The following is a 221,360-nucleotide window of genomic DNA, read 5'->3' as shown; positions in this document are numbered from 1 at the left end:
GCACTTACTAAACCACTCTAGCACATGGGTGCAAACTTTATTGTGCAACCATCTGTACAATATAAACAGACAAGAAACTAGCAACAAATGATTCAAAAACCATTTGAACATATATATAAATAGCAAATGTATTCATGGTTGGCTCCTTGTATGCACACTTTCTGTACAGTAAATGCACTGTGGAATTAAAGTAAGTCAAAAAAGGTATTACCAACATTTTGAAACAATGCAAACATTTATTTTCTTTGTTGCCATGATAAAAAGTCAACACATCTAAGGCTCATCATTGGAAGTAAACTATGAATATACGGGTCATGGTTTATGACTATTCTATGTTTTGTATTCTGGTATAATAAGTTTATTAGTCTTGCCAACACAACACATTTAACAATACTCAAATCTTTAATTTTATCCAATAAAGGAAAATAGTTTCAAACAGCAAATACACTTCTCATGAGGCTTGACATAATATTGGGATATTCGATACATCAGCAGGCAGTAAGAAGAACAAAAGTATGGTAGGCATAGCAGCAAGTTATTTCCATTTAATAAGTGAATACCAAATCAAATCATGGTCATTCATTAATTCATTCCTTTGTTTATGTTTATTCCCATGCAAATACTTTATTACAAGTAAGAAAATATAGCCAAAAGTCTTTAAGTTAAATAACCTCACTCTCCTTAGTTTCTATATTTAAAAAAATGCAGTGAATGTCATAATTTATTCAGTTTTAAATGTCAAATAATCTCAAGTGATTTTTTTTTGACAGGTTTTTCAATCAGATGCTGAACATCTCGTGTCTGACAATGCTATTTTTTTTTCCATAAATATATAGCATGATACCATACCCTACAAAAGAAACCATCATAGAATTAAGAAACAATTACATAACATGTTTAATCACTTTTGCATTATTCATGCATATACTCATCATCGCTACAATCAGAGTCATCTGCTTCCACTTCACCCTCAATCACTGACTTCTTCCCTCTGCAGCAGGACACCATCATACCAATGAGAAACACCTAAGAACCAATGAATTTTAATCAACAACATTGTTAGGTGGTATATTCCCTGCTATGTAATACATAATGAAATCCTATATGTTCTCTAACATTCATTAGTGTTACTTGTTCACTTTGGTAATGACAAGTCTTCATGCATGAACTCTGAATAATGAAATAAATGAATAATCTTAGATAGTACTTACAGCAAGAAATGCCCAGTTGCCAAAGTAGTATATAGTGCTGAAGAACCAAAACTTGTGAAGGAAAAGATAAGATCTCGTCACTGTGCACTGATCTGTAACAAAAGTAACACATTTAGGTTTTTAAAGCCATTAAACGTAAATAAAGGGAGTAAAGTCGGTTGCAAAGTATCCATAAACAATTAACAACATAAAATGGTATTGCAAATGAAGACCTCCTGAAAAGAAATCCAACAAAAACTCAGGTTTCCATACAGTTTTCTATACCATTTGAATGAATGATCCCATCTAGTCTTAGCATGTACTGTACTATGTCTGTCTAATGGCTGAAATAATTCAAGTCCATCAATAGACATAATATTTAACATTACAACATTTAGCAGATCCTCAAGTTCACAAGGTGAAGCAATATGAATATCACAACCGTGCTGAACAGGTTAGTATACCATAAAAAGAAGACAAGACAATGGAGGATGCTTTAGCATTTAATTTCTTCTGTTGAGATGCACTAGATCTCACTGAAAACAGACGATCCTTTCTACCATTCTCTCTTCTGTCTGCCATCTACAGCTGTTAATCTGGATTACAAATCTTGCCAGGTTTTTTTCACAGATGGTTCTCAACAGCAGTCTGACTAAACAAATGATCATGTACACCACTGACCTCCTTCACTTTCAATAGGTCAGCCCTTACAGGGTGGGCCAGAACTTCAATAACAAGGCTCACAGAACTGTTTTGAGGTCAGACCTTTTAGTTTGTTTGCTTTTTAATCAAATTCATTAAAGACTTTATTAAAGCACAATTCTAATTGAAAGAGATTTCCAGGGGACAGATCTCAATTCAAACTCTATATTTGATAATACGACTGACGCAACAGTGGTTCAGTGGTGTGTATATATTTTATATTGTTGGGTCTTCATCAGTTCCTCAGGAGCTGTTGGCTGCACAATTATTAACCATTGTAGAAAGGACATTACTTACATTTACAGTATTAACTGTCCACTGTCACCCAAATGATGGGTTCCCTTCTGAGCTTCGTTCCTATCAAGGATTCTTTCTCATATCATCTCAGGGAGAGAAATATAGTAACTTACTTTAAAACTTTTTTTTACTTTATTTCTAAACTTCTTTAAAGCTGCTTTGAGACATTGTGAATTGTTAAAAGCTCTATAATGAATTGAATTGAATATAAGACATATATACACATATCTTATTGGTTTTAGTGGAAGCAACACTGCATTCACTCATACCAAATGAGTGACATCAGATGGAGTTGTGTGGGTTTTGCCTGTATTATAAAGGTTAGATGGTGACTCATCTATCTGCTTCTTTGTTAAATCCGCCTTAGGCCATTTCATATATGATAGCATCCTCCGACATATACAGCAGCTCCTTGTGCTACACTGCCATCATCAGTTTACTCTAAAACATTTAGATGTAAAGTCTGAGCAGGCAGCAATGTGTGCATGATGAGAGCAAGGCCCACCCACACACAAGATTAAAAAATGAAGGCAAGTTATGGCCACTATGGAACAGTGTCAGAACACAGGTTGGTGATTAGACAAGCATCTGGTACTAACTACAAAGAAAAGAGGATCTGGCTTGACAACCTCTTTTTGGAGAATATAAAAAGAAGAACAGCAAGTAACAGATGAGGGAAAAAGTGAATAATTTAATGTCATTCATTTGAACATCTGCTAATGCATCTTTTGCATACAGTTCTGCTAATAACTGTCTGTTGCTAGGGAACAGTTAGGTTGGAGTGAATTCTCAGTTTAACTGATAGGCTTCCAACTGGTGGAAAAGTAATTGTTTATATGAGCTTAACCTTAAAAACAGCCATGTAGTTTGAAATTGATCTTATTTAGAATGATGCAATGTGAACAATTCTCCTTTCTTAAACTTTCTCATTTAACAATACAATTGAGAAATAATAATATAACTACTCACTTGTTGCGTGTATCATATTTAGATTCCTTTATTCCATGATTAGGATGTGTTACAAAATGTTACCAAATGTAATGCTTGAACAGAATGGGGATAGAATCTGTACATATAATTCATATGTTATCAATAAAAAACAAAATTGAAAATGTAAAAGAAACAGAACAGACTTCAATCATTTCAGCATTCAGTTTTTGATACAAAACTGTTTTTTGACAGGATTCATTAAAGGATTTATATATACCAATGATGATGGGAGAAGTAAGGACACTGTAAGGCCCATTTTAAAGCTGCAGATCACACTGGCACATTGACTTGGTGAAGTGTAACCATGACAACAACACTTACTACTGCGCAAAATTGCCATTATTTATCAAAATGTGTACACACAAAATATTAAATTGAGCAAATGTTACAACCTATATTGGTGTTAATCAATTTTAGTTGTGGTGTATTGGAACATTCAAACTCCTACCAGGTTGGAGACCTTGTTGTAGACCTGAGCACAATATTTTATCAATATGACATGCTGTTAAAGCCATGCTGTTCCTCAACCTCACTATCCATTTAGCAGGTCTGAGTCTAACAAAAGCACAGCCAAACAAACTCTTAGCTTACAGATTGTATACAATGTGACTTCGAAGGAATTTCACCAAAAATATAATATTGCCAAAACACAAAAAAGAGAATTTTGCTTTTAATAAATTGTGTGTATATTATATATATATATATATATATATATATATATATATATATATATATATATATATATATATATATATAAACTAAATAACCTATGTATTACTGACTGAAAATATAGTATAGACTGTGAAATGATATTCAGTTATACCCTATATTTGCAGTATATGTACTTAAGGCCAGCCAACCAAAACTGTTAGAACTGCTGCTTATAACAGGGCAGCATAACAAAATCTTGAGGCTATCTGCACTTCTACATACATAAGCTCACAGCGTCACTCTGACAAGGAACAATGAAAGCGACGGACAAGCTGGAGAGCATTGCAAATTTTATTCCCTTTTCTCCTGGCCAAAGATAGCTGTGGCATCATCACAATCTGATTTTGTGATCTTCTAATAATAAGGGAAATACTACACTCATTCGCACATACTGTAACACAAAGTTACATTTAATTTTTTTAGTTACTTTTTTTTTAATTATAACTTTTTTTAAGAGTGAAGAAATCTACCCCTTCTTGTGTGGGCCGTCAGCCACTACCTGCCACATTTGTGATCTCTGCTAGGCTAAGTTTCAAACATGAAAGAAGAGTAATATAAAGAAGGGGCAGGTTTTTAATGTTGTATATTTGTTTATGTAGTTAGAATACAATCATTTGAGAACACCTACTCATTTGTGCAATTATCCAAACAGCCAGTTGTGTGGCAGCAATGCATAAAGACTACCAGATGTGGGCCACGTAATGTTCACATCAACCATTTGAATAAAATGCAATCTTAGTGATTTTGACTGTGGAAGGTTGTAGGAGCCAGACAGACTGGTTTATGTAGTTCTATAACTGCTGATCTTTTGAAAGTTTACTCAGAATTCTGAAATAAAGAAGAAATATTCAGTGAACTGCAGTTTTGAAGACAAAAAATGCCTCGTTGATGAGAACTCAACAGAGAATGGCCACAGTTGTTTGAGCTGATGTTAAGGCTATATTAACTCAGATAAAACTTTTGTACAATTGTGGTGTGCAGAAAAGCATCTCAGATTGCAGCATGCACAACACATTGAACTTTGAGGCACATGGGCTACCAAAGACCACATTGGGTTCCAATTCTACCAGCCAAGTACAGAAAACCGAGGCTGCATTTGGTGCAGAATCTCCAAAACTGGACAGCATACATACCCTGGCATGATGAATCTAGATTTATGCTGAGGCTCACAGATGGTAAGGTCAGAATCTTGCCAATGGCATGAATCCATTTACCCAACCTGCTCTGTGTCAACAGTCCAGGGTGTTTTTTGGCACACTTTTCAGTACCAATCAAAGCTTCAATACCACAGTGTGATGAGGGGTGTTAGTGAAGGCTCTTATCACATAAATGATGGTGTCAGTGATGAACAGTTCGCAAGGTGCGCAAAAATGTCAAAAAATGACAAAAACATTAAAAAGAAAAGATATTTACAGTATATACTGTAATAACTGTTGGGTAGTTTTAGTTCTAGGTACTGGATTCTTGTCTGCTTTAGTAATCAGGTTAGTTAGGAGAATATCTATAAGGTGTGTTATGAAGTGCTGGTAACACCCAACTAGCCCTAGGAAAGAGCCACCTCTTTAATGGTATAACTATTATGTAGTTATGCACAGCTTCAACCTTGCTGACTTGGTGGCTCATCTTGCCATCCCCTACCTACCGGGCAGAAGTCACTGGAACTTTGCAATCCAAATGACATACATGTGAACTGGAATAGGCATGGGGTGTCCTGAATCTGGTGTACTCTCTAGACCTCTTCTACAGTAGATCCTGCCAATAACCCAAGCAGAGTCTGACAATGTACCTGGGTAATCATTGAAGCTTGAAGCCCAACTTTCATAGGGACCAGGAAAACTGGACTACTTCCTGATCTGGTTGTTGGTTTAATTAAACATTGTTAAAATCATCTTCTTCATTTTCTGGTCCACAAGGCTCTCTGGAACATGTTATAGTCTCTGCAGAATAGGATGGGTTCAGTCTGGTGGGTAGTGTGATCCAACACTGCTTCATGGATGGCTGATGTTCCTGCTTCCAAGATATTCTTTCGAACGACCAGTGGGCCTTTGGCAAATCAGCCACAGACCAATTCAAAGGGCAAAATTCCTGTAAAGCTTGGGTCACCTCTTAGTATGACATGAGAAAAAAGTCAGCCATTTATTCCACTTTTGGTTCACTGGTGAACTTTTATGTGTTTAAGGGTTTGGTTGTTATTCCACAAGTATGTCTGCAGTTGATTGGTTTAAATAAGGTTAATGTCTAGCTGTCTATGAAGTAGAAACAGAAGGGGAAGTTGTAGCCTTGTTCTGTGATGAGTGTTGCAGTCCCAAGAGCTAAACAAGTTCACTGATTGTGATAATTCTGCATAAAAATAAGGCTTCAGAATACATCATAGTTTCATGATCACTGATACCAAAAATGTATTGGTTACTGCGAGCTCTTCTCTCAATTGGATAAACTAAAACCATGGCATTCCTTTTGAATGTTGTGAAGATCACTGGTACTGTATACAGCAGATCATGGGCCAACCTGCCGACAGCAATTGTCTTCCGATTGCCCTGAGAGTCTTGATTTTTGCCAGATATGACTCCAATAGATTACCTTTGGTTTGTAATAGAATGAGAGTTTTGTAGCATAAAATTTCACCACAATATCTGCAAGAATTGTGTGATGCAATTGTGTTAATGTGGACTAGAATCTCAAAGGAAAATTTTTTTTATTTTTTTTTTCAGAACAAAGAAAGGAAATTTCCACTATTAGTAGTGTTATAAAGTGTTTGATAAGTATATATATAAGTGGGAAAACAGGACATTTCATACAAAAGAAATGCCTCAGCTTAATAAGCAAAGTGATTCTGAAGTAGAATAGAAAACTGAAATTAATAGTTTTTAAAAGAAAATGTATTCTTTGTGTATTGTTGATTAGCTTCCACTGTTTCTTGTCAACAAGATGAAGTTCATATGTTCCTTCCCTTCATTGTTCTCTTTGCAACAACTAGTCTATAGTCGACAAATGGTTTCTCTGAATTGATTACAGTAATAAAAAATGCAATAACTCACTCATGAGGTAATAAGTAATAAAATAATTAAATTGAATTCACTCCTGATAAACAGCTTTGATGTTTTTATCTCATCTGTATAAGACAAGTTCTTTACAAAGGGTAGCAGTGCCAGGATCATCCTGGAGGATTTTAGGTAATTTAATTTAATTCATTCATAAACCATATTATTATGGCCATGGTTGTTGTGCATCCAGTACCTATACTTGGAACATTGAATCAGATACCAAGGCATCAACTGCATTTCATTTCCTTGTACTTATACATGTTTAATGACAATAAAGTTGAATCTAATCTAATCTATTCATGCACTTACACATTCAGGGGTGTGATAATAGAGAACTAGCGAAAACAGGCAAAAAACAGGCAGACACTAGGCAAATATGTACAGAAACTCCACACAGTAACCTGAGACTGAATAGAACTTGCACATCACACCATCCAGTATAATTTCAGTCAATGTTATACTAATAGGATAAGTGTGCACAAAAAGAGATAAATAAAGTAATTCACTCAATAGTAGTACTATAGGGTCATGCCTGTCTAAGTTAATCTACAGTCCTATAAATAAATCACATTTTCTAACTTTACTCAGTAGATCATTTCTCAGTAGCTAATAATGGGAAATGGAAATTTCAACATGCTTTGGAAGAAGTAATGATTGCATGTTTATAAAAGACTTTTGTTTGAGCCAGGGTGTGCAATACTTCATCTACAATGGTGTGAAAAAGTGTTGGCTTTTTTTTTTTTTTTTTGCACATTTGTCACACTTTAAAGTTTAAGATCATTAAACTATTTTCTATATTTGTCAAAGATATCACAAATAAACACAACATGCAGTTTTTAAATGAAGGGAAAACAGAATCCAAACCCACATGGCCCTGTGTGAAAAAGTGTCTGTCCTCCCATTAAAACATAACTTAACTGTGGTTTATCATACCTAAGTTCAATTTTTCTAACCACACCCAGGCCTGATTACTGCCACTCTGTTCACAATCAAGAAATCACTTAAATAAGACCTTACTGACAAAATGAAGTAGACTAAAAAATCCTCTGCATGATGTGTAACCAAAAGCTACACATCATGCAGAGATCCAAAGAAATTCAGGAACAAATGAGAAAGAAAGTAATTGAGATCTATCAGTATGGAAAAGGTTATAAAGCCATTTCTAAAGCTTTGAGACTCCAGAAAACCACAGTGAGAACCATTATACACAAATGGTGCAAACATGGAACAGTGGTGAACTTTCCCTGGAGTGGCGGGCATAAGAAAGAGAATGGGCAAAAATGGAGTTCCAGTTAGAAAACTGCTGAGCAAAAAGAACAAAATTTTCTTTGATCTTGTTGATCCTCAAGACTTTTGGGAAAATACTCGGTGGACTAGGTGTGTCCCATTACATTACCCATTGGCGTAAAAGTAACACTGCATTTTAGAAAAAGAAATAAAAACATCATACCAACAGTAAAATATTTGGTGGTGTGTGATGATCTGGGGCTGTTTTGCTGCTTCAGGACCTGGAAGACTTGCTGTGATAAATAGATCAATGAATTCTGCTGTCTACCAAAAAATTCTAAAGGACAGTGTGCGGCCATCTGTTCGTGACCTCAAGCTAAAGTGAACTTGCGTTCTGCAGCGGGACAATAATAAAAAAACACATCAGCAAGTCCACCTCAGAATGGCTAAAGAAAAACAAAATGAAGACTTTGGAGTAGCCTAGTCAAAGTCCTGACCTGAATTCTATTGAGATGCTGTGGCAGGACCTTAAAAAGGCGGTTCATGCTCGAAAACCCTCCTGTGTGGCTGGATTGCAACAATTCTGCAAAGATGAGTGGACCAAAATTCCTGCACAGTGCTGTAACCGACTCATTGCAAGTTATCACAAATGCTTGATTGCAGTTCTTGCTGCTAAGGGTGGCCCAACCAGATAATAGGTTTAGGGGCAAGCACTTTATTACACAGGGCCATGTAGGTTTTGCCCCCCTTAATGATAAAGATCTTCAATTAAAAAATACATATTGGTGTTTACTTGTTATCTTTGACAAATATTTAAATTTGTTTGATTATCTGAAACATTAAAGTGTGACAAACATGCAAAAAAATAAAAAATTAGGAAGATGGCCAACACTTTTTCACACCACTGTATACTCCAGGACAGGTTGAAATGTGGATTAGGAAGTGAACAGGAAGCAATTCCAAAAGTGTAAGAAATAGTGTGAGTACATGTGCAGTGAATTGTTGGATTTTATTCTAAACAAATCAAAAACACAAGTTTAAATAAGGTCTCGTTTTAAAACCCACACTAATACATCTACTTTGCTTCTAATTAAAGTTGAAACGTTGTGTTACAGAATCCTTAAGGGATGGATTCTTTTCTACTCACGCATTAAGAAATTTTCAGTGGTCTCAGAGTGTATAGAGTCTGAATTGCATGATGTGTTATCCAAAGGCCTTAAATGTATACCTACAAATCCTCATTGAAATCAACGGCTGAGTGCTTACTGTAATACACATGGGCAAAATACACAATACAAAGTTCTTTAAGCCAACATACAGTATAATGACATAAATATATAAAGTAATTTGATAGAAATGCATTCTACCACATGAAAATGTCAGTAAACCTAGAAAAAAAAATCAGCACTACAGTTTAAAAGCCTGTGACAGTTAGCAAGAGTAATGATTGATTTGGAGTGGTTGGCCTTCATCCTAAGTTCACAGAATTTATGTGAGGCCTCAAAAAGCCTAATGATACTTGTACTTTATAAGTACTTATAAAGTACAAATATACAAAGATATCTTTATAAGATAATTATGCCTACATGTGTCATTTAATTATAGACTATAAATTATGAATAGATTATCTATCCGAAAAGTCTGTATAATATTCTTGGCCATACTGAACCAATTGCATTATTAATAAACAGTCTGGACTATTAATCTAATGTCTACATTGTTGTAATGAGTGGATTGTTGTATTGTAGTGCCCTCCTCTGGATAGAGGACCTCATTGAGATTCAAACATATTGCAACACGGGAAAGCAAAGCAGAAAAGGTACCAACTAGCAAAGCAGCAAACCTTGCATTCCAAAATAAAATTCATAATAACTTTTTTTGAGCATTCAGCAAACGTATTGTAAGCATCTACCGTAAAGATATGTTCTGTATAAGTAACAATTATTCCAATTATAATGGTTTAATTACATAAATGCAAAGCACCATTTACCAAATTAAACTTATTGCAAATTATTGTATATAATCACATACTCAATACATACTATTTAAAACCATTCATTCATTAATTCATTTTCTACCGCTTATCCGAACTACCTCGGGTCACAATTAAACCAAAATCTTAGTATTCTCCACAAAGCCCATGCTAAAAACTGTAGGTAAGGCTGAAAGGAACATGCATTTAAAATAAATATATAGTCTTACCATCTGGAGCATCTGCATCACATGTTCTGGTGGTGGCAGTAGACGTATGGTTTTCCTGTAACACATGGACTCCCATCATCACAATATAGGCACCCAAGTTAATTTTCTTTATATGCTTTCAGAGCTGTAAATCAGTGTTTAATAAATTTACAAAAAATAAATGCAGGAATAAAAGATTTTGTGACTTTACTTTTAGTTTTACACCCATAAAAATGACAACACATTAGTTACAATACCAATAAGGTAAATAACGGTCAGATTATACACACCCTCCTCTTTATTAAGAATGACAGGACACCTGCACACTCATGTTAGCTGCACAGTGCAGATACAGAACAGATACAGGCCAAGAGCTTCATGCTGAATGACTGCTGGCGTAATTATCAGAACACTATTTAAGAGCCCAAAAGATACCATTTTTCATCCGTAATTTCTTCCAACGGTCATAACCAACGTGCTCTTTAATACAACCGCCTCTGTTTTTAATGCCGCACAGTCTGCTTGCTTGAAAGCCTTGTGTAATAAGTTTCTTCGGATTTTTGTGGATAAGGTGGCCACTATCAGGACTCTTATCCCCCCTACTGTTACTGAACCCTCTGTCTCTTTTCTGTGCTGTGTTGTTTTTGATTGCTTTCAACCGATAACAATGTCACAATTAGAGGATGTGGTGCGTCATATTAATCCCTCAGGTTCCCCCCGTGATGCTGTTCCCCCTCTGATTGTTTAAAGAGGTTTTCCCTTTAATATAGGGCAATTGGTCAGTATCATTAATAACAGCTCATCTTCTGGTGTGTTTCCTATTGGTTTTAAACACACAGTAGTACAACCATATGTTAGGAAACCTGATCTGGGCCACTCTGTACTAGCTAACTTTAGACCTATCTACAGATTGGCCTTTCTTTCTTAGAAAGGTCTTAGAAAAAATTAGGGATGTACCGATATTTTGGATCTTTATCGACACCGATCCAAGCACTTTGAGTGGATCGGGTATCTGTGGTGCATGACCGATCCAAATCCGATACCCGTGGTCATGGGCGTCGGAACCATTATATGTGGGTAGGTTCAATTTAAAGTGCTATTATTTGGTTTTAAATCTTTAAATCGGCAGTCCCTGACATACCTTACAGAACTGCTTTACCCTTTCAGTCCTGCCCATTCACTTAGGTCAGCTGATCAAATGCCTCTTGAAACCAAAAGGTCAAAGAGGAAGCTTAGAGGAGACTGTGCCTTCTCTGTTGCTGCTCCTAGGCTATGGAACATCAGACAAGCACCATACTTGCTTCTGTACATCAGACAAGCACCCACCGTTTCCTTGTTTAAAATCCGGATTAAAACGCATTTCTATTCCTTGGTTTTTGTTTCATTCTGAATTATTGCTGTTATTATTTTTATTTGTTACATTGTAATTATTTTATCTGTATTTTATAATGTTCACCACTTTGTGTTCAGCGTTGGCGGTTTTAAAAGTGGTTTATAAATAAAGAAGTATCATTATTATTATTCAATTAAAGTTCCTTTTAAATATCAGAATGAAGAAAAAGTATGATCATGGATGTAGGTGCGTATGTAAGTGAGTATGTCAGAAACTGCTGAACTCCTGGGAGTTTATTCAGAATGGTGTGAACAACACTGAATAAAAGGTCTGCAGATGGAAATGCTTTATTGCTGAGGGATCAAAGGAAAAGGGCCAGACTGGTTCAAGCAACTCAAATAAGCACTCTTTTCATGTATAATACATCAAACATAAAGATGGAGAGGCTACAACAGCAGAAGACCACATCAGGTTCCACTCCTGTCAGACAAGTCAAGCAGGGAGATGTTGTCCTCTGCTGTTGTAGCCTCTCCAGCACAGGGTTAGATGTGTTCTGAGATGCTTTTCTGCACACCAGAGTTGTAAATAGTGTTAACTTGAGTTACTATAGACAGCTCAATTCAAACTGATAATTTTACTCTTATCTCAATGTCTCTCTCACAGGGCATTTTCTAATATTTACTATTGTGGGTAAATATTAGAGACCAATTTATGTTTCAGGAGATTGGCAGTATCTGAAATACCAGCACCAACTATTATACTACTGTTCACAGAGATGACAGATTTTCCTCATTTTGATGTTTGATGTAAACATTAACTGAAGCAATTGAACTATATCTGCATGATTTTATGCACTGTGCTGCTGCCACTTGATTGCCAAATGTACATATGTTTCTGTTGAAGTGACTATTTAGTGTATATTCTTGTATTGAATGAATATTCTGTGTTGAATGAATGTATTTCTGAGAGGCATTGTAAAGACTGCTGCTTCAATATTCATTCAACTCCTTGCCTTCTCTTTAATAACAAAAATAGACTTCAGTGAGCAGTGATCGAATGATTAATGATCAAATGAACTAGATTATGACTAAGAATCATTCTGTGTTATTTTAGTGGCAACCTGAATAAACACATTCTGAAGATGAGTGTAAAACTAAATTTAGGTAATGGGCCACATAACATTTACTCCAAAGTCAAGTGGGCTGGTCAGAAAAAAGTCAGCTTACGCAACCTCCCCATCATCTCCTAAATGCCTTAATATATTGTGAATTACCTGGAAGGCATCAGCTAAAAAAAAAAAAAATGAACGGACTTTAATTCTAACCCGTACTCTTTGACATACATTAAAATATTTGTATTATCTTACCTGCCATAGGTACTTTTGACTGCCATACATGACATACTGTGGGGCAAGGCTGTAGATTATGTAACTGGTGTGAAGTACAATCAGGAGAAGGATCATACAGAGGAACAGCAAGGCCTGTGGACGAGTTCTTTGAGGCCTGATCTTGTACAACTACACACACACATACACACACACGCACACACACACGCACCAAAAATGAATATTTGTAGCTGATGAAATCAAGCAAAGTATTAACAAATTTTGCTTAATTTGAAATAATTCAACCATCCATATGTTAACTGTACTCTACTCAACAACACATTATCTACTAGATTGTTCTGACATTATATGACAAGAAAGCTCAATTGATTACTGATTATAAAAAGAGAATTTGAAATAATCACAAAAACTTTACCCTTATCCAGAAAAACCATATGCCCATATTACGAATGCCTGCCATGGAGGTGAATACAAAGTACATGGTGATAATAGTGATCAACACATAGTCTAGAGGAAAAACCTGAAAAAGACAAAGAAAACATGTCTGAAACCTTCCCTGATGCAGCAAACTAACATTAAAATACCAATAAACACATTTGCTTGGCTACTGATGGACATTAGCACAGATACTGGCATATATACCATAACTTGTTTATACCACTATTTATGCTATATACATTTCCTATAAAATAATAAATAATTATTAATTATATATTTTAAATAAAAAAATTCAATAAAGATTCTAAACAATTTCATTTATATGTAATAATGTAATAATATATTCACAGACAATATCATTTACTAATGTCAATAATTACAAAATGTAATTAAAGTGACTGTAAAATACATTTAAATACAGTACTTAAAAAAAAACTTTACACAAACTACTTTCAGACTGACTGTACATCATCATGTAAAATGTTCACGAAAGCAGGATACGTCTATACACTAAAGTATAAAGTAGTTCCACTAATCCAGGAATAGATACTATTGTGTTCCTAAAAATTAACTGTTAGTTTTGTGTATACAGTGGACAGCTTAGATAATTAAAAGCTATTCAAGTAGCCCCTCACCGGTTGTAATGCCAGCAGCAGCTCATTTAAAGGGTTTGTTAGGTTTGTTCCAAAGACAATAAGGCCAGTGCTCATCCCAGATGAATGCAGGGCTTTGTCCAGACTGCAATAATATAAGAACAACAAACCACCTTTAATTTATTGGCTACAATGTGAAGACTAAATGAAAATCTACTTGAGAGTAAGTAGTTGCAGCAAGTCATTGTTTTCCATTGATAGATCTGAAAACAGTAAATGTGTTAAATTAAGTGTAATGCTACATTGATCAACCTTTATCATGTCTTTGTCTTTTGGGGGTGAGGGGGTAAACTTGAAATATTAGCTTATGATAAAACTGCTTACTTGGAAATGAACAGGCATATGCAGAAAAGAAGTGCCACCAGTATAAAAAAAACTCCAAGCAAAATCTGAAGACAGAGACAAGAAAAAATGAAATAGAGACATTCACATATTTTATTAATGCGCAATCATATAGTCAGGTCAGTCTAGAGCAACGCATGTGTTAGCGTCACATACACATGCAGACTGGACAGTCACCTTGCCTTAAAAAGCACACAAATATTAAAACATTTTATAAGAGTTAAAAAATGATTTTATAGCTCTGATCAACAGATCCCACACTATCTCAAGAAATGATCAGTCTATATTTAATGGTAGATTTTATTTTAACAGTGCAACAACAAGCAACAAAATAATCCAGAAAAAGCATTTAAAAAAGTTATACAGTAAATTGATTTGCATTTTAATGAGTGAAATAAGTATTAAAAGGAGTGCTCTTAGATGGAGTGCTCCTAATCTCAGCTCGTTACAGTACACGTATAAAAGACACCTGTCCACAGAAGCACTCCCTCTGTCTGGACCTCAAGAACACCATCCACGCTGTTAAACACTGAGGTGCTTTTTGGGTGTTTTTTTTTCTGCTAAAAGGACAGGACACTGCATCAAAGGCACAATGGACAAGGCCATGTACCGTCAAATCTTGGGCGAGAACCTCCTTCTCTCAGCCAGGGCATTGAAAATGGGTCATGGATGAGTATTCCAGCATGACAAGAAGAAGCACATTAAGTTCCTGGAGTTGCCTAGCCAGTCTCATACCTTAATCCCATAGAAAATCTGTGTAGGGAGCTGAAGGTCTGAGTTACCAAAGATCAGCCTTGAAACGTTAATGACTTGGAGAGGATCTGCAAAGAGGTGTGGGACAAAATTGCTCCGGAGATGTGTGCAAAGCTGGTAGCCAACTACGAGAAATGTGTGACCTCTGTGATTGTCAAACAACGGTTGTGCCAACAAGTACTAAGTCATGTTTTGCGAAGGGGTCAAATATTTTTTCCTCATTAAAATGCAAATCAATTTATAACTGTTGTTATTCTTTCTCTAACTGTTAAAAGAAATCTACCATTAAAATTATAGACTGATAATTTCTTTGTCAGTGGGAAAACGTACAAAAACATCAGAGGATCAAATCATTTTTTCCCCCTCACTGTATAGGAGCTATCTGGAAATAAAAATATATGACATGGTTTACAATTTAGACATTAAATATTTCATTTAAAAATGTTATAAATATAAACACGGATTACTGGGTAGTTCTTAATTTTAGGTATTGGTGTACAATGAAGACAGCTTCATTTACGTGTTTCAGTGAACAAAATGTTCTATAATTGCAATCATTGCTACATCAACAGACCATGCAATGGTCTTATTTAATTTAACTTCAAGAGTCACATCAGAAAAAGATACAGTTTACAACAAGATCACAGTTAAAAAACAGTAAGAAAAAACATTAAAAAAATGTTTAAAATTCACAAACCTTAAAGGGACGAAGGGCCCTACCCACTTTAGTGCAGCAATTCCTATCAGCATTCTCAAGGTGATGGCCACGACGGCGCAGCAACAAAAGCTTAGCTTCCAGCTCCTGTAGGTTTCTTCTGTCTCGCATCGAGAGTGGCCTTCCATCCTCACACTGCACACAGATAGTTAAATTCGCCAAAATAAGTTATAATCACAAGAGTTTTTTGGCATGCCAGTAATGCAAACTATAATGAGTTTGTGAATGAGATATGTGCAAAGGGACATATGCACTGTGTTTCCAACTTCTGCCTCCCAACTATAAACACCCATTCACAAACCTTGGATTTCAGCTTCTCAATCTGTTGCTCAACCTCCTCCATGTCTTCTGTGTTCTCCAGGCGTTCATAGAGGACACTGCGTGTTCCTTTAATCAGATTCAAGGGTAGCACAGACATACCGTATGCCTGGCAAAGAGAGAATAGAAAATAAATTACACAATGCTTATGGGCATGAAGTAAAGCCTACACAAAACCCTACCTCTCTTCAGCCCAACACAAAGCTGCACCATGGACAATGACATTTCTGGCCATGCAGAAAACCCAATAACGGATATACTATTATACAACACATTTCATTATAATACAGACATTTATGTTTGCAGAGCAAACAACAATATGTGTGTATTTAGTATGTTAGAAAAAAAATTCTTAAAAGCATAACAAAGTAAGAATAAAAAAGGAGTAACCAAGACAAACTGATTAGAATGTATATGTTTACTTGTATGAATGCAGCCCTTTTTTAAAGAATGTGTTATATGCTTACTATAAAAGCAGACCAAATATGTCATAACAGGAATAGGACAAAAGAGAATCTATAAAAGCGAGTAAGTATTACCATCAATAAATTGAAAGTGTTCAACAAGTCAAGCAAGTCCACCTCTGAATGGCTAAAGAAAATCAAAATAAAGACTTTGGAGCCTAGTCAAAGTCCTGACCTGAATCCTATTGAGATGCTGTGCCATGACCTTAAAAAGGTGGTTCATGCTCAAAAACCCACCAATGTGGCTGAATTACAACAATTCTGCAAAGATGAATGGACCAAAATTCCTCCACAGTGCTGTAACTGACTCAGTGCAAGTTATCACAAACGTTGATTGCAGTTCTTGCTGCTGAGAGCCATCCAACCAGTTATTAGGTTTAGGGAGCAGGCACTTTTTCACACAGGGCCATGTGGGTTTGGATTTTGTTTTCCCTTAATAATAAAAACCTTTATTTATAACTTGTTATCTTTGACTAATTTTTAAATGTGTTTGATGATCTAAAACAAAGTGTGACAAACATGCAAAAATAGGGAATGGGGCCAACACTATTTTACACCACTGTATATGAATGAATAAACGATTTGTCCATCACAGTAGTATATAGACTATGGGTCTAATGTATGCAAGCAGCTATAATGCAGTTATAATGCAAAATAAAAATATGTTAAGAAAGATAAAGAAAGTTCTCATAAATTTAATTCTCAAGAGTATTCTCAAGAGCCGTACATGACTATGCGTTAAGATGTGATTATAATGCTTTGGATCATGAGCAAGTCCTTTCCTTCTCCATACTCTCTTCCTATAATTCTAATACAAGAAGATCTTTGTTTCATCTATCCATAACATATTTTTCTAGGATGTGGCAAACCTGTAATTACATTGATGAAGACTTCTCTTAATTGTTGGTATTTGTCCCTTATAATGCTTAAATCCTTATGTATATTTTATACCCATTCCTTGATTTGTGGTCAACAACCATTTTTATCTAAAGGCAATTGAGAGCCAATTAAAAATAATTCATATACATTTTTTAAATATAAGATATTTCCTTATTTCTTTTTATGGAAAATATTCCTTAAAAAGGTGTCAATTTATTTTGAGAATAAAAAAATATTTAGAAAATAATTTTCTAAGGGAAGAAAAAAATAAATAAATAAATAAATAAATAATAATAATAATAATAATAATAATAATAATAAGACAAAAATATTACTTTGTTTTTGCTTTTCTTAAATTAACGTTCCCTAATTATAATAATCTTTATTACAACAAGGATTAATCATTTGGACTACTATTTAAAAAAAATAAAAACTGTAGCGAGAAAATATAAACATTTTTTTTAATCTGCCAATAATTCTGAACAGTTAAAAATAGAAAATGCTGTAAAAATGGTAACAACCAACAATTCTGAATAGTGCCTAAGGTACAAGTTTTTTTTTCCCCATTATTAATTTAAAATGTACTGTACTACACTAGCAAAATGTTTAAAGGATAGATATTGTTTGCTTAATATGTGCCTTCTGTGTGAAGAAATACATCTTTTATTACAAGACTTACAGTCTTTAAAACATCTTGCATTTATTTTTAAGAGCTAGTGTCCACTTTGGCTGAAAGTGAAATGAGAAATTAACCAGGCCTTAAAAGGAATGACACTCCACAAGGAACCCATTACTCAATGACAATAATGCAGCACAGGAGTGGAAATGGTGCATGAGTGTAAAAGTGAGTGCTTTCAACAAGAAAAAAGTCAAATATCCTAGACTGAGAGTTAAAGCAGTGACAGTGGGAATAATCCTGCAAGCCAAGGGTTGAACATTAACTTTTTTACTCACCCCTAGAGTACAGAACACATTATCTGTAGGATCTGATCACTTGTTTGTAATTTAAATTTAATTTAAATGTTTCTATAAATCTATCATTGACTTTAGAGAGAAAAAAGATGCATACAGTACAATACCTTATTTCCATTTTCTTGCATACAAAGTCAAGTCACACAGTAGTCCAACCCTTTCATTTTTAACACTTTAAAAAGGGCCATCTTTTTAACATAGGTTTGCAAATAAGCATTGTGTTCACTCAGCTGTAGCCTTAACAAACTCACTGTGTACGTGATCACTGCCAGCATGCCGATCAAAGTCAGAGAGCTGATGGAGAAAGACAGTGCCACCAATCCATCTGTGCGTGTTGGGAGAAATGGACATGTATTAGTGGACATGTAAGGGTCACATTCTAGTCCTCTACTGTTATTCATAGTGCTTTGAGCCCATATACTTTTTTTACAGATATTAAAAGAGAATGTGTCTGAGAGGCATGTCATGCATGTGTGTCTATATAGAGACAGAGAGTCAGGCACACATGCAGCATATTTTAGATTATAGCTAGAAAAGGAACATGGTCCATAAATCACAGAATGTAGTGCTTGGGTTTTTATTTATCTCGGCGCATTAAACAGTCTCACCTTGAACGTCACTTCTCACTTTAAAACGTTTTTGGGATTCAGACACACATCATGCCAGGAAGTAAGGACATCAACCATAAGCACTGAGAAGCGATCACTATAAGCCTTCATAAAATTTCCATACAATTTAAAAGTCAGTTTTGGTGAACTGGAAGTTTGAATACTGTTGCCCCCACCTCTCAAATGTTCATACTGGTTTGTTGATGGGTGAGTGGCTGGCTGCTTTGTGTGTCAAGAACAGATGTATTTAAGAACACATGTGGTCATAACAGTTGCAGATCCCTGCCTATACACAATGTAAGTTGTCCTCTTTCTCTCTACTACTCCTTAGCTCCCAGTGATCCTGACCGGTTCTTCTCATAGGGGTCTCCGGACACCCTATTTCTAGTTGAAGTCTCTTCACTTGGAAGTTCTCACTGCTGCTGAAGGTGGCCCCATATGAACTACCTAAGATATAAGGGAGTGCTAAAGTGGATAGAACCACTTAGAGACCATGGCAGTTGGGGTGTGTTTGCATGTTTTATCACTTAAAAATGCTCCAACACTGCAGTCCTGCACGGTTTAAGAAACACAGCAGATGAGCCAATCAACATTTCAAAGTTTCTGCATGTGTGTTTTGAACTCTGTACATACTATGTACAACACTGAAGATAATAAGTGACACATCCAGGACACCCCACCCCTTCTCCCATCTCAGCTGCTCTACACTGTAGTTAAATGTATTTTACTGAGCTCAGTAATACTCTTATTACTACAACGAGAATTCTGAAAAAGTTGGGACGTTATTTCAATTTGAATAAAATAAAAACTAAAAGACTTTCAAATCAAAATGATCAAGTATTTGATTCACAATAGCACATAGATTTACACTTATCCATTAAATATGCTCATTTCAAATTTGATGCCTGCTACAGGTCTTAAAAATAGTTCAGACAGGGGGCATGTTTACCATGGTGTAGCATCTTCTCTTCTTTTCAAAACAGTTTGAAGACATCTGGGCATCAAGGTTTTGATGGGCATCAAGGCTATTGCTGTATGCACCTCCACTATCCTGACATCTACCAGTAAGCAGCTAGTAATATTATTACATATTACACCCTACTCTACCCTATCCTCTTCATTAGGATATCGATTCTGATAATAAAACATTTCATTGTAATTTTTTAAATGGTCAATTGTGACAGGGGAACACTCAACACAAGCCTACGGAGTTCTTATTTCAATGCACCTGCAGGTCCTGGGGCTTGTCTGTGCCAACACATTAGTCTCAGCCAGTGGAGTGGTAGTTGAATACCAGTGGTGGCCTGTACAATTTTCAGGACAGCAGATGCATAGGGATTTGTAAAGATTATAGATTTAAACCTCTTTCAAGTTGAATTTTACTGTGTAACTTATTGTATTTATTTCCAATCCAGGCTCAGGAAGTGCAAAAAAATGTCCCTACATTATTATTAAAGCTTCATAAATATGTAGTTCCTCAGCAGAAGGCAAAATGCAGACAGTAAGAGAAATTGTTGATCAGATTTTAAGCTCAAGCAGCATAATTATTTAGAGACAATCCAGTTGGTTTCTGTGACCCAAGAAGATCACAAGCCCTCTACTTCATAACTTTACTCAAACCCTACAGATTAATGGGAGTGTATCCAAAGAGAGAAGAGCATGTTGTAATCCTAATTCTAAACTCTAAACAGAGTCATCATCAAAATGTTTAAGAATTGGAATATTCCAAAGAGTTGCAGATGTATAGGTTATGGGGGTAGATTGCTCATCGCAACAAATTGTTTGTAGTATTACAGATTTTGCAGTGCAGTCACTGGATTAGACTAGCTTTTCACTGCAGGGGTTATTGGCCCAAAGTCACCACCCTGGCAAAAAGTCAGGCCTGACAGCAAAAAACTGTAAGTGTAGCTTCTATAATAGAGGTTCACAATATTTTTTTGAAAAATCTCATTGGTTTAAGTAAGCATCAAGCTGAGCTGTGACATGGTATAAAATGTCACAGCTCAGTAAGCATCAAGCTGAGCTGTGACATGGTATAAAATGTCACAGCTCAGTAAGCATCAAGCTGAGCTGTGACATGATATAAAATGGCCACTTGTTAAGGTAATTTAAACAATAAAGTGGTGCTTACTGCTGCTGCCCAGCTCTTTGAACAGGTACTGAAGCTTGTCCCATTGTGTAGAGTTCTGCATTGGTGGATTCTCCAGTGGTACAAAGGCCCTGTACAAGATCAGCAACAAACCAGTCATCAGTAATTCTTGCAACAAACCAATATGATCCTACTGGAAATTAACCATATTATTTTCATCATATCTCTTGAAGTATTTAAAGAAGAATATATGCAATATACAATGTAGTCAAGTTATGTACTTTATAAGATACTATGAACAGAACAGTCTACACTACCCTGGTAAAATTGTTTTTTTAATTTGTAACATTTTTGTGATGTAAAAACATGAAAGCAAGACAAATTATGTCAAACCTTTTTCAACTTTTTATGTGATGTGGTAGCACAGTTTTTAAGGTGTTAGACTACTGATTGGAAGGTCATGGGTTTGAACCCCTGGTCCACCAAGCTGCCACTCTTGGGCCCCTGAACAGCGAAACGAAAACGATACAGGGGGCGTAGAAGCCTTTATTATCGCCACATATACATTACAGCACAGTGGAATTCTTTTCTTCACTTCATTGGCCACGTGTCTTTGAGCGTATTTCCTAAACTGCTTCTCGATTGGTCAGAATAAACGTGCAGGACATTCCAACGAAACTCCGGAAGTAAACAAAAAGAGGAAAATACAGGAAAATACAGCATACAGTACACCATGGAGAGATAAATGCGTGCTGCAATTATGTAATTTGTAATCTACTACATCGCTTGTATACAGCACTCTATGCAAAGTCTTAATTTTCAGACTGAAGCGCGGCTTGAAAATATCATTTTATTGCACTGCAAACAAAGACGCATTGCAAGATACTTCAGGAGGTGGCGAGCATTACTTTTGCGAAACTGTGACATGCTCATCTTCCGAAAATATTGCCAACGACCCATGAGGTAATATTATGTCCCCTCTTTCTTTAAATTGTTTTCTGTAAGCTTCTGTAAAGCCTCCAAAGGTCTCATTGATAACATTCTCACTGTGTTATTAACCCTATATAATGCTTCTGCCCGCACTTGGATGTACTGCTGGCAGAGTTTTTTCACCTTAACCTGGCACTACTCCACAGACCTATGAAACCCCATCCCTGAGCTGTTTGCTAAATAAAGAGAAAACCGTGCTGTTCTTGTGAGTTTTTGAAAGTTGTGATCTAATATGTTCATCAAAACAAATTTCTATGAGGCTTCGCACCTCCTCGCAACTCCACGTCTGTTCGCGACCTGCCATTGTTGTGCTAATACTGCCAATAGAAATGTGCAATACTTTTTGCAGTTAGGTCTGTTCGATCTCGGATCGTGTTCTCACCACAAACAAACTGCTCCAGAGTTCGTTTGAAAGCGTACCGAGACCAACTCTTCAAGGAGGTCTCGGTTCGCTTGTTTGGTCCGCTTTTGGTGCGCACCAGAGTTCGATTGCTGTATTCTCACCTGCCCAAAGGAACCGCACCAAATGAGCAATCGAACTCTGGTACGATTCAACCAAACTAAACAAGGCAGGTGTGAAAGCGCCCTTAGGCAAGAGTAGACTCACTTGCACATTCTGATTCGGCAAAAGTATTCTTCCTTGCAAAAATGCTCCAGATCTATCACACATTAAGCAGATCTGTAATAAACAACAGCCGTCTTCAAATCTTCCTAATGGTTTCAACAAAGTTTAGATCTGGGCATTGACTGAGTTTTTTCTTCAGAAGCCGTTCCATTTTTGTCTTAGATCTCTGCTTTCTGTTGTTAACATACAGGTTTTGTGCCAAAACAGATTTATAATAATCTTGACTAAACCCTAGTTCCAGCTAAAGAGAAGCAACCTCATATCATGATGCTGCCACCACCATTGTAGCACTGTAGATATGGTGTACTTTCAGTTATTGTTGATTTATTGAGTTATTGTTAATTTGGTCTTATCATACCCTAAATTATTTAACACATGGTTTGGCAACATTTAAATGGCTTTTGATTTTTCGAGAAAGAAAATATTCCTGTAGCTCCAATAATGTTCCAACAGGACTAAGGATGTACTGATCCGATATTTTGGATCGGTATCAATGCCGATCCAAGCATTTTGAGTGGATCGTGTATCGGTGGTGCATGACCGATCCTAATCTGATACCCGTGGTCATGGGCGTCGGAACCATTATATGTGGGTGGGTCCAGTCAATTAGGCCAGAAATGTCCTAATAAATTAAACCATTCCGCGTTTTACATACGTATTGACCACGCTCCTGCTTCCTGAAATCCATGGGCGTGGTGGTTGATTTATGAACAGCAAACATCATAGACTATTGCTTAAACTTATAAGAAAAATACATATATATTAAATTGCATTAATGAAAATGAATAGAATAAATTTGATAGGAAATATGTTGCACGTTTAGCAGACACCCTTTTCATTTACCTCAGCGCGTTAAACATTTGGGTGCAAGGTTTACTGTTTAACCTTTCTGCAGACCTCGTCTGAATTCCTATGCAAATTAGGAACGCTGAGTCAAGTTGACCCTTTCTGTTTTGACTGCTTACAAAAAATTAATTATATATATGATAGCCTTTTTTTTTTTTTTTTTACCTTTTTTGTGTAACTTGTTTAAAATGTATTAACAATTTGTAATATTTGGTATAATAAACCTCATTAATATCCAAAAATTCCTAATTTTCTAGTAAAAAAAAATGAAATTTTGAATTATTTTCACTACAGAGGCACAAAAGTTAATGCACAATCACAGACTAGTATATTTCAAAGCCAGGAGATTGTTTTGAAACCATTTTAACAATTTTTAATGACAGTAAATAATAAAACCTGTTTTTTCCAGATCAAATTGACTTGAATGCTTATAAATTAACAAACATTCTACAATGATCACCATTCTGTGTGATCAGCTTACATTTGTAAACATTTTACACTTATGTCTATTTTGCCTACCAGATGCCATCTGAACACCCAAAAACGGGCCACACACAAACACACACACACACACACACACACACACACACACACACACACACACACACACACACACACACACACACACCCCTACCACTCAAAAACATGGCATACTTTATTGTGAATAAAAGTTCCTTTACACCTTTTATGCTTTTTATTATATTCAATTTATAAACAATAAACCTCATGAAATTATGCCATGTTTTTGAGTAAAATAAGCAGCAATTATTACATATTATTTTGGATAACCACTGGCTGGTGTATGTCAAACATCCCCAGGTCAAAGCTGACTGATGCAACTAAATTCATAAATAAGAGAGAGGAAACAAATATGATTTGAATATGAAAACACAATGTGTGTGTGTGTGTGTGTGTGTGTGTGTGTGTGTGTGTGTGTGTGTGTGTGTGTGTGTGTGTGTGTGTGTGTATAAAGCTTGTTGGTAGAAGAAGAGAAGAGAAGATATTGTCCCCAGCTGGACAATGCATATAACAAGTGTGAAATATTTACAAATGATTGTTTTTGTTTTTTTGGAGGCCCAATGAATTGCAATGCCCAAAGCTTGTGTGTGCGTGTGTGTGTGTGTGTGTGTGTGTGTGTGTGTGTGTGTGTGTGTGTGTGTGTGTGTGTGTGTGTGTGTGTAAAGCTTGTTGGTTGATCAGATTTTGCCCCCAGCTGGACAAATGCATATAACAAGTGTGAAATATTCAACAATTCTGGTAAATTTCAGGCAAATATGTGGAAGGAAACCCGTTATGACAAAGTTATGACAAATTAAACTTTCCAGATGTGTCAAAGAGACCCCAGGTCTGCAGAAGGGTTAATACATTTTGCATTGTGTTTCTAACATTCAATTTAAAATACTGCATTTTCTTCAGAAAAATAATTGTATTTAATAAATGCAGTATATATGGTTTAGATTGTTAAACCACTAACTCTTAGAAGTACTCCTTGCTACTGCATCAATATTTTTTAAGGTTTCTTGTGTTTTCATTTTTCATCCAGTAATAGGCATTTTTGTATTTCTTTGCCAGAAACAAATAAATCTTATTAACTAAGTGAATTGTATAAATTTTTTAGTTTTAAAAAGGTAGAAAAGAACACAGATGGTACCAGAATTGGATTGGAAGAGAAAAAGTGGTATCGGTGTATCCCTAAACAGGACTCTTGACAACTGATATGTTTTCATCTTGTCTTTTTGGCAATTTTGGAAGGATGTCTTGGTCTTGGTAATGTCACTGTATTTTTCCTCTTAGTGAAGATGGCCTTCATGTTGTTCCATGTGAGAGGGTGGAGCCAACCTCACTGCCAGCAAACACCCAGTAAAAGCTCTGTACACAAATCCGGCTATCCCTTCAGCACAACAGTTGAAAGAAAATTGAAAGGAGCAGCTAATCAGAGCATCAGCAGCTACCCTCCACCCTCTTTGTGTAGCAGGGACAGTAAAAAAGGATGCATTCCTGGCTTTATGTCACAAAGAGCTTATCTCCCTTTTCGTCTGCTCTTGAGAGTAAGAAGACAGTGAAGATGACACTACAAGAACCTGCCGTAACTGAACAACTATTTCTGGGTTCTGTCTTGCCACTGCACTTGTCTAGTCAGAATGCCACCACTCCCAGCCAAGTGATGATGCCTCTCTGCACTTTTTTAACTACTGCCCGTCTCCTACTCATCTATCATAATGACAATGATCCAAGATGGCGGCGCGGCAGTAGCACGCAGCGGCCTCTCCGGATTCAATACGGTGCTAATTACGTTTTTAAGTTTTTATTTACGGTTTTGAGCCCGACCATTGATTCTACATGGATGCCAGAGACAGCGGTGTTCATGTATACAAACATGTATACAAACACCAGGACCTAATAAAGTACAGAAATCGTGTAACAACCAACCTGCACGATGATGTACTGGTTAGGCTTCGTGACCTCGGCTTGCTGCGGAGACCAGGCCTCCAGTCCCCGGTGTCGCCTGATACCAGAGACCAGGGGAGGGGACGCCGAAAGCGGTTCGCGAGGAAGCGGAAGCGTGGTAAGCGAGCGGGCGTCCGTGCTAGGCTAAAAACAAACCCTAGCCGGCCGGCTCTCCCATCCATTCTACTATCCAACGTTTGCTCCCTGGACAATAAACTGGACTACATCCGACTCGAACGCTCTACACGGAGAGAGGTTAGAAACTGCTGTGTGTTTGTTTTCACGGAGACGTGGCTCAGCGACAGAGTTCCGGACGCCGCCATTCAGCTGGACGGGCTAACTTCATTTAGAGCCGACAGAAATGCAGCTCTTTGCGGTAAGACTCGCGGTGGTGGTGTGTGTGTTTATATCAACACGGAATGGTGCAAGAACTCTGTGCTTGTTTCTACTTACTGCTCATCGTCAGTAGAGTTTGTGACTGTTAGATGCAGACCATTTTATTTACCACGGGAATTTACTACTGTTTACATTGTCGGAGTTTACATTCCTCCTAGCGCTAATGCTAAAGAGGCGCTAAGTGAGCTATACGGCGCTATTAGCGACCTACAGAATGTTCACCCCGACGGACTTTTTATAATCGCCGGAGATTTCAACCATGCAAATCTTAAGTCAGTGCTCCCTAAATTCCATCAGCATGTGGACTTTGCTACGAGAGGTGAAAACACGCTGGATCTTGTTTACACAAACATTCCCGGCGCGTACCGTGCGGAGCCCCGCCCCCACCTCGGCTACTCAGACCACATCACTGTTATGCTAATTCCTGCATACAGACCACTCGTCAGACGCTCAAAACCGGTTCTGAAGCAGGTGAAAACCTGGCCAGCAGGAGCCACTTCTGCTCTTCAGGACTGCTTTGAGTGCACTGACTGGAATATATTCAGGGAGGCTGCAACCAACGGCGACTCCGTCAACTTGGAGGAGTACACGTCAGCAGTGACCAGTTACATCGGCAAGTGCATTGATGACGTGACCGTTTCCAAGACCATCACTACACGCCCCAACCAGAAGCCGTGGATGAATGCTAATGTGCGTGCTCTGCTGAGGTCTAGGGACCTAGCCTTCAGAACAGGGGACAGGGTGGCCCTAAGAACAGCAAGGGCCAAACTGTCCCGAGCCATCAGAGAGGCAAAGCGTGCACATGCCCAGACAATCCACAGCCACTTCCAGGACAGCGGTGACACCCGGCGCATGTGGCAGGGCATACAGGCGATCACAAACTACAAGACAACTTCACCTGCTTGTGATAGCGACGCCTCCCTCCCAGACGCGTTGAACGAGTTCTACGCTCGGTTCGAGGTACAGAACAACGTTACGCCAAGGAAGACCATCCCTCGTCCCGACGACCAGGTACTCTGTCTATCCACGGCCGACGTGAGGAGATCTCTATGCAGAGTTAACCCACGGAAGGCTGCTGGACCAGACAACATTCCTGGCAGGGTGCTCAGAGAATGTGCGGAACAGCTAGCGGATGTCTTTACGGACATCTTCAACATTTCCCTGAGCAGCGCCGTTGTTCCTACGTGCCTCAAAACTACCACCATCGTTCCTGTCCCAAAGAATTCTACAGTGTCTTGCCTCAATGACTATCGTCCCGTTGCACTCACACCCATAGTTATGAAGTGCTTCGAGAAGCTCGTCATGAGGCACATCAAGACCCAGCTACCACCCTCACTTGACCCCCTACAGTTCGCGTATCGTCCAAACCGCTCCACAGACGATGCCATTACCACAGCCCTCCACTTAGCCCTCACCCATCTGGACAATAAGGACACTTATGTACGAATGCTGTTCATAGACTTTAGCTCAGCATTCAATACAATCATCCCTCAGCACCTGATTGGGAAGCTGAGCCTGCTGGGACTAAACACCTCCCTCTGCAACTGGATCCTGGACTTCCTGACTGGGAGACCTCAGTCAGTCCGGATCGGGAACAGCATCTCCAGCACCACCACACTGAACACTGGAGCTCCTCAAGGCTGCGTGCTCAGTCCACTGCTGTTCACTCTGCTGACTCACGACTGTGCAGCAATGCACAGATCGAATCATATTATTAAGTTCGCCGATGACACGACCGTGGTGGGTCTCATCAACAAGAACGACGAGTCAGCATACAGGGAGGAGGTGCAACAACTAACTGCCTGGTGTAGAGCCAACAACCTGTCTCTGAATGTGGACAAAACTAAAGAGATGGTTGTGGACTTCAGGAGAGCACAGAGCGACCACTCTCCGCTGAACATCGACGGATCATCTGTAGAGATCGTCAAGAGCACCAAATTTCTGGGTGTTCATCTAGCGGAGAACCTCACCTGGTCACTCAACACCAGCGCCATCACCAAGAAAGCCCAGCAGCGTCTCTACTTCCTCCGAAGGCTGAGAAAGGCACATCTCCCTCCCCCAACCCTGACCATGTTCTACAGAGGGACCATTGAGAGCATCCTGAGCAGCTGCATCACTGTCTGGTTTGGGAACTGTACGATCTCGGATCGCAAAACCCTGCAGCGGCTAGTGAGGACAGCGGAGAAGATCATTGGGGTCTCTCTTCCCTCTATCATGGACACTTACACCACACGCTGCGTCCGCAAAGGCAACAGCATTGTGGATGACCCCACACACCCATCACACACTCTTCACCCTCCTGCCGTCTGGAAAAAGGTACCGAAGCATTCGGGCCCTCACGACCAGACTGCGTAACAGTTTCTTCCCACAAGCCATCAGACTTCTCAATAACCGAACTGTACTATACTGAGCACAACATACACACACATCATCTGTATGGACTGCACAGACCCTCACAAAACACACACACTGTTTTGCACACTTTTCTGCTGTTTTGCACATATTGGACAATATCTCAGTCATCTGCTGTTTTTTGCACAACTCCATATATAATCCAAAGGACCTGCTGCTAAGAACCTGCTGCTGTTCATTCTTTTACTGCACAAAATATTGTTTGAACATTCAGTATTTACACCGGTCGGTCGGCGCTGTTTCTGTTACTGTTTATTGTCTTTTGTGTATTGCATTTTTTGTACTTTTTGTATTGTCTTGTAACTTAATGTCTGCACTGTTTTTTGTCCTGCACTGTCTTTTGTCCTGCACTGTCTTGCTTGTCTTGTCCTGCACTGTTTGCACCAGGTTGCACATTTGCACTTTATGTGGCTAAGACTACTTACATGTCCTTAGCCCTGTCTTTGTTTTATGTAGCACCTTGATCCTGGAGAAACGTTGTCTCATTTCACTGTGTACTGCAACAGCTATATATGGTTGAAATGACAATAAAAAGCTTCTTGACTTGACTCTTGACTTCTTGATAATCTTCGTAGACCACGCCACCAGATACCACAAGGCAGTGCCACTTTCGAAAAGCTTACTGACTGATCTGTGCCATCTGTTGCAGGTGAAGCAACTGAGGGCACTTTTCTACCATCCTCAAATTTGGGATATGCGAAGAAAAGATTTCTACTGTGCTGTAATGTAATGTGTAGAAATAATAAAGGCTTTTTATTATAAAAAATTATATTGCTGATTATTGTACATCATCTAATGTATTATTGTCTCAAGCCTAAGTGGTGCTCAAAGTATCTAACGAACTAATTTCTAACTAACTAAAAATTTCAAACTTTACATGAAGAAACATAAAAAAAAAAAAAGATCAACACCCAATAGATGCCAACACACAAACTACTCTTACAAACAAATCCACATGCAGAGATTAAGGTTATTTTGACATACCCAATCAAAAGAAGCGCAGCACAGATGATGACAAATGCAACTGTGTACTTCACTGCATTTTTTGCTTGCTGTAATGAAAGAGGTTGTTAATTTGCATAAAATTAAAACAGCATTTTGATTTTGAGAATTTCTCGAGCGATTGAAATAACTGGACATGAACATGCTGTATAAAATAAACTTAAAAATCTTTACCTAGGAGAGCAAACTTTATCTCTGAATTGCTAACTAAAAATCTAAGTTAATAAACTATGTAATTGTGATTGCATTGCCGAGCTAAAGTAGCCCTGTGGCAGGACTGAAGTGACTATACTGTAGGGATAACAATGGGTAGGGTTAAACAATGGTTAATTATTGCTACTATCTATTTAAATTAACTAATTGGCTTTAGCTAATTGAGTTATTCTATCAAAGTCTATACAAATCATTGCATCATTCATTTTCTTGGTGTCTATGAAAATAAAATATAGATGATAAAAAATGGCCTGTTGTACACTCACTGTTTACTTTACATTTACACATTCATTCATTGAATAGGCCAATCATGTGGCAGAATCACAATACAATAAACATGGAGATACAATTCACGAGCTCCGGGTAATATTATTCAAACATCAGCATAAAGAAAAACATAACATTAAACAGTTGAATGAATAAGTGTGGCTTCACAATGGCTTAGATCGTGGTAAAAATGTTGGTACAAGATGGGTTTTAGTTTGAATATTTCAAAAATAATGAACTCCTGGGATTTTCACACACAACATCTTGTATGTTTTCGACTTCCTGACAGCACAAACCAGTCTAGCAATTCTCTGAGCTCTCACATACAGTTTGTATCCGCCTGTAGACCTCCCACTAACAGGATGTTTACAGCATTTTCTGAAATAATCCAACCAGCCCATGCAGTACCAACAACAATGGTTAAAGTCTTTTTCTTCACTGTCTGAACATTAACTTAAGCTCTTGACCTGTATCTGCATAATTCCCTACTTTCTATCCTTCTATTACATAACTAATTTCTTATCATTTCAGATTAGGAAACAACAGATCCCATCAATTGAGGCAGAAATCTTACCAAACATTTGTTGGTGTTATCATCATCTTTCTCTTCATAGTAGAAGTAAACAAATGGAATCCAGAAGAAGACGCTGAAGAGGATGATGGAGTACAGAGCTGTAAAATTCAAAATTCAAAGTCACTGATCTCTTTTAGGCATGAAATTGGATGTTAGGGCTTCATTAAAGTGAGTCATAACAACACTGGCACAAAAGCAGAACACCATAAGCTATATTAAACATTACCCCTGCTACAATGATTACACTAGAAGGTCATAGAGAGTGCTGAGTGTGTAAACCAGTCCAGATGTAAGGTTCCCAACTCAGTCAACTGAATGTTCCATACTTCCATACTTATTTCCATTTATTTTGATATGTACATTTTACAACAAACCGATAACTAATTCGATGCAGAGGTTAAGGTATAAAACCAAGGACAGCAGTGGAGTTTCTATCCATGATGTTCAGTAGGACTTTAGAGAGTGAGAAGATGCCTGAGGAATGGAGGAGAAGAGTTCTAGATCTTTAGGAACAAGGGTGATGCGCAGACTTGTAGGAACTATGAGCCACACAATGGGTGATGTGCAGACTTGTAGCAACTAAGAGACACACAATGAAGCTATAAGAAAGATTTGTAGAATCTAGGCTAAGAAAGGAAGTGGATATTTTATGGCAGCAGTATGGCTTCATGCCCAGAAAGAGAACTAACCATGCAATTTTTGCTCTGAGAATGTTCATGGAGACGTACAAAGATAGTCAAGAAGGAGCTGCGTGTTTGTGGATTTAAAGAAAGCATATGACATGGTGCGGAGAGATGAGTTATGGTACTATGTGAAGGTGTCAGGAGTGGAAGAGAAGTACGTCAGAGTAGTTCAGGATATGTATGAGAGGAGTATAACAGCAGTGAGATGTTCTGTAGGTCAGACAGAGAGGTTCAAGCTTGACGTTGTGATCTGTGGTCAGAGAAGGGAGCAGGTGGAGGAAAACCTGGAAAGGTGGAGGTCTGCTTTTGAAAGAAGAGGAATTAAAGTCAGTCATAGTAAGACAATACATGTGTATGTACAAGAGGGAGGGAAGTAGAACAGTGAGTTTAAAAGGGGCTGAGGTCAAGAGGTTTTTAAGTATTTGGTGTCAACCATTCAGTGTGATGGGGAGTATACAATCAATATATTGGAGTATTCCAATATACAACCATCAAACTTTCAAAACTTGAATTAAATACCGGAACAGCATCTCAAGTACAACCACACAACATTTGGGCCCCTCAAGGTGATTTTAGTTGCATGTGTTGCATAGTGTATATATCAAGGTGTCAGTATTGGCTATACTACACCATTGGCTTCCCTGTGAATTCAAGCTACTTCTCCTCATTCTCATATTGAGCTCTGTTCACCATATAAATTTTAGAATTTTTGGATTCAATCTACTCCCAAACTCAAGAAACTAAAACACACAAGCACTGTTATTATATAATTGATAAGATATATAATATGTTTTATAACTGTTATACTGTGACACTGCTCTTAAATGATAGATTTAGCTAAATCTTTGAGTTCTGGTAGCAGGTGCCTATATTCTCACCATAGCAGTCGTTAAATTATTGTATACAACATATTCTTTTCCGATTTTTACTTTCCTATCTTTGTGTTTGTCTGATTGTAAGCACAATAAATGATGTGAGCTATATATAAGCAATTGGCTTTGGTAAATATAACAATCTTGATCCTGAGTGATAAGGAAGTGGCTACTCAAGATTCCTTAGAGATGCAGGAAAGTACAAGGTGAGAGTGGTTATACATCTCATAGGTGATAGTAGCTATTATAGCATAAGAAATAGGAAGATGAGAGTTGCCTATTTGTGGCATCATTGCTTTCATCTGCACATTTCTTGTCTCTCAACACATAATGGTGGGTGTACTTTGGTCACTTTTAACTTAAAAAAAATTAATCATAAGGAATTGGATGCATTACACAGCAGCAAATATAGTCATTATAGCTATTTGAAAACAAAATATATGACATTATACATAAACAAAGGTGATCAACACACTAATAAATAATAGTGAAAAAAATCAAATACTGGTCAATCAAAACCCAAAAAGTTTGACATGAATAGGATTAAGAAGGGCTATCACACTTTTTAAAGATATCACCATAAAATTATAGTTATTTGGAGCACCACTGTAGTGGCATTGATGAAGTTCGATCTCCACCTACAGGCAGGACAGGGAGCAATTTAATGCATGCAGCATAGAATGAAGATGAAACTTGAATGTTACATTCATATACTCAAAGCCATGGTGCTCTGACTTGCTGTGAGTCACCTTTACTATTTGGTGTGAGTATTCATTTGAAAACTAACCATAAAAATCCACAAACCATAAAACCAGCTTCACACAGATCACTGTTAGTTAAAATAGTTAAAAAAATAATAGTTAATTCAACAAAATTCAAAGAAATACAGAAAAAATTAGAAAAGATAGTAACATGAGACTTTTTTTTAAGAATTTTGCTCAAAATATTTGTAATAAGGGGTCAGCAAAATTCAAGCGCAAGATATAAAGAGGTTAAGGTACAGATGAAAAAATTTTAGGCGTATTCAGGGCATGGGAGAAACTCACTCCAGCGTTCTTCATAGCTGCAATAAGTTTGTAGATATCTTCGTATTTCTTGTTTTAGTCTTTCTGATTGTCCGTTGTATTGGGGGTGCTAGCCCAAAGATAGAATTATGTTGACTACCAGTATTTTGCAGAAGGATTTCAAGACCCTTGACATAAACTGTGCTCGTCTGACTGAAATGTCCGCTGGAATGCCATAATTCAAAGTGCTTTGGCAGTTTCCATAGATGTAGGTACATTATTTAAAAGAATCAATTTACATGCTTTGGAGAATCAATCTACAGCTACGAGGACTGTCATAAAACCTTTAAAAGTTGCTGAAGTCTGTGGTATTGGAGTGGTTCTAGGTGTCCTGCAGACAGGCACAATTTTGGGCACATATGACGGAGGCTTTGATGTTATTCTCTATTATTATTTTATTATTAGTCATTATTGATGGCCACCGCATTAAAGTGTGCACAGTCTGAGGTCTGTGGGTATGTAATGCAATGTGGGTGGGCATTCAAAGTGGATGTTTGTTTAGTTCAGTCCTTTGTATTTCCTACATGATGTCTCAATGTATGTGTGCTATAATCAAGCACACATAGATGATTGGCGACAGCTCGTTTGCTTTGTTATTCTAGGATCTGGGCCCATAGGTTACCATGAAATAGATTTGTGTAAATCACAAGTAACATAGCATCACAAGCATGGAAAGCCTCAGTGTTAGCTTTTTGGAAAAAAAATGCACATGGGTGGATCTTGGCCGAGGTCCCATTGCGTTGAGAGACAATGGGAGCAGTGGTGAGTCTGTGCTTGAGAGCATCAAAGTCTGTTTGTGCTGTCATTTTCCAGCATGGTAGCAAGGATGTCGTATTCCACATAGAAGGAAGTTAGAGGGGTTCCTCTGAAGGTTTCTTCCTCATATCATCCTTGCTGCCGTCACCTCCGGCTTGCTCATTGGGGATAGGGATAGATATATAGTATTTTAAAATTTTAAGTTAATTATTTTTTTATTAATTTAAACTTTAATTGTATATATTCATTATACAATTAAAGTTTATTTATACTTATTTATTATTATTATTATTATTATTAATTATTTTCTTTTTTTCTCTTTTGTTTCCATACCGCTATAAAGCTGCTTTGAGACAATGGGAATTGTTAAAAGCGCTATACAAATAAATTGAATTGAATTGAATATTATAGCTGAGACATGATACATAGAATCACCATTATGAATAAGTGCAGGTATGTGTAGGCTAAGATGATAGGGATTAGAGCTCATTGGAGTGGGTTTTGCAGGACAGGTTGCACACCAGTGACCTGAACATCCGCTGTTGACGTTCCTCTGGGGACACTAGAGTCTGCCCTATGTGCAAGGAAACTTTGATGGTGGGAAGGTCCAGCAGTGGCTGTGATCATGGAGGCCTGTTGGCCAGCATGATGTATTGTGTCAGAGTGGTTTTTATCATGGCACACAAGTGCTGCTTGAAAATTGGGGTTAAGATCTTTCCAAAACCTATCCTTCAAATCAGCGTTATTCCATCCACTCTGCATGGCCTGCATGTGGAAATTTACTGTATAAATGGCAGCAGAGTTAGAACCTTGGGGGGGGTTGTATTATTTGAATTGCAATGTCCTGTCCACCGGTTGGACATTCGAACACCTCTCGGACCTGTTGTGTGAAATGAGCATAAGAGGAACGTACCAGCACATCCATGTCTATTGTTGCAGCCACCCAGTCCAGAGCTCTCCTGATGAGGAGCATTAAAAGAAACGTGCATTTCGTTGTGTCCACTTGGTATGCCTCAGACTGCTGATTTAAAAATGCCTTACATTGGCGAGGAACTCCTTTACAGCGATCGGTTGAGTTATAGAATTTTTCGGGTAATGCCATGCATAAAGACTCTGATCTGGAAGAAGGTGGAATATGTAGTGCTTGGAGGAGATTAGCATTGGTGTTTAGAAGTGCGGCGAGTTGTTCCTGGTAAGGCGCTAGCTGTTCTTCTTGGTGAGCTAACAGAGCAGGGAGCTGGAGGTGAAGTATACTATAATGAGAGGTTGGTGGAATCCATGCGCAAGATATTGATGAACCTAAGAGTCTAATAAACAGAATCCAAAGCAAACAATCCAAATCAACAGACAAACTCATGAACGTAGAAAACAGGCAAAGAGTTTGTAAACCAAAACAGCATTATCGAAGAAAACAAACAGACAAGGGCTAGGCTAACAATGTGATCAAAACAATAAACAGAACAATAGGTCATGCATGGTAGGGAAAACAATACAGACAAAGAAAATGGCTTGGTAGGTTGCCGATACTTCATGTGGATGTGAAGTGTGACACTTTGCTTTTATGCCCGTGCACATGGAAGTGAAAGTCAGAAGCCAAACCTCTGTGAACCAGAGCTCACCATTCTGGTGAGGGCTCCCTCTGGGGAGACTGATGATAGGTTGATTTGAAAGACTCATTGTTAGAATAGAAGAGATGAATAGAAGAGTCGTTGCTAATTCATCTGGTATTCAGTTCTGTGTCATGTTGATATGCACAATAAAGTGTTTTTATTCTGATAACCCTGTAATCGTAAAAAGAATGTGGTCATTGCTGATAACCATGTGCTTAGTCTTAGAAACCTGGAAGCATCCCAAACCACTTATTACCTAAGAAATATATAGTATTTTTATGCATCCAGTATAAATGACCAGTTATATCATGAGATATTTAAACTTTATCAAGCGTACACTATTTTAGAAAATGTCTATCGTAGCTCACAATAGTATTAACTAGGATGGTTTAAAACACATTTCTCCTAAATACACTACTTTCCTTATTCTAATATGTTTAGATCAGCGGAATGTGAAATAAAACCTATGTGCTTCAGAACACTCCTCCTTAAGTCACACCAGCAGGATTGCCATGGATTTTATGGCCCAGTGAACTACTTTAGAAAAAAACAAATATTTTTTTTTTTCATTTTGTTTCCCCACACAAATACTAAGAGAAAGAAGAAAAAAAATGACCCTTATCTGTCTGGGTGCTGGGGCTTGAACACCACCCATCTGAGTTGTAACCAGAGCCTTAAGGCACCACTGTTTCTGTCCAAAACCCAGTGTATTCTATGTTGTTTTTGTTTTGAAAGTTTGCTTTGAGAGTAGCTTTCAAAAGACATTTTCTAACAGAGAAATGTTCTAACCACCACATCTCCAGTTTCTACTGCAAGCAGCATACAATATTATTTAAAGCTAGAATTATACTTTGTTTTAAATTCAAGAAAATTCCTTTCCAAAACTAGACAGACATATGAAGGAAGGTCATTAACAAAAGCTGACAATGTAAGTAAGCCTAATGCAACTAAAACTTGTATAATTCTCTCGCATTCACATTGGACACTAAAGGTGTGCATTAATTTTCTATTTTCTATTTTCTAAGAGCATCTATAACAGTATTTGCTAAAGATAAAAGAATGACTTGATTTCTTGAGTGTCAATGCTCTGAAATCAGTAGAAACTCAGTATTCAATAATCGTACAGCAAAGAGTATTGTTTATGCAAGAGCTTTTTTAGTTTCTCAGAAACATAAGCTGTGCATTTTGCCTAATTTATTCTAAAAGAGAATACATGCAAAGCATATGCGGGAATGGATAATTATAGTTGTCATAACAAGTGAGTTACTACTTGTAGCATGAGGCAATACCTGCAATAAAAGTCAGTTTGCACAGGTATTCCAGCTTCTCTAGGATGGCACATTCATATGTGCTGTCATAAGGAGGTTTGAAGGAAGTTTCAAGAGATACGGAAAGGGCCATAGAAAGGCAACAAACTAGCAACAGGACCAGATTCTGCTCCTGTGTGCGAGAAGGAACAGGAGGAGCACTGCCAGAGCCTTACAAAATGACCTCCAAAAGAGTCTGGAACTGGCATGGGGAACATGGTCTGCAGAATCCCTGGAGGGTCACAAAGACCTCCACATGCTAGCCAACAGTTACTATTACTGCTGTTAAATGAAATCCTCAGAGCCATTGTCAGACCTTACACTGGCGCAGTGGGCCCTGGGTTTCTCCTGGTGCTTGACAATGCAAAGAAATTAATTCAAGTTTGATCAATTTCAATGTAATTTCAATATTTTACTTTGATTTTCAGTGTGATTTGGGTTGATCATTTTGGTTTCCATTGACCTTTGTCACATAGTTTTGTTCTCAGCAAATTAATGTATATAAGTAAAGATTTTGTATCATCATTTTATGCAGAAGGCAGTGAGCAGCACTGCAAGTCACTTTCCTAAATGCACTGTTTTCCGCATATCCACAGTGGGCATGCCAAACTTGCCAAGCACCAACTCTGACGTTCAATAGCTTTGTGTCCTGAGAATGGATAGTGTGTATGGCATGACATGGCTTCATTTAACTTACATTACATTTATAAAATGAATAAATAAATAAATAAATGTATTTATTATAAATAACTAAATAATAAATAATGAACAATTTCTCCAGAGTCACTTAAGAGGTAGAACAAAATGAAGATTAATAGACGATGTTCTTTTCACACTGGTTCTTGAATTAATTAGTTGTGGAGTCTGCATTAGCATATGCTACTTACTGTAGTAGCCATATAGGACTGTGTCTTCAATTTGCCTCCTTGTTTCATTACTTGTAGCCCAGTCCTGAATTTGGTAAAACAAAAATAATGACAATGGAATAAACAATGTATATATACCCAGGCAGATATATACATAGGAGTCATCAACAATCTAAATACTGCATTTAACTCATGGTTAATGAATGTTTTACAAAAAAATTAACACACTTTTTACCAAGGGTTATAAAACTGCGTTTGCAGTGTCATCACTGCATTAAGGTGCCAAGCATGTACAGTGTGAAATGGTGTGATTTTTGAATGCTCCAGCTAGATGCTTAGCTGACAACTAGTTTGTAAGCATTCAGATATTGCAACGGCTCATATGTCTCATATCACATAAAAAACAGCAAAACACTAAACATTGTCAAAGTGCACGCTGTATTGCTAGTCCAACAAGAAAATCAATATTCTTTTCAGTGTCCTGGTCTGGTAGCCCCTAGTAGGATTACTACACAAAAACTAAATACACTGAATCTTAAAGTCAGCACTTTGGGTGTTGTAATCCATAGCCAGTTTGTAAACACTGTATATAATAACTATATAGCGAGGGGAAATAAGAATTATGAAATAAGTATATTGTTAATTATTTAATATTTAATATACATATAACATTGCATATAACATAAATTCAGATTTACTTGCATAATGTAATTACAATTTGTGATTTTAAACCTAAACAAATTCTATATTTCCTATAATTTCTATAATTCCTAAAAAAAAAAAGGTTTTACTTAAATAATAACATTTCAGCTTTGAGATGTCTACAGTCAGCATGCCTTCTTATTGCTTTTTTATGCATTTAATTGGCATTAAATGGGATTCGTACACCATACAACCTGCACATGAACTAACAGAAAAAAGCCCCAATTTGAGTTTAGGATGTGTTTCATATTGCCATTTATTTAAGCATTAAAAAATTGGTCTATAATGACCAATGGTGCTGCCCTATTTTGCTTGTGATGCTGAAATTTCCAAAATAATTATCATACCTTGTATGTACCATTCTGATACTTCATGAACGACACTAGAAAAATATCCACTGGGAGAAGAGCTGATGTGAAGAGTGCAATGGCCAGAGCACATATGGCTGTAATGGTAGAGATGACTTCACTCTCCTGGTGGCTCTGGTAATTTCGGATGTAGACCCAGCAGAAGGCTAAAATAACCTTAAAGTTAAAGATAAAGAGAGTTTAACTATGCAAATTAGTATATGCCAAAATAAGGGAAAATGTAATACAATATAAATTCTTAATAGTAACATAAAGGATAGTTTATAAGTTGTCTTTATAAGTGGTAATAAACTGCTGTTACTGAAAGGTCCTACTGACCAAAAAGCTTTTATTTAGCAAATAGTAGTAGACTAATAAGCATAATGAGATCAACCTTCTTTCAGTAGTAAACATCAACATATATCTAAAATATATACAGGAGCTTGAATGTTGAATTTCTGAAGTAAGAAAAAATGAAAAGATTGCCGATGTGTTGACCAACAAGGGAACTCTAGAATGTAAACAAACCAACATTTGCCTATTATACGCCTACAACATATAACTTTGACAAATTGAATTTAGCCAAAAAGGGTCAATTACACACTGGGAAAACGCTGCATATAATGTCTAATTAAAAATACTTCTCTTACCAACAGTACAATAGTGAATATAGACCATCCTAACACGGATTCAGTTAGCGCCATCTTCATCCACTTCCTGCAACAGACGGTGCCCCAGTCACATGATCAATTACACGAAACTCAAACACGGAAGTGGAATAAATAGGCAGTTGCACAACAAAATCTAAAAAAAAAAAAAAAAAGTAATAAGTAACTAATATTGATATTTATTAAGGAATGTTACATTGCATTTGTGAAGTGCTTTTCCCTATGGTTTAACAGTGATTTATTTTATTATTATTACTACGACTATTATTATTATTATTATTATTATTAGTAGTAGTAGTAGTAGTAGTAGTAGTAGTAGTATAGTATTAATGAGCATTAAGGACATTTTAGTATCTATTTAATTAAGCTATATTTTTGTATTTGCCATGCAATGTATGTAAGAGCATATACATAATTAATATATCTACACTTATGATCTTTAAACAGTATCAATTACTGAGAGCCTATGTGAACACAGACGTGGGCATGTGCAAGTTTCCATCGCTGTAATTGGTGAATCTAAATCAATACCCTTTTTTTTTTTTCAAAAATACAAAATAAATAAACAAATAAATAAATAACAGAACTCACGTAATTCGTGTGAAGTCAGCTTTTAGCCACATTATACCTTCTTTGCTTTATAATATTTATGGTATTACTATTCATACTATGTCAAATCAAGCAACAACTTTTACATTAACTGAAGTTAATAAAATAAACGTTTAATATACAAATAAGGCTTAATGTGCTTGTTGAACATTCGAGTCTAGATTTAGTGCCCCTTTGATGTTATTATCGCCTCCTCTTCTGTTAAAGCTTTTCACTAGAGCATGGCTGTGTGTCTGTGTTCACTCAGCCACAAGAGCATTTGTGAGGTCATTCAAGTTCTTCCAAACCAAGCTTGTTAAAAAATGACTTTATGGACCTTACTTGTGTACAGAGGCATTGTCTTTTGGGACATGTAGCTTCAGTAAATGGGAATCCTCATGCTACAGCATACAAGGATATTATAGATGTGCTACCAACTATGCAAGCAAGAGTTTCTGGAAGGTGCACATGTGGCTGTGATGTCCACATATTTTTTGACCATATATACTTCAGCATCTCACTTTGATAGCAGCATCTGAGATATTGACCAGTCCAAACTGGACAAAACATTTAAGCAAAGTTGGCAACAATGATCTTAGGAAAATGCTTTATAATTTTTTATTTATTCAGGCTAGGTTTGGGTATGAGAAAGAGTAATTGCACCATACAACATTTTATTATTTTTGTCAATGAAAAGCGCAACATAGATTATAATTAATCCAAATGTTTCAATAGGAATTTGGAATCCTCTCACGGTGTGTGTTCACGGTGTGTGTGTGTGTTTGTGTGTGTGTGTGTGTGTGTGTGTGTGTGTGTGTGCACTTTGAACTGGTTTTACTGAATCATTCATTTTAACCCATCCTCCTGGATAGCATTTTAACCCATCAATAGCATTTTAGCCATCTAACTTGTAACACTAACAAATTGTGAACAATAGCAGCATTCTGTCAGATTACTCAAATCAAAAGTGAATCAGGCATAAGCTCAGTATTGCAGACACATTCACTTATATATACAGTATCTCACAGAAGTGAGTACACCCCTCACATTTTTGTAAACATTTTATTATATCTTTTCATGTGACAACACTGAAGAAATGACACTTTGCTAAAATGTAAAGTAGCGAGTGAACAGCTTGTATAACAGTGCAAATTTGCTGTCCCCTCAAAATAACTCAACATACAGCCATTAATGTCTAAACCGCTGGGCACAAAAGTGAGTACCACACATTCGGCCCAAAGTGTCGATATTTTGTGTGGCCACTATTATTTTCCAGCACTGCCTTAACCCTCATCTCAGGTTTAATCAAGTTTATCTTGGTCTCTTCAGACAATAGGATATGGTTCCAGTAATCCATGTCCTTAGTCTGCTTGTCTTCAGCAAACTGTTTGCGGGCTTTCTTGTGCATCATCTTTAGAAGAGACTTCCTTCTGGGATGACAGCCATGCAGACCACTTTGATGCAGTGTGAGGCATATGGTCTGAGCACTGACAGGATGACCCCTCACCCCTTCAGCCTTTGCTGGCAGCATTCATAAACAAAACAGCATTTCCCAAACAAAACATCTGGATATGACGCTGACCATGTGCACTCTTCTTGAGTGAGTGTGCAACTTCTTTGGTCGACCATGGCAAGGCCTGTTCTGAGTGGAACCTGTCCTGCTAAACCAGTTTCAGAGTCTTGGCCATCTTCTTATAGCCTATGCCATCTTTATGTAGAGCAAAAATTATTTTTTTCAGAACCTCAGAGAGTTCTTTGCCATGAGGCGCAATGTTGAACTTCTAGTGACCAGTATGAGAGTGAGAGCGATAACACCAAATTTAACATTTAACATAGCTCCCCATTCACATCTGAGACCTTGTAACACTAACGAGTCACATGACACTGGGGAGAGGTAAACAGCTAATTGGGCCTAATATGGACATTTTCCCAACATGTACGCACTTCTGTGGCCAGCGGTTTAGACATTAATGGCTGTGTGTTGAGTAATTTTAGGGATAAGGCAAATTTACACTGTTATACAAGCGGTACACTCACTACTTTACATTTTAGCAAAGTGTCATTTCTTCAGTGTTGTCACATGAAAAGTTATAATAAATTTTTATAAAAATGTGAGGGGTGTACTCACTTCTGTGAGATACTGTAAGTGACATTGTCATTCAACCAACTAGGCTTCTGAACACCCCTTCTAGGTCTAGTGTCAGTAGAATCAGAATCAGAATCAGAATCAGCTTTATTGCCAGGCATGTTTTCACATGCGAGGAATTAGTTTTAGTGACATAATCTCCACAGTGTAACAGAATGACATATGTAGTATAGATTAAATTGTATGTACACATATACAAGTGTGAAATGTGCAGTTAAAATAAACATATGAAATATACATATGCAAATAAGTATACAATCTATACAATTTGTATGTACACATGTGCAATTGTGAAATGTGCAGTTCACACAATATGTATGCATGTATGTACAGAGTGCAAGTATGAAATGTGCAAATTGAGGTATACATAGTGCAAATATTATGTGTTGTGTGTTCCATGGTGTTAATTGTTCATCAGGTGTATTGCTTGAGGGAAGAAACTGTTCCTATGTCTGGTCGTTCTGGAGCTCAGGGCTCTGTAGCGCCGACCAGATGGCAACAGTACAAAGAGGGAGTGTGCTGGATGTGAGGGGTCCAGGGTGATTTTCTTTGCTCTTTTGCACACTCTGGAGGAGTACAGGTCTTGAAGTGTGGGGAGAGTTGTGCCAATGATTCGCTCAGCAGTCCTGACTACCCTCTCTTTTTGTCTTCTGAGGTCGAATTTGGTGGCTGAGCTGAACCAAACTGTTACCGAGGCACAGACGATGGATTCGATGATGGCATTGTAAAACTGTTTCAGCAGATCCTGTGGCAGGTTGAACTTCTTCAGCTGACGAAGGAAGTACAACCTCTGCTGAGCCTTTTTCACAATGGAGTCAATGTGAATGTCCCACTTCATGTCCTGGGAGATTGTGGTTCCCAGGAATCTGAATGACTCCACTGCTGTGACAATGCTGTCCATGATGGTTATTGGGGGAAGAGCAGGGGGGTTTCTCCTGAAGTCCACTATCAACTCCACTGTCTTGAGCGTGTTCAGCTCCAGGTTGTTAAGGCTGCATCAGACAGCCAGCCGCTCAACCTCCGGTCTGTAAGCAGACTCGTCACCATCCTGGATGAGGCCGATCAGTGTGGTGTCGTCTGCAAACTTCAGGAGCTTGACAGATGGGTCATTAGAGGTGCAGTCATTCGTGTACAGGGAGAAGAGTAGTGGGGAGAGAACACAGCCCTGGGGGGCGCCAGTGCTGATGGTGCGGGTGCTAGATTTGAGTTTCCCCAGTCGCACTAGCTGCTGCCTGTCTGTCAGAAAGCTGGTGATCCACTGGCAGACAGAGGAGGGTACGGAGCTGGGTTAATTTGGGCTGTAGGAGTGATGGGATGATGGTGTTGAAAGCACAGCTGAAGTCCACAAACAGGATCCTCACATAAGTCCCTGGTTTGTCCAGATGCTGCAGAACATAATGCAGTCCCATATTGGCTGCATCATTCACAGACCTGTTTGCTCTGTATGCAAACTGCAGGGGGTCCAGTCAAGGTCCAGTGATGTCCTTCAGATAAGCCAAAACCAGTCTTTCAAATGATTTCATGACCACAGATGTTAGAGTGTGTGCATCATGAGCAGTGTTCTCCACAGTAGACTCTGATATGCAAGGAAAAGCAGTAAGATGGGTAGCATTCCACGTTTTTCAATCACTGAGGATGTATGCACCCATTCCCCATCTTTTGGCTGCTGTGAAAGGATCAGTGAACTTTCTGTGACCCTTGGAAACATTTTAGGGATTCTGTACATGCACTCTATCCCCAACCTAAAACCTAGAAGTGCAGGCACCCCGTCTCGCATCCGTTTAACTCTTCATCTTGTGTTGCATCCGTGCAACTCTGTGATGAATAGACATGTCAGTGGGTGAAAACACCGGATATACCTGAGGGTCACAGCATGTGGTGTGGCATGGTACACCTGTAAGAAGCCAGTTACAGCAGACTTCCATGGCTGATGTTGCTGAATAGCTATTTGTTTGTTTGAGCACATGGTTGAACAGTTCTATGGCACCATTTGCTGCTGGTAGTGAAGGAAAGTCCTTCCTTCCAGAAAAGCAGTGAAAGCAGCAGATGTAAACTGAACATCACTATCAGTTACTAGGCTCAGTGGATTACCATGATGGCTAAAGACTGAGGACAGAAACAAAACCGCTGACTCTGTGGAGGTAGTATGAGTAAAGCAGACCTCAGGATATAAGCTATAGTATTTAATTAAGGTTATAACAAAAATACAGTCAGACGCAGCAGTGCCAAATGGTCCAACTATATCCAAGGCTACTTTTTTTTCCATGGACCATCTGGTACTGATTGGAGAAGAGCAGGGTGAGGCTTGGCAGTTTTATCATTAAGCTGGCATACATGGAAAGAACGGACAGAATCATGTACCTGAGCATCCATTCCTGGCCACCAGTATAGGTCACGGAGGCATTGTTTAGCTCACCTCCGCTTGATGTCCCTCATGTGCGATGAGACAAGCGTAGATCGGAGGGCAACAGGCACAATAAGTTGTGTTCCACAGAAACCAAAGTTTTCCTTTACACACAATTCCAGCCGTAGTTTAAAACATGGTTGCAACTCCATGTCCAGTCTCTTGGATGAAGGGGGCCAGCCCTTGGAGATCATTGTACAAAGTTTGCTTTGTGTAGGGCAAGAAACACATGCAGCAGTAACATTATCAGCAGGCAATGAATTACATCTGGCAGACAGAAATGCAAAAAACTCCTTATCAACATCACTTAAAATCAATACATCAGTATTATCAGTAGTAGGTCTTGGCAAGGGCAGTCATAATAGGTAGTCACCAGGATCATTTTGAGAACCTGGACGGTATTCCACATGCAGACCACTGTGAAACATGAAGACCAGCATGACCAACACCCTTTGTGGTAAGCAGAGTTGACAGTGCCTGGTGATCCGTTTGTTAAGTAAAACGACGGCCCCGCAGGTATGGACACCACTTTTCGATGGCCCACACACCTGCTAGTAATTCCTTCTCAACCGTGGCATATTTCCGTTCAGTTGTAGACAGTGTACATGATGCAAAGGCCACAGATTGATCTGGGCCAACCTGAGAAAGCATAGCTCCCAGATCATTGACTGAAGGGTCCGTGGAGACAATCGTGTCTAGTGTGGGCTCGAATAATGCTAAACCAGTACTGTTTGCAAGAAGCTGTTTCACCACAGTTAAAAAAGAGCGGTCTTTTCTGCTTTTTGAGTGTGGAAGAGTCGGCACTTTGGTCACAGCCACAACCCCCGCCCCCTTTGTTCGAAGCCCCCACCTAATAGTCGCTGAGAGCAGGGAAGCTATAGAGGAGAAGTTACGAAGGCATAAAACGGCGCTAATAACCCGCTAAGCCCATTAAAGCACATACCTGCTTGTTGGTCGTTGGGCAAGGGTAGTCCCTTACTTTAGGACTCTCAGACGGCCCCCAGGACCTCCACCAGATAGGAGAGATTGTCTGGCCCTGGGTGGAATGAATGTTGACATCATCCAGGTATGCAGCCGCTAATTGCCGATGTCCATCGGTCGCTGGAAGGTGGCCGGGGTACATTTGTGACAAAAGTGAAAATATCTGTCTGGAAATTGAAAATATCAAATATAAAAATATTAAAGTTAGACATTTAGATAACTAAGCATGCTGATGACATTTTAGCTATATCAGATGAGTAATATGAATGTTTTACTCCCCTTTGAGAGACCAAATAATTTTATTTATTTCATCATCAAAATCAGCATTAACTGAAATTAAATTTCCCAGGCATCTGTCTGCCTTAGGAATCAAGAAAACCAGACTGGACCAGTCACTTTGGGAGTACTTGATTACCTCGTATCAAGCATAGCCATGAGTTCCTCCCAAAAAAACGGTTTTAGCAAACAATATGGCTTCTGCATATAGCCACCGCTGAGGCATCTCAATGTGGTGTTCATTTGTGATTTATCATAGACGGCTTGGACTAATCCCTGTCTGAACACCAGGGGGACGTTCTGGCAGGCTTTGTTTGTCTTGTGCCATGTGCTTTCATTTTTGTTTTGTGTATCACGTGTGTTCTAGTAACACTATTACTAAAATAGTCTAATTTTATCTCAGAGATATTGCTAAGATGATGTTATTAAATAATGCAAGAGCAGCATGTCCCTAAAGTTGTTGAAAGTTATGAAAAGATAACTCGTATCTTATGCCTTAGATCGGGTTTGAGTTATGACCAGCTGAAAGCCATTTGATACTGTTAAGGATGGCCTCAAGTGGGCAGCCTTAAGATACATGAGATTACTGTAAATGGTACCACTTGGAAACCTTAAAGATGGCATTGGATTACAATTGATAAAAGCAGTTTTGCTACCATAGGACTTTAATTGCACAAACAGTCTCCTTCTGTGAACAGTTGATAACCCAAAATAGACTGTAAAAACTAGAATGAATTTCCTGTTTAGAAAATCTTTTGACAATATAATTTACAGAAAATTATTTATCACACTCAGCTGTCACTAAGGTGATGACACGCTCAAAGTTTCTTTCTAATATTGCCACAGGGAGTATTTTCTATATATTGTAAATGGAATCTACAACCCTGTTGACATGACTTACAAGGGGGTGTGTCCCAGTCGCTATTATAATTTCTTGAACCCAGATTCAATCAACCGGGAACTGCAGTCTTAAAGCAGAACATGTGCAGGGTCTGTGCTTACTTTATACAGCTGGCTATATAATTTTAAGGCCCTTGTGCATAATGAATCATGTCATGTCATGTCATCATTGCAGCCCTATTATATGTATCTCAAACACACAGGGTGAAATAAATGCTGGATATGGACAGTTGACTCTGGTTCAATTGGTTCAGTTGACTCTGGATGTACTGGTGTTAAAAAATATTCAGAGGTTTATGTAATTCATGTAGGGGATTGTGCTGATTGCTCTTATTTAGAGCTACAACATTTAAAAATTTAATTGCTTATTAGGTAGTTGCTCTTATAGTATTATTTTTAATGATCAAATAAACACAATTGTTTTCTAAAAAAATGTGTGAAATATTCTCACTATGTAGTACATAGTATTTATGTATATATTTATTTTTTATGCATAATTCAAATGTTGTCCCAGAAATGTATTTGTAAACATTTTCAATCTCAGTGGGGCAAACTGTATACTGATTAGATTTTTTGCTCTCACATATGCTTGTGGTAAATTCTAACAAAGACCAGCTAAAGTAATAAACTAAAAATAATATTGATAGCCTAACACTGCAGTTTAATATACATTATCAGCCCACTCTTGCAAGAGAAAGACAGTCAAGAGGGAAGCCATGTGTGCAATTGTAAAATATTTAGTTTTTTTGTGTGTATTTTGTCAGTAATGTTGCGTATCAAGCCATTTGTTTTGCCCTGTGCTCTCTTTGCTGTTTTCTGACCATTGCCTTTGTTACTTGGATTTATAATGCTTTTGACTTGTCCACATATGGATTCCGCTGCTCATTCATTAGTCATGGTAATTCATTGTGGGTTGACAATGGGGCTTTTTACACCTGGTCACTTCATGCATTTTATGTGATCGGATAGCTATCTGATCGTAAAAAGACCAGGTCTAAATTCCCTCCGGAACGTTTTCGAGACGGATATCGTCAGAACTCAGCCCGGATTTTGGCCATGTGCTTTTGTGTACGTTTTGTGTTCACGTGTCTGCCCAGCCCATGTCTCTTCCTGCCCGCTTCTGCACACCTGTTCCTCATGTTTCTGATTGTCTTGTTTATTTAGTTGCCTTGAGCAACGCGGAATCCTCTGTTGTCTTCTGTTTTGTCCTGTCGCCAGTCTGTGTCCATGTTTTTGTTAGGCTTCCTGCATTTGGGTTCGTTTTTACCCCCGCTTCCGTGACAGATATAAATCCAACTGTTCAAACCACTTCAGGAGGTGGTCTGGGACGCATTTCAGATGAAACTGGACAGGTGTAAATGAATGTGGTTGTTCAAGCTACATACGTAAGCGTTATACTCTTCCCAATCGGAAGTACGTCACTCACAAGTGACTCAGGAGTCGAGCATCGTGCCAGAAACAAATAATTTAGCACCAGAAACAAACATTTATTGCTCTTTGGAGTAATGAAAGCGTCCAACAAAAGCTTAACCGCTTAAAATGCACTGCTTAAAATGCACTGCTGCCGCCAGCGAAAATGTAGCAAACAGTAAATGCTGTTTTTTGTAGCATAACCATCATAAGTTTTTCATCTCCTTTTTGATACACCAAAGCATGTTCCATTTCAATTACACTGGAAATAAGTTAAAATATATTTGCATTTTGGGCAGGAGTAGAAAGATCGGATTGATATCAGATTTGCCAAGACGCATTATGTGGCCTAATGTAAATGGAATAGTTTTAACAAGTCAGAGAGCTATCGGATCAGAGAAAACACATGAAGTGACCAGGTGTAAAATGACATACAAATTGCTTTTCCACAGTACCAAAGATTACCTGCACACAGAGCAGTAGTAGAGAGACAGTAGTGAATCACGTAGTTGTAGTTGAGCTCCACCTAAACAAAACACATTTCATCTTGTTAGAAAGCACATGGAAAAGTGGCACACATGGAAAGATCATATAGTTCATTATCACAAAAAAACTATTGAATTACAAGTATAAACGAACAGAACACCCATTCTGACAGTCAATGTTTACTGTATGCAATCCTTTTCATACTGTGTCTAACATTCACCATGAGATTAATGTTTTTTAACTTTTATTGTGGAGCTACGACATATGCAAATCACCCACAGCAGCTCTCTCTTGCTCTACTGTAGATCATGTGACTCAGGACGTAGTACCGCCACCGGCACAGCCAATAGGAAGTGCAGTCACATTAATGCAGGATTTAACTTCAAGAGAACTTTAATACTTATCGAACTTTAATAATGGTCTCATGCCACAGTACCTGAGAGTGTCAGGGGCGTGGGAATAAAATACACCCAAATGCAGGATAGCTAAAATAAACAGGGTTTATTAACTAAAAAACACAAAACACGACAAAGACAACAGCAGACACGACTGAGACAACAGAGGATTCCATGCTTCTGAAGGCAACGCAGCTCAGCTAAATACTAATAACAATCAGACACATGAGGAACAGGTTACGTGAAAGTGATGTGACGTGACATACAGCTAAGTATGGTGAACCATACTCAGAATTCGTTTTCTGCATTTGACCCATCCAAAGTGCACCTCAGTCGTGGCCGGTCCAAGACTCGAACCCACAACCTTAGGATTACGAGTCAGACTCTCTAACCATTAGGCCACAACTTGCCCCACAGAGGCAGGGAGGCAGGGAGGAAGAGACAAGGGCGGGGCAGACACATGACACAAAACAAACAAATGCACATGGCCAAAGCCCGGGCTGAGTCCTGACAGTACCCCCCTTGAGGCATGCCAATCCATCTTAATGACAGCCCCGACGAGGTCAAAACACGATAAGCTGATTAGGCTGTCTAATAAGTGGAAATTAGTCTAATCTGCTCGCAAACTTAAACTTGTGGCTCAAGCTATTTTCAAGACTTTAGATTGGTTAATAACTTGTAAAAATAAGAGACCCACGTGGTGACTGACCAATAGCATTGATAGCACAGACAGGGGGGCTGAAGCCACCCTAAAAAAGGTCTAAAACCGCCCCTGCATCACGCCTACTTCGATCAAAAGGTGCAGGCTATTTGGTAGTACCTCAAGTACAAAAGTCTACAGCAGAGGGCAGAGCTTTTTCTCACAGAGCTCCACAGTTATGGAACAGACTTCCAATTAGTGTTCGGGACTCAGACACTCAGTATTTAAGTCCAGGCTAAAAACACATTTGTTTAGTCTAGCTTTTTATGAATAGCTTTTATTAGGCAAAGGAGTAGATCTGGAGGGTTCATGGGCATAGAGTGTTTAGTGAACTGGGATGTCTGGATGCTGTCCGCTTACCACCCTCGCAAGTCGCTCAGGTTTGCAGACTGTGGAGTGGGACGCTTTACATCCCAGGAAGCCCTCATGTCTGTCATGCCTTCTGGCTCTAGCCTTTTAGTTATGCTGTCATACCTAGTCTTGCTGGAGTCCCTGTCTGCACTCTGCACATAATTTACATTGTCCATAACCTGATCACAGTCATGCCTAACAATTTTTCTCTCATTCTGTCAAGCTTCTGCCACTCCGAAGCTCCCAGTGTTCTGAGTTCTTGGCCCGATCGTCTCTTCTTACGAGTGACTTCCTCAATCCTGATGTTCTACCTCTGGCTAGAGTTTTGTCGCCCAATCACCTTGCCAGGGATTGATCTGCATGGTCAGACAGTGTCTCATGGGATTGTTGTGGATGAAACCGCCGGAGACTGTCATGGCTTCTTTTGAACAAATGTTGTGTCAGGCAGCTATATGGTCTGGTCTTTATCAGCAATCAGGTCAATCAGCAATCAGGTCTTTATCAGGGCTGTGCTGAACTCAGTGTTTACGATGACCCATTAGTTCCTAAGGAGCTCTATTAACTATTATTAACTGTTGTAGAGAGGACATTATTTACATTTACACTATCTACTGTAGAGTGTCACCCAAATGGGTTCCCTTCTGAGCCTGGTTCCTCTCAAAGTTTCTTCCTCATATCATCTCAGGGAGTTTTTCCTTGCCGCCGACACCTCCGGCTTGCTCAGTAGGGATAGGTATAGATATATAGTATTTAAAATTTTAAGTTAATCTTTTTTAAATCAATTTTTAAACTTCAATTGTATATATTCAGTTATTTATTTTCATAATTATTATACTTTACATACTTTATACTTTATTGTCCCCCAAAGGGGAAATTCTTTTCCACAACACTGCACTTGTTTGACACACACAACATAAACATAAACAGTCATAATACACACATGACAAAAAACATTCAAAATAACACTCGATGTCTGTTGTTAAGGTACTTAATGACTGAGGGAATCGGGCTTCTTCCAATGTGGGCCCTCCTGCACCTCAGAGCCCTGTACCTGCACCCTGAGGGCAGTGGGGCTAGATACTCATTTAGTGGATGTGTGGAATCCTATTCTATTGAAATGGCAAAGTGTCCGCTGTGTTATTGAGTTCTATAAGGTTAGGTGTTGGAAGACATATAACTTTTGCAGCAATATTGGACACCTTTGTGAGTTTGACCATATTTTTAACAGAAAGCATGCCGAAAAAACAAGTAAACATAACAGTAAAATTGACTGAATAATGCTTTGATCAAGTAGCAATAGTAATCGAGGAGCGACATTAAGTCCTTTGAGTTTGCGAATGACTAACAGTCTTTGATGACTTCTTTTCTGAATGTCCATAATGTGCTGAGTAAAGGTGAGTGTGTTACCCAGTGTCACTCCCAGATATTTGAAACTGTCCACTATTTCAACTGGTCGATTTTGAATGACAATAGGGTGCTGAGGTGAAGAGGGACTGACTATCAGCTCTTTTGTCATTCATTCAGATTCAGGTAGTTACCCTCACACTACTGAGTGAAGTGCATAACAGTGGTGTGATAATCCATGACAGAGTTGTTGTCTTTAAGCAGGGTAAGAATGGCTGTGTTGTCAGAATATTTTAAATATTTTATGCCAGACAAAGGGCTGATATTGTCATTTGTGTAGAGTGTATACAAAAATGGGCTTAACACACAGCCCTGCAGTGCTCCGGTATGAATTATCTTTATATATATATAAAACAACCCAGCAAGTTGTGGCATTTGGTGATCCTCAGATTTGCTCAATTGTCTGGGATGACAGTGGGGAAGGAATACCCAGAGGCCTTCAAAGCTGAAGTGCTATCGAAAGCCAACAAGCAGATGAACAAGTATTTAAAAATGACAGAATTTAATAGGTTTGTTTGCCAGCTAAACCTGTACAGCTTCAGAAAATGTGCCCAGACTATGAGATCTCAGAGAAGCACGTCAGCACCTTGCGTTACTTTTACAACCCGAGCTTTAAATACAGTAGGCTAAGCCAGAGCTTCAACTTAAAGGTACTAACACCTTCCAACAAGGCCAAGCTGGGCTAGAAATGTCCAATCAGTCAAGACGTTTCCATTACATGATGCTGAATTCACCTGAGAACTCTGCAGTGGTTGGTCAGTAGATGGGTAGAACAAACTATAATTTATTCTTTCATTCATACATTCCTTGACCTTTAGTAACCACTTTACCCTGGTCAGTTTCAAGGTGGCTTCAGAACCTAGCAAAATAAAACTGGGTGCTCTGATTAAGAGGTCAGCCCATCAAACACATTCACACCTATGAGCTATTTATTAGCATAGCCATATAACCAATTCATTTCCTGGCATGTAAGGGGGAGGATGTAGGAGGTATGAAATCTAATTACATTAAGCAGCAGACAGCTCAAGATTGAAGCAGGGTTCTTTGGATCTATATTGTGACAACACTACCCACTACCTCACAATTGTAGTAGCTGAGCCAGCTCTAGCATTTGGAAAAACATCCATTTAGGAAAGGACAGTTTTGCTTCAAGTAAGTAATTGAATGAAGGATTGGAATATATAGAAAAATGCAACAGGACTCAGATTGTGCAGAGCCTGATGGGAATTTAGGTGCCTTCATACCTCATAACTCACAATGCAGATTTTATGCACCAGAACATGACTTTCCTTTATGTCTTTAGTTCCATAAGCACAGACCCACAATGCCTTACATAAACTGCTTGTTAACAAAATGCAAGTGATTACTGCACTTGACAGTGCATTTGTTTGTTTGTTTTTTTGAAATCCTTCATATATGGTTTTTCATATAGTATAATTAAAGTTGAGTGTTTATAATCCTAATCAGTATTATTATTTTTTATGAATCCCCAGGGTGAAATTGGATAACACGATTATTTTAAAACCTATTATCCTGTGAGAGCTGAGAAATGAGAATTTATGCACTAATCAAATTAATTGTCAGTGCAAATATTTTAGCCTGTGTAACTACAAAAAATTTTGATATAGGAATGTAAATGTAATGTAATGCTCCAGATCCCAGGAAGTGTTACATGAACCTGGAAGATGAAAGGCAGGTCAGATTATATAGAAAGTATCATTATACAGTTGAGTCAGATTAGATGATCCCCCATCAAGAACACCCCCTCTGCTAATAGGACCAAAACTCTGTGTCCCTTACCAGGTTTACCACTTAACTCTGATAGTTCAAGAGTATATTTTTGTAACTAAAAACAAAAAAATATTTGTTGTAAGAAATTCTTTATTCTCTAAATAAATGGAAATGGTGTGCTTAATTTTTGAATGGACAATTTCATCCAAAACCTAACACGTGTGCTCCTAAATGTACTGCTAAATGTAGTTGTCTTACCAAACAGCAGTGATGCACCTTGATACAATTTTCCTAGACTTTACGTGAAATTATTATCGTGTTGTTTTTAATGCACAAAAGTGCAAGGTAATGAAAAACACTAAAACCATAAGCTAATCATAAATAGTTTGCAATGTAAATCAGCATGAGCAACTAGGTAAAGTTCTGTTAATCTACACTATTTACTAAGCAACCTCTTTTAATCACTGCTTGCCACTTTCAATACGTACATATGGGCTATACTCTGAATAGCTTTGAAATGTTTTTTTATCTTTTTTTTTTTTTGTCTAAGTAGGGCAAGTAGAGATTGCTTGCACTGTAAGGAAACAAGAAGAGAATGTCTCTGTTAGTGGTATCCAAATGTCATAGTGTGACCATCGTTACACCAAAACAAACTGTTTATGAGGTGAAAGTTTTGAATTTATACTATGTGATGCAAAGCATTAGTGTGTGCAAATGTGTGTTTTGTCCTTATTCAGGCTGCTGCTTTTATCACAGCCCACCACAGTCACCTGGGAAGACAGTTAATTATCAAGAGTCAAGTCGAGAAGCTTTTATTGTCATTTCAACCATATATAGCTGGACCAGGACCATGGTGCTACTGTACATAAAACAAAGACAGAGCTAAGGACTTAGTAAGTTAGGCCTAGATACATAAAGTGCATCTGTGCAACCTGGTGCAAACAGTGCAGGACAAAAGACAGTGCAAACTAAAAATACAAGACATTACACACAAGACAATACACAAAGCCATCTTTAGTATTCCCTAAATAATTTCTTTAATAAAAAGATTACTGTGCATATATCAAAAACATGAATATAACAATAGCACTTATATTGTATAGTTTGATTGCTGGTTGATTGAGGAAGCGTTCTTCCTGTCCTTTGGACATCTGTTTCTGGAATGACCAGGTGAAAAACACTGGAAACCGAGCCATTTGTCTTTACAATGAGCAAAAGCAGAATGTGAAGTGTCCTTGCAAACTATGCATGGTGCAACATTCAAGCCTGGAATTCAGGACATGTTGCTTCTCTTCCTGCTCTCCTTGATTGTCTGTGCTTTGCCACTATTTTTCATCAGAACTCTCTCCGGCATACAGATCACTTTTTCCAGAGCCACATATTCTGACTGTTTTGACTGGGGTAAATCCTGTTCACCATTAACTGGGCATGGGCTAGGACTCCCATGTACCTCATTTACAGCGATTTTCTTTTCACATTCAGTTGATCTGTTTCTTTTTTCTGTGGCTCTCAGCCTTTTTTCTGAATGATATTTGTTCAGAATTTCTTGCACTTCATAAGCTGTCTATGGTTTTTGAATGAAATGTTATTGCTAGTCCTGAGTTTGGACAATTCCAATATTAAAGCATTTTTTATTAATTGCTTTAGAGGTATTAAATGTATTATTTATTTCTAATTTACAATATTATTAAGCAATTTAACTATTGCTTTTATCAGAACTGACAATGTTTTTGAGTACAGTTAAATTATATATTTAATTAATTTTACCGAAAATCATGGCACTCAAATTAAAAGTTATGGCACTTATACTGTGTCACTTTGTTGACTTAATCTTTTTAAGTTGCTAATATTAAAAAAATTTAGAGTGTATAAAAATGCAGTGAAAAATTAGCTTTTTTTGTACAAATGAATACATATAATAATAATAATAATAATAATAATAATAATAATAATAATAATAATAATAAATACCATAACCTAACTGCATAATAAGTCTGAATAAGGTCTATCTTCATGGCACATCTTGACATCGCAATATTAATCCCACACATTCTTGCAAAACATTCAAGATCTATCAAATAGTAAGGGGATCTCCTCTGCATATAGCCCATTTTAGATCACCCAGCAGATTTATAGTTAGGTTTATTTCTAGGCTCTCACTAGGTTATTAAAAAAATCTTCTTTTGACGAAGCTCTTCCTTTGTTGGACATATACATAAAATCTTAATATATAATTATTAATATATAAATATATCAGATATATAAACATTTTATTAAACCTTATAAAACCTTATAAAAACAGTAAAGTAAAAATCTAATTATATCAGAATATTGTGTGTGTGTGTGTGTGTGTGTGTGTGTGTGTGTGTGTGTGTGTGTGTGTGTGTGTGTGTTCTCAGACGATTTAAAGACCATCATCTCTGGATGTTGAATGAATTCGTTTTTGGATATGTGAAGCATTTGAACACCCTCCAGTAAACCCAGAGTATTTTGCTATTCATCCCAGGCTGGTTAGAGAACCTAGCATGTGTAAAGGCTATTATGTTTCATCTCCGTGTGTGATGTAGCTGTATGTACTGGTGTAGAATAGTGAGTGAGTGGGAGGGTCAGTTAGTGCGACTAATAAGGACACGCTTTCCTCCATGAGCTTCCATTCTCACTTTTTACCTCCAAGTGTGTGTGTTCAGGACCGCGTTTAAAATAGCGCTTCCAGAGGCTTCAGGGGAAAAAACTTTCTTAGTAGACGTAAGTACGTTGCCTTGTTTTGTTTGTTTAATTCACCGAGGCAGTGTCTGTTCGAGTATTAGCCTACATCTGGCTCCGGAATTTGTCATTTATAAATGTAGATTTGTGTTCATTCTTCTGGCGTCTCACATGATGTCGGCCTCCTGCGAATTTAACCAAAGTCCTTGATAAAGTCATTCTGCACGCCTTTAGACAGGAAAAGAGAACATGTATTCTCACAAGAGCTAATGTGTGCAGTTGTATTTTGCGCAGCATATTGCTTGTTTTGTGCGTGTGTACTGTATAATAATACTGTCACTTCAACTGTACAGTCATCCGTGTGTAATGTAATGCAGGCAATTGTCTTTGGCAAAAAAACAACAACGGACCTATATGTCCATAGCATGGAATCCTACTGCGAGCACGTATGATAATATACACGAGCTCACGAGTTGGCGTGATATTCATTTATGAGTTTATTTTTGCCAAGTCAACATGACGAACCGTAGTCTTGACGTTCCTCACTGTCCCGTTGGTAAGTGATGTGACACCTTCCTGTGCACTAATCATCCAAGTGTTAAGAGACGTTCTGATCCCCACGTGATCCGTGGGCAACGTCCCAAACCGCATACTCAGGCACTAAAGAGCAAGTCAAAATAGTACCTCCGTATGGTAACCCAACTAGCAGTGTAGTATGCTGTTTGAGACGCAGCCACGAGATGTATTTATTAATGGAATATGTGACCTCACATTTGAGACGGATACACAGCTTAGCTGTAAAAATACAGGTAAACAGATGATGAGATCCGGTTAAACGGAAAAACTTAAGGAGGGTGACACAGACACATGCTTACTTCATTATTAATTCGTTTAAATTTCTTGAATTTTGATATCGTGGGAAATTTGTGAATTCTACATTATCAATAATTATTAGTATGTATAAGTAGTTTTCATAATATGTAAGTGTATATATATATATATATATATATATATATATATATATATATATATATATATATATATATATATACATACATACATACATACATACATACATACACAGCCTACTCTTCAAAGTCTGTTTGTGTTAAAACACAAAATCTAACATTACTGTCCATAAATAAAAATTGTGTTGTTTTTCTGTGTCATTTGAATGCACTTTAATATTAACTTTAATTTCAAATACTTTGTGCTTTATTAGTTTGATGTAAACATTAATTAATTATCTTATATTTATCATGATATGTAAGGTACCATAAACATGACGTTTATTTTATTTTATCTAATAAGCCCATTTTCATAGTGAAGAAGAAATGAGTCACTGGCTAAAATGGATTTTCTTCTGGATAGTAAATGGCATTCCTTTAACTTTTGGCATGGCAGTAAATGATAAAATAGGTATGTATATCAACTCCATCTTTTACATTTCACTTACATATCTTTGTATATGCCTTTCTCTTTTCAGCTTTTTTTTAAGCCATATTTTTTTCAGTCCTTAGAATAAATGTTTCACAACAGTGAATCTGTGATTAGTTTGCATTTGTGCTTTGCAGTTGTGGGTGGGCTTCATGCCAAGGCTAGTAAATGTATCTCCAAACACCAGAGCTGTTAAATGTAGTTGTTACTTCAGTGGCATCATGTTGCTTAGGTTGCCAACTTTAGCTCACACACAGTATGATGGAAGGTAAAGCTGACCTCTTAGATATGAGGATAGATTAAAATAAACACCACCTTTAATTAACACTAATGTGTAAATGAGTTATTTAATTAACCAGAGGTGTAAAGTAATTATTTGATGTGAAAAATAAAAATCTTGCTTCCTTCAAAGCAGCTACAAGCACATGGTCTGGACCTTCTGACATGAACTGTATGTTTCCATAAATGTGCTACATAGAGGTCACCATGACAAGTGTCACATGCACACTGCTATGGATCTGTTTTTCCTTAACTGTATCAGTAGATTTATCTGCAATTTAAATAGTCAGAAAGCACATGATGATATAGCAGCACATCATCATTAATTACTAAAGTCTGCTTTTAATATAATTTATATTATTCTGAAATACAAATGTACATGTATTTCTGAAAACACTTAAGCCTTTAATGGATGCCTGGAATGAATGATTGGAATTTGAGAATTTCTAATGATTAATAATTACATCTTAATACTAAATAAGAATCAAACTAATCCATTTGCAAAACAAAATGTATAATAGGTTATTTATCTATCTATCTATCTATCTATCTATCTATCTATCTATCTATCTATCTATCTATCTATCTATCTATCTATCTATCTATCTATCTATCTATCTATCTATCTATCTATTTATTTATTTATTTTAGGTCATTTGTGCCCTCCATTAAAACTGGAGAAAAGATGGTATGCCCACATGAATGAAGGTCATGAGTTTACAGGTATGATTTAGAAACAATATATTTAGAAGCTATATCTTGATGTAAATATTCAGTATAGGATGTTTAAAAGTGGTACTATAAATTGACAGTTATGTTATATGAAAATAATTTTTAAAAAGTAATGTGCCACAATGAAATATGTGTGAGAATCTTGGATATTTTACATTGTTTCATAGCAATTAATAACAAAATTTAATAAGCCAAAAACTCTAGCCAATCATTTCTACAGTGCTCTTTTTAATAAGCATTTTTGCCAAATGCTTTAGTCAGTGTATATTATGACATTAAGCTACTTGTTTCTGCTTCTCTTTAGGATTTGATTTAGCAGAAAACTTTGTTCTTCGGAAGGGAACAAGTACAGATGACAGACCTTTCTTCAGACTAGGCAGCAAGCCCCTGGTTAAAGCCACAGAGTAAGTTTATGCAAAATTGGAGATTTGGTGTTTGGTTCTAAAATTGAGATCAATTCTACTGACAGATTTGCTGTATGACAAAGGAAATATGCACTAAATAGATTCTTATAAGAAGCTTTGTGTGATGGAGACTTTCTGGAGGTGGTGTTAGAAAGCATTATTCTCAAATAATATTTTGAGATCTTAGTAAATGGTTATGTGTGCCTGGAAAAAGACCCAACAGCACCAGTTGCTACCATTACTGAGCATGTACCCGATACCACTCAAGAGCTGAAAATGGGCCAGGATTATATTCAGTTTCTGCCGTGCATACTAATATTTTCTCAGGGTGTAAGTTTGCCTTCGGGTCAACTGATACCCGGATGAACAGCCAACCAGTGCAGCACCTGGTTCACTGTCTGGATAATCCAGGGATTCTAGGTATTGTCTGTATGAAGAGATCATTCTGTTTGTGTGGCTAATAAGATGAAACTCTGAAGTAAGCTGTTGTTGAATAAATAAAATGGACCTAAATTGCAGATGTAATGTGTTATGAGGACATTAATCCATTCTAGTTTGTAGTACATTTGCTGATGTTACAATTATTGACAGAATAGTTGTTTCCTGTGTAATTCATAATTCTATCATAAAACATACAATAGCATTCCTGTGGTGTCGTATATTATGCTTTTAACTTTGCTTTCATCTACAAATAAATCATTTGTAAGTTGTAGATGTTGTTACATGAAATAACATGAAATAAAATTGTCTATAAAATGCCCAAAGCCATAACAATGCCTATAGCAACAAAAGGCTTCAGTAACTATATGATGTATCTGGATTAACTATTGTTGTTTAGGCTACTTTAATCACAGCTGTTCACATCTTGACCAGGTTTGCTTTGTTATGACCCAAGAAGAGGTGATTGGTGATCCGTTGCTTTATCAAATTTTTATTGGCTTGCAGCTTCCTGTTGGACCTGAGGTCTATGAGCCTAAACATAGAGAGGACAGAAGGGAAGGAGATACTAAGGGTATTTAACCGCCCCTTCTCTTTCCAGCCTGCAATTATGGACAAGCATTGACAGGTGATGGGGCTTGACAGCCGGAGATACAGGGGATTAGTGTAGCTTCAGGTCCAGACATTTCTCACTTTACTCACAGGAAATGTTGCTGGGCTCCTCTTTCATGGTCTTGGATCATATTTACTGGACCTGACTTTGAAATGATACTATACTTGGAAAAAGAAGACTTGAGGTTCAGTATTTGCTGGTTTACAGTACAAAGTTTCAAGTCAAGTCAAGAACTTTCATTTTCATTTTAACCATATATAGCTGACACAGTACATAGTGAAATGAGACAATGTTTCTCCAGGACCATAATGCTACATAGAACAATACAGAGCTAACGACATAAAGTAAATTAGCCCATGCCACATAAAGTGCACCTGCGCACCCTAGTGCAAAACAAAAGATAGTACAAACAAACAATGCAAAACACTTCAAGACAATACACAGAAGCAGCCCGACCAGTGTACGTACTGTATATTCTACAAAAATATAGGAATATAGCATATAAGAAGTACTATAAATACTAAGTACTCTGAGTAGTGACCTACAAATAATTTGTTGTACATCAAATGTTTTGATTTTATTAGAGAAGATGCCATGATCATGGTTGTTAGATGTATGTATTTATGGATGTGAGGGTTTTTATATTTGAAAGTTGGCAGGCTTTGGAGAGTGTGGTCTGGTGACATGGTTGAGTTTGCATTAAAGCACTTAATTACCAAGGTATTTCTGAGTTATTATACCACTTTTTAGTCTGGCTACTGGGGATATTCTTTTTAGTCTGAACAACCAGGACATGTAATTTTATAGCACGTCAAAGATTTCATTTGCCAAACGAGTGCTGGCTAATTAATTGTTTTTTGTTTTCTTTTCTTTTGAAAACATTTTGAAATACAAATATAATATTGTGTTATTAGTTTGTAGAACTATTAGTCAACTGTAAAAAACAAACAAACCAACAAACATAGCCAGGTGAGCAGTGTGGTGGTACAGTCTTGCTGCTTCAGGGCTTTTCCATGTTCTGTCAATGTCATTATGGTTTGCTTCCCATTAGTGATTATATGTAAATTTTGTGAATTTGTGCTTGTGTACACAGTGCCCCATGTTAGACTGGCAAGCCATTCAGTGTTTATATTTTTGCCTTGTGCACAGTATTGCCAGGTCAGGCTTGAGTGGGAGAATTATACTAAGATTATGAGTGAATTCGTGCTGTGGCACTCCCCCGGTTTGATCGGAATTGAGGAATTGGAAGGCAGGCTTGAGGCAATACAAATGGTCTTCTTTATTTCTTTCTTTAATTTCTCTTTTCTGCATTCATGTATTAGCTTCATGTATTCTCCAAGGACCACACCAACATAAACACATATACATGCACACACAGTTCTGTGCAGCTCATCTCTCTCTACTGTGAGTCTTGTCTCTGCTTCTTTTATCCTTGTTGCAGCTCACTGAAACACAGAAGACTTGTGCAGCCCCCTCCTTACTACACACCACAAGGTGGCATCAAAATATTCCAAACTTTTTTTTTAGAAACACCTCACAAACCTTTGTCAGTAGAGACAGAATGATGAGAAAGCTTATCTGGTGTGGATGGAGGGAGTGGTGGAACACAGTGAAGGAGAAATTCACCCAAAACTTCCTGATTATCTATGAATTAGTTACAAAATTATTTAAAGGCTGTACCTCACTCTCAGAAGGTGATATTTTTAATGTGAGACCACTGCCCTAAAGGTCCATTGGGCTTTTTTATGAACATATTCTAGGACTACCCTGAGTTCCAGGTTTGAGATCATGTCTATTATTTACAAATATTTATTTATCTTTGCAAATGAGAAATATCCTGCGTTCTAGACTTACTGCCTCTAAAAATATGTTGGTCATGTGTTGGCACCCTTCACACCGAACCAATTTAATTTTTAGCATTATTCTTAAGGAGTGGTCTTTTTTCAGGCTCCACAGTACCAATGAGAAGAACCTATAGATATAATCAGTGGCAGCCTTATAGAAGACTTAATACATATAGTTAATCTTTGGGCAGATATCTGGTTATGGGTGAGAATGGTGGTTTGAGTTGTTTTCGCATGGGTTGTGGAATAAACCTGCAATGCTATCAATGCTCCAATAATATTTGAACAGTTAACAGAGGTTTATGTTTGTTGGTTGTAGGTTGGTGTTTCCGAATGGGCTGTCTCATGAATACTCCCTGGTAACTACATTCAGACTCAGGAAAACTACAAAGAAGGATCGATGGTTTCTTTGGAATCTCTTAGACCAGGCTGGAGAATCACAAGTATGAGAACTTGAGTAGTCACACTATTCCCACTTGGACATAACCTGCTTTTCTCACTGTAATATAGTCATGATTGTTACATGAAAAACGTTTATTTGAAAGTTATATAGTATCCACATCCTATATCTTTTAATGTTGTTTTTTTTCTTCCTAGGTATCATTAATAGTGGATGGGGCTAAAAAGGTGGTTGAGTTTTCAGCCATAGGCTTTCTGAAAACCAAACTCCAGTATATATTCAAAAACCGGGATTTGCATGTTCTCTTTGACCGCCAGTGGCATAAGTTTGGGGTGTCAGTACGACGCAGCAGCGTTGCAGTCTACATTGACTGTAAGCTGATTGAGACACGTCTGACTGCAGTTAGAGATGCAGTAGACTTGGATGGACGTACGCTAATTACTACTAGGGTGGAGGATGGACGACCCGTGGACGTGAGTTTCTAACATGAAATCAATGCAAATAAAAATCTTTGAACAAATACATATTTCACCAAAGTTTTATGGAAACAAGTCCATCACAGCCATAACGTATTTCCTCCCACAAAGTTGGAAGCACACAGCTGTTTAGGATTACAGTTTCCTTAAACTAGAATTGCATTGATTGAGGCCCTGGAAGACATGGTTTGCCAAGGCTGGAGGGGAATAAGTTGAGTGGACACAGCCCTGTCTTCAAAACCACTGATAAACTTAGAGATTACTTCAATCGCAGACTGCACCACAGTCTTTTTTGGCAAATATGTTTTCATTATTTTAGCAGATGGGGACAAAGTCTGGACTGGGATATGGGTGTGATGGTCAGGTCTCCAAAAATCTTGTGCCATATTGTGTATGTCTGATGGTCTTTGACCACTCATTGGTTGTCACTGTGTAGGAATCCTGGAAAATTCACAAAAAATATTTTTTTAAACCATGTTTGAACAATATTTTAAAATGTGAAAGAAAGCAATAGTGTATTAATCTAAAGATAGGTGGTGTACCTTTCAGTGGAACTGGAAATCCACTTTGTTACTAAATCTTTTCATTACAATTTTCTCCTCCAGTTTTCTCAAAGATACACTTCAGTAATAAAGCTATACTTAGTTCTGGTTAAAATACTTCAGGATTTAAAAAAGTCTATAGATGTCTAAACTACATATATGCAATGTAAAATCTGTAAAATCAGCCTAATTCTATGAGCTAAATAGTGAAAATATTGGTCATTATATTGGTTATTACATTTTCATGAAATTGTCATGAAAAAAGTTTACTTTTACAGATTGAGCTTCAGGAGATTCTAATCTTTTGTGATCCAAGTGTGTCAGAAGAGGCCAACTGCTGTGATATACCCGGAGCAAGTGTAAGATAGCATTTTCATACAATAATATGTTGTTGCATGTATGTTAACTCAAAAATATGAGCAGTTCCATCAGAAATGCATATCAGAATTCTATTTAAATTCGTGATGATTTTTAAAATGACATGGTTAATGGTTAAATGGTTAAAATGGTTAAAAAATAGTTAATTTACTAAGAAAATCAAAATCAAAAGCCTGTCGTTTTGTATCTTATAGACTAAATATATTGGGATTTAAGACCGAAATCTGAATATGAAATATCAGAATTATAAATTTAATTTCATGACATTTACATATAAATGTGTATTGGGCTACCAATCGGAAGGTTGTGAGATTCCTACGTCCACCAAGCTGTCACTACTGTGCCCCTGAGCAACGCCCTTAACCCTCAATTGCTCAGCTGTATAAAAATGAGATTAAAAAAAAAGGTAAGTCACTCTGGATAAGGGCATCTGCTAAATGCTGTAAATATATATCATGGTGTCTTTTATATGAACTCATCCATTTTACAAGTGCTACAGTAGTGTTAAATATTGGATATCCCATTGGATGCACTGTTAGATTAGTTTCCTAGATAAGAGCCCTAAGTGTTACATGTGAAGACTGTGTTGTTTTATAGGGAGAATGGGGAACTGTTGAAGAATAGCAGGCTGTTTTGAGAAAATGGTATAGTTTATCACAGAGATTGCATAAGCATTGAGCATAACAGAAATCATACAGGATGACTATGAAAAGCAGTTGATGACAGAAATGTTTTGAGAGCTGTGAAGAACATCAAAAATAATACTGGCAGTCTGATTCATTCAAATTAATGGTTGGTGGCCCTACCAACTAGGCTCTGTTATGTTGGGCTGTGCCTTGCTAGGCTATGTTGTGTTGCGTTACGTTATGCTATGCCTTGCTAGGCCATGTTAAGTTACTTTGCACTATGTTGTAGGCTGTTGTGATACGTTAGGCCATGCCTGCTAGGCGTTACGTTGTGCTGTGCCTTGCTAGGCTGTTGTGATGCGTTAGGCCGTACCTTGCTAGGTGTTTTTGTTATGTTATGCCGTGCCTCGCTTGGCTGTTATGATACGTTGTGCCGTGCCTTGCTGGGCATTATGTTGCGTTATGCTATGCCTCCCTAGGCTGTAATGGTACATTATGCCATGCCTTGCTAAGCGTTATGTTACATTATGCTATGCCTCGCTGGGCTGTGTTTGTGTTACATTGTGCTGTGCCTCGCTGAGCTGTGTTGGGTTATGTTGTGCTGTGCCTTGTTGGGCTGTGTTGGGTTACGTTGTGCTATGCCTTGCCGGGCTATGTTGTGTTACGTTATGTTGTGCTGTGCCTTGCTGGGCCGTGTTGTGTTGCGTTTCGCTGTGTTTATGCCTCGTTGGCTGTTGTGATGCGTTGTGCTATGCCTCGCTGGGCTTTAGTGATACGTTATGCGGTGCCTTGCTAGGTATTATGTTGCATTGTGCTGTGCCCTGCTGGGCTGTTTTGCGTTACGTTATGCGTTGCCTTGCTGGGCTGTGTTGGGTTGCGTTATGCTGTGCCTTGCTGGACTGTGTTGTGTTGCGTTACGCTGGGTTATGCCTTGCTGGGCTGTTGTGAGGCGTCGTGCTATGCCTCGCTAGGCTGTTGTGATACGTTGGGCTGTGCCTCGCTGGGCTGTTGTGATACATTATGCCATGCCTTGCTGGGCGTTATGTTACGTTATGCTGTGCCTCGCTAGGCTGTTGTGATACGTTATGCCATGCCTTGCTAGGCGTTATGATACGTTATGTTAGGACTCGCTAGGCGTTATGATACGTTATGTTAGGACTCGCTAGGCTGTTATGACACGTTATGCAGGAAATATTTAGTCCTCTGCTGGCTCTTAAGTTAGCAGGAAGAGCCAGGGAGGATTGCCTGGTATGGTCTGTTTGGGGGGATTTTGTCTTGCTGCTTTCCCAGTTAAATGGGAGATTGTCCCCAGAAGCTGCTACTGTTCCCTGACTAGCTTTCATGGAGCTCATGAAAAGGATGGGGAAAGGAGTGTTTCTGCAGGTGGTGACCACAGACCACTTCTTAGTTCCTATGCTTTCTGGCTGAAGTTTTGGTCACTTTTGAATGCTGGCGGTGCTTTCACTCTAGTTTTAGCATGAGATGGAGTCTCCAACTCACACAAGTGGCTTAGGTAGTGCAGCTCATCCAGGATGGCACATTAATGTGAGCTGTGGCAAGAAGGTTGGTTGTGTCTGTCAGCGTAGGGTCCAAAGCATAGAGGCACTACCAGGAGACAGGCGTGTATATCAAGAGAGGTGGAGGAGGCTATAGGAGGGCAACAACCCAGCAGCAGGACCGCTACCTCTGCCTTTTTTCAAGAAGGAACAGGAGGAGCAATGCCAGAGCACAGCAAATTTACCTCCAACAGGCCACAAATGTGCATATGTCTGCTCAAACGGTCAGAAATAGACTCCATGAGGGTGGTTTAAGGTGCCCAACATCCACAGGTGGGGGTTGTGCTTACAGCCCTACACCGGGCAGGACGTTTGGCATTTGCCAGAGAACACCAAGATTGGCAAATTCGCCACTGGCACCCTGTGCTCTTCACAGATGAAAGCAGGTTCACACTGAGCACATGTGACAGAAGTGACAGAGTATGGAGACGCCATGGAGAACGTTCTGCTGCCTGCAACATCCTCCTGCATGACTGGTTTGGCAGTGGGTCAGTAATGGTGTGGGGTGGAATTTCTTTGGAGGGCTGCACAGCCCTCCATGTGCTCGCCAGAGGTAGCCTGACTGCCTTTAGGTACAGAGATGAGATCCTCAGACCCCTTGTGAGAGCATATGCCGGTGCGGTTGGCCCTGGGTTCCAGTGCTAGACAATGCTAGACATCATGTGGCTGGAGTGTGTCAGCATTTCCTGCAAGATGAAGGCATTGATGCTATGCACTGGCCCACCCGTTCCCCAGACCTGAATCCAATTGAGCACATCAGGCACATTATGTCTCGCTCCATCCACCAACGCCACGTTCCACCATAGACTGTCCAGGAGTTGGTGGATGCTTTACTCAAGGTCTGGGAGGAGATCCCTAAGGAGACCATCCGCCACCTCATCAGGAGATTGCCCAGGTTTTGTAGGGAGGTCATACAGGAACGTGGAGGCCACACACACACTACTGAGCCTCATTTTATATATACATAACACTTGTAAAATGCAAATTGCAGTCCAATCAAAACTTATTTGCATTTAATGAAACTGGAATCACAAAATAGCTAATTAGTGAAAGAAAAGACAGAAAGGCAGAGTTATTTTGTTTACCAATTGTTTACCAGTTATTTTGTTTTGTTTACCATCATAATTTTCATAGATGTTGAGAAATATGATAACTGTATATTGTTGAGTTTAAATTGATTTTTTTTTTTTTATTACATTTGTGGAATTTTGCCCCCTATTTTGACACCCCTATCCAAAGTCATTTAGAGAAGTGCTTTGTGGTCTCTTTTAAGAACACATTCTCAAGCTAGTTGGGTCTGGAGCAAACAATGCAGAAAATTCTGTGTACAAAAATTAAAACAAACAAACCTATTGATTCGGTTATAGCAAAAGAAATGCTACTCTATATATAGATGATGGGCCAGTATGACTGCACATAGCTTTAATCAACTGCCTAAGCTCATTGAATATTTAGGTCAAGCTTATGATGGAAAGCATGATTAAAATGAGCTTTTTTGGAGGATGAATGCTGGCTTATCATCTTCTTTAAAGCTTAAACATTTCCAGCACTCCACTCTTAAAATAATGTAAAATTATTATACTTTCCTTAACTCCCCTTGTGTTTGGTAAACAAAATAAGTCTGCCTTTCTGTCTTTTCTCTCACTAATTAGCTATTTTGTGATTCCAGTTTCATTAAATGCAAATATGTTTTGATTGGACTGCAATTTGCATTTTACAAGTGTTACGTATATACATGTGAGTACAAACAATATCAGTGTTCCTGAAATTTTGGGGATCCAGAAGAAAATCTTTTCTTTGGTTGACTTCTGCAACAATTTATTCATAACCTTACTAAATGATTGATAACTAAATCCCAGCCACAGCAAATCCAAGTCATGAAAACATGACAAAATAATTGTTCTTGGATTTCAAATTCAAAAGGTATGCTTTGAGATGTAAAAATGATCAGATTATACTTTTCTTCTGTTTAACCAGTGTGGTGTTAGAGAAACCCATGCTCCTACAGCTTCCCCATTGCTCACGGGTTACCACCACCAAACCCAACAGCTGACAGTGCAACGGTCCACACCAACCCAAAAGCCTGCTGATCAATGCCAGTGCTGGGCAGAGAAGGTACATTTAACTGTTAACTGCTAATCCTGAGGTGTTTGCAGTGAGACATGTATGCCTTTTGTGCTTTTGTGATTCACATGTTATGTTAACCTTTATTTCCTCGATAACAACCAGATCTAGGAGTAAAAACATTTTTGAAATGAGGGGCTGTTTGCTCAAAGACATATGAATTTGGCTAATGAATGTACTACTAAAAGTCTAGTCGTTTGACAAACAACCTTTTTATTTTTTGAAGGGAGAGTCTGGTCATCAAGGTGTGGCTGGATCTCCTGGAGCAAAAGGAGATAAAGGAGATAAGGTAAGGTAAGGATAAGGTATACGCTGATTATTAATTAAAAAAATCAGTTAAATTCAGTTTTATTTATATCACAGGTTTGACACTGTCACAAAGGAACTTTATAGAAATCTAGTCAAGAGTCAAGAAGCTTTTATTGTTATTTCAACCATATTTAGTTGTTGTAGGACACAGTGAAATGAGACAACGTTTCTCCAGGACCATGGTGCTAAATAAAACAGACAGAGCTAAGGACTTAAGTAAGTAGTCTTAGCCACGTGAAGTGCATCTGACAAAAAAAAATGCAAAAAAAAAAAAAAAAAAAAATACATTGCAGGACAAAAAATACAAGACATTACACAAAAGGCAATACACAAAAAACAGCACCAACCAGTGTAAATACTATATGTTCAATCAATATTACAATGTGCAAAAATACTGGAATGAACACATTAGTATTATATCAGCAGTTACATGAGCAATCGACTGTATTGTAAGACAGCATGTGCAAAGAGCAAAAGCAGTGTGCAAAACAGCATGTAAACCGTTTGATATGATGGTGCTTTAGACATGGATGTAAACTGGAAGAGTGTGTATTTGGTGTGGGTCATTGAAGTCCATACAGTTGATTGTGTGTGTGTGTGGGTGTGTGTGTGTGTGTGTGTGTGTGTGTGTGTGTGTGTGTGTGTTTGTGTTGTGCTCGGTACAGTTCAGCTCAGTTATTGAGGACTCTGATGGCTTGTGGAAAGAAACTGTTACAACTGTCTTGTTGTGAGGGCCCGAATTCTTCGGTACCTTTTTCCAGGTGGCAGGAAGGTGAACATTGTATGTGAGGGGTGTGTGGGGTCATCCACAATGCTGTTGGCCTTGCGGATGCAGCGTGTTGTGTAAATGTCCATGATTAAAGGGAAGAGAGACTCCAATGATTTTCTCAGCTGTCCTCACTATCCGCTGCAGGGACTTGCGATTCAGCTGCGATCCATTTCCCAAGATGGCGGCGTGGCAGTAGCACTCAGTGGCCACTCCGGATTCAATATGGTGCTATTTACCTTTTTAAGATTTTATTTAAGGTTTTTAGCCCGACTATTGCTACTACATGGATAGAAGAGACAGCGGTGTTCATGTATACAACCACCACAAACTAATAGAGTACAGAAATTGTGCAACAACCAACCTGCATGATGATGTACTGAATAGGCTTTTGACCTCGGCTTGCTGAGGAGACCAGGTCTCCAGTCCTCAGTGTTGCCTGATACCGGAAACCAGGAGAGGAGACGCCGAAAGTGCGGTAAGTGGGCGGGTGTCCGTGCTAGGCTAAAAACAAACCCTAGTCGGCCGGCTCTCCAGTCCATTCTGCTAGCCAATGTTTGCTCCCTGGACAATAAACTGGACTACATCCGATTCGAACGCTCTACACGGCGATAGATTAGAAACTGCTGCATGTTTGTTGTCACGCGTTTGTTGCTCCCTAAATTCCATCAGCATGTGGACTTTTCTACAAGAGCTGAAAAGAGGTTTTGTTTACAAGAGGTTTTGTTTACACAAACATTCCCGGCGTGTACCGTGCGGAGCCCTGCCCACACCTCGGCTACTCAGACCACATCTCTGTTATGCTAATTCCACCATACAGACCACTCGTCAGACGCTCAAAACCAGTTCTGAAGCAGGTAAAATCCTGACCAGCAGGAGCTACCTCTGCTCTTCAGGACTGCTTTGAGTGCACTGACTGGAACGTCTTCAGGGAGGCTGCAACCAACGGTGACTCCTTCAAATTGGAGGAGTACACAGCATCAGTGACCAGCTACATAGGCAAGTGCATTGATGACGTGACCGTCTCCAAGACCATCACCAGAAGCTCCAACCAGAAGCCGTGGATGATTGCTAACGTGCGTGCGCTAGAGACCTAGCCTTCACTTCTTCTGCTCAGACAATCAACAGCCACTTCCAGGACAGCGGAGACACCCAGCGCATGTAGCAAGGCATACAGGCCATCATGAACTACAAGACCGCTTCACCTACCCATGATAGTGATGCCTCTCTCCCAGATGCGCTGAATGACTTCTACACTCGGTTTGAGGTGCAGAACAATGTAAATGCAAGGAAGACCATCCCTCCCCCCGATGATCAGGTACTCTGTTTATCCACGGAAAACATGAGAACTCTATGCAGAGTTAACCCATGGAAGGCTGCTTGCATGCCTCAAGACTGCCACCATTGTCCCCATCCCAAAGAAGGCTACAGGGTCATGCCTCAATGACTATCATCTCGTCGTACTCACACCCATCATTATGAAGTGCTTTGAGAAGCTTGTCATGAGGCACATCAAGAATATGCAACCACCCTTCTGGACCCCCTACAGTTCGCGCATTGTCCAAACCGCTCCACAGACGATGCCATTGCTACAGACCTCCACTTAGCCCTCACCCACCTGGACAATAAAGACACTTCTGTACAAATGCTGTTCATAGACTTTAGTTCAGCATTCAATACAATCATCCCTCAGCACCTGATTGGGAAGCTGAGCCTGCTGGCACTAAACACCTCCCTCTGCAACTGGATCCTGGACTTACTGACTGGGAGACGTCAGTCAGTCCAGATTGGGAACGGCGTCTCCAGCACCACCACACTAACACTGGAGCCCCTCAGGTTCAGGCTCAGTCCACTGCTGTTCACCTTGCTGACTCACGACTTTGCAGCAATGCACAGATCAAACTATATCAAGTTCACCGATGACACGACTGTGGTGGGTCTCATCAGCAAGAACGACGAGTCAGCAACAGGGAGGAGTTGCAACATCTAACTACCTGGTGTACAGCCAACAACCTGTCTCTGAATGTTGATAAAACTAAAGAGATGGTTGTTGACTTTATAAGAGCACAGAGCGACCACTCTTTGCTGAACATCGATGGATCATTGGTAGAGATCGTCAAGACCACCAAATTACTTGGTGTTCATCTAGCGGAGAACCTCACCTGGTCACTCAACACCAGCTCCATTACCAAGAAAGCCCAGCAGCGTCTCTACTTCCTACGAAGGCTGAGAAAGGCACATCTCCCTCCCCCATCCTGACCAGAGGGACCACTGAGAGCATTCTGAGCAGCTCAAGAAGTCAAGACAAGAAGCTTTTATTGTCATTTCGACCATATATAGCTGTTGCAGTACATAGTGAAATGAGACAAAGTTTCTCCAGGATTGTGGTGCATCAAGCATCATCCACGGACCCGTTTGCTCAGTAAGCAAACATCAGGGAGTCCAGAAAGGGTCCAGTAAAGTCTTTCGGATAAACCAGAACCAGTTTTTAGAATGACTTCATGGTAACAGATGTCAGTGCCACAGGTCTGTAGTCATTAAGTCCTCTTATCTTGGGTTTCTTTGGGATGGGGATAATGGTTGAATGTTTGATGCAGACAGGGACTTCACACAGCTCCAGTGATCTGTTGAAGATCTGTGTGAAGATGGGGGCCAGCTGGTCAGCACAGGTTTTCAGACAAATGTTACACCATTTGGGTGTGGTGCCTTTCTACTTTTGTTCTTTCTGAAGATGTGGCACACATCATTTTCACTGATCTGGAGTGCAGGATGGGGAAGGGGTTACTGGAGGTGTTAAAGGTTGTGTGAAGGATGATCAGAAATGGGTGTGGGGGGTTTTGAATCTACAATAAAACTCATTCAAATCTTCAGCAAGTTGTTGATTCACCACAGTGCTGGGGGATGGTGCCTTGTAATTTTTTGATAGCTTTCAAACCTTTCCAGACTGAAGAAGTGAACTGAACCTACAACCTTTTCCAAGCTCTTCTTAGCCACTCTAATCCTCCTATCTAGTGTGTTCCTGGCTTGATTGTACAAGACCATGTCTCCATTTCTGTAGGCATCCTCTTTGGCTTGACGAAGATGTCTGAGTTTTGCTGTAAACCATGGCTTTTCATTGTCCAATGTTAGATGACTTCTGGTAGGGATGCATTTATCTTCACAAAAACTGATATATAAAGTTAGTCTCAGTGAGCTTGTCCAGATCATTGGCAGCAGCTTTAAAAACACTTTAAACAGTTATGTTAAAACAGGCTTTTGTTTTTTGTACGGTGATCTTGGGTATTCAGAGAGGCGCCTTTAAATAAAATTTATTATTATTATTATTATTATTATTATTATTATTATTATTATTATTATTATTATTATTATTAAAACCTGCTCTGTTTCGTTGGTCCATCTCTTTACAGTCTCTGGTGGGACATGTAACATGCTGTCTGTATTTTGGAAGTTCACGGGAGAGATTTGCTTCCCCAAGAATTATTCTAACAGACTCCGGGTGTTTTCGTTCCTGTCCCTGTAATCTGATCAGCGAGTTTTTGTTATCCGAGATGACCGTGCAGGAGTAGCTTGCACCGGTTTGCACTTTATTTGGCTAGGACTGACTTACTTAAGTCCTTAGCTCTGTCTTTGTTTTATATAGCACCATGGTACTGGAGAAACATTGTCTCATTTTACTGTGTACTGCAACATCTATATATGGTTGAAATGAAAATAAAAGCTTCTTGACTTGAGTTGTAAAGCCAGACGCACATGCGCTTGTGGTGGAATGTAAACACTCACAAGAATGAACGAGTGAATCTCCCTTGGCAAGTAGAATGGTTTGCAATTAATGAAGAGCACTATTAGATCTGTGCATCACATCTTCTTTAACACTGTTATATCTGTACACCACCTTTCATTGATGTAGAAGCATGTCCCACCACCCCGCGATTTTTCCTTTGGTTCTGCATCATGGGTTGCTCTGAACAGTTGAAAGTTTGGCATATATTTCGGCAGAGTTCATCGAAATCCGCCCTGTCTGAGCTTCATGAGTGCACCGGCTCACTTAACCCGTCTGCGCGTCTTGAAGCTTATGATCAGCATCCCTGCTCTGCCAACTACAATGTTTAGCAGAACGTCCGATTAATCGAAAACCGGTAGGAGATTTTGTGGTGTGTTCTGCCAAATATTCTGGAGTTCATCCGTGGTAAAACTGAACGTGTTTGATAAAACAAAGCACTGTGGCTGTCAAGTGTGGCTATTCTAAGAAATTATAAGTTATAGGTATGCTGTTAAATTAAAATAATAGATAAACATCATATATAATTTGAAATTTTTGCAAAGAAAAGTCTGTTATGTGACATGAGAATATATACAAATAGCATATAAATCTTTAAGTATCTAACATCGAGTAACTGGACTCAAGCACAGTCAACCATGTCCAACAAGGTTACTGCTAGCCCATGGTGTGTATTCTCCCTTAACTGTCGAATAATATTATCCCTCTCTAGAGCTGCTGGCCACGGTTTTTCAAAGTTATCGTCAACAGCTGTACAAGTGTATCATGCATAAAACAGTCTTTCTTTTCCAGGGGGATTCAGGAATTAATGGGTATCCTGGTATTCCTGGGGAAAAGGTATATGTGGTTATAGTTTTTCTTTGCCCATTTTATAGTGCAGCTACACTAAAATATAATGAGCAAGAAATAAGTCACAGTTTATGTGGCTGAAGTGGTAGGGAAACTGACCTGAGCAAAATTCTAATTATGATCGGAATTTTGGTAGCATTTGCATAACCTATAGCAAATATAATACAGCATAATTGGCCAGATTATTTCTTTTGCAGTTAGTGGAAAATTCAGGTAATATAAGTAGGAAACTAATGAATTATAATTAATATTATAATAATATGAATATTATTTGAATTTCACAGGATCATTAATGGTTACCATATCATCCAAGATATTTGTATGTTTAGACTATTCTAAATAACTAGGAGTTCTAGGTATATTGTTAGTACTCATAACAAAGTGTTAATTAAGACAGCAAATAACAATTTATTATGATAATTGGTATTGTGACACTTACTATAGTTGTGTTTTTTAGCCATTCATTAAGTCTAAGGATCTTTTTTAGGGTGACATGGGCATTGCTGGCATGCCCGGCTTAGATGGTAATACGGGAAATAAGGTAAGTATCGTTTAATAAACATATTTTTATAGTGTTTTCCACATTTGGGTCCCAAGAACCTTAGTATGTTACCACAGTTACCAAATAACATTTTGTCTAATGGCGATTATGGCTTACATTGCACCTTGAAATAACCTGGAGTAAACATGAAGCCGTTGTGTATATACAAATGGCAAACTGTTTTGCTGCACTTCAAAAGTGGGCCAACACAAGGATTTAAAATTGCAATGCTGCACACAGCATTGCAAATGTGTAGCATCAGAATATTGTTTGTTTTTGCAATGAAACTATAAACATATTAATGCTAAAAACCTGCTGGGAAAATTTAATTGGAGCAATTACAGATGTCATTTATTTAAAAAAAAAAAGAGAGAATTAACCATTTGATTCATTCATTCGTTAATTCATTCATCTTTAACCATTTTATCCAGATCATGATTGATATGGATCTAGGCTGCTGTGATTCAATTTCACCATAGACAGAGACATTAACACACTCATACACTACTGGAGGCAATTTAGACCAATTAGTTTTTGTGAAGTAGGAAGAAACCAGAGTACTCAGATATTAAGACACATGAAAAACATACAAAACTCTACATAGGCAGTAACCTGAGCTCAGGATTTAATATTGAATCCTGGTGCTTCACAGAACCTTAAGTTGTGTGAAACAGAAACAGTAACTTCTGTATGTACACTGCGATATCTAACTGAATTTCATAATTGAAATTGCTTAAAGTGTGAGTGCAAGAATGTGAAGTCTCAGATGTTTTCTGTTATCTTGTTTAGGGTGAGCCTGGGTCAGCTGGAGAGCAAGGGATTGATGGTGAAAAGGTTCGTAAGTAGATTTACAGTACATTACCTCACTTTGGGATTACATGGGAATTGATAGTGGTTAATTATTTAAAATGTCAGAAGCTGATACATCTCTGTGAAAGAAAATTTTAAAAAGTGGTATGAACTGGGGTTTCCAAACATGGGTCAAGTAACAGGTCACTTGATTTACAAATGGGGTCATGGGAAATATTTGAATATTATATTAATAATATAATATTAGATGAATACTTTTGTTTCATCTACTTATTTTTCTTACAACTTTATATTCAAAACTAATTTTGAATGGTAATACTTAAAATGATAGCGTTTAAATGCATAGGGTACGTGATATTTTAGTCTTATATTTAGGAATAACCTTCTTTGCTGGAATAGTTCAACAAACAATTAAAAATAGAAAAAAAGTAATAGATATCAGATTTAAAACATGATGGACAGGGATGTTTTGGGTCTGAATTGCCATCTAGTGAATGTCACTTTTAAAACTTCTCAATGTACATATGATACCTAGTGAGTATGTGAGCAATGCTGCTTGTGTTACCATTGCATCTGCATGCACACTGAAAGTCATATGTCAAGTATAACCCAGGTGCCTCTGCTTTGCATCAGACTATATCACACCACACTGGTGTGAATTATTCTTCTGTAACAGCTCAACACTTCCCACTAAACTGGTATGTCAGTACAAGGACATTCTTTGTTTTTTTAATCATTCAAGTTACACATACAGTACAGTCTGTAAGTCTGTAAGTATTGGATGGACAGTTACACAACTTTAGTAATTTTGCATCTGTACACCAGAACATGGGATTTAAATTTTCAAAGTTTAATGAAATATAACAATTTAATAAATATTGAGTAGCATTTTCACAAATATTCTATTTCTATATAAGTAGTAATTCTATTCCTATAATAATTCTAAATATAAGTATTAAAGACAATCCTTAGATACAAACCTTTTTGCAATCAATGACTTCCTGAAGTCTGGAACTGATGGGCATTACCCAATGTTTTGTCTATTTGAGGCAGCTGCCTTCAGGTTCTGCAGATGTGTTGGTCATTCTGGCTTCAGTTTTGTCTCCAGTAAGTGAGCAACATGCTCAATTGAGTTGATTTCAGCTGACTCACTTGGCCATTTAAAAAAATTCCATTTCTTTCTTTGAAGCTTTTGGCTTTTGCTGTGTGTGTTAGGTCATTATCCATTTGTAGTGTTAAGTGATTTGTAGCATTCTGTTAACTTCAGAATTCATCCACTTGTATTAGCAGACACATCATTGTAATAAATAAATACAAGTGACTCAGTCCCATTGACAGCCATACATGCCCATGCTATAACACTGCCTTTGTCGTGTTTGACAGATGGGATGTTATGTTTTGGATCATGATCCCATCCTTTCTCTTCTTGTCAAATCAGGCAGGTGAGGAGCAAAATGCAGAATGTATGAAGGTCCAAAATATGAGTCTTTAAAAATGAGCAGGATACTGGTGTTCAATTCAATGAATAGTTCACACACACTAGACACTATAGAACAGGGCAAGGCAGAAAACAATATCAAAACCAATGAACAAACGGGAATGCAGGGCAGGCAGAATTGGGATTATAACATAGACCAATAATCCAAATAATCGCAAAGGGCGCAATACAGGGCAGTCAAAAACAACGAAGGAACTAGCAGGGTCATACCAGGCAAGGCAGATGCAGGAACAAAGGTGAGTTGACTTGACAGGAGTGCTTGGCAGACTGAAATGACCATTTGGCAGAGACGGAATGTTCATGGCATGCCTCCCCCTGAAGTGCTACCCCAAAATGACTGCTGACCCGGAACTGTCATTAAAAGCAGAAGTGTTTCAAGCGTCAGAAGTGTCTTGTGAATGCATTTATGATGTATAGTAATGGTGACCATTAGCTCATAGTCTACTTAGCCGCTCCTTACACAATAACATAGGGCGAAGAGTAAAGGTTATAGGGTGAAGGCTTTTAAACGCTATTGCAATATATGGCCAAGGGGAAGCAAATTAACATTTAACCTGAGGGTGAAGCTCAGTTTGTTTATGTTTATCTCAGTATTGTACAGTTTATTTCTATTGTAATTTACAAATATGTGGTTTTGAAAGGTCCTAACCAGCTCCAGGTCCAGGATGTGTCACGCAGGGACCTACGAGCCTTCCTTCTGCAGTGTTGGGAGTCCAGAATCCACCATACTATATGAAACAGGTTGGGGGTGGGGACTCGTTGTTAGGAGGTGCCAAGTGACTACAAACAAATGCCATCAGTCTAGAGACGTGGAATATGGAATTGATTTTTCATGGACCAAGGAAGCTGCAGGTGGTGTTTGACCTATGTTGCCAGACTGGAGGCGGCCAGGCAACAGAGGAAGCATACCAAATCCAGGTTCACCCACTCTGTCTGACCATTTGACTCAGGGCGGAACCCTAATGACAGACTGGTGGTGGCACTTATTAGGTGACAGAGGGCCTTCCAGAACTGGCTATCAAATTGAGGACATGCTATTTGTATGTTGCATGTTTATTTTATGCTATTTTGGCCTTTTATGATGGAAACTGGGAGGGCTGCATCTCAAAAACAAGTGAGAATTGTATGATCAATGAACTTCAGCCTCCAGGCTGCCGACGTAGGGCTGCAGGGGAGCAAATGTGTTTCAGGGACCGTGTTTCAGAGACCGCTGGCCTGAGAACCTTCCTCTGTTGGGTTGCCTGCAGCTTGAGGGCCTGGAGCTGCCCTAGTTGTTCTGAGATTTGCTGAACTTCAGTAAATAGTGCAGACAGGACCTGCCCGTGGCCTGCCCAACCACAATCTGCCCTTGCCGGCTCATGGTCTGGTGCAGACATACTGTTTCAGACCATATAATAGGAGGGGGCACCAAGTTGGGCCAGTTTTCCAAATGGATAAAAGGAGTGAAAGTGGGCAGAGAGCTAGAAAGGTGTCCGGAGCACACAGAGAAATCATGTGCGCTATGCAAATATGGAAGCAAAATGTGCAGAAGCACACAGAAGTCGGTTGGAAAACCACTCTTCCCCACTCTTTCTTGCAGACCTCTATTTCTTGCAGAAATATTCTAAACCCACGATTTAAACATAAAATAGGATAAGGCTCTGGCTTAAAGAGAAGCACAAAACAAGAGACAAGGTGTGGTGCAATTAAATTGCTAGGATACTGCAAAAATACTTCCCACTGTGGATGCAACACGCAAGGGTTTAAATAAGAACATCAATTAAGAACAAAGCTGAAAAAGATGAATACAATAAGGACACAGTAGGAAAAATAGGAAATGGCATAATGGGGCAGAGACAAGACAGAATTAAAACAAAGATGTGTGGTGACGTAAATAAAAAATGAACCTGGTAAAACATAAATGGGACACATGGAGCAACCAACTTGCACTGCTGGTTGTCATGTACTTAGTATTCAGTAATGCTGAGCTCGAGACAGACTCATTACAGATATCTCCTGTGCACAGCACACTCCTGGTCACTTCCTCTTTTACTTTGACTAATGTTAATGTTTGTGAGTGCCATTGTAGTACCTGTGTACTGTAGAAGTACCAAAAGTATTAATTAATTAAATAATGACACAGAGAACGCTGCAGTGATGGCTTCCGTGACGGTGTATTAATTCAGAATCAACATGAACATAGACATAACAAAAACTCATTATCTGACAGTATCAATACATGTGTGTATCACTGCTTTTACACTGTAGTAACCAGAAATACAAACAGAATTGACAACACTTTCCTAACTTTGCATGCTCTTTGCAAGAATGGAATATTCTGAAACATACATATAAATATTGAATATGCACAATATTAATACTTCCTCTTAAATTGAAATAACACAATCAAATCACCTGAAACAATATAACAATAATTATACTTTCAATAACATCAATATTTTAAGTGTTCATTTCAGATAGCGTCTCTCGCGTTGACCACGAGGTACCCATACTACACATGTGCTCAGGCCTGCTAGCTCATGACACACTATCAAAAGTAATACAACAGTTTTCAAACAGTTTTCAACACACTTAACTCGATAGTATCGCATTAAGTAGTGTTCAGAGTGTGCCGCGTTGCCGATGGCAGCGCGGAATCTACTGTTGTCTTTGTCCTGTCTCTAGTCCGTGTCGTGTTTCGTGTTCCTCTGTTATTAAACCCTGTTTTGTTTTGCTATCCTGCGTCTGGGTCCGCTTCCTGCCTCGCATCATGCCATAAGGCACCGGTTACTTCAATATAAGAAGAAATAAATATATATACATATATATATATATATATATATATATATATATATATATATATATATATATATATATATATATATATATATACTTCAGTTCACTGATGCCTGACAGTCAAATGAGCTTTAACCTAATAAGTGCTTTGAATAGGAGTTTAAGAAAAAAGCTCCAATAAAAAGCTGGAGAAAAATTATTGTACAACATTCATGCTCCAAATAATTAAGGTGAGGTAAACTTTTATTGTGCCCATTAGGGAAATTTGTCTGGGGCAATCACCCATGCTGCTGGCATACAGTACACACAAGACAAATACAATTCACAAAATACACAGATTATTGAATACATAAAATTACAACTCTATACTTCCTCTATTTAGTCATTAAATTGTTGGATTTTTCATTTAAACATTGTTAATGGTCCCATGGATTTTCAGGGTCACTGGTTTACATTTATAGCATTTGGAAGATATCCTTATCCAGAGCAACTTAGGGTGCTTTCACACCTGCCTTGTTTAGTTTGGTTGAACTGTACCAGAGTTGGCAGGTGAGAATCGAACTCTGGTGCGCTCCAAAAGCGGATCAAACAAGTGTACCGAGACCTCCTTGAAGAGGTGGTCTTGGTACGCTTTCAAACGAACTCTGGTACGGTTCATTTGTGTTGAGAACACGGTCCAAGATCAAATAGACCTAACTGCAAAAAGTATTGCGCATTTTGGACTAAACCAGCTGCCGTAGTGGGTCGTTGGCAATATTTACGGAAGATGAGCATGTCACAGTTTCGCAAAAGTAATGCTCGCCGCCTCCTGAAGTGTCTTGCGATGCGTCTTCACCATTTGCAGTGCATTAAAATGATATTTTCAAGCCACATCCGCACTTCATTCTGAAAATTAAGACTTTGCATAGAATGCTGTATACAAGCAATGTATACGTTGCTCCCTGGTGTACTGTATGCTGTATTTTCCTGTATTTTCCTCTTTTCGTTTACTTCCAGAGTTTCATTGGAATTTCCCACACATTTATTCTGACCAATCGAGAAGCAGTTTAGGAAATACGCTCAAAGACATGTGGCCAATGAGTGATGTGGATGTTATCACATGACTGCATTTTGGTTCGTTTCACTTGGTGCGGAACAGAACGATCAGTGTGGTGTGAAAAGGAACCAAAACTGCTAAAAAGCTACATTTTCTGTATCATTTTCTGTATCATTTTTTGCTTTTTGTCCGGACCAAATGAACTGAACTATAGGTGTGAAAGTACCCTTACATTCATCTAATTTATACAACTGAGCAATTGAAGGTAAAGGTCCCAGCATTGGCAGTTTGTTGACCATGGGATTTGAATGGACAACCTTCCCCGCAGTAGTCTAACACTGTAACCAATAGGCTACCATTTTCAGGACTCAGCCCGGACTTTGGCCACGTGCATTTGTTTATGTTTTGTGTCACATGTCTGCCCCGCCCTTGTCTCTTCCTGCTCGCTTCTGCACACCTGTTGCTTATGTGTCTAATCATGATTCAGTATTTAGTTGAGCCATGTTGCCTTAAGCAACGCTGAATCCTCACGTTCCGTGTTTTTTTGTTAATAAATCCCGTTTTTTTTTTTTTAGCTATCCTGCATTTGGGTCGTTTTTTATTCTCGTGTACGTGACAACCATATCCAAACAGCATTTTTATAGCATCAATGAGAAATAAATTACATTTAAAATAGCTTTGCCACTGACATTGAAGCACATCTCTAACTAAGACATAGTGGGCCACTAATTTATTTATTTTTTATTTTTTTTATAAATTCATCCCGAATTCTGGAAATATTTTTAAATTTGAATGAAATGAAAACTAAAAGCCTTTTAAATCAATCGACAATATTTTATTAACATAGATAATATAACAAATGTTTAAACTGAAAAATTACACTTTTCTGAACTAAATGAGCTCATTTCAAGTTTGATGCCTGCTACAGGTCTCAAAAAAGTTGGAACAAGGGCATGTTTTATATGGTGTAGCATCTCCTCTTGAAGATGCCTGGGCATCGAGGTTATGAGTTTCTGGAGTTTTGGTGATGGAATTTGGTTCTATTCTTGCATGCTATCGGTTTGCAGCTGCTGAAGAGTTCATGGTCATCTTTGACATATTTTTTGTTTAATGAGGTGCCAAATTTTTTCAAAGGTCTGGACTGCAGGCAGGCCAATTCAGTACCCAAACTCTTCTGCAATTAAGCCATGCTGTTGTGATGGCTGCAGTATTTGGTTTTGCATTGTCCTGTTGAAATACACAAGGCCTTCCCTGAAATTGACTTTTGTTGCTCTAAAATCTTTATATACCTTTCAGCATTCATAGTGCCTTTCAAAACATGCAAGATGCCAATACCGTATGGAATGGTCAGATCCTTACAAACAGCTCCTCAGTAAAAACGTCCACCACATCAACCATTTATTTCACCTGTACCAACTTTAATACCAACAAGTGAGGCAACGCCACACACCTCATAGGCCTGACTTATGGCCTCTAATTCCCAGTGCACCAGGTGCTGTTTGGACTGAGGGCAGATTGCTCTTTCCATGATAAATAACAAAGACCCTAGTCTTTATATATCTTCTTTTTCCCTAGTCTTAGACAATAAGACATACAATAGACACCAACATACACAGAATGCTTTCTGAAGATAAAGGAGCTGGAGTAATGTGAATTAGATGCCCTTATATGGACTCACTGGTGTGTAATCACTTCGTCACATGTCCTTCCATTAAATTGGCACACAGAGCTTCAGACACCGCTTTCTCAGAGAAGCTTTCTCATAGACTCAGCCCTGACACAGCGTCAAGTTCCCTTGAAATTGTACTAATGTTCTCAAGGTACTGCGACGTGACATTTCATATCTTAGCAAAATATCTTAAATTAAATCTTAAAACTTTTCTGAAGACTCAATTATTGCAGATGTTCATAAAAAGCATAGTGTGTTGTTCATTAATAAAATAAAAATAGTACTTATTGGAAAATTATTAGTATAAAAGGACTACTATGTCTGACACAAATTAAATACTCAAAATACTCAATTTTAACTTTGTTTAACCAGAAGCCCAAAATAGAATTGCCCCCTATTTGAGAGTTTGCAGGGTCAAAGAATAGGGGCAGTGGTGCCTCAAGTGGTTAAGGCTCTGGGTTATAGCTTGGAAGATTGGGGTTCAAGACCCAATGCTCTTTGACCCTTGACCCTCACTGCTCCAGGGGTGCTCCAGGGTGCTGTATCATGACTGAACCTGTGCTCCAACCTCCAAAGTTGGGATGTGTGATGAAAGAATTTCACTGTGCTGTAAGGTATATGTGACAAAATAAAGGCTTTTATTCTGAATTACTATATTCAACTTACCTAGCTTATGATAGATAGATAGATAGATAGATAGATAGATAGATAGATAGATAGATAGATAGATAGATAGATAGATAGATAGATAGATAGATAGATAGATAGACTTGAATTATTTTATGATGAAATCAAATACAAAGTCTTATTGCTCTTACAGGATATGCAAGGATGTTACAAATGACTAGCAGAGGTTTGGTGCATTGGACCAATTCCAGCAAATCTCAATTTCAAGATCCATTAATGATGTTGTCTTACATTACATGACCTACATTCGGTGTGTCATAAGCCATTTCAAATCACCCAGCTTTATTTAGGATATAAACATCAACAATTTAGAGCATTATGTAGTGATCTTTTTAAGGCACTGCATTCTGTGCATAACATGACAAAGTAACATCTAAAAAAAAATTCATGTTATAATATAAAAATATGTACATCTGTATATTAAAGAATTGTAATAAATATTGTTAATGTCAGACATTGTCTGCCTTGACCAAATTTGGAATATGTCTAGTATTTGTGTAGTATTTTGTAGAGCATAACTGAATTTTTGCAGTATTCTTTTCTCCCAGGGTTTAAAAGGAGACCCAGGACCTGAGGGCCGACCTGGACAGAAAGGTGATAAAGTAAGTCACCTAACGAGTAGGAGTGTGTTGTTTGTACACATATGCACACTCACACAGTGCTGATTTATACTTCTGCAATTGTTAATCTGTAAACATGTCCGGACATGCAAACACAAGGTGAAGTTTTTATACTTGCATGTAACATGAGTATTTGCTCTAGAACCAGTATTGCATGAACCACGCTAGAATTAGACAGTTATAAAGTGCCAAACACAGGCTATTATAGAGCAGTCTTGTTCAGCATCTGCAGTTGGGTAAGATCCACTGTAGTCAAGTCAGGAAGCTTTAATTGTAATTTCAACCATATGAAGCTGACACAAGTGTACAATGAACTGCAACAATGTTCCAGGACCATGGTATTATATAAAATGACATAAAGCTAGATAAAACAACACAGAGCCAAGTACTTAAGTTCTAGCCACATAAGGTGCACCGTGTGCAACACTATTGCAACAGTGTGAGACAAAGGACAGTGCAAACAGTCAATATAGAACACTATAAGACAAATTCACAAAATAGCACTGACGAGTGTGCATACTGTATATTATAAAGTACATTATGCAACTAAGGCAATTGTAAACATATGCAAACTTAAGTAGTAGCAGTAGTGTGCAAAAGCAGCAGTTGAATGAGTGAGTAATTGATTTTATAGTCCAGTTTAGTTCACACAGTTGTGTGTGTGTTTGGTGTAGTTCAAGTCTGAGTGTTAAGGAGTCTGAGGGCTTGAAGGAAAAAACTATTGCACAGTCTGGTTGTGAGAACCCGAAAGCTACAGTACATAAAAGCGCTATACAAATAAACTTGAATTGAATTGAATTGAAGTAGAGGCACTGCTGGGCTTTCTAACTGATGGAGCTGGTGTTGAGTGACCAGGTAAAGTTCTGCACCAGATGAACACCAAGGAATTTTGTACAGAGTAGTCGCACTGTGCTCTCCTGAAGTCAACAACCATCTCAACAACCAAGTCAAAAACCATAGTTTTGTCAACGTTCAGATACAGTTTGTTGGCTCTAAACCTCCTCTCTGTATGACGACTTGCCGTTCTTACATGATTGTGTCACAGGCGAACGTTATGATGTGGTTCAAGCTGTGCATTGCTATACAGTCAGGAGATTAAACAGCCGTGGACTAAGCACACAGCTCTGAGGGGCCTGTGGTGGTGCTGGAGACATTGATTCCGATCTGGACTGATAAGCTCTCCCAGTCAGGAAGTCCAAGATCTATTTGCAGGGGGAGGTATTCAGGCCCAGCAGGCTCAACTTCTCAGTCAGATGCTGAACTGAAGTTTATGGACAGCAGTCGTACGTATGTGTCTTTATTGTCCAGGTGGCTGAGGGGCAGATGTAGGATTGTGGCAAACTGCAGGGGGCCTTGGTTAGAAAGAGTACCTGGTCATTGAGGGGAGGGATGGACAGGACGGAGGCAGAAGAGCTACACAATTTCTTAACATTATCAGTGACATTCAACCCGCAAAGTAGTTTAACATGGAAAAAAGCATCTCAGTTTTAAATGAAACATCTGTCAAATTTTGTTCAATTACATTTTACAACAAAGCTATCAGCTTTTTTAAAAAACATGTATTTAAAGAATTATTAACATATTCTCTGTGTTAATTTAACCTGTAACACCTTCTTAAAGGGAGATGTGGGTCCCCCAGGTCCAACAAGGATTTCTGTAAGTACTTTTTCATTATTTTAATAGCACATCTAAGCTCTTGTTAATAGGGTTATCTTCTTAAGAGGATTTAGGGGACCATTGTGCATAATGCATGTTTGTCATTTTTATTGAGTTTTATTTAAATCTATATAAGAACACTCTGAACAGAATACATTGTTTGTCTAATGATTTTAGATGTGCCTTTTTGTGCTACATTTTAAGAGAGGTTTTATGTTTTATTTGGATTTTTCTGGTGTGGATTTTGGCTGTTTAGTGTTCTGAAAAACTCAGGGGTATTCAGCCATAATCTCATCAATCTGGGAAGGGTTATAATGCCATCTTCAGCAATGTAAAATGACTTATTACAGTCGCTTATAAATGTGGAGCCTTGGCAGTCTTCCCAATTTGGGTGCTCCAGCAAATTCAATCCCAAATTCTGTTTTTATACTTCTGTTAAGCTTTGAGACAATACAAATAAACTGAATTGAATTTGATTAAATTGAATTGTTTAATGCTTAGAGATCGAAATCCCAAGAGTTACATCATGTGACCTACAGGCCTCATTAAGCATATCAAATGTTTATGTGCATGAGAGACAGCATTTCATAACAAAGGCCTCATACCAACTGTACCACCATACAAACTTTTTTATAGATTGTAAAACATTCAGCAGTTATCCACTGCTGTCCAGTTACTGACACCTTCTATTGTTTAAGTTTTTTTAACAGCTTTCACCTTGTCATTAACTGCTGCTGTTATCAGAGAGGCAGGGGTGTCTTTGTGAATAAAATTCAGACCTAAACACAGGGATAGCTAAAGGCAATGCGGCAGGAATAAATAAGGAAGACTATTAGACACAGAAGGGACAGGTGTGCTGAGGTAGGAAGGAATAGACAAGGACAGGGCACACATGTGAACACAAAATGTAAACAAAAACACATTGGCTAATGTGTTCTATCTCTGCTTGAAAGTACTGTAGACCATTTTTTATTTGCAATGCTCCAAAATTATTTTTTTCTCTGCTTCAAAATTTCCCCAAATGTTGTATCTTTTTAACACCAAATGCAGTCTTTGCAGGCAAAAAAACAAAACAAACCAAGAGTAGAAGTTCAGCGCTAATAATTGCTTAAACAATCGGTATAACAGGGCACATGTGGGCAACAATCACTTTTCATGTGAATGTCCCAATCTTTAATCACCTGACAAATGGGTGAGTTTATATTCAGATGGACATATCAGGAAATTAAAGCTGAATTATATTATATTATATTATATTATATTATATTATATTATATTATATTATATTATATTATATTATTACTATTATTAAATAAATGTATTTTCTCATACTTATCTTTTGATCTCTAAAACAAATATCATCAGTGTGACACAAAACAGTATAGCCTTGCTGTTTTAATACATACAGAGCAAAATGTATATCAAATTCTTTTAACTTAGTTCAGAATTCTGACTGACACTTTTTGATATATAAAGGTAAGTCTGTGTTATTTATTTAATTAATTTGTATCTGATTGTATCTTGTATCTTGGGCTTTCATATACTACATAATATTCCATATTAATATCCAGAGTATTAATGCTGCAATTGTCTAAATAAAACAATCGATATAAATATACAAACAGCTCAAAAAGGGTTATTAAATCTTTGCACAATATGGAGAAATATTCTCTGCAGACCTTTGAAAATTTCATTTCTCATCTCACCTATCTGATATCCTTCTCATTACAGAATATAAATGAATGTCAAAAAGGAGACCAGGTAATTGAATTTTTATTGCCTGTGAAAAGTGAAATGCTATAATTTCACTCTGACATAAAGAAAACTACTTAATTACATTACTACATTGTGTAATTAATGTATTTATAGTCAAGCATAAAAAGAAATAATGGAAATATTTCACTAAAATGAAACAGTAAATTACATTTACAATAACTTTTGACAGGGTCCCCCGGGTGTTGCTGGTGAAAAGGTAAGCTGTGTTCTTTTATCACATACAGTAATAGACAGCAAATTGGTCAACAGATACAGATATCTTGAATAGGGCATTTATTGCTCAATAGCTATAATAATTACAGGTAGAAAAGAAACTTGGTTCTAGATCAGTACTCCCACTATATTCACACTGCAGTTAGTCTTCTTCTGGAATATTACACAAGATATTATTAATTTTATGAAGCATCAATGAATGACTTGTATCTATTTGTCTAGAACAGGGATCGGCAACCCGTGGCTCCGGAGCCGCAAGTGGCTCTTTCATGCCTCTGCTGTGGCTCCCTGTAGATTTGGAAAATAAATCTTTAATTAAAATTTATTAGTTAATTTTAGTTAGTTTAGCTTTTTAAAAAATGTCATTCTAAATTCTAAGGTTAGGATGCTCTTGTAACATTAAAATAAATGTTTAATTTTTTATGTTAAATTTTTTTTGTCACTCAAAGTATGATGCGTTAAAACTGCCAACTTGCGAAATACGACACACAGAAGCAGACGCATTTTTGGTTTGCTGCAGCCAGCAAGTTAAAATTTTGATGTCATGAATGCAATTAGACATTGAACATTTTATTTGATAGTAACCTTCAACCCAGCATCTTTTTTGTTAAGGTTAGTTCAAACCGTTCAAAATATTTTTGTTTGCTTTTTTGTTTTTATTTTGTTTGCAAAAATAATATTTTGTTTACTCGGTAGCAGTTCATTTATTTCATAAATGAACACACTACAGTTTTTTCTACACTTTCCATAAAGGTAAAAAACAATATATGCAGTGTTATCTTCATTTTAGATGTCAAAAGGGTTTTGTGGCCCGCTGCGTTTTTTTTTTTTTTTTTTTCTGTAGGAAACGGGTCCAAATGGCTCTTTGAGTGTTTAAGGTCACCGACCCCTGGTCTAGAAAATCAAGGATCAACAAAAATGGAAATGTGATATACCTTAGATTTATTCCCCCTGATAATAATTAAGATATAAAAACAAATGCCTAGCATGTTCCTAGCATGTGTCTTAACCAAAACATCAGTGGATCTGTACATGAATGGCATGGACAGACCTTAAACTTTTGCTAGGGTCTGGTATTTACTATCAATATAAACCTGACCAGTAACTGCTTTTTACTCATGGAAGAATTTGTGAATTTGTTTGATGAATAACATATTTTATTATGTATATACTCTATGCCTCTCTGTCCTTGCCCAGGGAGAAGCTGGAGTATCTGGTCCGCCAGGAGCACCAGGAAAAGAGGGCAAAAGGGTGAGTAAACAGGAGCAAATTACTGCCTGGCATTGGCATTGTGTGACATTGTGTTTGATGTAGCCATCAGCAGATCTTTAACAAGAGATCACTTCAAATCAGTTTGATTGTGAAAATACTGTGAAAGAGTTTCGTGAATGTGTGCTCTTGGTCTTAAGCAGTGCTCATAGTTTGAAAATGCAGCTTATGCATTTCAAACAAGGTCAAAAGTGTGAAGGATGGCATACATGGAAAATTCCACTTGTGCACCCTTCCAAAGGTGATATATGGTTAGCTGGCTAAATGGGGTCAAATACTAGAATCACAATTCATATCTTAGCAGACTGAAGGATTATTATGCAGTTATCCGGATCTCATCAGATGTTGCTTTGGTGAATGATTGCTTATTTCAGTGATAGACAATGTAGTTGATGACTTACTTTACTTATTTTTTGTCTTTAAATACTATATTTTGTATTTGGTACTGTACTTTCTTTTATGAAATGGAACAATGAGGTATAACATAGTCTGACAGTATGGTAGTGTTTTCAATCACACTTTATTTTAAAATTGCATCTTTTAGGATTGCATACTGTTGTGACACCTTTCTAACTATCTTTTTGAGTGTCATGTGAACACGTAACAAAAACAAAATACACAAAAACAAACACACACTGACAGAAGTAGTGTACTAGAAGATAATTGTTAATACCTGTTTAACTCCATGTCAGGGTTTGTTTGGACAAACAGTTAAGAAATCATATAAACTGAACTATCGTGATATTTATATTTATTTAGATTTACACTTAGGAATAACTACCTATCTGATATTGAGTAGGTCCTGCTTGTGGCTTCAAATGTGGCATTGACAGCACATGCTGTCATGGTATATGTCACGATGATATTAGTAGCAGCAGTGGAGAATTTGGAATCCAAATCAACACCTAGAAATCTTTGTCATGTTTTTCAAAACAATATAAAACAATTTTACAGTATGCTGTGATGCATTAACCTGCTGAACGAGGCCATGAATGGGTGTACTTGGTCTGAAACAATGTTTGCCCTCGTCAGTGTCACTCATATCCTTATGCTTATTTTTCCTACAGTACTTCCAAAAACATCACCTTGTGTTTTTGTTTACGTGACTGTTCACTTGCTGCCTTTGACACTTGACTGTAATCCACTAGAGCACGACAGCCAAAAGTTAGCGCAGGCTAAAAAAATACACAGCCGCATAATAGTCCGCATAAACAGGAGAGAGTTCAAAAACATAAATTCAACTAGGCAAAACTCCACTCGGAACAGTGTGGATCCATCATTGGGTGATATTTCAGTGCAACAATAGAATAAAAATGTAATGGCATGGTAGATTATATGTCACCAGCATTAATTTAGATCACATTTATAGCCAGGACAGTAGTTGTACTTGAAGTAGCTATCCTCTTGCCATACTGCAAAAGTTTTTTTTTTTAGCTGCTTCTTAAATCTATGTAGGATGTACAACTTTCTAATATGTGGTCAGAAATTTCCATTTCCAGAATTTGGCAGATACCCTTATCTAGAGCGACTTACATTATCTAATTTTCATACAACAACTGAGCAATTGTGGGTTAAGGGCCTTGCTCAGGTAGACCTGACAGCAGTGAGTTGCAGTGGTCCATTCTTGATATGACTAGAGACTGAACAAGTATCAGAGCAGCCTGTGTGGATAAAAATGTCAGAATACTTCTGATGTTGTAGAGATGAAACAGACATGAGTGTGTCACATTAGCAGCATGTGAGGAAAAGGACAGTTGATTGTCCATGGATACTTAAGGTTATAATAAGGTTGTGAGCTGTGACTGAAGGGGGGATAAGGTCATTGTGTAAGGATATAGCAAGATCCTGACTAGGCGATGATTCACCTGGGATGACCAGCAGTGCAGTTTTGCTTGGATTGATTTTCAACTGATGAGATGCTGCTTTAAAGCCAGACTGGTTGAGATCTTGGAGGTTGTTCTGCGTGAGATTGACAAACTGTTGATTATACACAATGCATTATAAAATGTTTGAAGGAAAAGACAGAAGTCATACCAGTCTATAGTCACCGATGACTGATGGATCCAAAAAACTCCCTGAAACATTAAGAATCCTTGAAAATAACCACTGTGTGAGCTGTGTGAACACATAACGGCAGGGGGATGACCCCCTCTAACATCAACAAAACACCCTTCAGGCCTGCTTCTTTATCTAATACCCCTTTTCACCAAAAAGTACCAGGTGCTGGTTCAGAGCTAGTGCTGGTGCTGGTTCAAAGTTGGTTCCACTGGCAAACCTTCTAAGAACCGGTTTGCCTTTCCATCCGTTAGAGAGCCATCACAGAGCCGAGTCTGATGTCACTGTATACGTGTCACGTTTCCCAGCAACGGTAGTGCAGCAGCAGCAACCACAAACACAACAACAATGGCGGATGTTGCTTTACTGTTAATACTCATGGCTTTGCGAACCTACATTGGCATCCAAACGCGGCAAATCCAACGTGTACGTGCAGCTCCATGTAATCTGTATAAACAGAGGTTGTAATCAAGAAAATACATAACATTATTTTATCATTAACACAGAAAAAAGTTAGCCTCAGCATGTAGCTACCTACTATCATGTGTGCTGATAATTGATCATATTGTATCAATATCAACAGTAACCCCGCCCACAGCCCCTGACGCAAGCGGTTCTTAAGTTTAGACCAGCAACGTTTTGGTGCTACTTTAAGGCAGGCTCTACGATTTTTGAAAACCAATGTCGACATTTGAAATCACCAAAACAAACACACCCCTAACCCAAATGGGTCCCACCCCTGTATTGATAGCTCTGCCCACACATACATACGTAACCCAGGCAAATAATGGAAAGAAATGTGTCTTGATCATAGCTGAAGGGAAGAACAATACGATTGCAGATAAACAAGCAAAAATGACACACAAGCATAATCATGCAAAGGATGGCATATATTAGTTCTGTGAAACAAAGCAAAACCAACGGTACTCACCTATCGAGAAGGAAAAAAGCACCTCTGTGACTTAAGTGAAGTTTCCAGAGTCAATAACTCCTGAGCTAAACGCTGTTACTAGCAAAACACGGTTGTAGCTGCCTCTCTACATTACTATGATAGAAAAAAAGGTGTTATTTGTGTAGTGACAGCGTTTAGCTCAGGAGTTATTGACAAATGAAACTCCAATCTGAATATGCGCCAACTTCCCGCTCCTTCAGTTCTCTCCAGCGCTGGAAAGCTGATCCTATATTAACACATCCTACTTCTTGCCTTATTGTAAGCCTTTCTTGCTTTCTTTCTTTGTTTTTATCCTCCATGTCAATGCTAAAACCGCTTTCTGCTAATGTCACACATGTGCACTGAACACTCTCTCCACCACATATTGACAAGCCCTGCCCCTTTCTGCTCTTTGGCTGCACGTTTGTTTTGATTTTTGTTTTTATTTTTGTTTATTATTTGACCTGACTCAGTTTTCTGAAGCATTTTTCAAAAATCGGAGACCCTGCCTTTAAGAACCACTTTTCTTTGTTCAGAGCCGGTGCTTTGGTTGTCGAAAAAGAAAGAACTGATTCTAAATTAAGCTCTGGCTCAGAACCAGCACTCATACTGCCTCGGGGTAAAAGGGGCATAAGAATAAACTCTTCACATTGGCTTAACTAAACAAATGGGATTAAACACTACGACTGTAGTCCCAAACCTGTGTCCCAAAACTTAACTGGAATGCTGTTCCATAACTAGCGAGTTTTGCAAGAGAAAACTGCCCCTTCTGTAGCTTTCCCCATTTTAGGTACCTAAAACAAAACATTTTAAAATACTATTTTATAATAAATTCAAAACTTGACTGTAAGCCAATGGATATGATATTATCATATATTAATATTGTTTTCATATGTTCTGGTTTTAGTTAGGAGCCTAGCTGCTGCATTCTGGACAAACTGAAGCTTGTTTATTCACCTACTGGAACATCCAGAGAGTAAGGCAATAGTCACTCTCTGAGAGGAACCAAAAGTGTGAACCAGTTTTTCAGCATTGTGTATTGACATTATAATTTTTATCTTAACAGTTTTTCATTTGAATTTTGTTGACGCATGGTATTAAGTGTTGAATTGTGGAATTTTTATCTTAGTTTTACTTTTTACATAAAAACTGCAATTTTAACAGAGTTTTAATATACCGTTTATAGCAACTTTAAATTTCACATTAAATATCTTTATAACCAAAATGTGTTCTCAGCGACTTTGACCCAACCATTTTGACCCAACCATTTTTTTTTAACTTACTTTTTTAAAACACACACACACAGCAAACAGAGGGGGAAAGTGATCAAGTATTTCATGAAGAAGTAGGACTTAAACCGTCCTTTGAAGATTGACTTGGCCATTAACTTAACTGTCCGGACCCCTAGGGGAAGTTCATTTCACCACCTCTGTGCCAGAACAAAAAAGAGTCTTGTATACTTACCTATTACCCTGAAAAATGGTAACTGAGGGTGTGAGGTGCAGTGCAAGGAGTAATAATGAGAGCTTTGAGGTAAGAGGGAGCTGGTCCATTTTTGGCTTGTAGGCAAGCATCACTGTTTTGAATCTGATGCGTGCAGCTAACATTCATCACGATTACTGCTGAATAATTTATAAAGTAATATTTAGTTATGTTTTCATCCAAGAAGCATAAAGTTAACAGTGAGAAATGGCGATTTCAAAAAATCTGAAAACCACTCAGCATGGACAACATTTTGTGAATTCTTGACATAGTTCTTAAATAAAGTGCACCCATACTTGCAAATATTAAACATGTCACTTTAAATTATGATTATTTGTTTGTTCTAGAATATGTTGTTTCTATATATGCTATGTGACTGTGTTAGTGTATTTATGCGTCAAATTATGAAACATTCCATAGTTCACACAGTAATGGAAAAAAGAATGTACACTTTTCTTCAATTCTTTGTTTTTATTAATCAGGGCCTATATAAAAATAAGGCTGAAAAACTCTTAACCGAAAGACTGAGTGCTTCAATGTAGTATTTAAGGGATTTATGTAAGTAGTTTATTTAAAAAATTATTTTTCTTCCGGAACCCTTGAGATAAACAGTGGCATATTATGTTAATTACAGTGGGTCATGTCTTGCTAGGGATAATCAAATGTTGGTTATGGGCTCTTTATGTTTCCTTAAAGTAAAAAATTTGTAATGTCTGCAACACATTTTAAACTCCCATCTTTATTAATTAATTAAAAAGCAATGTTTCGACCCTGTTGGGTCTACTTCAGGCGAATGAAGCACATTTGTCAAAAAGGGGGGGATATATAGGCCTTGTAATCAACTGACCCACCCTGTGATATCGATTATCTTAATTGGGTCTACACAAGCCTAATAACCCCACCCTTTACTCAATTAAAAGAACAAGTTCATAGAAGAACACTGCAATGAAATAACACTGCAATGGAATAAACAGCTCCACACCTGCATACATGCTCAAAAACAACATGAAAACCACCCCACATTTACACAAAAGACCACAGAAAAATAGTCAGTAAAGAAATAGACAATTTCTCACAAAAAATATATATACATACATGTGTACAATAGTATGCACATACACCCTCTTTATGTTTCCTTGCCATTAAAACATTGAGCCAGTGTGAGCCTTTAACAAGGCATGAGGCTTTTACAGACGAACTCTTTTTTCACTTTTTCTTTTTCTCACATCACTTTTCTTACAGGGTCGCAGAGGACATTCAGGGGTGCCTGGTATTCCAGGACCACCGGTAAGAACTGCACCTGTCTTTTTTTCACTTGTACAGCAACAACAATTTGACTGTGATTTTTTTTTTTGTTCCACGATCCCAGTGTTCTGTTTTTTTTGTTTTGTTTTGTTTTCTTTAATTAATCACCATGACCTCACATGACATAAAAGAAATAAATGTCATGGTTAAGCTGTTTCTTTCTGATTCTTATATTGTCAAGGACATAACAAGCTGTATTAAAATGCTAATCACTGTATTTTATTTGATTTTTGCTGACTTTGTTATTTTTAACACGCACCATAACAAGCTGTTATGGTTAGAGAATTAGTTAAAGACGGGGTGCACGATCTCTAAAAGCCAATTTTGACATTTGAAATCACCTGAACAAACACGTCCCTAACCCAAATGGGTGTCACCCCTGTTTTGATAGCTCTGCCCTACACATGCATACGCAACCCAGGCAACTATTATGGTGGAACCTGCTGGGGCAACTGGCCGAGGGGATATTTTTTCAATAAATGAACTTAATGAGTAATACTATGCTAATACTATTTCACGCAGAAATGACGTTCATCACCTAGAACCAGAGGCAGAGGTAACAGCAGAAGCTAATGTCAGACATGCGCACTGAACACTCTCTCCGCCGCATATTGCGAAGACACACTCCTTTCTGCTCATTGGCTACACGTTTGTTTTGTTAGTCGGCCCGACTCAGTTTTCTGAAGCATTTTTCAAACATTGTGTACCCCACCTTTAAGGCACATTGACTATACTGCTGAACAAAAGACAGACTAATGTTTAAGTTGATGTGTCACAGTGTGTGTGTGCCACTAATTGGATCACATTTACTAGGTCTACACTATCAGCAACTGCATTTTAATATTCTCCCTATTCTTTTTTTGTTTAAAACTAGTTAGGTGAGTGTTGGTATGCATTACATAATCTTTACAAACAAGAATTTTGACTTATTTGTATTGTGACTATGTTAAAAAATTAAAATTTCCAATTTTGTTGAACCGTTAGAGATATTTAAAAATTTTCCCCCCAAAACGCAGGGACCACCTGGATCATCTGAAGGTATAGGCATCAAGGTAAGATTTGGTTCATTAATGTGCACTTAATGTTCTCGTTATTTCGACATAGAAGTTGTTTTATCTTGATAACGACTCAAATTTTCACATTGTCTTGACATAAAAGTTGGTTAAATTTCAGCCTGGTTCAATTTGAGGTTTAGTGTGCAGCACGTAGGGTGAAGGTGATATGTGTGCATGGGAATATAAAGACAGCACTTAGTCTCTGCTTTACCTATTCAGGTAAATTAACCAGTTTGGGGACCAGTTGGGCAGCATTTAAGTGTTTATTAAGAAAAATGTACTATGAATCCTGCAATAAAGTTGGTCATGTCAGCTGCATGTGAGATGGACACAGAGAGAGAGGAGGGCATTGCAGACCTTATTCTCCAGGGAATGCACTCTGGGAATTTTTACTTGTATCAGTCAGAAGGTCCTCCACATGCCGTCTTTGTCAAAATGAGTGTAATTGATAGTTAGCGAGTTCAGCCAGATGTTGTACCGTAACAAATTTTTTCAGATTATGAGCGATTCCTGACACAGGACATTCAAAAGAAGAGCTGTTGGAAATTGTTATTCCATGTGCCTTATCATAATCAATTGACTTTGCAGTGAGGACAGCACAAGACACCAAAGCGCCTCATGGACCATTTCTGTTGGCCTGTCATTCATGGCCATGTCCTCAGATAGTGTGCGACATGTCGCAAATATCATCTGCAACAATGCACAAGCTTTACAAATTTCTGGGGATCGAATTGATTGCACAAATACCATCTGTCAACAGATGGCCTCATAGAGCAGTTTAACAAAACACTTAAAAACATGATTTATAACTTTTGAATTTGTTGTTTAGTTTTCTGATATGTTATTTCCAGATTTGATATTTTGTTTTGTACCTCCCGGCCACAGTAGGAAACAGTGTTTCAAGCCCCTGGTATTTGCAGTGCAAGATGTCCTGCAAGCCTCCCCAGGGCTTTTCCAATTTTAATTAATATACCAGTTCAAGCCTTTCAGTTTCTTAAATGAAGAGATATTGGCAGATCCCCTTGAATTCAATGTCCTGCAAAAATAGCCCTTTTCCACTCCATTTGATTTAAACCAATTGATAACTTTGCTTGAAGCCCCAGCAATGTTGCACATGAACATAATCCTCCACCCTGCACACTGTATATGCCGCAGCCTATTTATATCATTATTTACAGTAATCATATGCAGTAGCTAAGGGCTGTCTTGAGATTATTGAGATGGGTAAAGGGTTCATGAGAGTTGTTGGAGGGGTAGTCCACAACTCTGGAAGCCTTATGGATGCTACAGTACTGTGGAACTTGAACCTGGAGGGATGAAATCTAGGAGTTTGTGACAAACCCCTTTTTCTGTTGTTCAGATGTTTTATTTTCTTTAAAAGTGCACCGAAACTCATAGACTGAATAAAGGTGAGCCTGGAGTTTAGCTAAAATTTAGCTTAAATGTCTCCCGAGTCTTTTCCAAACCCTCACTTTACAGGGTTAAATTGGCTGTAGTATGCTATGGGTTCTTGGGCTCTTGAGCAAAGCCCTTAGTCGTCTTTGCTCTGGGGTTCCATATCATGGCTGACCTTGTGCTCTGGCCACAACTTCCTAACAAGTCAAAATATGTGAAGAAAAGAATTTCACTGTGCTGTAAAGTATATGTGACAAAGGCTTTGTCTTCTTTTTAAATCAACTCTAGTCATTACTGTGAAATAATAAAATGGTATGAAAAATAGTAAAATGCTTGTGGAAAATAATAAAGAAAAAGAAATAAAAAGACATGAAATAAAATCAGAATATTAATGAAGCCAAAATTCAGTTGTACAATAAATGGGTGAATGGTACAGTTAAGGAATTTATTTATTTTTTTCTCTATCTAGGGGGTGAAAGGAGATCCAGGTGTGATGGGAGAGATAGGACAGAAGGGGGAGAAAGGAGATGCCGTATGTTATGTGCAAACTTTATCTTTCTAACTTTCTATTTCTAATACATTTCTATTTTTAACACATCATTTCTAACACAGACACAAGCACAAATTAGTTTTTTATTAACTTTTTTCTAGTCAGTTATAAAATTTGAGCTGCTTCCCCACACAGGGTCAGTCTGGTCAAGAAGGTGCCCATGGTGTTAAAGGACAAAAGGTACCGTGTTTGAGTGTGTGCAGTGTGGAATATGCCAATTGTGTTAAAAACAGGTTTATTTATCTAATTTGATGCGTTATTTTTATTATTTCATTAGGGTGAAGTTGGCCCCAGAGGACCACCAGGCCCAGTAAGTATTTAATAGGTCCTCCAACACACAAAATTTAGCAAGTTGAATCTTAACAGACTTTTAGAGATTTTAAATCTATTTCAAATCAGTTAAAACTAGCTGTTTAGCTGATTTGAAATCTGTTTAACAAGAAGACAATGAAATAAAACTATTAAGATAGTGTTTTACATATAGTATATAACCAGGGCTTATGCCTTACTTATAACTGTTAGTGTTTTCTTGCTTATTCCTTAAAACTAATAATAAAAATGTAGTATCAACCTAATAACTGTTAACAAATAGATGTAGTCTTTGAAAACAATGATACTGCTTAATTGCACTGTACCCTATTAATAATGAGAATCATTCAACCTATTAATGACGCTACTGAGAATGAAAATCGAAAGGTCCTGCAATTGCTACTATGTTCATTTACATGAATTTTACATAATATTGGATGTCCTATATTACAACTCCAGCCAGAACAGTCTGGCTTAATGATTTAATATTAAAAAGTATATTCCACATGACAAATGTAGACTAACAGTCTTGAATTTTGTTAGACTATATAGACATCTTATAGAGTCATCTTATAAATTCATTGCCCTCTGTTTTAGATCAAGTCATGTAAAATGGCTAAAGTTTGTTATTACGTAGCTTATTATTAGCTTATAGCTTATTATACTTGGTGAAAGATTTCAGCCAGTATAGTCCACCAGAATTAGGACACATAATTATATACCATATATAATTTTAAGAATATTATCAATAATGACCCTATAATTCCAATGCAATACCAATTACTGATAATAGATTTGTATTACTATTAATAATGTATTTATTTTCTAGGGTAGAAAGAAACTGCTTTTTTCTCTTGGAGTTGGATAAAGTAAACATAGCTGTATTGGGTAATAAGTTTGCATAAAAAGGTTGCTGAGTCTATCCTGGTTCTTAATAACTGTATTATTCACATATTCTTATATTTATATTATATTTTGATGATATCCCAAAGCCCAAAGCAGTGGAGCCTAGACTAGTGAACAACTGATTATCAATGAATTGTCAGCATCTTATAAACTTTTATCAAGTTATAAAATATATCAATAGTCCACATGAAATGAATGTGAAATTAGCATAGGACTAGGTCTAGTTTGTTCTGTTTGGTCTGTGCTGCCTTGCAGGTGATGACAGCGCATGGTCTCAGACACCTCTCTGTACCAGTAAGTTTGCTCTGTACTAGACTGACTCTACAAAAACTGTTTTATAATCAATGACATAACTTTGAGGAAGGGTTTGGCATTTTTTTCGTGTTGGCCTGACCTGATTGAGTGGGGATAGAGAGACTGGTGTGAAGTCAGTTTGCTGCAATTATTTTCAGTCTGATTAATGCTGATATCCACAAATAATGAGTGTAAATTTTGCAAAAGTGTGTTAAATATTCATGAATTGTTTCCTTTATAATTAATATATCTTACATATTGTCTTATTTTATCTTGGCAACTCAACACAATGTACCTATAAAGGTTTTAAAGTAAAAGTAAGGAAATAGCAAATTCTAAATTTTGTAGATAAATATTTACAAAAAATAGAATTGTTGTGAATGTTATTTCCTCCTCCTTACATTGTTTTGAAAGTCATTTGCTCATCTTTCATGTTTTTATAAATTTAAGGGGAAAACATAATAAAAAAATGGGAGGGGACTTTTCACAACAATGAATAATGATGGAGACTGATGACTAACCTTCTTTCTATCACATTAGAGTGATGCAGGGGAGAAGGGTGAGAAAGGGGAAAAGGGAGACCCGGTGAGTGTTCATAGACAATAGTTTGTTTTTAGTAACGTGTGCTCAACAGTAATCATGATATTTCTGTCAAATTACGTGTACAAAACACTTCTAGATGAACGAGAAAGCAGTACCTTGATCTAGGAGCTGTATATATATTTAGTATAATCTCAGAATATTTCTGGTTTCATGTGGAAATAAAATTATAAAATACACAAAGACACAACAGAAAATGCTCATTTTTTCCTGTTATTTTTACCAGGGTGAAAAAGGCATTCCAGGACTACCAGGTATCAAGGTAAAAGCATTTTCCAATGTGATCTTTTTGGGTGACCCAATACAACATTAGCTAATATAAAACATTTATTTTCATTTTAAATAATGTAAATATATACATTTACATATATTCACCATACACACTATCCACACTGTTTAGAACATCTGCACCTGTTAATTCACAATGTGACAATGTGATTTTAACTGTGTATTTTTGTTACAATTCACTAAGTTGATGTGAATGATTTTATGCATTAGAGTTACATATATATTGTAGCAGCCACCGCAGTGAGGGGAACACAGAGACATACGTAGAGATTAAGGGAAAAATAGTCCTCTTTATGTTTTAAGCAGGAAAATAAAGAAACTTGTTCAGGAGACATTGGTTGGCACAGGAGGAGTCCCAGGAGTGTATTTTATGTGGTGGCCTAGTGGTTAAGGTGCTGTGCTACACATTGGAAGGTTGTGAGTTCCAATCCCACGTCCAACAAGCTGCCACTGCTGGGCCCCTTTGTTGGGTTAAGGGTTGTATAAAACTCTTTGGAGGGTTTTATACAACCCTCAGTTGTATAAAAATGAGAAAAAATATGTAAGTTGCTCTGGATAAGGGTGTCTACTAAATGCTGGAAAGTAAATGTAAAAAAGTAAACAGTACTTCACACCTTACTTCTTTTCTGCTGCTGTGCGTCTCTTTCTCTTTTAAAGGGCATTCCTGACACCGTCACAGCGCTGGCCTTGGTGCTGAAATGGCACTTTTTTTTTGCAGGTTTAGTGGAGCCAGGAGTGTATTTGTGTGGTTTCCATGTGGTGGTGTGTGTGCTGCCTTAACAGAGCCCTCCCTAAGCATTGAGTCCCAAGCATTTTCTGTGCCCAGAGAGTGTAGCTGCGTCCACATGGAGGAGGGGGTAGCTGTCAAAGTCCAAAATCTGGTTAAGACTCTGGAACTCATTGCAGAGGACCTACCCACTTCAGGACTCTGTACAGGCCCTGCCACCTTGCGAGGAATTTGCATGCAGTGTTTAAGATGGGAGGGGCAGCACCTGATCATCCGTTCTGTACTCTTCAGGTTGGGTGCAGAAATTGCACATCACCTTTTGATGTTATGGGAGGTGATATTCCAAAATGCGACTGCCTTGGGATAGCAAATGGCTTGTCCATGATGACAAGAATGTGCTCATTTCCCAAGGCTGACTTCCCCAAGGCACAGGGAGCTCCATGTCGATCCATTTAAAGGCAACACCCCGATGAGGGGAGTGTGTGTGTCTCAATACTGAGGAAACTTCTGGTAGAAGACTTTGATATCTGTGTCTATGCCAGTCTCTGTGAATTGATCTCACAGTTTCTTCAGGGTACTCCAGGCCCTCAGGTGGACTCCATGTGAATGTGAATGGGTCAGGTGTAGAAGGAGGGGGGGCCTGAGTGCAAGGAACCACCAGGAGGTCACAGGGCTCCCCTCTCCTCTCTGTGTGATAATACAGAATGTCATTATTGACTGTGAAGTAGGAGGCAGACAGGTGGTAAGTAGGGTCTGTATTTATACCCGGACAGGCATCCTATTTTTGTTCCTTTACAAAACTCATCCCGGGTTACCTGTTGAAAGTCAGGATTAATGCTATTGAGAGGTTTTAAGAGGCTATTAAGAGGCTACTAACACCTTCAATCAATCAGCATACCAATTGTCCCAAGCCATGCAGACCTGCCACAGTTTTATATCTACAGCTGTGTGAAAAAGTGTTGACTTCCTACTTATTTTTTTTCACGTTTTTCAAACATTAATGTTTTAGATCATCAAACAAATTTAAATATTAGTCAGAGAAAACACAAGTAAAAACAACATGTAGTTTTTAAAAGAAGGTTTTTATTAAGGGAAAACAAAATCCAAACCCACATGGCCCTGAAAAGTGCCACAAATTACCCCAAGAGCGCAGCCTTGGATACGGCAACTCATCCAAAATGTCACAAAAGACCCCACAACAACATCCAAAGAAATGCAGGCCTCAGTTAACTCACTTAACTGCTTCAGTTAAGATCAGTGTTTATCAGTGTGAGGGCATGATGGTCCAGTGGTCAAGGTGCTGGATTCTTGATCAGAGGTTCGGGGTTTGAGCCCCTAAGCTGCTAATACATCAACTGACAGGAAAAAAGTTGAACTGTTTTGGAATTTGTGTGTTCCATTACATCTGGCGTAAAAGTAACACTGAATTTCAGAAAAAGAACAACATACCAACAATAAAATATGGTGGTGTTAGTGTGATGGTCTGGGGTTGTTCAGGATCTGGAAGACTTGCTGTGATAAATGGAACCATGAATTCAGCTGTCTACCAAAAAATTCTGAAGGACAATGTGCGGCCATCTGTTCGTGACCTCAAGCTAAAGCAAACTTGGGTTCTGAAGCAGGACAAACAAACCAGCAAGTCCACCTCTGAATGGCTGAAGAAAAACAAAATGAAGACTTTGGAGTGGCCTAGTCAAAGTCCTGACCTGAATCCTATTGATTTAATTTATTAATGTATTATTAACAAATAAATTAATTACTAATTTATTTGTATAGCACTTTTAACAATTCCTATTGTCTCAAAGCAGCTTTGCAGAAGTATGGAAACAGAAGAAAGAGAAATAAAGAAATAAATCTATAATAATAATAATTGTCAGGGCCCTGATCTACTCCCGTGCGTGCCGCGCCCGCAAGGAGCTGCTCGCCGGCTTACTAATTACACACACCTGACTCTCATTACACGCGCATCACCCAACCATTTATATACCCCTCTCACACCCTCACTCACCGTCCGGTATTGTCTATGGTTTGGCTGTGCATTTCTCGACACTCTTGTGTTTATTTACAGCTTCGCGCAACTCTAAAGCACTCCCCCCGGATAGTACACAGACTGCCTATTCTTAACTCAGGACTTTGTGGGCCGCACTTCCACTGCGCACCACCGGATAAACCTCTGTTTCTGCTACTACGTGTTTTTGGCAAAATAAACTCTGTTTACTTTCACTCCGGCTTCCGCCTCTATGTCTCGCATAACAATAAGAAGAAGAAGAAGAAATAAGGATAAAAAAATAAATGAATATTCACAATTAATGTTTAAAATTCATTTAAAGAATATTAACTTAACAAGATGTTATTTTTGACAAATATTTAAATTTGTTTGGTGATCTGAAACATTAAAGTGTGACAAACAATCAAAAAAAGAAAAAATTAGGAAGGGACAAAACCTTTTCACACCACTGTATATATCTGTGTTTTCTTTTGACCTCATCATTATCCTCTTTTTTTGTAAAGGGAAGTGATGGATTGCCAGGGCAAATGGGAAAGTCAGGTCCACAGGTAAGTATTAATATATGTCTCAATCATTTTTATAGCATGCATTCATTGATTTGGCAAGTGAAAATATTCAGAAAACAATGCAAATATCTACCAGAACAGACATGGTACAAACCCCTGCTTAAATGCTGGCCAATGTTATATGCAACAAAATTGTATATTATAGGGCTGCATAGAATGTGGCCACTGTAATACAGTTGATTTCCACATGTATCAGCAGGAGTTGAGAAAAATTGTGGTAAGTGCAGGAACTGGGACTGTAACATGCGTTGAAAGGGGGAGAGAGTGGAGGATTCAAGTGCAGGTAAAAGATAAATTAAACAAAACAAGTAATCCTGGGAAAGGCCATGACCACACACATAACAGCCATAAAGGACAACAACCACAAAACAAGGGAAACACTCAGGGTTAAATACATTCAGTGAACCAATGACAACTGAGAACAGGTACACATGACTAACGACAACCTATCAGAACATAGCACATACATTAGGCCAGAGAGCAAGGGAAACAAGACACAAAATACAAGACAGGATACAAAATAAAAGACATGAAAACCATAACATGAAACAAAAGCCAAAACCAACGTGACAGCAAAGTAAAGTGATTCAAACTGATTCGAAAATGGTCATTTAGATTGAGGCAATGATATGCAGTTGGTTTCCTAATCGAATTTATTCTACTGAAAAGATTACTGTGTAATAAATTAATTGTTTCATTTAAAAGTAATGGTTAAAATGTGTTCAGTCTCTAGTATGGTTGGCTCTGTTCATAGTATATCATATCATATATCATATCAGCCAGACAAGACGCTTTTTCTGTTATTCAACATTTGGTCAGCAGGTTTTAATTTCTGAAAAAGGAAAGGGATAAAAAATAAACCTAATTTAAAAGCATCCCATTTCTGAATGATAACTGGACATGTGACAATATTGACTATACCTCTCAAGCATTACAGACAAAAACTTCGGAATCTGGCCACCAATACGTGTCTGAAATTTAGTATGTATAATTTAGTGTACTTAACATTTCTTTATCATTTGTATTTTATGTGTTTTGTGTTATCCAGTTATTTATTTCATGCATCTTTACATAATACAATATCTGAAGTTGTCATAATGGCTTCTGCATGTCTACTGCCTATAAAACTAATCTATGCACAGGGCAAAGAAGGATTACCAGGCCCTGCTGGACTTCGAGGTCTTCCAGGAGATAAGGCAAGTGAAAACACTCCTACAGTATAATGTCTTCATACTCTAAATACATCATTTAAGAGAATTTATGCTAATAGTGAGAGATGTCTGTGTGATCTGCTACAACTTATCACCCTCCTCGTCTGCCCAAAGTAATTAAACCAGTCCTAAATGTGAGATTCCCCAATGTGTCCATAGTTTTATTAAACAAAACAAGTACTAACTAACATAATAAATATACCAAACATGGCAGGGATGACAACGATGCACACATAACTAAAATACCATGAACTATACAACATTCACATTGATGTGACATGCGTAAAAGACAAAGACCAAGGGACCAGGAATGACATATATAACACAGTTAATCAAAGCTTAACAAGACACAGGTGACATGGCAGGGAAAAGGTAAGGGCATGGCACGGCCCACATGGAAACAATAAAACACATGGTTAAGAGGAGACCTGCCATCCTGCCCTCTAGTGGTGTGGCCGGGGACTCTCCTGACATCTACCTAGTTCAGGGGATGTGCGTGTTTGTGTCTTAACTCATTATCCCACAAGCTATATATTGTGAATATTTGCACAAATAGTCACGCTAACACATTATTGTATTGCAGTATTATTTACAAAAAATAGAATTGGTGTTGTGCTATTTATGAATATAAAGTATGGCAATTTTTATTGTCTATGGGTCATTATAATGACCAGTTAAATTTTGCAGCCTCATTCTATAATTGATATAAATGTAGATTTAAACATTTGCACTTCTAATACAGAATACTGCTAAATAAAGACATGTTTTATTTGTTTGTATAACAATTGAATTTCTGTGTTATCTTTTATCCTTCTTCTACAGTGAACTTATCACACTTTTCACTTCACTGTCTAATTCAGTAAATTCCATTGTAGTTCCCATTAGGACAGGTACACATTATGAATACTACCTTCTGTGCAAGCATCTGTGCAAAAAATAATAATGTGCTCACAAAGAAGCATTTAAGAAAGGAAAATTAGCCATCAGTCATAATCTTATTCATTTACTTATTCACATTAATAAACATGCAGAATTTTACATGATTTGAAAGGAGGAACAAACAATATACTTTGTAAACCCTGCAGAGAAGTTGAATGACTGGACATTGTTGAAACATAAGCCTGAAACTTTTCTTTCTTCAATTTCAGGGATTAGTAGGGGAGCCAGGACCAGCAGGGAGAGATGGAGAGAAAGGACAGAAGGTAGTCAATAAACCTGAACCTGATTTGAGCAGTCAAGTGTTCCATTGTAGACTGCCAGGCACTAAGAGGCAATCTTTATGTTTTAGATGAACATGTGTATATAAATCACATTAAAGAATTAGTTCTTCACTCAGAAGCATTTTTCTTGTACAGATTTGCTCCCTGTGGACAAAAAGTTCAACAATTCAATAATACTCACTTTTATCCTATGATAAAACATTGCTATCCTGATGCGAATGGATTATTTCATTATGAAAAAGTCCTGGTTACAGGGCCTAAAAGCTGATGGAATTTAACTAAAATGCTATGGCCTTGCATGCATTTCTTGCTCTTTTTTTTTTTTTTTGTAAATGCCAGTGAACTGGCAGATTTTGCATACCTATGTCAATTTAAGCTGCTCATGCATAAACTAGCAAATTACTTAGTGAAATATTTGTTTCAATAAATGTCACATTTTTACAACAAATAATGTAAATATTTACGCACCAACATGTATTACATTTGCTGAATGTACATTGTGTGTGTGTGCGTGCACAGGGTGATACTGGTGGCATCCAAGGGCAACCTGGCCCACCAGGTCCCAAGGGTGAGCCTGGAGTTGGAGCACATGGTTATACTGTAAGTCAGAGTTGCTACTCTCTTTAGTTCACTCTGTGAGAGGCTAGTCATCTCTTTCAGCCTAATCTCAAATTTCTAACAGTGAAAGATACAAATGGTAAAAAGTCTATTATAAATCATTTTAATTTATTATTTATCAGATTTTAAATATTTTAATTCATTTGACAACTAAAAACAGTCTATTGGTAATGAACTCACTTCAATAAATGGTCTCAAAACTGGCCAATGTGACTCATGAGAAAAGCACCAGGATGAATTCTAAAGTGTAGGTGTCACACATGAAACAGGTTAGATCCAAATCTTTTGGTTTATTAGGCAATATCCAAAACAGGCAAGGGTCACACATCAGGCAAACAACAACATCAAAGGGAATCCAAAAACCATAGTCAATAACCCAGGCTTGGGTCAGGGCAAGTAGCAAACATCCGTAAACACGATAAACAATCGTTACAGTGTAACAATACTTCGTGTCATCCGAGAGTTCTGAGTGAGCTTAAATAGACCAGGTGATTACAAACAGGAAACAGGTGTGCTGAGCTGGTGGTGCCATGGATTGTGGGAAGTAGAGTCCTGATGAGAAAGTGCAGCAATGCCCCCCCGTGTGGATTCCAGACACTCCAACATAGATCCAGAACAGGGGGTGGGACGGTGGGTGGGACGGTGGGCCAGGTCCATGTTGTGGTAGAGGGCAGGGCGGAGCTGAAGGCCAGGGCGGAGCCGGAGGAGCAGAAGGCCAGGGCGGAGAAGGTAGCCAGAGCTGAGCCAGAAGAGAAGGTAGCCAGAGCAGAGCCAGGAGAGCAGGTGGCCAGGGCGGAGCTGTGGGTGAGGCCAGGGACCACAGCAGAGCTGGGAGCCAGGGTGGTGCCACAGGTCGAGCTGGAGACCACGGCGGAGTTGGCAGCCAGGGTGGTGCCGCAGGCAGAGCCAGAGACCAGAGCAGGACTGGAGACCAGGGCGGTGCCACAGAGTAACTCAGTAACCTGGTCAGCACCGCAATCCAAGGCAGTGTTGGAGGTATGCTGGGTCTGTAAACAGGGACAGGAAGTAGAGGGGCTGGCAAAGCCAGTGAAATAAACCACAAGACAGATAATACAGAATCGGTTGGTTCAAGCCAGGCAGAGAGTTCAGGGAACCCGGAAACGACCATCTTGGGCCTGGCAGAGAGTTCATAGTTGGCCATCTTAGACAGGACAGAGTTCCTGGTTATCCATCTTAGATGGGGCAGATAGTCTCTGGGGGTTGTTCACAGCTATTGTGGCAGGGGTAGAGAGTCCTTGGAGCTTAGCAGTGACCACACTAGCAGTAGATTCAGATGATTCAGTTGATTTGGTTGGGTCAGGTGATTCCAATGATTCTCTTGGTTCAGACAACTCGAATTACTCTGGTGACCCAATCGGTTCAGAAGAGACAGATAATTCAGATGGCCCGGAAGAGTCAGATGGTTCAGGTGATTCAGTTTATTCAGATGATTCTGATGACTCCGGTGACTCAATTGGTGCACATGGTTCAGAAGAGTCAGAAGGTTCAGATGGCTCGGGAGAGTCAGATGGTTCAGAGACCTGGATTTGGGAACTGTCTGGCGAAACAGCAGAGCAGCAAGCATGCTGCGGTGCCATAGCGAATACAGGAGGCATGGGACTAAGAGAACACACCTCTGTAGCCCTGGGGATCATTAAACTTGACATAACTGGACTCCGACTCTTAGATACCCATACAGACGTCATCAGGGGGTCCAGTAGACTAGACACTAGTAATTGTCGCTTTGCAGGAACAGGAGAGGTAGGTGAGGCAGCCATTTTGTGAAGTGGTTGGGGTGTAGCAGCCATTTTGTGAAATGGTTGGGGTGCAGGAATGGCAGCCACCTTGACAACAGGTGCCGGGAGATGGTAACGGCCCTCTGAGGGACAGTGGCTCTTAACCGCTGGTGCAGATACGGTAGTAGCCTTCTTGAAAACAGGTGCAGGTAAAACGGTAGCCATTTTAGGGGTAGGTGCAGGCACGGCAGCCTTGCTTGCGAAGCATTCTCTTCTGATTGCCCTATTAGACAAGGGTTCAGGCAAAGTAGCAGCCATTTTGTCTCCGGATTTTCCATCCAGGGTTTCCCACAAGTTCCATCGGGTTCGGCTTTCTAAATTGCTGACAAAACCCCAAAATTTCTAAGCTTTGCATTTCTGCTTGAGACAAAGGTTCATCCAAACAGTCATTTAAGTACAACTTTAATTCCGTGTTGCTGAGGTTCAAACCAGCCGCACATGTCCAGAACATTTGGGCAAAACCACTCACCGCTCGTCCTTGTTAGCGGAGAGACATCAAGTCATCCAACCTGTCCCACCATTCTTTCTCAGTGGAGGGAGGTAACACTTGAACTTGTATGCCGCTGTATCGGTACATGTCGGGGTACGGGAACACACCAATTGGAACGGGGAAATATACCTGCTGAATCCTTAGATGAGTGGTCGGAAAAGGTGCCGGAAGACTTACTGGGAATGCTGGATTTGGTTGTTGGGTTTATGGCTGATGCGGTGATGAAACCAGGGTGGATGCAATAAACCGCTGGATCTTGTAGGGCGAAGTATTCTGTCACGCACGTGAAACAGGTTGGATCCAAATGCTGGTTTATTAGGCAATATCCAAAACAGGCAAGGGTCATACATCAGGCAAACAACAACATCAAAGGGAATCCAAAAACCGTAATCAATAATCCAGACGTGGGTCAGGGCAGGTAGCAAACATCCGTAAACACGATTAACAAGCAAGGTCAAAACAAGGCAATAGACAGAACAGAATAAACACTCAGTATGCAGACAATGCTAACAATACTTCACGTCATTCAAGAGTTCTGAGTGAGCTTAAATAGACCAGGTGATTACAAACAGGAAACAGGTGTGCTGAGCTGGTGGTGCCATGGATTGTGGGAAGAAGAATCCTGATGAGAGAGTCTGGCAATGTCCTCTGCAGACCAGCAGAGGGAGCCATCATGGCTCTCATAACAGTATGCAGCTATGTTATTTGCACAGTTTTAGCCAAATGGTTAAAAAAAAAACTTTGGTCAGCAGCTTACCATACACTTGAGAAAAATACTTTAAATACAATGCAATAATTTTTTAATCCCAAAAACATGGAATGTTTGACGTGACATACGGCTAAGTACGGTGACCCATACTCAGAATTTGTTCTCTGCATTTGACCCATCCAGTGCACACACGGCAGTGAACACACACACCGTGAACACACACCCGGAGCAGTGGGCAGCCATTTATGCTGCGGCGCCCTGGGAGCAGTTGGGGGGTTCGGTGCCTTGCTCAAGGGCACCTCAGTCGTGGCCGGCCCGAGACTCGAACCCACAACCTCAGCATTACGAGTCAGACTCTATAACCATTAGGTCACGACTTTTGTCTTTTGACTTTTGTTTTGAAGCACAGTAACGATAAAGGTTAGAGGCTGCTATGTGTTTTTTTTTAATGTTTTTTAGAAAGAAATATAGTAAAAAATAATGTAAATGTAGAGTTTTTAGGAATTTTCTTTCTTTTTTTTTTTCTTGTTTGTTTGTACCTGATCAGAGAGGTCCACGCCCCATGTGCTGGTTGTATTCAGTAATAGGTACAGGACATGGAAAACATGTATCTTGGTTTGTGAAGTGCATGTGGATGTCCATGCACTTCACAAACACAAGAGGTCCATCCCAAATCCACCTGATGGATCCCCTGCCAGGCTTTTTTTATTAGTGAATTAGCTGCATTTCTTAGGCAGTCCTTGACATTTTTTTTTTTTTGGCAGTCCATCTCTGTAATTCCCCTAAGCACCAAAACTCATAGTAAACAAGTCAGTTACGATCTTTAGGCTTGTGTAGAAATTATCTATATACACACCATAGACAGAGCTCAGAAAAAAAAATCACAAAAATGTTAGAGTTTAGCCTGTAGATTAGTCTGCACTGACAAACAACTTGAGGCCAATTTGAGTTTCATTAGTCCAATAAGCTCCTTTGTATAAAAAAAATAAGAACTTTTTATTTCACCTATAATAATGCAGACTTTACATATTATAGTTGTAGTCTTATAGTAATATGTGTATCTTTTAATACAATTCACAAATAACTGTCTTGGCAGATGAAACTGAAGACAGGTTTTTGAACTCAAAATTCTATTTTATTTTATTTTATTTTCACTTTTAAGCATTTTAACAATGCACACTATGCACACGCTCCACTACGCACTTAAAGTGGTTTCAATCGTTTAGCATACCACAGAGATTGAACCAAGAAAACACTTAAATGCATTGGCAAAATACATTCCAAGACTTATTTTATCTAGTTTTCTGACAATAAAATAATATTAGTCTAACATTAAAGTAAAATATACAGTATAGTTTTTAGTCATAGTGAAATTTAATTCAAATAATTTAGCACAGTTCTAAATATTCAAGTATCTTTATATATTATATAAAAGTATAATTCTAATTATAAGTAATTCTAATAATCCTATTTTTTGTGAAGAAATTGGGACTAATTGGGACTTTGGGAAATTGGGACTTCAATCCATTGCAGCTGTATTGTTCTGCATTGTTTAATTTAAAGCTATAATATGATTTTATATGCTTTTTGATAGGTAGAGGTATTACCCGGGCCAAGAGGATCAAGAGGGCCAAAGGTGGGTAGCATTATTTACATTGCTTTACCAAAGTATTTAACCACATTTATTGATATTATTCAACAATCCAATGTGTTTTCCTACTTTTCCTACTTTTAGCAGCTTAAGACTAATACTTTAAATCTGTTAAGATAACTACACCAGGTTATGTGTGTAACACAGCTCCCTGAGAAGGGAACGAATTGCTGCATTAGGGCTACTCGATGAGAATGCTTTTTTGAAGAGGTTGTGGCTGAAGGTCTGTGTGCGCACACGCCAATTAAATGGCTCAGATAGGACATATGACGAAGGAAATACACACCAACAAATCCATATAAGCGAAGTATATAATATACTTCAGCTTCTATTTGTCTGAAGGAAGTGCAACTTAGATTCTTGACTTGGATTTTGCCATTGTTGTCCACACAGGCTTCTCAATTACTTGTTCAGTCTCATGTCATTTCAAGACTGGACTACAGCAACTTTGGCAGGTCTACCTATGAATGCAATTTGTCCTTGTCAAATGATCCAAAATACAGCTTCACAACTTGTTTTCAACCTGCCTAAATGCTCACATACCACCACACTGCTGCACTCCCTCCACTGGCTTCCAGTAGCTGCACGCATCAGATTCAAAACACTGATGCTTGCCAACAAAGCCAAAAATGGACCAGCTTCCTCTTACCTCAAAGCTCTTATCACTCCTCGCACTGCACCTCGCTCCCTCAGATTTACTAGCACTGCTCGAATGGTCACGTAATCTTTCAGGGTAGGAGGTAAGTATAAGGAGGTAAGCAAGACTCTTTTCTGTTCTGGCACCAAGGTGGTGGAATGAACTTCCCTTAGATGTTCGTCCAAACAGCTGAGTCACTGGCTATCTTTAAAAGATGGGCGAGGACTTTCCATTTCCTGAAACAATTGAACTTTTTTTTCTCCTGTTATGTGTATGTTTAAAAAAAACAGTTTGGTTGATGGCATCCTAATTCTGCAATCTAGTGTTAATGTATTTAGATATTGCCTCAGGGCTCAATCCCTCAAAACAATCTAGCTCTTTAAGCAGGTCAGCCTGGTAAGCCTGCAAGGGCCTTACCTACAAAGGCTCTACACAGCTTAGAAAGAAGCAGAGGCTTTCTCCATGTGGGTGATGTAGCGGAGAGATAGCTTGTGAGTGTCTCGTCAACTGTAGGTAATCCTATGGTTTTCTAGCCTACAGTGCCCTAGCAGTGGTTGGGGAAAAGAGACAGGTAGAATAGGGATTCTTCAGGATCTCGATACCTTGAAATGGAGGTTTGAAAAACATGGCAGCTCCCTGCATGCAGAGCCTGATGCAGACAGCAACCTACTCTCTTCCAGGGAGTGAAATCATCAAGTGAGCTTCCAAATCTGAAATGGGAAGATCGGAGTCAGGGGAGAAAGCAAGAGTAAGGGAAGGACCCATCTCTTGTTTTGCTTCCGCCAACTCAATCTATAATATAGATGCCCTTATATGGACTCGTTGGCATGTATTCCTTTCATCATGTGTCCTATCCGAGAGATTAAATTGACATGTGCATACAGAGCTTCAACCTTGATGCAGCGCTGAGTTCCCTCAAAAGGGATCTCCTACTTGTTTGGAAATGTTTTTCACCCAATCTCTCTGGCAGGTTGTTTAGGTTGTTTGGATAACATTTGTGGACCACAGCTTACAGCTAGTGCCACAGATTCTTGATTGGATTAAGAAATAAGAGCTGAGCAAAAGCTTACCCTAACAAGCTGTCATCCAAGCACTTTACTGTTGGCATGTTGTTTACTGAGGAATGAGTAGTGCTGAGGAATGTAGTAGTGTGGGATTGTACCACTCATAGTATTTAAATAGAACCAAAAAGCTTGTTCACTCTCATCTGACTATAAAACCATTCCACAATTTAACTGGGTCACTCTGAGCCCCAGAGCACTTTGATGTGATTTTATTTCAGTAATGGATTCTTTCTAGCCACCCTAACTTACAGATCTTAATATTGTACATATCCATTGTCCCAGCCAATGATTTCTGTAGCATCTTATAAGTGATTGTTCCCTTCCTCTGTGGCTTCCCTTCCTCTTCTTGCTCTGATAACTAAGGGATGGTTGTATGATCAGTGACTGGGTGGTATGATGTGTTTTCCAATTCTTCATAATTACGGTGGCCAGGAAGAGCAAAACAAAATAACAAATTCCAAATCCGAAAACACAACAACAATTCAGAAAACAAAACCAAACAGATCCAAAAACAAAATAATAAATCCGAAAACACGACAATTCAGTAAACACTACAATTCAGAAAACAAAATAACAAATGCAAAAACAAAATAGCAAATCAGAAAACAAAATTACAAATCCAAAAACATAACGACAATTCTGAAAACATAATGACAATTTAGACAAACCGGAAAAGGTAGGTATATTTTGCGAATGGAACTTTCACTGATTGGATGAGACATCTGCCACTCAAGATATATAGGAGGTACAGCAGGCTGTGGCAGTAGAAAGTTGATTTGTGTGCATGAATGTGTATAAATGTATTGTCCTTACTGTGGATTAAAATATGGGGTTCTGCCAACTTCTGTTCTGAAACAGGCAAGTGAGGGTCCTCAAGCTCATACAGCACAGCAATTTGAATTGCTGTATGAAATTAATTATTGTATGAAATTAATACCTTACAAGCAATTCACACAGTGTGGGCTAACCTTTTTTTATAACCCTTCTCATTTTAAGAATCTCTTTTTTCATCTTTTTTGTCATTTCTTTCCATTTACATCTATTATTTTCTTTTTGTTCTTCATTTTTAATGTTTTCCCTCAGAATTATTGTCTGACAAATGGTATTTGAAGTAAGGTAATTTAAAAAAGTAAAATAAAATGATAACTTTTTTTGATTCACATGTAGACGTTAACTTTATCTTTAACGGTTCTTTCTCTTAGGGAGAGAGAGGAATGCCAGGGATACCAGGAGAACCAGGAGAAAAAGGAGAACCTGGTGTGGGAGTTCTTGGTCCACCTGTAAGAGAATTCTATATTATTATTTATGTTTTTCCTTAATTGTATTTTAAATGGACACCAGTTTTACCAAAATACAAGCAAACAAATTGTTACAGGTATGTTGCTTACTAATTCTTTGGTTGAAGTACTGTGTTTGAAGGATTTACAGGATATAATTATGTTAGACGTCACCTGTAGTTTTGTTAAAGAAAACTATTGTCCTGTAAATGTGTGGAAAATGATATTTCTATTACATCTTAAGGGGATGATGGGATCAAAAGGGGAGCCTGGAGTAGAGGTACATTCTTTTTGAAGTTTATCTATTATTTTTTTTCCTTACTGAATTAAGTGTTGGATTAGGAAGAAGAGACTGTTTTAAGATTATTCCTCTTTGCCTCAGGGTCCTCGTGGCCCTCCTGGTTTGCAAGGTCTTCCGGGAGTGCCAGGAATCCAGGTATCATTTGGCTAGTTATAAACAATGCTTTAATAATTTTAGCTCTGTATGCTATATTGTAAATTGTCTCTCAAATTCATAAGGAAAACAAGAATGTTTTTTGCAATGTTGACAACTAATTTAGAACAATAAACACTAAAATAATAAATTAAACATGCAAGAAAAGGCAAATATAAATATACACTTAGGAACTCCTTTTGATATCAAGAATCTTGCCTGTGGCATAATTGTTGGTGCCATAAGGACTGGTTTGAGTATTTGACCTACTGGGATTCCCATGCAGTGGAATACATGGTCTCCTGGGAATTCCATTAGTTTGGACCAATAACGAATAAAAGAAAAAACTTACAGTGAATGGCGATTCTGTGGACAGAAATGCTTTTTAGATAGGTCATCTGAGACTGGCTACACTGGTTTGAGACAGAAAGGCTATAGTAACTCGGGTAGTATTGTAAGTTACAATATCAGTATTGTTCATATTCAATATTGAGGTATCTAGATAAGAATTTGATAATGATCAATGTATGCCTAGCTATTCTTAATTATGTGTAATATTTAGAGCCATGTCTCATGAATTGATCAGGGCCAGTCATGTCTTTAAATTTTGCATGTATGTATCTGGGAATTTATGCAGCTTTTTTTCTGATTATTTCTTTTGCTCTTACATTAAGGGACCTCCAGGTCATGAAGGCAAACCAGGGCCTCCTGGTGAACCAGTGAGTTCAGTTCTCCTTGCATATATTAAAATACAAAACTGCATTCAAACATTCATATGACCCATGATCCAGTCACGAACTAGATTGGATAGATCATAAAATAGATTGGATAGATCAAAAAAAATCATACAGGTCAAATTACAAGATTTTATTTGTCATATATGCAGTTAAAAACAGTATACTTGAAATGAAATACTTGGATTAAAATTAAAACCTGGCCAAAATAGTATTTGATGCACAATTATGTTAGTAGTAACAGTACAGGATAGGCAAAAATGTAGTGCATAGTTCTTTTTGTTGCTGTCAGTGTGGGTGTGGGTGGAGTAAAGGATATGAGATATGGTGTTCTTTGACCCACTGGGTGGTCTGGAGGGGCTCCACAGTGTCAGTGATGGAGTAGCAAATGGATTTTTGTATAAACTACTCAAAGATCTTAGTCTAAAGATGGAGGACCAAGGAACAATAGCCATTTAGGCAAGAGGGTTTATTTTTATTGGCACAGGAATGAGACCTTTTAAAGCAGGTGGGGACCACACACTTAGCTAATATCTCCTTAAAGATCTACATAAACAAGCCTGCAAGCTGATCAGGGCATCAGGATCTCAAGGCAAGACATGATGTCTGGGCCACTCACTTTCCTGTTTCTTGTTTCAGAGTCTTCCAAACCTCATCTTCAGAGATGATCTACTTGCACATTTATCACTAACAGAGCTGCCTCCATCTGTAGCTCTAGAAAGCAGGCTAGTGCTAGCACAGTTAGCTATTAAGTGACCTAGAGAAGAGTCATATCTCATTAGTATACTCTTCCGAGAATATTTTGCAACAGCTTAGCTTCCTCCATTGTTGCATTCATACTGTACAAACAATACTAGTAATGTGATAGTCAACACCAAGGCTTCAAAGCTTGTATCAAAAAAATAAATACTGATGTGATGATAGAATCCCTTAATCCCTTGCACAGGATTCAAGTGCCTGTCTCCGCAGTCCCATGTGAGACAATATTCTAAAGGGCAAGGGAAGTAGTAGATAGAAATCAAACTCATCCCTATTGACTATTGAACAAGACCTATTCCTTAATAAAAATCTTGAAATTCTTCAAAAATTTCAGCTCCTCAGTTCCAAAGCACTTTAACTGTTCAGTTTAGAAGTACTTCATCTACCATTCCACAATAAACACTTATTAAATCATGGGTTTAGGACTAAGACAAAAAATTATTTACATAATGCTCAAGGTTGCAAGTCTTGAACAAAGCAGATTTATTAAAAAATAAATGCAACAGGACAAGTTAATATATTTCATTTAGAAATAATTCATAATTCAATCTGAAACTCTCTCATTTACTGATTCATACATACATACATACATACATTGGCACTGACACATGGCATACGAAACACTCATTATTTTATGGATTGTAACCTACTGTCAAAGTACAGGGGTGTCTCAATGGATAAAAAGACCCACATGCAGGACAGCTAAAAAACAGATTTATTAAACATAACTAACAAAACCGAAACTCAAAAATAATGACACAAACCACGAAGACATTACAGACACAAAACAAAAGACAAGGATTCTGCACTGCTGAAGCCATCGCGGCATGGCTAAATACTGAATACAGTTAGACACATAAGGGACAGGGTTGCTGAGGCTGGAAGAAATAGACAAGGGCAGGGCAGACACATGAACAGAAAATGTAAACAAAATGCAAATGGAAAAATCCGGGCTAGATCCTGACACCTACAGTGTTTATTACATGAAAAATCAAAAAACCGTCTGGGTTCTCTGGGACATTATTTATTCAATCTTTCAACAACAAGATGTCACTAGTTTTCACGATGTAGAAAATCTTTGAGTAATAAACCAATTGTTGAGTGGAAAGCCTCGGTGTATAACAAGGCCATTGTTTTTTAATGTCCTTGAAACTTGATCATGTAAATAATACCCATAAATGCTGTCTACATTTGAATTCATAAATCACAGTATATGTATGCCTTTGTGCCATTACTTTTGTGGGAAAGGTTAAAAGCCTTGCATGTAATTTCTCAAATTCTTGGATGAACTTGGTAAAAAATTTGTATTAACTCTTCTTGTGTTTTTTTTTACTCCAGGCAGCATTGCCGATCGTTGGAGATATTGCCTCACATCTGAAGGTAATGTCTTTCTGAAGGTAGTCTCTCTGGCTGCCTTGAGAGTATTAACTGAGACTGTATCAAAATGTTTACAAGGTCTTTGTTTAAATTATTGGATAGAGAAAATATGTACAATTAACAAAGCAAACAAAATCTTATAGCAGGTGAAAGATCCTTAACAGCGGTACATGAAAGTACAGCACAGAGACGTAGTTGTGAATGACAAAAATCACAAACGTGGATATATTTCACAGGTTTCTCAACAAAGTAAGCAGTGCAATAGGTTGAAGTCTACTTAAGTCATTTCAAGCTTATGGAGGGTGAAGGCCTAGGGAGGTGAGGCAGTCCAGTCAGCAGTGGTGGGGGTGAATGGATGGCTTTCCCCGAAGTGTTGCTAGAGCTTAGCAGCCTCCAGATAATCCACCTTCATGGAGTCTAGAAAAAAATGGTGCTGAATGCGGTCTTAGACAGGGCTTCCAGGGTGAAGGCAACCTGTCAGTAGATGACTCTTCCCCACACGCTCTACGAGATTGTCCATTCATAGAAGGATCTAGCTGTCAAACTCCAAAATCTGATTGAGCCTCCAGAAGTTATTGCACAGGGGGATTGTGCTTGGGGATCTGTTATAGGATAAGCAAATGCAGACACAGGACACCAAGGATCCACTTTTTCAGGATGTTACTGTTATAGATTTGTGTGCCACATCAACTGTTTGCTGGGCCGGAACTCCATGAGTTGTACTGGTCGGTTGGATGTCTTTCAGGATTTAGCCCAAGCTGAAGTGTGTGAGGAGCTCCCTGGCAATTTTTCGTGAGGTGGCTTTCCGAAATGGGATTGCCATCGGGGTATCAGGTGGCATACTCCACGAACAAATTTGTGACCAAGTGCTGACTTTGGTAATGGCCCGATGAGATCCATGCCTATCAAATGGGATAAAGATGATCGGGAGGGGGAGGAGAGGTGCTCTGCAGAATGCTAGTACTTCAGTGTTCATACCTGGATAGTTGAACCATTCCCACAGATTTTCTTTTGCCTAGATGTCCCTCTAGTGGGTGTGTATGAGACAGGAGCAGGAGAAGGGTCATACGGGGTCACCAGCAGTATGCAGGGATCCCTCTTCATGGTAATAATAATAATAATAGTAATAATAATAGGCCATTCTTTACAAGGAAGTTGATAGTAGGCAAACAGTAGTAGTTGGAGGTCAATACCAATGCTGCCATACAAAAAAAATGCCTGCCCCACAGGGCCATGTGCACTTGCATAGGCAACTGCTGCTTGCAGAAGAGGCAATACAGGAGTTGGACAATGCTACACACCTTGTGTAGTGGGCCCTGATAAGTTGAAGCCATTTCACAAACCTTGTTGAACGGTAATATGATCACCCCTTTTGCGGCCACCAATGCAGATGAAAAGTTGAGAGGAACAATGTACATAGGCCCTAATCGTCTGAACTGGGCATAATAACTGCATATTTTCTTGCTCTGGATACACATTAGCCAGAGGAAAGAAGGCATGCAGGATGACTAGCTGGCTAGTTGATAAGAGCACCTTCAGGGTGTAACACGGTATGGGGAGCAGAGTAGCTTTAACCATCCCATGAGTGAAATCCAGGTAGGAGGAGATTCCCTAAAAAAGACCAAAAAAGGGTGCCTCTTCATGGAGGCTTCATGGATGGGTGTGGCTAGCAGATGTAGCAGCAACAAACACTTTAAGGTGAGCTGGGTCCAGGTGGTGCTTTTTGCACCATGATAAGAAGAGTCATTGCATACCTTTTCCGAATGGGGTGTTTCCTAGATCTCAATATATGCTGCCAAGTGATCTGAGAGAGGTACCAGTCTGGTGATCTTGAGCTGTTTGGGTCCCTGAAACATTGTGCTCAAAATGAAGTATCGAGCTAAATAAGAAGGCGGATCACTAAGATGCAAGCCTAGTTAACGTTCATATCAAACATAAAAATGGGGGAGAAATGTGATTGTAAAACAATTTGTAATGGCAGCACTTTTGCTGATCTCTAAAGTTTAATGAATTTACAGAAAATATTATAACTTAAAACGCTCCCCTAAAAAACTGGCAAAATCTTGTCAACTTGTATACGAATAATTTTTTCAAAAGTCTGTTTAAAGTAAGATTTTTCTTTCCCAGGTTGTTGTATATTGTACTTATGTAACAAGCAACTATCAATAAAATAATAATTAAATTATTCTAATCAATAGATCAATAAAGTCCAGACACAACTTTTACTTGTCATGGGTACTACGGCCGAAGAAAAGAAGGGAAAGAAAGCCCATGCAGTTATAAATAATTACAAGTGATGAATAATGTATTCCACTGAGAAACTGTTTGTGCTTTTTTAAGCAAACAGGGTGAAGTATCACACCATTCAGTGTATAAAATTACACTTATCTAGCTTGTGGTTTGTGTGTGTTCACAAGTTTATTGTGCTATAGAATGCCTGCAGTTTGTGCCAGACCAGAATACCAGGATTACCTGGACAGAAAGGGGAGAAGGGAGCACCTGGAGCTTCTGGTGGAGATGGCATTCAAGGGGTCAAAGTAAGAGACTAAGAGCAAAGAGAAAATTATTACACTGACACATCTTTTATAATTAACATAAATACAAAATTCGTAAGAGTCTTTTTTTTTAAAGGTGAATAGAATTTCATATTTACTGTGTGTTTTGTTTTATAGGGTGATCAGGGTCTGAGAGGTATAGTTGGTAACCCAGGAAAAGAGGGTCCTAAGGTACAATATGACCATATGTGATATTATTGTCTGTTTTCTAGTGCTTTGACTATAGTCTGTGACTATAATCAATGCATGCATATTTGGAAACAGTTGGATTGATTTAAGTGTTACTGAAACTGCTAAGCAGTCCCCTGGGAAACAATAAAATGCATAATACATGTGGAGTGAAAGAGATGAGACGACAGTGACTGGACTGCTGTGAGCTGACAGGAAGTCTATATTGATTCAAATAAGCATTCTTTTTTCACGCATGGTGAGCAGAAAAGCATATCAGAATGCACAGCTCATCAAAACTTGAGGTGGTTGAGTGAACAGCATATAGTGCAAGAAATATTTATTTCTAGCAATTATAGCTAGTATCTCACAGTGGGTGAAACAGTGTTTGTGTTGTGGCCTGGTGTATATGAAACAACCGACTCTAGCTCCTATTGTCTGGGTGCTGGCCAAAGTATTTGGAAATATCATGTACCATGCTGTAGAGTACGCAAAAAACATGGTTGGGCTTATGTCCACTGCTCCCTGTTAGCCGGTGCAGTGGCACAGTGTAGGGCAGAGCTATGAAAAATAAGTATGCAGCACACATCTACAGAGTCCTTCCCAACTCTATGGCTAAGGACACAAAGCTCTTGACAACAGCAGAAATCCGCTTGTTCCGCTTGTTCCACTTGTATTTGGCAAGTATAATAATAATCTGAGGCTATTATGGGAGTCTGGACAGTTCATCAGGGCTGACGCTATGGGAACGCTTCAGTGAGGAAGTTGTGTCTGAAGCGCTGTGTGCAAACACGCCAATTTAATGGCTTGGGAAGGACATGTGACTAAGTGATTACACGCCAGTAAGTCCATATAAGGGCATCTACGTCACATTACTCCAGCTTCTTTGTCTTCAGGAAGTGCTCTGTGTATGTATGTCAATTGTTTGTCCTGTTTGTTTAGTGCAGGGAGAATATAGAAAAACAATAATATGTTGCAATCTAAGCATTTTAAGAAATGTGTGCATCCGCACCCACGCTTTATCGCAGGGTACGACACGCACTCTCTTTGCATTGTTTGTTTGGGAGAGGAGCATTCCCAGTGTGACAAAGCAGACGGCTCACTCCATAGGCCATGCAATGGCTGTGCTGGTTTCCACGGAGAGGTACCCATGGCTCAATTTAACTGATATTAAAGATAAGGATAGGTCCTCTCTCCTGGATGCCCCTGTGTCTCCTCAGGGCTTGTTCGGCGACGCATATCGACAGGCACCAGGAGGTAAATTGCCAGTCGGCAGCGAACAGCCTAGGTCATCTTCCACCCTCACCTAACCCCCTTCTAGCTCACTCAGGGCAGTAAGGAGGGTACGTGTGGCAGCCGTGCCCCCCCAGTCTAAGACTAGGGAGGCCAGTTGGCATACCTGGGCCCAGACCCAATGCCTGAGGGCCGGGGTTCCAAGGAACATCCCATTCAGGAAGGCTCCCCCTACTGCCTGCCCCGCCACCTTTGGCGTTTTGGGCTCTGAACTCTACTCTGAAGACTTACAGGTGCAGGATGCTCAGGCTCAAGGTTATCTTGTCCCAGATCAGCTCCAAAGACTGGTTTGTAACGATCAACCTCGAGGGTGCTTATTTTCACATAGGCATTCTGCCAGAGCACAGTTGGGTCTCCAGTGCATCTGTGTACTGAATTACCTTGATGACTGGCTCATTGTGGCCCAATCAAAGGCTATGGCGGCCAGTCATTGAGATGCTGTGCTTGCCCATATGAGGTCTCTAGGCCTCAAGTTGAACCCAGAAAAGTGTCTTTTTTCTCTTTCTCAGAGAACCACCTTTCTGAGGGTAGTTTGGGACTCCACCACGATACGGGCACATCTGTCTCCCGCTTGGGTGGCTTTCATCTTGTCAGCAGTGAAAGCTATTCGGCTAGGCCGAGGCCTCTCTGTCACAGAGGCCATTCCAGCTCTGGCTCAGGGGTGCGGGCTTTCATCCTCACAGTTATAAGGGTTATGTGCAGTGGTATTCGTACCCTTCTTATGTGGAAAAGACCCCGGTTCCTGGCCTTGGGTCTGACTCTAGGGGCGTGTCACCGTCGCAGGACCCTTTTGATGGACGCCTCACTTTCGGGCTGGGGAGCAGCCTTGGATGGTCGTCCTACCCAGGGTCTATGGTAGGGCCCCTATCTCTCATGGCACATAAACTGCCTGGAGATGAGGGCTGTGTTTCTAGCATTGAAGTGTTTCTAGCACTTTCTTCCACACCTCAGGGGCTGCCATGTCTTAGTGTGGACAGACAGCACTGTGGTGGTTTCCTATATCAATCATCAGGGCAGTCTGCGTTTGCGCCCCTTTTCAGGTTGGCACAGCAGATTCTGCTATGGGCAGAGACCAGGTTCCTTTCCCAGGGTATGTAAATTGGGAGGCAGACTTCCTGTCAGGGCAGGTGCTGAGGCCCAGGGAGTGATGTCTCCACACCCACATGATGGAGCGAATTTGGCTGGGCAGAAGTGGATCTGTTCGCCTCCAAGGAATCAACCCACTGTCCGCCGTGGCTTTCCCTCTCTCATCCAGCCCCTTTGGGCTTGGATGCCTTGGTATGGACATGGCCGAGGCTCCGTCTGAAAGCCTTCCCCCCAGTAGCTCTGCTCCCGCAAGTCCTAGCCAGAGTGCACCATGACCTGGTCAACCTTCTCCTAGTTGCCCCTCATTGGCCCTCTCGAGTTGATTCACGGTCCTAGACTCTTTCCTGAATGGCACTCAATGGGAGGTTCCCATCAGGGAGGATCTCCTCTCTCAGGCGCAGGGGGCACCCCCGCCCTGAGGTGTGGAAGCTTCAGGTCTGGCCCCTGATGGGGACCAGTCCATAGAGGCAGGCCTCTCATCTGAGGTGACCGAGACTCTACTGAATGCTAGGGCTCCCTCCACTACGAAGCTATATGCTCTGAAGTGGAGGCTTTTTTGCCTCTGGTGTGATGAACACTGTCAGGATCCAGTTCACTGCTCAGTTGGTACAGTGTTGGAGTTCCTGCACTCTTGTTTTTCTCGGGGCCTGTCCCTGTCTACTTTAAAGGTGTACGTGGCCGCCATTGATGCGAACCACGAGCCTGTCCTCGGGTCCTTCATTGGTAGGCACCCTCTGGTCTCTTGCTTTCTGCGTGGTGTCAGGCGGCTGAGGCCTTTTTGCAGACCATGCCTTCCTTCCTGGGATTTCTCTGTGGTCCTGGATGGACTGCTGTAAGGAATGCCAGGGGAAAAAATCTTTTGAGAGAGGCCAAGGCTAGGAGCAGAGCCAACTTCAGGGTCTGAAACTTCTCAGACAACATACATTTGTCCACGATCTTCAAAAAGATCTATGCTCCCTTGGGTCCAGGACAGGATTGGGAACATCCCAGTCCGGATTGGGAACAGTATCGCCAGCACCACCACACTGAGCACTGAAGCCCCTCAGGGCTGTGTGCTCAGTCCTCTGCTGTTTACCTTGCTGACTAACAAATGTGTAGTAATGCACATTCCATACCATATCCTCAAGTTCGCCAATGACATGACCGTGGTGGGTCTCATCAGCAAGAACGACAAGTCTGCATTGGAGGTGTCTGGTGTAGAGCTAACAACCTGTCTCTGAATATTGATAAAACTAAAGAGATGGTTGTTGTCTTCAGGAGCGCACAGTCACTTTCTGCTGAACATCGACTGATCCTCTGTAAAGATCATCAAGAGCACCAAATTGGGGTTCATCTGGCAGAGATTTTCACCTGGTCACTCAACACCATCTCCATCACCAAGATAGCTTAGCAGGGTCTCTACTTTCTACATAGACTGAGAAAAGCAAATGTCCCTCTCCCGATTCTCACTACATTTTGCAGCGGATAGTGAGAAAAGCTGAGAAGATCATTGGGGTCTCTCTTCCCTTCTCACCAACAGCATTGTAGATGACCCCTCACACACACTGTTCTCCCTTCTGCCATCTGGAAAAGGTTACCAAAGCATTCGGGCTCTCACGGCCAGACAGTGTGTTTCTTACCACAAGCCATGCCTCCTCAACAACTGAAATATACTGTACCAAGCACAATACACACACACACACACACACACACACACACACACACACACACACACACACACACACACACACACAAACTGTGTGGACTGCACTAATCTGCACCAAATACACACTCATCTAACTAATCTAACTGTTAACATGCTGTTTGCACACTGTTTTTGCTATCTTTGCACATGCTTTTTTGCACATTTCAGTCAATTGCTGTTTTGTACAACTCATTACAATACCTTATGTAACTGCTGCTATCATATTAAGTGTTCATTCCAGTATTTTTGCACATATAATGTAGAATATACAGTATGGTCGGTGTTGCTTTTGTGTATTGTCTTTTTTGTCTTGTATTGTTTGCATGTTTGCACCAGGTTCAAAATTTAGCCTTACTTTCTATAGTTATATTTTAGGGTTTATATAACAATGATATTCAGAGACAATTGCCGTGCTAACAAATTTGGTTTTGGCAGAGATAGTGGAGTCTACACACCTTCAGCCATTTGGAGTGAGCCTCCAATATTACTAGCACATTTGTTATTTAAAATGGACCCTCAAAATCCACGTGTATGCATTGCCAAAGTGACCCTAACTCTAGCTGACTATTTTCTAGGGGTGTATTGGTGTGGCTGCATCTGTTAGAATGAATGATATGTTTTTGACAAATGTTTGATTTGAGCATCAATACCAGGCTACCAGACATAACCATGAGCAACTGCCTTTATCCTATGCCCTGATATCAAATGTGTAAACTATCAATATCCTGCATCTCTGCTTGGAAATAATGACCACTCTCCAGTCCCACATGAGACATCCTTTTTGAAACGGATTTGTCTTAAGCCCCTCTCTCATTTTGAGCAATGTGAGATTTCTGGCTAACAAAATGGAGGAGCTGACAGGGCTAGTTAGATGTCAGTACTGTGCATGTAGTATCATGTGCTTTATAGGGACATGGTTGCACAAGGACATGGGACCAGATCAAAATGATCAAAATCAAAATGTCTCTGTCAAGAGCTTTAATACTGTTCGGCCCATCCAGGATGGCACTGAGAGTGGTCTGAGAAAAGGAGTGGGGATTGCCATTCTTGTTAACAAGAAACAAGAAGTGCAATCCTAGCCATATAATGGTTAAAAAGCAGATTTAAAAAGTGATTGCACATGCCATCATTGTAGCTGTACAGCTCTTAGCCAGCCTGACATCAGCAAGCAGCATTACTTCATACAACGACATACAAGTGCCCTCCACCATCTCAGGCGACTTCAACCACGTCACTACGAACAAAACATTGCCAACAATATCTGACCAGAGAGAAGAGTACTGTTGACTTAATGGATGCAAATGTAGGTAATTAATACAGCTTGTCTCCCCTCCTCCCACTGGGCAGGTCATAACCTGGTGCACCTCATTCATTTATTCATTTTCTACCGCTTTTTATCCAAACTTCTCGGGTCACGGGGAGCCTGTGCCTATCTCACACACACTCCAAACACACTCTCATTCACTCACTACAGACAATTTTCCAGAGATGCCAATCAACCTACCATGCATGTCTTTGGACTGGGGAGGAAACTGGAGTACCTGGAGGAAAACCCCGAGGCACAGGGAGAACATGCAAACTTCACACACACAATTTGACCCTGGAGGTGTGAGGCGAATGTGCTAAATTACTTGTTCAGTCTCTTGTCATTTCTAGACTGGATTACTGCAATGCACTGCTGGCAGGTCTACCTATGAACGCAATCCGTCCTCTGCAAATGATCCAAAATGCAGCTGCCCGGCTTGTTTTCAACCTGCCAAAGTTCTCGCATACCACCCCGCTGCAGCGATGACTCCACTGGCTTCCGGTAGCTGCACGCATCCGATTCAAAACTCTGATGCTGGCCTACAAAGCCAAAAATGGACCAGCTCCCTCTTACCTCAAAGCCCTCATCATTCCTCGCACTGCACCCCGCAACCTCCGATCTACCAGCACTGCTCGACTGGTTCCACCATCTCTCAGGTTAAGAGGCAAGTATACAACAAGACTCTTCTCTGTTCTGGCACCAAGGTGGTGGAATGAACTTCCCCTAGAGGTCCGGACAGCTGAATCACTGGCTATTTTCAAGCGGCGGTTGAAGACCTACTTGTTCAGAAACACTTCAACTAGCACTTCTTTCCTTATCTTTTGCATTAAAAAAAAAACAACCTTTGACACTTTTTCATTGTAACTTTGAACAAATGTTTTAAACTCATGGTATCTTAAGTATGTAACCTAGTGAACCAGCATTAATGTATTCAATGTTAGAGATTTAAGCACTTATGTACGTCGCTCTGGATAAGGGCCTCTGCCAAATGCTGTAAATGTAATGTCATGTAATGTAACCACTAAGCCACCATGCCCCCCTCATGCACCTGTGACCACCAGAACCATGAATAGATGGACTTATGAGGAACTTCAGGCCTGCTTTGAGGTTACAGACTAGCAGGCACTCTGTGAGCCACACGGAGAGGACTTATCGACTTCTGTGTTGTTTGCACCATACCACCCTTGCTATCCCAACCACCAGCCATTGGTAACAAAGGATATCGAGGCCACTCTGAATGAGAAGAAGTGGGCCAGCAAACTTAATCTGTTCTTCAAGAGATTTGATGATGTCCCTACTAAACCCCCAAGGATTCCTCTGTCTGCCCATCATCATTAGCCACTCAACTCTCTACATCACTTACTCCTCACAGACCCCCTGCCTGCCTCCAGCCTTCACCTTCTTTAACCCCTCCTCCTATTCACAGCTTCACACTATGTTCTCTCCGCTTTGACTCTGCATCTCTCCCCTCCACCCATCACCTCTGTGTCATTCACAACTGACCATGTTAGAAGACAGCTGAGGCAGCTTCACTCCAGCAAGGCAACAGGCTCTAATAAGATCTACCCTGGCATGCTCAAAGCCTTTGCCCCAGCTCTGTGGTGTACTTTACCATGTATTTAGAAGTAACCTTAGATTAGAGAAGTTCCCTCTGTTATGGAAGACCTTCTGACTCATCCTTGTTCCAAACACGTTATGCCACAGTGACTACAGGCCCATGGAACTAACATCCTATCCTATGAAGATCTTAATAATAATAAGAGAATAGTGCTGGAGGAGCTCAGGCCCATGGTTAGGCCATTCCCAGACCCACTTCAGTTTAGTTCAGTACACAACTTTTCCAGACGACTGAGGAGCTCATATGCATTTTTGTCATGTTGCTCTTCATCTGACCCAATCACTGATATGCCATCTAGATGGCAGTAAACATTGGGAGGGCCTTGTAAGTTCTGATCCTTTGCTCTCTGAAAAACAGCAGGAGCCAAAGCAATACCAAATGGTAATCAATTGTAACAAAACAGTCCCTTGGACCTGGTGAGAGTGATACATTTGTGTGAACTTTCATTTATGAAGTCTAGTCTGGCAAAGTGTTTGCCCCTTCCAGTGATGCAAATATGTACTCTATTTGTGTTTTGGTAGCGCTGCTTCATTTGATCCTTTTCTCACACTTTATTTCCTGTTCAGCCTGATTTTCTTGAGCGACTCTCTGCCAAATAGTGGTGGGGCCATAATAGATTGGCAATTGTGCCTTCTGTTTGTTCATTTCCACTTTAACTACAATAACTCCTGCTGGAGAAACCACTATATATGTTTTCAGGATCAGATTATAGTGTGCAGTGGTTTGTGGGCTAGTCAAGGAAATTCCATTTCCAAGATTTCTCCTTCCACTTTTGGCCACAAATTTGTGACAAGTCCTCATTCTAATCCACCGAAGGCGGTGCAAGCACTTTCTCAGTATTGTCAATTCTTGATGAGTCTTTCATATTTATCTAATGCATTCTTTTTTATGATGCAGATATTTTTCAGCCTTATTGACTTAGCCTGTTTACATTCAATTGCGTGTTTGCCTAAGTGTAAATGCTTGGAAAACCCAGCTGCTCTTTATAATAACAATCCTTCTCATTATGGCTTGTTCTCCCACAACGGTAGCACTTGTTATACCCTTCCTCTTGTAAGGACAGTGCATTCACTTTCAAAGAGCCACTTAACTGTTGAGATTCCCACATGGCCGCTTCCAAAGACACTGCAAACTCCACTGCCTTTTGAAATTTGAGAGCTGCTTTCCTCAGGAACTGTTTATGTATTGACTTCGTTTTCAGCCTGCACACAAAGCGATCTCTTCATGCATCTTGTAAATATGTTCAAAACTCTCAATGTTTACTCTGCCTTTTCAGAACTGTGGCATAGCCTGTTGACTGCATTTATGAAACCTAATTTTTCTGCAATCATGATTAGGTTTAAAGAGAAATGTTCTTTCAAGACAGACACAATGTCATCATATGACTTTGCACCGAGTTTATCCGGAGCAATTAAGATTTGCAGCAGTAGATGAAACAATTACACTCATGTTTTAGGGCAACTCATTTGTCAGTTAAAGAAACAAATTGTTAAAACAGCACTATGGATGACCCCCCATATTGTTTATAGGATACACAGCACCACCCATATCAAACTGTTTACATGATGTTTTTGCACACTTTTTGTTTTTTGCACATGCTGTCTTTCACAATTCAGTCGATTGCTGTTTTGCACAATACATTACAATACCTAATATAACTGCTGCAATTATATTAAGTGTTCATTGCAGTATTTCTGCACATGCAATATAGAATATACCATAATGTATGTACACTGGTCAGTGCTGCTTTTGTGTATTGTCTTCTGTGTAATGTCTCGTAATTTTTTGTCCTGCACTGTTCTTGCACTGTTTGCACCAAGTTGCACAGAGGCAATTTATGTGGCTATGACTGAGTTACTTAAGTTCTTAGCTCTGTTTTGTTTTACATAGCACCATGGTCCTGGAGAAACGTTGTCTCTTTTCACTGTGTATTGCAACAGCTATATATGACTTTTTGACTTGACTTCTTATTAAACAAATATTTGTCATTTATGTTGAATTTTGCACAAAGGCAATATTATTTTATCTTATGAGTGTGATTAAGATATAGTTTATACGAAATGTATACTCTGTGACAAAAACTTGCAGGGTGTGAAGGGAGAAAGGGGGTTTCCTGGCCTAGCCGGAGACAAAGGAGATGAGGTGAGATTGCAAGATGATTATAGTGGCTGGATAAAATGAATTAGGGATTGTGTGAATAAAGTAATAATGTTCATTTCATGTATATACCTAGGGTCCTCCGGGTGTGCCAGGAATCAAGGGGGAAACAGGTCAAATTGGCCCTCAAGTAAGTAGCTGCATGAGTATTTTTAAATAAAGACAGTAAATGAAAGTGAAGTGAAAGTGAAAGTGACGTGACATACGGCTAAGTACGGTGACACACACTCAGAATTCGTTCTCTATATTTGACCTATCCAAAGTGCAGACACACAGCAGTGAACACACACACCGTGAACACACACCCGGAGCAGTGGGCAGCCATTTATGCTGTGGCGCCCGGGGAGCAGTTGGGGGGTTTGGTGCCTTGCTCAAAGGCACCTCAGTCGTGGCCGGCCCGAGACTCGAACCCACAACCTTAGGATTACGAGTCAGACTCTATTGGTTGGTATACTGTTGGTTTTGAGAAAAAAACAAGTTTTCTCATTTTAGTCTTTAACATTTGCTCATTGTTTACAATTTACCTCAGTCAAAAAATTAATACTTACTTCCTGTCTAAGTAATCAGTGAGTATACCCTGGTTATAAAATTACAATATCAGAAAATGTACACATTATGCAGTGGTAAAGCAGATACATTAATAATGTTTGCATTATTTTTCACAACAGAGCACCCTGCTTTGTTTGATATCCATCACATTCCCTTTTCTTTAAATTTTGTAATAAAATGTGTTCCTTGAGATCAATGTTTTTGAACCAGGCTTGGTTAGGCACATCAAGATTCAAATGCACATGCACAAAATCTAGTCATAACAGTTCAATACAGCATAAATGCAAAGGTCTACATACCCTTATTACAATGTCAGGATTTTGTGATGTCAAACAACTAAACCAATATAAATCATGGCTAAACGTTTCCCTCCAGAATATGAAATGAAATATAAAATTAAATGAAAATCAATCAAAAGCTTTTTGGGCAGAAAAAAGGGTGGTGTAAAAATTCTAATTCAAACCTGTAGTGAAATGCTTTTGTGAATTATGACTGTCCATGATATGAAATAATTGTCAATTAACACTAGAATACTAGAAAGAATGATAATAAAAATAATGTAAAGGCATTATATAAAGTTGAATAATACACATTAGATAAATAACCAAGATTCATAAGCCCCTAAACATATAACTGAATCACTTTTTTTTTTTATTTCATTGGGATGACTCAGAAGAGTGTGATTATAAATAATGTCTTTTTTAAAGCTGAATGTAGTCAAGTGGAAGTGTGTATAGTTCTGACCTAGACAAAGACCTGGGTGAAAACCCAGGATTGAGGTAGTAGAAAAACTTGCCAATCCACAGATTTAGCTTTTTGTGCCAAAAAAATTGTTGCCATTATAGCCATCTGCTATGGTTGTCATGGAGAGGTATTTGTAGCACAGCTTTATAGGGATATAGGAGAAGGACCAAGCCTTCCCCCTGGGTGCCTCCTATTGCAGATAAACTCAGATGTTTGAGTTTTCTTGGGGAGGATTAATCTGAGTACTGTGATCTCCTCAAGGGTCACTAAAAAGAAGACCTCATGCTTGCGATCACATGTCCCTGAGAGCAGACCTGAGTGGAGTGGGTCTGAGTACACCATTACATTGTGTATTCAACCTCACTCTACACTCTCAGAGGGCCGTTCTGCTAACCCTGACACCTAATCCTCTTTTCCACCTGAAAGAATCGGGTGCTGGTTCAGAGCTAGCGCTAGTGCTGGTTCAAAGTTGGTTCCACTGGTGAACCTTCTAAGAACCGGTTTGCCTTTCCACCGGCTAGAGAGCCATCACAGCGCCGAGTGTGACGTCACTGTATACGTGTCACGTGTCCCAGCAACGTTAGCGCAGCAGCGGCAAACACAAACACAACAACAATGGCGGATGTTGCTTTACTTTTAATGCTCATGGCTTTGCGAACATACATTGGCATCCAAACGCGGCGAATGAAACGTGTACGTGCAGCTCCGTGTAATCTGTATAAACGGAGGTTGTAATCGATAAAGTACATACCGTTATATTATCGTTAACACAGAAAAAAAATTTAGCCTTAGCATGTAGCTACCTATGATCATGTGTGCTGATAATGTATCATATCGCGGTAAAGTAAAAATGTATTAAACATTAGTATACTTAAGGTACATTATCAAATGCGCTAACAGTAGCCCCGCCCCCAGCTCCTGATGTAAGCGGTTCTTAAGTCTAGACCAGCAACGTTTTGGTGCTACTTAAGAACCACTTTTCCTGGTTCGGAGCCGGTGCTTTGGCAGTCGAAACAGAAAGAACTGGTTCTAAATTAGGCTCTGGCTCCGAACCAGCACTCAAACTGCCTTGGTGGAAAAGGGGCACTAGAGTGATTCAAGGATCAGGAATGCCTAATCTTTGCTCACCAGCCAATTTAGTCAAAAAACATTAAACACAAACAATATTGTTGGTGAAATAACTTGAAACTGAAAATAACTGAAAATAATTTGGGACCTGATAAACTAAAGTGTGTCCTGTAATTAGCATCACAGGTGTCTTTAATCTTGTAATCAGCTAGTCTGCCTGTTTAAAGGCTATAAAACAACCTCCATGCAGCTTCATGTTTGTTTGAATACAGTGGCACATATTAGTCAGAAATTTGAGGTCCACATGTCTGTAGCCAAAAACATAGCATACAACATCAGGTGTTACCTCAAGAAGAGTGTGCTTTCCCCCACTCTGAGAACCAATTTTCTAAGGGTAGTATGGGATTTTGACATGATGCAGGATCAGTTGCCTCCTGCATAGAGAGAATCAATCCTTGCTGCTATGAACAGCATTAGGCAAAGTCTTTGGAGTTCTGTAGACTTTGAGACTATACTTCTGGGTCTCCAAGCAGCATCAGCCATTGTTATTCATTTATTCTACAACTAAAGAGATGGTTGTTGACTTCAGAAGAGCACAGAGCGTCCACTCCCGCTGAACATCGACGGATTATCCATCAAGAGCACCAAATTTCTTGGTGTTCATCTAGTGGAGAACTTCACCTGGTCACTCAACACCAGCTCCATTACTAAGAAAGCCCAGCAGCGTCTCTACTTCCTACGAAGGCTGAGAAAGACACATCCCCCCCCCTATAGAGCATTCTGAGCAGCTGCATTACTGTCTGGTTTGGGAACTGTGCGATCCCGGAACGCAAAACCCTGCAGCGGATAGTCAGGACAGCGGAGAAGATCATTGGTGTCTCTCTTCCCTCAATCATGGACACTTACACCACACGCTGCATCCGCACAGCCAACAGCATTGTGGATGACCCCACACACCCCTCACACACACTCTTCACCCTCCTGCCGTCTGGAAAAAAGGTGCCGAAGCATTCGGGCCCTCACGACCAGACTGTGTAACAGTTTCTTCCCACAAGCCATCAGACTTCTCAATAACTGAACTGAACTGTACTGAGCACAACATACACACACATCATCTGTATGGACTGCACAGACCTACACCAAACACACACACGGACACATCAAACTGTTTACATGCTGCTTACATCCATCAAACGGATGAGGCACCATGATCCTGGAGAACGTTGTCTCATTTCACTATGTACTGCAACATCTATATATGGTTGAAATGTCAATAAAAGCTTCTTGACTTGACCATTCATTTGGGGCTACTGCACATGAGACCTTCTAGTTCTGGCTCAAGAGCAGTAGCTTTCACACTCTGCTTTCACCCTGAAACCGGTCTCATGGGGCACTCCCATAGCATCAAGCCAACATAGAGCATCTCGTTCCTTTTTGAGGGAACCAGGTTACATACATAACCAGAGACATTTTTGCTATATAATCAAGACATTTCATATTTTAGTCAAAAGCTGAATGAAAGACAAATATCATAATTTCTGCTTTTTTATTTCCTGATGTTTGATCTATGAATTAGAGAACAATACTTTTGTTCAGGAAAGAAGAAATGGGAGACAGGCTTGAGACCTCAAAAAGTGCTTTATTTTTATTTTCAGCTGCATAAACATACAGGCACATTCATGGCTTTCTGTACTGAGTTCTCTCTCGGCTCTCACTTCTCCCTCACGTTTTGGTTCCCATTCGCTCACCCCCTTACTGCAAAAGAGGAAAAGTCATTTTTAAAAAAAGTACAAAAGTCCACTCTATATACACCAAACTTTGTTCAACCACACCCCTGCTTCATGCTTGACTGATGAGCTATATTCTCCAAATTTGGCTTTTTCTGTCAGAAAAGGGGATGGCCTCATCGGGAAAAAACAGACACAAATGCTTGGATAGCAAAACCAGGAGCTTCAATAATATAATGGAATTGACTCACAGAAAACACTGGAAAAAATCTAAAGCAACTAAGTACAAAACAAAAAACAGTCATATATGACACCCAAACTATGACAAGGGCTATAAAAAAACTAAATGCAACACAACCAATATAAATAGGGGACGTAGTAATGATACAGGAATAGGAACAGGTGTGCTGAAGTGGAAAGGAACTAAGGATTGGGCAGGGGCAATCACACGTGGAGACAAAATAAACAAAAACATATGGCACAGAACACACAAGCTGCTGGAATGCCCACAAAGGGAAATATACAACCTTTCTGACATTTCCATCATTTCTTGGTCAATCTTGGTTCAAGAACTTTTGTGGTTCATATCTATATTTCTTTCCAAATTCCAAACTGGCCTTCTGAATATTACTACTGAAGAGAATTTTTATCTTGTGTTTTGGCTAATTTTGCTCTCAAAGACTTATTTTTTTGCTTGGTAGTACACCAGGGGTGTCTTTTTCTCTTTCAGGACATTCAACATTTTTGAAGGCTATGTCCATGTAACATAGGTTTTGTGTTTTATTTTCTATGAGTTTTATTTTGATATCTGTTTCTTGTGTCTTGCTTCCCTTGCCCCCATGTCTCTTTTTTGTTATTGGTTCCCTGTGTGTATTTAACCCTGTTTGTTTGCCATGATGCTTTGTCGATTGTTGTCCCTTTATGACTGTTGAGTGTGATCGTGGTTCTCGTGATGTTTTGTCATTGCCTTGCCTAGGTTTATTTTGTGTTGTGTTCATTAAAATCTTTACTTGCATTTGGATCCTCTGTCTCTAGAAAACCGAACACAAAACAAAACACAAAACCTGTTACGGTCCAGTTCTTATGCAGTGGCACAGATACATTTTCTCTCGTTTCTCATGTTCAAAATGGCTTGCTTTTCTCCCATAGATAGCACACTTGTCTTCATGATGTTTTAAACAAACACAATGGCTCAAATGAAGACATTTAGAACTATTAATTATTAAAACAATCACCTATCAGGGCACATCTCAGCAGCAAGAAACTGTCAGTAATTGGTTTCAATATTATTCGGAAAATGAGTGGGTTTCTGTCAGGACTCAACCCAGACTTTTGGCCACTTGCTGTTTTTGTTTAACTTCTTCGTCACGTGTCTGCCCCGCCTTCGTCTGCCCCTCCCTGTCTTCACACCTGATCCTTATTGTGTCATCGTGTCTTTTTATATTTAAGTGGGCCGCGTTGCCGAGTGCAGCGCGGAATCATTAGTTACGTTTACCCCTCGTCATGTCTAGTCTTTGTTAAGTGTCTTCATTTGTATTGCTTTTGTTATCATCTTTATGTCGTTGTCTTTATCATTTATTAAACCCCTTTCCTTTGAAGCTATCCTGCAAACGGGTCTTTCTCCTTCCTCTTCCGGTTGTGACAGAATGATTCCGCCTACGAACTGAGACCCAGCAGGATAGCTTCCAGCTCGGACCGTTTTTTTTTCCTTCTTCCCCTGGACTGTTCCGGCAGTCCTTCTGACCCTTTTTTCTCATCGCTTCGCACTGTTTCCGGTGAGGGACGCCGCTACACTTTCGGTTCCGTCCGAAGCGGTCGTCGCCTCACTTCCTTCGCGTAGGATGTCACCATACCGTTTTTGCCCCTTTTTTATTTTTTGGTGCCCTGCGGCATCGCCGCGCATTTTTTCGGTGAAGGACGTCGCTCCACTTTCGGTTCCGTTCCGAGGAGGGCGTCGCTTCACTTCTTCCGCGGGGGGTGCTGCAGGCCCAGGGCGAAGGACTTTTCCCACCCTCCCACCCTTCATATTCTGGTCATCGGGACGTGGATCTGGCAGCGGTGCGTCGGGGGTTATGTGCGGCCCTCCAGCTCGACTGTGGACGTCGCTCGGCCCTCCAGCTCGGCTGTAGACGTCGCTCGGCCCTCCAGCTCGGCTGTGGATGTCGCTCGGCCCTTCAGCTCGGCTATGGAAGTCGCGTGGCCCTCCAGCTCGACTGTGGACGTCGCTCGGCCCTCCAGCTCGGCTGTGGATGTCGCTCGGCCCTTCAGCTCGGCTATGGAAGTCGCGTGGCCCTTCTGCTCGGCTGTGGACGTCGCTCGGCCCTTCTGCTCGGCTGTGGACGTCGTTCGGCCCCTCTGCTCGGCTGTGGACGTCGCTCGGCCCTCGCTGGCTGTGCCCGCCGTGTGCCTTGCTCCCCCCACCTACCTCGCCGTGTGCCTTGCTCCCCCCATCTGCCTTTGCCGTGTTCCTCGCTTCCCCCATCTGCCTTCGCCGTGTTCCTCGCTCCCCCATCTGCCTTCGCCGTGTTCCTCGCTTCCCCCATCTGCCTTCGCCGTGTTCCTTGCTCCCCCATCTGCCTTCGCCGTGAAAATGCCAACCCCCCCCCCCCCCCCCTCGGACCTTGTCGGGGTTTGGCGCTTCGGGAGCCGCGCCTCGTGGGGGGGGGGGGGGGGGCTTACTGTCAGGACTCAACCCGGACTTTTGGCCACGTGCTGTTTTTGTTTATCTTCTTCGTCACGTGTCTGCCCCGCCTTCGTCTGTCCCTCCCTGTCTTCACACCTGATCCTTATTGTGTCATCGTGTCTTTTTATATTTAAGTGGGCCGCGTTGCCGAGTGCAGCGCGGAATCATTAGTTACGTTTACCCCTCGTCATGTCTAGTCTTTGTTACGTGTCTTCATTTGTATTGCTTTTGTTATCATCTTTATGTCGTTGTCTTTATCATTTATTAAACCCCTTTCCTTTGAAGCTATCCTGCATACGGGTCTGTCTCCTTCCTCTTCCGGCTGTGACAGTTTCATGGTTTAAGTATTGTAGCATGTATACAATGTAGATATACATACTGTATAAGGAAATGATAGCTTAAAATATTTGGTCCGATCTTCATATGTGAAGGTAAACCCTCAGTGTAAAAAAAAGAAAAGCAAAAGAATTGGCCTTGCTATTTCACTTTTCTGGAGGGGAATGTATATGTGTTATCTTATGTGAATATGTGTGTAATCTTAACTATTATTTTCCTTCATATATGTTTTCTGGAATATCAGCTATTTAGTTAAACTCAACATTACTTAAACAAATATATGTGTTTCTTCAGGGTCCCATTGGTAGACCAGGAATTTCAGGCACAGCTGGACTCAAGGGAGAACAGGTAAGCAGGCCCAAATATTTTAAATCTGAATAATACATTTATGTTGCTAATTTCTTTTATCTTAGCATTACATAAATATAATTCATAGTTCTGTATCTCATTTAGAGTAAGTTATGAAATTTATTTGGTAGAAACTAGATTATGTATAAATACATTTTAAGCAACATTTATTAATTTTGGATAAAACAGACACGCATTACATTTTATTTATATTGCATATTTAATTTAATTTTATTTTGCATTTAAAAACAGCTTCTGTAAAGTAATTTACACAGAATAATTGCAAACAACTAAAAAAGTTACTAAAACAATTAAAAATATTTTCCACAGGTATTTACACACGTGGACAAAATTGTTGGTACCCTTCGGTCAACGAAAGAAAAACTCACAATGGTCACAGAAAAAACTTAACCCGACAAAAGTAATAATAGATAAAAATTCTATGAATGTTAACCAATGAAAGTCAGACATTGCTTTTCAACCATGCTTCAACGGAAATATTTAAAAAAAATAAACTCATGGAACAGGCCTAGACAAAAAAGATGGTCCCCTAGAAAATACTGAAAATAAGGTGACCAAAGGGACATGTTAATTCAAGGTGTGTCCACTAATTAGCATCACAGGTGTCTACAATCTTGTAATCAGTCAGTGGGCCTACAGTATATACTGTATAGGGCTCCAGGTAGTCACTGTGTTGTCTGGTGACATGGTGTGTACCACACTCAACATGGACCAGAGGAATCGAAGGAAAGAGTTGTCTCAAGAGATTGGAAAGACAATTATAGACAAGCATGAAAAAGGTAAAGGCTATAAGACCATCTCCAAGCAGCTAGATGTTCCTGTGACTACAGTTGCAAATATTATTCAGAAATTTAAGATCCATGGGACTGGAGCCAACCTCCCTAGACGTGGCCGCAGGAGGAAAATTGATGACAAATCAAAGAGACGGATAATCCGAATGGTAACAAAAGAGACCAGAAAGACTTCTAAAGAGATCCAAGGTGAACTTCATGCTCAAGGAACATCAGTGTCAGATCACACCATCCGTTCTTGTTTGAGCCAAAGTGGACAACATTGGAGATGACCAAGAAGCTAGACTGGAATATGCCAAACTACATGTTGACAAGCCACAAAGCTTCTGGGAGAATGTTCCTACAAAAATGGAACTTTTTGCCAAGGCACATCAGCTCTATGTTCACAGACAGAAAAATGAAACATATCAAGAAAAGAACACTGTCCCTACTGTGAAACATTGAGGAGGCTCTGTTATGTTCTGGGGCTGCTTTGCTGCATCTGGCACAGGATGTCTTGAATCTGTGCAGGGTACAATGAAATCTGAAGACTATCAATAGATTCTAGAGAGAAATGTGCTGGCCAGTGTCAGAAAGCTTGGTCTCAGTCGCAGGTCATGAGTCTTGCAACAGGACAATGACCCAAAACACACAGCTAAAAACACCCAAGAATGGCTAAGAGGAAAACATTGGACTATTCCTAAGTGGCCTTCTATGAGCCCTGACCTTAATCCTATTGAGCATCTTGGAAGGAGCTGAAACATACCGTCTGGAAAAGATACCCTTCAAACCGGAAACATGGGCTGGGGTGAATTTGGAACATATTTGGCCGTGCAGAAGTGGATCTGTTTGCCTCCAAGTGGATCTGTTTGTCGACCTACTGCTTGACTTGATTTTCCCTCTCTCATCTGGTTTTAAACCACAATCATTTATTAGTATAGTATATAGACTTTTGTGGCCAATAAAGCATTAATCTGTTATGAGAATGATAGATACACATTGTCCTACACATTGGCTCAGTCATTACATGATGTTGGTGGAGGAAAATATTTCCTGTTCTTCAAAAACACCCCAAAATTGCTTAAAATTCTGATCTGAGAGATCTTTGATTTCACTTATTACTTTTTCCACTCTTTCACCAGTCTTGCTATTTGTATTGGTGCATTATCATCCTTTTACACAGCCTCACCTTCAGCTTACACTTTTTGAACCACTGGGTGCACATGGTCCTCCAGAATGTTTCACATGTTCCTGGCAGTGACACACCCATTGAGCACAAGAAGCAGGCTTAATGAATGCCATGATATTGAAACCCAAGCCATCACTTATCCACCCCCAGGCTTTAATTTGGCATGCACATGTCTGGATGGTAAGCTTCTTTGGGACTCAAACACTCATGGATATGTTAAAGACAGTGAAGGTAGACTCATCAGAGAACAATACAGAGATACAATACACAGTCCAAGATTTCCCTTTCTGGCACCACTGACACCAATGTTTGTCATTCGCATGAATGATACAAGGTTTGACTGTGGAGCTCCAGTGCAACTCAGACTGGGATTAAGGTTCACAAATTAAAGGAATTCTCAAATCAATGTGCACAAAGGTTGTAGTGTCCTACCCAAAAAGGATGTGAGGCAGGCTGTAAACTCTTACACATTGTCCTGACTGTTACCTATAACCTGTAACAGAATTATGATATATTTTTTTCCAGTGAGCAATCTTGACCAAATATCAAAGACTCATCTTAATTTTAAATACAGAGCATTGATACTCTCAAAGATCTTTTGGCTAGTCTATCACACTCAGCTCATGGCTTACAATCTTACAATATCTTATGGCTTAACATGGGATACTTATCTGTTTCTCAATCACTGCTGCTGTTGACTTAAGCATTTGAAACGTGGAATAAAGGAATGTTCATTATTTAAATAGGTTCTCCACACTTTATTTATTTATTTAAAATTTGCATATATTATGCATTCTTCCTGGGATAAAGCCTTTATAATTTTTACTCTGTAAGCATGTAATCATTAATGAATATTAATATAATAGCTTTTTTATTATTTATTATTTATAAAACTATAATGATTTAGTTGAATTTAAAATGTGAAATGTGTTGTCTGACAGTAACAGAATATATGATGTACCTCATCTGTTGCAGTATTTAAAATCAGTCTCCAATCAAAATGTTTTATCTCATTTAATAATATGTGACTCAGATGATACCCTGTCTCATTAATGATCTATAGGCATAAATCTAGAAACAAATTTGCCAAAGTGATGTTTTCTTAGTGTATACACTAAGTAATGCATATTTTTGTTTGAGAGAATATCTCAACCACATCTTGCTAATCTAGAGATGCATTCAGTGACGATTAATAGTGTCTAAGGCTTTAACTGGACTTCACTTCATTCATCAATTGTCCTTAAGAAAGTGCTGGGATAGCATGATAAAGCATATTGGTACATTTGTTGAATATGTATGTGTTGAATAAGTATGTTTTGAGTATGCTAACCCTTATTTGCATATGTTTTGTAGGGCATAAAGGGTCCACCAGGCAGGCCTGGACCTCCCGGACCTCCTGTAAGTTATATCAGGATTTGAGTGATTTAAGAGTTGAGAGCCATTCCACTCAAAGATTAGTGAATCTCCTGGATTCATTTATGCATTAATAATAATAATAATAATAATAATAATAATAATAATAATAATAATTGCACCATATGGTTGTTATTCATTGTTGATTTACTGCCATTAAAAAAATGACCTAATTGCCCTGAAGAACATTTAAAAAGTCTACACACCCCTGATAAAATGTTAACAGAATTAATATAATGTAAAAAATGAAACAATATAAATTGTCAGGACATTTTTTACCTTCAATGTAATAATAACAAAATAATAAAAAATGGAATGAAAAAGATCTGAAACCTGAAGGTAAAATTGGAGGAATAAAAACAAACTGATTGCATAAATTTGCACACCGTTTTATAGTAAGAATGTGGCTGTATACAGAATGAATCTCATTCAATCTCCTTTTTAAATTATTATTCTGATTTGTGTACAATTTTTTCACATCATCTTGAATAACAGTTTTATTCAACAGTTGAAACCATAATCTGTAAAGAGGTTACAAAGCATGCATGGCATTCTTTACTTGTTGAAAGGTACTAATGATGTCTAAACAATAGATGCAGCATTAGATGTTTACCTGGTGGCAGAATTTGTTTTGGTTTCATAAGACCAATTCCAAAAGGTATAATAATTCCATAATTCATAAATCTATGCTTGGTGCAAACAAGGAAAAGAACACTACACCTGCAGTGAGGCATGGAAGCGGTAACATCATGCTTTAGGGCTCATTCCCTTCACCCAAAATTTGGGCTTTTATCAAGTTGAGAAATCTTTTCAGAAAATATCATGAATAGGAAGAAATACCAGTTGATTTATTTTCCCCCCTTTATTTTCTCAAAGAGTCTTTGATTGCACATTGATGGTGAAAGACATTTATGATTTATTAATATTTTGACATGATTTATCTTTGTTTCATTTTTTACATATCAAAAAACTGTTGTTTTAACAGGGGTGTGTAAACCTTTTATATGCATTGTATGATACTGTATGATTATTTTGTGTATTATAGACTTTTGCACTTTTAAACCTCAGCAATTGTGGTAATGACTGATTTTGTAGATTTGAAGATAAACATGATCTTCCTCCATTACTGACTGGACCATTGCCCAACAGCCAAAGTTTTTGAGTTTGCTTCCACTCAAGGGTTTTCCTAGAGTTTTTCTTACCTCTGTTGCCTCTTGCTTGCTCATTAGAACTCTATATGGCTAAATTTTCCTCCTACACACATAATTTGCCAAGTTAAAAATAACACAGTTTAAGTACATCTGAAAAGCCAGCATTTGGTACAAATATGAAACAAACCAGAACATGTTGAATTGAACATTTTAACTCAGCAAGTTAGCATTAGATGTTGAAAATAAATTTGAACCCAGCAAAATGACTGCATTCCTAAACTAAAAGCTTTTTTTCCATATCAGCACACAAAAAGCTTCAAGTCAGATGAGAAAACTCACTCTTAAATTCTGCAACTGGAGCTTATGTACCTATTGGAACATCCAGGCAGTAAGGCATTACAATAATCCAACCTAGAGGTAACAGAAGAATGAACAAGCTTTTTTGCACCATGCTGTGACATTATGTGTGCGTATGTATACGGTCATGTGAAAAAATTAGGACACCCTATGAAAACCTGTGTGTTTTTTAACAGATTTGGATGTGTATATTTAACATCAATTTTAACAATACTGAGAGATTAAAGTAATATAACTAAACAATTAAAACTGAAGACAAGACTTTTTTAAACTTTCTGTAAAATGTAATTAACCTGGACTCAAGCTGGCCGATTGAGATCCTAAGGAACAGCAAAGGATGCGTGCATGATCACACCAAGCTCTGCCTAGTATCCTGTTAGTCAATGTTCAGTCTTTGGAAAGCAAGTTGACAACCTTAGGTCTCTCACTTAACAACAAACACCACACAAGGACGCTGCATTCATCATGGTGTGGGATTTTAACAGTGCCAACCTCAAGCATGCACTTGCAAACCTCCACCAACACATCACCTGCCTCAATAGGAGCAACCAGACACTGGAACATTGCTACACACCATTCAAAGACAGTCCGCCGTTTGGTAAATCGGACCACACCGCCATCTTCCTCATGCCTAAATATAAACATAGGTTAAAACGGGAAACCCCGGTTCAGATGGAGGTCGCGCAATGGACGAACCAATCGGTAGCCACTCTGCAGGATGCTCTAGATGATGCAGACTGGGACAGCTCTGATGACATGTTTACGGGAGCGGTCATGAGATATATCAGGAATCTGATGATACAGTTAACAAAAACATCATCAGGACAATTCCCAAGCAAAAGCCGTGGGTGAATAAAAACATCCTCTCTGAGATCCTGCTCTGCCATCTACAACATGGGGCTCACCACCGGGAACATGCTACAGCATTTCCTACTTTCCTACTGAAAGCTGCATCCTACAACGTGCGCAGAGCGGTAAAGGAGGCAAAGCGGCAATACAAGAAGAAACTAGACTCACTGTTCCAACATGGTGGCTCCAGGAGCCTGTGGCAGAGACTGAGAACGACTGAGAAGCACCATTCTCCAGAGCAGTGAATGTGGACACTTCTTTGGCAGAAGAACTAAATAATTTCTATGCTTGTTTCGAGGCTGCTTACAGCACTACTGCCACTAACAGCGATAATGGCATGTGTGAATGCTGCCTGCATGCTGAGAAAGTTGGAGAGGAAAACGCGTTCCAGTCACGGAGCACAACATGATTATCGCCCTGTATCCCTGACCTCTGTTTTGATGAAGTGCTTTGAAAGATTAATCAGAGACTTCATTACTTCCTCACTACCTGACACACTGGACCCCCTTCAGTTTGCATACCATCCCAACCGCTCCACCAAGGATACCTCCATACCTTCACCTCACTGCCCAGAGCCACCTGGACAACAGAAATGTGGATTATGTGAAAATGCAATTTGTTGAAAACATTTACGTTTCCCTCCACATTTACCTGAGAATTGGAGGTCCTGGGACTCTGTGTCAGTAGTCACACACCCCCTCTTACTCTTATCACCGGAGCACCCAAGGTTGTGTATTGAGCCACTTCCATCTCCAGCAAAATCATACAAACAAAGTTTGCTGATGACAACTTTGTGGTGGGGCTCATCTCCAACAACCAGATGGCCTACCTGGAGGAGATTAAAAGCCTGGAGACAGGGTGCCAGAATGATCTCCTTTTGAGTGGATAGTTTCCGGTACCTACAGTAGGTGTTCTCATCTTGGGAACCTCAGATGATTAAGGGACTTTAAACTGCTCTCTAGGGTGCTAAGGACCTTCTGCGCATGCACCATTGAGAGCATCCTGAAGGGAAGCATCACAGCCTGGTTTTGGAACAGACTAAGCAGGATACCAGAGGGCAGTGTGGTCGGCTGAACATACTGTACCATCCGCAATAAGCTCCCTGACCTGGAGACTATCAATAACAAGTGGTGCTGGACCAAAGCAAGGAAGATCATAAAGGACCTCAGCCATCCCAACAATGTTCTTTTATCCTAACTCTTCCTTACATTTTGCAGTTTTTCACCATTTTTGAACTCCTAAGATATCTATGTTGAACTTACTTTAACTTGAAGAAGTTGCATATATTTTGCTCCACCTCTGGAGACTTCAGAAAGATTTGCAAGACTACATTCTCCTGCTCATGTCTACTCTTATAGTCTGAGGCCTTGTACAGGATAGACAAGTTCGTATATCATTAATGATTGACTGCTCACTATGACTGCCTTCCTTACCTTTTAATAAGATATCCAGGTAAATTTATTCTGATTAGACAAATTATAACCAACATTTTGTTCATATGTTTTATACTAGCCAGTAAATTATATCAATTGTTGCTCAATGGCCACAAAATTTCACACCATTATGCATGTAAAAAAAGCATGTAGTGAACAGCAGTTCTTCAGTGATAGTGGACAAAAGCTCAATAAACATGTAGAGTTAAAGATTAGATTAGAAATCTAATTAGAAATAAATCTTAACTTCCCCAGTGACATGCAGAATGAAGATGTGGTGTAAACACCATTAATCCATGGACCCAACTTGCATTGTTTCAACAGTTCAGATTAGTGGTTGTGGTGTGGTAATGTCTTTCTAAATGTTTGTTTGGCACACAATGGGTTCCATTACTGTCATTCTGTACAGTGTCATCTGAATTCCACTGAATATAACAGCATTGTTGCTGACTATACAAATGCTGAATGGGAAATTTGCAGCATAAAACTGTAGCTGGTAAATATGTGCAACTTATAATTAAACTATAATTTTGTAATTTTTTACAATTTTGTAATGCAATCATGTAAACATGGACAAGAGTCTTAAAGTAATGTCTCTAAGACCATGTGGAGTCCATTCAATGAAGTAAATGGACAGTCTCTGATGAGATAAGGCTATTCTGAGATTAAAGCGAGGTAATGTTTTTAAGTGGCTGATGAATGTATACAACATATATTGACTTAAAGTTACACTTCCTAAATAATTTACAGTTTCAGATGGGCATGAACCCCAAATTTTCCTTGTTCTAGCTCCATTTGAAACATATTTTTCCTGGCACTGTAGATCTTGGCAGACTCATTTGGGGATAAGGCATTGTTGTCTATAAAACCCTTTTTCTTTTCCTTGCTTGGAAGACATACAACACCTCACAATACCATACTGATGCCACTCTTTCCATCTGTTTCAGCAGATGTTCGTTTGCTTCTATCTGGCCTGGTAATACCACACTCCTCAATACCAAGTCCTCAAGTTAGGAAATGAGGTACTGTATGTCCTATCATCAAGTGTTGTTGGCATCAACAAATGCAAATAAGCTGTTTGGTGCAAAAATTTTGTCATTTACGGTTGTAATTTTTGTAAAAACCTTTTAATAATCCAACATATTTTTATAGCTCTTTTTGGCTTACACAACATTCACACTTTTAAATGAGAGATTGATAAGAGACCCAATATCATAAAGCATCTTTCCAGAAATATATACATATAGCTCCATAATAAGCAAGCCAGAGGCAACAGTCACCACTAGAATTTCCCTAAAACAACCTGGAAGAAACCTTGAGAGGAACCAGACTTAAAAGGGAACAAATCCTCTTCTGAATGACACATGAAAGTATGATTGAGTCAACAATTCTATTACTATGCTATAGGGTCAAACAGTACTAAGCATGTATACTATGGCGCAGTATAATCATTATATTATTTGATTCTTTTAAAGCTTTTAGGATTAATGCATTTGTTTATTTTAGCCACTGTGACAAGTTAATGTTCTTCTGCCCTCAATTTAATCCACAACAGCTCTAAATATTTTGCTTCTCTGAATGAAATCTAGTTAAACAAGATTTTACAGGGTTTGGACAATGGAATTGAAACACCTGGTTTTATACCACAATAATAGATTATGGTATAGTGCCTCCATTTGCAGCCAATAAAGCATCTATTTGCAATGAAATGACTCCCGAGGGGAGTGCCAATCATCTTCCAGGGCATTGGCCATTTTATTACATGAAGCTGGTGTAGGAAAATTCTTCCTGGCTTGCTCCTCCAGAACACCCCAAAGTTGGTCAATAATATTCCAATGGGAGTTTTTCAAAAAAACTCTTCTTTTGATAAACATGTCTTGCTGTATTGGTGTATTGGTGCATTACCATCATGATACATGGCACCACCTTAAGCATACACTGTTTAAACCTTTAGGTGCACATAGTTTTACAGAAAGTCCCCGGCAGTGATGTGTCCATCTAGCACAAGAAGTGGGACTAGGGCATGTCAAGATATTGCAGCCACTATCCCAGGCTTCATTCTGGGCATGCAACTGTCAGGTGGTAAGATTTTAGGAGCTTCTCTACACCATTGCTCTCCTGAATGTGGGAAAAACTGTCTACAACTGATGTTTGGCATTGGCACATTTGACAAAAGGTTTGGCTGACCCGGAATATTTAGCCTGTCAATATTCTACTCATGAACAGTTTTGGTGGAAACAGGAAAGACAAAGGGGACACATTTAATTCTCCAGTGACTTGCGTAGCTGTGGATTTATGTTTGTTGGATAAAATACAGGTTAAGGCCCAGAGCTCACTTACATAATGCTTCCTGTTGCATTAGCAGTTACTCAAGGGTCCAGAAGTGGCAGCTTGGAAGATCTGGGCTTCTATAATGAATGAATGCAGTGGTGTTTTTGAGAAATAGTTTGCTGTTTAAAAATGTTCCCACAGTGTGATCACTGATGCTTCTCCCATTTATAAGTGAGTTGATTTATTTTAAGAACACTATTTCAAGTAAAACTCTTCCCAGACTGTGAGCAGTAATATGGCTTCTCTTTTATGTGGATGTTTATGAAATTATCTTGCTCTGCAAAACATCTCCCATGCTGTGATCAACAATATGGCTTCTTTCCTGTGTGAACACTCTGGTGTTTTCTGAAATGCCATAGACTTGTCTCACAATCTTAGCAAAAATATGGCATGTCTCCAGCGTGAGTGTGCTGAAAATCTTCTTGAATTTGAATGCGCTGGTTGGTTTTAAAAACATTTCATATATTAACCACATCCCTTGTTTCTGTTTCATTTTAATTGTCCAGCTCCTGTATTTTGCTTAAGTATATAAAAAGGTTTATTGTTTGCTTTATATCACAGACTCACATGTATTGTAAATATCTTCTTGTAGGTTAGATATTTTTGTCACTGTTAAACTTATTGCCTTTACAGAAGTGAAATTTATAATCTTTTATAAACTCTGATCAAGTTTGTCTATCCTATACCTAGTAAAGAAAGTCTATCATCACTGTGTAATAAATGTTTAACTTTTTCTCTTAGAAGCCTCTTAGCAAGGATTAAAGTGCAAAATCCGTCCATTAACTTTAAATACTGTATTTGCAGGGCATCCCCTATGTTGATGGGAATGGAATGAGCAGTCTATATAAGCTTCAGGTCTGTTTTTTTTTCTGGCATGAAAATAGTTGTAAGCATTTTTTATCTGAAAAACATCTTTATTACTGGTTTGCCTTCATTTGGCAATGATATTTCAAAACTGATTTACATAGAGATATACAGAATTTTATTCATTGCTTTCTATATGTGTGTGAATTTATGTACCGTTTGTAGAGTTAAAATGTCTCTAAATGCCTCCATATGATAGGAAAAAATGTATTGTCAAATACAAGTTTGCTTCCTTATTCTGGTAGTTGCTTTAAAAATACAAGGCTTTTTTTGGATGCTATGCCTTCTGTCTAGTTTCCTTCTACTACCTATACATTCCAGTAGGTAGACTGGCTACTCAAAAACCTCAAAAGTTGTAAACCAATTTGTGTCAAGTTTGTAAGCATGGTGCATTCCTATGTCACACTCATTGACTCTTGATCCATTTGCTACCCTAACCTGGAGGAAGCAATGAATCATCATCCAAAGAATCTAAAAATAAAAACATGCAAGATAATATGTATGTTTCTATTAAATATTGCTGTTTGTGTACAGAATGGAGAAAACTCAGGACCACCAGGACCTCCGGTATGCATTACATTAATGATTAAATTAAATTTGAAACAAATTTAATACATAATGTAAACTGAAAGCAATGTTAAAAATAAAGTACAGCCTTCTTCACTTTAGTGTTTTATTTATCAGGGCCCAATAACAGATTATTAACAGAAAAACAGATTATTCTGGGCTTGTCATGTGTCATGCAACAGAACAATGATCTAAAGCACACCAGCAAATTGACATGGCTAAACTGACAACAAATTGGCTAAAAAAGGAAAAATCAAGGTGGCCAATTGGACAGATAATCCAATTAAGATGCTTTGGCAGAATAAAAGAGCTGTGCATCATAGAACTGTGCAGGCCCAGAAGCAATGTTGTAAAGAAGAGTGGGGCAAACCTTCTCCAAAACAATGTTCTGGCTACAGAAACTCATTGAAGTCAGCTGTAGCACTTTATCTTGGCAGGATTAAATAGAATGAATCATTGAAGAAATTGGTCAAAGAAGATTTAAGGGATTATCTAAATTTTAAGTGTTCTATATAGATATTTCGGTATCCATTTGCTTAACAGATAACTTCTATTGTACATGAGTCATTAGCCATAGTCATATTTAGTCTGAATGTATGTGAACACAATCAAGGTTATCAATTAAATTTTGCTGTGGGGATGAAAGGAATATTCATTAGTGTAGTTCTTTTTGATAACTAACAATTTTATTTATCATTCTTTTCAGGGGCCCAAAGGAGATAAAGGGGAAGTAGTAAGTTGGTGATGATATTATTATATATTTTCTTTTTTCCACTGTTTACAGAGTGAAAAATATTTCATAAATACCATATTTTTTAGAGTGATCCTTGTGCTATTCTGACATACTGGCACACCTTTTCTGCATTATGCATGTGTGACACTTACCTTCACAGGTTTCTTAACATATTTTCTGTATGTTGCAAGGCTTCACTGTGTACTGTGAAGAACAGTAGACAGTATAGACATTACACAGAACAGTGTTGCTTTGTTTTTTGTTTTTCAATAATGGAATTCAAACGTAGGTCTTTTATGTATTTGGGTAAAATTATTATTGTTTTTTACCACTGGAGAGCACAATCGGTGGTATGTGTTATGCTGCTAATTGATTTAGAAAATGAGGAATTAGCTGTTACCACAACCTCTTCTTGTGTAGTCTTTGCTTTTAATAAGAGATAAATATTACCTTCGTTTTTCTCTTTTACAAAGACATATCTGTACATTTTAAGACTTTATTTGAGGTTTAGAATTCTTTATCCAGGGTGAACCAGGTCCAATGGGATTGCCAGGCTTTGAAGGACTGCATGGCTCTAAAGTAAGTTTAACTCTTGTATTGTGTACAAGTCACAAGTTCATCCATGGTGTGTGTAATCGAAATTGGGCAAGTTTCTTAGATATGTTTTCTAAAAGATTTTTAGAATATTTAAAATTTTGTTCTATTACATATATTACATATATCTATTACATTAAATATATCTCATTTCTACTCCAATTTATATTTGGAACAGTCCATCAACTAAAGAGAAACCTTAAGTAATTTTTAAAGACGGGTAAGCTACATGAATATCGATATTTACTGAAGATCCTTTTAATTTAAGAATTACAAACTCAACAGGTGCAAATGAGAAATACCACACAGCTTAGCCAGGAAAACCTGCAAAGCACACAGATTCAGTCATATTATATATTATAAGGCAACATGAAGTGTGTTATGAAAAGAGAAAGGAGTAAGGGAGAATACCACTGATGCCAAGAAACTGAGTCAGTTATCATTTATTTTATTTGTTCTGATACATTTTTTGGACAAATTATTTAAGCCTTACTTAAACCTTTTCAATGAACTTAGGATAACCACCAGGGGCAGTACACCACCTGTATTTACCAGAAACCATCTGATCTTATGAAAGCATTATTATTAATGGATGCCATTCAAACTTTTCAGAAGAGTTTGGAATTGGGAACCTGGATTATAGTCTGAAGCTCATAGGTTATGTTCATACATACTGTTTCACACCTCTTCACATGGACCTTTCCCATTTAGAATGATTGGAAGGGCATTCTGATATGATTTCTTTACTCGATTCATTAGGATGGGCTATTTTAAAATAAAATGACATGAAGATGGACAACTCAATGGACAATACTTGTGTACACAAGGGAGATAACATAACAGATAAACAGCTACTCTGACAAATTAATTGCCACTGTCCTGTTTATTTAATAACATTAGGTGCACACTGGGTGTAGCATGGTTCACTCATGTGGTTACCTTTCATAGGGTGTTTTGAAGTCAAACAATTTTTCATTTACATTTACAGCTTTTGGCAGATGTCCTAATCAAAACTGGTTAATATGACCTTACAAAGGAACCATGGATTTGGCCAAAGGGTTATCCCTCACAAAGCACGACCTGAATGTTAAATATATATCTGACGATGTGATCACCATTGAATTCTTTTATTCAGTCTTTGTTAATGCATGACTGCATGTTCTGTTTCTATACTTGGAAAGCTGCTTTGAGACAATGTGAATTGTTAAAAATGCTATACAAACAAATTGAATGGAATTGGACTGAATATCTAAGATATTTAACAACATATTGTGTATATGACTCGCATTTAAAACAGTGAAGCTACATATCATTAACATTAAAATCATATGAAATCTGTAGATGTATATTTTATTCTTGGTTGTTTTTGTTGTTCTAGGGAGACCCTGGCATGCCTGGTCCACCAGGAGTCGCAGGCCCTATTGTATGTATTATTTTATTTTTTTATTATTTAATATTTAAATATACTGAACAAAATTATAAACAACACTTTTGTTTTTCCCCGGTTTTTTTATGAGCTGAACTCAAAGATCTAAGACTTTTTATACATACACAAAAGGCCTATTTCTTTCAAATATCGTTCACAAATCTGTCTATATCTGTGTTAGTGAGCCGAGATAATCCAACCACCTCACAGGTGTGGCATATCAAGATGCTGATTAGACAGCATGATTATTGCACAGGTGTACATTAGGCTGGCCACAATAAAAGGCCACTCACACAGCACAATGCCACAGATGTTGAAAGTTTTGAGGGAGCCTGCAGTTGGAATGCTGACTGCAGGAATGTCCACCAGAACTGTTGCCCATGAATTGAATGTTCATTTATCTACCATAAGCTGCAACCAAAAGCATTTTAGAGAATTTGGCAGTACATCCAACTGGCCTTGTAGCCACACCAGCCCAGGACCTCAACATCCAGCATTTTCACCTACAAGATCGTCTTAGACCAGCCACCCAGACAGCTGCTGCAAGAATCGGTTTGCATAACTAAACACTTTCTGCAAAAACTGTCAGAAACCTTTTCAGGGAAGCTCATTTGCATGCTTATCCTCATCGGGGTCTCAAGCTGACTGCAGTTTGTTGTTGTAACCGACTTGAGTGGGCAAATGCTCACATTCAATGGTGCCTGGCACTGAGGCCCATTGTTGTGCCATTCATCAACTATCACCTCATGTTGCAGCATGATAATGTTGCAAGGATCCGTACACAATTCCTGGAAGCTGAAAACATCCCAGTTTTTGCATGGCCAGCATACTCACCGGACATGTTACCCATTGAGCATGTTTGGGATGCTCTGGATCAGCATATACGACAGCTTGTTCCAGTTCCTGCCAATATTCAGCAACTTCGCACAGCCATTGAAAATAAGTGGACCAACATTTCACAAGCCACAATCTACAACCTGATCAACTTTATGCGAAGGAGATGTGATGCACTGCTTAAGGCAAATGGTGGTCACACCAGATACTGACTGGTTTCCGGACCCCCCAATATAGTAAAACTGCACATTTTAGAGTGGTCTTTTATTGTGGCCAGCCTAATGCACACCTGTGCAATAATCATGCTTTCTAATCAGCATCTTGATATGCCACACCTGTGAGGTAGATGGATTATCTCGGCAAAGGAGAAGTGCTCACTAACACAGATTTAGACAGATTTGTGAACAATAGGCCAAAATTTGAGAGAAATAGGCCTTTTGAGTACATAGAAAAGGTTCTAGAACTTTGAGTTCAGCTCATGAAAAATGGGTGCAAACACAGTAGTGTTGTGTTTATAATTTTATTCGGTATACAATACTGCCCACAACCTTACTGTCTGCATACCTTAAGAACACAGTTTCTTATGCAAATCTGTCCACCACCTTTCTCCATCCTATGGAATAGTTTTTTTTATACCAGTCTGAAAACAATTAATTTCAAGTTTTAGTTTTCAATTCTGATTTACACAATATTTCAGTTGTACACTGAAATGCTTGTACAACTACTGGGGTAAAATAATTTAAAAAGCAACACACAAATGGCATTGCTTTTAATTTGTGACATGCAGATTACATCACACAGGGTTTTGGTAGCCTAGTGGTTAAGGTATTGGACTACCAATTGGAAAGTTGTGAGTTTGATTCCGATGTCCACCAGGCTTCCACTGCTGGGCTTCTGAGCAAGGCCAATAACCCTCAATTGCTCAGTTGTATAAAATGAAATAAAAATGTAAGTTGCTCTGGATAAGGGCATTTGCTAAATGCTGGAAATGTAAAAGCAAATTTTCAGTACACACTATACACACTATACAGTACACACAATAGACAAAATATATGCACATCTACCCAGGAACTGTTCCTGTAATCATAAATCCTATGATGCTCATACTGAACATCCATTCTGTTTGGACTGTAAGTACAATTGTTAACAAGTAATACATTATCCCACTATACAGTGGCATGCAAAAAAGAACGAGCTCTCCTCTGGGTTGTTTCTTTCAAGGTTACTTCCTCATTTCTCAGGGAGTTCTTTCTTTTCACTGGTACCTCTAACTTGCATATTCGGAATCTAAATATAAATCTACATCCAGATATCTGTATAGCTGCTTTATGGCAATGTGATCAAATTCACTCACACTTGTTAATTTTTGGAGTGCTTCACTGTCCTTCAAGGTTGTAGCGATTTTGGCTCGCGAAGCAAGGTAAATATTCATAAGTAACTTTAACGAGTGTAGCCCTCAATAAAATCCTAAAACGGAGTGGTCATTGGTTAATTGAGCAGTAGATGTTGAAATTTAGGGTGCCTGGGAAATGAAATCTAAAATGACTGGTACCAGACGCTACAAGGTGCAGTCAGACCCGTACTCTTGACTGGATTCTCACTGAAAATTTTCAGAAAGAAATTTCAGCTTTTTTTCCTGATATGCCTAGATATGTTAAACAAATTAGAACCAATAAGTTGAGAACTCCACCAAGCCACAGATTTACCCCACTGTGCCACAAAGCAGACAGCAGCCTGGAGGCTGCTCAGGCATCATTGCACCCCAGGGCATCCATGTCTACATTTATCCAGATTACTGGCTCATCTGGATGTGTCAGATGGGCACTGAAATATTGCATACCCACATGAGGTCCCTTGTCCTTAGGTTTAACCAAGGGAAGCGTATGCTTTTTCCGTCTCTGAGAACCACCCCATGCAGATTGTTTGGGATTCAGCCCTGTAGGCACGTCTGTCTCCTGCTCGGGGGATTCCATTCTGCAATGAGTGACATCTGGCTAGGCCAATGCCTCTCTGCCTGTCATGAACAGAGGGTGCTTAGCTCATGGCAAATAATATTGTTTTAACTCTGACATGGCAGCAAGGCCAAAGTGTCCTGAGTTACATCCACTGCTGAGCAGAAGAGCCGAGCAATGTCCTCAGCCAAGTGAAGGCACTGAGAACGTCCTCAGCCGAGCAAAAGGGCTGGACAAATCCAAAACTGAGCCAAACAGGCCAAGCAACACACTCTCCTGAAAATGTAGGGGAGAGGGAAAAAAGGAGGAGCATAACCAGCTGGTAGAGAAAATAAATAAATAAATGAACAAACAAGTCCAATCCTCACGGATCTCCCCAAGTGTGAAGATCAGTCTTTTATAGATTCCTCTATTTTAAATAAAATGGCATTTAAATAAAATAAAAACTCACAGACATCAAATTGTCATCCCATTGATTGAAAATATCCTATGTTTGTATACAGATATGTAATATTTGAACACTGTGTACATACCATGTTTACCATGTATAATATTTTTGTCTGATTTGTTTGATTGGGGTCACTTTCTCTACTATATAGGATAAAATCTTGTGAAGTTTTAGTCCATATTTAATTCTGAAGGTTTCATGCATCACTGTGTATCATTAATTGGAGAACTGGCAGTGAGACATTGAGATTGTGCTTGCCCATATCAGGTGCTTGGGATTCACTTCTGGCTCAGGTGCTGTCGCCCATCCATAACCAAGTTATAATGGTTACGCTTGCCAGCCTCATACCCTTAATTTATGGAAACCGTTCTTACTTTAGGTCCCACTCTCAGGGCACATTACCACAGGTGGGTGCTAATTCTAACCTGGCATACTGCTACTGCTAACAGACCTGATTAATGCAGATACAAGGTTTTATTTGCAATCAGCACTGAATTGAGCTGCTCAAATGAACATCAAAAAACTCTGAATCAGTATTTTTGTACTTGCCTGTTCTGCTATTGAACAACAATATATTGTGCCTTGTCAGGCTTGAATTTCTAACTTGTTTCTTGTTTCTTTTGGGCTCGCAGGGGAAATCTGGTACTCGTGGTGAGCCAGGAATTGCAGGAGAACCTGTAAGTTTATTTTTTTCACTTATTGTCAGCTGTACATAATGCGTTTAAGGTATTTATTAAGGAGGAATGCGGCTTGACATTTGTAATCTCTTATTTTAATATTCCTTTCAGGGACTGCGAGGGCCTGTGGGAGAGACAGGTTTCCCTGGACCTGAAGGCCCTCCAGGTGTATCTGTAAGAAATTACACTCAATCTTGTTCCATACTATACTGTTTTGTTATATTATCTTGCAACAGTGTTTTTATACATATTCTAGAGACCCATATTTCAGTTACAGAGGTATTGATTTAAATAAAATGCATTAGAGCAGTGAAAACACTACTTCTGGGTTTGGGAAATATGCTTATACTGCACTACTGTCTACTGAGAGTTACTTTTATATTACAAAAAGGCAAAGAACATTAATTTACATTAAAGAGTCTATAATGGCAAAAGAGAATTTGTAAGCAGTTTTTGGGAGATTTCCCACAATGTTTTTGCAAGTCTTTTCAAGCATTAGTAACATGGGAACATGACTATGTGAGCAGTAACCCAAATATTTCACTGCATCCAATAACATTTTTCATATTACAGGGTAGACCTGGAAAAGATGGAATTCCCGGCTATGAGGTAAGAATGCTAGATTTGTAAAACTTTGCACTTAAAAATGAATTCCTTCCACAATATATATTTTTTCATGTAAAACCCTTTAAGAAAAAACAGTCTACAGATGAAAAGTCATATATTGCTATTGCTCTACACATTTATACACTTTCCTTTGAAGTATTACAGTTGACTTTAATCAGCAATGTGGCAAATGCACATGTCCTTAATGCTGAATACACAACAGTAAAAGAAAGTTTTATATCTCCACATCTCCAGAAATTAGAGTCACAAACTCCAATTAAAAACAGACATTGTGGCTTCCTACTAACATTACCCCAGTTGTCAGCAAATAAAGCACCTTATTTGATTGAATTTAACATTGGCTTGTATTTAAATCAAGTCTCACGCAACTAGGAACATGGCATTTTTTGGGACTGTAAGCATCCGTGTGTTGTGGGGATAAGCAATTGGTAGGCAGACAAGCTTTATGTTTCTCATGCAACTTTATTTTTGTTTTGCTTTTCAGCACAGCATATTGAGACTCTCACACACAGCTCACACAAATTCAGCTCCTACCACTCTCACTGTACTTTTCATAAATCTCCTCAGGCAATCACTGTTAGCAGAGCAAAAATATTGTTAGGGAAATTACTCACGGGTTTGTGTGATTAAAATTAAAATTATGAAAGAAACTACACAAGGTTAAGCATGTAATGTGTCATGGCTGATGCTATGGGAATGCTTCGATGCTCTGTGTTAATTTATATGCCATGAGAGATAAGGGCTCTCTCAGAGACTGCTTGTCAAATGTGTTTTATGATTTTTCACACTCCTAAAGTGCAATCCAAGACCAAGAACTGGGGTTTTTCCATATTAGAATGGTACAAAGCCCACAGCACATAACTCTTATGACTGTGATGGGATGCCTGCAGTAATGAAAGCCTGCACTCCTGAGGCATAGCTGAAATGGGAACATGTGAAGCAGACCCAAAGGGATAATGTTGGCTGCTGCTGCCATGAAACGAGCATTCTCTGCTTGTTGGCAACAGAGAGACTTTGGCCTTGCCGAATAGCTTTCACTGCTGACAAAATGGAAGCCACTTATGCAGGAGACACTGCAACACACCTGGCACACTGCCAGATTATCTGAAAGAGCCAATGGTGGGGGCTGTCTGCTTACCTTGTGGTTCAATCTCTGAGCTTCGCTGAGCAACAGACCTCAAGCTCCAAGCAGACAGGAAAACCAGGAAAAGTGGTCCTTGAGTAGCACCAAACATTGCTGGTCTATACTGTACATATCCTCCTCCATGTTGGGAGAAATTTCCAAGCGAGCTTTTCAATTCAAAATGTTTATATGAGACTCAGGGGATGGGACAGACTCAGGGGATGGGATAGGAGAAAGGGAAGGACCTGTCTCTTGTTCCACTTCTGCCATCTTGACCTGTAAATCCCATGATTTGTCAGTGTACCACCACAGGGTATAGGTGAAGGCATAACAATCCACCAATTACAAAGACTTTTAGAGCAGAAATATAGTGTCCATCAAGCGAGATAGATAGCCATCATCAGCAATAGGAATCAGAATGCCAGGTTGGAATTCAGGTTCTGGAACCTGATGAATGCAACTACACTTTTGTTTTTGCCCCCATTTTTTCATGAGCTGAACTCAAAGATCTAAGACTTTTTCTATGTACACAAAAGGCCTATTTCTCTCAATTACTGTTCAGGCTGGTCTCAGACGATCTTGTAGATGAAGATGCCGGATGTGGAGGTCCGTGGTCTGCGGTTGTGAGGCCGGTTGGATGTACTGCCAAATTCTCTGAAACGCCTTTTGAAGACAGATTATGGTAGATAAATGAACATTCAATTCATGGGCAACAGCTCTGGTAGACATTCACGCAGTCAGCATGCTAGCATGCCCTCAAAACTTGCGACATCTGTGGCATTGTGCTGTGTGATAAAAAACTGCACATTTTAGAGTGGCCTTTTATTGTCACCAGCCTAAGGTACACCTGTGCAATAATCATGCTGTCTAATCAGCATATTGATATGCCACACCTGTCAGGTGGTTGGATTATCTCGCCACAGGAGAAGTGCTCACTAACACAGATTTAGACAGATTTGTGAACAATAACTCCCAGTTTTCCGAGCTACTGGTCTGATCCTCTCCTCTTATGGAGCTACTTCATCAATCCTGATGTTTTAACCCTGGTTGGCATCTCGTCGCCCAGTGGTCGCCCTGCCAGGGATTGATCTGCATGGTCAGCCAGTGACTCATGGGAATGTTGTGCCAGTCAGCTGTATGGCCTGGTCTTTATCAGCAATCAGGAAACTGTTGCATCCAAGATGGCGTCGGTGAGGTCAGCTTCCATCGCGACTGCTACGGTTACACTTTGCCTTTTTGTTTATTTTATATATTTTTTTACATAGATACCGGTTTATTTACACAAGATGGTCAATATTAGTTATGACAGAGCTTATATTTATTGGTGTACAATCCACTCACACTTTTTAAACCTGGACCCATGCTGGCCAAGCGAGAGCCTGAGGAGGAACAAAGGACGCGACCCGCACCGGCATCCGCACCGTCAGGAACAGGCTGAGGACACGCGCACACCATGCTCCCTTACCTAGTGTCCTGTTAGCCAACGTCCAGTCTCTGGAAAACAAGCTCAATGACCTCAGTTCAAGTGTCAATTTCCAGAGGGACATTCAGGACTGCAACCTTCTCTGCTTCACTGAGACATGGCTGAACCCAGCGGTACCGGAACACGCCATCCAGCCGGTCGAGTTTTTCTTGGTTTACCGCATGGACAGAACACTGGAGTCGGGGAAGTCAAGGGGAGGTGGAGTGTGTCTGATGGTGAACAACCACTGGTGCGACAGCATGAGCATCGTTCCTCTCTCATGCTCCTGCACACCAATTCTGGAACTACTGACCATCAAATGTTGGCCCTTCTATCTAACTCGGGAATTCAGCTCGGTCATAGTCAGTGTTCCAACATGGCGGCTCTAAGACACTGGCAGGAACTAAGAAACATCACGGACTATAGAACACCAGCTTCTAGAATGGGGAATGCAGACGCTTCTCTGTTCCTTTTTTCCTGTACCAAAAAAATCCCAACCCGCCTGCCTCAACGATTACCGCCCTGTAGCCCTGAGCTCAGTAGTGATGAAGTGCTTCGAAAGACGGGTCAGAGACTTCATCACTGCATCACTACCAGACACACTTGATCCACTACAGTTCGTGTACCTTCAGAACTGCTCTACTGATGACACCATTGCTCATCTTCTCCGCACTACTATGAGCCACCTGGACTGCAGAAAAGTGAATTATGCAAAAATGCTCTTTGTGGACTACAGTTCAGCGTTTAACACCATAATTCCTTCCATGGTCATCTCTAAGTTGGAGGTCCTGTGTCAATGGATCTCCAACTTCCTGACAGACAGACCACAAGCCGTATGGGTGGGCAAACACACCTCATCCATCTTCACCCTCAGCACTGGAGATCCACATATGTACACATATGACTGTGTGGCCACTTCCAACCCCACCACCGTCATCAAGTTTGCTGACGACACTGTTGCGATTGGCTTGATTTCCAAAAACAACGAGATGGCCTTCCTACAGGAGACTTAAAACCTGGAGAGATGGTGCCAGGAGTACAATCTGCTCCTGAACGTCAGCAAGACTAAGGAGTTGATAGTGAACTTCAGCAAAAAGCAGGAGCGGTCATACCAACCGCTAAACATCAACGGGACTCCAGTAGAGAGTGGACAGTTTCCGGTACCTAGGTGTTCACATCACACAGGACCTGTCACATCAACACCCTGGTGAAGAAGACCCGGCAGCATCTGTACCATCTGAGACATTTAAGGGACTTCAAACTACCATTTCAGGTTCCAAAGACTTTCTACACCTGCACCATTGAGAGCGTCCTGACAAGTAGCATCACTTCCTGGTTCGGGAACAGCACCATGCAGGACAGGCAAGCTCTCCAGATGTTGGTGCGGTCAGCTGAACGTACCATCCACACCAAGCTCCCTGACCTGCAGGACATCTACAGCACGTGGACAGGAAGTTTGTAAAGGATTTCAGCCATCCCAACAATGAACTCTTTTCTTTGTTGCATTCAGGGAATCACTTCTGCTCCTTGAAAGCAAACACAGAGACAGTGAGGAGAAGCTTCATCCCACAGGCCATTCAGAGTTTATCCCAGAAAACACCCAGGATCTGGATCTAGTACTGATCCTTCACTGTTTTTCTGCACTCCTTTTTTGCACTGACACTTTAACTCAGGATTGTCACTTTAATTCTGGACTTGCACAGCACAGTACCACTTTATACACTTTATACACACCATACTGCACATGGACCTTATATGTATATAATGAGAAAGTATCAAAATATATCAGAAAATTATAATAAAATCTATATGATATAATAATATACAATATCAAATATAATCAGAAAAAAAATTAGAAACTAAAAATTAATCAGAAACAGAGGTAGCGTAAACAAACATGTAGACCCAATGCTTTTAATATAAATATAAAAGTGCTGGAAATGCATGTAGTGCAAGTGTGCAATATGCAAATGTTTAACTATGGTAGTAGTTGCAGGACCTCCAACTTAGAGGTGCGTATGGAGAAAGGCTGGGGTTTCTTCAAGACAGGAACTATGTTGGACTTGTTAAAGCATGTGTACATTGTAGACTGTTCTAGGGAGAGGTTGAATATCTCCATGAACAACGGTGCTAACTGGTCAATGCAGGCTTTTCAGGACCTGTCCTGGGATGCCTTCTGGTCCTGCTGCCTTCTTAGTATTCACTCTCCTGAAAGCATTTCTCACATCCTGCTTCGAGATGATGATTGGGTTTTCTGTTCTGGAACTCTCCGCATGCATGTTACTTTTAGTGCTATTAGCATTCATAACGCTGTTATCTGCAGCTTCAAAGCGAGTGTGGAAAGTGTTTAGCTCATCTGCCAGAGAAGCGTGCGTTTTCACCAATCTGGAGGATAGTGTTTTGTAGACCGTTATAGCTCTTAGCCTCTGCCACAGGCTCCTTGAACCACTGTGCTGGAGCTGTAACTCTAGTTTCCTTTCATAGTGCCCCTTTGCCTCTTTCACTGTTCTGTACATGCTGTAGGTCACAGCTTTGTATTCATCCATGTTTCCAGAGGCAAGCCCCAACTTGTAGGCAGTGGATAGATTACACACTACCTGACAGATATTTAACCTGGTTCCCTGTAAAGTGAAGGAGATGCAGCATTGAGTTCCCCATCTTTTCTTTATATTGCATGTTCACATGCATATACATAGTTCTAAACTGTTCCACGTTCCTTCAGGTGTTGGAGAAGACAGCATCCAAACAACCAATTTCACCAAACACTATATGCCAATGACCCATCCAGAAAAACTATTTATTAAAAAAAAAAAATTGGGACTAAACCAATGTATTTTTAGCCTTAATTTAATCAGTGAGACTCTGTGAGTCCCTAACACTAATTGGAAGACTGTTCCATAACTGTCAGGCTCTATTATAAAAAGTATGTCCCCATACTGTAGTATTTAGAACTTGAGGTACTGCCAAATAGCTTGCACCTTTTGATAGAAGTAGGCAATGTGGATAATAAAAAAACAAAAGATTGCTTAGGTACTGTCACTCGAGACCATTCAGTGCTTTATAGGTAATATAGTAATAGTATTTTATAATCATTGTCAAATTGACACTGGGAGTGGTGACCCATACTCAGAATTTGTTCTCTGCATTTAACCCATCCAAAGTGCACACACACAGCAGTGAACACACACACACACACACACACACACACCGTGAACACACTCCCGGAGCAGTGGGCAGCCATTTAAGCTGCGGCACCTGGGGAGCATTTGGGGGTTCGGTGCCTTGCTCAAGGGCACCTCAGTTGTGGCCGGCCCGAGACTCGAACCCACAACCTTTGGGTTAGGAGTCAGACTCGAACCATTAGGCCATGACTCCCCCTCACAAAGTCATGGCCGATGGAGTGTAGAATAGATAAAAGTGATGTTTCTATTTTCTGGTTCTACTTAGGACTGTAGTTGCAGTAATACAACCTAGAGGTAACAGATGCATGAATTAGTGTTTCTGCTTCATGTAGTGAGATCATTTTTCTTATTTTAGCAATATTTGTGAGATGAAAGAAAAATACCCTAGTGACATTTTCTACATTAGCTTCATTAGCTACACTAGCATTAGTACATCTGTCTTGTCAGTGTTAAGCAGGAGGTAGTTAAGAAAATGTCCTTTACACATTCTTCAAACTTATTAAACTGGTGTGTCTCATCTGACATAGCTGATGATGTAACTGCATGTTATCACCATTACAGTAAGCTAGTCATATTATAGCTGTAAGCTACTCACCATTTAGATGTATGAACTGATCATTTTCAGTCAAATTAGTGATGGGAAGTCCGGTTCTTTCGGACAGTTTGTTTTAATGAACCGGTTCATCCAGTTCACTAAAAAACCCGGTTCAAAAGGACGGTTCGTTCACGAACCGGCCATCACTAAGTCAAATGGGTCCTGTTTTAGGAGCGGGCTGTCCCTTCAACAACAACAACATTTTCTAGCCTATCAAGTAGAATAGCATCATCATCATCAATGTCAAAAACACAACCCTGATCAGAGGCCAGCTACTGGTCATTTACCACAGTGCTGTCTCAGTGCTAGGATGAGACCTAAATCATGACTGATACATTTTATGAAAATTATCCCCATGTTGCATAACTGCTGTGCTACAACCTTGGTTTAACATTTGCATATATTTGGACAGCTGACAGGGGTCAGCATCAGTTTTTTAATCAGGGGTTTGATAACTGCTAGTTTAAAAGATTTTGGCACAAAGAAGCTGTTCAGTAGCTACAGGTAGTGTCTTTTCAAGGAAACACGTAGGTAAGGCAAGCTTCCATTTAATGCAAGAAACTTGTTTACAGTAGTTTAATCCATTTTGATGTTATGCACAGAACACTAAACGTCTGATCAGTAATCATTTCATTAACAATGAGTGCTTCAGATGTAAGAGATCCTATTTAAGTCCTAGCTTCAGATTACTGGTGGTGGCTGTGCATTGTTTAGCTTGCAAAACAAACATAATCTCTTTATTGTGAACCCTGACAATTTTTGCAGTTGGCAGACGGTCAGACTAGCCCGCTTGTCTGCTCTCTGGCTCTGGATCTGGACTATCATCGATTAACTAGGTCTGTCCTAAAACTATGTGCTATGCTGCAAGAAATGAGAGCAACACTGTCACAAGTTAGATGGACACTTACCCACCCTAACAGGCCAGCCTTGTCCTCAAAAATGCTTCAATTATATAAAGCCCACTTGACTTGACTTGTGAGCAACATTTGGACATCCAGGAGTTCAGCGATCATAACCTGCTGTAATCACATTGGGATGGGGCCAGAGCATACTACAGCATTGGACACCACCTTTGCTAATTTGCACACCTCTACAATATTATTTTTAGTAACTTCTGACTAACAAAGGCATATATCATTAGTTCCTACATGGAACTACATTGAAGAGTCTCCAATAACCAGAGTTGTTTCAGGTTTCTCAGCAGGTGCTTCAATGAGTATAGCAAACCTGTTTGACCACCGTAACCATTTCGCATAGCTTTGAGGGCTCTAATGCTGCAATTGGGAGATCTTCACCAAAGATTTTCAGATTTTCCCCTGCAGCGCACATAGTGTACAAGCTAAATGTTTGTCAAACTTAATGATTATGTAATCTTTTTGACTTGAATATGAGCTGGATATTAAAGAGCTAAATAGTGGGTTTTCTCCACTTGAAAATTGAGGACAGAAAAGAAAGAGCTTGTTCAGATCTTTATCCCTGAGACTTAAAGTTTTATTAGTTAAAAACATGAGCATTAAATGAGCATGTGCAAATGTTTTCCTTTATACACAAGGGACTAGTTTTTGGTTCAGCTTCTGTCTTTGCTCACTAATAGCATACCTAATTTTTGCTAATGTCTACTTTTTTGAAAGAAAAAAAAACTGACTATCTGCCTCTTCTAATCTCTACCTAGTGCCTTCCAGTATTTTGTATTTTTTATTTTCTACAGGGACCAGCTGGCAGACCTGGTGATAGAGGTGCCAAAGGAGAGAGGGTAAGCTCTCGTCTTCTGTGCTACTTGTCCCTGTTCTTGTTCTTGAATACAGGGCAGCACCATCTCTGTCCCTGAGAATTGTCTCAGTATCTTGTGTGTGTGTGTGTGTATATATATGATCTCTTGCTACTACTTGAAGGTTTACAGAGTATCTTGTGTGTGTGTGTGTGTGTGTGTGTGTGTGTGTGTGTGTGTGTGTGTGTGTGTGTGTGTGTGTGTGTGTGTACACACACACACACACACACAAGATACTCTGTAAACCTTCAAGTAGTAGCAAGAGATCATAGCTAAAGTGATTTTTTAATGAATTTTTGATTTTTGCTATTTCTAATGAATCATCACTCAAAATGCTTGTCAATTGTGCTCTGTCATTTGCATTGTGCCAGTGATTAAATGTTTCAGGGTGATCCTGGGATCCCTGGAGAGAGAGGTGTTCAGGGCGAGAGGGGAAGGCCTGGAGAAAGAGGGCCTTATGGCCCCCCAGGCATTCCTGGTGAGAAAGGACATCCTGGTTCACCTGGTATAGGTTCACTGCTGGTATGTGTCTCACTCAAAAAGCCTATTTCTCTCAAATATTGTTCACAAATCTGTCTAAAGGGGAAGGTGATGAGTGTGCTCAACCCAGGAGCGGCGCTTGGCTGGCAGATGGAGAGGGATCTGGCTGCAGTCAGTTAGGAGAATCTGGTAAAACAGAGGGACAGAAGGAGAAACCACCATTAGTTCACCATTCAAAGTTCTAACTCTTACCTCTCTTAAGGCTTCGCCAGGCTTCTTTAGCTCGCCTACTCCTGGAGGGTGAGGAGTTAGACGCTGCTCCTAATTGGCTCGTCTGGTTTTGGCATGCTTTTCTCTGTCCTGCCTTGCAGTCGTAGTCAGCAGGGCTGTCCGTGGTGCTGAAATGTTGTGATTTCTGCTGTCACACGTAGATTCTTGGGTGAAGAGCCGTGTTTTTGTTTTGAGTGCGGCAGAGTCGGCACCGCCGTCACAGTACATAATGACAAACAATTATGTTTGGAGACCAATAAAAAGATGACATTTCATTAATGACAACATTGACTAATAAAAGACTTTTTTTAAATAAAAAGCATGTTATGTATGAATTGTGATAGAAACACAGTTTTTAATTAAAGGTTTGATCCACTTTAATTGTTGTATTAAATTTTTGTAGTACAAAAATAACCACAAAAAACACTCTCTAATTTATATTATTATTTTATCAATTCCACACAGCTTCTTTTTTTTCAAAAGGTTTTTGTGTGTGTGTGGGGGGGGGGGTTGAATGGGAAGAAAGCCAGGGGATGAGGTTTGTTCAAATTCTTGTCTTTTTCTTTTTTGTTTGTTGTTTTGTTTTTATTTTCCTGCAGAATGATTACAACGCCATGAAGGAAATTAAAATGTTCATCCAAAATGAAGTATTGCGTGTGTTTGAAGGTACATCTGTCACATATATGAGGTTTTTAAATAAACAAACCATTTCTGTTTATCACTGACAATTTTAAATTAATTGTCAGTGAGTCTTTTATATGATAATGAAAAAGAGAAAAATGTGAATGACTCTTTTGGTATTCATTCAGTTGTAACCTATTTTATCTATGTATGTTAATTATATTTTGTTAATAATATATTTGTAGAAAAGTTATCGAGATACACCATGCTGGAAAAGGTACCAGCAGCAATATTGGCTGCTCATGGCTATCAAGGTCCGCCAGGCCCACCTGGAAATGATGGGTCCCCTGGTCCCCCTGGAGAACCAGGACCCCCAGGCACTCAAGGTAAGAGACAAAACCAAGAGCCTGAAAATTACTAGAGCTGTCTGCTTTCCTGTTAGCTTACATGAACCCATACAGTATATCGTTTCAATCATGCAGCCAAAATATTTTGTAACCTTCACATTTAGTGAAGACTAAGTATAAGAAGTCTAGAGGTTTTATTCATACATGGGTAGAACAACAAAACCTCATTTTTGCAGTGTTGTATTGGATTGTTCTTTGCCAGACTGCAGAGGACATTGTGTGTATTGAGTTTCAAACAGGAAAGCACTCACCAATAAGTACATATACAACCACAGGGAACCATTATATGAGGCTGAAGGTACAGTGTTTTTTTCTGCCCACTGAATGCCATATTTCTGAGTGACGAACGCATAAGCATGTTCTTTGTTGGATGTATGACATTAGATTAGAAAAGCACATCAAAATAATGTTTGGTATTTGTCTTTGAACTATTTGCCCTCTAGGCCTTAATAAGACTGCATTATGCAATATTATAATCTGTGGTGATGCTCTTCTGGATTAAACATTCTTTGCGGGAAATTGCTTGTGATTTTAAACAGTATCAATGATGTATATTCTTGTGTTCTGCACCTATTAAGATTTGTGAGTTTAGCCAAAAATTGCATGTTGTGACTATATTTTAAGGGAAAATGGGTGTCATTGTGTCAGTAGTGAATTTTTTTTTTTTTTATTGTTTGTGTACCCAAGCCTGCTATGTGTACTTCAGTGTGCTCTGCATATACAACAAAAAAGTAATTATGCATGGAAATGAGATATTTCTTATGCTTCCTTGTCAAAAATGGACTTTCTTAACTGGTCAGAATTGACTGTACAGAATAAGAACACTCCCTTATCAATGATGCCAAAGACATCATGTATTGTATGTATTGTCTCTGTGTTGTTACCTGCACAGAAATATAAACTCCGTTCAATGATATATTAATTTATCAAATAAGGGTATGCTGACAAATTAATTAATACTTTCCCCAAGGATATACAATAATATTAATTATTGAAAAAGTACCACAGCCTTTTTAAATTTATGATTATACAAATCTCTTGTCAAATTAATAATTGTGGAAACCATTATGATACTGAAAATACATGCTTAATTAACTATTTTGTATCTGATAAGTAAATTATTGTTTGTGTTTGTGTTTAGGCTATCGGGGACAGAAAGGAGAGAGGGGTCAAGTAGGCCTAGGTGCACCAGGCCCTATAGGCAAACCAGGTGTGCACTTTCTTACAAGAAACATATTTATTACGTTATGATGGGACACAGAAATCAATGGCATCTTTTTGCATCTCTTAGTAATGTGCTTTACTGGGCCATTACACAGACATTTGGTGGATGGCCTTAATTCAGTTTTCCATTTTTCCAGGTATTCCATTCGACACTTGTATTAAATACAAAAATTTAAAGATATTTTCCCTCACAAAGGAAGTTGGAAGAGAAAGCATCTTAGCAAGTAATCTTAATGTCTTAGGTAAATATAGGCTTGCTAAGGTAGATATTCATGTCGGAGCTAATGTTATACAACTTTGTCAGTCTGACCTGACTGACAATGTTGTATAACATAAGCTCTGACATGAATATCTACCTAAACCGCACACCCAGATGCAGCGTTTATTGTAACAGGGGACTTTAACAAAGCCAACTTCAGAACAATAGCTCCAAAATACCTCCAACACATCACCATCAACACGCGTGGTGACCGTATACTGGACCACTGCTACTCTCCCTTCCGGGATGCTTACAAATCCCTCCCCCGCCCACCTCTCGGCAAATTGGACCACTCGTCCATTCTGCTCCTGCCTGCTTATAGGCAGAAACTGAAACGGGAAGCACCCGCCCTCAGGACAATCCAATGCTGGTTGGACCAATCAGATGCTATACTACAGGACTGTTTTGATCACGTGGACTGGCGACATGTTCCGAGCAGCGGCTGATGACGACATAGAGGCGTACTCAGATTCTGTCATGTGTTTCATCAGGTAGTGTGTAGAAGATGTTGTGCCGACAAAAACAATCCGCGTCTACCCCTACCAAAAACCGTGGATTAATGGCAATGTTCGAGCGGCCTTGTCAGCGCGGACATCTGCTTTTAAATACGGGAATCCTGACGATCGCAAACAAGCCAGCTACGATCTCAGGAAAACCATCAAAGCCGCAAAAAGACAATACAAACACAAAGTTGAAGAACATTTCAACACCAACAATGCAAGAACCATGTGGCAGGGCATCAACAACATCACGGACTTTAAAGGGAACAAACCAGCGACTGTGTACATTGCCGCCTCGCTACCAGATGAGCTAAATAACTTTTATGCTCGTTTCGAGGCTCACAACCCCGCCCACACAGAGCGCGCTCCTGCGGCTGCTGCAGAAGATGTGAGTGCGCTCTCCGTCTCTGTCGCGGATGTAACCCAATCCTTCCGACAGGTAAACATCCACAAGGCTGCGGGTCCTGATGGCATCCCAGGCTGTGTGCTCCGAGCATGCGCATCCCAACTGGCCGGTGTGTTCACAGACATTTTCAACCTCTCCCTGTGTCTGTCTGTGGTTCCATCATGTTTCAAAAAATCCACCATTGTGCCCATACCAAAGAAAAATAAAATCACATGCCTAAATGACTGGAGGCCAGTTGCTCTCACACCCATTTTCAGTAAGTGCTTTGAGAGACTCATCAGAGAATACATCTGCTCTGTGCTGCCTGCCTCGCTTGATCCGCTACAGTTAGCATACCGCAGCAACCGTTCCACAGAACCGCTCTCTCCCACCTGGAAAATAAGAACACCTATGTGAGAATGCTGTTTGTGGACTACAGCTCAGCATTTAACACTATAGTGCCTGCCACACTTGTAGCGAAGCTCCAGACTGGGACTAAACATATCTCTGTGCAGCTGGATTCTGGACTTCCTGACAGGCAGAAGTCAGGTGGTGAGAATGGGCAGCATTACTTCATCCCCGCTGATCCTCAACACCTCCTCAGGGCTGTGTCCTCAGCCCACTCCTGTATTCCCTGTATACACACGACTGTACAGCCACACACAGCTCCAACGTCATTGTCAAATTCGCTGATCACACAACGGTGATAGGCCTGATCACCGACAACGATGAGACGGCCTACAGAGAAGAGGTGAGCGCCCTGACTAAATGGTGTCAGGAGAACCACCTCTCACTAAACATGACAAGACCAAGGAGCTGGTGATAGATTTTAGGCGACAGAGCAGAGAACACAGACCCATCACCATCGACAAGACACCTGTGGAGCGGGTGAGCAGCTTTAAGTGTGTTAACATCAGTGAGGATCTCACCTGGTCCACACACACTGACGCAGTGCTGAAGAAGGCACACCAACGCCTCTTCTTACTGAGACGGCTGAGGAAGTTTGGAATGAGCCCCAGCATCCTCAGAACATTTTACACCTGCACTATAGAGAGCATCATGACGGGCTGCATCACCGCCTGGTTTGGAAACAGCACCACTGGCAACCATAAAGCTCTGATAAGGGTCGTGCGAACTGCCAGCCACATTGTTGGAGGTGAGCTTCCCTCCCACCAGGACATCTACATCAGGCGGTGTATAAGAAAAGCTCGGAGGATCACTAATGACTCCAGCCACCCGTCCCACAGACTGCTCTCTCTGCTCCCCTCAGGAAGACGTCTCCGCAGCATCCGATCCCACACTAGTCGACTGAGGGATAGCTTTTTCCCTCAGGCCATCAGACTAATTAACAGCCATAACTAACACACCATACAGCATACTCCCACAATATTCAACAGTTCAACACTGGACTATACACACATACGCACACTGCATTCGTACTGCATCAGTACACACGGGACTATACACACACTGCATTTAATTTAAAATAACAATCTATCGGACAATAAGCTATCGGTGCCACAGGACATTTCTGTATCTGTACAGTCTGTTGCACTTTACTGTTGCACTTTTTCTGGAGCTCGCTCCCAAGAATTTCACTCACCATGGCACATGTGCCGTGGTGATGTGGCAATAAAGGTGACTTGACTTGACTTGTCAATTAAGTCTCGTCAGTACACGTGAACCAGTACACGTGAACCTCAGTTATGGAGGGTTTCTTGGGGACCGGGACGATTGTGGAGAGGGGACTTAAAGCAGGAGGGGACTTCACACAGCTCCAGAGATCTGTTGAAGATATGTGTGAAAATAGGAGCCAGTTGATCAGCACATGCTTTGAGACAGGAGAGGGTGACCCCCTCTGGGCCGGGGGCTTTCCTTGTCTTCTGTCTCTGAAAGAGCCGATTCACATCTTCTTCACAAATCATGAGTGCAACTTGAGTGCTGAGAGGAGTTGTTAATGGGGTTCCCAGAGGTGTGATATCAGTCAGTGAGCTGGGTTGGATGGAAGGTGTGAAGATGTTGTTCTCAAACTTGCAGTAGAAGGTGTCGAGGTCATCAGCCAGGTCTTTATTTGCTTCAATGGGAGATGTAGTTTGTGATGTCTTGCAGGCCTTTCCACACTGCTGCAGGGTTGTTATCTGAAAACCTGCTTTTCAACTTTTCAGTGTAGCCTCTTTTGGCTATTCTGATCTCCTTGTCAGTAGGTTCCTGGCCTGCTTATACAGAGTTTTGTCTCCCCCTCTGTAGGCATATTCCTTGGCTCGTCAAAGTTTTTTCAGTTTGATTGTGAACCATGGCTTTTTGTTACTGAATTTGCAGAAGGTTTTGGTTGGCACAAACACGTGTTCACGAAAACTGATGTACGATGTCACAGTGTGAGTAAGTTTATCTAGGCTGTCAGTTCCAGCCTCAAAGATACTCCAATCAGTGCAGTCTTGTAGTTCCTGATTTGCCTCACTGGTCCATCTCTTCACTGTTTTTACAACAGGATTAGTAGATTTTAGTGTCTGCCTGTATTTTGGAATAAGATGGACCAAACAGTGATCAGAGTTCCCCAAGGCTGCCCTGAGTACAGAGCGATATGCGTTCTTAAGAATTGTTCAAGTTCAAGTTTTTCTTTGTCAACTCTTCCACATGTACACAAAATGAGCAGACCAATGCTGCACAAAGTGACTAGTGCATGTTGTCGTATGTTAGTGGGAGGGGGGAGTGGAAGGACCTGGGGATGTGGGATCTGGGGGGGTGGGTTGGGTTCATAGATCTGTTGTGCCTGGGGCAGAAAAGCGAGAGCGAGTTCAGCTTCCTGACAGGCTGATAAATGAAGCTGTCCTTCAATCTGTTGGTCCTGGCCCGGAGACTCCGCAGTCTCCTCCCTGATGGCAGCAGACTGAAGAAGCTGTGTAATGGGTGGGTGGGATCACCTGCAATGCAGAGGGATTTGCGGGCGTGAAGGGTGGGGAGAGAGACACCAATAATCTTCTCAGCTGCTCTCACTATGCACTGTAGCATCTTCCAGCAGGATGCGTTGCAAGCACCATACCACACAGTGATGCAGCTCAATAGGATGCTCTTGATGGTGCCTCTGTAGAAGATGTGTATGATGGGTGGCATGGCTCTGGCTCTTCTCAGTTTGCGGAGGAAGTAGAGACACTGCTGTGATTTCTTGGCCAGTGCTGCTGCATTTTCAGTCCAGGAGAGGTCCTCTGTGATGTGCACATCCAAGAACTTGGTGCTACTCACTCTCTCCACAGTGGCACCGTTGATGGTCAGAGGAGCACGCTGAGTGTGCGCTCTCCTGAAATCGACAACTATCTCCTTCGTCTTCTCCATGTTCAGAGAGAGATTGTTGTCACTGCACCACCCGGCCAGGCGTCTCACCTTGCTCCTGTAGTTTGTCTCATCTTTGTTGCTAATGAGACCCACTACAGTCGTGTCATCCGCAAACTTGATAAAGAGGTTGGGGTTGTGTGAAGGTGTGCAGTCATGGGTCAGCAGAGTGAAGAGAACGGGGCTCAGCACATATCCTTGGGGGCCCCAGTGTTCAGTGTGATGGTGCTGGATGTGGACCCATACTGCCTGAGGTCTTCCAGTCAGAAAGTCCAACAGCCAGTTGCACAATGAAGTGCTGAGCCCTAGCTGAAGCAGTTTGTTAATGATAGTGTTGAATGCTGAACTAAAGTCTATTTTAAAGTCTAGAGTCCTTTTTGTCCACATGAGTGAGTGCTGAATGGAGGGCAGTTGAGATGGCATCATCAGTCGAGCAGTTGGGCCGGTATGCAACCTTGAAGGGGTCCAGAGATGGGTCCATTCAAAGCACTTCATGATGATAGGAGTAAGTGCAACAGGACGGTAGTAGTTGAAGCATGATGGAGATGGCTTTTTCGGGACTGGAATGATGGTGGTAGCTTTGAAGCATGTGGGGACAACAGCTTGACTGCACAGTCTCTCAGTACACACCCAGGAATGTTGTCAGGGCCCGGAGCTTTGCGTAAATTGATCCTGCTGAAGGATCTCCTCACACTATCCGGGGTCAGCATCATCACCTGGTCAATGGGAGGAGGTGGAGTTTTCTGAGCAGTGGTCACTGAATTGGTGGGCGATCCTCCTGGAGTACTGCCTCTTAGCCTCTCTGATGTCACGGGATAGGTTGGCCCTGGCTGTCTTCAGGCCCACCTCGTCTCCAGCTCTGAAGGCAGTGTTCCGCGTCTTCAGGAGTCTGAAGACCTCCCCTGTCATCCACGGCTTCTGGTTCTGGCTCAGGCCACACTTGAATTTGTTTGTGGATTGGTTTGGTGATTTTAATAAGTGGTCTGTATTCAGGCATTAGCATAACAGTGATGTTATCCACCAGCTACGATGAGAAAAGCATCAGGGTGTGCTGTCTTCTGCTCACTGATGTGCTGGTATAGTTCATGTAGTGCATCGTTGCTGTTTGGAGTTCGGGGGAATGTATACAGCAACGAGCAGAATGGCTGCATATTCCCTCGGCAGATAGAACGGCCGGCACTTAATACTCATAAACTCCACCAGGGGTGGGCAGTGTTTGCAGACCACAACAGCATCAAGGTACCGCGCATCATTGATGTAAACACAAAGCCCGCCACCGCAAGTTTTTCCTCCCACGACGAGAGCTCTGTCCGCTCGATGGCATGTCAGCTGTTCGAGCTCAATAGCGTCGTCCGGGACGCTGTTGCTAAGCCATGTTTCCATGGACATAGAAACACAACAGTCTCTTACAGTCCGACGAGTGTAGTAGTCGGATGTAATTCATTTTATTGTCCAAAGAGCGTACGTTGGTGGGGATAGCTGGCTTGTGTGGGTTAGCCATTAGCCTGGCCCGGATACCTCCGCGCTTACTTCTCTTCTCCTTTCTCTCAGGCCGCTTGTGGCGCTTCCTCTGCGGGCGAGATGCAGTAGTGGGGGTCGGTGATGGTGTAGGCCTCCGGAGCAGACCGAGGTCCCGCAGCTCTTCTGCGTGCATGGAGTTTAACTCCAAACATGTGTTTCTGCCGACATCCAGCAGAAACACACGGCTGTATGAGCGCTTAAGGACAGGTGGACACAATGTAGACATCCGAAAACACTGCAACTCACGAGAACACGAAAACACTGTTTTGTCGGGAGCGAGAGAAGCCGCTGCATGTGCACGCACCGCCATCTTGCCAGTACATAATTTGTGTAGCAATGATCCAGTGTATTTTTCTCCCTTGTGGGAAAATTTTCTATGCTGTCTGTAATTTGGAAGTTCAAGTGCTAGTTTTGCCCTGTTAAAGTCTCCAAGAATAACAAAAAGAGAATCCGGATTATTTTGCTCCAAGCCAGATATTTGGTTTGCCAGGTTTTGCAGTGCATCACTCACGTCGGCCTGCGGTGGGATGTAAACTCTGGTCAGGATGAATGAGGAGAATTCCCGCGGTGAATAAAAGGGTTTACAAATAATGAACATTGATTCCAGGTTTGGGCTGCAGTATTTATTCAGCACTGTGACATCTGTAAAGTTCGTTAATGTAGAAACAGATTCCGCCGCCTTTCATTTTACCCGATAGCTCCATTACGCTATCCGTGCGGTGTAAGTCTAAGCCCGAGAGAAATAATCCACTGTCCGGGATTGAGTGACTGAGCCAAGTTTCAGTAAAACAGAGAGCAGCGGAGCGTGAAAAGTCCTTGTTTGTTCTGTTGAGAAGAAACAGTTCGTCCATTTTGTTCGGCAGTGAGCGGAGGTGAATCGATGGGAGTGTAGTTCTAAATCCCCTCTGTCGCAGCTTCTCTAGCACACTGGCGCGCTTCCCTCGCCGGCGTCTCCTCCACATACCATAATGCGCAGCAGCTCCTCCAACTAAGATTTCCAACTAAGACTATCTGGGTTTGTGAAAACTGGTGAAAAGTTGTCTGGAGTGAACTGCCCAATATTAAGCAGTTATTCTCTATGGTAAGTTATCACGGTAGGGTAACCAAACACACAGAAAGTAAACAAAAAGAAAGAAAGTACTAGAGAGAGTCGTGCTGAGGCCATTTGCGGCGCCATCTTGTTATCATGCAATATCTCCAATAATTAACAGACCAACTTGTCCTGTTCTGAGACTATGTGCTATGCTGCAAGAAATGAGACCAGCACCTAGAATGTCCCACCCTAACATGCCAGCCTCGGCCACAAAACTGCTTTATCTATAAAGTCCACATTTTTTTCATAAATATATAACATAACATGTATAACATTAGCTCCTACGTAAAAATCTGTATTTATTTTTAGACTTATTTATACATAAACGTAATTCAAATGAGTTACCTATTTTTTTCTTGCCACCTTATTATACAATGTTAACAGTAGTGTCAATGGTTTTCTTCCCAGGTCCACCTGGAATTGGACTCCCAGGGCCTCCGGGAAGATGTGAGCCAAATGACTGCATGCATGCTTTGCCTCACACCAACCAGGATATCTAGAGTCCATTCTGTAGCTTTTTAAGTTTCTTACACAAACAGCAAAAGCTCACCTTTTAATATAAATGATAACCATTGTTATCATTTTCAAAAATGATTCTTTTATTAATTATTTCACAATCAGCATAGCACCTCAGTTGCTGTTTATAATCACTATACATTTAAATGTGACCAAATACATTACATACTAGACAGTTATTCTCAGGGTTTTGGGGGCAGGATATTCATCCTAGGTTCTTAAATGTATAAATTCTTATTTACCTCAGCTTTTTGTGTAAGAGACAAAATAGATCAGGTGTGACAGACAGGTGTGATGGTTTAAGTTATTTTAATAGACAGGTGTGATTAAATTACAGAATAATAATAGAGCATAAATATTATAATACATATTGGGTAAAGATCAAGGTTTGTTTAGTTTAAAAAAAGTAATTAAATTTTCTTTTTATGTTTGCAAGTGTAAGCCAGAAAATTTTGCAAAAGCACTATTCTTGATAATGAAGAAAGGGTTTTCTTACTTTTTACTTGTTTCTTTTATTTATTAGATGTTACTGTAAATATGGTGGTGATTGATTAACTTTGAACTTTTTTCATCAGTGTGAGCTTTTTTACAGCTTTAATTTTGTTGGAACCTGACATTAAAATAGCCTTCTAAAATGTAAAAACCAAAAAAATAATAATATTCAACTGAACTACACAATACAATATGTTAATACAAGATTAGTTTATTTTTGGGTGACGAAGAGTGATGAATTTATTGTTTACAGTTAATTATGCAACTTAATCTTCTCATCAGGCTATTACATCTGGTTTAATCATGCTGTATGCATATTTAGATTTGGTTTTTTTAGATGCAAGTACTATATAATGGATAATTTTATACAATGCATTTTTCATTATTTTACAGTATTTATAATTTTTGTCTGTTCAATGATGTTCTTTCCACACAATTAAGAATAAAGAGAATCTATCTTTATCTACAAAATTCAATGTTTTTAAATGCTGTATATTTTTACTGCATTGGAAATGTTTCTATGCAAACTGATTAATTATTTATTTATTATTTGTTAGTGTTTTGATTTTGCGAGGGTTGTTTTTTTGCCAATAAAAAAGCCCCTCTCCAAAGGGCTTCTCGCCTCCTTTTACTGCTTACACACAGACATACTGTACACACACACAAGAAATATACATTAGTAGCAAATCCCTTAAACGTTTTAACCTGCAAGGTGGGACCTTTATCAACCAGATGTGTCCAGCACATCCCACAGAAGCTCAATCAGGTGACAATATGACATCACCGTAAATACCAAGCTGATAAAAATGAGCCATTTGCCAGTTTTGTGTTTTCCATCAGTTTATAATGAGCAATTCCTTCGGTATAAACAATTGAGTTAATTTTACTCTAGTTTGAGTGTTTTCCATCAATCGTTATAACCTTTAAATATTTAAGAATAGTGAAATACCGATAGGACAGTGATGCCATATTTTAGGATGCTCGCTATAAGTACACAGTAAATACTGTGTAGGCTTGAATGAGAGGGCAACTCATTAGTCTGATTTTCCTCAGCAGCCTAACTCTAAGGCCTGAGGAAGAGTCCAATCATCCTCCTCCCTCTAAAGACCGTTCTAGGAGCCAATATAGTGCATTGGGATCCACATTCAAAGTGTCCATGCTTTAAAAACACATTTATACAAATTAGACATGTTAGAAACATTTATAACAGTTTAGTCCATTGAAAATTATCGTTTTTTGTGTGTTTTTTTTCTCAAAATAATACACTCAGTTTTAGCCATTCCAAGTTTTTCTTTTCCTCATTTAAATAAATCCCTATGTATCTGAATTCTTGTTTTGTCCACTTTATTCGACTTGCTATTTCTGGCAAACCAACGGACCAGTTTCTTACTGCAATGGCTTTGCTTTTTCTCCAGTTAATTCTAGACAAGGATACTAGGCTAAAGTCAGAAACAACTTCTTCTAAAACCTTAATTTGATTTTGATTTTGTACTAAAACCATAAAATTGTCTGCATGCTCAGATAAAACATGCGGAGCATTAAAAACAGGTAAAATTAAGGCATTTAAAAACATTTATAACCTGTGTAAAAAACGGTTCAATTAATAAAGTGTACAACATACCTGATAAAGAACACCCTTGTCTGATTCCCTGTTTTACTTTAAAAGGAGCACTTAACCCTCCTTTGATCTTGAGTACACATCACCTTTATCATTGCATAAGACTGGGGTTGAGACCAAAAGTCTCCAGAGATTTCCAGAGAAATTAGTGCTCATTAGTGCTAAAGTTTTCTCTTGATCCAGAGAATTCAGACCAAGGTCAACCAACGAGCTGGAGACGTCCAAATTGTCCTAAATCAAAGAAACGTTATCAATGATGGATCTATTTGGCATACAGTATATTTGGTCAACTTGTCCATGACATTTTTGAGACGGTTGTCCAGTGCTTTGGAAATTATCTTGTAGTTCGTGCTGAGCACTGACACTGGATAGCAGTTCTTAATGTCCTGTAAAGCCCCTTTCTTGGGTATAAGTTGTGATCACTACACTTCAGCTGCTCAGGGGTAGACACATTTCTATGTAGCTTTCAGTCAGAACCTGCCAGAAGAACTTGTAGAACTTCACAGGTAGGCCATCTATTTCAGGTGTTTTTCCTACCGCCATTGTGTTCTATACAGTTCTATATATCCCTGAATTCCTCTTTCCATTCTCACTGGACAGCTGAGACCACCTCCAACCTTACGAGTAAAACGGGCCTCGAAATATAGCAATTTCAACCACAATAGAAAATTTCTTCCTACACCAAAGGTTTCAAGTACCTGAAAAAAATAATTGTGATCAACCCTGACAGAAGTGACAATACTGCTCTTGTATAGCTCACTGGTAGTTTTCCATTAATAAAAGAGTTTTTGAACACCTCAAGAATGTCTACTAAAGGTTTAAAAAATGTTTATAGAATTTATTAGATAGTCCATCAATTCCAGATGCATGTCCCACTGCAAAGTGCTGAACCACGGTGGCTGCTTCTTGCAGTTCAAGACCAGTTCCTAGCATGCTGCTTTATTCAGGAGGCAGTTTGGCAGCCCTCTGAGTAGCTCCTCCATGCAGGATGGGTCACAGGCCTCAGCACCGTAGAGGTCTATATAGAGTTTTGTGGCCTCTCTCCTCATTTCAACTGCCTCTGTTATTATGGTTCCATCTGCTTTTCTGAGGTAAAGCATCTGATTCTGGGGTTTTTCTTTTCTGGTGAGGCCAAAGAAAAAGGCACTAGGGGTGTCCATGTCTTTAATGCTGGAAATGTGGGATCTTATTAGGGCTGTTTTAGCTTGTTCATAAAGGAAGGAACTTAAATATTATTTCCTTCCTTCCAGTAAACCACCCATACTCACATTATTACTGAAGATCATTTTGCTTTGTATTTCAGTTATTTCTGTTTCAAGTTCTTGAATTTTACTCTGTTATTTTCATTGTGTATGCTGTGTATTTTGGATGTCTCTGAGAAGCTACATACTGCTAGATCAGCCAAACTATCATCCGTCCTTATCCTCCTTGACCTTTCAGCAGCGTTTGATATGGTCAACCACAAGACTCTCTTATCCTCCCTCAAGAGTCTTGGGATTTGCGGATCAGCTTGGGAATGGTTTGCCTCCTACCTGGAAGGACGCTCATATCAAGTAACATGGAGGGGAGTGACATCTGCTCCACGCAGACTCTCCACTGGCGTCCCACAGGGCTCAGTACTTGGTCCTCTTCTTTTCTCCTTGGATACTCACTCTCTTGGTGAAGTTATTTCATCACATGGGTTCTCTTACCACTGCTATGCTGATGATACACAACTTATCTTCTCTTTCCCACCCTCAGATGCCACAGCTTCTGACCGGATCTCAGCATGTCTGGCAGAAATTTCATCATGGATGACTGCTCATCAGTTAAAGCTCAATCCTAGCAAAACTGAACTGCTGTTCATCCCAGGTGATTCATCCCCAGGTCACGATCTTTCTATATCCTTGCACAATGATCTGATCTCCCCTTCAGCCACAGCTCGCAACCTTGGGGTAACCATGGACAATCAACTGTCCTTTTCCTCTCATGTTGCAAATGTGACTCGCTCATGTCGGTTTCTTCTCTACAACATTAGAAGGATTCGGCCATTCTTGTCCACACAGACTGCTTAGGTACTTGTTCAGTCTCTTGTCATTTCTAGACTGGATTACTGCAATGCACTGCTGGCAGGTCTACCTATGAACGCAATCCGTCCTCTGCAAATGATCCAAAATGCAGCTGCCCGGCTTGTTTTCAACCTGCCAAAGTTCTCGCATACCACCTCGCTGCTGCGATCCCTCCACTGGCTTCCGGTAGCTGCACGCATCCGATTCAAAACACTGATGCTGGCCTACAAAGCCAAAAATGGACCAGCTCCCTCTTACCTCAAAGCCCTCATCATTCCTCGCACTGCACCCCGTAACCTCCGATCTACCAGCACTGCTCGACTGGTTCCACCATCTCTCAGGGTAAGAGGCAAGTATACTACAAGACTCTTCTCTGTACTGGCACCAAGGTGGTGGAATGAACTTCCCCTAGAGGTCCGGACAGCTGAGTCACTGGCTATTTTCAAGCGGCGGTTGAAGACCTACTTATTCAGGAAGCACTTCAACTAGCACTTCTTTCCTTATCCTTTGCATTTAAAAAAAAAACAAAAAAAAAACAACCTTTGACACTTTTTCATTGTAACTTTGAACAAATGTTTTAAACTCATGGTATCTTAAGTATGTAACCTAGTGAACCAGCATTAATGTATTCAGTGTTAGAGATTTAAGCACTTATGTACGTCGCTCTGGATAAGGGCATCTGCCAAATGCTGTAAATGTAAATATAAATGTAAATGTATTTCTGACTGAAAATCTTAAATTGTGTTTTCCCCACCTCTCACCAAGAAACTAGACTGTTAAAGTTGTCTTTTCTTTTTCTCCACTCATTCCAAAAAGTTAAAAAGTGTTCACAAAACCTCTGATCCTGAAATTATTTTTTGTTGAAGTGCCAATACTATCTGTGTTTTTTTATCGGATGTCACTATGTCAATTGTAACAAAATTATGGTCCAAAAACCCTTGTATCTTTAATCCACATGTATTGTTGTGCCCTTTCACTGGCATTGTTGTGGGCGTACAGTATACATGAACTCTGTCCCATTTATTTCTATCTGCACCATTAAAACCCTACCCTGCTCTATATTTGTTACTCGTGTGTTAGTCTTGCCCAGTGTTCTGTTAAAAAGCATTGCCATCCCTGCACTGACATTAGTTCAGTCAGGACCACTTCGTAAAGAAGGATGAGAGCATGCAGTTAGTGTTGGCGGGCTGGTTCTGTTCTGGGAGAATTTTCCAGCATCTTTGGAATGAATACACCCCCCCCCTCCCCCTTCTTTTGCTCAGAATCAGAACCGGATTGCTCGGATTTTTTAATTTTTTTTATTTTATTTTTTTTTGGCGGGATGGTTCTGTTCTGGGAGAATTTTCCCGCGCGCCTGTCCGTGCGCATGAGAACGCGATCGGCGTATTGGCCGAAGGCGGCGTGCGGTGTGCGAGGCTGGGTCAGAGCTAAGCGTGGGTCGTGGGAAGAGGGAGGCCGGGAGCCCCGCCGTGTGATGGACTACAAGAGTTGGGGTCCACTAGCTAGTGGAGATGTGGAGGATGCGTCGATGCCAGGGCGAGCGCGGCAAGCGTGCTGCTGGCCGAAGGTTGGTCATTCGTTTATTTATTTATTTTTGGAATCCCACGAGCAGCTTCGCACCGTAATAAGCACACGCGTATTAGTGCTACGGGGGGACGGCGGAGACGCGTCCTGGGGAGCGCATGCTGGGAGCGGTAAGTGAGGCACGCTATGGGGGGACGGGGGGCTGTGACGAGCGGAGGAGGTAGGAGAGGAGAGGGTGGGAGGGGAACGAGCATGGAAGGCAGAAGCGATTAGGGGGGGTCCATAGCTTTTTCGTCCTTTAACGTCCTGGACGGACGTAACGTTCATAAGCCGTGGAGGACCATCGTCCTAGATTTTTTAGGGTGGGAGGTGAGGTGACCGAAGCTGCGGTTGTCGCGGCTCCGATGCGGAAGGAATGTGGCATGTAGAGCTCCGGTGAGATGCCGCAGGATTGGCAGGAAAATTGTAAAGGATTTCAATAGGAAAATTGAAAGATAATGTTCGTCTAGCGTGATGTCCGACACCGTGAGGTCATGGGAGGCGTTGAATATGTTGCTACGTGTCGTGAATTCGCCCACCCTGAGGAACCCGTAGAAGGCACAAAGAAACACCACTTCCAGGAGTAGATCCTGGTAAGGACTGAAGCACCCCTGTCTCAGTCTAGTGACCAGTTTTTTGACAAGAGGGAGGGTGAGAGGGAGACGCTTGTCTGTGCCTTTTGGTGTCTGTTTCCTGATGCCGGCGAGGAGCAGGCGGATGGACGGATGCCCCAGCAGACTGCATGCGGACAGGTCCAAACATCTTAGGTGGAATTGGATGGATGCAACTTGGCTTTTGATGGAGGAGGGTTGCATTTTTTGAGCTTGGATACAGTGCACGATGTAGGCGCTCACGATGGCAAGGTTGACAGGCAGAACAGGGGCTGAGAAGGCGGCGCTAAAGCTGGCGAAGCGAAACCACGCGGAGTCGTAGGCTTTTAATTTGGATTCAGCTAGGCTTGATCTCATGTACCGTGAGGCTGCAGAGAGATATGACTGCAAGGTCAGGGCGAATGCTGGGCAGGGCAGGCCTGAGGGAGAGGCATCTGGGCACAGCGCTTGGAACTCCTGAAATTTAAAATGAGACAGACAGTCAGCTATTTTATTGTCAAGCCCGGGAATGTGAGCCGCACGCAGTATGAAGTTGCAGGTTACGCATGTCCACGTAAGGTGCCTTAGGAACTTGTTAATGAAGGGGATGGAGGAACGCCCTTTGTTGATGATGTGGACGGTTGCTTCGTTGTCGCAGTACACTAGAATTTGTTTCCTGGACCACTGATCGCCCCAGAGGATGCACGCCACGACTATGGGATATAATTCTAATAAAGCGGTAGAGAGAGCATTGGGGGAAGGGCTGACAACTCTTTTGGCCAGGAGCTGGCAAACCACTGACTATTAAAGAGACCTCCGAAGCCTCGTGGTATAGAATTTGAGCACGACGGAAGTCTCGACCGTATCTTTGTAAAAGAAGGAGATTCCGTTCCACCCTGCACATAGCAGGGACCAGAAATGCAAGTCGGACTTGCAGCCAGCGTCCAAGGTTATAGAATCGTGCAAATGTTCGGCCGTTTTTGAAATGTCTAGGAGTCTAGAAATGAACGAGCGACCTTGCGGAATGATCCGCATGGCAAAATTTAAATGTCCTAGCAGAGAGAGCAGCTCTCTTTTGGAAATGGAGTCGCGTTCCACTGTGTCTGACATAATTTCCCTGATGCGGACGAGTTTATCGAGGGGTAGCGAAGCTTGCATGAGATTGCTATCTAGATTAATTCCGAGGAATTCTAATGAATTTGAGGGACCTACGTTTTTTTCGTCTGAGAGGGGGATGCCCAACAGGGAAAAATTGGGGAGGGGAATCAGGCTGTTAATGCTCGGGATGTGAGCGATGTCATGGGGAGCTGATGAGTCTATGATAAGACGTTTTTTGCCACGCCGAGAGGATTAATCCTATAGATTGGGAAGGGGGGAATGTCGAATGGGCCGATCATGTACCCTTTATCTACCTCTCTAGCCGAGAGAGAGATTCGACCACTTCGGGTTCTTTGAGAGCGGACTGGAGGTTGTTGCAGATGTAGGAAATAAGGGGACGCGTGGTTAGACCGGCTGAAAAGAGTGAGTCCGGTGATCAAATAATGGACGAAACTGCGGTCAGGATGCTTTGTAAGTGCTTTGTCCAGTTCGGGGATATTGACCCGGCGTTGGTATTACTTTCTCTTTCTGGAGAGAGCGTGCAATCGCTGGGGGCAGACGGACTTTGCATGCAAGTCTCCGCAGTAGCTCCAAGTGTAAATAAATTTGCAATTACGAAAGGTGCATACGCTTTCATTAAAACTATAACACATGGGAGTATGAATCGTGGGATAGACCTGTTCGTCGTCTTTGGCTTTGGCCGGGTGTTCAGCCGGAATAGCGAATTTGGCGGACCTCGGGCACAGAGAAGGGGTGTGCGTGAAAGCGCCGCACAGAGAGCACGACAGCGCGCAGTGTCTGGTGAAATGCCTGCTGATAAGAGCTAGGTCTACGGCTGACCAATCTAATCTTTGGTTGAGCCTTTGGATGAACATAGCTGACTTGGCCGAGAAAGATTTGTGATAGTCATAGAAAAGGGTCCCGCCATAGGTCATGGCGAGGTCCGAGATGATAGCCAGGTAGGAGTCTAGCTCTGCCCTGCGCTCCGGATAGGAGTCGGAGATGACGTCTCTAAAAACGCCGAAAGTGACATAGAACTCAGGCATGGTTAGGCGATTGGACAGCCTCAGGTCGTTGTCTTTTAAGAACACGGAAACGTCCCCGCAGTCGACCGTGCGTTTGTCCTGGACTTCGGAGCCCAGCAGGATCTTAACTAGGTTAATGTCGTTACCTGCGAGAATCTGGGCGCGCAGGTGGGGAGAGATAGCAGCTGCAGGTGGAAAGAAGGGGGCGCTGGCAGTAGGAGCTGGAAGGGCCGTCACTAGCGTGCCGCGGGGGAGGAGGCTTAGGTCTACGCCGGCTGGTGAGAAGATTGAGGAATCGCCAGGGCCAGCGGAGCAGGTGTCGTGGACACGGTGGCCGTACGGGGAACGGGCGGAGGCAGCTTTTCCAAGGCTTGGATCCTGGCATCAAGATTGGAGAGGGAAAAATGAATGTTGTGGAGGGCTGTCAGCACGGGGTCTTCAGAGATCGGTGGGGTGAAGTCGGGACGGACAGTCCTCTTTTTTGAAGCTGACGGGTTTTTTGCACGCAAGCAGTGCTTTCTTTTCGCAGTGGCCTTCTTGGGGCCAGAGGTAGGGGCAGGTGGGGTCGGAGGTACTTCTGAGATATTGTCCAGGAAATACTGGAACAGTTGGCCGTGGTCGAGACCGAGCGGCGCCTGGATATTATGGCTAAACAGGGTCGTGAGGATTCTTTTGACGGGCCATTCCGCGATCGGTGGAGGCGATATGCAAGCCAGGCGGGGGCTTCTGAGAATTGATGGGCCTTGAGGATTTTCTGTAGGGCTCGGGTCTTCTCCGGAGCTCGGATCAGACATATTAGGAGGAGCGGCGCGCTGTTAGTAGCAGAGATGCGTAAGATGGCGAGCAGCGTTGCCAGGTTGGATCGCAGCAACGGCGATGCATGGGAGCACTCGCAGGCGAGAATTTAAAGGAAGGAAATTACTGAAGTCGTTGCCGGTTTGGTGCGTCTGTAGACGGCTGATTAGCAGCTGATGAAGCTTACTGCGTGGCCTGCCGGAACTAACGCGAGGCTTGATATCTATGGCTATGTAAAAGTTTTCCTTCCCCCTACATTGCCCAATCTGTCTCATTAGCCTGATCACTTTGAGTATCTTGCAAAAAAGTTTTTTACACTGTATCAGTTCTTTCACTACAGCTTTTATTTCTGTCCCTACCACCATTAACATTCAAGACCATATTTTTAGCTTCTCCATTAAAGGGACTGAAAAAAGGAAAAATGAAGAACAAATAAAAACAAAAGTGCAGTCAGAAGCGAACACCCAGTGTGGTGACTTCATTTCCACTTTCTTTTAACAATTGACTTCCTTAATTTATTAAATGGGAAAAAAATCTTTGAACTCAGTCATTTTACCAAAGGTTTCAACCAAAAAATCATTTATTTCAGAAAGTGTGTAGAGCTGTTGATCTCCCCCAACTGTGAAACACTGATATGTCAGAAAGGTTGTCTTTTTGTGATTCCTCCTCCTGCTGCTCCATTTTAGAACTTGCTTGTTCCCCATCACTAACTGCGATTTCAATAGTGTGAAACCCCTGTGCAGCTTGACACTTCTGCACTGTTTCACCCTCCTGTACTACCTGATCTCCCTAACTGCTCTGCGTGTTCACTTGCACTAAAGGTTCCATCATCATTTTTGCCTCTACACCTTTCTCCAGCAGCATCTGCACATCTGATCCATCATTTAGTTTCATGGTTTCTTTTCTATTGTTTACCTATTTACCACCATCCACCTCTTCATCACCTGTCTGTTCACTGTTGCTCAGTGCATTAACCTCTACAATAGTTTAATCAGTGTTCTGCCCTCTGGCAGCATCTGACTTCCCCACGCTGCTTCTTGTTCCAACTTGCCTCTTTGCCCTGACTCTAATGAGCCCAGCTTCCTCACTATACTGTTTTTTTTGGGGGGGAATCATATTCCCCATACTGGCATACTGTACAGCATGTACAATTTTCCTTCACTGTGAAAGAAATATCCAAAATGGGCTCATTCAAAAACATGAGCACTGTGCACCTGAAAGAGATGACATTCTTCATTGCGGGGTTTTTACAGTTAAGTGAAACCATTCTCACGCTGCAATATATTTCCCGAAGTGAGACAATCCCCGCTCTGTATCCTCGTTTGGAATAAATGGAGGGATGTTTGACACCGTAACTTTTACTGTAGCTGCACCCATTGGCATTACAAAGTAAAACTCTCCACTTACCGTTATCTTCAATCAGCTGAGTCACGAGTGGAATTCTCCACTGTAAGTCTCCTGCTCTTTTAGTTAATGGTGACTTATGGGATCTCCATTCTGGTATTACATTTGTGTTTAATCTGAGTTCATTGCACCAGGGTGTATCAATGTTTTCATCTACTGTATAACCTTTCTATTAAAAATGTGACACAAGCTTTATACAAACCTTTCCATGTGGCAGGTAAGTAATCTGAAACCATTGATTCACTAGCTTCCAAGAAAGGCCCTGTGTAGTCCTCCAGTTTGGGCTTTTAGGTTACGCTGTAAAAAGTGTCTCTGGAGTTTGGGGTAGCTGTTCGTGTGCAGTGCTCAGATAATAGTGTTCTTTCATCCGCTGTTAGAATGCGCTACCATCTGATCTACAGGCATGCAGCTACCTCCTTTGTGTTCTCAAAATCCGCTCCAGCCAGGTTTACTAGGTGCCCCAAAAGTGATTGTCCTTTATTCCTACAGTAACCTTGTTAAGTCTAGTAAAAGTGCAGTTGATGTTTGAGATGTCGAACCATGCTCTTTGGATTAGCAGTTCTACCAGAAGCAAATGAAGAGTGTTCTGTTCTGTAAAAAGGCTTTTATAAAATGCTGGTAACCTGTAGTATCCAGCTTTGCAGGATCCATAAGGAAGAGACTCTTGTCCATCTAGAGTCCTTCAGCATTGTGCAGCCAGGTGCATATTGTACAGATGCCTTCCAGGTGTATCAGTACTTGCCCACTCTCTTCCTTAGGTAGTTACAGCACACTCTGGGGCACCCAGTGCAGCTTGTCCCAGAAGAAGTCCACCAGAAAAGCTTGCATCTTGGCATCTCTTCACCAGGTCAGACTGACAGGAAGATTGGGCTTACCTTCTATCCATTTTCCATGCGGCAGTGCTTCACTTTTACTCCAATTTACCCTTGCAGAGGAAAATCCATTAAAATCATAAAAAAAAATCCATTAAAGCCTGCACATCACTTTGTCTGCAAATTAAAACAGTCACATCATCAGCATAGGCAGATAGGTGAATACACTGTAAAAAATTTACTGTAGAATTTACAGGATTTTACTGGCAAAAAAGTTGCCAGTAAAGTTCTGTAAAAATGTTATTAATTGCTGTAAAATGGACTGCAACATGATACTGTAAAGCAATTTACAGTTAATTGTTGTTTGTAAAATACAGTACTTTGTTGGTTATTTTACAGTAATATAGAATTAAACTTGTATTATGAGTTACAGTATTTTTCTGTAATTCCAAATTACAGTATTTAGTTGGCAACTAGAGTTGCCAATAAAATCCTGTAAATTCCCCAAAACCCAAGATGATATTGTAATAGTTTTACATTAAAATGCTGTAAAGATTTTTTACTACATTACACTGTCATATATTATTTACCAATATATTCCTGTACTGTAAATACATGATAATGAAAACTGAATAAAATGTAATTTATAGAATAATGCAACCAAAGTCAAAGCTGCTTCAAGAACATTTATTAAAACTGACAAAGTACTTTCAAACAATCACACAAATGCTGTTTCAGCAAATCTTCCACTCAATCCTGAATATATCTAAAACAATGGCATCTATAAAACGCCAAAACAAGCTTTGTATTACATGCAAGATCTTGTTGAATCTGTGTTGGAACATAACATAACTTCTACATCTAAAAATCACAGAATACATGAACAAGAACTTACATGCGTAACCATTCAAAGTCCATTAGTTTTCTGAGAAGAGTACACACATGAGGGTTGATGGTTTTGTTTCTTTTCTCAGAGGCTTTTCCACTTTTTTTGCCTCCAACCTTTGTTGTGGCTGTCTTGGTGCCAGTGGGAGGGTTGATTCCAACAAAACATCTGCACAAAGAACAAGTAAAAATAAATTTTTAGAATATACATGTACATATATGTACCCTTACATACAAATGTATATATTAACATTTAAATATCATATGGTACCATGTGTACTTTCCTAGTGTGTGTGTGTGTCTATATATATATATATATATACTTGCTTACTTTGGAATATGAATAGGGAAATTAAAAAAGACCATTACTGTACATACAAATGGTTTATATATATTGCATCATGGTGTCATCACAATACCTTACATCTTTCTGCGTTCCAAACGCAGCCACAGCACTGTTTTGATTCTCTGAGGAACATGAATGGTCTCTTTTAATTAACCTGTCCATACTCTAAAGTAAGAACCTTATGTTACCACATATTTATCTATAAATACAACATTTACACCAGGAATGTACACATATTTTAAAACAGTGGTTGTCAACTTTTTCTCTTTTCAACCTATTGTCCACAACAATATCAAAAGGCTTATTTCTACCAAATAAAATGTACTAGAGCTTGGCATGTCTACACAATGTAAATTTGTTACAAAAACATCCAAACAATAAGAAATATCTTGATTTTTGATTGTTTTAGCTTGTCATGCTTGTTGTTATATTTTGAATAACTGTCATTTAAAAGTCATCTTAAGGCCTCCTTGGAAATATGTTGAGGGTCCCATCCCCATGGTTGAGAAACACTGCAGTATTGAAGGTCACAACCACCTGACCTTCAATACTCAGCATCCACTGAGTTGCAGTGAGGATTTCACCTAAAAATAATATTGAAAATAAGAAATAAAATGTAACAGAAAATACGACAGTCAACAATTATTGAACAATTACAACAGTTTTCAAAACATTGTTCACTACCTAGGACAATCAGTGTTGGAGAGTCTGGAAGAGTGAAACGTTTTTCAACATCAGCTACTGTTGCCGATACCTTTAAGTAAGAAGATAGAAAAACATGTGACATGGGGTGTGACACCCCAAGTTCAGACAATCTGTCTATGAGTTGTGAGAAGACATATGTCTGGGCCAGATCATGAATTCCTTGGACTTCCTCAATGATGGTCTGAATAACAGATGAAGGTAAAAGAAGCTTTGCTTGCAGTTTTAAGTAAAACAAAGTCAAATTCTTTAGAAACAAATCCTCATCTACACTATCGAGGTCTACAAAGACCTCACCTGTCTCAGGCCCCTCACTGTCATCAAGAGATGTAGAGGGCTGACACTCATGTTGTGATGAGTTTGCAAAAACAGTTTCGTGTAGATGTTCAGATTTACTGTTTTTGTGTATTCTTGAGACATGAGATGCAAATGTGGATTTAACACTAAATGTCCTCTCACAGCTCTTAAAAGGGCATTTTATCTCCCTGCCTTCATCTATATGGTCTTTTAAATGTCTAATGAAGTCCTTCAGGCTTGTACATGTGAAATGACAAACTTCAATTTGGCAAGTCAATGCTGTGTCTGTTTGGTCAAATCTGACACTTCTATGATACCTCTGATACCCTCTATGGTCTCTGTATAGATGAGACTTGAATGCTGAAAATTTTTTGAATGCACGGGAGCAATCAGGTACACCACATGTAAAGGAACAGTTTGGAACATTACTGTGTAATTTCATATGCTGAGTAAAGCCTATAATAGTACTGCTCTCATGCTGACACAACTTACAGTGATACATGTCTAAAAATGCTTTATCGATAGCAAAGTCAATAGTGAAATATAGCATCCATCCATAAAAAAAAGGCAGTGTACAATGGGTTTTTCACCTTTTCTCATTTGTCCCACACCACCAGTCCTATGAAGTTTGCTGTTGCGATCTCTGCTGTCTCGTGCCTGAAAAAGAATGTTAAACTTAATTACACTCCAAGCTAACCAAATTTCACGTTTAAAACAACATTGCAAGCACCTATACGTACATGTGAAAGGTGAACTACAAACTGGAAAATTAATTACATCTGACCATGTTGGCTAATGTTATGAAATATTTCAAGTCGAAATAACAGGCAACAACAGGCTTCAAATTGTTTATTAACTTAAGTATGACGCAAATAATATGTTAAACTCTCTTTGCTGCCTCGCGCCTGAAACAAACATTCCTAAACAACGTTTAACGTCAACGTTTAACAAAGCGTAACATACAAAATAACATACTAAGCAAGCACCATTACACGCTACTACATGAAAAAAGTGAACCAAAAATAAATGATAATATGGGCTACAGTTATGAAAGGTTTCTGGTCGATCACAGGCACCAAACTGCTGCACATTCAACTCAGATATAACGCGGGTATTATGTTAAACACCTTGACGTGCCCTTAGTAAGAAGTTTAATCTGGCGAAATAAACTAGAAATTCGCACCATCTAACCATATCTTATTTTCTAAACTGGCAGCAAATAACGTGCGCGTTTATTTGTAACTTAGTTTTCTTTAACAAGCACTTAGTTTCGCGTTCAATTAACAGCAATGCTCTAAAAACATTTTAGCACGCATCCATGATAAAATGTGCAGCATTTACAACGTTTTTAATAGTTTTTTTTTTTACCTTCAAGTTCATTTAAGATTCGTCTCACCACTTTGCAGTCCAGCCAAGACCCGCGCTTTTTGCTGCCTCGTTCCTGCCTGAAACAAACATTTTAAAGTTAATGACACATAACTACCAAATGTAACATTTAAAATAATGTAAACAATTGACGTTTATATTTTGCTACATGTCTTAATGACACGCTGTTGTGAAATACAACTTAATAACATCTGTTATGCTTGAAATAGCAGTCGCTTACACCAGATATCACTAATTTAAATGACCAAAATAGTGTATATTAGTTTAATATTTTACTATATTTTAATGATTTACGTGAACTTACCAACAATTTTGAATGATGACTCTTCGGTGTTCATGTCCATTTCAAACATAAATACACCCGCTCAATCCCATGATGCCATTTCACAATGAATTACTGTGAAAACACAATATACAGTGGCAACACATCCTGTCTGTAAATTCAATTACAGTTTAAATGAAAATATACTGTTAACAGCTGTAATACATTGTTTTACCCATAATGCATTGTGAACTACAGTAAAAACTTGTAAAATGTTAAAACAGGAAATTACTGTAAAATTTTGCTGTAGAAACTACAGCAATTTGTTACAGTGTAGTGTTCTTGTGATTTGGTAAACAAAGTGCATAAGCCACCATTAACATAAACTCTCCACATCGCCGTAACGAGCCTTAAATTTGTTTGCAAAATCCTTCTAAAATTTGTTTGCAAAATCCTTCTAAAGTTTTGCACAGCTATAAATGTTCAACTCTGTCAAACGCCTTTTCATGATATATTGAGATTAACCCAATGTCAAAGTTCAGCATCTTAGAGACCTTGAGAATGTCCCTAATGAGGAACACATTGTTAAAAATTAACCTACTGGGGACACAATAAGTCTCGTCTTGGTGGTCGACATTGGTGGTCTTTTGAGTGCAGAATTCTTGTTAATTTATAAAACAGTGTTGAAGTGCTAATAGGCACTCTGAGGCTTGATGGAGTTCAAGATAAAAGAACCCTGTAAAACATATAAATGAGGTTTAACTTGGCTTTTGTCCAAGTTATGTTCTGTAAAATTAAAATGACCTCCCAGAAATAAAAATTCATCAGTGGAGCAGTTGTGCAGCATAAGACATAATGTGTCTAAAAACAACATTCTCTCTATTGCTGAGGTTGGAACATATACACAAATAAAAGCAAATACATTATTTTTAAACAATTCACCTCCTTTTTTAATATCTCTGAGAAGCAATTCGTACTTCACTCATGGTCAAAAATAAAATAAAATCAGCCTCAAGAGAAGATATTCCTTGCTGGGGTTCTTAAACTCATGCACTGCCATCATAAATTTCTATGCTGAGTTTTCTCACAATTTTCTCACTATTTCTTAAGACTTCTTTATTTGTGAAGCACCCTTCAGCCATCAAGCTTTTAGATTTTTTTCTGTAAACTGCAAATCAGGGAAATACTCTTTATTTTTCTCTTTTGTATTTTGTAAACTTTAAAAACAGTTTAATGTCATCTACATTATAGTTATGGCCTGAACACTCACTCTGGGACAAAACTATACTGGAGTCAGATAGTTCACTTTCACTTTCAGTGTCATTTTGATCCTCTGATTCTCCTAAATCGTCTTTTTAAGTAGTCTAAAGTCATTGTGACTGTCCGATTTTTTTCTTTTTAGTGGTGCTCACTCATACCTGTGTTTGTCATCTCCGTTGTGGTCACAGAAGGTTTGGTCTCAGCGGTGGGCTCTGCCTCAGCCGAACCAGTCCCAGATGGGCCTGCGCTAACAGAACTGTTCTCATTTTCTCTGTTCGGTTTATAGTTGTTTTTGTTTGGACTAGCAAACAACACTCCTCTACACTCACGGCCATCACCATTTTGACTTCATAATGCAGAGTGAGAAACCCTAAACCCCATGCACCTAGGGGCCACCATGCTGCCTTGAGAACAGGTACAGTAGCAAACAAAAGAGAGAGAGAGAGAGAGAGAGAGAGAGAGAGAGAGAGAGAGAGAGAGAGAGAGAGAGAGAGAGGCAGAGAGAGAGAGAGAGAGAGAGAGAGAGAGAGAGAGAGAGAGAGAGAGAGAGAGAGAGAGAGGAAGATAGAGGAAGATAGAGTAAAATAGATCAAATGCATCAGTTAATTTATAGAAAATAAATAAATAAATAAACAACAGATAAAAACACACTAAAATACACAGGAACTTACAAAAGTTTTTTATTTGAACTCTGATGCAAACACAGAGCTCACAGCTTGCCCGTAGCACCAAATCACCTGTAATATTCCAAGGTCACTCATGCTTTTATAAAAGTTGAAATCAAATGAACTCAAGCAGCCAGATTATTGGCAACCAGTGTTCTGCCATTACTGTATGTGATACAGTATCTTTGGAACAAGCCATTATTCCCTATAACTTCCAAGTTTTTTACATAGATAAATATCCAAAGTGGGCTCATTCAAAAACATGAGCACTGTGCACCTGAAAGAGATGACATGCTTCATTGCGGGGTTTTTACAGTTAAGTGAAACCATTCTCACGCTGCAATATATTTCCTGAAGTGAGACAATCCCCGCTCTGTATCATCGTTTGGAATAAATGGAGGGATGTTTGACACCGTAACTTTTACTGTAGCTGCACCCATTGGCATTACAAAGTAAAACTCTCCACTTACTGTTATCTTCAATCAGCTGAGTCACGAGTGGAATTCTCCACTGTAAGTCTCCTGCTCTTTTAGTTAATGGTGACTTCCCAGTTTTTTTACATAGATACTGTCTCCCAGGTAACTCCAAAATATTTTAAAAAAAAACTATTTTCCATGTTAAATTATCTGGGAGTCATCATTTCCCATCTTTGTAATCCCTGATTTGGTAGCCTAGTGTTTAAGGTGCTGGACTACCAAGTGGAACATTGTGAATTCAGTTACCTTAGGCCCTTAACCCTCAATTGCTCAGTTGTATTAAAAAAATGTAAGTTGCTCTGGATAAGGGCATCTGCTAAATGTTGTAAATGACTCAAATATCTTAACTTTTTTTTGTCAGTTTACTTTTGCAGATGAGTACATTAACGTTTCCTATAATGTCAGTTAAAATACGAATATCTCTCTGTCCATTCATCATAACAACAGCATCTCCATAGGGTGATACATAGTAGAGCAGCCCTGCCTGATACCCCTATACACGTTAAAAGATGCACATAAACCACCATTAACTTTGAATATGTCACTATACATCTGTCATGACGCGGTACAGAAACGGACCCAGACGCGAGATAGCAAAACAAAAAAACAGGGTTTAATAACAAAAAACACGAAACATGACACGGACTAGCAACAGGACAAAGACAACAGTAGATTGCCATCGGCAACGCGGCACACTTAAATACAAAAGACAATGATGACACGCCTAGGCAGGTGGGGGGAGCAAGTCACACAGCGAGGCAGGTAGGGGGAGCAAGGCACACGGCGGCGCAACCAGAGAGGAACGAGCAACATCCACAGCCGAGCCGGGGGAACGAGCGACGTCCAAAGCCGAGCAGGGGGAACGAGCAACGTCCACAGCCAAGCCAGAGGAACGAGCGACGTCCACAGCCGAGCCGGGGGAACGAGCGACGTCCACAGCAGAGCCGACGGGCCGAGCGCCACCCCCGACGCACCGCAGCCAGTCCCACCTCTCAGGAGCCAGGAATGGGAAGGGAGGGAGGGTGGGAAGAAGAAAGTAAAATCCTCCACAGAACAGAAAATCCAAAAAATATGGGCCTGCAACACCCCCAACAAACAGGAAGTGGGGCGACGTCCTCCACGGAAACAAAATGTGAAGCGACGCCTGCCACCGGACAAATGAGGGGCGATGTCACAGGACACCGAAAAAACAAAACAAAACTCGGGCTGGCGACATGGCCCGCAACCCGGAAGTGAGGCGGCGCCCCCCGCGGAGAAACCGGATGCGGGGCGGCGTCCCTCACCGAAAAAATGCGGACTGATGTCACCAAACCCACTAAGTCCAGGGGGAAAAAACACAAAAATGCTCCCACAATAAGCCGGTCCAAGCTGCTATCTTGCTGGGTCCTGGCGCTGCGGAATCTTCTGTCATGACGCGGGACAGAAACGCCCCCTGATGCGGGATAGCAAAACAAAAAAACGGGGTTTAATAACAAAAAACATGAAACATGACATGGACTAGCAACAGGACAAAGACAACAGTAGATTCCGAGCTGCCATCGGCAACGCGGCACACTTAAATACAAAAGACAATGATGACACAATGAGGAGCAGGTGTGGTGACAGGGAGGAGCAGACGAGGGCAGGGCAGACATGTGACTAGGAACATAAACAAACAAATGCACGTGGACAAAGTCCGGGCTGAATCATAACACAACACATGAAATATTGCCATGAAACCTTAATTGAACCCAACAGACTTTAGCACCCTTCACAAATAGATGTGTTCAACCTGGTAAAAAGCTGTTTTCTGGTACATGAAAATATGTCCAGTCTTTGGCGTACAGATGTCCAAAATGTCTTGAATCTAAAGTACATTGTCGTGAATTGATTTGCCAAACAGACATTAACTGGTCAAAGTGAAATGACTTGCTCCATTACCTTCCCCAGTCTTGTTGCTAATTCTTTTTAGAGCATCTTACAGTCTGTGCATACAGTAGTAGCAAGATAAGGCACCAGTTCTTCAAGTCCGTTTGATAACCTTTCTTTGTTAGAAGGGTCAGGACCACCCTACAGCTACTCAGTGGCAGCCGACCATTGTTTAAGCTTGTTTAAGCTTTCTTTCCCCACCACCAACCAGAAAGCTTTGAAGAACTTTATTAAGAGCCCATTAATTCCAGTAGACTGTCATTCTCCATGCTGTTGAGTGCAGCCTCTAACTCCTTAAAAGTCAGTTCCCTGTCAAGGGCAGTTAGCCTCGGAATATCTAGGATGATGTCTACCTCCACCTCTTGCACAGCTGTGAGACCACTTTTGTACAGTTTAGGGTAAAGCAGTTTTAAGTCTGCTTGCACATTTCAGTAGGTACAAGATCCCCTGCCTTTTCTGTTCATTTCTTTTCTCAAGACCAGAAAAGAACTTGGATGTCGCATCCATCTCTGTTATGGTTTTAAAGAGTGAGTACCACTTGGTCCAGCACCACCTGGTCTGTTGTGCCCACCAAATAAAACAGGGCATTAAATGACACCTGACTGTCATCTCATGCACTCTATTTTGTCCTTCGAACTGCTAATCCTGGAGGGTCACATGAAGACATGAATCAGTTACAAGAATTGCCAAGAATGCCAAATATTGTGATACATTAATTTGGTTCTTAAATCAGATACAGTCAGATTTTTCCCATATTTTCAGTATGACTAAAAACTAATTAACCACATTGGTCATAACTCACTGTTGTTTAAAGTGATATACAAACACTGAAAAATTGAATAAATGATTAGTTGTTTACAAAATTCAAAGTCAAGCTCCTATATAAAAAAAGGAGTTCTATGTACCATTGAATGTGTTCCTTATCAAATAAATTATGTAGCACCATGTTTTCTTTTAAATTGTCATGTCCCTTTTAGATGAAAGGGCCACTTAGATAGTATGACACATAATTTTAAGTGATAGTTCAGATTACTAGTGTTTAGAAACATTATTTATAACTACAATGATTTATCACAAAGAAGGAATAGTAGGAAACAGTGACCATGTTGCTTACATATATTCAACAAATTTTTATTTTTATTATTATTATTATTTACAAAAAGCCACATCACAACAACAAGGAAATTAAAGACTGCATTTAAATGAGCATTCAAAATATGATTAAAATCAACTCATCTTGTATGGCTTATTCTTATCATATCACTGTGCCAATTCACATTTTTCCATTTAAAACTAATTTTGGAAGACATATGTGTCCATTCATGTTATAATCTATCTAATCTATCTAATCTATCTAAAATGCTTGAGACTTTCATGGTATAAAATGTAAACTTATAAAGACTATTATTTTAAATAGATATTGTATGCAAGTTAGCTTGATAATAATGTAAATGATTGGGGCTGTTAAGGAATATTGTGACACATTTGGTTGCTCTTAAATAAATCACTTAAATGTAGAGTAGATATAATTTCTGTAGATAGAACTGTTAACTTTTCACTTTATTAAGAATTCTCTGATTTTGTTGAACAAATACACTCTGTTTTTATTTACCCCATTCTGTTCTGACGCCTACACAGAAAAACAAAACAAAACAAATGCACAAAAGTTGCTTGGTTAAAACATGCCTCATGTTAGAGGCGATGCTTTTAAAAGGCCCGTTCTAAAATGCTATACACAGAATAAATCAGCTAAATAAAAGTGGTGTGGCAAGTACATCTGGGTTTCATGATGTTAATAGCTAGTGCAGATAAAAACCAGTAGCTTACATTTGTTGCATTCCCAAAACAGCCCAGTTACAAGAGTTGCAAAAGTAAAGATCGTGACTTTAGAGCGAAAGCCATTTCATATTTCTGACTGTGAAAGGCAAAGCCTTCAGAGAGAGTAGGGAATAGACATGATCACATCAGAATAGTACACAACCAGAGTCATTGTGAGGTTCCTGTTCTGTAAAGGAAATAATTTTTGACTTGTTGTTGGGTGTACTTATATGTAAGGGGGAACAAGAACTGAAAGTAAATCTAGTCTCTGTGTCCCATTCCGTGCTTTTAGTTAACAAAACCTGCTATCAGAAACTAGTTGTTTAGGAAACTAGTTAATTACGATACCACTATCCACTCTCGGGGGGGGGTGGATAGTGGTATCGTAATTAACTAGTTGTTTCTGTTGTCGAAATGGAAGCTGTGTGCAGAGATGCCGTGAGTGAGTGAAAAAAGAGGATTGATGAGCTGGGGGGAAACAGCATAGAATAATAAAATATATAAAAATAATAAAGAGATGAGGCAGTAAGTGTGCCACATCGAATGCTTTCAATTGATTTCAGTGATATGAATGAATTGCCCAAAAGGATGTGACACTTTGAGCATTATAGAATTGTGCCCGGTTTGTACAAGCAGTCGCAGAAATATCAAGATAATACATTTATGTGTACCGTCTGCAATGAAGCTGAGGATAACCTGAATGTTCCTTTCCCAGACAGAGGAGAAGAATAAGTCATATGAGACATTAAAAATGTCATTCACAATCCATTGTGTAAGTAAACGTAACTTGATTTTTGAACAAGTGAGATTCAGTAGATGTAATCAAGAGGCTAGAGGGAGTATGAAAGATTTTATTGCTGCTGTGAATACGCTCATGGTGCATTGTCAGTTGGAGCCCCAAGAGAAGACAGAATTGTCAATGATATACAAAATGCAAGACTGTCTGAAAGTTTGCAACTTGATCCTGAGCTCAAGCTGGAAAAAGCCATGACTAAAGTGAGACAAGGCCGTGAATAGACCACAGCCCATCCTGTGTGGAAGGTCACATGAGTTGCAAATAGCTGCAGACGTTCATGCATTAAGTTCAAAACCAAAGCTGTCACAAAAGAATGTGAAATGGTCAAAATTGAAGGGACCCAGCACAGTGAATAAAAAAGGAAATTAATGGGGTCTGAAAAATGTGGAAACATAGAGAGGCATAGTAGGAAAGAGTGCCCTGCAAATGAAGGGACATTTTACTAAGCAGTGTTGGTCAGTTAGAACAGTAAATGACATTACCCAGGAACAAGAAGAGCAGAGGACTGAGCTTGTCAGACTGAATATAGGAAATATACAGGTCAAACGAGTCACTGGCGCAGCGGTCACTTCAATTCCAGAATTCAGTTTTTCTGTGGGCATTTATGGTAAACTCCAGCTACCTCGCAAAGTCCTGGATGGACCTGGGAACCAGGCTATTGAGGTTAAAAGACTGTTGCAAGAAGAGCTGAACATAAAAATAAACAGACTAAACTAGACTTGATGTATTAAAAAAGACTGTCCAAAGCGCTGCTGGGACTTCCAACTATTGAAGCTTTACATTCAATTACACAGCTACACACAGTACAAAATAAAGTGGAAGATTTTGTCTCTAGCTATCCAACTGTTTTCAAAGGCTTGGGAATGTCAAAAATAAAAAAATGTCATAAAAAATTGAGCTAGGGCAAGGGGCCATAACTTATGCACTGTCATCTCCATGCACAGGTCCACTCACTCTGCTTGACAAAGTCAGAGTTGAGCTGCAACTAATGGAGACGATGGGATTGATATCCAAAGTAACTGAGCCAACACCATGGTTTGCTGGGATGGTAGTGGTGCCTTAATCTCAGGGAAAGATATGATGGTGCATAGATCTTACTCACCTGAAAAACTGGCACATTTTACCAGCATTAGATCACATGCTAGCCATGTTAGCAGGGGCTAAAGTGTTTACAAAGCTCAATGTCATGCCAGGGTTCTGATAAATTCCCTTGACAAAGAAAAGCTTGCTTCTGACCACGTTTTTCACTCTATTCGGTCGGTACACCTTTAACCGGTTATCGTTAAAATTTCTTCTGCTCCAGAACATGTCCAGCGTTGTATGACAGAGATGAGGGCGGTACAGAAGTAATTTGTCAGGCAGATGACGTCATGATGTACTGTATGCCAAAAGCCTTCAAAAACACAACAAAAGACTTCACCATGTCCTGAGTAGACTTAACGAGTGTGTAGTGACACTGAAGGAGAAATGTTTCTTCAGATAGAATTTCACTTGATCCAAGTAAGGTGAGAGGTACTGTATACAGAACATGCCTGATTCCAGTTGTGTTTCAGATGTAAGGAGATTAATGGGCATGGCAGACTATTTGGGCAAATTTGTGCCACACATGGCTTGATTCACATGTCCACTGAAGGATTTGTTGTTGGAAAAGAATGCATAGTGTTGGAACACACCCCATCAATTGCCTTCCAGAAACTGAAGAGAGAGCTTAGTTCAACCTCGGTGTTGGCCAAATACTCCTCAACATATGAGACTAGACTGTCACCAGATGCTTAGTCATTAGGGTTTGGAGGAGTGCTAACCAAAAACAACCCAAGAATGGACTGCGGTCTACATTTCCTGAGGGTTATCATGAGTAGAAAAACACTACACTCAGATCGAGAAGGAAGCATTAGCAGCGATGTGGGCTTGCAAAAGCCTTTCTTCCTATCTGTTGGGGTTAAAGTTCACACTTGAAACAGATTTGTTGTTTCTTTTTGTTGCATACCAAAAGACTAGACCAAATCCTTCCTCGTGCCTTAAGATTTTGTCTCAGACTGATGCAGTTTGATTATGACATAATCTATGTGCCTGGTAAGCAGCTGACCACAGTGGATGTGCTGTCAAGAGCACCGATTAGAAGAGGAAGAGGAGTTGGAGCAGGAGGCCGAGCAAAAGGTGCCACACGCAGTACTGGTGGAGTCAGCTTTGTTTTTCCTGCTATATGTTCCAGCCTTGTTTATGTAAACCACCATAGCTGGGGACCAAATTATTGTCATACTCAGTTCCATGGGACAAGATATACTGAAGATTCTTCATGAGAGCCACCAAGGGTTTTAAAAAATGCAGGGCCAGAGCTCAACAGTCTATAGTGTCCAGGGATGTGGTACATATTAGCCAGATGGTGGAAAGATGTAGTGTCTGTACTCAACAAAGGAATTCATGGAGTGAGCACTTGTTGCCAACCTTCATTCCGGTATGACCATGGCAACACATCAGCACTGAACTTTCTTCTGAGAGACAGAATTATCTCCCTGTTGTTGACTACTTTTCTCAGTACATCGAGTTAGCAAGACTTAAAGTGTCTACCTCAGCCACAGTCATATCAGCTCTGAAGGAGGTATTCAATCAGCATGGCAACCCTGAAGTAGTAGTGTCTGACAACAGGCCCCAGAATACAGTTCAGATATCTTCAGACTTTGCAACTGAGCATCGATTTGTTATCCAGACGAGTAGCCCCTTGCATCCACCAACAATATTCAGAAGCAGAGTATGCGGTGGGTACTGTGAAAGGTCTATGGAAAGGACTAGGAGATATGGAAAGAGTACTGATATATTTTTCCACACTGCTAGGAAGCAGATACACAGCTGCTTATGGGAAGGCAACATCACACTACCTTACCTCCGCTCCAGAAAAAGTTGTCTCCACTCTCGCCTGGACTGAGAGGGTTTTTATGTCAAGAACCAAAAGGAAACAAAAGACAGCTTTGCAGCCAGGGTATAATATTTGGTTACCATTGGTGAAAATCCAGGGATCTGTGGTGTTGCGGTCATCAGTCTTGAGATCTTACCTGATTGGAACAGAGGATGGAGTGATTAGGGGAAACCGGGCTCATCTCTGTCCAATTCATCATTCACAATAAGTGCCAACACCGAATACAGAGACTGAGAGAAATAAACAGCCCATATCTGACCATGTTGCCAACCAACTTAAAATAATTTCCTAGGAAGGGTGTCACAGTATCCTAAAAGGGTGGACTTGTAAGATGGAAAGGATAAACAGTTTAAAAAAAGTTTCAGAAATAAGGTTAAAGATAATGGTTTAAGTTATTAGAATATATTGTTTTTTACATAGAAAGAATTAAAGATGGGTGTTCTTTATTTAACAGGGGAGATATTTGTTAAAGTGGTGTTGTTGTGGGGACCTATATGCAAGGTGGAACAAGAACCAGAACTAAAGTAGTAGGCTATCCAGGCCCTGTGTCCCATCTTGTGCTTCTAGTTAACATACAGTAACAGTTCCAACAAGTCTCCTGAAGCCCACTTGCCCTCTTGTAATAGATCATAGATTAAAATAAATCTTGATAATAAGTTACCAATTTATTATTAAATATGATATCAGTTATTTAAATTCTTTGTTATGGGGCACTTTAATGTAAAAAAAAAAAGTACAAAAAATACTCCTATACACAACATACTGTCTATATTTTTGTGTCCAGAAAAAACTCAGTAACCAGCTGGCCCTTTAAGGTCATAGTTTGTGAGAGACTGGGAAGCAGTCCCTAAGTTGCATGCTGATGGGTCACAGTGACCAGAAGGTCCTGCGGGGCCAGGAGGTCCAGGAACACCAGGCTGTCCAGGAAGACCTGGTAAACCACTTCCACCATCATGGCCATCTTGACCATAAGCTGGCTTACCAGGCTCACCTGAAAAAGCAAAGCAAAAGCATAAAGTAGGGAAATATATGTTTAGCCATATTAGATTTCTTGATCAGGGTTTTTTTTAAATAAACACATGGGTTTATAACTTCTGATCGCATGAACTAAACACATCGAACCTTGCAGCACATTGTCAGGATCATGCCCGGACATTTTACCTGTTGGAACATTAAGGGAGTTCTGCAGGGAACATTCTGGCAGTTGCATCTTGTACCGTGTGTTTTTGTTTACGTTTATGTTTACGAGTGTTGAAACCTGAAACCAGCCCTTCTGATATCAACATCCATGCTATGATCAAAGTAACAGACTTTGCACCTTTTCTTTATTCTGATGTCTGAAATTACTTGCTTGAATGTTTGAGCATACAGGTAATATAGTGCACAATGATTATAATTTTCCAAGGTGAATTGACATCAGATTGATGCTGACCTGGCAGTCCAGGTTGTCCTGGCGTCCCTTTTGGACCTCGTACAGTTTGCCCTCTAGCTCCTCTATCTCCGGTTTCACCTGAAAATATACATGTATAAATTCTAAATATTTTTAAAACTGGAATTATTCCAACAACAAACTATTGTTGTTAACACTTTCTCCTTGATGTGTGCCTAACAAAAAAAACATGGTTTGTTTAGTCAGCTATTAATGAGAATCACAACAAACTGTATGTAATAAATAGTTGCCCACCTTTAGGCCCTTTAAGGCCTATTGTCCCAGGAGGCCCTTTGAGGCCAGGGAGTCCTCTTGCACCAGCTTGTCCAGGGAAACCACTGTCTCCTGGCAAACCTGGAGGACCAGGGGGCCCAGGTCTGCCAGGCAGACCAATAGCACCAGACTCAGGCCGCCTCAGACTGGCAGCTAGCTGGGCCAGTTGCTCTATAAGAAACACACCTATTGTCAAATTTGCCTGAACAACTCTGCCAACATTGTATTTTTATTTTAGGTTTTATTTTCAAATTGTAAAATCATTCCACTTTCAGCTTTTGTTAGCAAAAAAATGAGGTCACTTTGCATTTCACTTTGAATTATATAATATACCATTACATATAAGTATTACATTATTATAAGGTCTATCATGTATGTAGATCAAGGCCACCATACCACAAATACCACCAAGAACAAGCATGGTCTCAATATAGATATTAAAATAGCGCAAGGAAACCCTCGACGGAATACTGAATCTTCCAGTTTGTATATCCAGGTTTACAGACATAAACCCTGCTCGTGCCATTATGCAATGCAAAGTATTATCGTTTAACCTTTTGCTTTTCTGTTTGACTGTTGCCTTCGTCCTTTAGATTTCGTGCTGTTGGCAGACAGTCTGGAAACTGTCTGCCTTGCCGACTGTTCTTTGCTGCTTTTTTCTTCCCTGTTTTTGTGACTATGAATTTGCTCTGCTGATATGGATTTGTCTGCCTGACTTCATTAAAGTGTTTTGTACATGTCATATGGATCCTGCTCAATCCATGTTACAATAGGTGCTTTGTGCATGGTGTCATATAATGCTTTTAACAAATTAGATTACTTTTTATTTGAAGCGGGATAACCGAGAAAGACCTAAATAGAGAGATTCATTTTTACGGGAAGCAATGCAACTATTTTACACTTGAAATCCCCTAAATCCTAAAGTTTGAAAATGGAAAATGTTTAACTGGATCCATTAAGGTGATTTCCATTAGAAAGTAAGTTAGAAAGTTTCTAATATTTCTCCAGCAGTGTTGTCATCTGCTTTCTTGTCTGAAAAATTCAACAAAGTTTTCAGTTTTTTTGTTCTCCACACTTACCCTGCATTACTCGCATACAAACTTGTTTGATGTGCTGATCACCTGGTCCTTTCCCCTGTAAACACACATATCACATTCAATGATAATGCATTTTCTTTTATTTGACAAATAAAAGTAGGCATACCTCTGGTAAATTAGGTATAATAGGCATCAGATTTCCAAAAAAAAGTCACATGCTGTACATGTGACACTCCTAATGAAAAATAATACAAAAAAACATGAAGAATATGTCTCACAAAACCTGCAACTATAAGTTATCCTAGTACTTACATATGAGTAGACATACACAGTAATTATTATAATTATAGATTATAAATGTTATATGACATTACAAGGGATATTACACTAAAAGAGTTTTTATCAACAACTACAAAGAGACTATAACTTTCAGAATGTACACACTGCTACTATGCTAATAGTAATATGTTTATGCATTGTGAATTGCCTTTCTATAAATTAAAAATCATCCAATCTGCATTCATTTTATTGTTTTATAAAGATTTGCTTACGAACCCATTTAAAACTTTAACAAAAAAATATCAACAAAACAGCTGTTACTGAATCTGTGTTTTGGAATAGAATAGTACACTACATGCTATTATTAATGGAAGGATGAATTATGCTCTATACAGTAAAATCATATGGTCATTTTTTAGCTAAAAAATTAATATGAAATATGCAATATTTGAATGATCCTAAACATCAAAACATGTCTATGTCTGCCTAAGTAGAGTGGTCTATTGAAAATCCAGAAGCAGGATCTATGAAATATAATTTTTCACTAAAAGTGGTACAGCCCATTTTTATATTAAAGTAACAATTTCTTTTTATAACAGCACTGGTAAAATTGTAAATAAATAAATCAAACACCAGCTTTAACATCTGATGACTCTTGTTTGATTTTACTCTGTTTAAGGTGTTTTAATGAGGCAGCATTGTGAAGAGTATCAATGATACTTAAATGACAATGACATTAAATTAAATCCTGCACATAATATTAATGGCACATTGGCTAACTATAAAAATGTAAACATATAACATGATGGTGACCACCTCACCTTTCCAAAGCAGTTGTTTTGTGCAAACCTAAGTTTTTGGGTGTTTTCAATCCATTGATTGAAATCATTGATCCAATGATTTCTGGTGTGCCACAATCAAAAGCATGCTGAACTAATATGCTTGAGTCCCACATTTAATCACTTCATTTCTTTTCATATGTTACATTTATCTGTTATAAATTTGGGCAACAATTTTTACCTGCATGATTTTGGCAGGTTTTAAGTTACTGGGTTGTGTTTACAGTTCTTAATGTAAAAACCCTGTTAAACTTAAGTCTTAAAAACTCTTCAAATAGTCAAATAGGTGACTTACTGCAGGGCCCTGAGAACCACGAGGACCTGGAACTCCTCGGTTCCCCTGTACACCACGGGGTCCAGGACTACCTAGGGGTCCCTCGATGCCAGGCTGCCCACGGGCACCTTCAGGGCCTCTGTTCCCACGATCTCCTGGATAACCAGTCTAAGATAGGAAAAATTTTTTATTAAAATATAAAAGCATTTATAAAATGTAATACAACAAATGGTCCACAATTAATTACAACAAAACTATTAGTCTTTATAAAAAGCAGCATTATGGCTCAAATACAAATCCACACTCAAATAGAAAACTTACTGTTCCTTTGGGTCCAGGCTCTCCAGGCTCCCCCTAAATGGACATGACACAAAATAACATAAGTAGAATAATACATATCCATCCAACAGTGTATATTTATATATTAGACTAAGTTTATTTCATGAGTGAAGTTATTCAACTTACAACATCTCCTTTGTCTCCAGGGGATCCCTCTGCACCTTGCCCTCCCTGGAATAAAGATACCACAATGAAAAATAATATCATATTACTTGGCATGCTAATGCATTTGGTGTTATTAAGCTGATGCAGGTTAATATGGATAAAGAAATCTGTAAATAGATCAAAAACTCACCTGTTCTCCTTTAGATCCGATTTCCCCTTGGTCCCCCTAATAAATTGTTCATGAAAATGAACAAAAAGTTTATTTTTACAAGAAGATAAATAATACCTCTGAACTAAACAAATGCACTTCTTAAACCATATTGCCACCATTTGCTTGTTTAAGCTAGAGGTAGGGAAATTCACAAATATAGTCTTCATGTTTGCAAACACTAAATCATGTAAAATAAAATTCTAAGCAACACAGAAAGCAAAAACAGTAATACAAAATCTTGTTCTGATATAGAAATGGCTTTAAAACGCATTTACATGCTTGTTATCAGCCCATTTCTATATCGGAACATTATTGTCTAAATATAAAAAATTGAAATATAGAAGTTTGATTCTCACCAGATCTTTAGAGACACTGCTCTGCAGAAACAGAGAAATGGGATTTTTTTTAAGGCTCTTACCCTTTGACCTTTCTCTCCAGGTGTGCCTGGTGATCCAGGAAGTCCAGGAAGACCAGCATCACCTTTAGAGCCCTGCAAAAACATTTATATTATTATTAGTCTTTGCATACTTCAGAGATGATGTCATGGCACAGTGGACAATTGTTTACAGTCTGTAATTATAGTACCCAATTTTAAAAAAAGTAGACTTGTTTACTTCATTTAATTAATAATTAATCATTTAATTACACCTAAATGTAACTTCTAAATGCTCCATTTGTAAGAAAAAATAATGAGTTTAGGAGGAGTATGATTAGGAGTTTAGGGTTATTATAAAATAAAGCCATTTCTAAATATAAATTTGCTGTGTCTTCTTAGAATGTTACATTAGTATATTCTCTCTGAAGATTATGTAGACTTTCTTGTGAAACATTTATGACATTAGTTCTGCATAAGAACCCTGTACATTTTCCATGGAAATCTCTATCCCATATAAAAAGAGGACACTTAAACATTTTCTAAAAAGGTGAGTGGAAAAGTTTCCACCAAATGCCATTGACTAAACTATCATTTAAGAAGGATGTTGGAAATATGGCCATCATTGGTTGTACTGGCATAGTCTTTATTAATGTGTATTGTGTGATGTTTCAGCACCAAGGCCAGCACAGTTCTAAATTAGAATAAAAACGGTGGACCAATCAGGAGCGGCCTCAAACTGCACCCTCTGCGAAAAGACAGCTGAAGATACCTAGGCTCAGCAGTAGGTGGAGATAAGCCCTTGAGTTAATCAAGAAGTAAAGCTCTTCTTGTTTCTCTACCTGCCCTTCCAGGGTCTATGGTGTGATGGCCAGGTTAGCCACCGCTGTCATAGACGACCACCCCGACGATAGTGGTGAACAGGGTGCAAGAAGATAACGTTACACCCGTGGCCGTATTTGCAAGAAATGTTTCTGTACATTGGAATGAAAGATTCTTCCTACAGGATGAAGTGCCTCTTATGCCTACCGAAAATCACTGAAATTTTACTTTTACTTCAAATACTTAAGTAAGTTAAATATCAGAAAATTACTTTTGATACTTAAGTACAGCAAATATCAGATACTTTAACACTTTTACTTGAGTAATATTCTAAAAGGTGACTTTCACTTCTACCAAAGTCTTTTTCTAGTACGATACTGTACTTGTACTTTTAAGTATTACTTTCTAGTACTTTATACAACACTGCTCTGTATTAATATTTTGCTTCATTTATCTTTCTAGCATCAAGAACAATACAAAGAATCCCTATTTTTGTCTTGATCCCTGACTCTGTGCCTTTCTCCTGTGTTCCTCCCTCGCTGCAGTGAGTGTGACAGTATTCACAGATATATGACCAATTATAAACCAGACTCTACAAAAGTACTAAATAAGCATCTGGTGTCTATATGTCATTGGGAAATTCAAAATATTAAGGCAATCAGAACATATTATGGGACACTAGTATTCATACAAATGGTTACAGACAAACATGCACACTTAGCACTTACTCTAGATCCTGGGTTCCCCATAGGTCCAGGTGGCCCTGGCTCACCTCTATCTCCCTAAAAAGATGATATAATAATAATAATAATAATAATAATAATAATAATAATAAGAAGAAGAAGAAGAAGAAGAAGAAGAAGAAGAAGAAGAAGAAGAAGAAGAAGAAGAAGAAGAAGAAGAAGAAATGTAAAAAAAAAATTGATATGCCCATATAGGAAGGAGTGGAATTTAATGCTCACCGATCCACCAATTGGGCCAACAGGTCCAACTTCTCCATGTTTTCCACGTTCTCCCTGGTTAGAAATTTAACATCAGGTTATCTTACTACTAGCACCTTTAATTGCTGTGATATTACATAGGTTCTGGCCAACTTACAGGCTTCCCAGCAGATCCCATAGTTCCAATAAAGCCTGGCTGTCCAGCATTGCCCTACAATTAAAAGCTCTCATTTGTTAAATAAAATCAAATTCTTAAACAAAGGATTGTGCTTAAATTATGAAACAACACAATATGGCTGGATAATAGCGTTACATACTCCCAACAATTCACTGTATGCATTATATATTGAAAAGCATGTGACAATAATTCCCACTGTGCATGAGGAACTCTGGGGTTAGACATTAATCAGCATAATTTTCACAGCTATTCAGTACACCTATATATTTATTCTGTGATATTATTATATTCTTTTGGCAAGATGTGAGCAAAAATATTTTGAGTCGGGGGAGTACTGTACATATTATATTACCTAAAAATACACTATTTCAACAAGTATAGTAAAAATCACCATAACAGAGAGGAGATAAATTCACAACCCTAACTCCCTGTGCATCGCCTTTAGAAGCACAGGCATGCAAAAGGTCCCTTTGGTTTCAATTTACTAACTCACAGTTACCCTGCGCTTATCAATGAAAGCCCATTTGCTTCATGCTTTATTCAGGTAAATGAATGAATAAAGTAAAGTCGATAATAAAGAATTGTTTTCTACTGATATACTGTTGTGGTTTAGTCTTCGACCTTACTGAATAGCATCATAATATTTGAACTGTGATATTTATCAGCACTGCTTGTCTATCACATTTAACAAAAAACAAGTAGTCATCATGGGGAATGTGCAGGAGATTGTCTGTTAGTGTGCATATGGCTGATAAGGCCAATGTCCTCTGACAGTGAGACATGTCTCAAGTTTCTGAGCTAGATCATCTGCCCAATTCGTGCCTTTAAATTAGGGAGAAGACATGTTCAAGTACAGATGCTGCCCAATCTGTACCATGCTTGCATCATCTTGAATGTGGTTGAATTGAAATTTAAGCTTGTGGGTAGTCTTTATTTCTTACTTCTTTACTTATGTGATCCTTCAACAGTTCTTATTTTTAGGAAAAGTGAAAATTAAAAAGCTTGACTGAATGTAGAGTATGGAATTTTTGGTACATCCTGTATACACCTCTATATACCTGGGTGAAGTCATATGTAAAAAAAAAAAAAAAGGTCGTATGTATAGTTTGGTTCTTGGTTTTGTTTTTTTTTTTGCTAATTATAAATGTTTCTTCAATAAATTAGCAATAAAAAGTATCCAAATGTAAAAAGAAAAATATATATTGTTTACCCTAAAGGGAAGTCTAGTATATTCATTTTAATATTTGTTCAATGTATTAATATACACATAATATAGTAACATTTAATATTTTGTTTGATGAGCAAGATAGTTTGTAGCAATGAAGGGCTTTCAAGTTATATCTGTATGATTAATTTAAATAATGATATTCATTTTCCTCCTGGCTTTATTCTTTAACTCTTCTAATTAATAGAATTTCTGTTATAGTAATTTGTTTATTACTGTAATATATTTCATCTGCAATTTGTAAATTTTGATTACTAGATTCAAGATTCAATTATTCAAAACAATTAGACAAAATTTAATCAATTAATTATGCATGTAAACACACTGAAAATCAGGGGAAATGTCTGCATAAGCAGAAACAAAAACATTCTTAGATTCTTCTCATAATCAAGAAAAATATTTCATAAACACTAAGAGACTGGGCACCATGATTTTTAGAAGTCTTAGAAATGACTGACCCACAGCCAATAGAGGAATTTACATAATATGAAAATGGCACATTTCAAACTTATTTTACAAAATAGTCTTATAATCGGGAAGAAGTGTTCCGTAAACATTAAGAAGACACACAATTAACACAATTGTTAACAGAAATTTCTTTGACTGTATCATATCTACTTCTTTATGATCAATTCTAAATATAAAGAATCCAGAAGTCAAGAAATCCATTGCTCACCTTTTCACCAGGGGTGCCCTTTGATCCTGAAACACCTGGTAAGCCCTACAGAAACAAACATGTGTTTCAAAATTATTCTCTCTCATAAAAATAAATCTGCCTCTCTATTACAGTAAAACTAGAAGATTTTAAGATGATAAAATTTAAAAAGAGAATTTGAAGCTAGATTGCAGAATGTCTGTTTTTATTTCTGGGTAAGGATTAAATTTTTTCCCCAATACATTCTAACGTATATTTGGAACTGAACGATCCATTCTTGTCCAAATTCATGTCAAAATAAGCATAAATACTCAGGCAAGTTTAATTAACTTTACAGCCATATAAATTTAGCATTTTGTTATACATATCTATATAATACCAGACTAAATCTTTAATGATATCTACATCAGTACAACAGAGGTTCACATATTACAAGTTATTTGAATTCTGCCTGCCTCAATTGTAATGAGTGGAGGCAGGCTGCAAGTGAATATTCAGTGTGAGGTTTGTTAGAGCAAATCCATAATAGACTGTTAAAGTTTGTAATGGGTAGCAACATATGCAGGCAGAGAATAACAAACTTGACATATTTCTCTGAACAAAGAAACATAAAAATGAAAGGAATTAGAAAAACTGGAATGACACTCAGAAATACATGAAACAATCATCATAATTTCACAGTGACAAAGAGATATATCCAGGGTTTAATTAATGGTGTGGAGACTAGACCAAAAATAATTAAAATCAAAAGCACATTACAGGCTGGTCATATAAATGTAAGTAATGAAGCTTAATAATTAAAGCTATTTTAACCAACATATACAGGGTGCCACAAATCTGGCAAATACAACACAACAGTTTGACCAGTTCAAATTATTTGTTGCAGTTAAACAAATCCTCCTCTAAAATTAGCAAATTCTATTTTACAAAATAAGCTACAGTGCATTTTTGCAACAGTGCAAAACATATTTACACACCTATATCCATAAATGTTTATTGACAAATTTAGCCCATCTGCAATTCCATATGTGAACTCATTCAATAAGCATTGCACACTTGAAGGATATTTTCTCATACATATTTTTTACTTTGATATTAGTTGCACAAACAAAAGAAAAAGACAAAGAAAAAAAAAGGAAAAAGCCAGAATGTGACTCAAAGGCACGAAACTTACAGGTATTCCTTGAAGTCCAACCTCTCCAGGGTTTCCAGATTTCCCAAGGCTGCCCTATATGAAATGTAATTTGTTGAGTGAGTCTCATCTCTTAACTAATTATTTTAGATACCATATCTAAAACCAAGATTATTACTGTACCTTAACTCCAGGTAATCCAGGAATTCCATCACGCCCAGCTACACCGGGTAAACCCTAAAAATACAAACAAACTGAAAATACTGTAGGTTTACTGAATATTTCTAAACCTGGGACACAGTGATCTACTAGATAAATTGATAAGAAATTTACATAAATTTGATTTTATCTTGGTTTTCTACACTTACACTCTCTCCCTTTGGCCCTGGAAGACCAGTGATGCCTCTTTGTCCCTGTGAGCCCTGAAAATAGATATTAGCATAATTCCAGCAACAGCTGAATATAAACATTTTTCTTTAACATAAATAAAATACACTTTATATACCTATCCATTTTATTTCCCAAACATTCAGGCATTTGATATTTTCAGTTTGTAATGGCTTTATATTGAATGCAATTTGAAATACTTACAAATTGACAGTAGAGGTAGACAAATTTAATAGCTAGACTACAGGCCAAGGAATGTGTTTGCTCAGATTGGGTTGCCTTGACCAAACTGACTAGCCAAAGAATGGTGTTACATATGACTGTGCCATAGACATATACTTTTCTAAGTTTTTTGCTATTAATTGTGGTGTTTTCTCATTAACTTTGAAATTAAATATATTATTCCAAACTGGTTAGTGTCTTTTTAGTGTCTTCATAGTGTTTTTCTTAACATGTTACAGTTTAAAAACATTCTACTGTTTAACTAAGTTTTCCTATTTCTAAAAGGATTGTTTTAGTATATCTATACATAGTATATAGTTACAACATCTGTGTGTTGTCTAACTGTTGAACTAGTAACTGCTAACCTTCTGCGCAACTCTGAATAAAAATGTAATTGTCTGGACACATAAGCTTCTCAATCAGAGTGTATGGTTTACTAATTTGTCTACCTCTCAAGTGAGATTTCTATTCCTTATACATACTTGTTCTCCCCTAGGACCAGATTCTCCCATTAAGCCCCTCTGGCCTTGATCACCCTTTAAAAGAAACACATCTTTGTTAGCACACTGTATATAATTGTGACACTATGGAATATATACATTTAAGCACTTGTATTGCTTCGCGGAAGGCAATTATTGTATAAAATTACATTTTAACAAGGGAAGGTATATGAAAAAACAGGTAAAAAGAAAACAGTATCAATAATACTTACAGTAGCACCAACAACCCCATGAGGACCTGGATTACCATCATTGCCCCGTGGTCCCTGAAAGAATTGATGGATTTCATGAATGTGTAAAACCTAGTGATTCTGTAATGTTATAGACTGTATCTAAAATACATGTGCACTCAACAATACAAGTACTCCAAAAAAGTTTGACAACAATTGTTACATAAGACTCCCTGTTATTCAACTAATGCGACAGAAGAATATTAGAATGACTTTTGAGAGGAGAAAATCTAAAAAAAATTGTTTAACTACAAATCTATTATAAGCATATGCCCTGTCATCAAATGAACAGGTCATAGTTTGATGTGCAATACCAACAATATCATCTAGTAGTCCAAAAGATAACATAACTGACGTTATTCTCTGGGTAAAAGTGAAAGTAATAATTTTTTTCCGGTCATTCAGAATAACACTAGCCAATGACATGATGGCATGTGTCAGCTCATGTACACAAACTAATCGTGTTTAACTGCCATGTTCACCTCAAATCCACCATTTTTACCTAAATATGCCTTGGTCACAAAGTTATATAGGACTTTATTGTTACAAAGTGTTGTTGATCAAAAATATTTTAAACCTTTACTTGCCATTTCTCCTTTGGAACCCATAATTCCTGTAGCTCCTTGAATCCCCTGCAGACCCTGAGAGGTCAAAGTCAAGTTTGTGAATGCTGTCTTTCAGAAACAGTACATCTAAATGCTAAAATCTGTAAAGCTGTAAAATCTATGGATACAATAGAGAAGCTGGCATACTCACTCTTGGGCCGTTGGCTCCAACCTCTCCAGGGGCACCCTGGTCTCCCACTTCTCCCTGGTGAAAAAATTGTTATTTATTTAAAAATATTTTAGGCAACCATAATTTACAGATATTAAAAAGCTGTAATGCAAAAGGCTCTTTTACATAGACAAAAATAAATTTAAAAAAAGTAAACATTTTACAAAGAGACAAAGGCAAAGGCTATGTAAAAACAACAAAGCAGGACATTGAAGTTCTTTTACATTACTAAAAGAGGGAATTCTGTGTTTGAGATTCTTTAATTTTTAAGAACAAATTCATCTTTCTAGAAAAATAATGATATTCTCTATGCCGATGCTCCTTCAAATAACTGAAAATTAATTCCTATTACAAATCGTTTGTTCTCTGGTTGTTACATTAGGGTATAATAATTAGTTCAACAAGGTGCACCTCACAAAATAACTCCACCATTCAGAGCTGTGCCCTAAATCAGATCCTGTCTTAGTTGTGAATATCCATGATTAACGTTACTACTGCCTTAATTAAAAGGTGATAAAAAGCTGAACCCCAAATTCATTTAGCATTAAAACCTGCATTATAAATAGGCACCTGAAACAGCTCTACCTCTCAACTCTGCACCCCTGACAAGATCTTGCTGGTCAATTGGTCCCATAATCAGTAATAGAACAAAGTTGACATCCTTGATTTGATGATTGCTAAATATTATACAAAATGCTTGATTTAAGCATTATATATTTGTATAAGTAATATATAAATATACTAGCTATAATATACTACTTAACAAGCCTAATACAATTTCTTTTTACATTAATGAATATTAATAGTAATAAACTCCTTATAAGTTGCAAAAAGCTTTTGACATCAGTACCACTATAAACAGTTAGTGAACAGGATGGCTGCCCAGTGGACCCATGATGAATATATGCATTAGATAAGATTATAGCAAAAGAGAAGCAGTAGATGTTATCTAAATATAAGAATATTGCAGATTTTTTAAATGGAACTAAACAAAAACAGAGACAACATTTAAACATAGTGCAATTACAAAATGAATGTGTAATACTACACTAAGTTTCTACAAGAGCTGCATACATTTCAGAATCAAAAGCTGAACCACAAATTCATTTTGCATTAAAACCTGCATTTTAAACAGGCACTTAAAACACATCTGCTTCTATGTACCCCTGACAAGAACTTGTTGGTCAATTTGTCCCAGTCAGTAATAGAACAAAGATCAGGAGACGCAAATTCTTACCATGTGTCCTTGTTTACCTGGTTCTCCGGCCTCACCCTTCACACCTTTGTGGCCCTGTCACATAAACATCATTGTCAGGACTTGATACACAGCAGTTAATATGATCCCTCCCCCCTCCCCCCAATAAAATAGGTACAGTATCAACTTTTACAAATACATAATTTAATTTGTTTAAAAAATAAGTTTGTCTTTATTTGTTGCTCACTTTCATGCCAGGTAATCCAGGGTGGCCAGGTGTGCCAGGTGGACATGCATTGGGGCACTAAAAGGCAAGTGGATTAGTTTGTAGGCACACATCAAAAGTCACTTGAAAAAATGTATGCTGTAGGTATTACTATAAAAATATTTTACCAGTTCCATTGTCCCACCATGACTGCCTGCAGCACCCTAAAACCAGAGATTTTTTTTAAATTATGATTGATTGATTATGATTGATTATTACTTGAGAGCAGTTTAAATTATTATATTTATGTGACATGTTACAGACATGTTCCAAACTATGTTTTATTACAAGCAATAAAACAGCAATACATCACTTGCTCTGTTTGAAAAGAAAATAATTTAGTCTAGCCATGAGGAGGCAATTGTGCTACCTCTTTTTACATATAGTCATTTTGGGTAAAATACCAGTGTACTTATTCAACACATTTTCCATCTAGAATTAATGAAAAAGGTAACCATTCAAATCATTAAACTCACAGCTTATATAATTATTGTTTAGTGTTTTGTCCATTATCAGTAAATTGACACATAGAACACCTTTTACCAATAAATAATTCAAAACACAATTAATTTGTCCAGTTTTTTGCTTTTTTTTTTCTTGTATTCCGGGTATTATACAGGATTGACACTGCACTCTGACACCATCCTGCTATATGTGACACATAAAGGCTTTATTTTTTTCTTCTTCTTACCTGTTGTTATATATTTATGAAACTAAAGTCTCAGTAAGTTGTTTTTGCTTAGCAAAAAATAAGAATATATTCTGGATAAGTAGTTCTATATTGAATATATACAAGCAGTAATGTGATTAATGCGTTAGACAGCTCTCTGAAGAAAGGGCACTTAGATAGCCATCATGAACAGCAACACACATTCCCTACTGTACATCACACATCAAAGGTGCTTTCCTGTTAACAGGGAAGCTCCTTCAGGAACAGACTGCTACATCTGCTAAACATTAAGGAGTTTCATGCCAGATTATTCTTTTCCACAAAAATGAGAATGTGCGTCACCTTACAGTCACAACAGTACTGACCTCCCACTGTAAGGACAGAATAAGAACTAGAGCACATTATTATTATTATTATTAGTAGTAGTAGTAGTAGTAGTATGTTAGCAGTAGTAGCTGAATTTATTGTAGTATTGAAAAACCTCAAGACACATTTTTCTTGCACAATATCCAACTGCCTAATTTATAAGTTTGTTTATTTCTATTAGATTAGGTATTGTTTATTTTAGAACTTTTTACAGTCTACCTGTATTCATGGCTATATGTTAATGTTTGATTTGATGTGATTCTATCTATCTATCTATCTATCTATCTATCTATCTATCTATCTATCTATCTATCTATCTATCTATCTATCTATCTATCTATCTATCTATCTATCTGTTGATCTAGAATGTAAGATAAGATAAGATAAGATAAGATAAGATAAGATAAGATATACCTTTATTCGTCTCACAGTGCGTCTCACAAATGTCTCACAAATGACATTTACATTCTCTCTAACCATGAATTCTGTTGAGTTCCCATTTATGATTATGGTATCTCTTTTCTGAAAGAAGATACTTACACGAGGTCCCGTTGGCCCACGCGGTCCTTCTGGTCCTCTGACACCCATGGCTCCCTATTATACAAGAATCAACTTGTAAGCAACTGCTTGTCATAAACAGTATTGTATGCTTCACTAAGCATAATTTATCTTTTATCTATTATTTGATATTCAATAACTTATATTTGTATTGGCTCATAGTCAACATTATTTACTGCATTGTGGGAGCACACACTAAATATTATTACATTTCTTTTATTTGTTTACATTAAAATAAGTTACTCACAGTCGGGCCAACTTTACCAAGTTCACCTGGAAGTCCACCAGGCCCTGGTGGTCCCTGTGTATAAAATAAATCATAAAAGCTGCTGGGTCCAATAATTGTGTAAAACCAATTAATTCAATTTATCCGTATTGTGGTTTTAGCAAGTTTAAAAAAAAAAAGTTTGAATATTTATATCTTTCGATTCAATTCAATTCACTGTATTTGTATAGCATTTTTAACAATTCACATTTGTCTCAAAGCAGCTTTACAGAAGTATGGAAACAGAAGAAAGAGAAAAAGAAATAAATATATAATAATAAGAAGAAAAAAACAAGGATAAAATAAATATATATATATATATTACAGATTAAAATTTTAAAAAGATTAATTTAAAATTTAAAATACTATATATTTATCCCTATCCCTAATGAGCAAGCAGGAGGCGACAAGGAAAAACTCCTGAGATGATATGAGGAAGAAACCTTGAGAGGAACCAGGCTCAGAAGGCAACCCATCCTCATTTGGGTGACACTCTATAGTAAATAGTGTAAATGTAACATTTTTTACAACATGTTTTTAATAGTGCAACCAAGAGCTACTGAGAAACTATTAGGTCAGGGTTATTTCTGAGTTCTTTACAAACTTAACATTAATGCATTCCTGCTGAAGTCACAAAGCTGACTGATGCAATAGCAGTTCAATGTCGGTGTAATAGTCTCAAAATAGCAAATTATTAGTCCCAGGCAGCAAAATTCACAATACTTGATGCAGAACACAAGTAAAACTTACCAGGGGTCCATCAGGCCCAATACCCTAGAAAGAAGAAAAATGAATTGGTCATATTTGCCCACAATTTAAAAGTATTCTTTACAAATGTTTGCTAATTTAAAATAAACAAAAATAGTTAATTGTTAAAGGTCGAACAGAAAATCAATCCCACTTGTACCAAAACATTAAAAGATACATAGATTGGCAGTGAATTTATTCCAGTAATTGAGGCCAGTAATTTTTTTTCTAGTAATGACGAATAAAGAATGCAATGTCATCTGATTTTTTTAATACTTACAGCTTCTCCCCGATGTCCAGGTTTCCCTGGCTCTCCCTGAATCATACCACAAATATTTAAATGTAACAATGAAAAAGATCTTTCATAACATTATGTTAACTATAAGCAACCATGTGTTTGATTAATATATATATATACATATATATATATATATATATTTATTTATTTATTTTTTTGACACAGACATGACTATGGCTTATTATTCCAAAAGAGTTACTCTCAACAACAATTTTCTCATCTATTAAATGGAAATTTATGGAGGTAATTTCACTTACCTTTTGTCCAGTGGGGCCACTTGGGCCAGCATCTCCCATGGGTCCAGTCGAACCCTAAAGAAAAAACAGGAACAAAAACACGGGAAGAACATATTTAGATTTTTCACCAAAATACAGCAAATGCAAACAGAAGCAATCACTGACCATTTTTCAAGATTCATATACTGTAAAAATTTATATATAAGTACACAAATATATTTACATTATCAGCCATGTGATGCTACGCTTGATTGGCTTAAATAATACGTCTTTAAGATACCCTTATAATTGAACACATACTGTAAGGTGCAGGGAAAACACAAAATGCAGAGCGTAGTGGTACTCTAGAACTAGACAGAGAAATACTGCCCTAAAAGATTAGGATAATGCCAGTGCATGTTTTATCATGTTGCTGCTATGCCCACATGTAACTATAAACAAATATGATTTATAATATGTATATGAGTCAAATTAAGATGATTTCCTTTTTATTTTGGCATACTGCAGGTTTGACAGATTAGATAAAACTACAAGAGAATGCTCTGTAATGTGAAACATACTATTCATGGTCTAGAAATATTTTATTTGACCTTAATAAGTCACATTCATTCACAGTCACAGTCAGATTTCTCATTATTGTAATCCAAAACTTTTTTAAACAGAAACTGTTGACTAAAGGGAAAATTGTTTAAAGGTCTTTTGTCTTCAGACGGGTATGAGATATTTTTACCAACACACATAAAATATCTCTCACACATTTGATATTATGGCTGTACTGTACAACTCAAACAAACAGTGAACACTTACATCATCTCCAGGCAGTCCAGGAAGTCCAGCAGAACCAGGTTTCCCAGGCTCACCATCAAGTCCCTTTAAATTCACATTGTTTTAATCTACAGATTTTCTCAAATGTTACTGCAGTTTATTTAAATAAACAGGTCACTTACTGCAGAGCCAACTTCTCCATCTTCACCTCTTTCCCCCTGAAAGAAAACAGTGATCCTAAGCATGCAAATTTAATTAAATACACTTCATTGCCTTTTCATGTTTTAAAGAATATAAAAATAGAAATACGATCTTAAATATATTGTATGTATTTGGTACTTGGACAAATATACATTCTGCTCAATTAATACTGTGAAAATAGACTATAGTCTATTGGTACTATATAAATATTCAAGCATTTGAAAGGTGGTTCTTGTATGTTAGTAACATTCTAAACATTTTACATTTTAAAAATTAAAGGATTTTAAATTTAATCTAGTCTGCTCACTACTAGAGTGCCACAGCTTTACTTAGCAACCTTTGCTACAACAGTAATGATGTACTTATTATGTTAGTTGAATTATATTACCAATCTTAGCCTAGATGGAGTACACCAGAATGGTTAAGTTGATTATAGTAATTGAAGTTTATAATTGTTTGTGTATAGCCAAAAGCACTCCTATCATTAGCTAGCAGCCATTAAGTCATTAAACTAAAATGGGTGCTCATCAGAAAAACAGTGAGGGCCAAGCATGTAAATGGGCATCTTTCATGTTATGTACCTAATGCATGTAAGCATATAAAGACTAAAGACTGTAGCAGATGTATGTCACAGTGCATGAGACACAGGTCTATATGGTTTTGCAAATTAAAATGTTCAATATCAGTGTAAATAAAGTAACATTTCAGGCAAGCAATTCAGGCAATAATATTACAGTACGACTCACGGCAATTCCGTCGACTCCCGGGACACCAATGGGGCCTGGTGGACCGACTTGACCTACATATTTCTGTTGAGAAACATAGAATCAAATAAGCACAAAGTCCCGAGGTAAAATTGACCTGTTCTGCTTACGACAGGTCTGGTGAACAGGTGTGAAATAGGTTGAGAGGGGTTACTTTTAATAGCCTACCACAAAATACATACAGTGGAGCAGGTGTGAAGAAATTAAAACCAATATATTTTGACAGTAGGATATTTTATGGCTAACTTAATATCCTGATAAGAATTACTCAAGCTTCCTCTTACATGCTACGGTGCAGCACGGTACAGTACAGCATGTACAGCATGGTACGATACAGCATGGTACGGTACAGCATGATGCGGTACAGCACAGTACGGTATAGTGCGGTACGCTTATTAAAGCCACCAAAACGTTTTCCCTCTACTTGTGAAATTAAGTTATATATATATATATATATATATATATATATATATATATATATATATATATATATATATATATATATATGTGTGTGTGTGTGTGTGTGTGTGTGTGTGTGTGAAAATTATTTTACAAAATTCTGACAACCACTCCTTTAAACTTGAAAACGAATCCTAAACCGTGTATCTGTCAAATAAAGACGGATGTGTATATATGTGGATAAAAGCCTACCTACCTGAGCAGAAGTGCTAAGACACATCACCAACAAAAGCACAGAAAGCGACTCGCAGAAGCCTGTAGCGCGAGTCATGGTATTGGTCTTGGTCAAGTCACTCCAACTGAGTCCGCTTCCTGTAATTAAATGTCAAGGGATAAGAACAACGTCTTCATGTATATTCATGAAATGGTTGACGGAAAGTAATTGGATAGAAATGGAAAAAACCGTTTGTGGGAAATCACCAATAGGCGGTTTTGAGAACGAGACAGAGCACATTCAAATGTTCAGTGGTAAATTTTACAAGGACCTGTCACTTGACCTTACAGTTAACCCACTAGGACGTTATGTAACTGCTAAAAAACAGCCAATGTTCACTGCCGCTGACAGCCTTGTTACTGTAACAGCATCTGTTTGTTTGGAGTACAGAAGAGAAGAGAATGATCGGGGCCACGGAATAAAGAGGTGCAATATCATAACTGAACAAGTTTCACTTTACGTTTCACTTAATAGTATATTTAACGTCTAGATTTGTATTTAACATGTAGGCCTTTAACTTTCAATAATAATAAAAATGTTCACAATTTTCACGCTATACGGCATTCACAGCAGATCTGTGGAGGACGCGTCCTGCAGCACCATCGTAGTTTATTGAACACTGCGGTTAAGACCTCTACTATTACGGGTTGGACAGTACGGTTAAACGAGCCGCACGTATATTTCATGGGCGCGGCTTTTGGATACTTACCGGTAATAGCGCTGAAAACGGAACGCGAGCTCCTACTCCACAGAACAATAACGTTTTAATCCATTTATTAAAAATTAAATTTTCAAATCTTAGTTCATAAAACTCACTCATATCAATTCACCATGACCTACTTTACTCACAATACATATTAGCCAATTGGAAATTGGTATTTTTTAATCATTTCTATTCAATTACCATATCTGGCAAAGTAATTGCTCCAGGAAGCACATTTTAATCCACATTATAATTAACCTTTAAACTTGTTAGTTGTTAAAACGCATTCAGGCTCAAATGATCACTATAACAATAGCAATATTAACTGTCCAAATGTCCATAATTTAAAGAATAATATATACTACTTTTGTCAGGACTCAGTCCGGACTTTTGGCCATGTGCCTTTGTTTACGTTCCTCGTCACGTGTCTGCCCCGCCTTCGTCTGCCCCTCCCTGTCTCCACACCTGTTCCTAATCGTGTCTCATTGTCTTTTTGCATTTAACTGTTGTTGTTAACTGTATATCAACTGTTGTCTTTGTCCAGTCTAGTCTGGTCTGTGTGACGTTATCATGGTAGTCATGTTTTCCGTTATTAAACCCTGTTATTTTTGACATCCTGCGTTCATGACATCTTCAGTAGATTACAGCTTTACTTTAAAGCTACTGCTAGATCTCCCCAAAATGAAAATTGCCATCATTTACTCACAAACCTGCATGAATGTTTTTCTTCTGCAGAACTTAAAACAAGATATTTTAAAGAATGTTGGTAACAGAAAACTGTTGGTCCCCATTGACCTGCATTGGTTATTTGCTCATACATTAGAACTAAATTGGGACCAATAGTTTTTGGTCACCAACATACTTTAAAATATCTTGTTTTGTGTTCTGTAGAAGAAAACTATCATGTAGGTTTGAAATGACAAGAGGGTGAGTAAATGATGACAGAATTGTCATTTTGAAGTTAACTACACCTTTAAGAACAATGAAATTTGTAATAAGGCCAAGTACTACATTCCATTTGTACACATTTAATCGGTTTTCTATTATTTCTGCAGCTGCAGTGTGTTAATGTGCTTTATGAATAAATGTGAATTGAGTTCAATAGAATTCATTTTCTGTAGGATACTCATGTGTAAGATTCTTAAGTGGTTATAGTTAACCATATTGAATAATCGCCTTTTTAATATTAACCTGTAAATATCTGATGATACACTTAATTGTTAGACAAGTTTGCAGTTAGACCCTCTTTGTACATTGCAGGTGGAGGAGTCAGTGAGCCAGACATCACTGTTGCCCTTGTGATGATAGTCACTGAGAGCAATAGTCCTGTTTGTTTCAATCCAGCAAGGACTGCTATTGTGGTGGAAGATGAGTTTGTGATAAGCGACATCCCCAGGTTTCCTGATGCATTTGTTTTGCTGTTTGGTTTAAGGTATGCATTGGACTTGGACTATCCAAGAAAACTCATTTACACCTTTACATTCATCCAGAAAATACTGATGGGTTTTGATGACGGTAAAATTCTGAAACTTTGCTTACTCAGTCTCAAAAATTAGCTATTACTTGCATTGTAGGTAAATTCCAAATTGTCCTTTAGTGTTTTAAACATTTAAATGCTTACAAAAGTTGAACTTTTAATATAAATAAACTTTGATTTTGTTTGTTCATCTTAAGGTGTTTTGCCTGTTTATGTTGTTGAACATGTACAGTAGTCTATAGTATTTGAAGGTTTGTGTCAAATCTACCTCAGTTGCACTGTTAATGCAACAAAACTTGGTGGTGTTGAAATCAGGTTGCTTTATGTACATCCTATTTTTATAAACATGATGTAAAATTGTTGTGTGTATTTTGCATTTTAAAGGGATTGTTTACCCAAAAATGAAAATTATCATGTACTCACCTTCATATCAAGCAGATATTTAATAAATAGTCACCATACAGTTGCTGGTATCCATTGACTTGCATAGTATTTTCTTATGTTCTTATTATGAAAGTCAATGTGTGCTGGCAACTGTGTGGATACCCTCATTTATTAAATATCTTATTTTATGTTCAACAGAACAAATAAAAACTCGTACAGATTTAAAACATGAGGGTGATTTCACCCAAATGAGGATGGGTTTCCTTCTGAGCCTGGTTCCTCTCAAGGTTTCTTCCTTATATATCATCTCAGTTTTTCCTTGCCACCGTTGCCTCTGGCTTGCTCATTAGGGATAGGGATATATTATTATTTTATGATTTAAGTTAATATTTTTAAATTAATTTTAAACTTTAATTGTATATAATTCATTTATTTATTTTTATCCTTATTTTTTCCTTCCTATTATTATTATTATTATTATTATTATTATTATTATTATTATTATTATATATTTCTTTTCTCTCTCTCTTCTGTTTTCATACTTCTCTAAAGCTGCTTTGAGATGATGGGAATTGTTAAAAGCACTATAGAAATAAATAGGGTTTTTTTTGTTTAGATGACAGAATTTTCATTTTGGGTGAACAATCTTTTTAATGTATTTCTTGTCTTTATTTTCTGTATTTTAGTTTAGTTTACTTTTCTTATTTTTAGTTTTATTTTTTGGGAAAAAATTGTTTTTGTTTGTTTTTATTGATTGATTTTTATTTTGCCGTATTGCACTTTGATGGCCATGGCTTTAAGAATTTGAATAGCTGTTTTAACAGTTTCTAATTCCACTTATTTTATTGTTACATGTTTGCAGAGACGTTTAAACAGCCATAGGGTTTTAAAGTTATTGTTAACTTTCATACAAAACAATTTTAATAAAAAAGCCCTTGAATTCTATGACAACAGTGCGTGCATTAATTATTTTTTATATTACTTCAGAGTATTCTGAACTAATAAATTTATTAGCTTATAGGTTATTCAGAAGTACATTGTTTGGGTTAGAATTTTAGTAGTATTTAATCAAAAAACATGTACTGAAAACATAAAGGTGTTGAGTATTAGAAACATAATACATTACATATGCTAAACAAAACTTTTAATTGCAGTTAACAAAAAATAAGTTTAATGTATTTGTCATTTTTAATTA

The 221,360-nt window shown here is 39.0% G+C and overlaps 3 protein-coding genes and 1 long non-coding RNA gene across 17 annotated transcripts; 1 reads left to right on the top strand and 3 right to left on the bottom strand.

Moving 5' to 3' along the window:
• Window positions 1-216: 216 nt before the first annotated feature.
• lmbrd1 (LMBR1 domain containing 1) lies at window positions 217-40,034 on the bottom strand. The gene is made up of 16 exons (XM_027174421.2): window positions 39,882-40,034; window positions 39,232-39,408; window positions 38,204-38,267; window positions 31,025-31,122; window positions 29,953-30,020; window positions 21,294-21,382; window positions 18,806-18,879; window positions 16,223-16,348; window positions 15,904-16,056; window positions 14,436-14,500; window positions 14,094-14,196; window positions 13,436-13,540; window positions 13,042-13,191; window positions 10,364-10,418; window positions 1,212-1,303; window positions 217-1,026 (listed from the first exon to the last, which is right to left on the bottom strand). Exons 1-16 carry the CDS (start codon window positions 39,939-39,941, stop codon window positions 913-915), a joined length of 1,593 nt encoding a protein of 530 aa, XP_027030222.1. The 5' UTR covers window positions 39,942-40,034; the 3' UTR covers window positions 217-912.
• A 16,151-nt stretch (window positions 40,035-56,185) lies between these two features.
• Window positions 56,186-174,491, top strand: LOC113660734 (collagen alpha-1(XIX) chain). 8 transcript variants are annotated; one of them, XM_047816373.1, is made up of 56 exons: window positions 56,186-56,416; window positions 57,686-57,793; window positions 58,742-58,813; window positions 59,127-59,226; window positions 62,441-62,564; window positions 62,719-62,994; window positions 63,818-63,898; window positions 68,077-68,214; window positions 68,450-68,512; window positions 73,869-73,913; window positions 74,413-74,466; window positions 75,256-75,300; window positions 83,490-83,543; window positions 85,182-85,217; window positions 86,949-86,978; window positions 87,163-87,189; window positions 88,404-88,457; window positions 94,186-94,230; window positions 95,265-95,300; window positions 97,168-97,230; window positions 97,384-97,428; window positions 97,526-97,558; window positions 98,719-98,757; window positions 99,298-99,342; window positions 99,584-99,619; window positions 102,884-102,928; window positions 104,089-104,142; window positions 105,306-105,359; window positions 105,897-105,977; window positions 110,585-110,626; window positions 113,545-113,622; window positions 113,864-113,899; window positions 114,002-114,055; window positions 114,727-114,771; window positions 116,884-116,925; window positions 119,355-119,459; window positions 119,595-119,648; window positions 128,721-128,774; window positions 128,866-128,919; window positions 136,191-136,244; window positions 139,578-139,622; window positions 146,563-146,613; window positions 147,157-147,189; window positions 147,896-147,922; window positions 148,448-148,501; window positions 149,895-149,939; window positions 153,809-153,853; window positions 153,965-154,027; window positions 154,427-154,462; window positions 162,551-162,595; window positions 162,998-163,132; window positions 163,960-164,026; window positions 164,227-164,367; window positions 164,664-164,686; window positions 165,530-165,598; window positions 173,106-174,491. In XM_047816373.1, exons 2-55 carry the CDS (start codon window positions 57,709-57,711, stop codon window positions 165,563-165,565), a joined length of 3,324 nt encoding a protein of 1,107 aa, XP_047672329.1. In that variant the 5' UTR covers window positions 56,186-56,416; window positions 57,686-57,708; the 3' UTR covers window positions 165,566-165,598; window positions 173,106-174,491. The 8 variants fall into 8 exon arrangements, with proteins under 8 accessions (XP_047672329.1, XP_047672330.1, XP_047672328.1 ...); XM_047816371.1 differs by lacking the exon at window positions 164,664-164,686 and having other exon boundaries at window positions 56,192-56,416; window positions 57,699-57,793; window positions 173,106-174,466; XM_047816370.1 differs by lacking the exon at window positions 164,664-164,686 and having other exon boundaries at window positions 56,192-56,416; window positions 173,106-174,465.
• A 12,930-nt stretch (window positions 174,492-187,421) lies between these two features.
• LOC113660771 lies at window positions 187,422-188,699 on the bottom strand. Its single transcript, XR_003444893.2, has 3 exons — window positions 188,579-188,699; window positions 188,257-188,333; window positions 187,422-187,545 (listed from the first exon to the last, which is right to left on the bottom strand). It is a non-coding gene; the product is annotated as an uncharacterized LOC113660771 (long non-coding RNA).
• Window positions 188,700-195,033: 6,334 nt separating this feature from the next.
• col9a1b (collagen, type IX, alpha 1b) lies at window positions 195,034-219,512 on the bottom strand. Of its 7 annotated transcripts, none has more exons than XM_027174285.2 (34): window positions 218,670-218,724; window positions 218,311-218,342; window positions 217,584-217,699; window positions 216,911-216,973; window positions 216,146-216,181; window positions 216,006-216,068; window positions 215,220-215,273; window positions 214,945-214,980; window positions 214,668-214,691; window positions 213,900-213,953; window positions 213,635-213,688; window positions 212,187-212,222; window positions 212,041-212,097; window positions 211,836-211,889; window positions 210,581-210,634; window positions 210,412-210,465; window positions 209,807-209,860; window positions 209,577-209,630; window positions 208,854-208,907; window positions 208,669-208,722; window positions 208,528-208,581; window positions 207,375-207,419; window positions 205,453-205,506; window positions 205,317-205,370; window positions 205,083-205,136; window positions 203,578-203,649; window positions 203,139-203,174; window positions 202,970-203,014; window positions 202,826-202,858; window positions 202,526-202,672; window positions 201,155-201,209; window positions 200,058-200,246; window positions 199,806-199,883; window positions 195,034-199,364 (listed from the first exon to the last, which is right to left on the bottom strand). In XM_027174285.2, the coding sequence occupies exons 3-34, from the start codon at window positions 217,656-217,658 to the stop codon at window positions 199,165-199,167; spliced, it is 2,046 nt and encodes a 681-aa protein (XP_027030086.2). In that variant the 5' UTR covers window positions 217,659-217,699; window positions 218,311-218,342; window positions 218,670-218,724; the 3' UTR covers window positions 195,034-199,164. The 7 variants fall into 7 exon arrangements, with proteins under 7 accessions (XP_027030086.2, XP_027030079.2, XP_027030082.2 ...); XM_027174278.2 differs by lacking the exon at window positions 218,670-218,724 and adding an exon at window positions 218,506-218,663; XM_027174281.2 differs by lacking the exons at window positions 218,311-218,342; window positions 218,670-218,724 and adding exons at window positions 217,808-217,972; window positions 218,145-218,236.
• Between the last annotated feature and the right edge of the window lie 1,848 nt (window positions 219,513-221,360).

The sequence above is a fragment of the Tachysurus fulvidraco genome, chromosome 7 (genome assembly GCF_022655615.1).
Source record: "Tachysurus fulvidraco isolate hzauxx_2018 chromosome 7, HZAU_PFXX_2.0, whole genome shotgun sequence".
NCBI lineage: Eukaryota > Metazoa > Chordata > Actinopteri > Siluriformes > Bagridae > Tachysurus > Tachysurus fulvidraco.
This window is presented reverse-complemented; position numbering and strand designations above follow the sequence as displayed.

Bases quoted from the DNA above. Each gene is read 5' to 3' on its own strand.
- lmbrd1 (XM_027174421.2), bottom strand. From the start codon at position 39,941: ATGAAGATGGCGCTAACTGAATCCGTGTTAGGATGGTCTATATTCACT. The intron at 14,501-15,903 runs GTTTGTGAATTT...CTCTGTCTTCAG, and splicing joins GGGCCCTTCGTCCCTTTAAG to ATTTTGCTTGGAGTTTTTTT. The intron at 13,541-14,093 runs GTGAGGGGCTAC...TGTCTTTTTCAG, and splicing joins TGCTGCTGGCATTACAACCG to GTTTTTCCTCTAGACTATGT.
- LOC113660734 (XM_047816371.1), top strand. From the start codon at position 57,709: ATGAGTCACTGGCTAAAATGGATTTTCTTCTGGATAGTAAATGGCATT. The intron at 75,301-83,489 runs GTTCGTAAGTAG...CTTTTCTCCCAG, and splicing joins AAGGGATTGATGGTGAAAAG to GGTTTAAAAGGAGACCCAGG. The intron at 85,218-86,948 runs GTAAGTACTTTT...TTCTCATTACAG, and splicing joins CAGGTCCAACAAGGATTTCT to AATATAAATGAATGTCAAAA.
- col9a1b (XM_027174278.2), bottom strand. From the start codon at position 218,552: ATGTGGATTAAAATGTGCTTCCTGGAGCAATTACTTTGCCAGATATG. The intron at 212,223-213,634 runs GTAAGTATCTTC...CTCTGGTTTTAG, and splicing joins GTGGGCCAACGGGACCTCGT to GGTGCTGCAGGCAGTCATGG. The intron at 203,015-203,138 runs GTGAGTTTTTGA...TCTTTATTCCAG, and splicing joins TCGGATCTAAAGGAGAACAG to GGAGGGCAAGGTGCAGAGGG.